The 288,358-nt window shown below is 36.5% G+C and overlaps 1 protein-coding gene across 1 annotated transcript; it reads right to left on the bottom strand.

Annotated features, from left to right (window-relative positions):
- Window positions 1–90,434: 90,434 nt before the first annotated feature.
- On the bottom strand, window positions 90,435–255,453 carry LOC143385800 (phosphatidylinositol-3,5-bisphosphate 3-phosphatase MTMR3-like). Its single transcript, XM_076841330.1, is given in 18 exon segments — window positions 90,435–91,318; window positions 91,321–91,847; window positions 91,849–91,914; window positions 92,585–92,742; window positions 93,940–94,110; window positions 97,289–97,484; window positions 100,767–100,878; window positions 101,828–101,959; window positions 102,642–102,850; window positions 108,287–108,382; window positions 110,130–110,226; window positions 116,879–117,045; window positions 119,483–119,565; window positions 123,731–123,787; window positions 126,671–126,787; window positions 127,185–127,274; window positions 253,082–253,626; window positions 255,279–255,453. Coding segments are annotated over 18 exon segments (3,882 nt in total).
- Window positions 255,454–288,358: the final 32,905 nt, after the last annotated feature.

The following is a 288,358-nucleotide window of genomic DNA, read 5'->3' as shown; positions in this document are numbered from 1 at the left end:
ATGCTGTTAAAAGGCCACAATATACAGTGTATATTCATCTGTATTAAATCTTCAGAGTGGAAAAATTAGAGAGAAAGAAAAATTCATGGTTCCTGGTCCTAGAGAAGAAGTAAGAATGCAAATGGTTACAATTGAGGAAAGAGTTGTCTTTTGGGGTAGAGAAGAATTTCCAATAGATAGATGCACAACAGTGTGAATGGGTACTTCACAAGTCAATTTTATTGTGGGTAGAGTATATGTCAATATAGATATTATTTTTTTAACAGGGCACATGAGATGAACTGCTGTGAAGCTGCTATATCACACTAATGGAAACACAAGCTCTCAAAAGTCAGGCCATATTATTTATCATTTTACCTGCAGAGCTTAGTGCAGACCTGGTACTTACTGCCTGAATGATGACTGGATACTAGGGACTGTAGTTTGGAAGCAAATACTCTAACCATTAGATCTAGCTAAGGTTTGCTCAGCTCTGATTTTAACAAAGAGTGAGCCCTCATGAGAAATAATTTTACATTAACCATATGTGAAACTCAATAATCCATAAAAGACTCCTAAATCTGTGCCAGTATTTGATAATCATGTACAAATATAAAAGTCATCTAATGTCAGAAGGCCCATCACTATCCCTGAACTCCACAGAGAGAGAAAATAAACTAAGCAAAAATTAGCATTCTCCCCTGGCACTTGGCTGAGTATGGCATCAAAATTCCAGAGGCTAAGTAAAGTGCCTTCTACCATATCTTCACTCTCATGGGAAAGTGGAGATGAACTCTTTCACAAGCATTCACAACAATTACCAGAAAGGTACTATTTGAACACCGAGGACCATCCTCAGTGTTAGAGCTCTACCTCTAACATATTCTTTGGCTTTAAATACCCTAGTTACTTTCTTTCCCCATATAGTTATCCACAGAATCTTTGTGATAAAACTTATGCTATTCTCATTCATAGAATTCCATGAAGACTGAGAGCAGTCTTGCAGGCAGGTAAGAAAAGAATTTGCCTCCATGTCATTTGCATGGACTTTATGTTTTCCATTTCTGCTGCTAGGATATTAAACTCTTGTCATCAAAGTTAAACACTATATTGCCAACTCAAATGGAACCAAGTCTTTCTAATGGGCCACCCTTCTAGAGCTGTTAAGTCTGCACAGAAAGAGTTCCTGGCCTGCCACACACTACCAGTATCATCATGGCATCAGCTACCTGCAGTCACCAAGAGAAGATACTAGAGACTCCATCACTCCAGCTGCACTCAGCAGTGATGTAGACCTCAAACTTTAACATCCACCTACTGCCAGCCAGTGCCCATGACCGGGTCTAACATTGTCTGTGAGGCAGCCCTTCCCATGACTCCTGACAATGTGAAAGAAAATATAAAGTTCTCAGAATAATTTTGGTCACTGAAGCTTTCACTATGCACAGTGGGATTCTGTGTAAATCACAGAACAGGCAACTGAGTCAACAGGCTGGATTCTATTGCTTGACCCAACATAACACTTTCCATCTTGTAACTACTCACTCTCAGGGACACTGTTTTGCCTCAGAATAACATTACCTCAGACAAAAGAATCTGTGACTTAAACTCCTGGATGTGGTCACAACAGAAACAAACAAAAGAACTTCCTGCATTTTAGAAACCATCACTTGGAAAAGAACCAAGGATATTTTACAGGAGCTGAGGCCACTGGGGTAGAGGGCCTGTGCCCTAGGCTGAAGCATATCCTTTACTCACCCAGTCTGCTATGAGTCGCAGAACACATGTGCACAGCCATGCAGAGAAACCCATCTACAACATCCTCAAGGCTACATGCCTGGACATTAGTTGTTTTTCTTTTTTCTTTCTTTCTTTTTCTTCTTTTTTTTTTTTTTTTTTTTTGGTGTGTGTGGGGTGCATACAGCACAGACTTCACCAATTTGGACTCTAGTTGACAAATTTCATTCTTGCTTGGCATCTAGTGGTGAATATCACTACTTTAGCTCCGTAAATCATTCTCCCTGCTCCATTAATAAATCTGGGGTGCCCTGGAGACATTGCTCTTTGGTGATATTTCAAACTGCCAGAGAATGGAATCAAATGCTCACAGAGGCAGTTCCAGGAGGCACTTAGAGCATCTTGTCATTCCAGATCAAGCCCCCACCAAAGTCATGAGCAGGCACTAGCCAACAATCCTGCCATTTCTTTGTACAAGTCCCAGATACCTTAAAGCCCAGGAAATCTAGAATTTCTTCTCAGTCTGTTATGTCCAAGGCTCCAAATGCTCATGTTCTCACCCCATTTTCCTATAGGTCCTGATCTTCACTTCCTCCTGATGATTACACTCACTCTAACATTTGCTTATGTACCTTAATCTTCTCACTGCTCTTAACTTTTTCCTTTTTTACTGTCTCAGCCCCTTATTATCATGGTCACTTATTACAATTTGTCAATCCTTCTCAAATTCCATTTTGAAGTCCAGACTTCCAATACCCCACAAGTTAGTCCAGATTTTCTGGAAAGTATAGTCTTTGTAAAAGTCTGCAAACCAACTGTTTACAGAAGTGATCCCAGAACAGAATGAGGAAAGAGTGAATAACACAGAGGGAAATCTCAGGAAGGGGCGTGGAGTTGAAGTTTATTTTCTGATACACATGCATTCAACTGTTCTACTTTTGTAAGTATCAAAACCCATCCATCAAAAAATTCAACACTACCATGTTTCCTGGATTCCATCACCTGAGCTCTTTGAATGGGAGGAGAGGCCTAATTTCTGGAATTGGCTGAGTGGTCTAGGTGAGAACAAAAAGACTAGGCCTATACACACACTTTCTGCTCTTTGTCCACTATAACTATTCATCCAATCGACTGGTGATCACACTCTTCTAACTGTATCATATTTGTTCAATTGTCATTCCATTCCTTAGAGACAATTGACACATATAACCCCCTTGCAAACTCCTTTAACATTTTGTTCCTGACCCCCTTTATCTGAAACTCTCAACTGGAAAAAATTATCTCCATACACAGTAACTGCATCTGCACTTAATGTTTCCCACAAAACAGTGAGTTCCCTTGTTTGCTATAGACTCTGGATGATAATTAACCCTTTCACTTCTCTTCCAGTGGCACATGTTACTCAGAACTCAAAAGCTCTTTGCAATATTCAGAGAGACTTCAAGTCCACAAAAAAAAAACATTGATTTCACACAAGTACATCAATCAAAAAATATACACCCATATACCTGTTTTATGTTTTCTGACCTGTTAAAGCGAAATCTGTCTCTAACTTTATTAAGTGCATCAAAGCAAGACCACATATAGGTATGAGATTGTACACTTCATAGCTGTCAGGTCCTGCTCCTCATCTTGGAATGGCCTAGTCCTTAGCCGACATCCCCTTCAAAAGAATTTTGCTCCTCCTATGTATTCACACTCTCTTGAATCTTTCCAACCTCATTGTCCATCAGATAATTTCCATTGGCATACAAAAATCATCTGATATCCCTCATCTTAAGGAAAAATTACTACCCTCACCTTCATGTACCCACTATGGACACTACATTATACTCTGCAGCCATTCACAAGAGTGCCAAACAGTTACCTTAATTTTCTCTCTCCATCTTTTATATACATACATTTAAATTTGCAAAACTTTCCTAACTACGGAAATTAAATGAAGACCAACATTTCTAACACCCTATTATATTCTAAATTCAGTATGTTTACTCAACCTCAATTTTTTAGTAATCTGCTTAGAAATATAAATTTTTAGTCTTATATGAAAATATATTCACCTTCTCTCTGTTTTTGAATGTTGGTTTAGCAGGATACAAAATTTTATTCTTACAGTTACATCCCATGGTTTCCTAAAGGTATTATTACATTATCTTGTCCATTGTTGCTTTGTTATTTTCTCATTGTTGTTCTTTGTGTGCTGTTTAAAACCTTCTTTTTTGGACTGGAGTTGTATCTCAGTAGTAGAGGACTTGTCTATCTTGTGTTAGACCCTGGGTTTGATCCTCAGCACCACATAATAATAAATAATTAAAATGTAAGTGTTGTGTAGACTTATAACTAAAATGTATATATTAAAAAGAGATATTCTTTCTTAGCCTGCTGGTGAAAACCTGTAACCCCTGCAGCTCAGGAGGCTGAGGCACGAGGATAGAAGTTCAAAGCCAGCCTCAGTAAATGTGAGGCTCTAAGCAACACATTGAGACCCTGTCTCTAAATAAGATACAAAATGGGGCTTGGGGTGTTACTCAGTGGTTGAGTGCCCCTGAGTTCAATAACCAGTACCCACATCCCCCCAAATAAGATCTTTAATGTCCTTGAAATTCTTTAGTTAAACTGTAGTATTATGACTTTGGGTTTGTTTTACTCAAATTTTTTCCTGCTTCTTGACTCAAAGATTCATCATTTTAGGAAATATCGTAGCAATTATCTCTTTCAACATTATCTAACCCCAATTCTCTACATTTTTTTTCTGGAATTTTTCTGATATGTCTACTGATTAACTTCCTGTCCTCTTATTCTTTGTTTTATAATTTTCATATTTCTATTTCAGTGCTTTATTCTGAGTATTTTTCTCACATCTACCAGGATAGCAGTTCTTATTTTAGCTGCATATTGTATGCTTTTTCACTCAAATGATGTTTTTAAGTCATAAATGGACACAACACCTTTATTTTATTTGTTTTTATGTGGTGCTGATGATTAAACCCAGTTCCTCACATGTGGTAGTCAAGCACTCTACCTCAGAGCTACAACTCCAGCCCTTAAATGACTTATTAGATAAATGAAGACCTTTTTACCTGTGTGACAAACCAGAGAATTATGCTGAATACAAAATTCAACTTCAAAAAACTACACACTGCAATATTTTTCTCATGAAAATTCTTGAAATGACAAAATTATAGAAAGAAATAGCAGATTAGTAATTGCCAGGGTTTAGATATGGGTTGAGGCAAGATAAAAATTAATTGTAGCCATTAAATAGAAATGTGGCAGATCATTGTATGAAAAAAATATTCAGTATCTTATTTGTATCATCATAAGTATCCTGATTGTGAAACTGTGCTCAATTTTAAGATGTACAAAAACTGACTAAAGGGGTCATAGCATAGTCTGGATTTACTTTCTGAAAGTGCATGTGAATTAAAAATTTTCTCCAAACACTATTTAATTAAAAATGAAAAATGGGACAAAAAATAAAAAATACTGTAGAATATATGTAAACAAGGACCATAGAGCAGACAAATTCTTAGTCAGAAAATAGAATGGTGGTTTCCAAAGACTGCTGAGAAAAGGAAATAAAGAATTAATATTTAATGAGTATAGAGCTTCATTTTTCAATGTTATGGAGATGGATCCTAGTAATGGTTACCACACCATGAATGTATTTAATGCCTCTTTTAACTACACATGTTAAAATGGTAAATTTCATGTTATACAGATATTTTTTCCACAATTAAAAATTATTTTAAAAAACAAAATAAAAAACAACAATCTTTCAAAAAATTCTAGATTTTAAAGAATAAAATCTATATTTCTTTATAGATTCAAGGGCCTACAGGGACTCTAATCTCTTTGTCTACCTATCTGTCCTACATCAACACAGTTGTCTGACCATTGATTCTTTAGTTCTGCAATACATGGAACTCTTTCCTGCACCTGCCTGCCTTTATCCTCTGTCTAGGGCATGCCTCCACTGGGCTCTGCACTGCTAACTGCTTTTCATCCTTGGATGTCACCCTAAGAGCCAGCACAGCATGGAGGGTCAAGTGTGTTCTCACGAACCCAAGGGCACTCTTGGTGTCAACTTGTTTGCCTTTCTTCTAGCCAGTAATGTGAGAATCATAACAGCACTGTCTAACCAGGCTGTTGTAATGATTAAACAAATCATTATCTGCAAAACACTTAAAACAGTGCCTGGAACTCAAAAATTGTTAACTATTGTTATTAATATTTATCATGTTAGGAATATCACATAAATTATGTTGACTGAGTGAAATTAGACACAAAAAATTTAATATTCAATGATTCTAATAGTATTAAATTTTAGGATAGGTAACAATTGCTAACCTAGGTAAAAGAAATTAGATTATTGGCAGGGCAGGGCAGAAGGAAATGTAGAGAAATCTCTTACCACTACCATAGTGAGTTCTTCTATGCACACACTTGTTAAAAACCACCAATCTGTGTGCTTGAAATTTGTGCATTTTGTCACAAATTAATTAGAAATTTATAAAATAGTTTTTAAAATGTCACTTCTACAAAGAGGCTATCATTTACACTTAATTTAAAGGACCCTTACCCCAGCCCAGTGCTATTTTCCATTATATTCTGATCGTGTCCTCTGAGCCTTCATCTTCACCTTAAAGGACCCTGCTTATTAACCTATTTTCTCAACACCAAAACTTCATTTTAGACTCCCCTATCCTTTCTCTGCATAGCGACCAGAACAGCACCTGGCACTAACTAAGTGTTCAGTAACTATTCAAAGACTGCATAGAGAAAGGGAAAGAGAGGGAGAGGCTAAACTTGTCATAAGCTCCCAACATCCATAACAGCATTGTTGCATGTTAACACTGGAAAGAATCTTAGAAGTATTCACTGCATCATCTTCATTTTTTTCATGAGTAAATGGAGACAACAGAATAAAAATAAATAAATTTCTCAAGTGGAAGATGGTCTGGAATCCATATCTTCTAGAATTATTATTATTATTATTATTATTATTATTATTATTATTATTCAAATTCAAAATGACTTATTTTGCACATATAGATATGCTCTACTATTACAATCAAATATTCATTAAAGCATTAAGTTGTGACTTGTGCTAAATTAAACATATCTTTCTTGTGGCAATTGAAATAAAATATTAATAAGTTGATAGATTTTCAAGTCCTTAAGCATGGAAAATTATGAGTCGCAATTTTTTCCCATTCACTTGGCATGCCCATAATTCTCAGTCCAGATCATTACTGGCAAGCCCTCTATCACAATGCTGACTGAAGGTTTGATATATTTAGCCTATATAATTCACGATTCCAGTAAAAATCATGCAAGAACACTTATGCTTTCATATTCCTGTCATGTAGACTATAGGATGTTATTTAAGCACAAAACCCTGAAATTAAGCAGAAGATTGCCATTGCTCAGACCAAATTTGCGTTTCATAATCTGATAATTGGTTATATAAATTTTCTCACAGAGGTAAAATAAGCATTACTTGATATCAAAGTTTGCATTTAATAGTGAGAGTAAGAGAAGGAAATGGAGAAAATATAAACCAAAGCACACACAGAATAATTATATTTAAAAATATGAGTATATGTATAAAACAAAGTTATACTCATCTTTGATATGCAAAGATAAAAAATTAACTATTTTAATTCAATAAATCAAAGAAATAAACATGTATTTTTAATATTATCAGAAAAATAAAATCCATGATTACCTATTTAAAATTCTGAATACAACTTATTCTCATAATTATATTTTCTAAATATGATTACCTTGTTCATGATATTTTTTTGCTCTAAAATATTTTTTACTTGAAGTTGGTTACTCTTTTAGTTTTATTTTCTTCTGATGAAGTTTACAACCAGTACGTGACTTTCCTTCACATCTTTTTATTTATTCAGCGGCACCAGTACTTTATATCTGCTATACATATCAGCAGGCCAAATATAGTTATAAAAAGAAAGATGTTTTAGAGGGTCAAAACCTAGGCTTGTGGGCTAGGTAACATTAGGAAACTATCTGGGCCAGGTGTGGTGTCATACATTTTTAAACCCAGTGACTCAGGAGGCAAAGTCATGAGAATCACAAAATTGAGACCAGCCTCAGCAACTTAGTAAGATTCTGTCTCAAAATTAAAAAAAAAAATCAGGGATGCAGATGTAGAATTCTCTGGGTTACTCCAGTACCATGAGAGGTGGGTGAGGCAAATAAACAAAAACTAGAAAAGACTTACAGATTTAAATAGTAATTAAAATATAAAATAACCAGGATATTAAAAAGAATAAAAATTCTTTTCTTACCTCAGAATTTTATTGAAAATTATAATCTTAGGACAATAATGTTCTAAGAGCCCAAGGACGCAAATGAGAACAGCTACAAGGTGGGTATGAGAATCCAGTTATTACCTCTCCTATGGGCACTACATAAGAAATGCTAAGCCTTTCTCTTCCCAGAGGGAGAAGAGGAAACTTGAGAGAATTAGACCTCTCTCTCTCTCTCTGAATGTATACATAACATACATTGGAATGTATAAATAACATACAAAGCCTGTGAACAAGATGTTAAGACAAAGAGATGCCAGCATTTGAGTGTGTACCTGACATAGGGTAGACATACTAAATCTTGCCACACTAGCTAAAGACTGACTACCTTTTTTCATTCATCTCTTTTTACCTTCTTTGTAATTTCATCATTGCTTCTTCAACTTTAATTCCCCTGTGCCATGTAACCTAACATGTTCATAATTTCCAGAAATTAGGCACTTGATGTTTTTAAGAAACCATGTAACTCTTTACTTGCTCTCTTAACAACAGAGGAACCCTTACAACTGCTGAGTCCTCTCCTATTGTTCAGTTCTACAATTCCCTACATTCTCCAAAAAAAAAAAGAATTTTTAGAAAATATAACCAAAATCAACCCTGTGACTAAAGATAAGAGTATGCATGATGCAATGGGAGTCCCTGAGCGGGACCTATTGCCTCACATGTTTTAAAGGTTTGTAAAAAACTTTAAATTTTATTAACATGCCAAATTTAACCTAGATAGCTTTGCTTAGTTTGGGTCCAATACATACAACTCTCTAAACTTTCATTTCTTTTCACTAAGCAATATATATTTTAAATTGTGCATGCCCCAAATGAACTGTAGACACAACCATCAATCCCCCCCATATATATATATAAACTTGCATCTCCAAAAAAAAAGTCTCATCATTTCAGGAAAAGATGTATCCTATTGGTTGTTCCGGCCAGAAATCCTAAGTGTTATCCATGGCTGCTTGCCATTACCATATCCAAAAAATATACCATTGATTCTAGTTTTGAATTACAGCAATAACTGAAACTGCTACACAAATTGAGATTAATCTAAATATAACATACATAACAAGAATTTAAATGTTTCATTGTGCACAATAAACTTTTGGTCAAATGTTTCAGATTTTTTAAAGGAACCTCTGATTGTGCAGAACATATCTGAAGCCATCTGATTTTTGCCTGCAAACTATTTGGGCAGCAGTAAAAGAAGAATTACTTTCCATCTTTAATCAAAACTGAAAATTTGTTTCAAATTGAAAGCCAGTCTCTACATAAAAGTATAAAAAGAGAAACAATATGAGAAAAAATTATCAGGAACATGAAAAAAGTTCAGTGAGTAAAATGAAAAGAAGAATTAGGATGATTCAGAAAAGAGCAAGATGTGTAGACCTGAGCTGGAATCCTAGATAATCAGTTGTGCCCTTGGGTAAGTGATCAGCTCAAATCTGCAGTTCTGAGGCTGTTACAGGAAACTAATTATAAGCCAATTGTGGGAATTAAAAAAATATGTTTCAAGAGGTCCTCAATATATAATACCCACTAAAATTATCAATAGGTATTTAAGTAATTTTTCAAGTTGGAAAATAAAACTTACTGTTTCTTTTCAAACTGAAAAGAAAATTACCTATAAGCCTAAAAGCTCAACATGAGATAACATTAACAAGTAGTGGGAGTGGAGAAGAGGTTTCTCTCCTTGGTCAAAAATCTCTCACTTCTCTTGTGTCTGTGAACTGACTGAGGACGTTTAAAGCTGATGCAATGTTTCAATGTGTAGGAGGCTTTCATCCAAATATTCCTATTGTCATCCTATGGAGCTGGTGATATATGCTGTGTCCACATCTCTGTCTATTTCAAAAACTAAGAAAGTGGTGAAAGAAGACAAAGAAGTAACTTTTCATACTTTGGGATGTCTCTCCAGCCTTGGGTGCCCATGGAAACAGAGAGAGCCATTGGAAGTTTTTATTCTTATATAGGAGAGACACACAAGGGGAAGTTCAGGGAACATTCTATCCCCAAAAGGGCAAAGGGATAGGATTACTATGAAACACAAAATGTGTAACTCAGACTCACTGTGTGATTCCCAAAACTGGAACCACACCTCATTATTCAAGTTGGGGTAAAATCCAAAATATTGTGGGATGCAATAACTGTTCTGTACCCCTTAATCAGAACTTTAATGTGTGTACTGTACAGAGCAGTTTCCAACATCTTCCAGGCTAAAAAGCAACTCTGGTGGTGCAGAACACATCTGATGCCATCAGAATTTTTCCTGTCAACCATAGGAGCAAGAGCAATGGAGGACTGTCTTTCCATCTTTAATTAAAGCAGAATTTCATTAGAAATGAAAAGCTATACATCTTTGGGTGATATATAAACTTTTAAAAAATATCATGCATATACTAATTTATAACATCTTACACAGCTGGCCATGGTGGAACATGCATTTAATCTCAGTGTCTCAGGAGGCTGAGACAGGAGGATTACAATTTCAAAGTCAGCCTCAGGAATTGCAAGGCACTGAGCAACTCAGTGAGACCCTATCTCTCTATAAAATACAAAAAAGAGGTCAAGTTGTAACTCAGTTTTTGAGTGCCCCTGAATTCAATCTCCTGTAACTCTGAGTGGTATTTTTCAGAACATTTCTATAAAACTCTGCACTGCCATTTGCTCAGCCTAATAAATTTCTAAGGCAATGAGATATTGTTTCTTTCTTTTTTGTTTCACCCAAACTTAAAAGGCACCTTTTATGATTTAATTTGATATAAAGTGTATATCCAAATTACTTTTCATAAAAAGAAAAAGAGATAGCAGTTATCACATTTTCTAAGGTAATTAGTACTTTTAGAATTTTAAAATTCAACTTTTACATATATTTCAGGTTTGTTTTCCTGTTTCAATAACCAAAATAAAAATATTTCCTAATAAGCTTAAAAATACTCTAAATTCAAACAGTATTTGGAGGCCTAGGTGGACAAATGACCAAACTGGGCTTAAAGAGGGAATTCCATTGGTGGTCAGTTAGGGGAGAAAAAAAGTTTATGCCACAGTTACTTTCATAATTTTAATTAAAATCTATTCAGCAAATTGTCTTAGAAATATTCCCTTTGAATAACAAAACAACAAAATCTTCTTATACTTACATAAAAAATCTTGATGAATCTTTACTTAAGTGCAGCCATTTTGCTGCATAAATATATTTTAATCCAAGTTTTCATGATTATTTTGAAAATTATTATTTTAAGACCTTTATATTCAGAATATTGTCTTTAGATTAAAAATACGTACTTTTAAATATATACCAAATATTCTTGTTAACAACTTAAATCTCCAAATAAAGAAAACATGTCTAGCATTATATAAATATCTTGAATGTGAGATAGGCAAGAACACTTTGAAATAATGCTTAACTAATCACAAAGTGACTATTCTGTAATAGATTGCCATTAATTAGACAAAAGTAAAGAAAACTGATTGCCACAATAGATAAAACTAAATAAAACAGATAAGATAAAAAGAATAAAGAGAAATAAGCAGTGATTACTGATTCATCATTAGAGAAAGTAATATCAAACACAGCTCAATAAAAAAAAATTGGGGGAAAGCCCACAGCTGTACAAGTAAACAACATGTCTGGCCAAATCAATACTAGAAGCTAGACACAATTCAGGGATAAGAGTTACACTTAAACATCCATCAAAGAGCAGAACAATGAGCTGTAAAAAATAATATTAAATGGGCACTGGCTGAAAATAAACAAGCTATTCTCAAAATAACTCCTTATTAAAGACTGAGTTAGGACTCTTAGATGAGGATATTCCTTTCAAATTAATTAATTCTAATTTGTTCACTTAATATGCAAATGGTGCTAGCAGGTATAATCAATTGTGTTTGAAGCTTTAATGTTTACAGCAACCTACATTCTAAGGACACAGAGAAGCCCAGGAAAATGTCATGCAAACATGGAGACAGAAGATGGCAATCTACATCTCAAAGAGTGGGCCTCAAAGGAAATCATTCCAGAAAGTATATTGATATAAAATTTCAAGGATTAGGAAAAATAAATATCTGTGTAACTCCATCTATTCATTGTCTTATGAGATCCCTGTTACACTGATGCAGCCCATTAGGAAAAACATACACTGTCCCTGCCCATTGGCTGAATGAATGTACAATTGGATCAAATCACATTCCAACAGCATTGAAAGGCTTTCCTGCTGCAAAAAGAAAAAAAATACTAGAATATTCTGAAGGCATTCAAGGATTTAGCTTCTTACTGGATGGGGCTATGGACAATTGTTTTCTGGTATGGCACAGTCATAAAACATTATAGACTACATTTACCTCCTTTGTTTGTGTGAGTTTCACTTCTCTTTGTGTCAAAACTTTACTGGTAAGGATGTTCATATATAAATCTCATAAAAGAACTAGAAGGCCAGTGGAATTGAATGGTACATGGGCTACCTGGGGCAGGTAGTTAAAACAAAAACAGTAGCAACAGAAAAGAACTATTTAGTGCCCAATACACACTGCCAATGATGTGAAAATGATTTCTCTGTTATTTCCCATGTATGTAATCTGAAGATTTACATCTATTATGTCTTCAGGGAGAATAATACAGTCTAGAATTCTTTTGGAATGGGCATGTAGATCACTAAAGTGATAAAATTCTGAGAGTTTAGGAGATTCCCCATCTTGGGTATTTGTTCTGCATATTCTGGCCCTCTCCAGTTTTTTTCTCCTGGGGAGATAATTCTCCAGAAGGCTCAGCTAACCTCAGACCACAGATATTATTGTAGGTTTTCTGGTTCACTTGCTCTTTCCCCAGAAGACAGAATTAACAAGTAGATTTCTTATGATCTACAAGGAGCTCAGCAAAGAGTTTGTCTTACATGTAGGACAACAATTAACACTGGCTGTTTCCAAAGATGACATTTCCACTAAAAATTTGTATACACAGATTAGAAATAGATGAATATATACATAGGCATCCATACATTGGATTACAGAATAAGGTCTTTGGATAATTATTTCAGTAGAAAAACTAGAATCCAATATTTAAATATTGACCCTACCACCCATGACATGATATAACCTAATTCTGCCATTGCAGGTGCCCCTCAATTACTGCCCTCCCCCCACATACACACACACACACACACACACACACACACACACAGAAGGGGAAGGTAAAAAAACTTTTCAGCTGTGATCCCAGATGAGGACTTGCCTGAATTGCTCTTCTATGAACTGTTCCCTTTTACCCATAAATGCCTTCTGATAAATAGTCATAGGACCTGGTGTGAAAGCTGAGCCTACATGCTAATGTTCTCTGGATATTTTTGTGCCTAGAACCCTAGAACGTCTGAATACATCATGAAACATATTTTTATCTTGTGCATCTCCCTTTAAATGAGATGAATAATGCACTCTCTCTGGAATGTGTGTGCCTGGTTATCAGTGTTCCAAGTTCTTTTTGGTTCTAATGCTAAAAAATTGAGGTTGATTCTTCAAAGCTTCATTACCTGTGCCACTTCTTATACTTGGACTATCACAAAGCATTCTTTGAAGTGCTGACTTTTCATCTCTTTATCTGTTTAAAAGTATACAAATAAATATGGTCTTCAGTCTCTTGGGAAGTTCTCAATACATCTTGTAAAAGAACTGGAAGTCCAGTGGAGTTGACTGATACATGGGCTACCTAGGGCAGGTAGCTAAAATAAAAACTTTAGAAACAGAAAAGAAATATTCAGTGCCCAATAAACACATTGACATGTGCCCACATTCTTGAAGGCTTCCAGCAGGCTTATCAGGTGCCCTGTAGTAGACTTGGACGTTAATAGCAGCATTGGAGCCTGATTTTTGTCTACCTGGTATAATCCTGAGGCAGAATAAGAAAATCAGCCTAGAAGAGACATCAGAGAAGTGCATACTACAGGGACACTGCTACATCCATGTTCATAGCAGCACAATTCACAATAGCAAGACTGTGGAACCAACCTAGATGCCCTTCAATAGACAAATGGATTAAAAAACTGTGGCATTTATACACAATGGAGTATTACTCTGCATTAAGAAATGACAAAATCATAGAATTTGCAGGGAAATGGATGGCATTAGAGCAGATTATGCTAAGTGAAGCTAGCCAATCCCTTAAAAACAAATGCCAAATGTCTTCTTTGATATAAGGAGAGTAACTAAGAACAGAGTAGGGACGAAGAGCATGAGAAGAAGATTAACATTAAACAGGGATGAGAGGTGGAAGGGAAAGGGAGAGAGAAGGGAAATTGCATGGAAATGGAAGGAGACCCTCAGGGGTATACAAAATTACATACAAGAGGAAGTGAGGGGAAAGGAGGAAAAATATAAGGGGGAGAAATTAATTACAGTAGAGGGGGTAGAGAGAGAAGAGGGGAGGGCAGGGAGGGAGGGGGATAGTAGAGGATAGGAAAGGCAGCAGAATACAACAGACACTAGTATGGCAATATGTAAATCAATGGATGTGTAACTGATGTGATTCTGCAATCTAGATACGGGGTAAAAATGGGAGTTCATATCCCACTTGAATCAACGTGTGAAATATGATATATCAAGAACTATGTAATGTTTTGAACAACCAACAATAAAAAATAATAAAAAAAGAGACATCAGAGAACACAGACATGTGTAAAACCCAGTTGTCCCTGGGATCCCTTGCTCAATGGTGAGCCATTTTTTTGAGAGAAATACCTGTGGTGACCACATGATATCAGCTTTGAACAGACCAAGGCAAACCTGGGCATTCTTTCTGGATCCCTGGATCCTGGGACCTGGGTGCTCACATGCCTTCTTACAAAAGTCAAAAAGTCCCTGCCCAGGGGTGCATCCTTAATTGCAGCTGGACATTCTGTACTTTGCAAAGAAATAAAAAAAACAGCATTACTTACTGCTCACCTCTGCCTGCTTGTTTTGATTCAAACAGAGCAGATCAGATTCAAAAAAGAGCTTTGTATCTCGCTCCCAAATATCAGGGGTGAAAAAAGTCACATAATACAGAAAAGACTTATTGTTAAAAGAGGGCCAAGGGTCTCTCTCTCTTCAAGGAAAAAAAAATTGGCTTTCATTTTTAATCCAGGAAAAGTAATTCCAGATTTTTTTAATTCTATATATAACTTCATATACATTCCATTAAATAAATTTATAATCAAGCACCCTGCTCCTCTCTGACCTAGTTAAATGTGGGGTGCCTTGACATTATCTGCTCTTTTGGATCCCTTCACCTGCATATCAATGTAGCAGGGGTGCAGTCTCTTGTTCTCCTCTTTGCAGCATCCTAAACTTCTACCTTTTTTTCAGGCCTGAGTACTTTTAGCAGACTCTACATAGGGAGAGATTCAGAAAATTCTGAAATGAACATAAAGACATTTCATCATCAGGCTATGATGCTACCAATTTTGTTTCATGTTCGTATTCACGATTTTTTAATTTTCTTTTTTTCAGTTGTTATTCTTAAGTATACATGACATAGAGTTTATTTTAATAAAATTATAAAAGCATATAAATTCTTATTTATAATAATTATTTAGAGCTGGGGCTATAGCACATTGGTAAAGTGCTTGCCTCACTTTCAAAGATCTGGGTTTGATCCTCAGCACTAGAAAAATAAATAAAAATATTTTGTCCATTTAAAAAAATAATTCATAAGTATTCTAATTATGAATCTCATTATTGTGGGTGGACATGATGGTGAAATTTAGTTATATATTTTCGTATGCATACAATCTAACTTATTTTAGATTAATTCTACTCTCTTTCCTATTCCTATCTATTCTACCTTTCTTGAATGCTTGTATGGATAATCTACTAATCTACTTTTCTTTCCCTCTCTCATTTATTGTCGTTTGGCCTCCACATATCAGAGAAAAAAAAAAAAAGAACAGTTCACCTATAATTTTGGGGGGACTCCTTTGTTTCACTTAGCATATCAGTATCCATATCCATTTATTTACTTGCAAAGGTCATAGAGTCATTATTCTTTATGGCTGAGTAATATTTTATTGTGTATATATACAAAAATTTCTCTAGCCATTTTTTCTATTGATGGGCATCTAGCTTGCACCCACAGCTTGGCTAATGTAAATTGTGCTGCTCTAAACATTGGTGTGGCTCTGTCACTATAATATGCTGATATTAAGTTCTTTGTATATATGCCAAAAAATATGACAATTGGCTCAAAGGGGTATTTTAAATCCTAGCTTCCTTTTTTTTTTTTTTGATTTTCCATACTGCATTCCAGAGATATCACACAAATTTTTAGTCTCATGACAATTTTTGAGAGTTTCTTTTTCCCATCATTCTCACCAAAATTTGTTTTTACTTATTTTATTGATAATTGGCATTATAATTGGAATGAGATGGTATCTCAGTGTAGTTTTAATTTGCATTTCTCTAATTGCTAGAGATGTTGCCTTCTCAGTGTTTTTGACTTTTACTTTTCAGTAACAACATATAGAACATTTTAGGGACCAGTTTTGCTTTATTTATGAAGTGGACCATATTTCACTTGAAGAATTAACTGGGAAGCTTAAGGCACATGTCCATGAGTCCAGGAATGATTTGTACATAGTTGTCTTGCTCATGATTATGAGAAAAAAATAAATATGGAGTGAGAAGAGGGAAAGTAGGAGGGAGCATGAAAGAAATGAAACATATTGGGGACAAAACCACACCTTTCCCAATGGAGTGTAGGTAAATGGAAACCAGGCCCGGTCCTCCGATTTGGGGGAAAGGAATGAGCCATTTCCAAAAAGACCATTTCCTTAGCTGAGCCAAGCTGAGACTGGTACCAATGTGCCCAAGATCCTCCCAGCTATGGTGTGCCCTGTGTCTCTGGGAGTCACAACTTGAGGTAAGTGTCCTCTTGAATTTTTTTAGGTTAAAATAATGCAGCCACCTCTTTTGGGCACATTAGTTCAGGAGCTGAGCTCAATGCTGGCACAGACTCTTGGTCATGACAGACATGGCCCACACTCTCCTAGTATTTTCTGGCCAGTATAGGCAGCAGCCCAAACAAGAAAGGGGACAACAGCTCTAGTTTTATCCCAGTGTTAACAAGCAGAATGTCAAACTATGATGCTGATGAAGAAACTTCCTGTGGAATCCTGCTGAAAAAGGTAGACAGCATGGAAAGAGATAGAAAAACAGACACAGAGAACTATGCCCATGGCAGTTGGCAGGTACTAATGATCTTGAATTCTCTTACAACACTGGAGAAGGAGCAAGATGTAAAGAGTTAACCTATGAATAGTCACCCTGAATTTTAAACCCCATAAGGTCAGAGTCAGAGCTCAAACCCCAAGCAATATTGACCTGTTTATTCTCATATAAATGTCAATTCCAAGCCTTAACATTTAGAAAATTATTCCTCCAAGCCACATGCACTCTGCAAAATACAGTGTCATTCTTCCTGGTGTGGCACCTCCTATGAAGCAAGACAGGCTTGGCACACCTGGATGAGGTTCCCAACATGAATTCTTAGGGACAGCTGTGTAGGGCATTCAGGCCACAGTTGGGTGTCCCGGGCCATTCTCAAGTTCTAAGTGGAAGCAGGGATTATGCTTGGGTCATATATTTCTATATTTATACACACTGGCCCAGAAGTGCACTAAGACCACTATAGTTGTATATGGGTTGAAACATTTTGCTCAAGAAATGCAATATCAATTAGACCAGTAGTAATCTCATCATACATGCAATTACCAATTTCTCTTTTTTTACATATCAACATTATCTGAATTAACCCATCCATATTTTAATTTATTTATTTTTAGTTGTTGATGGACCTTTATCTTATTAATTTGTATGTGGTGCTGAGAATTGAACCCAGTCTTCACACATGCTAGGTAAGCATTTTACCACTGAGCCACATCCTCAGCCCCACAATCCATATTTTTAAGCCACAATTCTTTGGTCTGCATAAGAGCTCATAAAATAGTCGCACCATGGTTACACAGCCATATTACTGTCTTGGATAATTGGGTTCTTCAGAGTTTTTAGCTATTCCAAAAATAATCTGTAAAATGTAAACCTCTTACCCAGAATAATTAAACAAGAAGTGAGTGTAGAAGAAGTATTCTTGGTTGGGGAAAGATTTCTGTTCTCTTCCATCCCTTTCAAACAAGACCACACTTTCTAGGAATTCTAGGTTTTCGAGAGAAGCTTTGTCATTAAATTGTTTGGACTTTTGCTCCTTAAACTCTTTGTGTCTCTCACCCCTACTCAGCTCTCTTTCTGGTATAGTTGTACTGAGTCTGAGAAGGTGGGATATACCAACTCCCCCAAGGGTGTCCCCTACCAGCACTGAAAGAAAAGCCAGAGGAGGCCAGACTGGAACCCAGTTGTGAAACAGGGCTGAGCAGAAGTGAGCTTAGTGGCCAACTGTGAGAGAAAATAGCTCAGGCCACAACCTGCCTCCTTGAAGACACAATGACTTCATGTTACTTTCGGAGACAGAGGAAATGTTCTTTATTTGCAGCTTCTGGTGTAAGCAGTCACATGAAGTCTTCTCCATCCACAGGATAAACAGTCATAGAGTCTTCAGGATGAGGGCAAGGTGTGGTGGGACTCTCTTGATCCTTTTTGTTTTTCCCAGTTTTTATTTCTATTTCTATAGGATAATTAGCTCCTAGGAGGTCATGTGGTTCATCTCCTAGATGAGAGAAAGTCATTATAACTGCATGGCTGTTCCACAGAGACTAGAAAATTTTAGAATGAGAAGTTTGCATGCTCTGTTCTTAGAGCTAGGAGATCAATGTAATTTGGGGTAGAATTATTCTCAGTTTAAAAAAAAAAAAAAACCTTGTGCTACGAGTCAGGGGATATTGATCCAATACAGTTCTGTCACAGCTGTTTGTGCCAAATGGTTAGACCAGGTCCCTTAAGACTGACATCCTTCCCTGCACAATGACTGGTATTTTCCCCCAGTCTCAGAGGCGCTTCTTGCTTTTGGGGTCTTTGGACTCTTTGTCAACCCATGGAAATTGGTTGAAGACAGACATTTGGGAAGCAGATTGGCAGAAGGAAAGCGGGCAAAGATGTGCACAGCCTATCACTGCCTGGCTTCCTGGGAACACCATACAAACCTAGTGTCTTCTTATCAGGGCACTTGAAGCAATAATCACAGAAAAGGAAAAATGGGAGTTATAACATGATACAATGATTAGGCAAAAAAAAAAAAAAAAAGGTGCTGGAAGAAATCAAGACCCCAGAATAAATTGATACACTGAAAGAGGTATGTGTTCAGAAAGTAGGTATGCAGTGGCCAGAATCTAGAGCCTGAGCATGAGGTGTAGATATTTGGCCACATTTGGGAAATAACACCTGGCTTCCTGGTTTAGATGAGCTGCTACTTCCTTAGCCTTGCTCTCAGAATGCAGGGGAGATTGCAGGAATGGAAAACTGCATGTGGAGGAGGAGCATAGGCATCATTGGTGTTCTGGTGTGACCTGGCAGCTCTAATTTTCCAAACTGAGTCTGAAGACCCCACCTCAGTTGTGGGATGATATTGAATCATGCACAGATGGTTAGCTTTTGATTTAATATTTCTAAGGGATTTTAAAGCTAATTTTTATTTAAGGAAAGCATTACTCATTATGATTTAAAATTGCCACAAGCAGTTAAGGTTTGAGTACATTTCTGTAAGCATAATCACAGAAAAGGTAAGATGTGCAAGTTGACTTAAGAAAAATAAGTAAACAAACATCAATACTAATGCCAAAATTGCTAAGGTGGCATGAAATTAAATATATGTATTAACCACTAAAAGATATTAGTAGGCAGGAAGCTTCCTGAACTCAGCAACAAACTTACCAGCATAGGGTCTTTGTGAAGTTCTCTCAGGGAATCTTAATCCTTCCTGCTTCCCCTCTACTTCCTCTCAATGATAATCATCTTGTACTTGAGGGAGACTAGCAGTGAACTGGCAGGCCAAGACTGATTCAAAACAGTCTGGATTTGTCTTCATAGTCATGTCTACCACTTTCAAGGCCACTGGCCTTTGACAGGAAGTTTAATTCTCTCTGAGCCCTGGTCTCCTCATCTAGTGGGGATGTCCTAAGCCCTGAGTGCATGAACATTGTCATGAACTGACATAGACTTTTCAGCTCCACAGAATAGACAATGGCTCCCCTGAAGATCAGAAGGGAGTCTGATATGTTATTTATCTCCAGTGTCTGTTTCTCTTCTTCCAGAAGTTGCTTATGTTTTTTCCTGGGATTCCCCTTCTGAATTCCACCCCATGTGGAGTGAGTCATACAGGTTACCCAGACCAGGAAGTCATAGTATGAAGCCCCCTAAACAAGAGGCTTTTAACCTGCCAAGTTGGTTTCTGCTGGTCCAGACACACTGTTCCAGAGGGCCACAGATAACTCTAAAAAGTGAACATGGAAAGCTTATTGCCAACTTATAGCTACAGGGGAGTCCAGAAAATAAAATGGAAAGTGAGAGATCAAAAGGAATTCCTGAAATCAGCTGTGCCTCAGTCAGAACTACCCACAGATATTTTACTTGTAAAAGAAAACAAATTTGGGGCCAGGTGAAGTAGCACATGCCTGTAATCTTTGTGGCTCTGGAGGCTGAGGAAGGAGCATCCTTAGTTCAAAGCCAGCCTCAGCAATAATAAGGTTAGCCAACTCTGTCTCTAAATAAAATACAAAATAGGGATGGGGATTTTGCTCAGTGGATAAATTAACTCAGAAAGTACTTTTTATTTTTTACTGTATTATATGTATTATACATGTTTGTCAGTGAACATATATTTGTAACCAATATTTTTTTTCTAGTTTCAGACAAATTATTTTTTACTAAGTCTGAAATGCATATTAAGGACCACATCAACTGAGATACATTTCTTCAGTGAGTAGAAGAGGTAGAGGCAGGTTATGGATTGCAGTTTCTTTAGTGTCCCTGTTGCAGGGATAACTTCTGATTGGCTACATGTACTAGTGGTTTGAATAGGCTGGACAGAATTTGTGGGTGGAGATAAGATCACTGCTTATTTCTGTTTGTCTAAACCAAGAGTGGTTTATTAAGCCAAGCATTCAACAGAGCCCCTTGTGCTGGAGATGCACAAGGGGCTCTGTTGAAAGAATGGAACTGATCCTCTGATGATATCCATCTGCTTGTCCAGTGCACAGGTTTACCATTTGTTTTGGTAAAGTTCTAGTGTAAAAAAACCTCACATGCAAATATTTATGAGAAAGTGATGAAAATTCTCATGTATTTTGGGGAGAAATCTTATAACTGGCCTCACATAATGTGGATGAAAACCATCCTAATCTCACTGGTTATTTGGATGCAATAGTGCTGCACATGATCTGGGCTCAACCTAATCTACTGGTTTTCTTAACCACTAGAGTGTGGGGAAAAAGAAAGTCACAGCATTTACCTTTATCTCAGCTGATCTTAGCTCTATCTTTTGGCTTTTCCTGAAAGAGCCAGGGACTACAGCTCTGCAAATCGCGAAAGTGTAGCTGGAGCAACCTTAAAGTAGATCATGAGAAATTTTCTAGAGTTTAGTGGTACAAGGTTGGTGACTTCTGGAAAACTGAGACAGTAAGAAGGCACCCCTTCAAGCTTTAATTCTTGTAATTAAGGCAGAAAGATTTCAGACAGTTCACTCAGAATAAAAGGCATAAGTTTATTGAAGGGATAAACAGGGAAAGGGAACACTCTCATAGAAGATAATGGGTCCTCTAAGAGGGGTGAGATACAGTGTGCTTTTCATGCAATCCACTTTTGTTGGGTATCCCAGAGAAGTTTCCAAAGAGTCCCACCAGGCCTACCACTTTACTTTGAACTGACAGCTGGATGGCATCAGACTGTCAAGTCACCACTACTGTGAAAAGTTTAGGTCACCTTGGCCAATGCAACTGATTCTAATTGAATTCTTTACCATAAATTCTTGCATATTTTAGAGATAGGAATAAAATCTTTATCTTCCTGGGTTTCAGAATCTTGTATGTGGAAAGAGTCACAAAAGTTCCCATCTTAAGGGTAACATGGGGTTTTCTTATGGACATTATTTCATACCTGATTTTTTCCTGAAGATAACAGATACTTTACTGAGGAATGTGAAATACCCTGTCCACTTAAGGCAGACAGGGTTTCAGGTTAATTTTTTAATGAAAAGGAAAGCATGTGGGGGTCAGCATAGTGACCCCACTTTATAGAATTATTTTCTCAACCTCATGCTCCCACCACTCACATCTGCTTCCTATCATTTAGCAAGAAGTAGTTTAGCCTAAGTCATACTATGGTTGATCCTGGGTCTCAAAGACTGGGCCCCAGACAAACATCAGTTTTACCAGATTACTGGATAGAAATTTGAATTTTCAGGTTGCAGCCCAGCCTTAATATATGAGACTCAGAGTGGCTCACAAATATTAATTTTATAATCCATTCAGTTGCATGGTTGAGGCTTACAATCTGTGCCCTAATTTGGTCTCTCCTTCAAGAACAAGATTTTTTTTTCACCACATTCCAAAAAAAAAAAAATGGTATTATGACCTCACTAATTTATACCTTACTAACCTGCATCCCAAATTGTCTAGTTCCAGCCCTGGTGGAAAGACCCTGATATCCAAGGAGCTTGGTGCATTGATTCTACTGCTGAGATGTTCAGGGAATCCTGTTGCAATGTCCCCATTAAGACCCTAAACCACAAAACACACAATTTATTGTAAAATCCCTGTAAATGTTTTAACCTCTACTTCTCTTCCAGAGAAGAAAGCAATACCCAATATCTTGTTTAAGAAGCTCTAAAGGGGGCTGGAGTTTTGACTCAGTAGAAAATGGTTCTCACAGCATGCATGAGGCACTGGGTTTAATCCTCAGCACCACATAGAAATTAAAAATAAAATTGTGTCCACCTAAAACTAAAAACAGTACATTTAAAAGAAATTTTAAAAAGAATCTCTAAATGCCATATTACTATGCTGTAACCATGATTGGATAGACCATAATTTTCTTAAATAAAGGTCCTGGATTATCATGTGCAGATCCCCAGGTTGCCAGTGGAGGGCGATCTGTAGGTGGTTGCGACCTTCTGTTTGCTCCCATCAGAGTCCCTGAAGTGTCGCTCTGCTGAGGCAGATTTTACTGCAGATTCCAGGAAGTGATATGAAGCCTGGGTCTTTGACTACAGGGAGTAATGGCCATAATACAGTAGCAGGAAATTTATTTAGAATGTTGCAGGTTCTCCTCCCCATAAAGGATAGGCTGACAATTTCCCCACAGCTTGAAGTCCTGGTGGTGGCAGAGATATGGTCGCAGGCCCTAGTATTACCAATCTGGAAAAGAAAAGTGGAAACAAAATTATTTTCTTCTCCTGAAAAGTATACTCTCTTTTTATTAACACGCAGAACATATGGCCTGCCTTTTTTGATGGTTTAAAGTGTTGATTCATAAGGTAACTGAGAAGGTGTGAAGATAACTCAAATTTGAATCTTGGGTCCAAGTCTAGTTCTTCTACTCCAGACTATTGTGGAGTATCTGCTAATGTACCTCTTTGCTGCGCCCCTCCCCTGACTCAGGCAAAGGAAAGGCCCTACTGAGGTAGATGGCGCAAGGCATCCTTCCTCTGGAGGAGCACAGTAGGTTTCTGGAAATGGGCTGATTTGTTTTTGTATTCCTGTTGACCATTGAGTATGAAGGAAAAAAAATGACTTTCCTAATTAATGCAACTACTTCTAAAGAATAGATCTGTTTGCTCTAAATTCAATGATTCAGCTGTGGAGCGTAAGTTGTTAATGTTTTGTAGAGAATCAGATGTGACTGCATTACTATTACTGTCCTTGATGGAGTCTGCCTGCAAATGGGATATTCTGTCTAGGTATAGATAGGTAACAGCGGACATGCTTGAAAACGAGGTGTCTGCTGTCCTTGGGGGGACTTACTTGCAAACAGGATGTTCTGCCAAGTGTGCTAGGAGAGTGCTGAGAAAAATTTTATTATCTGTTCTTAACAAGAGCAGAGCTCGGCATGCTCCAGGCTGAAAATAGATTAGCCATGAGAAGCGGGTCACTTCTGATTAGAAAGTAAAACTTCTGTATGCTATGTTTAATTAGCTAAAAGACCTGATTTATTGCTGTTGGAAGGCTGCCTTCTTTGTTCACAATACTATAAAAAGATTGCTTGTATACAATAAGGCACTTTTTTTTTTCTACTGCTGTTTTGCTTGCTCTGCTTCTTCTTTCTTTCTCATGCTGACCTGCGAGTGAATTACTGCAAAAATGTTTAATGGAAAACTCCCTGTATTTCTGTCAAGGAAGTTTGTGAGAAATTAATTTAAAATCTAGAGAAGAAGAATTAATGTTACGAAGACAGATTAGTGCTCAGTACTGGGCAACTTGTTCTTGTTCCTGTGCACAATGGTTTGTGCTTTTACTCTTGTTTTATTAAATTTAATAGCCTCTGTTTTCAAGTTAGCCACTTGCCATAATAGTGGCACCGATTCTAGTCAGTAAGTCAAGAAAGAATAGTCAAGGTTTAGGCCAATAGTCTGGGACATTTCTTACTATTATTAAAAGTTAACTAAGCAGAAACAGCTCAAGCAAAACTCGAACTGAAAGGAAAAATGCTTCCTTATGCATAAGCCAAGATACATTTCTCTTATTTAATTGTAGCTACGTAATATTTTGTTTCTTTGAATAATGATTCCTGTTTTTTAACCACAAAGTACTGTGAGTCTGCCAAAATGAAAAGTATATATGATTAACTTCACAAGATTGGGATTCAGCACCTTTACTTTTGTGTCTGTGTTGTTTCTCCACCCTCTTTCACTGATTTCTCACCATCCTTTCATCTCCTGAGACCCCCTGTTGGAGCTGGACTCTGACACCTCTTCTTCAACCCACATTTGCAAAAATGGCAGAATAGGCTGTATGCAACAGGAATAGTGCTTGCACAATTCCCCATCCCAGGTGCAGTGCCCCTCCTTTCCTCCCACCAATTGCAGCCTTTTGTGCTCCCCACCACTAAGATGGGGAGGGCCTAATGGAAAGCAGGGGCTTGGGTGCTTCCCCATGACTAAGACCCAGTGGTACAGTTTACAGATGTAGTTACCCTGCCCCTTATGATAAGCTTTATATATGTGGCATTTTCTAAGAGTGCCTTGGATTTGTTTTAATCATCTATGGGAGACACATATAGACAAATGCACTGTCACAGAAAGCTACAGTTTTGTATCGGCAGTAGAGCAGAGCCATTTGGGAAGCTCCAGGGTTGATTAGGAGATGAGGGTGTGTGAGGTGATGGAGAACATGGAAAAGAGACTTTCTTATATTTTTGCAAAAAGAAAAAATGAGACAGCATAAGTGGATTTAGGAATAGTATTTTATTATAATTTCAGTGAGTTTAGGGGGCATGAGCCATCCCTGGTATTCTGATAGTCTGGTACGTGGACATGCTATGATTAGATCAGACAAAGACCAACTTTGGATGGTGGGAGCACAATAAGAAGGATATTGGTAGTATCGAAATTATATTGGTTGACTGACACATGAACAATTTGGAGAGATAGCTGACTATCTCTAAGAATTAGCTCTCTTCAGAAAATAATGACTGGGTGCAGTGGCCCATGCCTATAAACCAAGTGATTCTTGGAACTGAAACAGATGGATTGCAAATTCAACGCCAGCCTGAGCAATTTAGTGAGACCTTGGCTCAAAGTAAAATTCAAAAACACATCTAGGAATCTTGCTCAGGTAGAGTAGAAAAGCTGTAGAATGCTCCTGAGTTAAATCCCCAGTACCTTCATCTATCCCCAACATACACACACCCACCAACACACAAACAAGCAGTCTAAGTCATTCCCTTAATGGTTAGCAATGCCCCATTGTCAAACAAACAGAGTCTCAACAGTAAAAGGGCTGGTAACACAAGTACTTTCTATTTCCAGAAAAAAAGAAAATGACATTGTAGGTGCTTCTAGCATCTTGCTTCCTGCTCCCTCCGGCAAGGGCTTGTGTTTGTGATCATTTTTATGTTTCATGGAACTTATGCAGTCTTCTGGGTGACTGCAGACCAGTAGGACTTCTTTTTTCATAGAATATCTTCCAGTGAGGCATAAAGATTGGCAAGAAGAGCAGAGAATTCTGATGCCTTTCAACTGTCTCTCCTCTGTCCCTTGATCCTCAATTTGTCACCAGGTGATACCTGCCTATGGTGAGCACAGGATGTTTGGGAAAAGGAGAGATAACTCAGGTAGAGAGAAGAGGGCAGTGGCCTGGCTTTGCATCTCACTGGAGCTTTTATTCTCTCGGACAGCACCTTGGAAGGTTTAAGCAAAGCACTGTACAGAACACTCTGGAATGTGCAGGATGACAAGTCAAAGGTTTTTCTTTTAGATGGAAAGATAATGTCCCAGACCACCAGGTCTGGCATGAGGCTGCCGATTCTGAGGGCCTGCATATTAGTTTGTGTGTGTGTGTGTGTGTGTGTATACATGTGAATGCATGTGAAGTGCTTAATGACTCACTATGCATTCTTGAGATAAAAGAGGTGGAAAGATTACTTTCTCATTGGAGTTTCTCCTAAGGAAGAATCTTGCCTTTTGTTCAAGCAGGGGCATCTGCCTTCACATTGACAACTGACCTGGGACTGGTAAATGTTGTAAAGGATGGTAGAACACCTTGACAGAGAGTTCATAGCACCACAGTCAGGCCCAAGTTAATAATTCTCCTTCCTGCAGGCTTTAGGTTTCTTCTGATAATATGCTGTGTGTCCTTTTCTGCTCCTTGTTTTGTTTCTTTCCTCCTTTCCTCACATACTGGGAGACAATCACTGAGCTTAAAGCACTGGGGAGAAAATAATTTAAAAAATACAAGTGATTTTTTTTTTTGTGTGTGTGTGTTTGTGTGTGGCATTTATGATCTACCCCTGAGCCTCAGCATGAATAAGCTTAGAGGCCAAAGGCTTATTTTTGTTAAGGGGCTTGCCCATCATGATGATGTTTAGTAATCCTATTTCCTACCTTGAAAATCAGAAATGCCTCTAGAAGACCCAATGTACACTGGGTGTGACAAATGACATGGCTGAGAACTACTGAGCAGTCAGGCACAAAGCTAAGTCCACACCTTCAGTGGAGTTTGCATGGATGTCTCTGTGCCTACTTGGGGACTGTTCAGGGTCTGCTACTGCTCAGAATCTGAGTTGGTGGGACTTGTAGAGGCATACCTGTAGTGAGAGTAATTGACCAGAGGCTACCAAATAAAATCCCCATTAACAGAAGCACCATCTTAATATTGTGGGATTATCATGGAGTTATTTCTTTGACAGCAAATCAGTGGAGGTACCTGTGCTTTATAGCACTATGGTGATCACTCAATAACTATAGCTATTATCATTTAAAAAAAAAGCTTTTTAAATGATGAAATTTTCAGACTTACAGCAAAAACTGAGTCTATCTACCACAAAACCTGAGTCTCTTTGTCTTTTTTTTTTTTTGTACTTGGGATTAAACCAAGGTGGTCATTACCATTGAACCACATCCCCAAATCTTTTTATTTAGACTTTAGATCTTCCTAAGTTTCTTAGATTCTTGTGAAATTGCTGAGTTGTGTTTTGAACCTGTAATCTTCCATCCTCAGCCTCCCTTGCTGCTTGCATAACAAATGTGTACCACTGTGCCCAGCTGAAGACTGAGTTTTCCAGAATCCTGACAGAACCAGAAGTACTGCAGTGGAAGAGATTTTCTCATACTTTATTAAGTGTGGAGACCATCATTCCTTGGAAAGAATCACCTTGAAGGGTGAGCCCAGGATGGGTCCAGGGAAAGATGTAACTTTTTGAGCTTTCACTGTGTGGCTAAACATACCTGCCTTTTCCTGGGTTATGCACCTGTATCTTTGGAAGAGTTACTGGCAGGATGGACTCATCAGTTCAAATGCTTTTAACTGACAGTTTTTCAACCATTCTTATTTTTTTTTCCAAATGTAACAAAATTATTTATTTGAAAATGTGCAAGGCTCTGTTTTTCTTTTAAGAGTAAAAAGGGCAACTATGTTTCATCAGGTACTGGCTCAGTGTTCTCTAGAACAGATGTCATATATATGCTAGCAGAGCCACACATTGGTACAAAGACATGTAGTGCTTCACCTGGTCTGTCTAGTAAATGCTATAGTATGTTTAGGGATGGGTGAAGGGTAGTGTGATTCATTTTCATTTGTGAAAGCCCTTTGGAGCTCAGGGGCTCAAAGTCATGAATGACGGCTCTGGGGCCTCAGGAGTTATGGATAGGCCTCCATCTGTCTATTCAGTGTGAGAATTCACACCCACTACATGTGCAGATTTAACAACAGGATGTTTTGCATTTCACAGTTCAATATCTTTATTTCTCAGTCACCTGGTTTCAAACTTGTAAACTCTGCATTTGATGTAGAAAGCTTAGTTGTATCATGCAGAACATTTTGAAAGCACGAATATGGTACTTCAAGAATGACAAAAACATCATTTGAATGCTTTTTATGGGCACCAAATCTTGAGTAAAAATTTTTATCTAACATCAGAACAAAAGAAATTGACTTTTTGTTGCAGCAGTGGGTGCATTCCTGTCTTGGAAGCAGCTCAGGAGGCTGAGGCAGGAGAATTGCAAGTTCAAAACCAGCCTTAGCAAAAGTGAGGCCCTAAGCAACTCAGTGAAATCATCTGTTTAAAGAAATACATAATAGGGCAGGGATGTGGCTTAGTGGTTATGTGCCCCTGAATTCAATCCATTGTATCCCCCCCAAAAAATAAAATAAAATGAATAAATAAGACATTGACAAAGAACCATGTTGTCCATCTGAGGTTATGGAAAAAAATTGTGATGTGATCATAGACTTCGGGCATAAGGAAGTTTCATTAATGTGTGTGTTTTGTACAAAAGTGGCCTTTAATTCCAAATATAGGTTTTGAAAACAAAGAGATGATTTTAATTCAATCAATACAAGGGATTGAGGAAGGGGCAAGTAAACCTGTAGAGGTCCAAGGATGGAAGAGGGCCCAGCTTCCAATCATGCTCCCTGCCCACTTACATGGGCTCCTGGGTTATAGCCAGTTGGGCAGGACTTGGGGTTTCATGGAGTCAGCAGTACAAAGCTATCTCAGTGCAAATGTAATTTTTCTTTCCAATTTGAAGTTTCTGGTGACCAATGAGGTGTAATCTCACAACTAATGAAATTTACAGTCTATAGATTTGTGAGAATTAACTAAAGTATTAATGATCTGTTTCTTGTTAACTCTTGAAGCATACTTAAAACATTGCCACATTCTTTATATTTGCATGACTCTTATCCAGTACAAATATTTGGTGAACAATGAGACTTTCTCTAATAGAATAGCTTTGCCACATTCTTTGCATTTGTATGGTTTCTCCCCCGTATGAATTCTTTCATGTTGAGAAATGTATGATCTTTTATAAAGAGCTTTGCCATATTATTTACACTTGTATGGCTTTTCCACAGTATTTATTCTCTGGCGTTGATTAAGGTATAATCCTTGTTTAAAATTAAAATTAAAACTTTGCCACATTCTTTGCATTTGTATGGCTTTTCTTTCATATGAAGTCTCTGGTGTTGACTAAGGAGTGATATGCAATTAGAAGCTTTGCCACATTCTTTACATTTGTATGGCTTTTCTCCAGTATGAATTCTCTGGTTTTGAGTAAAGTGTGACTTTTGATCAAAAGCTTTGCCACATTTTTTGCATTTGTATGACTTTTCTCCAGTATGAAATCTCTGGTGGTGAGTAAGGCTTGTTTTTTGATTGAAAGTTTTGCCATATTCTTTAGATTTGTATGGCTTTTCTCCAGGATGAATTCTCTGGTGATTAGTAAGGTTTGGTTTTTGATTAAAAGCTTTTCCACATTCTTTGCATTTGTATGGATTTTTTCCAGTATGAATTCTCTGATGTTGAGTAAAGTGTGACTTCTGATTAAAAGCTTTGCCTCATTCTTTGCATTTGTATGACTTTTCTCCAGTATGAATTTTCTGGTGTTGAGTAAGGAGTGACTTATGAATGAAAGCTTTGGCACATTCTTTACATTTGTATGTCTTTTCTCCAGTATAAATTTTCTGGTGTTGCATAAGATTTTTTTTTTTATTATTATTAAAACCTTTGCCACGTTCTTTAGGTTTGTATGGCTTTTCTCCATTATGAATTCTCTGGTGTTTAGTAAGGTTTGTGCTTTGATTAAAAGCTTTGCCACATTCTTTACATTTGTAAGGCTTTTCTCCAGCATGAATTCTCTGGTGTTGAGTAAGGTATGATTTTTGATTAAAGCTTTGCCACACTCTTTACATTTGTATGGCTTTTTTCCAGCATGAATTCTCTAGTGTTGAGTAAGGATTGTGTTTTTGATTAAAAGCTTTGACACATTCTTTACATTTCCAGTTTTTCTCTTCAGTATGATTACTGTAGTGTTTAAAAAGGTTTGAACAACACTTTAAGACACTTTCACATTTCTTACATTTGTAAGGTTTATCTCCACTGTAAAGCCTATGGTTTTTAGAAATGGATGGAGTTTCAGAAAAATATTTTCCAGATTTTTTACTTTCAGAGGATTTATCAATGCTCTGATAAACAATTGAAGAATCTTTAAATGCTTTTACATATTTTTTAACTTGTAGGGTTTCTCTCCAATATTAATTCTCTGGAATTCAGTAATTCTTGCAGTTTTATTAAAAATGCTTTCATACATCTTATATCTGTAATTTGTTTGATTATGAAAGTTATGATAAATAAATCTTGGGCATAAATTAAGAATTTTTTCACTTTTATCATTGTAAAGCTCTTTTAAATGAACACATGGGTGTTTTCTAGGATTAAAAAAGAGTAAAGTTTAATGAGTTTCACAGATTTCATATTCTTTTACTCAAAACAAATATACTGATAATTATCTAGGGTAGGAAGACGGGTCTTCAGGTCCTTAAAGATTTATCATAAATATAGAGGTCTCTCTGAGTATCTACATCAACCTTTAGATTAACCAATAATACTTAAGTACAAATATTCCCATATTCATTATAATTCTATGCATTGCCACAAGGATAAACTGTTCATTGCATCATTATTTTAAAGTAACAATCAGACTACTAAAACTCAGAAAATTCTTCTTCTTCATTTTTTTAATATCTTGATTACAGAAATATTTGTGGATGTTTACTCAATGGTGCACTTCAAATTATTTCAGTGATAACTGAAGCATGAAATAGACTCCATAGCAAATCTTCCATTTTTTTTAAAGGAAGAATATAATCTCAAAGTGCAGTGCAGATGTATTTAAAAGCACTCATGGGTCCTCAAATATGACTGCCATATGTGTTGTTGTTTCTCTCCAGCTCATCCAATACCCCACATCCCTACAGTGCCACCTTGCCTCCAACACACTATTATCTGCTTTTAATTTGCAGGGGATTCTTTAGGCACTAGGACAAAATCTTGGTCGTGACGTGTCAGAGCTTTCATCATTAAGCCAAAGAGCAAGCTGCATCTGAAATGGCATGCTCAACTTTACACTAAAATATCTATCACTCTGGGTTTTGCTAAAATTCTCTCTATGTGACTAGCTCACTGACATCAGTAAGGTGACACTTTTAATTTGTTGAAAACATATTTCTTGAGATGCACAAATGGGTAGTGCTAGAGCCTCAGAAAATCTAATGGCAATAGGGTTAAGTTTACTGGGGACATGTATAGAATCTAGGAAGTCTCTGGGTCTCACACTTGGAAAGTTTTTCCTGCTATGAATTAGAGCAAACCCCTTTCAACCCAAACCCACCAAATGTATAGATCTTCTGGAATATTAACTTGGAGTGTGGTCAAAATCCCTTTTGCTATGAAAGATGAAGCAATGCATGTCAGATGCAGCTGCACAAAGACATCTATAAACTATGCATAATTTTTTTTTTTAAAAGCATGGAAGTCATTAAACAAAGAATATCTGGTAACTGGGAACTGACAGTTAAAATCCAGCTATTTTAAGAATATCCAGTTCATGTTATATATTACCTAGTTTTGACTAAATTCAGCATGCATTGGAGATGGAGATGGTATCATCCATTGGGGCCACATAGCACCACAGAGATGGGTGACACTTGCCAGAATGCCAATCAACCTGTCTGAAAAAAAAGACTCCTTCTGTTAAAATTTTATTCCTACCTTTGATGTACACTTCCTTAAATAAAATGGGAAAAATTATCTCATCATTGTTTTTCAGATCCTATATCGTCTAGAGAATATATAAGTTTCTTTACCCCTTTCAACACACGTTCTGGCCCTGTCTCATATTCCTTTACTAATTATTTCAGATATTCATTTTTTCAGGTGGCTCATCACCTTGAAACAAGAAAATTACTTAGGTGGGATGCTTGATGTCCCATGACATGGAGTGATTATGCTGACTTATAAGCCATAAATAGGTTGGTTACTACACAAAGACTGCTTCAAGTTGAAATAAAATTATAAATGAATAATTACAAGCACCCTTGACTCAAACCATCAAGTTTCAGGGAGAAGGGTCTACAAAAATGGGCTTCGGAGACAGTAGACAGAATCATGGAATGACAAAGATATTATAGATCTCTGTTACCTACAGAGAAGTTTTATAGTAAGCCATGCCGTATTCAAAGGTGATCTTATGTCACCAATGTGGCTGCTTTACTTTTCTCAATAGTTTTACAATTACAAGCTTTGTCCTTCTTTATTCTTCATTAGTCCCACACTCTCCCTACTGCTTATGCCCCAGGCATGTTTATTATCTCTCAGAATGAGCCCAGAAGTGAGTCAGATGACTTCCAGTGTTCTCATAAGACCCTCATGTCTGCTTTTGCATTCCTGAAAGCCATTTAGGCTTTGAATTTTCTGGGAGACTATGCTAGAAGTTCCTGAGTCTTTTCTTTGTTTCAATTGCTGTACATGATAGATGAGCTGTATGCTTATTTGATGCATTTTAGAAGGACCTAGCTGCTTCTCTTTTTTTTCTTAATTATTATTGCATTTAAAAAGCAATGCCTACCAAACATTCATCTTAAACATATTTAATTACTCAATAGTTCTTTTCAACAGAAATGTCCTAGTGAGACTTATTGCAGCATTTCCATTTCTCTCTAATCTGAATATTTTTCTTGTCCTAAGTAAAAATACTATATGTGTGTTTAGATAATGAGACAATTTGTCTATCCTGTGTAGGAAATAAACTCCTTATTACTTCATAAAGCAAACAGATTAGAATATTGCAGTTTTGTATTAGTGATCTGTAGACTTTTATCTAATGTGCAATCACATAGAGATTATTAGAAGTAAAAACATAACTAATTAATAAGCATTTTATTACTGTTTACATTTTTTTCACTAAAATGCCCATTTCTATTCTAAAGCTGAGTAAATTTGTTGAATTTTTATTTTCCTGAAAGTGTTTTAAAGATACAGCCTGTAAACATTGAATATATATGTAGTTTGATACATGTTTTTGGATTTGAAAATACTGTGCCTTGAAAGTGGTTTTACAAAAAATACTGAGTAGTAAAACTTTTACAATTACAATAATGTACTTAAAAGTTTTAACTAAACAAAAAGTGACTGGCACAAGTTGAACAGTCAGTCTTCTGAGATGTTTGTAATAATATAACCTGATGAATTTGTAATTTTCTGTATAAATAATTTTCATGTTTTTTTTCTCTTTATTAAGAAAAGTTTTCTGAACTTCCTTCTCTTTTAAATTTTATTTCTTGTTTAAAATTGAGTATTAACTGTCTTGGTATTCATTCCTGCTCTTATCAAGCTCAGCAAAAAATATTTTATTTCTTGATCTCCTAAAAATTCATGGTTTTGATTAGAAGTAATACCTGAAAAAAATAAAATTGCAAGTTATTCCACTTACAATACTATGGTGAATATATTCAGCATATATATAAAACTTATCAAGTTGGGGGGATAGCCACAGAACAGTGTGATTTAAGGGCATTATTACTCAAGAAATATATAGAATTCACTTGATATGCTGACAAAAGCTCTGAGAACTTTGAAAATCATCTTAAGAATTTGTAGCACCACAGATGAGGACAACATTCAAATGGACTAATATTATCACAATCACATCCCTTCAATTCAACATATTTAAACTCCACCTGTGACTCAAATGTTGCAGAAAATAAATTTTTTATTTAGTTATTTTTTTTTTTTATCTTTTTGGCAAGTATTTCTTAGGATTAAGCACAGGGGTATTCTATCACTAAACTACATCTACAGACCTTTCAATTTATATTTATATATATATACTTTTTTTAGATATTTTATTACAACAATGCTGAAATTTATTTCAAACTGACATTACACTGCCTCAGTTTCCCAATTATATGGAATTACATTTATCTATCATTGTACAAATCATGTTTTCATTTACAGTATAACTTCCAAATATTTTCCAAAATGACTATAATGAACTAGTTTAACATATTTTAAATAAAAAAAAACCAATGAAAATAATAGCTCACACAATGAAGTGTATAACCACCTCAAGCAAACAAAAAATTGAGAGTTGGAAAATTAATGTAGTTACTTATCTAAGCAATGCCCAATAACCATTTGAAAGATAATTATTAAACTAAATGACAATGTAGAAAATTTTTAAAAAAAATTATAAAAAAGCAACAAAGTAGAAATCATATAATAGAAATATTCTTTTAAAAATGTCTCAGTAGGCGGACCCGCGACCCACCAGCAGAACAGGCACAGCAATCCGCAGAGCGGCAGAGCCACCCCCACAGCCTGCAAGGTAGGCAGACCTGTGACCCACCGGCAGGTCAGGCCCAACAACCTGCGGAGGGGCACAGCTGCCCCATGCGCCTGCTAGGTAGACAGAACTGTGACCACCAACAGAACAGGCCCAGCAGCTGGCCAGACACATCGCCCCGCCCCGGTTGGGGGAGGGGCAGAGCCACCTGGTGCCTGCAAGGTAGGCAGACCTGTGACTCACCAGCAGATCAGGACCAGCGACCCGCGGAGCGGCAGAGCCACCCCCGCGCCTGCAAGGTAGGCGCACCTGCCACCCACCGCCAGGTCAGGCCCAGCAACTCTCGTAGGGACACAGCTGCTCCAAGCGCATGCAAGGTAGGCGGAACCGTGACCACCGACACAACAGGCCCAGTGGCCCGTCAGACACATCGCCCCGGTTGGGGGAGGGGCAGATCCGCCGGGCACCTGCAAGGTAGGCGGACCCGCAACCCACCAGCAGAACAGGCACAGCAATCTGCAGAGCAGCAGAACCACCCCCCGCACCTGCAAAATAGGCAGATCTGCGACCCACCGGCAGGTCAGGCCCAGCAACCTGCGGAGGGGCACAGCTGCCCCACGCGCCTGCAAGGTAGGCGGAACCGTGACCACCAACAGAACAGGCCAAGCGGCCTGCCAGACACATCGCCCCGGTTGGGGGAGGGGCGGAGCCGCTGGGCGCCTGCAAGCAGACCTGCGACTCACCAGCAGATCAGGCCAGCAACCCGCTGAGCGGCAGAGCCACCCCTGCGCCTGCAAGGTAGGTGTACCTGCCACCGACCGGCAGGTCAGGCCCAGCATCCCGTGGAGGGGCATAGCTGCTCCACGTGCCTGCAAGGTAGGCAGAACCATGACCAACGACAAAACAGGCCCAGAAGCCCGCTGGAAACATCGCCCTGGTTGGGGGAGGGGCAGAGCCGCCGGGCACCTGCAAGGTAGGCAGAACTGCGACTCATCAGCAGATCAGGCCCAGCAACCCGCGGAGGGGCACAGCTGCTCCACGCGCCTGCAAGGTAGGCGGAACCATGACCAACGACAAAACAGGCCCAGTGGCCCGCCAGACACAACGCCCCGGTTGGGGGAGGGGCAGAGCTGCCACCAGTGCCTGTTAGGTAGCCAGACCTGCACCGACAGACAGAACAGGCCTAGCAGCCAGCGGAGGGGCAGAGCCGCTGCTCACGCCTGCAAGGTAGGCGGACCTGTGACCACCGAAAGAACAGGCCCACCGAAAGTACAGGCCCAGCGGCCTGCCGGCGTGGTAGGCACATTGCCCCAATTGGAGGAGGGGCAGAACCACCGCCAAAGCCTGCGAGGGAGACTTTGCAACTATACAAGAGCAATAAAAATATATAGGGGGAAAAATCAATAACACAACAGTTTCACCAAGGAGAAAGAAACGCGATCAGTATGAAAAGACAAGGAAAGAAAGGACCACAAGCAATGCAGGTCAACTCAACTTTAGAAGAGGTAATATCTGCAGCAGATGGGATGTCAGATAGAGAATTCAGGATATACATGCTTCAGATGATCTAGAGTCTCAAGGAAGACATTAGACAGCAAAATCAGACAATGAAAGACCACTTCGACCACTTCGACAATGAATTACATAAACAAATCCAAGAAGCAAAAGATCAATTATACAGGGAGATAGAAGTTATAAAAAACAAACAAACAGAAATCCTGGAAATGCAGGAAACAATAAACCAACTTAAAAACTCAATTGAGAATACTACCAGCAGAGTAGAACACTTAGAAGATAGAACATCAGACAATGAAGACAAAGTATTTCAACTGGAGAAGAACATAGTCAGCTCAGCAAAGCTGTTAAGAAACCATGAGCAGAACATTCAAGAAATATGGGATAACATAAAGAGACCAAACTTAAGAGTCATTGGGATACAGGAAGGTATAGAGGTCCAAACCAAAGGAATGAGCAATCTATTCAACGAAATAATACGAGAAAACTTCCCAGACTTGAAGAATGAGACAGAATCCCAAATCCTAGAAGCCTACAGGATGCCGAATGTGCAAAATCATAAGAGATCCACACCTAGACACATTATAATGAAGATGCCCAACATACAGAATAAGGAGAGAATTTTAAAAGCTACAAGAGAAAGGAAGCAGATTACATTTAGGGGTAAACCAATCAGGATAACAGCTGATCTTTCAACACAGACTCTGAAAGCTAGAAGATCCTGGAATAACATATTTCAAACACTGAAAGAAAATGAGTTCCAACCAAGAATTGTGTATCCAGCGAAATTAAGCTTCAGGATGGAAGATGAAATTAAAACCTTCCATGATAAACAAAAGTTAAAAGAATTTGCAGCTAGAAAACCATCTCTTCAAAACATCCTCGGCAAAATATTACAGGATAAGGAAATGGGAAATATCAATGAAAACCAACAGCGGGAGGTAGTACAGTAAAGGGGGGGGATAATGAAAGAGGAAAACAAACCATGTTTAGTAACATAAATAAACAAATATGGCTGGAAGAACAACCCATATCTCAATAATAACCCTAAATGTTAACGGCTTAAGCTCACGAATTAAGAGACACAGGCTAGTAGAATGGATCACAAAAAAAGACCCAACAATATGCTTCCTTCAGGAGACGCATTTGATAGGAAAAGACATACATAGACTGAAGGTGAAAGGTTGGGAAAAATCATATCATTCATATGGACTTCGGAAATAAGCAGGAGTGTCCATACTCATATCAAATAAAATAGATTTCAAGCCAAAGTTAATCAAAAGGGATAAAAAGGGACACTACATACTGCTCAAGGGAACCATATACCAACAAGACATAACAATCATAAATATATATGCTCCAAACAATGGTGCAGCTATGTTCATCAAACAAACTCTTCTCAAGTTCAAGAGTCTAATAGATCACCGTACAATAATCATGGGAGACTTCAACACACCTCTCTCACCATTGGACAGATCTTCCAAACAAAAGTTGAATAAGGAAACTATAGAACTCAATAACATAATTAATAACCTGGATTTAATTGACATATATAGAATACACAACCCAACATCGAGCAGTTACACTTTTTTCTCAGCAGCACATGGATCCTTCTCAAAAAATAGATCATATATTATGTCACAGGGAAACTCTTAGACAATATAAAGGAGTAGAGATAATACCATGCATCTTATCTGATCATAATGGAATGAAATTGAAAATCAACGATAAAAGAAGTAAGGAAAAATCGTGCATCACTTGGAGAATGAACGATAGGTTACTGAATGATCAATGGGTTATAGAAGACATCAAAGAGGAAATTAAAAAATTCTTAGAGATAAATGAAAACACAGACACAACAGATCAGAATCTATGGGACACATTGAAAGCAGTTCCAAGAGGAAAATTTATTGCTTGGAGTTCATTCCTTAAAAAAAGAAAAAACCAACAAATAAATGATCTAATACTTCATCTCAAAATCCTAGAAAAAGAGGAGCAAAACAACAGCAAAAGAAGTAGAAGGCAAGAAATAATTAAAATCAGAGCTGAAATTAATGAAATCGAAACAAAAGAAACAATTGAAAAAATTGACAAAACTAAAAGTTGGTTCTTTGAAAATAATAAATAAAATCAACAGACCCTTAGCCATGCTAATGAAGAGAAGAAGAGAGAGAACTCAAATTTCTAGCATATGGGATGAAAAAGGCAATATCACAACAGACACTTCAGAAATACAGAAGATTATCAGAAATTATTTTGAATCCTTATACTTCAATAAAATAGAAATAGTGAAGGCATCGATAAATTTCTTAAGTCATATGATCAGTCCAGATTGAGGCAGGAGGATATTGACAACCTAAACAGACCAATATCAATTGAGGAAATAGAAGAAACCATCAAAAGACTACCAACTAAGAAAAGCCCAGGACCAGATGGGTATACAGCAGAGTTTTACAAAACCTTTAAAGAGGAAATAATACCAATACTTATCAAGCTATTTCAGGAAATAGGAAAAGAGGGAGAACTTCCAAATTCATTCTATGTGGACAACATCACCCTGATCCCTAAACCAGACAAAGACACTTCAAAGAAAGAAAACTACAGACCAATATCTCTAATGAACCTAGATGCAAAAATCCTCAATAAAATTCTGGCGATTCGGATACAAAAACATATCAAAAAAATTGTGCACCATGATCAGGTAGGATTTATCCCTGGGATGCAAGGTTGGTTCAATATACGGAAATCAATAAATGTTATTCACCACATCAATAGGCTTAAAAATAAGAACCATATGATCATCTCGATAGATGCGGAAAAAGCATTCGACAAAGTACAGCATCCCTTTATGTTCAAAACTCTAGAAAAACTAGGGATAACAGGAACATTCCTCAATATTGTAAAAGCAATCTATGCTAAGCCTCAGGCTAGCATCATTCTGAATGGAGAAAAACTGAAGGCATTCCCTCTAAAATCTGGAACAAGACAGGGATGCCCTCTCTCACCACTTCTGTTCAACATAGTTCTCGAATCACTGGCCAGAGCAATTAGACAGACGAAAGACATTAAAGGCATAAAAATAGGAAAAGAAGAACTCAAATTATCACTATTTGCAGATGACATGATTCTATACCTAGCAGACCCAAAAGGGTCTACAAAGAAACTATTAGAGCTAATAAATGAATTCAGCAAAGTGGCAGGATATAAAATCAACACGCATAAATCAAAGGCATTCCTGTATATCAGCGACAAATCCTCTGAAATGGAAATGAGGACAACCACTAAAATTCACAATATCCTCAAAAAAAAAAAAAATACATGGGAATCAACCTAACAAAAGAGGTGAAAGACTTATACAGTGAAAACTACAGAGCCCTAAAGAGAGAAATAGAAGAAGATCTTAGAAGATGGAAAAATATACCCTGTTCATGGATAGGTAGAACTAACATCATCAAAATGGCGATATTACCAAAAGTTCTCTATAGGTTTAATGCAATGCCAATCAAAATCCCAATGGCATTTCTTGTAGAAATAGAGAAAGCAATCATGAAATTCATATGGAAAAATAAAAGTCCCAGAATAGCAAAAACAATGCTAAGCAGGAAGTGTGAATCAGGTGGTATAGCTACACCAGACTTCAAACTATACTACAGAGCAATAGTAACAAAAACAGCATGGTACTGATACCAAAACAGGCGGGTGGACCAATGGTACAGAATAGAGGACACAGAAACCAATCCACAAAATTACAACTATCTTATATTTGATAAAGGGGCTAAAAGCATGCAATGGAGGAAGGATAGCATCTTCAACAAACGGTGTTGGGAAAACTGGAAATCCATATGCAACAAAATGAAACTGAATCCCTTTCTCTCGCCATGCACAAAAGTTAACTCAAAGTGGATCAAGGAACTTGACATCAAATCAGAGACATGGCGTCTGATAGAAGAAAAAGTTGGCTATGATCTACATACTGTGGGGTCGGGCTCCAAATTCCTCAATAGGACACCCATAGCACAAGAGTTAATAACTAGAATGAACAAATGGGACTTACTCAAACTAAAAAGTTTTTTCTCAGCAAAAGAAACAATAAGAGATGTAAATAGGGAGCCTACATCCTGGGAACAAATTTTTACTCCTCACACTTCAGACAGAGCCCTAATATCCAGAATATACAAAGAACTAAAAAAAAATAGACAATAAGATAACAAATAACCCAATCAACAAATGGGCCAAGGACCTGAACAGACATTTCTCAGAGGAGGACATACAATCAATCAGCAAGTACATGAAAAAATGCTCACCATCTCTAGCAGTCAGAGAAATGCAAATCAAAACCACCCTAAGATACCATCTCACTCCAGTAAGATTGGCAGCCATTACGAAGTCAAACAACAACAAGTGCTGGTGAGGATGTGGGGAAAAGGGTACACTTGTACATTGCTGGTGGGCCTGCAAATTGGTGGCCAATTTGGAAAGCAGTATGCAGATTTCTTGGAAAACTCGGAATGGAACCACCATTTGACCCAGCTATTCCCCTACTCAGTCTATTTCCTAAAGACCTAAAAAGAGCACACTATAGGGACACTGCTCCATCCATGTTCATAGCAGCACAATTCACAATAGCAAGACTGTGGAACCAACCTAGATGCCCTTCAATAGACGAATGGATAAAAAAAAATGTGGCATTTATACACAATGGAGTATTACTCTGCATTAAAAAATGACAAAATCATAGAATTTGGAGGGAAATGGATGGCATTAGAGCAGATTATGCTAAGTGAAGCTAGCCAATCCCTTAAAAACAAATGCCAAATGTCTTCTTTGATATAAGGAGAGTAACTAAGAACAGAGTAGGGACGAAGAGCATGAGAAGAAGATTAACATTAAACAGGGATGAGAGGTGGGAGGGAAAGGGAGAGAGAAGGGAAATTGCATGTAAATGGAAGGAGACCCTCAGGGGTATACAAAATTACATACAAGAGGAAGTGAGGGGAAAGGGGGAAAAATATAAGGGGGAGAAATGAATTACAGTACAGTGGGTAGAGAGAGAAGAGGGGAGGGGAGGGGTGAGGGGGGATAGTAGAGGATAGGAAAGGCAGCAGAATACAACAGACACTAGTATGGCAATATGTAAATCAATGGATGTGCAACTGATGTGATTCTGAAATCTGTATACGGGGTAAAAATGGGAGTTCATATCCCACTTGAATCAAAGTGTGGAATATGATATATCCAGAACTATGTAATGTTATAAACAACCAACAATAAAAATTAATTAAAAAAATATACAATGGGAATAGAAACCTAAGAAGTAATGTCACGTGGATGGTTTTAATGATGCAACTAAGAAATAAATCAGTTCCTGCAGCCCAGGTAGAGCAATGAGAAACTCATGCTTATGATGACCTGAGATGTATCTGGATATAGGCTCCAATGGGCTGTGCCTCAGAAATGCAGATACCCAGACTGTATTTCTGGTCATGAAAATGAAAGAGGAGAGCTTTTGGTCTTAAGTGGTGGTACCAGATTTGCTCCCAACTTCCTATAAAGATTTATGTCTCATTTCCTTGTACCTTGCAGCATCTTGGGGACAGAGTATACTTCTTGACTCTACTTATGTAGATTCATCCATATGATTCATATTGGCTAATGTAAGCAGAAGGACAGAGTGTCAGTTGGCAGTAAAGTTGGAGAAGACATCAATCCATCCTTCCCTGCTCTCTTCATCTTTCAAGAGGTGCACAAGTCCCACATGGTGGCTGCTCCTTTGTCCTGGGTGCTAAAATAAAGGCTTTCAGCACAGCTGCTGGACAAGCTGCAGTCTATTCTCAGCTTGCTTTCAATATGGTCAAGAGAGAATCTAAGATTTCAACCCACTGAATGCAGGGGTTGATTTTAATCATTAAAGATAGTAGGACTGGGAATGTAGCTCAATGGGAAAGCATTTGCCTAGCACGTGTATGGGCCTAGAATCTTCTTTCCCCCGCACTGAATGCACCTTTGCAAATGATTTTTTTTTCAGGCAATGAAATATATGTGGAGGTTGTGTATGTGGAAGAAAAAGGAGGTCTCTGATAGACAGGGACTTTCCTAGAATTCTCTATATTTTTTGAAAGGGATATGAATTATCTAGCTACCGGGAAAGTGAGAACAAAATCTCTGTAGAGAGATGAGGCAGAAAATGAAAAGAGGACCAAAATAGGGTGGGTTCTGAGGCACATCTAGCATAGTTGTACTTAGGTATAGGTAGCATTTAACATTCCTTGGAAAGGGGTTTCAATTTGAATAAAAATCACTGAAGAGTCAATTAAGAATTTCAAGTAGAAGCAATAAAGTTATGTTTATAATTTAAAATAGTTGACATTATTGATCAAAATATTTTTTCATGGCCTAAAGAAAAGAGTGAGAATCTATTGCCTGCCAGCTGCCCATCAGTGTTGGAGGGTGATGTTGGGAACTGTGAAGGATCAAGATTTTACTCCATGTAGACCTGCCTGGGACTGTTTTCATGGATATAGGCAGAAAGCATGAGAACTGGGTCCAAAGAATGGACTTATTACATAACAGCTTCATCTTTCTGTTCATCTCCCATTGTCCTAAGTTTCATGGCGGGAGGGATGATGAAGGAGGGCTGCTGACACAATGAACTAAGGTGTAGTAAGGAAAGGTTGGGCTTCAGGATTTTAGAGTAAGCAGAACCAAGTATACTCTTCCCCAGATGGAGAGATGACCTCCTCCCTAGATGTGCTGCAGGCACATGCAATCCTGAGAAATGGCCCAGGTAAGAATTCTTGAGTGTTCTATTTTTGGCAACAACTCACAGGAATACCCAGGGTCCATCAAGGACCTTCTCTCCCAACAAGTATTTGGTGAATAGAGACAGGAATAATGTATTTCTATCTTTCATTTAAAATATACAATGCATATTTGAACATTTTGCCTTATAAAAAGTCATAGCTCAAAAACCTCTACTGTGTTTTGAATGAGTTCACGCATAGCTCAATTATTTGGCAGATTCGTTACTGCTCAGTGAAATATCATAGTAGCTTTGATATTTATAAAAAGAATTTTCCAGTTAATTGTTGATTGATATGAATCTATAATTGATGAAGGACAGAAAGTATAAAGCACACATGCTTAAAAGTTGAATATAAATAAATTTACTTTGAAATACTTATCACAACTAGATTTGCTGATGAAAGTTTTAATATAGTACACAAAAATGTCTAAACATTTAAAAAGAAAACAGAAGTTACATATAATTTCAAATGTTAATTTGAATAATTCACTCATCATTACAATTAGTAATAAAAACAGGTAAAATAAAAGTAAAAAACAATTATTTCTTAACACAATGAATTTAATGAAAGAGATGAAAGATCTATATAATGAAAATTAGAGAACCCTAAAGAAAGAAATGAAAGAAGATCTTAGAAGACAGAAAGATCTACCTTACACTTGATTAGGCAGAATTAATATATTATCAAAATGATCATACTTCCAATAGCACTATACATATTTAATGCAATTCTGATCAAAATTCCAATGACATTCCTTATAGAAATAGAAAAAGTGATCATGAAATTCATCTGGAAAAAAAAAGAAACCCAGAATAGCTAAAGCAATGCTAAGCAGGAAGAGTGAAGCAAGTGGCATCACTAAACCAGATCTCAAAGTATACTACAGAACAATAGTAATAAAACCAGCATGCTATTGGTACCAAAGTAGACTTGTAGACCATGGTACAGAATAGAGGACACAGAGACTAACTCACAAAACTACAAATATCTGTATTAGACAAAAGTGCCAAGAACATGCATTGGAAAAAGATAGCCTCTTCAACAAATGGTACTTGGAAAACTAGAAATTAATATGCAACAAAATAAAATTAAACCCCTATCTCTCACCATGCACAAAACTCATCTCAAAATGGATCAAGGATTTAGGAATACAACCAAAGACCCTGCATCTAATAGAAGAAAATGTAGGTCCTAATCTTCTTCACATGGGACTAGGCCCCAACTTCCTTAATAAGGCTACTGTGGTGCAAGAATTAAAATCAAGAATCAATAAATGGAATGGATTCAAACTAAAAAGTTTCTTCTGAGCAAAAGAAACAATCTGTGAGGTGAATAAAGAGATTGCATTTTGGGAGCAAATCTTTACCCCTCACACATCAGATAGCACACTAATCTCTAGGGTACATAAAGAACTCAAGGACCTGAAGAGACACTTCTCTGAGGATGATATACAATCAATCAACAAATACATTAAAAAATGTTCATCATCAGTAGCAATTTAAAAAATGCAAATCAAAACCATTCTAAGATTTCATCTCATTCCAGTCAGAATGGCAGCTATTATGAAGACAATCAACAATAAGTGTTGGTGAGGATGTTGGGAAAAAGGTATACTCATACACTGCTGGTGGGACTGCAAATTGGTGCAGCCAATATGGAAAACAGTATGGAGATTTCTTGGAAAATTGGGAATGGATCCACCATTTGACCCAGCTATCCCTCTCCTTGGTCTATACCCAAAGGACTTAAAAACATAATACTACAGGAACACATTAATGTTTATAGCAGCACAATTCACAATAGCTAAGTCAATTTGAATGATTTCACTCATAGCTCCATTATTTGGCAGATTTGTTACTGCTCAGAGGAATATCATAGTAGTTTTGATATTTATAAAAAGAATTTTCCAGTTAATTGTTGACTGATATGATACAGCCACATCGATGTTTATACCAGCGCAATTCACAATAGCTAAATTGTGGAACCAACCTAGATGCCCTTCAGTAGATGAATGAATAAAAAAAGTGGCATATATACTCAGTGGAATATTACTCAGCAATAAAAGAGAATAAAATCATGGTGTTTTTAGGTAAATGGATGGAGTTGGAGAAGATTTAAAATTTATGGAAAAAAGACTGTCACCTCCCACCATTGGATGGTGTAGTTATGTTAAATGTAAATATTTTAATGTGAATTAAGAATCCAAAATATATGTGAAAATATGTCTTTTAACAATTCTCATTGGAAATATTTTTATTAACTGGCCCTTAATAAAACAGCACTGTGTCTGTCACATAATATAGACTCCATCAATATTTGTTGAACAAATGTATTATCATCATAAAGATTATCTTCAAATTAAAATGTATGTTCATTGGGCATCTGAACATGAGGCTAGGCCCATATGGGTGAGTGAAATGGTTCTCCTCTGTCCTCATGAAGCATATCATTTCCTAGGGAACAGAAATTATCTGTTAAGAGATAATCACATGTTTAAACATTGTTATAAAAATATAGTGAAAATAGCAGGAGTCTATGAAGAACCATAGCAGGTCTATTGGACTCTGAGGATTGAGACATTATCTAAAGAAGGTGACTCTTAACATGTGTCCTAGGATGGGGTCAGGCTAAGGCAGGGACGAGTGAGTGAATGAGCACCCCATGGTGATGAGGGATGATCACTGAGGGAGTGAGGTGAGAGAAAGTTAGCACTTCTGAAGATAAGAAAAGTCATCTGATGTGGTTGTGACAGAGAAGAAAGAGGCTCAAAATGAGGCTGGCATTGGGGGCATAAACCAGATGTTGTGGGTTGAATGGTGAATCCCAGAGATATCATGGTTTAATCCCTGGAACCTGTAAATAGTACAATATAGTAAACTCTGTAGATGTGATTAAGGTTAGGAACATGAGATGAGAAGGTTAATATGGAGAAGCCTTAAAAATCATCACAGGCAGCCTTGTAAGAGAGAGGCAGAGAATCATCAGAAGGGAGAAAAAGCAAAAGGGAAGATGGAACCATGAGAGACTTCATGATCTTGGTGTGGACCTCCTTGTGGAGAACAGATGGGCAAAGCCACTGTACAGCAGGGGAGAGCAGTTGGAGAAGGTGTTTCATAGTCCAGTCAAAAGCTGGCTGGACCTAAGTAAACTGTGAACCTAGAATGCTTCTTTAGTTGATTTCTGTATTTGGTGACCAAAAACCCTTACAAGAACAAATTAAAGGAGGAAAAGTTTATTTTGGCTCACAGTTTCCGAGGTTCAGTCCATGGACAGTGGACTCCATAACTCCGAGGCCCAGGTGAGGCAGAAAAGCATGGCACAAGGACAGGGCAGAGGGAAGCATCTCAGGGCAGGAGAGCTCCACTCACCAGCCCCCAGTGACCCAATTCCCCCAGCCACACCCTACCTACCTACTGATGCCACCCAGTTAATCCATATAAGTGAATCAATCCACTGATCAGGTTAAAGCTCTCATAATCTAATCATTTCTTCTCTAAACCTTCTTGCATTATCTCACACATGAGCTTTTAGGGAGCACCTAAACCAAAATTATTAAGGAGATGAATAAATATAAATGAGCAGTATGGAATTTGCCCAATATTTTCTCCTGAAAATGTAGTTGAGAAAGGTTTAGATCTACAAAGATTTCTACTTTTTTGATCTTTCCTTGCAATTTTAAGGAAATAAATAGATAAGATTACTAATTTTCAAAATACAGTCCCCATATTTAAGATATTTTGGCCCATATATCTGATATTTTAAAAAATTAAAATTATAGACTCTAACATATAATTTTTATTTCTTTATTTTTATTAATGATATATACAAAGATTAATCACATGTGTTGACTGGGATGACATAAAGTATAATCATAAAATATTAATATAATCTTAAAATTAAGCAAATCCAGCTAACCATTACACTTCACAGGATTTCAATCTGTTATCTTACCTCCCAAAGCTGTGTATAGAAACTGCAGTTTATTTTATACAAGAAAAAGTCAGTTCAGGTATAAATGGCATAGATGTGAATAGATGTTTTAATAAGATTGCATATTTATAATTTAAATACACACACATATATGTGCATACTATAGACTGATAACTTATTAATCTAAACCACAATTAGGCACTAGTAGTGTGTCATATAAAAGAGTGACCAATGTAAATGTAATAATGTAAGAGGTGATAATTGCCAATCTCTTCCTACATGCCATTCTCCTTGGTACTCAACATGAATTAGCTCATTTGATCTTCTTAATAATATCATGATACAGACACTATTATTATTATCCATTTATTTTAAAATTAAAGTCATGAAGGAGAGATAAATTACTTACATAACACAATACACCTTCAAAGTGGGGAAACTGAGGTATGAACTTTATCAGTCTTCCTCTAGGCCTATGAAACATGATGACATAATTTTAATGATTTTAAGTTATTTATACTGGTACACGCAAATTTTTAAAAAACATGACTTTCATAGGTTGTTAAAATCTTCGAGACAACTTTCAGTCCCCAGGAGAAACCTGAGTTCTACTAACATCTATATCTTCATTAGTGCCCCAGTTCCCTATTGTAAAGTTAGTGTTCTCTTTTGTAAATGGTACTCAAATGAGAGAATAAATAAAAGAAACAATTTAAGGCTGGTTAATAAACTTGAGGGATATCAAAATGTTGGATAACTCTAAAATTGATAAGAAGAAAAAAATAAAATATGGAAGAAAATGAGCATCATTCTGTTGCAGGAGATTCATGAGAGCTCCCTCTAACCAGCTGTCTCAGGTCTTCATGAACTTTGAATCTGTAGGGGAAATATTAGAAGGTGACCTATCTCATAGGATAAAAACTCTCCAGGAACTAATATAGGTTAAATATGACTTAGACTCTAAAATATAGTCCTCCAAATCAACAAAAACTTAATATTGAATGGCTAAAAAGTTACTCTCCAAAATTTTATAACATAATTTTCAATAAACATATAGATAGTAATAGACACATGATAGACATAGATAGAAGATAAAGACAAAGGTGAGAAACAATTGGAGATGTATGGAGAGTTTCAGTAATTAATCTGTCATAAGCCTGTGTATTAAAAATTTTCCCTTTTATCTTCACTCAACTAAAGAGCTAAAGTTCTTTATTTCCTCACTAAATAATGAATCTTATTCAAACGAAGAATTCAAGCATGATCTTTATTACTGTTTATTATTTAAAAGCTTTTCTTGCCCAGACTCCTATTTAAATGATGCCTCCTGGGTCAGTACAGAGAGCTGGAGGTCCATTATCAAGGGAGCATTATTCAAAATCCAAACTTGTTCACTTCTCACAAACCTTCATTTTTCTCTGCAGGAGAGAGATGGCCCTCATTAGTCCTGCATTTTGTTCTTGGAGGAACATGAAACATGAAAACATTTTTCTTGTGTTCCTTTCTCACCAGACATTTGAGAAAAAAGTAATGCCACCATCTAGCCCAGTTCTCCCATATTGTATGACTTATTCTGTTGGGTTTATTTTAATTTTCAAGCTAGTTCCCAAACTAGGGCCATTTTTTTCTTTTGTCTAAATTATGGGATAAACTGTCATGCAGTGAGATATTCTGTTTAAAACCTCTCAAGAGTTTTTAAAATTAAAACACATTTTTCATATTACTTTTTCCATATCCTTGATTACTCCTTTGTATAATTTTTGTACCCTTAAAACTTATTTTCCCAATGTGAAAAAGAGTTTCTGTTTCAAGAACAGAAAAATGAATATTCTTAACTTTAATTATAAATTGAGATATTGTATTAAATATTAAATGATAATTTTTCTTTTTTAATAGGAAGAAAAAATACTTCACGATTTATTACAGTCATTAAACAATGCATTAAAGTTACATTAAGGAACTTAGTTTTCCTTCATCCAAAGTCTGAAATACTGCAAACATTAAAGCCCAAATCTTACCCCAAGGTATATTTAAACTATTCATATCTCCAGAGAATCAACAACATTATTTTTAAAAATTATTTTACTTAAAGAAGAATATGGTAGTTAACCAACAAAAGCTAAAGTAAACTTATAATCACAAAAACAAGAAGAATAATAAGAAGAATGATCAACATGAAGGTAGCTTGTAAATAATCAAATTTAAAAACTGTGAGTGTGTGTGCTAGAGTATATACAAAGGAGTTAAATAGCCCAGTAGCTTAGATCTACAACTAGAAAACATTTTAATGCTGAGTATTTCTTTGAAAGCTCATGTAACAGCCTTTCTTGGCAAACCAAATCAAAATGCTACCTTGTTCTATGTTCCACTCCTACTGATAGAGTCTCATAAAAAGCCCTCCGTGTTCAGGATAAAATAAAATAAGACCTAAAAAATAGATTTAAAAAATGTATGTATTTTTTTTAAAAAAGAAAAAATTTTCCATAAGTATTAGCCAGTCTGTTTAAATTAAGTAGCTCTCTGGAAGGGCTGGTGTGTTCTGACCCTGTTTTGCTGTTTGCCCTCCTTCCAGTGGCCCTCAGACACAGGCACTGGCCCGCTTCATCGACCACAGGTGAGCTGCCCCAGGGGTACCAGACAATGCCAAAGAGAAAGTTTTGCATTCAATAGCCCATTCTCTGGTCACTCTCTTGACTCATGGTGAACAAGCCATGTTCAAGAACAACAGAGAGAGAGAGAGAGAGAGAGAGAGAGAGAGAGAGAGAGAGAGAGAGGAAACATCATTAAATGGAACATTTTAAAATGGAAGGGAGCAAATTACCCCCTAAGAAAGCAAGCTCAAGAGAAGAGTGAAGGGCAGCATGCTTAAATTCTAGCTCCTCAACCCTTAGAACAATGCTAGATACTTCAGAGAACAGGGGGTATCCACCAGTACATTCATAATGATTTTTTTTACCATGAGAAATAAATTAAAAAGTGAGCTATATCTCCATAGAGACCAGGTTATTGGCCTCTTACAGATCTGCTGGGTTAGCATTCCCAGCACGGGTGTTGGGGTAGGTAGGTGATGTGGGTGAGGATGCAAGAGTTAAATAATGTAATGCTTGTCTATAATACAGACAAGAACAAAAGCTAGCTTCTTTGAACCCCAGTCCTCAGAAAGATGATTGTTGTAATTTCTGCAAAGGTGACCCATCTTTTTCTGCTGGCATTACTGCACTTTACCTCCACTAACCATAAATAGAAAGCTCATGAAAAGAGACTACAACCCCCATAGCAATCCATTCCCTTTGTGAATTCCTGCTCTTTCCAGAATCAGCCACTGTCTGAATCATATGCCCATCTTTCCACTGTTTCTTCATGCATTCACACACAAAACCCACACACAGAGACATGGACAGGTATCATTATATAGAAATTATGTGTATTTGCACATCTACATAGAATTGCTTTCTGTAGAACTAGAGATACACATATAAGGTATACATTTCTGTTTGTGCAGGGCTATTAGGATTTTCACACTACTCAAAATATGCATATCCCATTATTTGTTATTCATTTTCTTATTTATAGACACTTCCTACTTTTTCTGCTTTCTGGTATTACAAATAATATTGCTATAATATTCTTATAATTTTGCATTTATGCAAATTTATGAGTATTTTTTGTAGATAGACCAAAGTATGCACATTTTAAACTTTGACAGATCACTGTCCACTTGTCAGCCTCAAAAAGCTGTACCACCCCCCAAAAAACTGAACCAATTTATACTTCCATCAAGTATATGTGAGAGCACCAATTTTGCTAAACTATCTTTGGTATTGTAATTTATCATGTTTTCTTTCCAGTTCCATAATATAATTAATGAAAATTGAAATCTTATGATCACATTTATTTGCATTACTGAGTACTAATGAGGATAGCATTTTTATATTCTTATTGGTCATTAGCATTTTTAGCTGAGAAATCCTGTTTATGTACTCCATAAATTTCTTTACTGTTATTTTTCTTCCCTGTGAGTTATAGGGATGCTTTCAAAAAATTAAGTATTTTACTGATACAGATGTACTTTTAATCTGTTGCTCATCTTTTAACTGTTCCTATAAGGAGCATTATATAGACAAACTTAGGTGTTCCTATCTTTTTCTCTGAAGCTTTTTAATTTTCTTCCCCATTTTAAGAAGGCTGTAATATGGTAGACTTCCTTTATCCTGTGGACTGTTCTCCATCTCCTCCTCATCTGATATTGGCATTCCAATTTTCATTAAGAAAATCACCTAATACTGTCTCTGGTTCTAACCGTAGAAACTCAACTCTGCTTCCAAGGATTGGAACAATAGCAGAGTTGGCCAAAGTGACGTGTAATGCCAAAGTCATAGCAATAGGCCCAGACCAGGTAGTGGAAAAGAAAGCGATGGTCAACTGGGGCTGTCTTCTCTTACACGTGATAAAGAGAGATGATTCATTCCCTGGAGCCATCTTCTAGTTGGATGTCAGCCTAGAACTTTTTATGGCCTTCTTGTCAACCTTCAGTGGACCTTGCCTGAAAATAAATCCAGCACAAAGGAAAGTGATACAGGAAGGCGGAGAGGACACGCTGCTGATGACATTGGTTTTGTTGCTGTACTGATAATGTCACAAGCCAGGGCTGACCTTGGGCTTTTTGGTTATGGAAGTGAATAAATTCTTAAGCTCTGAAGTACCAATTTGAATACAATTCCATTTTGTCATTTAAAAAAGATCTTTCTAATAATTTCTACCCCAATATAGGTTTTACATTTTTTTCATATACTTTTCGTGTATTTAATAGTTTTCCTAATATGTTTATAGCACAACGTCTTTGAAAAAATATTATTATGCTAAAAAATATGCAGTGAAGTAAAAAAGTTATTAATTTCCAAAAAAACCCACCATTAATATTTTTATAACATCGTTTGGAATATCCTTCTAGTTTCACCCAAGTATCCCTCATTCCCACATGTCTTCCTTTGGACTGTATCTTTTACTAGAAAATGGCCATTTAAATTTTTATGACATTTCAGTATTATTTTTGCATATACTCCCCTCATTTTCTTCTTTACCTTCTTCCCACTTTTAACAAATGTTAACAATTTGTTGTTTACCTTCGTATTTCTCTCCATATTTATATTATATATACAAATGCACATAATAATGAATTTGAGGGAAATGAGAAGGGGCATTATATTCACTTTATGTATATAGCTCTTCTCAAATAATAGAATCTATGAAAGCCCTCCAATAGTTGATTTGAATCGTACTTTCTCATACATTTATTATACCTGGTACTAATCAGCCCAACTATTTATTTTCAGGTATTTTGCCTATGCAAAAGATCCAGAAATGACTTTTCTGTATATTATTTCAATATCAATCCATGTTTTATTGATAGACAATTCTGAAGTGGCTTTTCTAAAGTTATAAAAATCAATGTTTCATCATATTCAGGTGCAAGCCACTCTCCCTGCCTCTGCAAGGCATGCACATTACTGTAAAAGTTATTCAGCTTATCTACTTGTTCTCTGGATTTCTTACTTCACATGAAGATTGAACACTTTATATATTTATGGTATATTTGGATTCATATATAATATCAATATATTAATATACCATACCAACTTTTCTTGGAGCTCTGTTTTCTTCTCAAGAACTCTAAACCTTTATTTCAAATATATATTTTGAAACAATAATCCCTTATTTATCATATGTTTATAAATGTTATTCCTTAATCCATGATATTTGATGTCATTTATCTTTTTTATTGCATTGATTTTTCTTTCTCACATATAGAAAGTTCTTGAAGCTAAGGCTTTCCTTGCTTCTTGTTGTGATCTAGAGGTAATGAGGAAGCTTGGCCCTCTGGAATAGATTCTTGGACTTCCCCCACAAGATGCTGCTGGGATGTTATGTTCACTGGGGTCTCCAAGTCTTTGTGTGGGTGCATGCCTAGGAATGAAACAGCTGGTCAAATGGCACAGGTTTAATTTCTTAAGGAACCACCAATATTGTGTCCACTTAAAACTAAAAAATAAAGATTTTTTAAAAGAATATAATTATAATTTAATCCTTTTAATGTTATTCTTACTAATTCTTCTTTTCATATTTTGTGATTAATTTTGGCCAATTAATTTTTCTCTTCCTTGTGACTTGCATTTTCTTGCTTTTTGCATACCTGGTCACATTTGAAAGTACACAAAAGTGTAAATTCTATATTTTTTTGTTTATATATCTTTGCATTCCAATAAGTAATGTTGAACTTTGTTATTATTACTTTCTTGCTTGCTTTTAAATTTTATTGAGCAGAACCAGAGCAGCATTTGCTCTACATCTGCTTTTTTCCCTGCAAATGGAACCAATTTTTTGGAGTACTCTACCATTGACAGGAAGCTGCTTTGTCTTGTGAACACTAGACTCTCCTCCTTTTAAGATTCAACTTCCTGTCTCACCTCAACAATAGCACCCTGTTTTCCTGGACTTCTCCTTCCTACATCACACCCTGGAAATTCCTTTTAGACAGGACACTGTAGAAATCACAGAGCTCACCCTGTTTCCATATTTTGGTAACACTTTCTTAATTGCACCATTTCCATTACCTTAAAAAATACTTTACATATTATATCCCAACTTTTATTTATTTGAGTCTAGGGTGCAAATAAAGATGATATTATTTTATCTTGTTCATAAGTAGAATATTTTTTAGGGATTTTTTTTTAACGACTGAAAGATGATAAATCCCAAGAATCCCTGTTGGAATACACTGTACCCTTACTCATAAAATGACAAGTAGAACATAGTAAAGAATGTCAACAATCAGTTGACTGTACTACAACTTATCTGTAGTTTATGCACAGTTTTCTTAAAGGGCAATTATTCAAAGTTGGCAGTAGTTTAGCACAATAAATATGCAAATATATATCCCAATGAATGGTGTAGATTGATTAGGCATTTTAGAATTATGTAATTATCCTCACTGAAAGATATTTCTTTCAGGCATTACAAGGAGAAAAATAAGAGAGATTAAAAGTCAAGCCATAAATTTTAAAAAAATGAAAGAAAGAAAGAAAAGCCATTAAGAGAAATAAAAGAAGTTAATTTGAAACTTTTTTCTAAATATACTTGTTCCCACTTTGGGAATTGTTAGTCAATTTTCAATTTTCACTACAAAGTTTTGATGGTAAATAAGTTCTTGACTGAAAGAATTAAAAATTCAAGTATGACTTGTATAATTTTATTTATTTTCACTGTTTCATTTTGTTTTTATATTCTGGGTTCATATCCCGTAATATTTGCCAAGGTGGCTGCACCAGCTATTAAGCATGTGGCTTTCCTGCTCTTTAGCACATCATGTTTACAAACCAAGAACACATAATTTGCAATTCTATTTGGCATTTCAGTATTTTTTTCTGCCTGGTGATTTGATTATCATACTCTGTGTGTTTTTCTTCAGTAAAAAATCCATTTATCTTTATTAACTCTCTATATGAAATATGTTTTTCTGGAGAGAAGCAATAAAATAAGGCCCATTTTATATGATTTTGTTATTAAATGCTAAAACTTTTTGACATGAAAATACTTAATATTTCTTTAGTTTAGAAGTCTACAAAATGTAAAATTTCAGAAATATCTCCTTCTTGGTTTGGGAAAAAATTATTAGCTTAAATAATTAATAACTAGTTTCAGGTTTCCAGAGAGAATGACATATTTTAAACTACTCCTACAAAGACAGTTCCCAGTTTTCTCTTAAGGTAAAATGAAACAAGAAAAACAAAACTAAAAACTTCAGATACTAGAATTTGTGATACTCTATTGTCAGGATTTGGAAGAAGATAATAATAATAAATGAGATGATCTCCTACCATTTCCATATGCTTTTCCTTCTTTCTCCCTCAATGTTACACAAAATTACATATAAGAGGTTGTGAGGGAAAGGGGTGGGGGACAAGGGAGAGAATTGAACAACAGCAGATGAGGTAGAGAGGGAAGATGGGAGGGGAGGGGAGGGGGCTTAGTAGGGGATAGGAAAGGTAGCAGAATACACCAGTCACTAATATGCCATTATGTAAAAATGTGAGTGTGTAAACGATGTGATTCTGCAATTTGTATTTGGGGTAAAAATGGGAGTTCATAACCCAATTGAGTCAAATGTATGAAAGATGATATATCATGAGCTTTGTAATGTTTTGAACAACCAATAAAAAAATAATAATTGCGATGGAGCTCAATAGAGGGAAAACAAAAAAGCCATGGTTTCAATTTACAGTAAATCCTGCCATTAATAGGCTGCATGAAAATACAGAAGTCTTTAAACATTGATAGTTGGTCCTCTGACACTTTGATGCAGAAATCTAAGGCTTGAACCAGGCATTAGCAATGCAAAGAGAATGCATTGCCTTTGACCTAATTAATTGAGAGGTCTTTCTTTTCTAGCCACATTCACCTGCCTGATTGGCAGCTCAACTACCTAGCAGATTGTGAAACCTAATTACATAGGATTAATCCTGACCCATCCGCTAAGTGTGTAGCACTAGTCAAAATGTTTTTTTTCCTCTTCCTTAACATCTTTAGCCACAAATAGAATCAAAGTTAAATCATTAGATTGATTTGAGGTTGAAATAAAATAATTCATACATACCACCTATAACAGTGCTTATATGTTACATAAATATTGGCTCTAATATTAGTGATAATAATGATCACCACATACACCTTTACTTACCAATGGAAGTGTTCCTGTCAGTAATGACAGAAAAGGGATGACAGAAAACTAGCTGACAATTTCCGTTGTCAGTAAGAAAACTGGATATGCCCCTACAGAACCCATATAAGGATGAGTAGGCAAATATGGGGCACGTGGATTATGTTCTCTGGTCATATAGAACCTCAAAGTTTGTACCTTTAATAAGGGAAAAAAACATCAAAATGAATCAATTAAGTGTCTTAGCACTTGGGCAATTATCTTAAAAGTTAAATGACACAAAATGTATTCTGAATTAACTTTGACAAGGAGAACACAAAGGCAGGAATCAGTACAGGGAGGAAGGAAGCCTGTAGTTGCCTAGAGGTACTCCAAATAATGTCTGTTTGGATTGCTACTTCACACTTTAATATGAAATTAATATTACATTTCAGAAGCAGACTTGACCATTACATAAGTAGGTACAAAATGATCACATAGACAAGCATTTATTAGGATTAAACATATCTTACTTAAAGAAGTAGAAAAGAGAAAGAGCCAAGTTGTGGCCAAAGACAAATATAGAAAAAGACAGGTAATTATCTGCCATTGTATTCTCAGTTCCTGAAAGAATTATCTGTCAAATAATTACATTCAATAAATATTTGTAGAATTCATGTAGAATCCAAAAATGTAACATCCATCTTGAACCCTACAACCAATCAAAAAGGATATCTGAAAAATTAATATCTTAAAAAGAAGAAAGCAGGAAGATGGCTTCTTTAGAAACAAGTGTGGACAAAGGATAAAAAAGGTTGAGATAAAATTGCAAAAGGATGAATGCAAAGGGAGACATATTTTTTAAATTTAACATAAGAAATTTCCCTGAAATCTGATCAAAACAGTCATTCCAACATAGGGGAAATCAGGAGAAAAATCAAATTATTAGGATAAACTGAACACTTTACAAAGATCTAAACAAAATAATGATATTATCAAATAATAAAGATTTCAGATTTCTTCATGTGACATTCCAAAGAACAAACAAGTGACATCTGTAGGACTTTGGAAGGAAAATTGATTTGACATTTTAACATATACAAATTCACACTTTCTTTGCATCGGTAACAACCACATGTAAAATGTACATGAACTCCAACACTGTAGCATTATATTGCTTTTCAGTTAAAACCAAGCAAAGAGTCAACATGAAACATGACCAAGTAAAATTTCACTTGAAGTTACTTGAAACAATATCCAAGCACTTTCTTAAAATCCGTTTTTAAAATTTGAAACTAAATTTAGAAGTGATCTACATCTAATACTTATGTTTTTGCTTGTATGTTCAGAAAATATACTTCCAGGTATAAGACAGTCTGAGAAAACCAGCCTCCCCAGAGTGGGTGCTGCAGTGGTGTTGTGATTGTATGCGTGGGTGGGATGAATTCTGTTGCCCAAATTTCCCTCTCCTCTGTTTCTGGTTAGAACAGACCACTCAGATATTTTTATGTGAAATTTGGAGTGTGAAAGAAAAGCACCTGTCATTTTGATTTATTTATTTATTTTTATTATTTTAATGCTTGGAGGGTTGGGGCAGGTTCTCAGTGACTTTCCAAATTCCCCCCATTGACACTTCATTGCAGGATTGAGAGGCAGCACCTTTCTTGGGATCCTCCTTTCTCCTCTCTGGCTCCTGGACAGGGGCAATGCAGGACGTCAGGTCTTGCTGCTGATCATCCATGTCATCAAAGTCAGAAGCAGTAGAAACAAGGGAGCCTTCAGTCTGTCCTTATGAGATTCAGGTGGCCTTAACCCTGACCGTGATCCTCCTCACCATGCATTCTTCTTGCTTGAAGACTGTCTGCCTTGAGTACTTCGTACTCTAGTGCTGGTCACTTCAACATTCTTACCAGGACAGCTTGACCTTATCCGGCCATAGTGTTAGATCCCATCCCTGGAACAAATGCATAGTTAGCGATATCCCAAAGGTTTTTGTTCTTTGATTTAAAAACAAACAAACAAACAAACAAACAAACAAACAAAAAAACCCCACAACCTGATACAGAAGAAAATGCTGTTAAGATGTGCATTTTAAAAAAATATACTTCTAAGAACCTACTAGATATGCCTGTTGTTTTTATGGATATCCTTTATCAGGCTGAAGAATTTTCCTTTCCCCTTTGAGAGTTTTACATGAATGAATCCTGGAAGTGTTTACTGTGCTGGAATTGATTTGATCTTATGAATTCTCTTATTAGCCTGTAGTACCAGATTAATTTGATTTTCAAATATTAAACAAGTTCTACACATCTGAAATAAGTCTTGCTACATTCATTTTTATGCTGTTGTGTTCCACTTGCTGATACTTGTCTGAGGAATTTTCTATTTCTTTTGGTGAGCACTAGTAATCTTTATTTTTTTTTGTAATATCTTTATCTGGTTCTGTTATTCAGAAAATACCAATCTTAAAAAGTAAGGAAGTATTTCCTGTGTTTCTCTTTTTTAATGAAATTCTATAGGATTGGAATCACATTTTCCTTAAACGTTTGACAGAATTCACAGGTGAAATCATCTGGGTCTATTGCTTTCTATTTTAAACAATTATTAATCATTAATTCCACTGTGGTCTTGTAATGTACTTTGTAGGATTTTTGCTGTTTTAAATTAGTTAAGGTTTGTATTCTGCTATGACTGGGTAGAATGTTCTTTAAATGTCAATTAAATCAAGTTGATTAATAGTGCTTTTCAGGTCAATTATGTCTTTACTCATTCTCTCTCAGATTGATCTATCAATTATTAAAAGAGAGGTGCTAAATTATGCAATTATATTATGGGTTTGTCCATATGTTATTTCAGTTCTTCTTGGTTTTATTCCTGCATTTGGATTATTTCTTACCATGTACATAGAACTTATTATTATTTTATTTTATTTATATATATATATATATATATATATATATATATATATAATTATTTATTTTATTTATTTTATTTATATATAGATTATTTTATTTTCTTGGAGAATGAGTCTTTTTATTATTACTTTATGGCCTCCCTATTCCTGATATTAATATTTTTCCAAGTTTATTTTTGTCTAAAACTAATATAGGAAGTACAGCCTTCTTTTGTTTATCATTATGGTACATGCTTTGCCTTCTCTTTACTTTTAATAAATATTAATAAATATTTAATATATATTTATATATATTATATATAAATATTATATAAATATATAATATAATATATATTTTTATATATAATATAAATATATATAATATTATATAGATATATATTTAATATATTAATAAATATTTAATAAATATTAAAATATTTACTTTTAATAAATATTAAAATATGTGAATATATAGAGTAATTTTATTTGGAGCAGTTATAAACCCTGAACATTAAGTGGGTAATATTTTGTTCAAGGAAACTGATTTAACTGTAAATTCTCTATGATTTGTCAAGCTAATGAAGCCTGTATTTGGTAAAGTATCTATGTAATCACTGTGGAAATTGATTTTTTTTTTCTCAGCCAAAATAGAAAAAAAAATGATATTCTTTAACTGAACATGTGTTTACCTTCTTCATTTAGCTATTGATTCTGAACTATTATTTCCCCTTGTCAATATTAGTCCCTTTATTTTTTGTTATTTCACTTTATCATTATCTGTATTACATATTTGATACTCTTTATACTCAATTCCTCAGCTTCATTTGTGACTTTGAATTGTCATGCTTTTTACATAATTATTTGTCTTATAATTTCTGTGATTTTACTGAGCACATCAATTAGCTCTTTAGAATAGTACTTTAAAGACCACGTCAGCAATTTTATTAATATGAACAAATGATTCAAATTATTAAAACTGGAATTCTGTATGATTGATATATATATATATATATATATATATATATATATATATATATATGCTTTTGATTGATTTTAATGACCTTATTCATCAAGATTACTCCACACACTACACAAAATTACCATTACCATTACCATTGAGCTTTTATGCAAAGTTTTATTTTTCATAGGTATAATGGAAAAGTGTGATCTTGATTTAATTGTGTTTTATAGTTTGTTTTCTTTCTTGATAATCCTGCTTTCTCAGCTTAATTTATAATTATGGTGTTCCACATTTTGGTCTGAGCAAATATCTGATGCAAAGTATCTTCATGTTCTGCTAGAGACTATTGGAGTTAATAGATATTAAGTAAAATAGATATTAAGTAAACTTGTATCTTAAATACAATTTTCATTATTTAAGCATGTATGTTTTATACAAGGCATCCAGAAAGAGAGATTCTACATTTATTTTTATCTTGGTTAAAATAGTGACAGGACAGTATTTATACAGATGAATGTTTGAAAAGCCTTCACATCAATAGGGACACATCAGTGGATATGATTATTTTCCTCTTGGTGTTCTCCTCTGAAGCCCAGAAGATGTTTGCTCTCTCTGATTTGGAAAGAGCAAACATTTTTAATGACTACTGAGAGCACAGCTGTCCCTTGAAAGAGTTTGCTGAGGTTTTGGGACTAAAAATATGCAGTGTAAAGAGAAGTATGACACTTCTACTAAAAATACTTGCTCTGGTACATAGGTACAAATATGATGTCTGAGTTTTACCTTTGCTCCTTATTATGGGGTGCACATTAGCCCACACAATTGGCCTTTTTCAAGTATCTTCATGATTTCTATTTCAAGCTCAATAATTTCAAGCTCCTTTCCAGTCCTTTCCATTATCATTTCATCTTCTGACTTCCTAAAAGCAAAAATATCGTTTTTCTTCAGTAGCCATCTTGCCTCTTCCCAAAAGAACATCCCTATTCCAAAGAATTCAATTCTAATAGTGTTAGAGTACACTTTTGAAAAGCTGGGTTATTAAGTTTTAAATTGTAGTACACATTAGAAACCAGTTATACAGCTCAGAAATTGTCAAACCAAGGACAGATTTTATTTTATCTTCTGTTTTCTCAATATTTGCATTAACATGAGGTAAAGTTGAGTATAAAAACAATTCAGATCTTCACATGCCTTCATGCGTTGACCCAAAGGATATGCAAATAATTGGATAAGATACCCATGCACCTTTTCTTTATTTTTTCCTTTGATGAAATAAATATTTAAGAGAAGATTTTTTAGATTTGCAATAATATTTTATGTTAAAGGTATTTACATATATAATTATCAATCAGAATTAATACCAACTGACTCAAAATCATGTATTTCTGGACTATTTCCCTGCATTCAGGTCAATCCAAGAGCAATAGAACTTCAGCTTTTTATATTAAAGTAAAAATATAATAAAGAGTACTTTGCTCTCAAAATTGAAATCCAGTAACCATAAAAATGTAGGAAGCATTCACCACCCATAATGGAACTTTTTATGCGAAGTAGAATTCAATATTCATTTCCCATAAGCATAATATCATGATATGCAAGGTGATTTCTGTTCCCAGTAATACTTTTTGCTTCTGAATGTTGCTGTGTTTCTGAGCTCCAGTTCCTTAGCAAAATCTTTTCATATGTAATCATTTTTCACCTCACATAACATGTATCTTTCAAATTAACACATATGGGTATTGAAGTATAACATCTGAAACTTTGAGGGAAAACAGTAATGATAGAGCAACAACAAAAAGAAAAGTATGACATATAACATAAGGAGATACCTGTCTACCACCTGCTTGGTGTTTCAGTACATTTCAATTTTATATTTATAGCCCCTCAAAGAACACAACAAATTTAGTGAGATTCTATTCATTAAATATGTGCAAATCGTTAAATGTCAAACACTAAGAAGTGGGCAGTATGCATACAGTAACTGTTAGCTTTCTAACACTGTGACAGAATACCTGAGATAATCAACTTAACAGAGGAAAAGATTCATTTGAGTTCCCTGTTTTAGATACTGAATTCATAGTCACTTGGTACTATCATTTTTAGGATTGTTGAAGTACATTATATTAGAGCAGGTAAGGTGGTGGATGTGTCATATTCACTTCATGGGGACTGAAATCCCAATATTCCCTGTAAGGTAAACCCTCATGACCTAACTTTCATTAAATCCCACCTCTTAAAGGTTCTTGTAGTAAAACACTAAAGAAAGAAATTGAAGCTGTCAGAAATTTAAAATTTCCAATGTTCTTATATAGACAGAATTAATTTTGACAAAATGACCATAACTACCAAAAGCCCTATACTGATTTAATGTAATTCCTATTAATATCCCAATGATGTTCTCCATAAAAATAGAAAAAGCAATCATGAAATTCTTTTGGAAAAGTAATAGATTCAGAATAGTAAACGCAATAGTAAACGCAGAAGACTCAAAATGCCAGACCTTAAATTATACTACAGAGCAATAGAAACAAAACAAACATGGTATTGGCACAAAAATAGATGTGAGGACCAATGAAACAAAATAGAAAACAAAGAGGCACACCACATAAATTCAGTTACCTCATACTAGACAAAGGTGCCACAAACATACAGTGGGGAAAATATAGCCTCTTCAACAAAAAGTGCTGGGAAAACTGTAAATCTATATGTAGTACAATGAAATTGAACCCCTATCTCTCACCCTGCCCAAAATTTAACTCAAAGTCCATCAAGGACCTAAGCATTAGATCTGACACTCTGCATTTACCAGAAGCAAAATTAGGCTCAGCCCTATATCATGTCAGCTTACGAATGTACTTTCCCAACAAGGCTCCTAAAGTGCAAAAAGGTTAATCAATAATCAATAAATGGAATGGTATCAAACTAAAAAGCTACTTCACAGCAAAGCAAACAAATAAGAATGTGAAGAGAGAGCCTACAGAATGGGATAAAATCTTTACCGCATGCACCTCAGATAGAACATTAATCTCCACATAATACAAAGAACTCAATACCTAAAAACAAAGAATCTAGTCAATAAATGGGCAAAAGAACTGAATGGACACTTCACAGAAGTAGAAATATTAATGGTCAACAAATATATCAAAAAATGTTAATTTCTCTAGAAATTAAAGAATCAAATTAAAACTACACTGAGATTCCATTTTAGTCCAACCAGAATGGCAATTATAAAGAATATATATATATATATATATATATATATATATATATATATATATATATATATATAGGCATATTATATATAATATATAATATATATTATATTTATCCATTCCTCTATTAAAGGTCACCTAGGTGGGTTCCATAGCTTGGCTACTGTGAATTGATGTGGCTGTTTCACTGTGATTTTATATATATATATATATATATACACACACACACACACACACACACACACAATGAAATATTACTCAGCATTAAAAGAGAATAAATTTTGGCATTTGAAGGTAAATGGATGGGGTTGGAGAATATTATGCTAAGTGAAGTAAACCAATTCCCATAATATAAAGGTTAATATTTTTCTCTGATTAGTGGTTGCTGAGGAATGATGAGGGAGGCATGGAAATAATGGTGGAACTTTGAATTGGACAAAGGGGAGGGGAAGGAGGAGTTATGATGATAGGAAAGATGATGGAATGAGATGGTCGTCATTACCCTAGGTACACGTGTGATTGCACAAATGGTGCATCTCTACAACCAGAGTATTGGAATGTTGCACTCCATTTGGTTTATGGTGAATTGAAATGCATTCTGCTGTTATGTAGAACTAAGTAAAACAAATAAAAAATAAAAAAGAACACAAGAAACAATAAATGTCAGTGAGGATGTGGGAAGAAAGGTACTCTCATACATTGCTGGTGGGTCTGCAAATTGGTGCAACCAATATGGAAAGCATTGTGTAGAATCCTTTGAAAAATTGGAGTAGAATCACGATTTCATTTGGTTATCCCACTCCTCAGTCTATGTCCAAGGGTCTTAAAATCAGCATACCACATTGAAACAGCCACATCAATGTAGCAGCTCAATTCACAGTAGCCAACCTATGGAACCCACCTAGGTGTCCTTTAATAGATGAATGGATAAAGAAAAGTGATATATATATACACACACACACACATACATAATGGAGTAATATTCAGCATAAAGAAGAATGAAAGTATGGCATTTTCCTGTAAATGGATGGAACTGGAGAATATCATGCTAATTACAATAAACCAATGATATATGGATGCTAACCCACAAGAAGGGAGGGTAAAGAGGGAAATAATGGAAGTCCATTGGATTAGACAAAGGAAACATAAGGGAAGGAATGGGGAGGGGAATAAGAAGGACAGTGGGATTAATTGGACATAGTTTTCCTAGCCTTGTATTTGAATACATGACCAGGCTAACTTCACATCATGTACAACCACAAGGATGGGATCCTAATAAGTTATACTCCATGTATGTACAATATGCCAAAATACATTCTCCTCGCATGTATAACAACAAAAATAACAGCAAAAAAGCATCCAGTAATACCACCAGCTGGCAAAAATTCTTTACCACATGTGATTCTGGAGACACTTATTCAAGCTATAGCAAGAGAGGGAAATAGTGGGTTTTCCATAAAGAAGATCACAGTTTAGAAGGAAATATATGAATTTAGATAATAGACAATATATAATCATGGGCTAAAATTCAAAACAAAGTATAACAAAATACTAAGGGAAAGCACAATTCAAGACAAAAGCCATGTACAGAGGCCAGGAGTATAGAGAATAAACAAGTTCATCTCCAAACTCTGATTCCCAGTCTTTTCTTTGCCTCTGTGTCAGTGTAGTGGTTACCCTGTTTCACACTCTAAGAGAAAATGTGCTAAATGTTCTGGTGGGTTCTCAAAAATAAATATTTTAGCATAAAATGACATATTAACTAACAAGAGAATATTTATCATGGGAGAGATGAAATTCCTAGAACAAGTTTCATTATTCTGCACACCTCACAGAAGACAAAAGTGGGAAGGGAGAAAAGGGTTAGGGTGAAGACAGTTTTGATGAGGGAAAAACAAAACAAAATGTAATTTTTGAATAGAAACATTGTCATTTCCCTGGAATTTCAGATTTCCAGATAGTGATAAGTGAAAGCTACTTTATGATGGTTATCTATAAAAAACTGGACATAAAAAAACATTTGAGACATTAAGTAATTCCTGAAACTCCTCTTTGATTCCTGAGCTTTATGGTGTTAGGCTGCCATGGTGGATACTATGTGTCTTCTGAACTTGGAGGTGCAGCAGAAGCATGAATGTTCTTTCTGTAATCTGGAAAACCCATGCATTTGAGCATGATGACTCATATATAAGAAATGTGCATCCACAGGGTGGAAAAAGAGTGATAAATATGGAAAGTAAGAGATCATGAAACTCCAGACCATAGCTCATGGTGGCACAACAAAGGAATAAAACTACACAGCTCCCAGATTCTCTCCTGAGCACATGGCTTGGTTGCTGTCTAAAAGCTAAGGGGTGAGAGCTCTCCCAGGACATGAGAAGACAGGGATCCAAAACCAGGAACACAACCTATTAAACAAAGTTCACCATTTTTTGCAAAAGTGGAACTTGGACAGAATGCTAAAAGAGATATCTAGACTTTCCTTGGTGCTCATATCTCAAGCCCAACTTATGCCATGATCAATGTGAACATATCCACTTTCAGTGATGAGATTAGTCTAAATTCAGTTAAAACCCAAATTACTTCAGATGAACTTACTCAGCTTTATGGTGAGAATTATGACATGAGAACATCTATGTGCCTTGTCCTAAGAATAAATATTAATGACCTCAAGCTCTATTATTCTTTTATACATAATTATGTCATGATAAGAAGCAATAAAATGATATACATGATTAAGAGGAAAAGTAGTCAGTCAAAGTAGACCTATACCCATATGAGACTTTAAAATAATTGTGAAAAATATGCTCAATATGAATTAACAAATAGGGAAATTTCAAAAAAGAAATGAAAACTAAAAAAAAAAAGACTAGCTTCAAAAAATATTGTATCAGAAATTTAAAAAATTCAATTAGTTGTCATAATAACAGGTTTAACATAACAAAAGAATGCAGTTATGATTAAAGATGAGTAGAATTGATTAAAATTAAAACTAAGAAAAACAAAATTATATATATATATATATATATATATATATACATATATATATGTGTGTGTGTGTGTGTGTGTGTGTGTGTGTGTGTGTATATATATATATAATCTGCTGAGATTTTCTTAAATGAAGTTAAATGTAAAATATAATTAACATCCCAGGAAAAAAAGAAGAGATAATGACTGATATTTACAAAATTTATTAGAGTTATCAATCCACAAATACAAGAACCTAAGAGAATTATTGTGCTGTGGTCTATTTTAATCTTGAAATTGAGAAGAGTTTGTTTGATGAATGTAGATGCTTCATGGTTTGGATCATATATATTTATGATTGTTCTGTCTTGTTGATGTATGGTTCCCTAAAGCAGTATGGAATGTACTTCTTTATCCCTTTTGAGTACATCTGCCTTGGGATTTACTTTGTTTGACATGAGGATGGAAACCCCTGCTTGTTTCCACAGTCCATGTGAGTAGTATGTTTTTTTTCTCAATCTTTTACCATCAATGTGTGGATGTCTTTTGCTTTGAGTCTCTTAAAGGTAGCATATTGATGGATCTTCTTATTTTTTAATCCAATCTGCCAGTCTATGTCTTTTGATTGGTGCATTTATGTCATTACCATTCAGGGTTATTATTGAGACATGATTTGTATTCCTGGTCAGTTTTGTTTACTTATTTTGGTAATTTAACTTGACTTGGTTTCTCCTTTGATTGGTTTTTCTTTAGTGCAATACCTCCCCTTTGCTGATTTTCACTTTGTTTTTAATTTCCTCCTCATATAATATTTTGCTAAGGATGTTCTGAAGTGCCGGTTTTCTAGTTGTAAATTCTTTTAACTTTTTTATCATGGAAGATTTTTATTTCATCATCAAATCTAAAGCTTAATTTTTCTGGATATAAGATTCTTGTTTTAAATCCATTTTCTTTCACAGCTTGGTAATATGTTGTTCCGAGATCTTCTAACTTTCACAGTCTGAGTTGAAAAATCTGAAAATATCCAAATTGATTTCCCTTTATATGTAATTTGATTCCTTTCTCTTGTTGCTTTTAAAATTTTCTCCTTATTCTGTATACTACGCATTTTCATTATAATGTGCCTTTGTGCAGATCTGTTGTGATTTTGTACATTAGGTTTCCTGTAAGCCTCTTGTATTTTGTTTTCCAATTCATTCTTCATATTTGGAAAATTTTCTGGTATTATTTAAATAAATTGAGAATAATTTCTTTGGTTTGTAACTCTATGCCTTCCTATATCTTAATAATTCTTAAATTTGGTCTTTTATGTTTCCCCATAATTCTTAAATGTTCTGTTCATGGTTTCCTATCATCTTTACTGTGTGGTCAACATTATCTTCATGATTATATATTTTGTCTTCATTGTCTGATGTTCTCTCTTCCAAGTGATCTAATCTGTTGGTGATGCTTTCTATTGAGTTTTCAATTTGGTTTATTGATTCTTTCATTTCAAGGATGTCTGTTTGGTTTTTGTTTTTCAGAACCTCTATCTCTATAACCTTTTGCTTCCTGCATTTGCTTTTGTAGCTCTTTATTGAAATGATCTTTTGCTGCTTGTATATGCTCTCATATCATCCTTTAATTCACAGAACATTTTAATTATGTACATCCTTAACTCCTTCTCTGTTCTTTCTTCTGCTGTGCTGGCCATAGGTTCTAATAATGTAGTATCTTGGTTTTTTTGGAGTACTTTCTTCCCTTGTTTTTTCATGTTCATGTATCTTCCCTTCTAGCACTGGGGATCTGAGGCACTAGAGTTTTTACTATAGGCTTATTGTGCCCCTGCAGGGTTCCAATACCTCTCCTTTAAGGGGGAAAATGATATTAACAGATTCCAATACAAACAATATGTAGCCTTGAACTAAATAGCTGCTATTAAGGTGTTTACGAACTTGTAACAATAAGCAGAAATGTTGAGTTCAATTATTATCTACAATATAAACAGTATTTTTGCAAAAGAGTATAGTTTCTGATGGTGGACAAAGGAAGAATGTGGGGTGGGGTGTAGGATGAGATGTTAAGGGAGTATGAGGTGAGGATATAGAGTTATTAGATCTTAGGAAGTGTTAAAGAGAAATCTAAAGAAGTTGGCTAGTAGCAGGAGAAAAAACAAAAAGTGATTTTGTGGAGACAATTAAGTGGGAAGACAATAGAGAGAGTACACAAAACAAATAAGCCTGAAAATTAAGAAAAATAAAAAATGTAAAAACAGGAGATAAAAGAGTATGCAACACAACTGTAACATACTATTCAGACATCTGTAGCCTAATTCTTGAAAAGTGCTTGGTTTCACAAATGTTGGAAATGTGAGGACAGGAGAAAAGAGAAAAGAGAAGAAGAAGAAGAAGAAGAAGAAGAAGAAGAAGAAGAAGAAGAAGAAGAAGAAGAAGAAGAAAAATAAGGAGGAGGAGAAGGAGGAGGAGGAGGAGGAAGAGGAGGAAGGAAGAAGAAAGAAGAAGAAAGAAGAAGAAGAAGAAGAAGAAGAAGAGAAGAAGAAGAAGAAGAAGAAGAAGAAGAAGAAGAAGAAGAAGAAGAAGAAAAGAAAAGAAGAAGAAGAAGGTGGAGGAGGAGGAGGAGGAGAAGGAGGAGGAGGAAGAAGAAGGAAGAAGAAGAAGAAGAGAAGAAGAAGAAGAAGCAGGAGGAGGAGGAGGAGGAGAAGGAGGAGGAGGAAGAAGAAGGAAGAAGAAAAAAGAAGGAAGAAGAAGCAAGAAGAAGCAAGAAGAAGAAGGAAGAAAAAGGAAGAAGTAGAAGGAAGAAGATGAAAGAAGGAAGAAGGAAGGAAGGAGGTAGAAGGAAGAAAGAAGGAAGAAGGAAGAAGAAGAAGAAGAAGAAGAAGAAGAAGAAGAAGAAGAAGAAGAAGAAAAGGAGGAGGAGAAGGAGGAGGAGGAGGAGGAGGTGGAGGAAGGAAGAAGAAAGAAGAAGAAAGAAGAAGAAGGAGGAGGAGGAGGGGGGAGAAGAAAGAAGAAGGAAGAAGGAAGAAGAAGAAGAAGGAAGAAGGAAGAAGAAGAAGAAGAAGAAGAAAAAGAAGAAGAAGGAGGAGGAGGAGGAGGAGGAGGAGGAGGAAGGAAGAAGAAAGAAGAAGGAAGAAGAAGGAAGAAGAAGCAAGAAGAAGAAGGAAGAAGAAGAAGGAAGAAGAAGAAGGAAGAAGAAGAAAGAAGAAGAAGAAGGAAGAAGGAAGGAAGAAGGAAGAAGGAAGGAAGAAGGAAGAAGGAAGAAGGAAAAAGGAAGAAGAAGAAGAAGAAGAAGAAGAAGAAGAAGAAGAAGAAGAAGAAGAAGAAGAAGAAGAAGAAGAAGAAATGTCTTGAAGGAAAATACAAGGATTGCTTTTGTTGAATCTCATTGTCTTTCCCAATTCTCTTCTCATCCAATAGGTGGGATTGTCTGTTGTTTGCTAGTATCTCTACCCTCAGGATGGTGAAGATTATTAGGCTGGGATAGTTGGTCAGGGGTAGAGCTCCTGGAGGTGGTGTATAAAACTTGCTGGTCCCCATGGGAGACTGCACCCCAAGGATCTTTGCAGTCCACTTATGTGATGTGGGTGCCTGGGCTTATCTCCTCATATCACCTGTCACCTCACAATTCCTAGACTCCAATTTAGTCTCTAAACTGTATCTCACTCACCCCCTTCCTTTCTACTTTCCAATCAGGAACTTCTCTCTCTCAGGCAGTCTTGTGAGATGCGCTCTGGGGCTGCACACCTGCTATAGAGAGCTGTTTTGTATTGGGCATTCAGGGCCAGGCATTGCGAACTACAGATGGACCATATAGCCACAAGTACTGGGCTGGTTTAATGGCTGGGGGAAGTTGGGGGGAGTTGGGAACTGTATGTACATTGATATTGCTTCTAGTCCATAGACAGTGTCCCAAGCTGGGGGCTACGAACTAAACATGGTGAAAAAGTGTCCCAAGATGGAGGTGACTGCTTTCAGAGATGGGGTATCAAGTTGGGTCAGGCCAGGTGGTAGCATTTGGTGGCATGTTCAGAGATGCAGCTCAATGCTGTGGCTGCAGCTGTCTCCAGTCCCTGTCCTGTGTCCCCCATCACATGTAGGGGACTTTGGCATTGGTTGCAGTGTCCCAAGATGGAGGCAACTAGGGGAGACCCATGCTGGTAGAAGAGGTTCCACAGAGGAGTGGTGGCTGGAGATCCTCCATGGTGAGTGGCCGAGAGTTCTGCACTGACACTGAGGCCTAGAGACCTGAGAGGGAACAGCTGTTGGGTGTCCTCTAACAATTTGCAGAGAAACAGTATTCCCTTTGCAGTCCACTTATGTGATGTGGGTGCCTGGGCTTATCTCCCAAGGTCACAGAGCAAAACAGAATACAGCCTCCCTCTAGCCCGCCATCTTGGATCCCCTGCTCCTGAAATTTTGATTGTGATAACCTAGAATGTGTATATTGATTTAGGAAAATGATGTATACAAATTTTTATTATAAATTAAGTTTATACAAACATTATTTTGAATTATGTTTATAAATTTTTTGCACATTTTTATTCCATGTAGACAATGTAATATTCATGTATAAAAAATGAAATGTCATTTGTGTAAAATAGGTGAAACTGAAGAATATTATGTTAAGTGAAATGAGTGAAACACAGAAAGACATTTGTAGAAAAATATCTCATAGAACGAGAATAAATGGAATAGTGGCCAGCTCACCAAAGAATAGAAAAGAAAGTTGGAAGAGAATAGTGAGAGGAAAGATAATGCGCATCTAAACACAGTAGGAAGGGGCATTGTATGTCACAGTAGGGAAACCAGTCTACAACAGATAGTTATACATGTAAAAATACCTGGATAAGAGTTTCAGGGTTCCCAACACATAGAAATATTACCATTTAAGAGATGGAAATGTTATTTACATGATTAGATCATTACACTTTGCATACCTATATCAAATTAAAATATCATATCCCATATGTATTAACAAATATTATATGCCAAATAAAATGAATTAAAGTAAATTTACCTGAACATAAAATGTGTACCAAATATATAATGTATAAAATGAGCAAAAATACAAGACTAACACTATTTTATACTCATGTTTTCTATAAACTTTTAGTAAATGAGACAGTGTAGAATAAATGAAAAGATGGAAGAATATCCAAAAGACAGAATCCAAAAATAGACACATGAAAACTAAAGCAAACAAAACAACTCACTCAGTAAAGGATTCCTGCCTTAAATTGATGCTTTCCAAAACATGCTTTATGAAACACTACCCTGTGGGATGTTGATACGTTCTAATAGCTTTTTTTTTCTTTTACATATGTGAGCAGATAGCTTTGGGAAACTAAGGTAAAAAAACAAAAATAAAAGAAAGAGGTTTCCTTATTACAATCATTCACAGAAAAATTTAATATGTAGGTGTATAACAAATAGCTCTAAAAAGGTACATTTTCCAAAATTTGCTTGGCTTTGGAAATTGTTCCTGTAAATGTATCCCAGAGGGTAATATTTCAAGGAAAATACTATGAGGAAGAATGTACTCGTCTTGTTCAACCCACATAAATGAACTATTAGAAAATCATAAAGTAAGACTATATAAAGGAAGCTTAATTAGCAAAGATGCCCCAATCAGCTCATCAAAACATTAATGAATGATGGAATTTGAATGCTGAGTCAAACTTCATTTAGGACTCTTTTGAAATATCCATCAAATGAAAAAAAAATTATGATATGGGTGAGGTTAAAATACTGCAGATTCTTAAAGAGTATTATTGTTTGTCATTTCTCATAACTGTAGATTAGATATTAAGAAAATATAGAGCTTATTCATAGTATTTATGTTTGATATTGAGAAAAGAGAAAAACTAACCCTTACCTTACATTTGCTAGTTGTTACAGATGGCTTTTTTGAGTAATAATGATTTGCCTGTCCATATCCATTATAATTGATTTCAAATTTATTTAAATCATACAATGCTTTTGAATCCTAATCACTACTTTAAGCCATAAAATATTTTAGTAAGACAAATTATTTAACATAATTTGAGTAAAATGGGCCTAACTAGTTGTGTTCAACTGGCAAATAACAAGTCATATTTAGTTAGAATGTGAACTAATTCCATAAAACCATTTCTTCAGACAGCTAAAGAGGAATAAAAATTACTAAAATATGCATATAATACCTCATGTGTTCAAAATTTAAAATGGTTATAAATTATTTTAAGTGTTTTAGCTCTTCTGCTAGTAATTTTTTTGTCAATTATGAATTACAGAATCTTACAAATCAGCTATACATTTTTATAAGCATTTTCAAATATGTGTCTTAAAATTTCCCCTCTCATATACTTTACTTCAAGAAATTTAAGGATACCAAGGTAAAAACTGAACAGGCAATGAAGTCTCTTCAGTGTGATTGATATAATGTTCTAAAATTGTACTAGTGACTTAAAAAATATAAATATACAAGATAACCCTTGTTTTCTGCACTTAAAATGACTGATGTTTATGCCATGTAAAAATGATAGCTCACGTAGTAATTATTTTTTAATAAACCATTAAGGCAGTGTTTGATTAAGAATCAATATTTCACCAGGAATGGTGGTGCACACCCAGTGGCTTGGGTGGCTGTGATAGGAGGATTGAAATTTCAAAGCCAGCCTCAGTAAAACTGAGGCACTATGCAAGTCAGTGAGACCCTGTCTCTAAATAAAATACAAAATAGGGCTAGGGATGTGGCTCAGTGTTTGTGTGTGTGTGTGTGTGTGTGTGTGTGTATATATATATATATATATATATATATATATATATATATATATATATATACATATATATTAAATTAAATGTTTGTATCCATCCAACATTTATATATTAAAAATCTTCCTCCAAATGTGATAGTATGAGGAAATAGGGGTTGGGTACTAATTAGATGATGAAAGTAGAACACACAAAAATAAATCAGTCAAATGTGGAAAAGATTTACAAAAAAGAGAACAACTATGGGATTTACAAGACATTATTAAATAGATGATATTTGCCTTATAAGAATTCCAAAACAAGAAGAGAAAGAAAAAGTGACAGAAAGCTAATTTAATAAAAAAAAATCAATGTAAACATTCCAAGTATTGAGAGAAATGTAAAGATCCTGATCTGAGAAGTTCAAAATTCCCCTAAATGCTACCACTGAAAGAATTCCTGTCTTGGACATACACAATCAAATTTTCAAAAGTTAAAAACAGAGAACTTAAAAAAAAAAAACTTTAAAAAAGTAAGGGAAAACTGTTAGGTAACATATGAAGAGTTGTCTAGTAATCTAGGAAAGAATTTCTTAGCAGAAATTACATCCCAGGAGAGCAGGACATGATATACTTAAACACTGGAAGAAAGTTTTAAAAATCTGAACATGATCATGAATAAATGAAATAGAGAAAAGAAAAAAATCAGGAAGAATCAATAAAGTAAAAGTTTTTTGTGTGAATAAATAAACAAAATGGATAAGACCTTAGCTAGTCTAATGAGAAACAAAATAAAGAAGGAAATAAATAAATAAAACTGAAAATTAAAGTAACAAAATTAAAATAGACAATTTATAAATAAACATATTATGCACAACTATCTACAAAAACTTTGGATCATCTAGAGGACATGAATGAATTTCTAAAAAAATACAATCTACCAATATTTCATAAGGAAAAACTAATCCAAACAAACCAATGACAAATAAAGAGATTGAGAAAGTAATTTTTAAAACCTTCCCAGAAACATCAACCTAGGACCATATATATGATTTCATAGTTGAATTAAATTAAATACACCAAAAATAATTAATACCAATACATCTCAAACTCTTCCAATTATATAGCTAGAGCTTATACTTCTAAAACATTTTATGAGGAATCACTTTCATTCTTAACCTAGACAAAAACACTGCAAGTAAAGAAAACTATAGTCCCATCTCTCTGAAGAAAATTTATGTAAAACTCCTGAATAAAATTTTAGTAAATTGAATCCAACAACAAGTCAAAAATATTACATATCATGGTAATGTGGGATTTATCCCATGCATACAACAAAAATATCATATTAACAGAAGTATGATTAAAAAAAATACTTGATGTTCAGTGTTGTAGTGCACACCTGTATTCCTAACAACTTAGGAGACAAGAGGATTGCAAGTTCAAAGCCACACTCACCAATTTAATGTGGCCCTAAGTAATTTAGTGAGACTCTGTTTAAAATTCAAATTCAAAAAAAAGGCCTGGGGATGTACCTCAGTTGTAGAGAAACTTATACCAAAATATTTTTTAAAAAAACAAAAAACAGAACAATCAAAACAAAACAAAACAAAAATACCCGATAGTCTCAACTAATGTGGAAAAATCATTTGACCACATCCAATACCTTTTCTAGGAGAACACACACACACACACACACACACACACACACACACACTCACAGAGAGACAGAGAGAGAGAGAGAGAGAGAGAGAGAGAGAGAGAGAGAGAGAGAGAGAGAGAGAATCAAAAGGTTAGAAACAGTGGGAATGTTTCTGCATTTATGACAACCACTTATGAAAACCCGATAGTTAAAATTATAATCAATGTACAAAAGTGAAATCTTTTCGACTGAAAATCAGTACAAAGCAAAGATACACACTCTTATCTAATTCACATTGTGCTAAAGGTACTAACAAGACCAATCAGATAATAAAAAATATATAAATAAAATTTATCTGTATTATTCAAACTAAAAAGCTTCTTCTAAGCAAAGGAAACAGTAAGATGAAGAGAGAGCCTACAGAATTTGGGGAAAATCTTTAACACATGCACCTCAGATGGAGCACTAATCTCCAGGATATATAAATAACTCAAAAAAATTAACACCAAAAAAAAAAAAAACACACAAATAACCCAATCAATAAGTGGGCGAAAGAAATGAACAGACACTTCAAAGAAGAAGAAATACAATTGATTAACAAATATAAAGAAAAATTTACATCATCTCTAACAATTACAGAGATGCAAATAAAAGCTATGCTAAGATTTCATCTCACTCCAGTCAGAATAAAGAATACAAGCAATAATAAGTGTTGGCGAGAAATGCTGGGAAAAGTGTACACCCATACATTGCTGGTGGGACTGCAAATTGGTACAACCACTCTGGAAAGCAGCATGGAAATTCCTCAGAAAACTTGAGAGGGAACCACCATTTGACCCAGTTATCCCACTCCTCAGCTTTTCCCCAAAGGACTTAAAAAATCAGCAAACTACAGTGACACAGTCGAATCAATGTTCATATTAGCTCAATTAACAGTAGCTAAAGTATGGAACTAACCTAGATGCCCTTCAACAGATGAATTGATACAGAAAATGTGGTAAATATACCCAGTAGAATATTACTCAGCCTTTAATAAGAATTAAATTATGCCATTTGCAGGTAAATGAATGAAGCTGGAGAATATCATGCTAAGTGAAATAAGCCAATCCCAAGAGACCAAAGGCCAAATGTTTTCTCTGATAAGCAGATGCTGATCCATAATGGGAAGGGGGGATAGAAAAGAATGGAGAAACTTTGGATTGGGCAGAGGGGAGTGATTGCAGGGGAGGAGTGTGAGGGTGGGAAGGACACTGCAATGAGACAGACATTATTACCCTATATAATACATGAATGATAATACTACCAGTGTGACTGTGCACTATGTACACCCATAGAAAAGAAAAGTTGTGTTTCATTTGTGTACAAGGTGTCAAAATGCATTCTACTGTCATGTATAAGAAAGTATCTGTATTAAAAACAATAAATATGAGGCTCACTCAGGTCAAAGGCTATCAGTCCTGTGTGCATAAACTTAAATAGAAATAATAATGAATTTGAAACCAGGTATAAAAAAGTATCCATATCAGAAAGGAAGAATATTTTTCATATGAAGATGATATCTTTTATGTGTAAAAAGTCCCAAAGTTTACACACCATACACACATGCATACACACACACACACACACATACACACACATATGGACTAATAATTTAATAATTTCAAGATAAAGACAGTGAGCAAAAATTTCTAGTATTTTGTTCACAAATAATGACCTAACTGAAAAATAAATTTTTAAAAATCCATATAAACAGACACATATTCCACACTCATGGCTTTAAATAATTAATGTTCCTTAAATAATTATGCCATCTAAATTGATATACACTTCTAAAGCAACCCTGTCAAAATCCCAATGACATTTTCTACAGAGGTGGAAAAACATTCTAAAATTCATATAAAAATAGAAGAGATTCTGAATAGCCAAAATAATTCTGAAGCATTATAATTTCTGATTTAAAGTTTTATTGCAGATATATTTAAGTAAAAGTTGTATGATACTTGTATAAAAAGAAATACAGACCAATATAAATAATAGACTACACATCTAAGAAATAAATTTTAATACAAAATGTTAAGTTCTTTTTGAACAGAGCACCAAGAGGACCACAGTGTGGGAAGTCTATTCAATAACAGATGCTGGGAAAATGGTTTTTCACCTGCAAAAGAATGAAATTGGAACCTTATCTTACATAGGCAAAAAAGTAACTCAAGATGGATAAAATGACTAAATGTGGGACCCAAAACTAGAAAACCTCTGGAAATGAACATACTGGAAAATCTCCTGGATGCTGACCTTGGCAACAATTTGGATCTCACACCAAAAGACTGGGCCAAAAAGTAAATAAAAATTAATCTGATTACAACAAACTAAAAATCATCTGTATAGCCAAGGATATAATAAAATAGGATGGCAGTCTACATAGTGAAAAATATATTTGAAAACCACATACCCAATAAAAGAAGAAAAGCTACAATCTCTCAAGAGCAAATGCCACTCAGTAGTAAAAAACAGATATTCCAGTTAAGAACTGGGCAAATAAAGAGACATTTTTCCAAAGATGATATAAAAAATGCCAGTGGATGTATGATAAGAGGGTCTCCATTAATCATGAGGGAAATTCAAGTCAAAAACCCTATTCTACTTTTTAGAGTAGAATAAAAACATCTGTTTGGACATTTAGTGTAAAAATGTTACCAGTCAATCAAAATTGTTAGTGGTGTGCAGGAAAGGGAACTCTTAGGTAGTAATTGGCAGCATTATTATGGAAGATAGTATGGAAGGTTTTAAAGAAATTAACCATAGAATTTAGTAATCCTTATTCTGGGCATATACCTAAAAAAATGATTTCACAACCCTATAAAAATATCTGCATTTCCGTGTTTTGTGCAGCATTATTCACAGTAGCCAAAATACATGAACAATTTACGTTAACAATAGATGAGTAGATAAAGAAAACTGTGGTTATATTTACATAATGTAATATTGTTCAGCACTGAAACCCCCTTGGTATGGTCATTGATCACAATGTGGATGAGCCTGGTGGACCATCTGCTAAGTGAAATGAGGCAGACAGAGAAAGAAAAATATTGCATTTTTTCAATTGTGTGACAACATAAAACTCAAATTGAAAAAAAAACAGATCTAGAGATCAAAATGTTATTTACCAAAGTGAAGAATAAAAAGAGGGTGAACAAGTCCCGAGATCTAATGTACAACATCAAGACAATAGACTGTAACATCCACAGCCACGTTGTTCTAGGGCAGTGGTATTGGGTTACTGGGAGACCCAAGAGGGCATTCAGACAGTAGATGTGAGATATAAAGTTTATTGAGAAATGCTTACTCAGAAAATTCAGTGGTGGTGGACTGGACAGCTGCTTCACCAGAAAGCCCAGTGGCAATGGGGTGCATAGGTGCACCTGTTTCACTTAGTGCCTACAGTAGCTCACTAGAAAGTAACAACTCCATTCCTCCTTGGTGTTTTTTTCCAGGGAGGCCAGCTGCATGAGCATTTCCCTCTCCATGATGCTCTGAAAATCACTGGTTACTGCAGGGAGCAGAGTTCCTAAGTTAGGCTAAGGAATAAGTGACATTATCAGATTGCTTAGTTTGCTTTGTTCCTGGTAAAACCAGCATCCCAAGGGGCAGTTGTGTGTACAAGAAAGTAGTTCTTATAGATAACATTAGCCTCTCATTTGCAATGTACCTGAGAAACAGAGAGTCAGTGTCCTTCAAGATAGAATTTATCTGAACACTCCAACCTGGGCCAGCTCTTGTTTTTCCCCTTTCCTGCTAAGTTTCTGGGACTGGAGAAGGACATTTCAGGGATAGGTGTTACACTGCACTGCTGCAGTATGGCTGGGCACAAAATCACGAGCCACTCACAGCTTTGTAGATTCAAACAGCAATTCTTTAGTCTCAAACTCACACTGGCACTCTACAATCACCTTCTGGGGAAATCCATGTTTTCTGCCCAAATCCACACCACCACTGGGCTTCTGTCTCCCCAAAATACTGTCTGAATCCTGTGAGAACTCAAGGGGAACTCAGGCAGCAGGATATGCCCTATTCCCAGCAGGAATAACCTTAAACCTGGAACTGCCCTAAACCCGGATTGTCCTAAACCGGGAACGCCCTAAATCCAAGGAGAGCCTTAAACCCTGATCCGCCCTAAACCCGGATCCGCCCTGGTCCTTGAGCAAGGTCACCTTACATGCAATGTCACTGCAAAATGTCTAAGGCAAGTCCTATTTCCACGAGTCCTTCCACTAAGCAACATGGGGTACGCTGGCAAGGAAATTGTCATACCTACTTGGCTAATGGCTCTCAGCACTGCACTCCTTTCATTTTAAAGACAACACAGCATAATAAATTGCATGGTATTTGCATGGTAATACTACATGAGTACATTTTAACTGATTTGACAATAAAAAAGAAATGTGTAATTATGTGAAGTGATGGATATGTTCATTTCCTTCTTTATAGTAATATTTTTAACAATATCATGCTTGTCTACCCTAAATATACACAATATTTTTTTTAGAAAATATCAGTCTTGTGCTACTTCTTAGTGAACAGAATAAAATTGGTAGTAGATAGTGAAAGGTACTAAAATGCTGCCTATGTAACAACATAGATACCATTTTTCTTTTTCTTTAAAATTTTTCATATTTATTATTTACATAAAAGATAACATAATACTATAAAATATTCAAATTGCCCCTAACATACAAAGTATGATATTTATCTATAATTATTTATTAATGTTTAGGTATCTATGATTCATATTGTATTTTTTAACATATTCATATTATTTCTACCATGTCATATGAATTCACTAGAGGCAAAAAATATGCTCTGTTAATCTTTATAGCCTTAAGGATTCTATAATATTTTCAAATTAAATAGTCAATTGTTAAACATACGTTGAATTAATCTAAGCAATGCCTTAAAAGAAAGTATATGGACTGTTTCTAGCACAATATGCTTAGTTCTTTAAAACAATCAAAAGAATCTGAAAAATCTAAATAAATTCATAATATCACCATTTAGATGTGTTAATTAGAATATTTTGAGATTTCTGTAAGTGACTAATGATTAGCATTTATTATGCTTTGGTTTGAAATATCAGTATACTAAATAATTGCACAACCAATTCTCCCAACTTTTCTAATCATTTTAAAAATGTAATTTGTTATTGGGGCATCTTATATGTGTTGTTCTTCAGAAAGGAATTCAACTTAAAATAATATATGAATACTAAAAATTAGAAATATTAGTCTTTTATTCTAAGCCCACCATTTCACAAATCAAAATGACAAACCAAATTAATTTAATTGCAACTATGACTTTGTCACATTTTGTATGACATCTGTAATTTTATGTTGATTCAATAATTTTAATTTACATATATTAAATTTATGTACAGCGTGCTTTAATGTCACAAAAAAATCATGTCAGCAAATAGTAAATAATCTTTCTGGCTTAATAGTATTATAAATTATATTTTAATATAGATTTCTGTGTATTTTAGATATTTCAATAGAAACATTTCATTGCCAGCATGTCTGATGATTTTTTTTAAATACATTTGGGAGACCCAACATGGCCACAGGCGAGGAGGCAGCTCTTTCAGTACCTCCTCAATCACAGGGACAGAGAGACACATTAATACGTTCAAATTCTACCTGCTGAGAAACTCCTAGCAAAATTCTACTGAAGTGAGACCTGCTGGGGAATTTGTAGGATTGTGGGAGGTGACAGTTTGCCCAGATGAGTGAATCTCTGCCATGCGGCGTGGAGGTCCAGGCCCGCCACCGCTGCGTGGCGACCAGCACAGTAGGAGGCGGTTCAGCAAGGTGCAGCGTAGGTACCCTATTAAGAGGTCCCTAATCAATCCTTCATAAAACAGCAAACCAGAACTGAAGCCAACTGAGGCTAGGTCAGCCCAGAGACAGGCCAGACCAATCCCTCCCATCGGACACGCAGGAAAGGAGTCTGGAGCCTGGCATACAGAGAGGTGACATCACCAGAGTTCGGCAGATGGGATCCCTTCCCAGTGGAATCAGCTTTAGCAGGTGTGTGACTCTCACCCCCACTAGATACATACAGCCAGGAAACCTCAAAAATCTTGACCCAGGGTGTGACTGTAGGGGCCGAGGAAAGCAGAGGGGATTTTCGATCCCCAACTCCCCCTACCACCAGCGGCAATACCCAAGGTCTTAGCTGCCAGATCCCGGGGGCGTCCCCACCAAATGGGTCCAGACAAATTAAACTGTCGGTTCCCAGATCACCGCTCCACAGACCTGGGGTTTGGATGAATGACAGAGAGCATGCTCAGCTGTTCGGGAAATATGGCACACAGTGGGGCTGTGATTGTAACCAGATCCTTGGAGAGCGCCTCTGGTGAGCAGGGGTCTGGCTGGCTGGCAGAAGGAAGGGGGGAGGGGACGGAGAAGAGAAACAGCTCTGGACTAACAGGATTGAGAAATGCCCAGTAGCTGACTTACAGGGATTACTGCTGGCACATAGAGGGCAGAAGCTCGGCTCAGAGGGCACAGCTCCACCTACTGGAAGAGAAGAAAATGGATCTCTAAGACCTCATTTTTTTTAAAATTTTCTATTTAATTAGTTTTTTTGTTTCCTTCCTTCTTTTTTTTCCCTTTTCAATTTTTATTGTTATTTCAATTCTCCTCTATTCTACCTATCTCTCTCTCTCCCTCTTTCTCTTTATAACTCCTTTGGTGCCCTTCCCCCTAACTTTCATGCCAAGCATTACGTCTTCCATTACGTGTAAATGTCTAAATACAAATAGGTGATTGTTTCGAGGCTGTCTATAGGGCTCCTAAATACCTAGCTATTTCCAAATACCCTGATCCAATCACCTTTTAATATCCCCCTTCAGTAGAGCAATCTTCCAAAGACATACTAACCTTCATAGCACCTATCCTAAACATAAAGTCCTAAGACCAAACAACAAATAACTATATGCATACAGTATCTGTAAGCCTTTTATGAATCAAATGAATCAGCTTTAAATTATAATAAAGCCCAACATTTCTAGGCATAGTCTCCCACCACAAAGGAGAGACCACAGAGATATACAAAACCAAAACAAATTTATAGGAGAAAACAGAAACACAGCAGTTAAACACAGTTGCAAAGTAACATGAACACCATGAAAAAACAAGGGAAAAAAGGATTACAAACAATGCAGGACAACTTAAATTTACAGGAGAACCTAGAGGCATCAGAAAAATGGGCAAAGAACTCAAGGCATACCTGACTCAAATGGAATGGAATCTTAGAGAAATCATTAGACAGCAAGTCCAAACAATCAAATAATACTTTGAAAAGAAATTGCATAAGCAAAATCAAATAGCAAAATGTGAACTCTACCAGGAGATAGAGATTTCAAAAAAATCAAACAGTAATCCTAGAAATGCAGGAAACCATAAACCAAATTAAAAACTCAAATGAGAATATTACAAATAGACTAGATCAAATAGAAGTCAGAACATCAGATAATGAAGACAAAGTTTATCAACTTGAGAAGAATATAGTCAACCCTGAAAGGATGGTAAGAAATCATGAGCAAGGCATCCAAAGGATATGGGATGTAATTAAAAAAACAAACTTGAGAGTCATTGGGATAGAAGAAGGTATAGAGGTCCAAACCACAGGAATGAACAATCTGTTGAATGAAATAATTTTAGAAAAATTTCCAGATATGAAAGATGGAATGGAATGGCAAATCCTGGAATCCAACTCCAAGACACATAATTATGAAGATATCCAACATACAGAACACATAATTATGAAGATATCCAACATAGAGAACAAGGAGAGAATATTAAAAGCTACCAGAGAAAGGAGGTAGATTACATACAGTTGTAAACCAATTAGGTTAATGGCTGATTTTTCATCACAGATGTTGAAAGCCAGAAGATCCTGGAACAACATATTTCAAATACTGAAAAATAAAGGATTCCAACCAAGAATACTGCATCCAGCAGAATTAAGCTTCAGATTAGACAATGAAATTAAAATATTTCATGATAAACAAAAGTTAAAAGAATTTACAGTCAGAAAACCAGCACTGCAAGGCATTTTGAGCAAAACACTACAAGAAAAGGAAATGAAAAACAGCACCCAAAACTAACAGCAGGAGTTAACTCAGTAAAGGGGGGGAAATAACCAAAGATGAAAAACAAGTCAAATTAAAATAAATATATTAAGCATGACTGGAAGTACAAACCATATATCAATAGTAACCCTAAACGTTAATGGCTTAAACTCAGCAAACAAGAGACATAGGCTAGTAACTTGGATTAAAAAAATATATCCAACAATATTCTACCTTCTGGAAACTCATATGATAGGAAAAGACTTACAAGGCTGAAGGTAAAAGGTTGGGAAAAAATCATACCACTCATATGGTCCTCGGAAGCAAGCAGGAGTGGCCATACTCATATCAAATAAAATAAACTTCAAACCTAAGTTAATCAAAAGGGAAAAAGAAGGACACTATATACTGTTAAAAGGAACCATTCAACAACAAGACATAACAATTATCAGTATGTATGCCCCAAATAATGGTGCTGCAACATTCATAAAACAAACTCTCCTTAAGTTCAAGAGTCAAATATACCACAATACAATAATTATGGGTGACTTTAACACACCACTCTCTCCATTGGATAGATCCTCCAGACAAAAGTTGAATAAAGAATCTATAGAACTCAATAATACAATCAATAACCTCGTCTTAACCAACATATATAGAATATATCAACCATCATCAAGTGGATACACATTCTTCTCAGCAGCACATGGATTCTTCTCAAAGATAGACATATATTATGCCATAGGGCAAACCTTAGTAAATATAAAGTTGTGGAGAGAATACCATGTATCTTATCTGATCATAATGAAATGAAACTGGAAATCAATGATAAAAGAAGGAAGGAAAAATCCTACATCACCTGGAAAATGAACAATATGTTACTGAATGATCAAAGGGTTACAGAAGACATAAAGGAGGAAATCAAAACTTCTTAGAGATAAATAAAAATACAGACACAACATATTGGAATCTATGAGATACAATGAAAACAGTTTGAAGAGGGAAATTCATTGCCTGGAGTTCATTCCTCAAATAAAGAAAAAATACAATAAATGAGCTCACACTTCATCTCAAAATCCTAGAAAAGGAAGAGTAAAACAACAGCAAATGTAGTAGAAGGCAAGAAATAATTAAAATCCAAGCAGAAATCAATGAAATTGAAACAAAAAACTACCATTGAAAAAATTGATAAAACTAAAAGTTGGTTCTTTGAAAAAATAAATAAAATCAACAGACCCTTAGCCATGCTAACGAAGAGAAGAAGAGAGAGAATTCAAATTACTAACATATGGAATGAAAAAGGCAGTATCACAACTGACACTACAGAAATACAGAAGATAATTAGAAATCATTTTGAAACACTATATTCCAATAAAATATAAGATATTGAAGATATGCATAAATTTATTAAGTCATATGATATGCCCAGATTGAGTCAGGAAGATACACACAATTTAAACAGACCAATAACAAAGGAGGAAATAGAAGAAGCCATCAAAAGACTACCAACCAAGAAAAGCCCTGGACCTGATGGGTGTATATCCAGTGGAGTTTTACAAAATCTTCAAAATGTTATTTGAATCAAGTTATTTCAAGAAATAGAAAAAGAAGAAGCTCTTCCAAATTCATTCTATGAGGCCAACATCACCCTGATCCCAAAACCAGACAAAGACACTTCAAAGAAAGAAAACTACAGACCAATATCTCTAATAAACTTAGATGCAAAAATCCTCAATAAAATTCTGGCGAATCAAATACAAAAGCATATCAAAAAATTGTGCACCATGATCAAGTAGTATTCATCCCTGGGATGCAAGGCTGGTTCAATATACGGAAATCAATAAATGTTATTAACCACATCAATAGACTTAATGATAAGAACCACATGATCATCTTGATAGATGCAGAAAAAGCATTCGACAAAGTACAGCATCCCTTTATGTTCAAAACACTAGAAAAACTAGGGATAAAAGGAACTTACCTCAACATTGTAAAAGCTATATATGCTAAGCCTCAGGCTAGCATCATTCTAAATGGAGAAAAACTGAAGGCATTACCTCTAAAATCTGAAACAAGACAGGGATGCCCTCTCTCACAACTTCTATTCAATTTAGTTCTCGAAATACTGGCCACAGCAATTAGACAGACAAAAGAAATTAAAGGCATAAAAATAGGAAAAAAGAACTTAGATTATCACTACTTGCGGAGGATATGATTCTATACCTAACAGACCCAAAAGGGTCTACAAAGAAACTCCTAGAGCTAATAAATGAATTCATCAAAGTGGCAGGATATAAAATTGCAATACACATAAATCAAAGGCATTCCTGTATATCAGCAACAAATCTTCTGAAATGAAAATGAGGACAACCACCCCATTCACAATATAAAAAAAAAATAAAATTGGGAATCAACCTAACAAAAGAGGTGAAAGATTTATACAATGAAAACTACAGAAAACAAAAGAGAGAAATAGGAGAAGATCTTAGAAGATGGAAAAATATACCCTGTTCATGGACAGGCAGAACTAACATCATCAAAATGGCAATATTACCCAAAGTTCTCTGTAGGTTTAATGCAATGCCAATCAAAATCCCAATGGCATTTCTTGTCAAAATAGATAAAGAAATCATGAAATTCATATGGAAAATAAAACACCCAGAATAGCAAAAGCAATTCTGAGCAGGAAGTGTGAATCAGGTGGTATAGTGATACCAGATTTCAAACTATACTACAGAGCACTAGTAACAAAAACAGCATGGTACTGGTACCAAAGCAGGCGGGTGGACCAATGGTACAGAATAGAGGACACAAAGACCAATCCACAACATTACAACTTTCTTATATTCTATAAAGGGGCTAAAAGCATGCAATGGAGGAAGGATAGCATCTTCAACAAATGGCGCAGGGAAAACTAGAAATCCATATGCAACAAAATGAAACTGAATCCCTTTCTGTCGTCATGCACAAAAGTTAACTCAAAATGGATCAAACAGCTTCATATCAAATCAGAGACTCTGCATCTGATAGAAGAAAAAGTTGGCTCTGATCTACATATTGTGGGGTCTGGCTTTAAATTCCTTAATAGGACACCCATAGAAGAAGAGTTATTAACAAGAATCAACAAATGGGACTTACTTAAACTAAAAAGTTTTTTCTCAGCAAGAGAAACAATAAGAGAGGTAAATAGGGAGCCTACATCCTGGGAACAAATTTTACTCCTCACACTTCAGATAGAGCCCTAATATCCAGAGTAGACAAAGAACTCAAAATATTAAACAATAAGATAAATAATAACCAATGAACAAATGGGCCAAGGACCTGAACAGACACTTCTCAGAGGAGTACATACAATCAATCAACAAGTACATGAAAAAATGCTCACCATCTGTAGCAGTCAGAGAAATGCAAATCAAAACCATCCTAAGATACCATCTCACCCCAGTAAGATTGGCAGCCATTATGAAGTCAAACAACAACAAGTGCTGGCGAGGATGTGGGGAAAAAGGTACACCTGTTCATTGCTGGTGGGACTGCAAATTGGTGCGGCCAATATGGAAAGCAGTATGGAGATTCCTTGGAAATCTGGGAATAGAACCACCATTTGACCCAGCTATCGCCCTTCTCGGACTATTCCCTGAGGACATTAAAAGAGCATACTATAAGGATACTGCCACATCAATGATCATAGCAGCACAATTCACAATAGCTAGACTGTGGAACCAACCTAGATGCCCTTCAATAGATGAATGGATAAAAAAATGTGGCATTTATACACAATGGAGTACTACTCCGCACTAAAAAATAACAAAATCATGGCATTTGCAGGGAAATGGATGACACTAGAACAGATTATGCTAAGTGAAGCTAACCAATCCCTAAAAAACAAATGCCAAATGTCATCTTTGATATAAGGAGAGCAACTAAGAACAAGCAGGGAGGAAGAGCATGAGAAGAAGATTAACATTAATCAAAGATGAGAGGTGGGAGGGAATGGGAGAGAGAAGGGAAATTACATGTAAATGGAAAGAGACCCTCATTGTTATACAAAATTACATATAAGAGGAGGTGAGGGAAGGGGGGGGAACAAGGGAGAGAAATTAAGTACATTAGATGGGGTAGAGAGAGAAGATGGGAGGGAAGGGGAGGGGAGGGGGGATAGTAAAGACGACAGAATACAACAATCAATTGTATGGCAGTATTTAAAAACGTGGATGTGTAACCAATGTGATTCTGCAATCTGTATATGGGGGAAAAATGGGAGTTCATAACCCACTTGAATCAAATGTATGAAATATGATATGTCAAGAGCTATGTAATGTTTTGAACAACTAATAAAAAAATAAAAATAAAATAAAAAATACATTTGGTGAAAATTAGATTTTTTTCTCATATTAGGATGCTGCAGTTTACATCAAATAGATATGAAAAAGTAATAAATCTCTGAAGACAGCAAACAAATACCCAATCTCTGTGAATTAACCCTGTGCTTATTAAAGCCATCTTGACCTAAATTGTAACAATTTCATTTGATTAATAAAATGATCATTCCATGGACTCACATCCTGTTGAACTTTATCCTTTTATTCTTCTTGAATATCCCATTCTGTTATTCTTTAATAGTTTTTAAAATATTAATAGTCATATTCTGTTCTATAGTATTTTATATAAAATTATCAAGTTGCTTTTATACATGTGCACTTTACACCAAATTATACTTTAATGTCCTACTTCAAGCAATTGGATATATTTGATTCCTCTACATGAATTTAAATCTTGTAACTTTGGTCTGCCTAATCTAAATAATCTATGACAAATCTATGTTATAATATTATTAAAACTAAAATTTTAGCAGGCATTCTGTTGAAGAAGATCAGTAAAACATAAATTAAAGACTAAGTAATAAAGCTGTTGTCTTTTATTTCCTTGACAGTTGATAGTATTGACAATAAAATTTGACTCTTTTGGTTAGTAATCAGAATTTTAAAAGGTGGTCATCCCTGACAAAATGAAATAAATGAATTCTCTAAATAAGTATGGACCGAGGATACAGGAGAGTTGAAGATGTAGGAAAAGGTATAACCCATTGTTTACCCATGAATTAAGTGTCACACTCAACTTTCTGAGAACACAAGCAGAGTGTACCTTACTGCCAAGAACACACACCAATCGTGCACAGAATTTATGTCTCCTTCTATGTGACTGCAAGATAGACCTGAAAATTCAGTGGGAATTTTGACTCCTCTTTCCATTAAGTATGCAACTAAATAGGGGTGGAGAAGGGAAAATATCCTAATTTTTTGAATCTCATCTTGGTCCTTCTTGAATATTCAGTAACAAAGGAACTCCAAAGAAGGTGACATCTTCATCTTCAAAACAAACCCCACAGTATTAAAACAACAAATAAACAAAAGTCCTTGCTGCATTATTCTTGTCCATGTCAAAAATACTTAAAAATTTTGTTTCTGAAGTCAGAATGTTTTTCACCTAATATTTGTGATGCCTTCCCTTGGACAGAGTTGAAAGTGTATACAAAGGATTGGAAAAGGCATGAGCATTAATAATTCACAGACTCTGTAGGAATCAATGGCTATTGTACTTGTCCAAGTTGAATTTTAGGGGACCTTCTGAAAGTTACTTTGATATGACCTTGAAATCTTTCTGGATTCAACCCTGACAAGGATTTTACAGCATCATTTTGGTTACTGTTATTTATTTTACATTAATTCATTTCATATGAAATATCGAGGGCTAGTATTTAAAGCAGTGAAATGCTATGCTTCTCTTTCTCATCACACAGAATCACCAAATATTTAGGGATATTTATTTTATTCAAGATTATTATTCTGATGCATTATACTTTGAATATTTTTGCTGTGATAAATGTCTATAAGTTATGTTTTTATTTATTATAAAGTTTTAATTTAATTTTATATTTACCATTGCTAAACAGTAAATTGCCTTTAAATGATATTTAGGTTATAATGGATAAATCTTACCTATTTACCTTTGAAACAACATTTTCATTGTTCTTGTTTATTTTTACGGAGTCATCTTTCTAGCTAATTTCATTTTCTTTCTGCCTGAAGTTCTTTGAAATTTATTGTTGTGTGGTCTGGTGTTGACAACATCTTTCAGCTCTTACACATATGGAAAGTTTTTATTCAGGGTTCATTTTTAAAGTTGCTTTTGCTGAGTATAGTATCCTATATTATCTATGCTTTCTCTTTTAGTATTGTAATAAAGTATTTTTTGTATTATAAGAAATTTGCTTCCACCCTTTGATTTATTTCTATATTCCTAACTTGCCCTTGTTTTCTCTGGTTGATTTTAAGGTTTTTCTTGTAATCACTGTCTTTCAGTATTTTGTTTTTGATGCATCAGGGTGAAGATTGTTCATGTTTCTTTTTGGGGGGTCTTGTACAGACTCATAGATGTGGAGGATTTTTATTACATCAAATTTTGGAAAATAATGATTTTTTAATATTATTTCTGGGTCTCTTTCATGTTTGTGTGAATTCCAGTTATACATATTATTTTATCTGCATTAGTGCCAAATCTCACTAATTTCTTAAGATTTCCCCCGTGTTTCCTGTTTGATTTTAGGACTTTTCTGTTGCTATGTCTTCAGGTTCACTAATATTCTTTCTGCAATTGTTTGATCATGCTTTAATATACCAGCTGGTCAGTTTTTCATCTCATATATTTTAATTTTCACTTATAGAGATTTTATTTGGGTCACTGTTTATAACCTGCACATGTGATTAGCCACAAGAAGCAGAGAAGTTGACCTTGGGCCAGTCTATCACTGTACATACTCCCAAATGTTTACTTTTATTGTGGGAATGAAAGGAAAGTGTTGACTTACCTGGGAAGACTAGGCAAGTATCAAATTACTACTAAGTAATCCTAATACTTCCCTGAATTCAGGATAGTTTTAAACCCAGCTACCTGTTTCCCATTAATTCTAATGTGCTCATTCATGATTGTGTCTAGATTATTGAACAAGCTTATTCCAGACATCTGATCTAATAGACTGACCTTTGAAGAATCGAGATCTTGAGAATGTTTTGAACCAAGGTGTGGTAGCTTGTTTCTACCTGAATGAATGTTACCATCACCCACCTGAACACCTTATCTCAAACCTGAGTGGCATCTGAGAAGTCTTCCTTTATCCTTCTTATAACATCCTTCTACTTCCTTATGACTTCTCACTTCTGAGAGGTCTTCTTTTATATATCATTCTTATTAGTAATTAAGCCCTCATCTTCTGTTTCCTGAGTTACTCATTTTTTTTTCATTAATTTGATTGTTTAGTAATAATTAATTGCAAATGTATTCAGGCCTGGCCCTTAAGTGTGGTAGGTGATATGAAAGAAATGGAGGGGGATAATGCCTTCTTCCTTTGACTTCCCTTTCTTCATATTTTCTCAGCAATTGTAATACACACATTGATTCTGTAACAACGTTTCCTGGCAAAGCAAGGAAAAGAAACATACTCTACTTTGCAGTAAATTCAGACAAAAAATTGCTAATAAACTTGGGTACCACTTCAAAGGGAGACTTTGGAGGAGACTGAAGCTGGGTCTATAAAAACTTTAAGTTGAGATGTCACTGATGTTTATGCTCAATCTAGGTCATGATCATTTTACCATGTCATACTGAAAATGTCACCACTGTCTGGACAGGTTGGCATATATATTGCACTGGACAAGACCCACCAAAGAAGAGAGCCCCTCTTTGAAAACCCTACTCTATTACTCTCATTTCTGATTGGCAAGCTTCATCAGTTAGAAATCAATCCCTTCTCTCAATTTTTACTTCCAGCATCTACCAAAAAGTGGATACAAACATTTGTTTTTAAAAAAAATCTAACCTTCAAAGTTACAGCCCACATCTGGGAAGGCTATCAATTTACTAGTTTTTAATGTAGGACAAGCACTACAATTTCACAAAATACTAGCAATTACTCTTCAAATGTCATTCTGAAAACAGAGAATCCTCTCTCTGAAGAGATATGAAGGTCCATGTAGTGCATGCTCTTTCCTTTCTCTAACTGCCCAAACAAGACATGAAAGTAAGCAAAGCAGAAAAGAGACAGTCTTCCATTTACATGGCTGAGGCTGATCTTCAGCTTCTGTGAACAGGGCTACTTTAAACCTTTTCAACTCATTTAGAAATCCTCACCAGTCACCATGCCCTGGGTAAAAAGTGTGCCCATCCTCGCTCTGCCATCTTCTCTCAGAAGGCTACAGAGGAACCATGACCCACTCACCACTCCATCTTCAAAGTCCCCATTGAAGCGCAGTGATCCAGTCAGATATTGGCTCTCCAGGCGACTCTTTAGCTCCTGGACTTGTTTCTTCAAGGTCTCCACTTCCTGCTGGTAGCCTGACTCAATCTGATGCATGCACTGTTGGAGTGTTTCTGGGTACACAGGCATGCCATCATCGTCCAGGTGGCTGCGAGAAGGCTGCTCAGGGCTGCTGACTGCTGATGGCATTCCCAAGTGGCTATGCAGCCACCTGTGGTGCAAGTTTCTTGAGTGTAAATGGACAGAGCTGCAGCTTGTGGCACACAGCTGGTGGCTCAGCGAGTCCTTGTTCCTCCCAGCCTCCCCATTGGCACAGTGCCCATTGGGTGTGGAGTACTTCTGGAGGGTGCCAAGTGCTGGGGGCTGCTCTGAGGCCTTGTTTTCAGTCTCTGGGGCACCGTTACATACAAACCCCTCTTTACATTAGGCTAAAGGCAAGGCAAAAGGGGCCCGTGTTGGGGTAAGAGTGCTGCCAGGAGAAGTCCTGTGTACCACAGACCCCCCTTGTGGCTTCTCAGTGAGGGTCCTCTCAGCAGGCCTGGGATCCAGTGCTGGGGGAAGCACGTCTTTGTCACTGAACCTGCCAGTGATAACCAGGCAAGGCTTACGGTGGACTTGAGGTCCACTTTCTGGCTTCACGTTATCTTCCATCAACATATCCATGGAACTGTCCTTGTTTGGTCCTCTGGTCTCAAAAGGAACTTGGGAAGGTGGCAGAGAACTAGACAGTGAGGTACCATAACCACTTTTACATCTACTGGGATGGAAGGAGCTGCATCCTCCTGGTTCTCTGCAATATCCTCTATTGGAGGCTGCTCCAAAGGAACCTCCTGAGAATCCTCTCCCCTGTGTGGTTCCTGGAGTGAACTGGAGAGAACACTGGGCCCACCCTGCTCTTCAGGAATACCCTGTGAGAATAGAGACAGGATGGAGTCTAGATGGCTCCTCAGAATAGCATCACCCAACTCTGATTCTTGGTAAACTACAATGGCTGAGACCTCAGTTGCGATCCTGTTCTCCTCTTTGATCTGTGGCATCTCCACATTACCCCTGGGTGCAGGCTCTTCAGCCCCACTCTCTTCTTTGGTGGCCTCTTGCAAAATGTTCTCCATCTGCCCCTCAGCCACCCCAGCTGCCACAGACAACTCAGCACCCCCGGGCACCTGGCTGGGCTTTCCTAGGCTGTCAGCAGAAGGCTCCTCTCCAGGACCAGCAAGGTTGCTCAGTTCCAGAGAGCGCCAGTGGTGCTCCTGCCACTTCTCATTCAAGCTGGCTGGCCAGAGGCACTGTGCTCTTGCAGGCTATGGTCAGATTGTCAAATGATCTAGTCTTTGGTAGACTAAAAGAAAGAAGTTTAGGAAAAGTGAGAATCTTGGAGGCTATTCAGAGGAGATCAGGTGACAAAAGGTTTTAAGAAGCTGGAGCTATGACATCTCAATAATGTTCTGGAGTGCAAAGCTCCCTCATAAGTCCTCCTATCTGCACTGCCTCTACCCTATGCCCCATCCATACAAATAAGTTAACATCAAATGTTATTTTCAAAAGGCATTTTCCCTGATGCTGTTGTGTTTCCTCAACTGGTGGCAAGGTCAGACTGCTGATTCTTTGATATTACAGTATTTTAATTTATTACCTAATCACTCTGAATTTAATAAAGCTAATTCATAAGTAGCAAAGCCAACATTTCTATCATCTCACAGCATTTGCTTCCAAGCTCAGAAGACAAATCAGAACAGGGAGGCAGGAGCAGAGAGTAGTGGATGAAATACAAACCAGTGTTCACAAAGAGCACAGAGGATGTACTCTATCACTGAGAAACTGCTTGATGCATGTCACAGAACAGGGCCCAACTCACTTCTGGAAACTAGGCTCTTTATTATCTTCCCAGAGAAAACTTTAGAGACCTAAGTACATGTTGTAGAGCCAGACAATATCATAATCTTTAACCATCCCTGGCATGTTCCCATACAGGAATATACCCACACAGGACCTGAGGCCTGTGGCATCACCCCTGGGCTCATCGGCTCAGGGGAGGATCATCAGGGCTGGTGCCTGGGACTGGATATGGTGGACAGCTGTCATCCACAGGGGTAGAAGAAGACGGGCAGGGCAGATATACTGCACTCCACAGCATCAGGTTATGCACATGGCACACAGGGTACAGTACCTGAAGAGGGGGAGAGAACACAGATTTAAATATGTCCCAATAAGCATTTTAGAAATATCTGGAAAGATCAAGAATATACACCCAGCTCTAACACCCCACAGTGCTAGGACACTGATCCCTGGGGAAGCAGCATCAATGGATAGAGAGCTATCTCCTAAAAAGGCAAATATAGGACTAGAGGTTCTGTTTGGCAACATTTTTCACCTAAGCACCTCTTATGGGCATGAAAGTCTGAAAGGATCTTTTAAAGGTCCATTTTTTCATTAAGTATTTCTCAGGTCATCTTTATTGAATGACTAACTTTCATCAGCTTGATTTGCTGCATAAGAAAGTGAGTCATTCTGTTACAGTGATTATTTGTTTCCTGTATAAAAGCCTGGCTTCTGCAGAAACTGCCAAACCTGCTTTATAGGATCATTTAAATTAATCATGTGAAAAGGAAGGTATTTTCTTCTTGCACTGTTACTCCTCTAGGAGGCAAGGTGAAGGAGGGAGACAAGCAGTTGGCTTAAATCTTTGATTTGATTATTTAAATGTAATGAGAAGCATATGAATAGCCCAGTTAAGCAATATAACTTCTGATTAACCTGCTTTGATTTCTTATGGGTTTAAGATGCATTCTGAACAAAGGAATTTTACCATCTATTGACACGCAAATGTATGTGCCCCTTTTCTCTGCTGAACAGAAGGTATTCCTTTGAGGAACAAAGTCTTAAAGGGCCTGCTAGCTCTCATATGAGCAGAGAATCACATACACATAATCAGTATCAGACCCAGTTCTATGCTGAGACAGAAGCTGCAGAGGATATCATCACCTGGTACATGAGGAGGTGCCAGGGGCCTAGGAACAGCTCCTTCTGAGATATGAGAAGCACCCAGAAAACAACTTAAGTGCTCTTCCACCATTTAAAGAAAACATGCTACGAATAAATTAGGCTCTGGAGGAAGTGCCAGAAAAGATTGGTGTCTAGGGTGGCAAAGTAGAAATGTATATTAAAACACCCTAAGCAAAGTGGTCAGAAGCAGGTCAGAGCATCATCAGAAAACAGTTATTTCTGAGAATAGTGAGGGAAAATGGAAACAGCTCATCCATAGATAGAGATGCCTTCACAAAAACAAACACTATTCAAACAGGCTCCCATATGTCCCCCACCCCAAACTCATTCTGCTGATGACAGAGGAAAGACTGAAGGATACATACGGCTTTTGAGAGGAATAAAGTAGGTTTTTGAAAGCCTTGTTGCCAGCCCGAAGAAGCGACCATACAGAACATGTTCGTTCCTGAGTATGCTTTTCCTCTCTCTCCTTGGCATTGTTGCACAGGAATGTTCCAAAAATGCAGGAATAGGTATGCTGCACCAGTTTCACCTATGGGAGTCCAATGAGGCAAAATCATGCAGTAGGGCACACATGGGAGCCCAGCAGAGCCATCTACCCTGACATGTCTGAAAGCACTTAGGTTTACGCTGTCAGGATAGGGAAGCCCGGTTGGTCACACAATAGCCTCCTCTTCATGCCACCAACTCCCGGGCCTAACTCTATCCACCAGCATTCCTGAGTTAAAGATAAACTGGTACACCCCCATTCCTCTTAGATTCCCTTTTCAACAGTCTCTGAGCTTCTGAGTTAACAGTCATCCTCAAGAGCAACAGAGTACAGAAGCTGAGCAGGTCAGTGTAAAAGTGTGCCGAAGCTGAAAGCACATTTGTAAAACTATTTGTTTATTCCACAAATAATTACTGAACATTTCACTTGCCCCAGGCATGACTACAGGTACCAGAGGTGATGGATATGCAGCAATTATCAACCAGCTTTCCTGCCCTGATGTAGCTTACTCTAGCTAGGGCAGAGGTGACAAATACTATGAAGAACAATAGGACAGGGTGAGAGGGACACCAGGCAGGGGCTAGGCTGTGGGAAGACCTCACTGGTTGAGACCTGATAGAAGGAAGAGAGGAGGTCATGTGGGTATCTGATGGAAAATGCTCTAGGCAGAGGCAACCACAAGCACAATGGCTGAGGGGAGTACTTTTAAAGTCTGAGAAATAGTTAAGAGGTCAGTGGAAGGGAGGGAGGGATAGGAGGAAACAAGCAAAGAGAGGTAACCTCTAGGATGGCCTTTTAAGCCATTTTAAGGACTTTAGCTTTTACTATATGAAATATAGTTACTGGAGGTTTCTGAGCAGGGGATGACATGGTCTGTCTAATGTTTTAGCAAGACCAGCTTGACTCTATATTAAATGAGAGTAGGAGATAATGGTGGCCTGGACCAGTGTGACATAGTAGAGGTGACAATAAATAATTGGTTTTAGACATATTTTGAAAGCAGAACTGCAGACTCTAATAGACTGAATGTGAAATAAGAAGGAAGAGTTGAAGATGGCATAAATGTTTTTGCCCTAAATGACTGGAAGGATGAAGTTGCCATATGGTGAAATGGAAGACTCTTACAAGATTAAGTTTGTGGGGAGATGTAGAAATCAAAAATCAAGTTTTAAATAAATTAAGTTTGAAATGCAATTAAGACATCCAAATAGAGATACCAAGTGTTCATGACTGTGGCTGAAGTTAAGTGTAGAAGTCTAAGCTGAATGGATTCTCATCACATGGAGAGCAATTAAAGCCACTAGACTGGGTGAGATCCTTCAAGTAGTTACATGGAAAAGTAGCGTGGAGGATGAACCCTGGGGCATTCCAAGATTTAGAACTAGGGAGACTAAGAGGAATCAGCAAAGCAGACAGAAAGAACCAGTCAGAGAGGAAGAGGAGAATAAGAGTGCTAAGTGTAAGAGGTCAACATGAAGAAAGTATTTCAAAAAAGAAACTGAACTGTGCCATTACAATTGATGGATCACAGAAATAAAGACTAAGCACTGTTCACTGGGGCAGCAACATGAAAGATCATTGTTAACCTTAACAAGAGTAGCTTTGGCAAAGTGTTATGGTGCATGCCTTCCTGGAGTGGGCTGAAAAGAACTGAAGAAATTTGAGATAGCTAATATAGGAGCTCTTCAGTAAAAGAGACCACAGATACAGGATAATAGCTAGAACAGAATGCAGGACCAAGAAATGATTTTGATAAGACAATATATATACATTATACTTTGTCTGTATTTTGACAGCTGTGATCTGGGAAAGGGAAATATGCTATTGAAGAAGGAAAGAGGAGAAATGCTGGAGCTAGCCAGCAGGACAGATGGGAGTGGATGGGAACTGTGTATAGAAGAACAGATGGGCTAAAAAGGATAAGGATAATGCATCTTTTATCAAAGGAGAAGGGAGCAGAGAACTTTGGAGACAGTAGGGGCTTTGGTAGATGGATTGGTGGGAATATGGGACACACTAACTGCTTCTATTTCTAACTACTATTTAGGGTTTCTATCTTCTCTTTTAAAAGCTAAGTTTAAAACAACTCAAGGTTTACAAGAAAAAATAGTACATCTGGATTCACTAAGTAAACAAATGCCTATTTTTTATTGTTTTCAAATAAAAATAGGAGAAAATAATGACCCCTCTACTTAAATTATAAAAAGGCTACATACTTTCATGTGAAAATTGGACCACTAATATTTGCATAAGTATCACCTCCAATTTTGATGGTTCCCAAAATGTAGAATCAGAAGCACAAACTCACAAGGAATGTGTGTGTGTGTGTGTGTGTGTGTGTGTGTGTAACGAGTACCAGGGATTGAGCCCCAGGGGCACTTGATCCACTAAACCATATCTCCAGCCCTTTTTTGTATTTAGACACAGGGTCTTGCCTAATTGCTGAGGCTCGCTTTGAACTCATGATCCTCCTGCCTTAGCCTCTCAAGCTGCTGATATTACAGGTGTGCACCACTGTGCCTGGCATTTGAGGGACAATTTCCCAGAGAAAATTAATATTTAATGTTTTATAAAAGCCATATATTCCCCCTTAATTTTCCTTTTATTTTGAATTTTGTACATTTGGTGCTATATTTACAAAGTCATTTTTTGTAAAATCCTTCCCCACCCTAGATTTTTTACAAATGTATTTTATATATATATATATATGTATATATATATGTATCACACACACACATATATATTATATGTGTGTGTGAGTGTGTGTGTGTGTGTGTGTGTGTGTGTATGTTTAAGCATACTTTGTGGTTTTTCTTACTTCTTTAACCCAAAAGGAGGTTATTTTAGGGTCAGACTCTTTCTTGACAGAACACTCTTTTGGTAATGTCTAGACCTATTATCATAAGCAAACTAAAATCCTTTTTAAAGAAGCTTCATTTTCCTGGATTAGCCAGAACTTTCCCATGTAGACAGGCTATAAAAGAAAAGATCTATATTTCTCAATACCTTGTAACCTACAAACTGTCACACTTTAATAGGCATAAGAACTACAGCAGGCACCTCTAACAATGTAGCTCAAGGTGCAGGAGGAATAATTAAAACAAATTTGACTTTCTTTAGACCTAATTTCTACCCCCCCCTCAAAAAAATGATCATAAGACTCTCGGAGACCTCCACACTTGTTATACAGTACAAACTCCCACACTTTGGATACACTCACCTCTATGGTTCCGTAATATGGGTCCAGCAAGAGCTTAGCCAGTGCCACAATCTGAGGGGTGCGGTCCCAGCCATCTGAACAGTACACTAATACAGGTTGCTGATCACAATCCACAGCATGCACCACCAGAAGGGCTGACTTCAAAAGCACAGATAGGTGATGAAGCCACTTTGTGCTTTCAAGAGCTGAAAGCCAACTATAAAAATAGGAAGGGATGAGGCAATTTTTTATGATGTATTGATCATATCCAACACCTGTGAAGTAAAAAGCAATACCCCAAGATTTTTCTCTTCAAATGTGACACTGCCAAAACAGACAGAAAATCTGTTTATAAAACATGTCCAAAAACAAGACTCAGGCCTTACTCTGTAATAGAGGGCATCCTCATAAATAGGGACTTTATTTAATAAGACCACCTTTGGTTCTAACACCTTTAGTTCTAACATGCTGATGAGTAATTTCCCAGAGAAAATTTAAAAAAAATAATGTTTTTCAGTCCATAGTAGATACACACAGTATAAGAAAAGTGGAACCTTCTGAGAGATATTTCTAAGATGTAAAATAGAAGACATTTAAGAATCAACAATCCTTCCCAATAAGTTCTCAAAAAAGTAAACTTAAAAATATAAATAGTCTATAATGAGATATAAGCTGAACACTGGACACCACACATAGGGGGCTGGAGTTATAGCTCAGTGGTAGAGTGTTTGCATAACATGTGTGAGGCACTGGGTTCAATCCTCAGCACCACAAATAAATAAATAAATAAGCTAAATAAAGGTATTGTGCCCATCTATAACTAAAAACAAATTTTCAAAAAAATCTGAATGGAGCTGGGGTTGTAACTCAGTAGTGAAGCATTTGCCTTATACATATGAGGGACTCAGTTTGATCCTCAGCATCACATAAAAAAATAAAGGTATTGTGCCCATCTAAAATATAAATATATATATATATAAAATCTGGATAAGCCTAATAGGATGATTTAGACTTATGAAACTAGTCTACCAATGGCCACATGGAATTGCTAGGCTTTTCCCAGACCAGATTGAGCAGGGATCTAGAAGAATCTTTTTTAAAGAAGCACTCAAGAATCTCTTATCAGATAGCAAGAACTGCCTCTTGGGAGTAATCACCAACTGACATATTTGAGTTTTTGTTTTTTGTTTTGATTTGTTTTAATCTGTGTTTACATATGTTTCTTGAGCTTCTCCCTGCCCCTAATTCCCAAAAATGAGTTCATATTTTTCTAAAATGCAAAATTTGTGGTTAAGACAAGTCCAGGTCTTCAAACATTGAGCCAGACAGGAAGGAATAAATACAGATGAAGTGGTGGTACATCTGTTTTAGGAGTAACTGCCAACACTAGGACTACAGAACAAAGCCATAAAGGTCTACTAAATCTCAGGGAATGAATGAATTTTTGGAAGAGTCTAAGGAGTGGGGGATCTTCCCAGCCAGACAAGCAGACTACAGAATTAAATGCATATGTACTGATTTCATATAGATTAGTATCGTCTACCCCCTGGACTATGACTCTTTGGAGAGCTGACACTGGTTCCATCAAAGATGTACTGAGTGGCTAGTATTCAGAGAGGAGACCTACTGTTTAATGAGCTGTAAGTCTGCCATCAGTAAAAACACAATATCAAGACTTTCTATCTCCTAGTAGATACTAGGAAACATTTTTTCCTGATGTACCAATTGTTTATTCTCATTCTTCACATGGCCATGAAGGAAAAGAAACTATAGGCTTAAGAGACCAAAAATGAAATTATCTTCTTACCTCTGGAGAAATGGTAAACAAAATAATCAGTGCAGGTTTTTTTTGAACATGACTGAACCGTTATAAAATACAAGTTGGTGCTACCCTAGTCTAAGAGAAAAGCTGCACTCTGAAGTATGCCAGCAGAGGATGTTCTGGAATACAGCACACTCCCCTATGCTACACTCAAACTGGAGCAGAAGCATCCCCTAATCCTCCACAACCCCAAACCACCATTGGGGATGAACTTAGAGCCATCCCATCACTACCAATTGCCTTTTTTCCCCCACAAGAGGCTTCAGTAGTGCATTACGGATTTGCTGCTTCTCTAATAAAATTCCCTAGATATTAATTTGGAGGAAGTAAGAGCTAATATTCTGAGTTCAAAAACTAGCTTTTCTAGCCCAGTGGCTTGGAAGACTGAGGCAGGAGGATGGCAAGTTCAAAGCCGGCCTCAGCCAATTAGTGAGACTGTCTCAAAAAATCAAAAGGTCTAGGAATATGGCTCAGTGGTTAAGTGCCCTGGGGTTCAATTTCCAGTACCAAAAAAAAAAAGCTATTTTTGTAATTTTAATATGGACAATATGAGAGATCACATAATTGGCAATCTTTTGTTTGTTTGTTTGTTTTATAGACAAAAAACTAAGACCTACAGTAGTAAAGTCACTTTGCCAAGGTCATAAAGTCAGTTTGCGGCAGGTCTCCTGGGTTCTCAGCCAGGCACCTTCTATGCCTCATCTTAGAGGAAAGGGTCCTGCCAGATGGGTCTTGGAATTGTGTAGGAATTGCAAATAGCAAATCCCAAAGGAGAGTAGGAAGCTTGTTTCTTTGAACAGTCTACCCACAAAGGACACTTGCTTCAACCTAAGGGCTGAATGGAACTGTAATGAATTTAATCCTTTGCTACTAAAAGTCAATACAAGTGGTTTAGGCAGTACCTGATTTAATAAATCCAATAAAGAATGCAGCAAAACTCAATGTGATCATGAGATCTACTGAACAGGACCCAGGGAAATGACTATGGGCTTTAGCACAAACTCTAGAAAAAATGAATTCTGTCTTCTCTGGCACCAACTCTATCTTCCTGAAATAGTAGAACAGGGGCTTTTAAATATTTATTGTCCATATTTGTTTTACAGAGCCCTGCTCCTAATTTATCTTGTATTCAAAGAGTACCCTTGCAGAGGGTATTACTTCACCTTCCTTATTACAATGCCAACCATTCATTTTTAATGAGCAATAAAAATCATGATAATGTTCTCAGTAAATAAAAGAGTAGTTTAGAAATCAGAAGGAAGAATAAAAGAAACTGACCTAATGACAAGTTTAACCCATTTTAGAACATGAAGACTTTTTGTGGTAAAACAACCCACTTCATAGCAAATAAGTGTCACTATAGGATTTCAGAAAACAAATAATAAAAATGCTTTAGGACAAAAACAACATGAAAGAGAAAGGGTGGGAGTCTCAGCACAAACAAGGCAATGCTTCTGTTCTAAAAAGAACAGAGATTTTTTTCCTATGCTGCACATTTAAAAATATTTCAAAGGGCTGGGTTTTTCTTCCATCTCTGCTCTATGCTGCCTTGCTCCTGATGCAGAAAGAATATGTAAAAAGACTAAAAATGTAACTTAAGTGTACCATGAATCAGGAGAAGATACCTCCAAATTTAATTAACAACAAAAACAGAGCAATGTAAAACTAAAATCTTGCTTTCCCACATCTGGCGTCTGTGTGCACGGCAACCTCAAAGACTGAAAACTCCTCTGGATAGAATGAATGTTTGCCACCCCCATAAACACAACTTCACAGTTCGGGTAATAATCTGGAAAGAATAACAATAAAGAGAACACAAATGTGTTGAATTTAAAGCCTGCATGACCAAATTTAAAAGATGCAAACTGGCTATAAAACAAATCCATTGCGGCTGCTGAATAATGAAACTGCAATATTGTGATGCTTGACTATTAATCCAATGCTTTATTCAAAGAGGCAAACAGCACTTGCATTTTAGGTGTCTTTGTAAAAGAGGTGAAAAGGGAAGGTTAGAGCTGTAAAGAAGGTACTAACAAAATAAAAGCTATTATGTTTTAAAAGAAAGACCTATAAACTTCCATCTCATCTTTACTTCCTGGGCCTCATCTATCTGTGGCTCTGGAATCTCTCTGAAAAGAATCTGGCAGAACAGTGCCTTCATGCATTTCAATTTTACCTTGGAACAACTGCTTCCAATTTCCGGCTCAGGTCACATCTAAATAAGGAGCTTGGTACCTCTTCCTGCACCATCAGTCACAACTGGTACCAAGGAGTCCCTCCTCAGAGAAAGCCTCCATTCAAACAGCAAAGGTGTTACAAGTCGGGACAATTTTCACCCCAGGTTTTCTAAGGAAAAAATCCCCACATGGAGTTTGCCAGGATGCCAGTAAGGAGCATACCCACTGTCAAAGGCACCAAAAAGCTTTTAGAAGACTGAGAAATAGAGCCACTAAAGCAGCATCCAAATGTAAACAGGTCTTAGGGAAGGTTTGCTTTCTTTATTACCTAAAGGTTGTTAGGAAAGGAAGATTATTTGGCTTCACTGCACTTCCTCCTCCATATCTGCTTGGAAAACAACACACAATTTTAAGAATATAAAGAGAAGCTCTGGCTCTCTCAAGAAAGAAGGGGAGAAATATGGCTTGTCACTTATTTCAAATTGAGAACTAAGTCCAGGTTGGGCATGGGCTGGACTCTTAAGGAGATAGTATTTGAGGACCATGCACCATCCACCTTACCTGGGCATTTGCAGCCTCCTCCTTTTTCTCAGTTTGCCACAGCTGCTTCATAGGAGCGAGCATCCAAGATCAAAAGTTTCTGCGGTTGGATGGCTAAACTCTCTGCTCCTGAAGCATTTGATAGAGAAGAATCTATGGACATCAGGAAGGGGGGACAGGTAAAAACTAAATAAACCTGTGTCTCTGAGAACTGTGAAAACTAGAACCAGAGACACATGTTGTAGCACCAAAAAACTCAAATGAATCCTCCTAACCAGACCTAGATAGATGAACTACTCTTCTTAGTTTATTTTCTATTTTCCCTTCTTATTAAAAGTTGGCAATTCATTTTCCAAAACCAACTCCAGAGGTAAACATGAATATCCACATAGCCCAACCTCCTATATCTCATTTCTACACCTATAGTCCAAAACTTGGTACCTCCCTACAAGGAGCATAGATACACTACAAGTCCCCATCACACTCATACTCCATTCTTATCATGACAGCCAGGCTTGAAACAAAGAGTCTTCCGGTTCTTGGCCAAGACTCAAGACTCCTCAAATAATCCCATCAAATTCTCATCCAGAAAGGTCTTCTAAAGAAAAGGCCACTTCGGGCTGGCATTGTAGCACAGTGGCAGAGCACTTGCCTTGTACATATGAGGCACTGTGTTTGAGCCTCAACACCACATAAAAATAAATAAAATACAGGTATTGTGTCCACCTACAACTAAAAAAAAAGAAAGAAAGAAAAATCAAAAAGAAAAGGCCACTTCAAGAAAAGTTTCTCATATACTATAAAACTGCTGCTGTGAGTGCAGGTAGCACCTTACCAAACTCCACATCGGAAAGGTCTCCCCCATTGGGAAAGTCTCGGGAACTATTCCTAGTTGACAGCTTGCTGCCACCACTGGATCTGGAATCAGAAGCACAAGCTTTGGCTACTGACTGCATGAGGTGCTCATCATCTGCATTTTGCCAACCCCACCAGCTGACCTCTGGCTGTCCACAGCGGGTAATGACAGCTCCATTGCTCTGGTGCCTGTGCCGGGAACAAGAGAAAAAACTGTATCATCCTAAAGGTACATATTTAGGGAGGCCCATTCAAATGCTCTGCACTCACATGGAGAGTAAGGCACAGAAGTTTAAGCACATTAATGAAAAACCTACTCTAGGTAAGTCCTGAACTGGCTTCAAGTTGTCTCAATATTAAAGAGGGCAAAAATTGTATACACCAACAATAACAACAAAACCTGTATGTATCTTTCTCAAGTACCATACCATCACAGAGATCTCTGTAAAGTTACTTACAAAATGAATAGAAAAATATTCATTTAGAGAAAATAAATGAATACTCATAATTTCAATATTTGAATACTGTATTTCTAGGAAATAAGGTAAAAATGATCTACAAATACTACATTAATTTTCTAGTCAATAACTAACTCCCCCTTTCTGATATGGTACCTAAATACTCTAAAATAATATATGCTGAACTACAGGGGAAAATGTGTTGCTTCACTGACTCCTGAGGGTCTACTGCAGCAACTGTGCACTCATGGCCAGCTTGGGCTTCTTTTTTTTTTTTTAAACAAAGAGATTGAACCCAGGCATGCTTAAACTTTGAGCCATATCCCCAGCTACCCACTAACAGTGTGCTTTTTAAACATTTTATGCAGGGTCTTGCTAAGCTGCTTAGGGCCTCATTAAAGTTGCTGAGCCTTCTTTCCCCCCCACTCTCCACGACACACCCCAAACAGATCCTACCTTTGGAACTGAAAACACTTGCCTAGACAAAATCTGAGATTTCATGAGTCAAAAATTGCTCTTATTTAGGCAGATGGCTCAATAAGCCCACTATCCTTCCTCAGCCTCTTAGTAAAACAACAGCAACCTCAATAAATCATACTCTGACAGATCTTTTTTTCCCAAAGCAGAAATCATACTCACAGTCTACTTTAAGATGCTATTAAAACCCAAAGTGTTTTCTAATTAGGCAATTATAGCAATTAAAATGTTAGAAAAATTATTTAGCACTAAAAAGGAATGAAATTCTGATACATGCTACAACACTGATGAACCCTGAATATGTTATGCTAAATGAAATAAACTAGACACAAAAGGTCACATATTTTATGATTCCATTTATATTAAAGTATCCAGACTAGGTAGATAAAACAGATTGCTGGTTACCCAGGGGTAAGGGCACTGAGGAGGGAACAAGGAATGACTGCTAATGGTACAGAATGTCTCTTCCAGGTGATGAAAATGTACTAAAATTGATTGTAGTGACTGTTGAACAACTCTGAATGTAGTATACTAAAAGTCATTAAACTGCACATTTTAAAAGTGTGAATTTTACATGGCATAGCTCAATTAAGCTATTTGTTATTGTTATAAAAGTAATCAGTTGGCAGTAAAAATAAATTATCAGAAAAAAAAGCTGGTAAGCAAAAAATTTAAATGTTCCTATTCTATATCTCCAAGGAAAATACTTATGCTTTACTTTCCTTTAAAATTGTTTTTTTAAACATGTATAAGCATACACACAAACACATAAATACGACACAGGTGGATTTAAATAAAACATACTACTGAATCTATGTTTTTTCCAGGGAACAAAGTGAGAAAGACTATTGTTTTTAATCCTAAAGCTCATGAGCAATAAATTCAATTTGGCAATAATCAAATTCCCTGAAACTATCACTTTACTTATAGTTTTTAAATCCTCCCTCACCAGGAGAGACAAACATTGCTAACACCCTGAACTGGCTCATGTGCTGAATGAAGCCAAACTGGATATAAAATCTCATTGGCCAGGTGTGGTGGTTCACACCTGTAACCCCAGCCACATAGAAGGCTGAGGCAGGAGAATCCCAAGTTTGCAAGGAGGCCAGCTTCAGTAACTTAGGAAGGCCCTAATCAACTTAAGCAAGACCCTGTCTCAAGAAAAAATGAAAAATGGGCTGGGAATGAAGCTCAGTGGTAAAGCAGTACCTCTGGATTCAATCCCTCATACCAAAAACAAATAACAAAAAAAAAAAAGAAAGAAAGAAAAGAAAAGAAAAAACCTCACTGATTTTTTAACAATGTCTTGCAAATAACAGGCACTGGGTAACCACTGAGGCAAATGACTGCAAATCTTCACAGAAGAGGTTGGAGGGACCTTTCCTGAGCATCCTCTTCCTCCACAATGTTTCCCAGCACTGCCCAAGAGGAACAGTAGATGGCACTTTTCAGTCTAGGTCTTGGATTTTAAGGGTCACTGGCTATATTAAAACTGGCTATATTAAAACTCACTAATTAAACAGTATTTCTATCACTTTAATAAAGAGAACGAGGAAAATTACAGAAGTTGAGATATCCAATGGATGAGCCTCACTAAAACTCTGAAAGCTTCAATTTTACACAGAAACAACTGTTTTAAAGTATCCCCAATTTATAGGTTAGGCAAGCCCTCTACATGATTAGGAGTTACTAATAATCACCACATGCACAAAGTGGGGAGCTGTGAATCGCACTACAGACAGTGCTCTTTGCACCATCTTGCTATGTTAGAGCAATCTCTGTCTTCAGTTATAAATCCAATTAAGTATTCTCTCATCACAGCAGGAGAAAGCCCTAATCAGGCATTGGTTCAGCATGGTGCTATTAAGTAACTGGCTACTGGCTACCTCAGGAATCATTACCGCAAAATACAAAATATAACACACATACATACACACACATAAAACATATTTACTGAATTTGGTGTCTGTCATATTCAGAAGCATTCTGCCACCTAGGCTGGTAGAACAGAGAGTGATAGAGTGTCCCAATCATACTTCATGTACCCCTTAAAAAATAAAAAAGCTGCCAACTAACAGCAACTCAGTTTGGCACTCAGATAAAAGATATATGTTCTCTAGTTTGAGTCATTTACATCAAATAAGAAATTAGTTGAGAATGTTTTTCTAAGTTTTATATTCTATAAAGGCCTAAAAATAATGTATAAAGTGAAACATAGCCAACATGAAAAATTCCTTTTTACTTTTATTACATAAAAGTAATTGGAATTCTTATCTAATAAATATGATGTAGATGAATTATATGAACTAATGAATTACAAGTTTGCCTTTATAAAATCAAAAAAAACAGCTAAATAATATTATTAATCCACTTGATTAACTGGTGTATTAAAAATAGATGATTGTGAAAACACCTAGAAACATGAATAATATTAAATGGAAGAACCACATATAAAATTGTATATCAATTATTACAAGTAAAGACCATTCTTTAATATAGAGTGGGTATAAATATTCGTATATTATAATAGCTGATGTAGTTATAAATAACTTTTAAAATTTCTTTCATATAAATTTTCTGGATTATAATTAGTATACTTTCTTAAGTAAATAGTAAAGAATTAGAAGTTTTATGATGCTTTAAAATTAACCTTCATCTATTTTTACTGTTTCAACACTAAATATAAAGGAGAAATTACAATTTTATTTTTAAGCAAGATTCTAAAACAGTAGTTTTAATCTAAATTTTGTATTTTATATAATATTCAACATAAGTTAAATTTAAATTAACCATAACAAGTTAACAGAAAAGAAATATCAAAATCTATTGCCAAATAAACAAGGTCAATTCATTATAAAAAAAAAGATATATGTTCTGGGGCTGGGGTTGTGGCTCAGTGGTAGAGCACTCGCTTACCATGAGCAAGCTGCTAGGTTCCATTCTCAGCACCACATAAAAATAAATAGATAAAATAAAGGTATTGTGTCCAACTACAACTAAAATATATATATTTTAAAAATATATATGTTCTGAGACAGAACAACCAGTTCCAGAAAACCTATCTGGCTTTACAAAATCTATACCATGAACTTTCATTTGTAATCTTTTGAGAGACTTTCTTTGAAAAACTATAAGTAAGAGTTTTCACTTGTATATATACTTTATGGTCTCTACAAAGGGAAAAAAGCCCCGGAGTTCATGCCCTCTAGAACACATTTTAGAAAAGAAAAAAGGCTTTTTATTTTTATTACACTCTAGTTTTTCTTCAACTAGTATTCTTAGGCTTCTCTGCCAAAAGGGAGATTCAATCACAGCCTTTAACTTAGAAAATGAGAGTACTTCCCCCTTATGTTAAAAGCCAGCAATCCTTGCAAATGCCTGATCTAAAGCACTTGCTGGCCAGAGCAGTGGCTGGCTTCTTTCCCCATTCTAATGGGACTGATCATTGATTAAGAGTCATAAATCCCTTCAGTTTTTACTGCTCTCCAATTCTTGTGTCATCCTTACCACTTGAGTGATAGGTAAATTTGGTGATCTACTATTTTAGGACTGTCTGAAAATAAGAGTGATGAAAACTGAGATTGAAAACTTAATGGGTTCTGCTGAGCCATAGCAAAATTCTTTCCATCTGTATTCAGGGTGAGCATCAGAATTTGTCTTCAATGAACTAAATGAAAATCTGGTTATCTCCATAAGATCTCCACAAGGAGAGAAATCCCTTCCTACAACCTCGATATTTCAGTGGAATGCCTCCTGGCATAAGAGAGTTTCTAACTAATTCATTGACTTGGACCAATTAGTCTGTAAAGTGGAAAAATGAAATGGAGAATGCTATAGGATGTAATAATTACTTCCTAGAAATTTTAACATGATAGTGTAAAAACTGAGATAGTCACTGAATTATAAAAGCAGGGTTCAAGTATACAATCTACAATCTGCTCCAAACATTTCTTAAAGAAGAAGCCCAGTGTTTATAGGCCCTCATTCAGATGTCACAGTACATCTGCAAAGTAAGACCTATCTATCATTCCCCTTCTTCGCATTAGGAAAAGACTGGGGTCAGCTAGGAGACTTACTCAAGGGCATAGCAAAGAATGTCAGAATAGGTTTGACCTCCAGTCTGTGTCTCCAAAACTTGTACTCCATCACCATTCTACCATCTCCTTCTAGAACTTGCATTCCTTGGTTCTCACAGCTTGGACATTTGAAATCTTCAACCAAGTTCAGCCCCACTTTTTTTCTCTAAATGCTCTCTCTCAAAACAAAATTTTCCTCATGCTAAAGTGTCAATCATAAAGATAATCACAGATGATTCAACACTATTCTCAAGACTCAATTTCTAGGACTCACCTCTCTCAATCCAAAAGCCCTGCTAATATCTAAAGCTAAATGCAGTACTACCACATGATCTTCTCACAGAATGAACTAGGAAGGATCTTGAAATAACAAGTCCATCTGCTTTTCTATTAAAATTTTCTTATCAGTGTCAACTGAATCACCAGCTAATGCACAGGATGCATTACCAGTGTGTTACTAGAAAAGCAGCTTTAGCAATAAGGAAGCACAGACTTGCCTGGAAAGTTCTCTGAACCATTCCCTCCCTAGATTAGCAACAGCAGAGACAGCAGACCACAGTAAGGAAGGAGCAGTAGCACCAACCAAAGCTGGGGCTAATCCAGTTTACACTTACCTGTAGACAACGGCAGGGATACATTACCAGGACCTGAAGCTTGCTACACTTTCTAGCTCTATATCAATGATCCAGGCAGGCACTAATATTAATATTCTAACCATGAGTTTCATTCCTTTCATTCTGTTTTAAACTCAAAGAGATTTGGCTCTCATTCTTCCTTTTATAGAACTTTACAATGACCCAAAGACTGATTTTAGAGTGGAACTAGTAGACTCAAAGACAAGAAGTTAATTTTTTAAATTCATATTAGGGATTTTGTTTTTAAATAATTAATTTTGTGTGTGTGTGAGTGTGTGTGTGAGTGTGTGTGTGTGTGTGAGAGAGAGAGAGAGAGAGAGAGAGAGAGAGAGAGACCTGCACAATGTATAATGAACCTATTATTTTCCTAATGACCAATATACAAGCTTTAAAATGCTTGCATGCATTCTTCTTGCGCAGAACCCAGGATTGAACTCAGGGGCACTCAACCACTGAGCCCCATCCCCAGCCCTTTTTTCTTTTATTGAGAGACAAGGTTGCTTAGCACCTCGCTTTTGCTGAGGCTGGCCTTGAACTCGGCAATCCTCCTGCCTCAGGCTCATAAGCCACTGGGATTATAGGCATATGTCTCTGTGCCTAGCTTAATTCAGGTTTCTGACTCACCAATTTTTCTGAATATTATGTTCATGTCCTTTAGGCACTACATTATCCAGAAGTCAGCCCTTAATCAAGTACTAGCTGCTCACTCTGAGTAAGCAATTCCATTTTAGAAAAGGGGGGTTATAATCAGGAAAGCCTATAGTAATCTCAGGTTCTAAGGCTCTCCCTTCTCCAGTTCTTCACTCTCCTTCTCTGCTGTGACTTGTCACTGAGAATAAGTAAAGGTATGACAGACAGATCTGCAGGCTGTGATTCTTCACAACACCCAGGCTTTTAACTCCATGGGTGAGGTCCATGTTAAGAGCTGTATACAGGGGTGGGGTTGTGGCTCAGTGGTAGTGTGCATGTGTGAGGCCCTGGGTTCTATCCTCAGCACAACATAAAGATAAATAAATACAGGTATTGTGTCCATCTAGTACTAAAAATTATTTTTTAAAAACTGTATACAGTAACAAGCTATAGTTTTTTTCAATGAAAAATGAAATACTGTGATGGTCAGACACAAATAGACCAGGAAAATAGCTATCATAAAGTGAGGCAGCTCAAAGAACCAAAGGATGATTAGTGCTGCAAGGAAACTTAAGGAAAGGATATATTAATTTAAATTTTCTGGACAATTTTGTTTTATAGAAACTCAGATAACTGAAATCACAGTAGTTAACTGTCTTCTCCCCACCAAAGCACTTACATGTTTCAAGAAAACAAGTAATAGCCAAATATTTAATAATTATTACATAAATATTTAATGGAGAAATGATTATGATTATGAAGTTACTTTTATATCAACATACTTAAAGACTAGAATATTACTTGTGTCCATTTCATAAGATTCAGAATGAAATTACAGTCACAAAAACTAGTTTCTGAATGTTTTGTCACTGCTTTTCATTGATCCTAATTCTCAAGTGAGGATGAGAATAATGCTTACCTACAGGTACACACAATATGATATAGACATGCATGTGCAAAAACAACAGAGGCCTGGAGGGATAGAAAGGAAGATTCCTGAATCACTTTCCACTCCAGTGGAAGCAACAGAATGAAAGGCTCAAGAAGTACTTTGATGATCATATGGTTAAAATTAATAAATAAAACCATTTCAAAGACAATTCTAGGTTCAAATGTTCTTCCACATGAGAATTGGGGTTTCTGCAAAGGTGTTGGTTGTCAAACACAGTTTACAGGAACCCATATAACTCACTTATATTTCTCATTGATGTTAGAAATCCTCCAGGCATTGTTCATATCAAAACCCATTCACTCCACTTCATTCTTAAACCTTGATGTTACATGCTCCCCTAGGGACCACAGACAGCAGAAAGGAAAAAATGAATATCATTTTGCAAAACAGAATAAAAGCATGGTTACCTTGTTCCATTACAGGTAAAAATATGTTAAAAGACAGGAATTGTATAAATAAGTCCAAGTTAAGATTTTTATAAAGAAAAGGAAAGAAATTTAATTTTGAGCAAGAATTGACTTATGTAATCTCTAATATCAACTATGAGGGCAACAGTACATAGCTCATTTTACAGAGAACAAACACGACTGACAGATTATTATGGCTTATCTCTCTGGCCCCAAAACACATGTTCCTTCTTTTGACCACACTGGTCACTTTCATACTTCTACACTCAGAGTGACATAATAAATAAAATTAATTAACAAGATCACCAGGAATAATAATGATCTACAATACTTCATTTGAAACCTACTGTCTCACTTCAGAACTTGAGAATTTTCTAAATTTTAAGACGGTGAATATATTATACTATTATGTTCATGATCTCAACAGGAGCTAATAAAGCATTGATATATATTTTGTATACCAGGGATTGAACTCGGGAGCACTCAACTGTTAAGCCACATCCCCAGCCCTATTTTGTGTTTTATTTAGAGAAAGGGTCTCACTGAGTTGCTTAGCGCCTTGCTTTTGCTGAGGCTGGCTTTGAACTTGCAATCCTCCTGCCTCAGCCTCCAGAGCTGCTGGGATTATAGCCATGCACCACCATGCCCTGCTGAATTTTTTACCCCTCAGTAAACTACATGGGTAATTCATACCACGTGGGATTAATAAAGCTACAAGTAGTTTCCTGTCAGCTCAGATCAGGTCAGGTCAAGTCACCGAACAGTAAGAGAAGCCTTTTGGTTTTTAGAGACTTTGAGATTTCAGAACTACAGTAGTAGTCATGAAATCCCAATTGCCATTACCCAAATGCACCAGGAAACACAATACTAAACTAAAGTGCTTGCTGGGCTCAGTGGCGCACATCTGTTATTACAGAAACTTAGGATGCTAAGACAGGAGGATCCCAAGTTCAAGACCAGCCTCAGCAACTTAGCAAGACTGTGAGCAACTTAAGGAGACCTTGTCTCAAAATGAAAAACAAAAAAGGCCTGAGGTATAGCTCAATGATAAAATGCCTCTGGTTTCAATTCCTAGTAACCAAAAATAGGTAAAATCTGGCTATTTTGACCTGATGAATTTGGCTTTTTTCCTCATATGATAGCAATAAAGGTAAAAATGAACCTAACATAAAAGTCAGTAAGTCTGAAATATCTTCTTCCCTAAAAACACATTTACTAGAGAAATAAAATTATTACAGCAAAAACAAAAACATTAGCAGACCCCTAACATACACAACCTGGTGTTACAGGTTGTAAAATAAATGCTGGTAAGGGCTGAAAGAAATCATAATGAAAAATAAAAGCACAAAACAGACTTCTTTGATGATCAAAGAATAAAGCTTACCTCTCCCTGGGAGAGGAATTACAGAATAGGAAACAGCAATTACTTGAATGAAGGACAATTCCATAAAACTACTTCCCATTTAAACTGCTTTTCTTGAGCTTAGACTAGGTATTATGTGTTTCATGAAGGAGAACTATAAAAAGATGATGTTCAGAGATGCAGAGAGAAATAATAGCTGAATCTGCTTTATTTGGAAAAGTTTTAGAAGCAATGTAGTAGGCTTCCAAATAGGAAAAAGAAGCTACCCAAATGGGGTGCCATCTGTCAACAAATTGTAAGGAATATAGACCATGAAGAACAAAACAGGAAGTCTTTCATTCAAAAATCAAAATCTAAAGGCTGTAAAATTGGCAACTTCCAAATTCAGTAATGAAAGGAAAGATATTTCTCCTTCTTCCTGGTAACAGGTCCAAAATATTGCAAAGGCAAAAATACCTTTATTAAGGATGTTTTACATTAATCTCTCCATCTTAGCCAACATAAAGATCTTGTGATTTAAAAACAATCACTGGCAATAACCTACTATAACTACTAGCAACAATTTGCCACATAGAACCAATAGTTAAAGAAGGGCTTAGAATCACCATCCAGAGCACAAAATTCTGATCTTCACACAGAAAAATAAATACTGATTAATGACCATAGAAAATTTGTTATTTTATGTTATCCTATAAACCAGTGATCTTCACAAACTTTGAAACTATCATGACCCACAATATGAATTACATTGATGTTTACATCACAACACAGTTTAAAATATTTTTACATTTATATTTTTGAAAGATTTTCACAAACAATACCCTTACCATGTGTGTGATGCATTTTGACATTTCTCATTTTAATTCATTTCTTTACAATTTGATTTCATGACCTATTAGTGAATGATTTTTTAAAAAAAAATCTGGGCTGGGGTTGTGGCTAGTAGCAGAGTGCTTGCCTCGCACATGTGAGGCACTGGGTTCAATCCTCAGCACCACATAAAAATAAAAAAAAAGAAATTAACAGCAGATCTTATAGACAAGAGTAATTCAGCTTTTGAAATTTGTGTTAAATATTCACTATGTTTATTTAGCCAGAAAAGTGAACAAAACATATTATATTCCTCATAAGAATTTCTACCTCAGCATTCCCATGTCTTAATTTATTCAACATTGTATACGTTGTAATATCAGACCTTATTTTAAATACTTATTTTAAAAACAAAAACATAAGGTTTTTGTTTGGCTTTATATTTCCATTTCAACTCTTCCTGTCTGCTTCCTTCACTCCCAAATGGGGATCTGTCTCTTGTTAATGCTTAGTATTTCTTATACTACAATTATAGACAATCCAACAATTTTCATTTCACTGGAGATAAAACTTACTTTAAAAAATAAGTTCCCTCTATCATAATCACAGAATCAATCTACATTCAAAAAAAATTCTTCCCCCCAAAATCTAGCTCATTGGATGATTCTAGGTATTAAAACCCACAATACACACATGTCAAAGCCCTAGGATAAAAGAGATAGGCTCTTACTCAGCATGTGAGGAAGCAAACCCTACCAGACTCAGAGGGGTAAAAACTACATCTCCAAATTTTCAAATACGGAGGGAAGAATCACCCTTTTATATGTACAGAGATCCCAGAGAGTCCTCTAGGTACATACTTCCTGGGCTGTATTCAAGCCTGGATAAGACTGAGACTTATATGCTGTTAATAGAAAAACAAGAGGCACTTAATGGGCATTTCTCACCTGATGCTAAACTAGTAGTTGAACTGCCCATCATCTGTCAAGACTCTAGACTAATGCTCTAATACAGAGGCATCACCAAGAAGCCAGCTGCAGTGAGGAGCAAGAAGCTGAAAGACATGGGAGAGAAGCTAAGCTTTGAATCCACTCCTTGTATAAAGTGTGAGATGGGGCTAAGGACAGAATCAAGGGTTTGGTAAAAACTTTTGCAGGTTTCACCACTGAACTCCAATAGCAATGCTAAGACTTTTTCCAAAGCTGATTAAGACCTAGAATTATGGCCACAGTATTGTTGGCTTAACTAAAATTTATATTAGTACCAAGATAATTGTGTGTTTTGGCCATTTTCCTCCTCTCTGATACATTCTATTCTTAACAAGCTAGGTGCAAAAAACTGATAAAAGGCTTTATTAACTGCTGAAAGACTATTACCTCCCAGGCTATACTAGTGATCTCACATATTGAGGCAGATTATACAAAGGCATCACTTTAAAAAATCTCAAGTGTTGTCTCACCTTTCAGATGACTTCTTAGAATGTGGCTGTCTGGTATGCTCATAAAAGGTGAGTAATGAATGCTGCAGCCACAACCAACACTCAACAATAGTGGGTGGAGACAGGAGAACTAGGTGAACTGACTTTTAAAAATACCACGAGTATTCTGTTTCTTATTGAAAGCAAATTTTTCTTCTGTAGTCCATAGTGAAAATACATAAAAGAACAAAAGCCATAATACAACACACTTAAGGTCACTAAAATACAATAACATTCCATGTGAGCAGGGGCAGGTTGATTTCACCATGGACCCTGTGTCTTGGGAAGGAACAAAGTGTAACCTTTACTCAGAGAATCTCCAACATTGGTTATGACAGCATTACCTTGTAAGTTGCATAACTTTCAAAGAGTCTTCACAAGAATTGCACATAGGAGGCAGCCAAAACATTTACTGAACTGAACTCTGTAGCATTAAAAGATTTGCTCTTTAGGACATCCAGCCAAATCAGTACGGTCAGGAAGAGTATGAATATCCCAGTTTGAAGAACAAAGGAGACCCAAGTGAAGAAAGGATGAATGACTTATCTGATATTATTTTCAAATAAATAGTATAGGTTTAAATTCAGGTTTTTGAACTCCAAAATCAGAACTTTACCACTTACAGGTATAATAAACCTGTGGGAAGACAGAGGACACTGTAGATATCTCTAAGTCCTGATGGCCAAGAAACCAGAAATTATCAGAAAGAGAAGAACCTGGGGACCCCTCTTAGGGCAAAGCCACCCATAATTAAAAAGAGTGGGGTTCTGACTTACCACATGTTAGGAATACCCTAAGAGTTGGTTTAAATACAAAAGAAACTGAAAGTATCAAGGGAATAAATAAATCTTCTTAAAAAGATGGGGACTTGGGGCTGGGGTTATGGTTCAGTGTAGAGTGTTTGCCTAGCATGTGTGAAGCACTGGGTTCAATTCTCAGAACCACATCTAAATAAATAAACTCAATAAAGGTTCATTGATGACTAAAAAAACATTTTAAATGAGGTCTTTTCAGTGAAAGGAAAGGACAGAAGAAAGTAAGCCTTATTGACAAAAGCTGACAACCCCAAATTGGGAAATATCTCTTTAGAGTTAGGTATGCTAAACAAATCACAATTTTTATATAACATTATGAAGTATAATGCACTCTTAAATCAATTCATTATCCTAGGAGATGGTGAAAACTAAAAATTTTATAAATAAGAGGCAATGATTAAAAACTCAGAAAACATAACACATAAGGTTTGTACAGTTTGCTGCCTGTAAACTTTACCATTAAAATCCTCCAAACTTGAAAAGAGCCATAAACAAATCCAATTTAAAATATGACAGGATCTCAAGAAAAATGAAAAACAGGAAAAAGAGGGGGCACCTATCAAGAAAGGAAAGTGAAAAACTTTCAAGGTGGGGACTGTTTCTTGTGAATGACTGGGTTTCACCAGCCTAGACAGGCTCAGTAGACTTTGGATTCTGAAGCTGCCCCCGAGGATCCATGAGGGTAGGTACCTTTGTTCTTCACACTAGGTAGCCATAGCACCCCACACCTTGGCTTTCAATAACTGAGGACTGGTTTTAAGTCCTACCTTGCATACTGACTAGTAGTAGAACATGGCAACAGGTTTTACCTTTAAGCTCCCCATTTCTTGTGTTTCTTTCCTTTTTCTGAATCTCTATTTCTTTGGCTCCTAAAACAAGGATACCAACCTATCCTGCCTAATTGATGAAGTCATAAGAATCAAGCAAAAGTGTATATCAAACATCATTTAAAGTAAGACAAGGCTTATGTTTGTCATAAGCATTTTGATTAAATAGGACAAGAATCTGAACCACAAGCTTCCCTTCCATCATTGATGGGTCAGGAAACAAAGTAATATAAACATAGCCCCTTTAGCCTCAAATGTTTTAAATGACCAGGGCAGACACCAAAAATTGAAGATTCAGTATTAAAATTTCAGGTTTAAAGAAAAAAGTCCCAAAATTAAGGGAGCTTACAACTTTCCACTGCTTTTAAATTCAAGACACACTGAAGAGTTGTTGTTGGACCAGCAAACTTTCACTTATGGGAGCATAACATTTACAGAGAACTGCATGCAGAGAAATAACATGATCTTGGTCAAAACCACTTCAGAGGGAGAAAGAAACGGGAAGAGACAAGGACTATATGAGGATTCAGGAAATCTGGGTTTTAGTACTGGCTCAGCGTTTCTGTATTTGTCAGTGAGGAAGACAAATTTGCCTTTCTGGATTTCTTGTTTCTTCATCTTTGGGCAGAAAGGAGTAACTACTGCTAATTTATGCCTTGAAAATTCTATGAGAGCCAAAAGCTAGTTTGTATTCCCTATTCTCAAACCTATGTACCTCTATTCATGCTACTTGCTGTCTAATGTTCCCCATTCTCTAATCAATGAGCATCTATTCAACCTTGAAATCCTACTCAAAAGCCTTTTTTTGGACTGGGGATTGAACCCAGAGGTCCTTAACCACTGAGCAACATCCTCAGTCCTTTTTTATATTTTCCTTAGAGGCAAGGTCTCCCTGAGTTCCTTAGGGCCTCACTAAGTTGCTGAGGCTGGCTTTGAACTCATGATCCTCCTGCTTCAGTCACCTGAATCACTAACATTACAGGTGTGTGCTACCTCACCCGGCTCAAAAGTCATTTTAATGTGAAGTCTTCTTATACACAAAACTCGAAACTCCCTTCAAATGGGATTTCATAATACCCATGAACCTTATTATAGCTGCTTTTAGGTATAGAACACAACAGCAATTTTTTTATTCTTCCCTTCCCCTGACAACAATATGTTCTTAAAAGGATTAGAAGAAAATAGGCACCTGCTATGATCCATAAAATATACATTGATTGGAATATAAAAGTACTAAGACACCCCATTTTGTATTAAGGTTACCTCCAGCCCCATTTTAGAAAGGGTTACCTGGTCTGCACAGGTCTCCATGTTGCTCTTTTTCACTGGCATAGATCTCTATGCACCAAGCATGGTATGCAAATGAGAAGAGATCTTCTATTTTAGCAGGTAGTTGGATTGCATTGTTCAGTCGATTAAGCCAATCTTGACATTGTTCAAAGGCTGAGAACTGACACCTTTGTAAAGTCAAACAAGTATGAATATAATCAGATGACAGCTGACTATGAAAGCTAAGAAAAGGCACCATTTTGAGAGTGTTTATTTATAGTGAAGAACTAACTGAACAGAAAGCATCAAAGGCAATAATTTACATATTCACTACTGTTTATAATAAAAAAAAACAGTTTCAAAAATTTTTAGCCAGCAGTGCAAAATATCAAAAAGACGAGAGCTTGGGACTGGGATTGTGGCTCAGCAGTAGAGTGCTCGTCTGGAATGGGCGGGACCCGGGTTTGATCCTAGCACCACATAAAAATAAAGGCATTGTGTTGTGTCCATCTACATCTAAAAAATAAATAAATATTAAAAAAGACGAGAGCTGGACATTGGAAAATCTGATAATCTAATGAAATCTCTCCTTATAATGATTAATTATAATAATTAAAATAAAATTGCACTTATTGTCTTTCAGAATGAGATTTCATTCTAATTCTTCAATCAGTATTATGGTTGTCCCTTTCAAGAAATATATTTAGAAGAGTCCTTTTAGTTTTGTATGACATTTTAGGCCAAGGTTAAAACAAAAAACACAAATACTATTTTTAGCCAGCTAGGGAGTAATCAAAATTTGTCTGTTTAGCAATGAGGACAAATCAGCATGTCTGGATACAAATAAGACAGATTACATTGAAATTTTCAGCTGTGAACATGCAGAGAACAAAACAAATTCTATTTTATCAATTGCAATTTTCATTATGTACAATTAAGAGGTTAAAATAATAAATGCAAACTGTTTTTTTAGCAATTAAGTATTTGAGGTTTAAGACTGAATAATTAATAAGCAAAGTTTCTAAAACTATGAGTGATAGTCACTATCATCATAAGTAAACCAAATCTCACTGGCTAACATGCAACTTAAATATTTACTTGAAAACTAAAAGGACAGCATTTATACCTCTTCCTTGTCCTAATCAATCTGACTCATCGACATGCTGACATACAATGCTTATTGGTATCTCAAAACAGGTCAAAGGGATAAAATAAACATGTTCAGAATTTAAAATTTCTAGAGCTACTAAATTTAAAAGGCATATTTCAGATATCATTCTGCAACCATTATAGTTAAAATTAGATGAGATAAAAATAAGCAATGAGTGGTAAATTTATGGAGAAGTTTTGATGAGAAGCAAGACATTTTCTCAGAGTGTTTCCCTAGACTATATTAGTTGTAAGGAAGAAAATATAGAAACTACACAGAAATCAGATGACGGCTTCATCAAAATTCACCAATGAGGGACAAGTAGACTGTTCTCCTCTGGATGTAACACAATAATGCCCTGAAAAGGACACAATACAAAATTCCAACTGAATACACAGTATTCCAGCTGGGAATGTATAACATCAATTTAATCTTGATGAAACATAGGACAAACACAAAATAAGAAACATTCTATTAAAAGAAAAGACCATATTCTACAAAATGTAGATGTCACAAAAGACAAAGAAAGGCTGTTGTGGAAAATGTTCCAGATTAAAAGAAGGCTATTGAATTATGGCAACTAAATGTATTTATTATCTGAGCTACACTGGATTCCCACACTGAATGAGGTGGGTCAACTATGAAAATTGGAACATGTATTTGGGGGTGGGGTTGTGGCTCAGTAGCAGAGCACTCAACTAGTACAGGTGAGGGACTGGGTTCTATCCTCAGCACCACATGAAAATAAATTAATAAAAATAAAGGCATTGTGTCCACTTACAATTAAATTTTTTTTTAAAAAGGGAACATGGATAGTAGACTGGATAACAGTATTACCAATGTAAAACTGTGATGTTGAGAATGATACCTTGGTTATGGAAGAAAACATCTCTATTCTTAAGAAAGCACTCTAAAGTATTTTGGGATTAAGAATCATGTTTATGTCACTTACTCTCAATTTGTTCAGGAAACTCTCCTCCCCTCCCACACCCCCCACCCACCAAAACACACACACATCATAACACTCAGAAGGGTTCTGGGGATGATAAAGCAAATTGGGGTAAAGTGTTAACTACAGGTGACTCTGTTGTTCACCTGTTGTACTATTCACCTTTTATGCTATTTTTATTTTTGCACTTTAAAAAACTTGAATTTATTTCCAAATGAAAAATAAAGCATTTGTCAACATAAGCAAAATATTCAAAAAAATATTGTAAGAAAATATTCCTACCAGTGCTTACTTTCAAGAAGATATTTTGCTACGTTTACCAAACCATATATTCATTTTTTAAGGTGTAGATGGACACAATATCTTTATTTTGTTTGTTTGTTTGCTTGTTTGTTTTTATGTTGTGCTGGGGAATGAACCCAGTGCCTCACCCATAATAGGCAAGCACTCTACCACTGAGCCACAACCCTGGCCTCTTCATTCTTTAAAAAACATTTTCCACACAAAACAAGCTGCACAAACGTACCTTATAACTTTGCAGTCTTTGCAAGTCAAATGAAGCTGAAATATATCTTGGCATTTAATGTTTTCTATAAGCTGTAATGGAACCTGTAATTTAAAAAGATGAAGTCCCTTAGTCAAAAAGGTTCTGCAATGTACCCAGCAAGACTGATTAGAAAGATCTCCAGGGGGAAGAAGCAAAAAAAAACACCTGTAAATTTAGCAGAATTATTAGTACCCAAGTGATCAACTACAAAGTGAATTAGGGCTTTCCTTATTCTACATTAATAGCCTCAAGCCATGTCATGGCAAGGGGAGGAACAAAGGGGAGGAACCACCTCTGGAAAAAGAGTGTAATTATGTCACTTGAATATCAAACTCACAAGCTCATCTCTCAAAGTACTACTTTTACAGTTTTTTTGCTGCCTATGATTTGCAATGACACAGAAACTGAAGGGTACTGGAGTAATAGTCCAGTCTTGCTTATAATAAAGAATCACAGAACACAGTGCAAGTGAGACTCTATTGGAATATTGACAAATGGAGTGGGCTTATGGCTTAGTGGCAGAAAGGAAGCTTGTGAAAAAGCTGGAAGTCTGAACTGCCTGTAGGTTGCAAAGAAGAGACGACAGGACAGTAGCTCCTGGTCCAGCTCTCAGCTCAGCAGGATAGACCCACAGGAATCAGAAGGAAGGGAGAAGGTCACACAGTGGTCAAGACAGTAGGTACAACTTGCTTCAAAAGACCAGTTGAAGAACCCTGTTTGCCAAGCAGGGCTTGAGAGATCTGAGCAGGCTGTAATGGCTCTCCCCCTGGAAGATCTGATCAACAGAGTGTATGTGAACACAGGATTGTACGAATAATGAATAGGATCAGAGACAGGAGGAAAAGCATCTGAACGGGGTGCAAATATTAAGCGTGCCATGAGGATCCTTCTCCCTCTGTCCCCGAAATCATCCTGACTCAATAACTGGCTTCAAAGAGCAGTTTCCAAGCCTTCAAAACAGAGGCTGGTAAATTAATAAGTGGATATTTTTATCCCTTGGAAAAATAGTGGATCACTTGTCTTTTACACTATATCAAGCCCAGCCAAAATTTGGCTCTAGGAGTTGCAAGCAGCCTCCCAACAATTTTTGGTTAGCTTGAGAAGGATACAGCCTCCCCCACAGCAGAGACAAGAGTTCTGCCTGCACAGGGTGGCCCTCATGTCAGCTGAATCAGTTTCAGAAACAGGCTTTCTGCAAACCTGCCTCACCATTCAGCTGCCATAGTCAGCATAGAACTCTGAGAACAAGGATGCAGAGATCAAAAAGAAGCCCAGTGCTGGAAATCTGAAACAAAGAAACAGAAACTGGGCCAGGGATTAAAAAAGAGAAGAAAGCAAAATAATATTGCTCAGATGAATGGTTGTGAGTTTTTACCTCAGGGCTAAAGCCTCTTGCTTCTAAATCTATAATCTATAAAAATTTCCTTACAGTTGTAGTAAGACTGGGAATAAGGACAAAGACTAAGAAATCTTGTCTGTGTTCTGAGAAAAAAAGAAACTTTTGGCTCTCAGTTTTTGTTTAAGACCTTAACCCTAAGGTGTTGTGAGAAACTGCAGCCCATGTGGCTAAAAATTCTTTCAAGACCTGTACATCTAAGAAGGAAAGAAAAAAAAATGTCAGTAGAGATAAATTATAAAGAAGGAACATGGAGATTAAGAAGATACAGATTAGAAGATGACACTGATTTGTTCTCAGGCCAGCCCTTTTGGTGCCCTGTAATAGACTCTCATCACTTTATTTATTTATTTATTAAATGTACTCCAACTATACATTTAGATACTGATGGCTTAAAAAGCGTACATCTGACACTCAAAACCAATTTGTTCCAAGCACAGGTGCAGTAACCACCTAGGATTCTCATTCTACCTTGCCCACTCACCCCCACCCCCACCCCCACAAAAAGTGTCTAGCTGACAGGCAAATGAGAAGCCTGAATTCTAGGCTTGTTTTTCTAAAATTTTACCAATTAAAAATTTGCCTGCTTCCTGGCTTCCTTGAATGAACCTCCAGACCTTTTATATGCCACCAGCCTCTGCTTTATAAATTTCAGATGGTCACAATTTACTAGGTCTCATGTACAAGACCTGGGGTGAAGTGATAGTTTTAAAAATCCACACGGAGAGGCTGCTGTCCCAGTAGTCACCTGCATCCCAGGTCCTCTTCAATTGCTTTTTCTTATTGCTCAAAAAGGTAAAAAACACTTATTCTATTAGCTGTTGGGAGAATGTTATCAGCCTGTGCTACATTATTACAAACAATAGACAAGTTTTACATTTCTACTATTGGACCAGAGCCCAAGGGCCTGAGTCCAAACTCCCAGAATAAGAATTAAAACCCCCCAGAGCATGCAAAATATCTGCTACCTAAAGTGCATTCAATAAAATTTGTATGAATCTTAACATTGCAGTTTTAAAAAATAGTAATAAAAATGTTGTTTCTATGTTTCAAATCAGATTAGAGATACTAGACAAGACACCAAAAACAACAATGTGTTCTCAAATCAGATATACAGAAAAGCGTATTTTAATACTCATGCAAACTATCACATGCAGGGGAGTTTAATATGTAACAACAACAAGGACATTTAAAGGAGAAACACCTAATTTTGTATCAATAAATGCTTCCTTTTTTCACTTCTCCATTTGTCCTCTCTGATTTGTCCTCTCTTCCTTCTAAAAAGGCAGAATTTGCCACCTTTTCCTCTCTGACATTCAACTATACTGTTTTTCTACTTTAAGACCTACCACATGGCTCTAGTTTTCTTAACATTTCTCACCTATGGAAAGGATCTCTTACCATTTCTATGACTAAACATATGAACTACTCAACTTCATAAACAAAGAATCAAATATTCAAGCCCAGTCTATTTCCTAGCCCAGGTTGGTTGAAACACACCATAAGCAAGAAGCAAAGTCTGGGTTAGAATCCACGCTGCCTTTTAACCCAGGTTCCTTCGACCACATATGTTGTGAATTTCTTTATTCCCCTAAGACTGACTGCCCTTCTGTTTAATACGAGATTTCCTTCACTTTACTTCCCAAAACAAAAATTTGGTTTCTACACAAGGGATTATCAGGAGAAAAACAGAATTTAAAATAAAGATTCCTCAGAGGCAATTTTATCTGCAAAGGAAATAGAATATCACTTTCAAACCTTCTCCAAACCAATGATTCAATGTTTCAAACAACTCATTTTCTTTTTGCTTCCTTCTCTTCCATCTTCTACTTGTCAGGTAATTCTATCTTTTTATAGTGTATTTGGTCTAACAAATTCCACCAAACTCATGCTCAAACAATGCATAAAACACTTGGTACTGTTAATCAAATCTTCAAAAGGCCAAAAGTTACACTTTACAGGCACCAAAACCCAAGAGCATCAATCCACAAAAGCAAAAAAGAAGCAATTTAAAAATTTAATAGACATGCATAGGTATTAAAGACCCATAGTACTGTCATATTCATGAGAGGTCTGACATCATCATACTCTAACTCTTGAATTCATTCTGTGTGTGTGTGTGTGTGTGTGTGTGTGTGTGTGTGTATACATGTGTATTATTTTCAAGCACCAGGATTTAGAAGTGGAATAATTTCTACCTTTTTAAAAACAAGCACTCTTTTCATAATCTGAATGAGAAGTATTAATTTGTACATATGAAGTAAAACTGACAGTAACACAGTAAAAATAATAATTTTAATGATAAAATATAAAATAAAATGAAATATCTAGGCACCCAATCTAATCAGAGGAGGAAAAATACATATACGCAAGCTATCTCCTTCCAGCCCTGATTTCAGATGCCTCAACTATTATATTAATGCTAAGCCAAAATATACTCAAGTATTAACAATAACCTCCTCCTGACAATATGGGGAATGAAGGTGACTGTTGAAGGAAAATGCAAAGTGCAAAGAAAAGGTGTTCTAAACTACTATACTTCCACACGTTTTTCCTAAAAGGCATTGACAGATTGGCTTGAAAAACAGAAGTTTAATATCCTCTTAAATACAAATATTGATTTTACAAATTATTTCTGGCTAAAACTCAGATTATATTTCCATCACTTATGTATAAACTGTGAGCCTTCATCTTCACCCCACAATCTGTTCTCATCAAAGCATACCACTAGAACAGGAAAGCAAATCATGCAGAGAAGACATATTTTACTGATTTGCAAAGTGTACATCTGACCCTCAAAACCAATTTGTTCCAAGCACAGGTACAGTAACACCTAGGATTCTCATGCTACTTATTGGGATTTCAGAAGCAGCAGATTGAGAAGCAGTCTATTGAATTATACAACAAAAAAGTTTTTTAAACTTTCATAAATTCCTCTTGAACATTTCTTTGTTTATATATTATCTAAGTTTCAAAGAAATATGCCTGTATATATGTAAAAATATAGTTTTGGAAAAAAACTAAGAATGTAAGCAATTCATACCTTAAATGTTACAAATGAACTCTATTACAGAGATTGTTTACCCTAAGAATTGGAACCTTGATATTTAGTGAATATGTGTAGATTAAAGTAATGATGTTCATGGTATCTAAATCTACTGACACATTTTACTCAATGTGCTGTGAAATTAAAAGAGAATACATGATATCAGGTAGCTTTTTAAAACTTGATGGCAAGTCATTTTCTAAAATGCTAAATGATGTAAAGTGGGGCATGCTACAACACAGAAAGGCACATTTAGATACTGATGGCTTAAAGATTTTTACATCCAAATCAAACACATTTAACAGGGGTTCCTTGATCTCCTATATTTTACTAAAGTATTTATTTGCTGAGGAAAGGACAAAGGGAGGGAGGTGAGAAACAACACTATCAATAACCCTCTGATCTCCACCCACGTCTGATACGGGAGAAGTCATTATTTCCTGGAATAACTTGAGGTTCCAAAAATCTAATGCTATGATGAGATTAACATATTAGTATGGAGAAAGGCTGATCTATCTAAATAGGAAGTGTTTATAGACACTACAATGTCAAAATATTTTTGCACAACCATTTTTTTGTGTGCAAAGTCATTATTTTGGTCTTTTAAATGGCATGTAGGCTCTAAGCTTAGAATTATAATGCTAGAGAAAACATGTATATGAGGAACTGGGTCCAAAAGTAAGAGCAGTGGTAAGTTTCCTTAAGCATAATACTTCATCTGTAAAAGGGACCCACAATTCCAGTAAACAACCTACACATAGAGCTACTATTTGAGACAAAAACCACACATACACACAAAATATACAGGTCTATTCCCATAGAAATAAATTGTTTTAAAATAAACTATAAATTCAAAAAGGAGAAAAAATTGTTCAATATCTATTTCAAATTCATAGTAATTTCAATTAACTTAATATCTATTAGATAGCAAAGCATCAGGAAACAAGCTGGATCCTGGAGATACAAAGATGAAAACCAAAAAATTACGATATGCCTAGTAAATATTGTAAAGATATGTTCAAGATAAAGAAGAGGCCACATGACTATAATTAACTGTCAGGAAAGGAATGAGGACTGAGCAAGGCTTTTTAGAGGAAGTTATCCCCTGAAGTGGGTTTTGAGAGATGAAGAGACATTTGCTGAGCAGGAAAGAAGGGAGAGATAGGAAGTAAAACTGAAGTAAAGAGAAGTATGAGGTATGACTGACCAGTCCAGGGAGGCTGGTTTTACTAGTACAAAAGGTGAGAAGAGGAGAGAAGAACGTAGAAAAGCTACCAGAGACTCAAAGATCACTGTCTTACATCATGCAAAATAATTTGATTTTCATCTTAGAAATAGAAAAGAAACACTGAAGGGTTTTAAGATAGTGAATGGCAAGACTCTCCAACCAACCATTCCCAAAATAGATCTAAAACCAGTTAAAACCCAAAATGCTGATAATACAGTATGGCATGGGAAAATGCAATGACATGAAACTCTATCATTTTCACATGCAATTTACTTTTACTGAAATAACTTCATTGATTCCATCCATTTAAAACACTGAAAGAACACAAAATTAAATTGTGTAGTTCTATTAATTATTACTCCCATAGTAGATGATGGGATATTTTTGATGGCTGAGATTTTAGAATTTCCACCTTTTCTTTTCCATCATACACTCAAATCCAAATGGACCCTCCTGATCATAATGCTATATGGTATGGAAGATAAGTATTGCCTCATTCCTTGATGAATTTGGCACATACTTTTAACTGATGGACAGAAAATTGATGTAACAGGTAAGATTGTAGCCCAAATCTAGAATCCAGAGGAATTCAGGTCAAAAGGGCTCCTAAACATAAATGCTTAACTACAAAAAGAGATTAGATTAGATTAAATTAGATAACACATACTAAGAAAATGGCAGCCACTGACTCATGGTAAATCAAAGAGAATTTGGGTAACTTTTGGATTGGTGAGTAAAATGAATAAAAGTGACAGATCTAAAAGAATCACAAAATGAAAATCAAGACACAATCTGAATGGGATATAATACTGACCTCTTATTAGATGTTACAACATATTTCTCTGGGCTAGCACTGACATGCAGAAAACCACAATACTAGCAAATGAAGAATGCATTTGTTTTGTGCAAGTACAACTTTTGTGCCTCTGTGGGTTTCATTTAAATCTACTAATGACAGCAGTACACAGAAAGATCCAGTTCACTGAAAAGACCCTCATAATTGAAAAAGGGTAAGTATACCCTTGAGAATTCCTTTTCTTCGGTAATATATGATCCATTATGCAAATAAACATTGCACTTAACATCTATACTTATATCCACTTAGGAGCCATTACAGTAACTTCATCCAATAATGAGTCTGCAGTGAGCTCACAGCACATATCATCTGACATTAAGTCCCAGGAAGTCGTTGGTAACTACTAACAATTGAGGAATAAAAGCTTATTCAGACTCTGTATTTTTATAAAGCTTAACATAAGGCATTACTTAGTGCAAATTATTCAGTTTTAACTAAACTTTGAACACCTCAGCTGACAACTAAATACATCATTTTAAATAAGGCATACGAATTTCTGACTAACTATATGTCCTTCAAGTGCAAAACAGAGAAAAGCAGAGCACACATCCAAATCCTGTATGTCTCTGAGTACACTACAAAGTATTTTTAACTTAAACTTTCTATGTCTACCTTAGAGATAGTTGTTAGTAATCACTTACATTAACAAGAGACTCCTTGAACTTGATGTGAAGTCTATAATTTGAAAGGGAAATGATGCCATCCTCAGCACGACCCACATACTCTGTGCTCTCTCCATGAAGTTCAAGGAAAGGAACCTTCAAAATGAAGAAACTCTTCAGAGTTCTGAAGCAATTAAGGCCAAGTCTTTAAACAAAGGTCAGGTGAATAGATAGTGCATCTAATGTAGCCTCTTTACATGGACAGTCATCAAAGTTTAAAGTACAGTACATAAGTAAAGAGGATGATATTATACCCACCTAATTCAAATATAATTATTCAAATCCTGGACTCCTAAAGGAATGATAGAGAACATCATCTCAAATAATGAATTCTAAAAACGTAAGTCTTACTAGAATGGTTTCCAGCTTGCATTTCTATAGGTATGGCTTAAAAAGTATATGTTTATAAGTCCATCCCTTTAATCCATTAGCTCTGCTACATCATTACTATGATGCTAAATATATATTACAATGCAAAGTGGCCTATGATTACCTGAAGATTCTCATCCTCCCGAATCAGCTGCTTCCTGGGAAAGATCTGATTGGCCTGGATGCACTTAAGACTGTGCCAAGTCTCTTCATCCTGCAAAAAACAAAAATTTTAAAATAAATAACTTCAAAAACTTCTAGTTATCTATTCTATATTTAGTTTTTCTGCCATGTCTTCTCACATAATCACAGTAAGAGCCCAATGACCAAGGCAAATAGGCAGAAAAATGCCAGAAAAAAATATTAATTCTCCAAACTGTTCCATCAACATATTAACTGCTACTATGGTTTGGATAAGTGTCCTCCAAAGGTCCATATGTTAAAGGGCTGACCACCAGTCTGTGGTGCTACTGGGAGGTGGTGGTACCTTTGAAAGATAGGGCTTAGTGAGAGGAAGTTGTGACACAGTGGGATCTGCCATTGAAGGAGATATTGGGACTCCAGCCTTTGTGTCACCTTTGATTTTTATGTGAAATTTTCATCAATCTAATCTTGAAAGAATATTTAAGAAAAAGTAAGAAATAAATTTCCCAAATTTGAAACATGTATGAATACCAGACCTAATTTACTCTGCCCTATATTCCCAAATAAATTTATTTCTGTTAAGGAAATTTCAGAATAGAACAAAAATTTCTCATCTAAATTGCACTACAATTTAATTCACATTTTAAAAAGTAATGTTACAGGAAGACCCAAAAGAAATGTAATCTGTTAGAAAGTCTGACTCAAAATGATAGTGAAATCTGTTTACACAGATTTTTGAGGAGAGAGGGGAGCAGTGTTGGGAGTTGAACCCAGGACTTCATACATACATACATACATTTTTTTTAACACAACCATTTTTAAAACAGCAAAAACCACATCATGTTCAACTTATAACCACTACTTATTGAACATTTAGCACATGCTACTTATTACAATATTATAAATATAAACAATACTTAGGATTAGAGTTGCTGTTAAATAAAACCATAAGATTACATTACTTTTATCAGTGTGGTTCTTCAAGTGCAGTCTGCAGATTCTATGAGGTTAAAACCACCTTCACAATAATATTAAGGCATTATCTGCCTTTTTCCTACTGTGTTGACAGTTGTTCTAATACTGTAAAAAGAATAAGAAGTGTAAACTGAGCACCTTAGCACAATCAAGGCAGACATACCAATTTAACTAAAATGACCTTGGAAAAGGCAGGAGAAAATTATATGAAATATTATGGTTGCTTCAAGGAAAAATATCTATGTGGCTTTCAATTAACAATGAACTAGCCATTTTTTATGCAAAATTTTTAATTGAAAGAATAACTGATGCACAAATTGTGGAAATTCAGACTTGGCCATATGGCAGATCTTTTTCCCAAATGACAATATATTTTTTATGCAAAAATTGCAATACTGGAAAACCTGTCATCTGCCACCATGAATTTGATAGCTTTCCAATACTCAAAAATTTTGTGATAAAATCAGTGTGATATATCAGATATGATGTTTTAAAAATTCACTATATGTCAACAGTTGAAAGACCTGCATTGCATAATGAACCTATTATTTTCCTAATGACCAATGTATGATATTTTAAATCATGCATGGATAAAAGTGCAAGATAAGGGCTGGGGTTCAGGGGTAAAGTGCTTGCCTAGCACACACAATGCCCTGGTTTTGATCCCCAGAACCACACACCTGCCAAAAAATTACAAGACAGATCAAAATGGTTAAAATAGAACAAAGAGGTTTATTTATAGTTTTAGATTCACACTGCAACTAAATTAAGAAACTACCACTTGTCAAGTTTTGATGTAGTATTAAAAGAAAATAAACGTGATTATCTAAAACACTTTTAAAATATTCTTTGCTTTTCTAACTACCTATTTATGTATGGCTGAATTTTCTTCACATTTGAAATAAAACATATTTTAATAGATTGAATGTGAGAGTAGATATGATAATGTGTCATCTATTAAACCAAGCATTAAAGAGATCAGAAAATTTACACAATTTTTGGATAAGAAGTTATTTTTAATTAAAAATACTTATATTGCCATGTAATTTCTTATTTTAAATGAATTTATAAGCATTTGAGAGATTTCTCAGCTTTAATTTCTATTACAGTAAACACAGAAAACATAACCCACATAAACAAGCCCTCTTGGGAGTCCTTAATAATTTATCAATGTAAAAAGAGATGCTGAGACCAAAGGGTTTCAGAACTGGTATTCCAGACTGCACTCTAATACTAAGTAACAATTAAAGCTGTATAATTTGAAAAGCCAAACTTCTCCCAAAACTATTCTCCTATTGTTAATCCATGACAGAAAAAGCCACTCAGAATTTAACAATGACCTGAACCATCATTCTAGCAATCTTTGCTATAAAATGACTAAACCATTTTATTTTGAGACATGAGCTTTTTAAGGGCCTTTAAAAAAGATTGATATTTAAAATTTTTAAATAGCTTCATATTATAAAAATATAATTTTACAAATGGTTTATAAAATGCTTTGAAAAATTAGGAAACTTCCATTATTAAATATACTTTTATTATTATTATAAAAATTATTTCCCTAGGATTACAAGCATCCCAGGATAATTGTTAAGAAACTGTGGCTGATAATCAAATAATTTTAAAAGCAAAATTATGAAAGAAAAGAAAACAACTTTTGTTTCTTTATGTAGCCAAAATAAAAATGTTTAATTATGGCTGGGGTTGTAGCTCAATGGTAACGTGCTTTCCTAGTATATGTGAGGCACTGGGTTCCATTTCAGCATCACATATAAAAAATAAATAAATAAAGGTCCATCAATAACTAATAATTTTTTTTAAAAAAATACTTAATTAAGTGATGCACTTTAATAAGGCTGATATGATAGAGCTTAGTGGTCTCAGAAAGAGTAATTACCTAAAGTGTACTAAAGTCTGTAAATGGCTCCACTCCTATAAACACCAAAATAACTTGTTAGTTGAAAAATGTTGAATTATGTCCCATCTGATTCAAATGTATGTTATGTCAAGGTCATTGTACTGTCATGTGTAACTAATTAAAATAAATAAAAAAATACAAAAAAAGAAAAACATTGTGTTGATCTGTACTATATTATGCCTTTCCACTCATTTCGTTTGAAGTCAATTAATGAGTGAAAGAACAGGGGGAAGTGATTTTTTAAAAAAGAACCCACTTTTCTACCATAAGTACTGGCTTTAAAAAAAATCCTACTTTCATTATTAAAAGGTATCTCTTGACATAAAGAAGGCTTAATGTTTACACTTAAAGGGAATAAAAGGAAAAGAGAGAGAGAATCCTGAATCAAGAAAAAATATTCTCATGAACCAACAGGGAATAGGTAGGAAATGCTATAAAAGAGGGAGAGGGGACAGCTTTTAAAAAACTCTTACCTGAAAGTACACTTTAAACATACCTTCTCAGCATCACATTAACTAGCTTTTTAACTCACATAAATGTATAAGGCCTAAACTTTTACTGTCTTTAAGATCCTTTTACAGAGGCACTCATTATTTCTTTATGTGATTCCTTGACCCAGTTTTCCACTGACCCTCAAAACAGCTCAGAATTGAAATAATGTAGTAGGCTTTTTAAAAAGAGAAAGAAAAGGAAAAAGGAAAAAAAAGGGAAAGAGAAGCCATTTACCTATTCATTCTTGCTAGCACACTCACTTTGGTGCTAATCCAGACTAATGTTCCTAACCAAAGTAGCTACTGAACACTGAAAGAAAATTGTTTTCAACATATGAGAACTGACAATTAAGCCACCAAGACAATAACATGAAGTACTTATTTTCAGTTAAATCAAATAAATGCTCTTTTTAAAAAATACTGCCTCAGCTCATATTACCTATAAGGCTTCAGAAAAATGTCCCCCTGGGTTGGGGTTGTAGCTCAGTGGTAGAGTACTTGCCTGGCAAGTGTGAGGCACTGAGTACAATTCTCAGCACCACATATAAATAAATGAATAAAATAAAGCTCCATCAACCTCTAAAAAATATTTTAAAAAAGAAAGAAAAATGTCTCCATTTACACAGAACTGCTTTTAACCTCAAAGATTTAATTAACATTAGGACCAACTAACTGCCTAATTTTATTATAGTCTCTGTGATTTTACAAGTATAAAAGGAAACCCTACTTGACACAGTTAATAGGGAGGAAAACTGGAAAAAGGAAGGACTGGAAAGTAGTGGTGTGATAAAAAGCTGGGAACAGATTTTGCTTAGGCTATATGCACTTATTCATTCGTATTAAAAAATGCATTCCACATTATTGATTTCCTGGTATTACTCAGAAATGCCAGGTGATTAGAATCTGGTATCTCTTTGGCTCCACCTAGCTCTGTAAAGTTAGCAGGGTCACTTGAAAAATCCTGAAAAGGGATAAGTCAACCACAGTTTCAGGCTGGTTTCTGCTATTGGCTAAATTATGCAGGTAAGAAAGTTAAGTATATACTTCAGAGGAGAAGTCAATATTAAATATAAATATTTAAAGCACATAAGAGAAGACTGCTGACCAATTAAGTCCTATGAACTAAATCTATATATATATATATATATATATATATATATATATATATAGTGTTCATGTTCAAAAAATGTAAAAGTAATCACCGGTCTTCTTACTGTCAGTATTGTCCATACACTATTCTTGGGGCTAGTATTTATAGTCATTGAAAATATATTTCCCTTGTTACAATCCTTGAAATTTGGTCAAATCAATTCAAAGGGCTTGGAAGCACAGAGTAGGAATCAGATAAAACAAGTAGCCATAAACTGATAGTTACTGCAACTGATATATATGAGAGTTCACTACAAATTCTTTCCTCATATAGTCTATGCTTAAGATTTTTCCATACTGAAAATAAAAACATCTTTTCATAATGCCTGGTCTCTCAAAGATACTTAAATATCATTTTAGATCTTTCAAGATTACAAGAGGTAGGAGAGGATGTTACCTTCAGATTACTACAGAAATATATATCAAAAACAAAGTTCAATGCTCCTTTCTTACACAAAACTAAGGATTAAGGACATATAATCTGAATGTTAAAATAATATGGTATATTAAATATATACCATATGAGTGGATCAAAGGCTCAATGATTTGCAAGATATTATGTAGCTAGTAAAATGATCTTTAGGAATCCAATAAATCAACATGGGAAAACGTTTAATGCATTGAATGAAATGAGCAAAAGACTTCATTATGTTATTGTAACTATATATGTAGATATATGAATGACAAAGACTACTTAGAAAAACACAACCATAAGTTCTTGTGGTAGAATTACAAATGAGAATTTAAAAAAATGGGTTATAATGTTTTATGTGGGGGGCAAGATGCACCACAGTCAAGCTGTTCCCCAACTATCACACAGAGGTGTCTCCAGAACATTTCTACATCACAGAGGCAGGAAGTACACAAGGAAGATAGTTGGGCACCAAAGAGATCCCAGCAGCACCAAGAAGAGGAGCATGCTATTTTTTTCTAGCTATGTGGTATAAGATGAAGGACAATGTCTCCATATAGAACAGATCTGCTTTCATAAGCCCATAATTTGATAAACATTAGCCTTGGCATAGCATACCATATAAATACAAGGCAAGCACTTTTTCAATTCATTAAAAACTGAGACCCAGCACCACAAAAAAAAAACTGAGACAGGTAGTAAAATAAAATGTAGTCTAGAGAATTAACAGTAATTTTAACATTAATGTTAATGTTTGGGTACAAGAAATTAGAAAGTTGTAATGCCCACAAACTAAGAAAAAATAGTCTACCTTTAAGAAGAGAACAGTTACCTTTCTCCTCTTTTTCATATTACATTTCTGCATAACTACCTTTTTTGTTTTGTTTTACTATGATTTTAATTTTAAAAGCATTTTCCATACACGTCCCTCATGAAGCTTGAAATTAACATGGTCTTTTCAATTCCTTTTTTGTGCACCAGCATGAAACAGTTTGGATCTAGGAAACACTATAAAGTAGAAACAGGACAATATTACAGAGAATAATTTTTCTCTTAAGATCTGAAGTACTGTTTATATGTCCTCAAGATTAATAAAAATGTAGTTGGCTTGTTGCTCCATCTTCTCTGCCTTCCCTGGACCCTAAATGGTCCAGAATTCACTGAACTGTCCATGATATGTTCTTTTCAGTCAAAGATTCAAGCAGGGGAATGCAGATCTGCTGCCCTATTACCAAACCAAAATACTGCTTTGAAGAGACATAGATAGGTTGGGGATGTAACCCAGCGGTTGAGCACTTGCCTAGCATGTGCTAAGCCCCAGGTCCAATATCTAGTACTGAAGGGCAAGAAAGGAGGGTGAGGGGAAAGAGAGCAAGACTCATAGGAAATATAGGGAATTGCTTTGTGAGGTAATGCATATTAACTAGCTCAATGTAGCCATTCCACAATATATACACACTTCAAAGAACATTGCACACAATATACACAATTTTTTCAATTAAAAAAAGTAAAGACTATTCAGATGAAAAAATCATTGTCACTATATCCTTCTTCCTAGAAATTTCTTTTTCTCTCTTTTCTTTTTTCTTCTTTTGGTACTGAGGATTGAGCCCAGAGCCTTGGGATACTAGTGAGCTATACTCCAGGCCAGTTTCCTAGAAAAGAAATGAAAAATCTAGAGTCCAGGAACCATATGTTATTCTTTGGTTGCATTCACTAGCTGATTTAAAATGAGACTTAGTGTCCAGGTCACAGAATTCAAGTTAAGAGAAATGAAACTGCTCCATACACTGGAGTACCCTATCATTACTAATAATAAAAGAAGATAGATTCTAGGGGAAAGAAAATGATTTCTAACAAAAACAGAAATGGGTAAGTATGGATTAGTGTTCGGCTGAATTGTCAGAATTGAGTTCAACTCCAATTTTCTTATTTCCTTATACTTACCATGACAGGAGGCCCAGATTAGGAGGAGAGATCCCCGTCCCTTCTTCAATGTCTGGCAAAGCTCTTCTTTCTCTTATGTTGAGATCTTTTATTTAAGAGAAAGAGAGAGAAAGAGAAAAAGAGCAAAATTGGCAATAATTTTCCCCTGATTGGTATATCCTAATTAAAGGGACTGCACATGTACAAACTAAAAAACTGAACAGAATCACTCAAGAAACAATTGAATGTCATCCGGTCAGTTCTCACTAGTCAATTCCAAACTTGATAATGCCTTTGCAAAAATCTTTCTGGACTTAACCTAGTTCTGAAAAAAAAAGTAGCAAATGCTAACATTCTAACACTGATTGTTGTTAAAAAAAGACTAAACCTTGGATGAAAGTAATAATTAAAATCAACCTGCAAATGAGAAAGCAATATTCTAATAATTTTCAGAATGTTTGTATGGATCTTCTGTCTATGGGAAACAAACATATTTAGCAAGCAAAATATGAACAACCTGTTTGTTATTCCAATATTCTATACTCAACTGTGCTAATACTTCCTATCTATCTATCTATCTATCTATCTATCTATCTATCTATTATTGGAGGTACCGGGAATTGAGCCCAGACTGTTCTCTCACCAAGCTATACCGTCACCCCTTTTTATTTTGACATGGGGCCTTGCCAAGTTGCCCAAGCTGGCCTCAAATTTGTAATCCTGGCTTTTGGGGAGGCTGAAGTGTGAGGATCTCCCATGTACTACAGTGCCCAGCTCATTTTTACCTGTTTTGTTAAGAACAAAAAAGAGAAAGGGGAAGAATACCCTACTAGAAATGCAAAGATAGGCTATTAAAGTAGTATCTTTAGTAAGTTGCTCTTTTCTTTGAATAGATTAGTCCAATGTAATTCTGATTTGCTAAAGTTCATAAAACAGAGGCTATCCTGGTTAATATTCAATATAAACCATATAAGACAGTGTAAATGATAAAACAGAGGACAGTGTAAATGACAGAACAGGGGACATCAAAGAAGTAGCAGGGTCCATATCATACAACGGTTTTGGGGTATTGTGAGCAAGAAGAGCATCAAAAGACTTACTTTCAAGGATTTTTCTGGCTAATGAATATAGATAGGGAATAGTTTAGACTATTGGGAATGAGAAAAAACCAGGAAGAAACAGTTGGAAGGTAATTGCAATGATCCAGCCAAGAGACAAGGTGATAGTAATGGAAATGGTGGGATGTTGTTAGATTCTGGATATACTTCGCAAGTATCATCTTCAGGATTTGAGCTCATGAATTAAATGTAAAAGAAAAGGAAGTCAATTTTTTTTGCCCCAGCAACTGAAAACAAGGATTTACTGATGGGAAACATCCATGCAAAGACGGGAGTGAAGAAACAAAGGAGAATCATAAGTTCTATTTCAGACGTATTAAATTTGAGATGCCCATCAAATATCCAATTGAAAATGCCAAGTAAAGTGCTAGATAAACCAGACTAGAGATCTAGAAGATGGAAGTCAGAAATATTAATATAAATGTGGGAGACATTAGTGTGTGAACAGCATTTAAGCTGTATAAGTATAAAGAGAGGCCATGAAGATCAAAGAAAGGAGCTTGATATAATCCATTGTTTAGAGAAAAGACCACAGGGTTCAGTAATAAGCCAAGTCACAGTCATCATTCTTGACATTCCTTCAAACCCACACCAAATCTTTGTGATTTGATAATTACCCAAATTGGCATAAAATTATTTCCTTTGTTCACTCCAATAAATATACTCAATATCTACTATATTCCAGGCATTGCTAGGCTTTAGAAAGACAACTGTGCATAAAAAGTCAAGAAACAGTCTTCCTCAAGAGAAACAGGATCTAATGTTAAGATAATAATAATAATAATAATAATAATAATAATAATAATAATATTAAGCTGATAAACGCTACAAAGAAAACAGAGTTAGGGGTAAGAAATAACAGAATATGGTACTTGAAATTGGTAGTAAAGATGTTGTAAGAGGGAAACTGTTAGAATTAAAAAGGAGAGAGGTATTATGCACAGTGGTCTACACCTATAAATTCAGCAACTCAGGAGGTTGAGGTGGGAGGACTGCAAGTTTGAAATCAACCTCAGCAACTTAGTGAGCCATAAAAAAAAAATGAGCCAGATGTGGTTGTGCATGCCTGTAATCCCAGCACTTGGGAGGTTAAGGCAAGAGGATCGCAAATTCGAAGCCAGCAAAAAAGCCAGGCACTAAGTAATTCAGTGAGACCCTGTCTCTAAATAAAATACAAAATAGGGCTGGGGATGTGGCTCTGTGGTCAAGTGCCCCTGAATTCAATCCCTGGTACCCCCACAAAAATAATTATGAAATTCTTTCATTTGCATTAATATGGATCAAACACAGGACATTACTTTAAGTGAAATAATTCTGACACAAAAAAAGACAAATAATGCATATTCTCACCTACACGTAGACTCTAACAAGTTGATCTCCAAGAAACTGACAATAGAATAATGGCTAACAGAGCCTAAAAGACTGGTGAGGGAGAGAGGAGAGAGGATGGTTAACAGGTATACAGAAGTAAAACTAGATAGGAGGAGGAATAACTTCTAATGCTGTATAGCACCATATGGTAATTGTGGTCAACAACAGTTGATTATATCAAAATAAAGGATTTAGAACATACAAAGTTTTCCCCCACAAAGAAATGATTAATGTCTGAGGTGATAAATGTCAATAATAAGTCTAATCTGATCATTACATATTGCATACATGTACTGAAAAATCACACTGTACAGACTATACTCCATAAATATGTTCAATCACTATGTGTCAATTTAAAAAATACATATGTTAAGACTGTTATAAAGAAACATTTTAAAGAATTGAAGTTCTGGACATCACAAAACCAAATTTATTGTTTATACAATAAACACCAATGTGCACTCTGTGTCTTTGTGTGTGTGTGTGTGTGTGTGTGTGTGTGTCGGGGGGGTAATATAAATTGAACCCAGGTTAAGCAAGCACTCTATCATTAGGCTACATCCCTAGCGCCACCTACCCACCCACCCCCCTTTTAATTTTTATTTTGAGACATGGTCTTGCTATGTTGCCTAAGCTAACCTTGAACTTGCAATCCTCCTGCCTCTACTTCCCAAGTGACTGGGACTACAGGCTTGCACCACAACACCCAGCACATTTAGTGTCCTTTAAGGTTTATTTTTTCCCCAGAAAAAAATGCACATAAAACTCATACAGGCATCACAGAGTAAGATGACCAGCTGAATTGTACTCATCTAGTGACAATTCACTAAATTTAAAATTCCAATTACAAAGTAAATTGTTATAAGAATTGTAATGCATTCTTCTGTCATATATAAATAAAATAAATAAAAAAGTAAACTGCTGATCAGCAGTTACATCATATACACATATATTAACTTCACAGTTAAGGCTAAATTTTTAGTAAGCATGGAAATAATCACAATGAAGATCTGCCACTTAGCATTAAAAGACTAAATCAATTTATAAAGTCTTCATCCAGAAGTGATGCCTTTGATTTCTGTACCAAATAAAGACTTTGAAAACAGCATACTACACTGCAGGCAGTCAAAAATTACCCAAGAACCTAGGTCAGATAGTTTGATATGTATTGGTTCTTACACTAATTCAGTTATTGTTCCAATGACAGACAGGAAAATATAATAATTACAAAGTGTGTTAAATGTGATGAAGGAAACAATTAGGATGCTGAGACAGAAATGAATAAGAGGATGCAAGAGACTACATCAGAAAAGCTGGCTGGGATGGGGGTGTCAAACTTCTGGTATAGATAACAGCATAGTATTCCAGAAAGACTGACATATTTGAAGAACTAAAAGGAAGAAATCATTCTAGCTAAAATATATTGAATCAGAGTGAACGTAGCCCAATTTAAAGTTGAAATGTATAAGGAAAAGATCATGAAAAGATTATATTCCAAGCACAACAGGATACCATTTACAGGTTTTAAACAGAAGAGTGACATGAACATCATGCTGACTATTGTGTGGTGAATGGATTAAAAGACGGAAAGAATAAAGAAGACAATCAGGAACAATTACAGCAAGAAGATGGTGATTTGATTAAGAAGAGTGGAAGTAGAGACAGAAGAAAGACAAAATTCTGAAAGGTATTTCAGAAAAATACAAAGATAAAAACATGGATGTAGGGGTTAAGGGAGAGTGGAGAATTTACAATTCAGGAAAGAAAATAAGTAGATAAAATAAAATCAGAAAATTGGAAGTGCTGCTTTAAGAATTTGAGAAAAATTTAAAATTGCCATAGGAATTCCAAATTCACAAGTAAAAGCCAAGATCATGGGTAAGTCTGCAACCAATTTGAATTAAGAAGTTTTTAAAGGTTCCTTTTAAAACTACAAAGAACAGTCATGAACAATCCTTAGGAAATATTCAAGGGTCATTGAAACACCTCACTTGCATAACTTGGGCCGAATTGTGGTAGTTATACTTTCACCACAAAAGAAAGAAGTTGAATCATTACTGTTAGTCTGATAAACAATTAAGACATGTGAATTTGCCTAGGTCTGATAGTAATGGATGGTCCATGTAAGAAATTTTAAAAACAGCTATAAAAGGTAAACAAATACCCTCATATGATGCTGGTGGGAATATAAAATGGTGCAGCCTCTTTGGAAAATAGCCTCATATTTCCCTCAAACAATAAAATAGATTTATCAGTTGACCCACCAATAGCATTCCTAGTATTTTTCTGAGAAAACAAAAAAGTATGAACACATAAGAACTTATACATACATGTTCTCAGCAGCATTACCGAAATAACCAAAAGGTGGAAACTATTTGTTCAACTATATGAACATTTGGATTAACAAAATGGTATCCAAACAATGGATTATCGTTCAGTCTTAGAAAGGAATGAAATATTGATAAACTTTGAACACATGATAAAAGAAGCCAAACACAAAAGACTACAGACCATAGCAGGATTATGTTTACATGAAATGTCTAGAACAAGGAAATTCTATAGAGATAGAAAATTAATTAGTATTTGCTTAGGGCTGGGAAAGATGGAAGGCAAGAGACAGTGACAGCTAGGGGATATGAAGTTTCTTTTCTGAAGTGATGAAAATGTTCTAAAATAGGCAAGTGATGGCTACAGAATTTTGTGAATACACTAGAGTCACTGAATCATATACTCTACATGGAGAACTACACAGTATGTGAATCTTCCCCCCAATCCCACAAACCGTCTTGGGAATCAAACCCAGTGATTCTCTACCACTGAGCTACATTCTCAGCACTTTTCCATTTTTATTTTAAGACAAGGTTTCACTAAATTCCCAGACAGATCCCAAACTGGCAATCTTCCTGTCTCATCCTCCCAAGTAGCTGGGACTATAGAACCACACTCGCCAGAATTATATTTTAATAACTACTTCTTAAAAAAACAAGAAGTTTGGGGCCAGGTTTATGGTTCAGTGGTAGAGCACTCACCTCACATGTGCGAGACCCTGGGTTCAATCCTCAGCACCACATGAGAATAAATAAGTGAAATAAAGGTACTGTGTACAACTACAAGTAAAAAATAAATATTTAAAACAAAAACCAAGACTGGGGATGTGGCTCAAGTAGTGGCCCGCTCGCCTAGCAGGTGTGGGGCACTGGGTTCAATTCTCAGCGCCACATAAAAATAAAATAAAGATGTTGTGTCCACTTAAATTAAAAAATAAATATTAAAAAAAGAAGTTCCCTTCTCCTTGTTGCCCCTCAGTTCACCTACACCTGTTTATAACTAGTTTTAACTACTCAATACTTTCATCCAGATAATTCTGTATGCATATAAAAATACAATCTATTTCAAAAAGGGGGATGGAGGGAGTGTCATTCTGTTCTCTAATTTCTTCCATTAATATAACAAATCCTTCCTGCGTCAGTATGTATTTTTCGATGGCAGCTCAGTATTTCATCATATCCTAATATGAAATAGTATAATCACATAAACTGGTGAGATATTTAGGTTGTTTCCATCTTTTATTTTCAAATATTTATTTTTTATTTGTAGTTGGACACAATACCTTTATTTCACTTATTTATTTTTATGTGGTGCTAAGGATTGAACCCAGGGTCTCGCACATGCAAGGCGAGCGCTCTACCACTGAACCACAACCCCAGCCCCTCCCCATCTTTTCATTATCACCAAAAGAGACAAAACAACCATTCACAAATAAATTCCAATCAAGTCACTATTTCTGTAGCCTTGATTCTTAAAAAAATAAATTTACTAGATGAAAAAATCTAAGCTTTGTTTGGAGAAGGATGCACAAGAGTTATTATTGCCAAAGACTGCATATACTTACTCTTCATCCACATAGTCAACGACTTGGTAGAAGTTTTAAGTTTTCTGTAATTTTAAAAGTTAAGAATAAGCAAAAGCATCATCTGTATTCACCGTGAAGCATGTTCATATGTATACAGGAAAATGATAGAAAGATAGTTAACAATGGTTATCCCTTTAGGAAATAGTAAGAACAGAGACTTAGGTTTCATACTTTTATACATTTACATTTATCATTAGGAAAACAAAATTTTCCTCTAAAGTTTTTAAAAAAGAAACTAAAAATAACTATTTAATAAAAGGTTATCATTTAACTGATGACAGAGTGTGAAGATAATGACCTCAAGAAAAAACAATTAAGTATGTAAAGCAATGGCTCTGAGGGCAGGTAAGATACAAGTCCTGATTCTGCCATATACAGGTTGAGTATCCCTTACTCAAAATGTGTGGAACCACAAGTGTTTGAGATTTCAGAAATTTTCTGATTTTGGAGCATATCAAACTTCTAGATTAGGTCTGCTCAACCTGTTTTATCTCAATGACCTTGAAGGAAAGTCATGATAATTCTTTTACACATGAAGATACTGAAGTGTAAACAATAGAAATAAGAGCTACATAAAAGAGTTGTAAGGATCAAAGGATATGATATATATATGATATGCTCAATATTAGTGCCATTTAATTATATGTACATTTAAAATTAATACTGTTTACATGCAATCCTATATATAAAATAGTTCTATCTAAAGATTGTACTTCATTAAATAAAATCTTCCATTATGAAACAAATAACATGGACAGGACAATTCCCAAGTATCTTTCTCCACACCTATTTGTATATGTGTACACAGTTATTTTCTTTGAATGTTAAAGGGTTGCATATACTACCATGCTTATTTAATTTTTACTACTTTCAGTGAATATTTCTCAAAAGCAAAGAAAATCTTTTGTATAAACATAGCACTAGTTTTCAAATTCAGAAAATTTAACACTGAGATAACACTTTAATCCACCACCTCTATTCTACATTCTTTTTTTAATATTTTATTTTTGAATTGCAGTTGGACACAATACCTTTATTTTATTTTTACATGGTGCTGACGATCGAACCCAGGGCCTTGCACGTGCTAGGTGAGCGCTCGCCACTGAGCCACAATCCCAGCCCTCTATTTTACTTTCATCAATTTATCTAATTATATCTTTTATAGCAAATCTGCACATTCCTCCTGCCCCTGTAAAGGATCCATTCCAGAATCACATTGGATCCATTTGTCATATGTCTGGTCTCCTTTTATCTGAGGCACATATTAATTAATTTATTTATTTTGGAGGGAGTACCAGGGATTGAACTCAGGAACACACAACTGCTGAGCCACATTCCCAGCCCTATTTTGTATTATTTAGAGATAGGGTCTCTCTGAATTGCTTAGTGCCTTGCCATTTCCAAGGCTGGCTTTGAACTCAAAATTCTCCTGCCTCAGCCTCCCAAACTGCTGGGATTCTATAAATCCAAACAACATTTCTGAAATCACTCATAGCATGGGCGACCAAACCCAGCATTCATTGTTTTTTAAATCTTTAATGTTTTTCTGTAGATTGATTTTAAAGTTAAAAACAAATAAACATTTACATTATGACACTGTAAATATTAAACACTGAAAACCAACCAATATCTTAGAATTATACTTATTTTTCTAAAAAGAAACCCTTTCTCTATAAAGCAACTCCTTTAAACAAATGAAGGACAAGATTCCTATCCCGAGCATCAAGTTCAAATTTCTCTTTTCTTAATATATGTATGCAAATTTGACAGTGGTGACTCACAGGCTTCTTTTTGAGTTCCAGCAACAGTACCATTCCAGGATTCAATTAACAGAAATATTTATGAAACTGTTATTTCAAGCATTTTTTAAATATATATTTATTTTTTAGTTATAGATGGACACAATATCTTTATTTTATTTGTATGTGGTGCTGGGGATCAAACCCAGTGCCTCACGCATGGTAGGCAAGTGCTCTACCTCTGAGCCACAGCCCCAACCCCAATTTCAAGCATTTTTAAAGAAGAAATTACTCAATTCCTCACTTAAAAACAAAAATTCATACTTGCAAACGGTAACAATTCAACCAAATAAGATATTGAGAAACTTGGACTACAAAGACATTGATTATATACTATATAATCCTTGCAAAGAAAGAAACACAGTAAACTAAACCAAAGATTTTGATACCCAGTTTCTACTCAAACCAATCTATTCTCCTACCTCCTTACCAAAATCAAAACCCTAATCAAGAGGGATTTAGAGTGAGAAGGCACTGGTATCCAGGAATTGGGTGAGTAGTATATAAACTGATAATGCAAGCACAAAGTTAGTTCTTGCCTTTTGGCATTCATAGTTCTGAGGAGCTGACAGATGTAACTAATAAAGCGGAGTATGAGAAGAGATAAAGAAATATAATTCCATGGTAATGCAAAAGACAGAAAGATTCTGACCTGGGCATTCAAGGAGGGCTTTGTAGAAGACTTGAGCTTTTATTTATTGAACCAGCAAGATTTTTTTTTTGTACCAGGGATTGCACTCAGCAACATTCAACCACTGAGTCCCCATCCTCAGTCCTATTTTTTAAAGAGAGAGAGAGAGAGAGAGAGAGAGAGAGAGAGAGAGAGAGAGAATTTCTTAATATTTATTTTTCAGTTTAAGATGGACACAACATCTTTATTTTATTATAGTGCTGAGGATTGAACCCAGTGCCCAGCACATGCCAGACGAGCGCGTTACCGCTTGAGCCACATGCCCAGCCCCTATTTTGTATTTCACTGAGTTGCTTAGGGCCTCACTGTTGCTGGCTTTGAACTTGTGATCCTCCTGCCTCAGTCTCCCAAGCTGCTGGGATTAAAGACGTGTGACACGATGCCCAGCCAAACCAGCAAGATCTTGAACTATGAGACAAAGATTGAACAGAAATGGTACATACAGTAGAAAGAAAAACAAAAATGAACACTGAACAGTATTAAAAAGACAGGAAGTAGGCAAGTGTGTTTATAACAAGAGTCATTCTAGGTATACAGGGAACAGGTTATTAGCTATAGAAGATTTGTTCAAATCCATCTCTAAAGAGCCCTACATGCCATGCTAAGGAGTTGGATTTATGTTCTAGGGCAATGATAAGCCAAGACAATGGTTTGGATTTAATAACTTAAAAGCAAAGCACAACTTTTCAATGAAAGGGAATTTTAATTCCCTAAATTAAACAGATTTATAAGGCTATAATAAAGATACAGTAAGGGACAGATACCGCTGGATTAATATCCACACTGGAGAAAGATCTAGAAAAATCTTTAGAACTTGTTTTTCTAATTAAACTTCACACTTGTACTACTACCTCTAGTACTAAGAGGCATTAGTTATCATATAAATATATACCAATTTTAAGAAAATTCAAAGAATCAAGTTTTAAATTTTAAAACTCCAGATTGGTAAGGGCTGTTTATTTTAGAAGAAATACTGTGCTGCAACTCATTAACTCTCAATTTAAATACAAATATCCAGGCACAGAACATTACCACAATTACATTTGGAAAAAGTAACTCTCCCTGTATCCTAGGGAAGGAAAAATAAAATTAAAATTACACACACACACACACACACACACACACACACACACACACACCATATTTAAAGACATTAAAATGAACAGAAAACTTCATCTAAGTAATTATTTACAAGACAGACAGACTCCCCACCACCACCATTATTCTGTAAATCAATTTTTCCTGCTTCACTTCAGCATAGAGAATATTGGGGGGGGTATAACTTACCAAATGAAGTTTGTACTGAGAACTTTTTCTATCAGAAGGTTTCACAAGGAAATCTGCAAAAGAAACACATTTTATAATGACAAATATTTTAAGAATCAAGATAGATTTCACTAAAAGATTTTTCTGTACAAGTTAGAACATATGATGGATTTTGCTTGCTGCAATAAAGACTGTTCAGAAAACACTTTTTATTGCAGCAGATAACCACAAATTTTATAATATTTAAATCACAGAACTAAGACCCAGCCAGGCTTTCAGCATGCCTTCTGCAACAGTAGAAATATACAAAAAAAGAGCTTTCCAGGAACCTCCTATTTTAGGGTTTTTCTTCAGTCAAGAAATCATCATTTCTGACAGCTTGTCAGGGAAATCTCCGCAACTTAAAAGAACAGGTACGTTAAAAACTAAGGTCACAGCTACTCTCGTTTGGACTTCCTAGTTAAAGTTTTTGGTACATATAATTGCCTTCTACCAATGAATCTTTTTTAAGAAAAAAGTAAGGGGCAGAAAGAATTTGTTCTCTACTAGGCAACTATTCTGACCTTTACAGAAATAAAAGACCTAATAATTCCTTTGTGATTATTTCTCTCAATATTTATAGACACAATTCTTTTGAGCTGATGGTTCAAGTGACATGAAATCATATATGTGAAGATGAATGTAATAAATATTGAAACTCAGAATCAGAAAAAGAAGTATTTCATTAGAAAATGAGGGTGGAATTCAAGGAAGCTAGCCAGCTATGTACGATATTCTAGTAACCTCCCAAGAAGATATATGTCCATCAGATAATTAGGGTTGTGGCTGGGTGTGATGGTGCACACCTGTAATCCCAGAGGTTTGGAAGGCTGAGAGAAGTGGATTGAGGGTTCAAAGCCAGTCTCAGCAAAAGCTATGTGCTAAGCAACACAGTGAGACCCTGTCTCTACATAAAGTACAAAAAAGGGATGGGGATGTGACTAGTGGTCATGTGCTCCTGAGTTCAATCCCCAGTACCTCCCCTACAAAAAAAAAAAGATAATTGGGGTTGTGGGGTGGGATTAAATTCAACACAAAATCACTACATCTATTCTTAGAATTATCTGACATGTTTTAGAAATTACTTATTCTGTCAGAAATATGTTCATTAAGTGTTCATGTAAAATTTCCATAGGTGCCCATGAAATTCCAAAAAATGAACCAAATAAAAAGACATATTCAACGAAAAGGCTGAGAAAGGTAGGCTTCAATGATAGCAAAGAATCTTCTTCCCAATAACCAAAATCAAACATCTTCTTGACTGGAAATAAGCATATCACTGTGAAACACCACCAGCAAAATACATTGCCCATGTCTCTAAGGACTATTTGTCACATAAGGGCCATGAGTCTAAAATAAGCTCAGTGGGAGACAAGCGTGAGGCACTGGGTTTGATCCCCAGTACCACATAAAAATAAACAAATAAAGTAAAGGCATTCTGTCCATCTACAAAAAGAAAAAAAAAATAAAGGTGACGAGCACCTTCCTATGATAAAAATCAGAAGTACCTCAAAGTAGTTATGTTTGGGGACCTTGAACATAATCTTAATTTTAGAGCTAGAGAATTTAATATGGTTATGTTGGATGAGGTAGGGGTTAATTAACTCTTAAATGTTAAAGTTACTCTTAAGTTCCATCACAAGGGAACACAAAAATTAAATCCTCCTGGCCAGATGCAGTAGCCAGCAGCTCCAGAGGCCGAGGCAGGAGGATCTCGAGTTCAAAGCCAGCCTCAGCAAAAGCAAGGCACTGAGAAACTCAATGAAACCCTGTCTCTAAATAAAATACAAAATAGGCTGTGGCAAAGTGGTAAGTGACCCTGAGTTCAATTCCCAGTACCCAAATAAAATAAATATATCTTAATTCAGATAGCTTCAGAATGATTTAAGTTTTTTACCATTACATATTACACCATATGAATATGATTTTATCTATTGTAAGAGATAACCCTAAAGAATAAAAATCAACATAGTTGAATATTAAATACTATGACACGAGATATTATCACACAGTTTGATCAGAGAAAGAAACCTAGCACAATATACTCAATGAACTCTCTTTCTGGAAGATAATGAGGTTGACTATGAAAGTCACAGAGTCCCTGAGAAGGCCAAGAAGGAATGGACAAATTTGGTATCTACTCAGTATAGTTTGTGATTACCTATGTGCCACCTACCACACTAGCTTCAAGAAGGGCAAAGAGGTACACCAGTCTGGATGATTTATATAATCTTTTGAAGCAATTACATTTTTTAAAGAATTTAACCTTTATTTTTTTTTATTTGCTTTTATGTGGTGCTGAGGATTTGACCCAGTGCCTCACCCATGCTAGGCAAGTGTTCTAACACAGAGCCACAACTCCAGCCACAACTTTTAAAAAAAAAAAAAACTTTTAAGTTGTTGATAAAAATAAAGGAGTAAATAAAGATCTATGTGGTGCTGAGAATCAAACCCAGTGCCTCACACATGCCAGGCAAGTGTGCTACCACTGAGCCACAGCCACAGCCCCAACTTTTTAAAAAACATAAAAACTAATCAGTAAATATAAACAAGGGTCCCTCTCCTGAGAGAACCTACTCTCTCCTTTTACTGTGTCCCCTTCTATCCTTTCCTATCCTTTCTAATAAACTCATGCCTATTATTCTGAAAAAATAAATAAAACAGGAAAAACTAAAACAAAGACCAGGCATCATAAAATGGTTGGGGGGATGGGAGAGGGGGACAGTGGAGAACTTTTTTTTTTTTTTTAACTGAAATACATTTTGAAAAATGGAGTAATTTTCAAATAGCCCTGTCACTTTTCAAATGCAGGATATTAAGAGTTCAAAACTTTAAGAAGGCAAGCAACATTAAATAATTTTAAAACAATCTTATTTACTGTGGATATGAAAACAAATGGATCTTCTTCCACATGCACTGAATAGTTAAAAAAAAAAGAACAGATTTGGAACACACTTTGAGTGAGGAGGCAATACTAAATAGTAAATCTGGGAATATTAAATTTTAAGAAATGATTTTACAGCAAGGCACAGTGACACAGACCTGTAGTCCCAACTACTTTAGAGGTTAAGATGGGATCACTTGAGCCCAAAAGTTCAGAACCATCCTGGTCAACATAGCTAGATCCTATGTAAAAATAAATAAATAAATAAATTTTTAAAAAGTTTTTTTTAAAAAAAGCTTTACAACTGCCACTGGAAGGGATAATTTTTTTTTCTTTTTTTCTTATTTATGTCAATTAACTTTTCAGATATTCAAAACTAGGATACCTGTAGTAGGGGCAGGTGGAGAGATGATTTAATCATTGGCATTAAGTCAAACACAAGCATTTATCATCTGGGTAAAGCAACTATGGCTTAAACTTATTCCCTCAAGCTCAAGTTTCCTAAAAACCTTTACTGCTTAAGTCAAGTATAACTAAAAATACAAACAAGGAGAAAATCAAAAACATTACTGCATCCACCTATTTTGCTTAAGTGGTGAAGATTCATTCATTCAACAAATATTTCTGGATGGAAGGTACTACTCCAGACACTGGTGATGCAGCAATGAACAAAATTAAGTTCTAATCCTTCTGCAGCTGCCATTTTACTATCAACTACGATCTCACAGGCCTGATTGTTCACTGTTTGACTATTTTCCTTATTTATACTTTGAAAACAATAAAACAAATTGGCAGTATTTAGTTCAATATGTAACTTTATGATCAGTGTACTACAGTTTTCTGCCAGCTGTGGGACAGAGATAAGCAGTTAAAACATTATCATTTTCTAAACAAAAAACTACCTCCCTCTCTGGGGCAGGGGCGGAGGTTGGGGGGGCTTATCAAGTTGTCAGAATCAGCTAGACTTCATGTTATAATCACATTTCAGTACCAAAAGAAACTATAGGGTACCAAGACTCTTAAACCACTAACATTTATGATAATGTCACTATAATAAGCATAAGCTCCTGGAGCACAATGGCACATACCTATACTATAATCTCACTTAGTTGAGAGGCTGAAGCAGGATGACTGCAAATTCAAAGTCAATCTTAGCAACTTTACAAGACCCTATCTCAAAATAAAATTATAAGGGTTGCAGGGGCTGGAGTTGTGGCTCAGTGGTAGAGCTTTTGCCTAGCATGTGTGAGGCACTGGATTCGATCCTCAGCACCACATAAAAATAAAAATATTGTGTCCATCTACAACTAAAAAAAATTTGAATTAAAAGGGTTGGGGAGGTAGCTCAGTGATAGTTGCTGGACTAGCATGCACAAGCCCCTGGATTTTAAGAAGGTAAAAGCTTTGTTTCAACAGATAATAACCAGAAGATCAATTCTGTCTGGTTCTGTACTACATTAGTTGTGGCGTTTGGCCCATTTCTCATTTACATAAATGGACTTTTTTTTATAAATTTTGGGAGAGGTTCTAAACACATTCCTCAAAGAAGGCTCTGCAAGAAAAAGAATTTCAAAGTCAGCTGGTAATCAAAGTTTAAGGTCATTTTTCTTCATTTAGCCACTGAAATGCTAGCAAAAGTTTTTCCAAATGTGAACCCCAAAACATGAGAAATTAAACACAAAGTGACCATTGTGCTCTGATATTTTTAGACATTAAGATACTTCACAACACCTTATTGTTTTTCACATCAAGAAATAGGAAGGGGGAAGCCCTGCGTTATCAGAAAAGATTAACTATGATGAATTCAATAATAACTGGGTACCCTTTAAAACAATTTCACAACCACTTCTCTTTAAACTTAATCCTCATGGCAGGGACAGGTGAGGGGACATATCAAGCATATATGATTACTTGATCACCAAAACAGATTAAAACCAATCACATACAAATTTTTTTAAAGTGGGGAGGGTTAAGAATTCTTATTTCATTCTTTGTACTAAGGATTGAACCCAGGGGTGCTTAATGTGGGGATGAATCACATTCCCAGTCATCCCTCCCCACCTTTGTATTTTATTTAGAGACAGGATCTTGATGAGTTACTTAGGGCCTTGCTAAATTGCCAAGGCTGGCTTTGAACTCATGATCCTCCTACCTCAGTCTCCTAAACTGTCGGTATTACAGGTATGTGCCACTGCACCACGCAAGAATTTTTTTAAATTTCAGAAATAATGTTGAGATAGTATATTCTGACTTGCTCTTAATAATCACTCCCATACATAACAGGTTCACTTCATACTTGAACTCAAATATATTAAACTATTAATAAGATTATAAGTTAGTTATATAAATAAACCATAATGTTATTTTTTAACTGCATGTACAGAAGAAAGAACATGGGATAGGCCTCATTTTACTACTGAAACTGAGAATTAAAAGTCTAATTTTATAAGGCAGTATTTTAAGTTCACCATCTAAAATAAAGAAATGTTCCCTATCTCCTAAAAGCAGAAGTTAAAACCTTTAGATCAGAAGGAAATATTTAAGTCTTGGTTAATTAAGAAAAAAGATAGGAAATTCAGCAATCAGTATAAGTTGAATTAAAAGGCAAGCAGTTATGTACAACCATAATGCACCAATTTTAAAATGTGGAGGGAAAAAAAACAAGCAAGATCAGAGTGCCAGAGGTAATTCAATACTTGTAATTGCTATGGAAAAATCAGAAAGACTAGCCACAAGCACTGGAAAAAGGTTTCCTGATTTTTGTTCCTTTTACTAGTTCCAAAGTCTACCAGTGGGAAGGCAAATTCCTGTACACTCATTAATGTCCTGTTACCTGTTCTCAGTTAATCACTGATGAAGAGGAAAGAAAAAATTGTGGTTCACAAGCCCTCCCTCTTTCCTCCCTACCTTGATCCAAATCAGAATCCTCACCAGCAATGCACAGATCAAATCTTTTTCATTCAAATTCCAGAAATTCACAGAAACTTAATATTTCTCATTATAATCTTACAATGACTTCTGCCCTCTCTTAACATATATTTAACAATAAACCACTAAATCTATATTTTTAACACTAGGAGGCAGGATGGACAAAGTTTTAATTAAATTTTCTTGGATTAAAAAACCAAAATGACCACTTCTGATGAAAATAAGTCATTTTATAGACTCTCAAAAAAAAGTTTCTTGTTAAGGTGTAAATTAAGAGCTCCTTTTTCTTTTGTACTCAACAGACACAAATTAACCAATGAGATAGGTAATAAACACCAAAAATTTGAATTTTTTTAAAGAAAGTCAACTAAAACCCTAGGCAAAATTTGTGATTAAAAACATATCAGGGCTGAGGATATACCTCAGTTGGCAGAGTGCGTGCTTGCCTCACATGCACAAGGCCCTGGGTTCCATCTCCAGTAAAACACACACACACACACACACACACACACACACACACACACACACACACAAAATCAATCTCATATTTAAACATAACAAATTTACACTGCTATACCAATATGCTTTGCTTCTGAATTCTGCCATAAAGTAAGAAAATAATCTCCAAACCCCACTCAACATTCCCCTTTCATCTCAGTTAACAGGTTTCTTTTCCAGAAAGGTAACCTAATCTGAAAATCAGCTTGCCTTAGGAACTCAAAAGTATGCCTGTGTATAAATAAGCATGTATTTCCTATTTTGCCTAGATATCAGCAGTTGTCTATTTTGTTGAGATATTAAACATCAGTTTCGGAATAATTTGGAAGGAAACTACATTTGAAAAATAGCTATCAGTACCCCGCACCTAACCAATCTATGCATTGTTTATGGGTATATAAATATCTTAGTAGGCATGCTAATGTTCCTCTCTTTTTTTGGTAAACAAACAGACTCTTAAAAGTTGTGGCTCCTTCTACTGGGTTTTATGCACAGAAATAGGCATCAAAATGAAGAAGAACCTGAAAGCTGAATGAAAATGCAGAGTCATCCTTTAAACACATGATTTAACATCAAAAAGAAAAAAACATTTCAATTTTTAAACACGGTTATCACAATTAAAAACTATAGGGTCTGGGGCTGTGGCTCAGTGGTAGAGCACTTGCCCAGCATGTGTGAGGCATGGGGTTGGATGCTTAGCACCACATATATAAATGAATAAAATAAAGGTCCATTGACAACTAAAAGGTATTGAATTAAAACAAACAAACAAACAAACAAAAAATCACAACTATACACCTAGAGCCATCCAGGAACTAATTCAGAGAGGAAAAACAAAATTCAAAACATAAAGGCTGTGTGAAATGAAAAGTGCCTACCTACTCTTTTACTAAGTAAAATTTATATTCTGGAAATTATGTAGGGGGCTACTCTTATTTCTGAAAATAAGCCAATAAAACTCAACCTTAAGTAGCCACATACCACAGTGCAAGATCTGTTTACATAGTAAACTCAAATACTCTTGTTTAGTGCTGGGGATCAAACCCTGGACCCCGAGAATGCTAGGCCAGTGTTCTATCACAGAGCTACATCCCCAGACCTCAAGTGGGGTTTCTCAACAGTTCTCCTTAGATAATTAAATAGGCAAGAGACAGAAACTGTCAACCTAAATACCATCTTCAACTCAATACATTCCTAGAAAAAGACCCACCCTTTTAAACTAGCAATATTTATCTCATGTAAACAGAAGGATACATGTAACTGCCATCTATAAACTGGAAAAAGCTAAAAAGAATAAGTCATCAACATAAGAAAAGGAAGGCAAAATACTAAATTAAGCAAAGGCTAATAAAAAAGTTGGTAAGTGGGCTGGTGGTGTGGCTCAGTATCAGAGCGCCTGCCTCGCACATGTGAGGCAATGGATTCAATCCTCAGCACCACATAAAAATAAACAAACAAAAAAAAAAAATAAAGATTCATCTATACTTTAAAAATATATAAATAAATAAGTTGGTAAATACAAGTGATTTCTCTCTTGTGCTTTTAAATAACCACACTTAATTCAAGGAAATTTCAAAAAGCCTGGGTTCAAGCTGAAGACAAAAACCAAACTTTGACTTTAAAAACATTCTTAAAACATCATTTTGTTTAATCCATTAACCTGAAAGGAGGGAGCTTAAAAAAAGTATACTAGTTAAATCATTTACGTTCATACTAAACATTTAACTACTGGTGAAATACCTTCAATAAGATCAATACCTTCTCAAATATTCAGCTTCAAGAGAAAATTTTTTCTATTCACATTGAGTAATCTGAGTATACTGTTCATACAGAAAAAAACATAAGTACTATTCAATTACAGAACTGGAATTTGTATTTCCAATAGTCATATGAACATAACTACTATTAATATCACATGTTCCTAAGTCAACCTGAGCCTCTTCTTATGTTTCCTGAATTTTCTGGAATTTTCTGGGCCCCCTGGGGGGAAGTATGTGAAGCCTGGACAGGAGAGCCTGGATTTTACTCTGGTGCTTGAGTGAGTCAAGCCATGGATTTCTTCATACTGCAGCTTCATGACAGCATCTATTGGAATAACGTTCTGTAGGGTTTGAAAAGTAAGATATAATTATTAATAAGAAAGAAATGAAAGGAACAAGATGGGAGGTAAAGAACCTGTTAGCCAGAGGACAGTGTACCAGCAGAAGTCCCTCCCAATGACCCTTTTTCCAACAGCCATCAGGAGGAATTACCCCTGTTTGTTCTCTCCGTGGGGCTGGAGGGAAGCAAGCTCTCTATGAGAGATAGTGTGTCTGGCTCTGCTGCTCAACCCTGAGCTCCTGATCTCTGCCTCCCTCAGGAACCCTATCTTTCTTTTATTGCTACAGTGGAAGACCACAGACTGGGTAATTTATAAAGAAGAGAGGTGGGTTTGTTTCAGTTTATTTTTTATTAGTTCTAATCAGTTATACATGAGAGCAGAAAGCTTTTTGATTCATTGTACACAAATGAACCCCAAGTTTGTTTTTCTGGGTGTACATTATGTAGAGTCACATCACAGGTGCAATCATACATGTACCTAGAGTAATGATGTCGCTCTCATCTCATCTTTCCTACCTTCCTCTCCCCTCCCCCTCTCCCCCTACCCTTGGCTGGATGAAATTTCCTCCATTCTCACCCCCCCAATTATGCATCAGCATGCACTTATCAGAGAGAACATTTGGCCTTTGATTATTCAGGATTGGCTTACTTTGCTTAGCATGATATTCTCCAACTCCATACATTTCTTGCAATTGCCATAATTTTATTCTCTTTTTATGCTGAGTGATATTGCATTGTGAGTATATGCTACAGTTTCTTTATTCATTCATCTATTGAAGGGTATCTAGGTTGGTTCCACAGTTTAGTGATTGCGAATTGAGCTGCTGTAAACATTAATGTGGTTGTATTACTATAGCATGCTGACTTTAAGTCCTTTGGGTATAGACTGAGGAGCGGGATAGCTGGATCAAATGGTAGTTCAATTCCAAAATTTCTAAGGAATTTTCATATTGCTGTCCAGATTGTCCATACTAATTTGCAATGTATGAGTGTACCTTTCCCCCCACATCCTCTCTAACAATTATTGTTGTTTGTATTCTTGATAACTGACATACTGACTGGAGTGAGATGAAATCTTAGAGTAGTTTTGTTTTTCATTTCTCTAATTACTAGAGATGTTGAACATTTTTAAAATATATTTGTTCATCAAATATAAATCTTCTTCTGAGAAGTGTATGTCCAGCTCCTTAGCCCATTTATTGATTGGGTTTTGTTTTTGTTTTTGTTTTGTTTATATGTTTTTTTACTTCTTTATATATGCTGGCAAATTAGTCCTCTATCTGATGTGTGTGTTTGTGGAAAAATTTCTCCTCAAATGTAGGCTCATTTTTCACTGCATGGATGTTTCTTTTGCTGAGAAGTTTTTATGTTGATTCTTGATTTTATTTCTTGCGATTTAGGAATCCTGTTAAAGAAGTCAGGGCCCAATTCAATGTGATAAAAATTTGGGCCTACTTTTTCAACAATAGAGGTGTTTTGATTTGGGAATCTGGGAGATCCAATGACATGGTATTGGCATCTGTTCAGTGCATGTGGGGTTACTTGCTGCATTATAAGTGGCAGCGGGCATCATAAGGTAACCCAAAGCATCAATAAAGCCACCAATGTCATCATGAGGAACTCACTTTCATGATCTCATCTAACCCTAATGACCTCTCAAATGTTCAATAGCAAATACTATTATCATAAGATTTTGGGATTAAGTTTTCAACACATGGACTTTTGCAGGACATATTCAAATCATAGTAAGCCCAGTGGCAATCTTAGGTGCTATCTGCCTGTTTGCTGCTATTTTAAGTTTCTTGGTTGGATGTTGAAACATGGTCCTTCCCTTCCTTTACCATGGAACAGCTTGGAGCAAAGTGGACTAATAACACAGGAATTACTCAAAGGCCCAGCTGTGACAAAGAGAACTCTAGCAAGTAACCAGAGGCTCTGCAGGCTGGATCTCTAGCCCCTGAAACCTCTTTTCTCTTATCATGGTCTTCTTCAGTGGTCCTTGGATGAGTTCTCTGTGTACTAGAGTGCTTCATAAATGAAAAGGGATGAAGTACATAACAGGATTGTCTTGATTTGATGCTTTTTGCAATTTTGAAAATGTCTTGAGCTGAAATTCACATAACATAAAATGAACTGCTTTAAAGTGAACAACTCAGTGGTATCTTGTGCATCCAGGATGTAGGATTTTATTAGTCTAAGTAATTTATACTCATTTATCTAGTCCAAGCCATATGCTATGAATCTGGCATATGTGAGTCATTTAGCCTGGGTGGCAGTCCATGTAAAGGAGCCCCCCTCAACCTGTTTCCTTGATGAGGACCTCAAGGCCTAGCCTTGTCCAAAATATCCAAAATGACTTCTCTCCCCTCCCCTCTCCTTCTCTCCTCTTCCCTATCCTATTCTATCTGACCCTACTTCTAAGAAAGAAGGTGTTCACAGGGGTTGTGCAGTTCTGGGGCCAGAATGAAAATTCCAATTCAATCCACTGCCTTACTAACACTTTGGTGTTTGTTGTGTTTTTCCTACTCTACTGTGTTGTAATTTGGGATAAGTAATTTAATTCTCTGCATGGGTTCTGAGATAAGGCAGGATAAAGCCAAGGACCAAGTAGCTTCTTGCCTCTGACTGCTTCACCAATCTCCCACATCACAGCCTTAGGATGGGCCTCAGGAAATATCCTGAATGCTGAGTGCTTTGGCATCTTGTGGATTCACCTGGCTTCTGATTGGGGAACATCTTCATACACTGACCTTCTGGTCAACCTCCTTTTATGTGGGTAAGGATGAAGATTGGGGCTTTGATCAGTGCTACCCTGCCTGATGCAGAACTCTGGGTGCTGTGCTTTCTGTCCAGTTCTTTCCTTGGTCACAAGGAGCTGCAGAATGGGGAATACATTTGGTCACCTGCTATCCATTGCTCACTGAGAGGCTTTTAAGCATTCCTCCCATTTGATTGTACCTCTGACCAGCATGTGGCTCACATTCTCTGTGCTGCCTACACTGACTGCTCATGCAGTCAGAGCACCCTATTGGGGAAAGACAAACTGTGGATTCTAATGTCAGAAAAAGGGGGCAGTTGAGTGAGTAGAAGAAGGGATATGGAGAGGGATGGAGACCAGATCAGACTGTGAGGAAGGAAGGAGGGAATCCTAGGTGTCTGATGACAGAAACAAACCCCACCTAGAATCTGGAACCCGAGGGCACCACTGTGGGGCCCAGAGTGATGGGATTAGTAGATTGTCTGTATGATAAAGGTGACATTTGAGAAAATGTGCCAGGTGTTGGAAGGAGGCATTGTACTTCATCTCTGGAGTTAGTGGGCAGAGCATACAACATACCTAGTGGGGTGGTGCCCAGGGTGGTATCTTCTGTACCCACCCACCTGAGACCTTTGGTCCTCTCTTTCTTTCCCTGTCCTCTCCTTTCCTCTCCTCTCTTTCATCCCCCTCCTCTCCACTCCCCTTTTCTTCTATCCTCTCCCCTATCCTATACTATGTGACCCCACTACCAGGAGAGAAGAAGTTTGCAGGGGTTGTGCAGTGCTGGGGCCACTAGCTTGCACATGTCATCATACAGCTAATCCCTTTTACCCATGGCTTTTAGGGCTAATGTAATGCTGCATTTTCAATTTTACTTGGGTGAGTGTGAGTGACCAAGGGTCCAGGAACAGATGTGTCCACCTGGCTTGAGGTTGTGCTCAAACTGGAACCCTGTGGAACAGCTACAGTTGGCTCATAGCTCTGGAGACCAAGACAAGATGAAAGGGTGGGTCAGTGTTCGGGGATTCTATTTCAAACCTGGTGAGTCACCGGATTCCCTTCAAGGACCTCTGGAAAAAAAACAAATTCTGAGGGAAATTGAGGGGACACAAATGCAGGCAAAGGAACACCATTTAGAATCCTGCTAATGAATTCTATGCAAAGATGCCACAATTCAATTTAACTCTTTTTGATAATGGTAAGATGATATAACAATGAAAGTACAACCAACAATAACCCTGGCTAGCACTTATGGAGAAGAGGTATTTGGTTGAGCACATGAGGGTGGGATTTCCTGGTTGACAGTGGAGTCCACACTCCAGCATCATGCCATGCACCAAATTAAAAAAAAAATGACTTTGAGTGAGGTCAATGAGAAACCTTCCTTCCAAAATGAATAGCAGTTGATTCTGATGTGATTTAAGGAAAGTTTGTTTTAGTAGCACTAAATTTCTCTGTCCTTACATCCACAGTGTAATTGCACTCTGGGCTGAAAATGGGAACATATGGTATCTTTGTGCTGCTTCTGAGTGCCAGATATAACTTAGAAGGCATAAGTTAGTAAGCCAAACTCAGAAAGTCATATGTGAGAGCTAAAGAGAAAAACATGAAAAGTGTTAGGGGAATCTCATGAAAATCAAAGGTAGATCAATAGAGGAAGGGGAGTAAGGAATGGAAAGGGGAAATACAGGGGGATGATATTGGCCAAGTTAGATTGTTAGATTATGTGCATGTATGAAAATGCAACAATGAATCCCACTATTATGTATAGCTATAAAACACCAATAAAGAATATGGGAACAATTGTTTGTCCCAATATAACAAAAATTATATAGTTTAGACATAAGATCCTAAAAGAGACACCTCACTGCTGAAGGCAAAAATTGGTAAATTTCCCAGTAGAAGTGAAAAGTGCTCCCAGTAATCATTTTTGGTTGTAGCCCATGTTCTAGCTGCTGGGACATGGGGTCTGTCCTAAGGACTGGGCTTGAACCCAGTCCCCCCCTAAGCAATTCAGAGATGGAGCTGAAATCTTGGAACAGATACTAGGAGGAGCTCTGGGGGTTAAGAATGAGCCAAGTCCCTTGCTAACTCTTTTAACTGAATTGCTGGGCTGAGTGGGATTCATAGTGACGGGTGCATGGGCAATAAACAGTTCTATTGGGGCTACCCAGTCCCTTAGAACAGTTCCTTGTGGAGGAGGAACAGTGGATAATTATACAAATTATCCTGTTAGTAGCCCCTTTTGTGTGTCCAGGCTCTGGCATCTTAGATTCAGTTTTTGATAGAGCGAAAAGATTAGTTTGGACAGATTTTCATTTTATAACATGATCACTTTGCCTTGCTTAGCTAGTGCCATCAACCCCAGGTGTCTCTCTCTCTCTCTCTCTCTCTCTCTCTCTCTCTCTCTCTCTCTCTCTCTCTTTCTCCCTTTTTCTTTTCCTTCATCTCACCAATGCCATACCTCTTCTTGTATCTCTTACTCTCTAGTTTATGGATATTTTTATGGGATCATGAAACTTTCATGTATGATTCTCCAGTCTTTGAGTAGGCAGTTCTTTTTTGCTTCTGACACAGAAGAATTGAGGGATTTTAAAGAACTGGATTTTATAATAGGTTTGCAGATGTTTATGTTTAAATTTTGTTCTTGTTCTTCCAATTGAAAATAGTAATTATTATTATGCCATACAGAGGTTGAAATAGAAATAAGAGAAAAAAATGAGCAAAGAAAAAAATAAGATAGAAAAAACAAAGTAAGATCAAAAGAGGGAAAAAATGGTGGCTATTTACAGGTAGGATAAGTTACTGCAAGAGGGAAAAGAAAGGTTACAAGAAGCAAGTATAAATCTGACTTAAGAAAACAACAGTAGAAAGAATGATTCCAGTTAATCCTTTAAGACATTAGAAGAAATACAACCAGTTGGGCTCAGAGCTGCAATATCAAACAATAAGGAGACATCAATCAATTCAAAATGAAAGTGATATTTGTTTGACCACAATTGACATTAGAACTCTTTGTGATAATCCATGCTGAGGAAGGGAGATTTCTTGTTGAGTCTTTCTGACCTGGAATTATTTGGGATTTGGGAGTATAAGAAGATGCCCATCATGCATTGACTTTACCTTAAGTTTCTCTGAATGTGAAGGTACTGATCACACTAGCTCACATCTAATTCAATTCTAGGAGGCCCTCTCTGATCTTTATATCCAGGTACCTAGTTTTTTTTGTTTTGTTTTGTTTTGTTTTTGTTTTTGTTTTTGTTTTTTGGTGAGTCAGAATAGAAAGTTCCAAATCATTTGTTACTGAGAGGTCAGATTACCCTCTGTTAGGGAATGCAGTTTTGTGTGGCCTCCTGAAGAAAAGTTCTGTGTATCCAGTGTTGTTAAATCTAGTGTGGGCTCTCCCTGTTTATATTTTCCAGTGTGTGAGATGTAGTGTTCTAGGGTAGACATATTATAGGCTGGTTGATGTGGTGCAGGATGGCCTGTGGGGGTAGTGTAGGGATGTTGCCCGCCTCTGAAGTGCACAGGTTGTGGGTTGGTGGTCTCATATCTAGGCAAATTATGTGGTGGCTGGTGGCTGGGCTGGTGCTTTATAAGTCCCTTTATGGATTCTACTGCCATTGTGATCTCTGCTGGCTGCTTGGGATTATCCTGATTATCCCAATGAATGAAAATTAAGTTAACTGTCAATTCTGGGACTCACAGCTATGTACCCTGTTAGAGGTGCTAGGGCACAGGAGTTATTTTCCTGGTTTTGCTATTTTTTTTTAACCAGTCAGTGGTTATGGGTTAACTTGGAGTCCTGAATTTGTGTGCTTGGAGTATGCTAAATCTACTGCTGTTTATTTTGGGTACAGGGGCACAGAATGCAGGGCTCAGAGTGTCACTGAATACAGTTTGGTGGCTGTCTGAAACTGTGGGGCCTGTGAATAAAGGCTTTCTGTGTGCAGTCTGGCAAAGAAACTTCCACTCTGGTGTATGGGCACCCACTGAGAAATGGATGAAATTCAGTACTGTATCCAGATTATTCAAGGCAATGACTTTGGAAATTCAAACTAAAATGAAACCCATTATCCTTGTTTTTTAAGAAATGGTAATTTAACAAGTTATTTGAACCATATCGAGTGAAATGAATGTAGACACAAACAGAAACTCCTACAAAACTTAACTCATAATAGTCCGTAACTAAAATGTGATAAAACTAAAAGAAATATGGAAAGAAATAAGAAAATCTATGTAATCTTAGATTTAGTGATGGTGCTGTATATTGGTTTCTTTGTACAAGGGATTGAATGCAAGGCCTCACACATGCTGTACAAAATTTCTATACTGAGCTACTTCCCCAGTCCTTGGTGATGAGTTTTAACTCACAATACCAAATACCACCTGACTGAAAAAATTACAATAACATGGACTTTATAAAATTACATTTTTACCAAGTGCACTCTTTTATGCCAACAATCCTAATTGCTCAAATATCTGAGGCAGGCAGATTGCAAACTTGAGGCCAGCCTAGGAAATTTTTTAAAGGATGGGATATAGCTCAGTGGTGGAGCACTTACCTACTTTATGTGAGGCCTGGGGTTCTAACCCCAGCACTACACACACACACACACACACACACACACACACACACACAATTTTTTCCTAGTCTGTAAAAGATGGCAAATATTTACACAAAATGATGTTCAGCATTCCATATCATCAGGGAATCATAATTAAAACAATAGTGAGGTAGCATGGCACAGCTATTAGAACTGCTCAACTCTAAGAAATAGCAGTGCACCAACAGCTGCAGGATGTGAGATACTGGCAGTCTCAGGCATTAATAGAAGAACATGTGGCATGACCACTTTGGAAGATAATGTGCCAGTTCTTCCCAAAGCAAAAGAGTCCAATCTATGACCCAACAGTGTCTCTATAAGTCATCTTCATTCAGAGAAGTTCTTTGAAAAAGTATGTCAAAACAAAACTAGCTTGTAATTATGCATAGCTGCTCTATGATGCTGATCAGATCATAAATAAGAATGTCCTGATATACAGGAATACCTTTGATTTATGTGTGTTGATTTTATAACCTGCTACTTTGCTGAATTCATTTATTAGTTCTAGTAGTTTTTTTGTAGACTCTTTTGGGTCTTCTAGGTATAAAATCATGTCATCCGCAAATAATGATAATTTAAGTTCTTCTTTTCCAATTTTTATGCCTTTAATTTCTTTTGTCTGTCTAATTGCTCTGGCCAGTGTTTCGAGAACTATATTGAATAGAAGTGGTGATAGAGGGCATCCCTGTCTTGTTCCAGATTTTAGAGGGAATGCCTTCAATTTTTCTCCATTCAGAATGATGCTAGCCTGAGGCTTAGCATAGATAGCTTTTACAATGTCAAGGTAATTTCCTGTTATCCCTAGTTTTTCTAATGTTTTGAACATAAAGGGATGCTGTATTTTGTCGAATGCTTTTTCTGCGTCTATCGAGATGATCATATGGTTCTTATCTTTAAGTCTATTGATGTGGTGAATAACATTTATTGATTTCCGTATATTGAACCATCCTTGCATCCCAGGGATGAATCCTACTTGATCATGGTGCACAATTTTTTTGATGTGCCTTTGTATCCGATTCGCCAGAATTTTATTGAGGATTTTTGCGTCTAGGTTCATCAGGGATATTGGTCTGTAATTTTCTTTCTTTGAGGTGTCTTTGTCTGGTTTCGGAATCAACGTGATGTTGGCCTCATAGAATGAATTTGGAAGAGCTCCCTCTTTTTCTATTTTCTGAAATAACTTGAAAAGTATTGGTATTAATTCTTCTTTAAAAGTTTTGTAAAACTCCGCTGTATACCCATCCGGTCCTGGGATTTTCTTGGTGGGTAGTCTCTTGATTGCTTCTTCAATTTCCTCCATTGATATTGGTCTGTTCAAATTGTGTGTATCCTCCTGACTCAGTCTGGGCAAATCATATGTCTTAAGAAATTTATCGATGTCTTCACTATCTTCTATTTTATTGGAATATAGGTTTTCAAAATAATTTCTAATTGTCTTCTGTATTTCTGTAGCATCTGTTGTGATATTGCCTTTTTCATCCCGTATGTTAGTAATTTGAGTTCTCTCTCTTCTTCTCTTCGTTAGCATGGCTAAGGGTCTGTCAATCTTGTTTATTTTTTCGAAGAACCAACTTTTAGTTTTGTTGATTTTTTCAATAGTTTCTTTTGTTTCAATTTTGTTGATTTCCGCTCTGATTTTAATTATTTCTTGCCTTCTGCTGCATTTGCTGTTGTTTTGTTCTTCCTTTTCCAGGGCTTTGAGATGAAGTGTGAGCTCATTTATTTGTTGGTTTTTCTTTTTTTTGAGGAATGACCTCCAGGCGATGAATTTCCCTCTTAAAACTGCTTTCACTGTGTCCCATAGATTCCGATAAGTTGTGTCTGTATTTTCATTTATCTCTAAGAATTTTTTGATTTCCTCCTTTATGTCTTCTGTAACCCATTGATCATTCAGTAACATATTGTTCATTTTCCATGTGATATAGGATTTTCCCATCCTTCTTTTATCATTGATTTCCAGTTTCATTCCATTATGATCAGATAAAATGCATGGTATTATCTCCACCCCTTTATATTTACTGAGGTTTGCCCTATGGCATAATATATGGTCTATTTTTGAGAAGGATCCATGTGCTGCTGAGAAAAAAGTATATCCACTTGATGATGGTTGATATATTCTATATACGTCAGTTAAGTCTAGGTTATTGATTGTGTTATTTAGATCTATAGTTTCTTTATTCAACTTTTGTTTGGAGGATCTGTACTTGGGGTAAAAAAGGGAGTTCATAACTCACTTGAAGCTAATGTATGCTAATGTATGAAATATGATATGTCAAGAGCTTTGTAGGGTTTTGAACAACCAATAAAAAAAAAAAAAAAGAATGTCCTCCCATAGCTGAATGCATAACCAACACAGGAATATAAGGGAATGAACTACCACCCTACACAGAGATATAGACAACTCCTACCTGGTACACTGCTAAGTAAAATAAATCAGGCTGAAGAGGCTACATGCTGTATGGTTTACCTTTTTGACATTCTAGAAAAGACAAAATTACAGAGGAAGAGTTGTGCAGGATGAGGCCCAGGAGCCTCCCAGCACAGGAGTCTCCATCTACATGAAGTTGGGATACACCACCCTCCCTGTGGTTTTCCTCATGAAGCTGCCCTAAAGCTTACCAAAAGTCATTATTAAAGCACAAGACCCTCCTAGGCCCCAGGAGATTATGCAGGATTTACTGGCTCTGTGCAAATAACCAAGGTAAAAGAATTAATATTAGAACAAAAGATGCTCCTAACACTCAGCAAATATGAAGATTTTAGGAGTACTGCACCAAGAACTGGGGGCAGAGGCTGAATGTGTATTTCTTATTATGTCACAGGCCATAATCTAGAGCAATAATGAATTTATTGCTTATAATGGAACAATGAATTAATTATATGGCAGAAACTGGGAGCTAGATTTCCCACTGATGGGGTGAGAAGTTATGATAAACAAGGAGTGAAGGTAGAGTGATCTATGTCATAGTGAGTCAGAATCCACTGACTGCAGATCAGTATAAACTCACATTTTGCTTAATACATTCACAGATGGTTCCACATAAACATAGTTATAACTAGGGGATATGAAAAGATTAAAATACACATACACTTCTTTGCATTGTCAGTTGTGTGGATCAAGATGCAATAGGTACCTTCAGCTTCCAGATGAAAGATTTTTTATAGACTTTTTAAAGACCTTTATTTTATTTGTTTATTTTTATTTGGTGCTGAAGATCAAACCCAGTGCCTCACACATGCCAGATGAGTACACTATCACTGAGCCACAACTCCTGCCCCTGCAAGTTAAAGATTTAATATCACTCTCTAATCAAAGGAGACATGACTCTTATAAGTCTTGTGCTTTAATAAGGCTGATACTAAGAGTAACACAGTAAATATATAAGTCAGGGTAATTTAAATATCAGAAAGAAAAAACTTTGGGACAAAACCAGAAAAATATGTTAAAGGACAACGGAAGATAATGGAAAGACCTCCAATGGAAAGTATTCCCAATGGTTAAAGTAGGGATGAATTGAGCAGCAAAGCATTATGTAAACAAAAAAGGAGAAAAAAACAGCTTAAGGAAACTATCCAGTTGACTGTTATAAATAAATGACTGAATATACAAATAAATGAGGTTGAATAGAAACCACTTGTGCAGAAGAATTCCATATAATTGAGAGAGACACAGCCATCAAGGAGGTAGAGCTAACTCTCTGATCCCTAAATGTTGGATCTGCATTGTGACTTCCTCCAGAAGAACAGACAATGTAGACATTTAGAAAAGAGTAACTTCATAGTAAGAAAGCTGAAAGGCCTTTCCTCAAGCAGGTGAGCACAATCAATACTAACATTTCACCTTGAGGGCATGAGATGACAGAGAAGCTTTTTTATCTCAGTGACCAGCCACCCCCAGATCAATAGCCACAGGCTAAATATGAGAAAAACAAGGATACCTTAAAAGCACTGCCTCAGCCAGTTGAGCACAGTCAATACTAATATGACAATAAAGATAAGAGATGACAGAGCAGCTCTCCACCTCTGTGACCTGCCTCCCCCAGAACCACAGCCCCAGTTTTAATATAAAAAAAAAAACAAGAAAAATTCAATGGAGAACAATCTAAAAAATACATGACAAGTCCTCCTCAATACTGTCAAGGTCATCAGAACAAGGAAGTTCATAGAAACTGTCACCCCAAGACAAGTCTATGAAAACATGATGCCTGGATGTCATGTTGGGTTTCAGATGGGATCCTAGAACAGGAAGACACAGAACTGAGAATCCAAAGGATATGTGACTTCATTTAATTTTAACATACCAGTATTTTTTCTTATGACAAATGGTCTAAGATGTTAACACTTTAGAGACAGCTCACCTAAGTCATAACAAGGGAAAAACCCGGGTTGAGGCTACCTGGGAAATCTTTGCACTCTCTTTTCAATTTCTGTATAAAGATAAAACTAAGCCAGGCATGGTGGCACATGCCTGTAATCCCAGTGTCTTGGGGGGCTGGGGCAGGAGGATTTTTAGTTCAAAGCCAGCCTCAGCAACTTAGTGAGGCCCTAAGTAACTCTGTGAGACCCTGTCTCTAAATAAAATACAAAGAAGGGCTGGGGATGTGGATCAGTGATTAAGCGCCTTTGGATTCAATCCCCAGTACCCCCCACAAAAAAGATTAAACTACTCTTAAGTAAAACCTTAGGACATGGTTATATTTTCTCAAACACCTAGTTGTTTAATTATTCATACAGTTAAATTACTGGTAATTGACACTCTTAGCTAGTTCTGTTTTTTATTATGAACATTTGTAACACAAAAATCGAACAGTTCAAACTAATATAAAATTTGAAGTATGTGCCTCTTTTACATATTTCATGTGGAAGTAATAACATATGTAAACTTATTATATTTTTATGCTGTCACTAGGTTCTAGATTTGTCTTCTTAAAACTTGATCACTAGAGGGGAAGAATGACATTTTAGAGATTTTATTTCAACTCATCATTTAACTTTCCCAAAAGAGTGACTTTATATTAAAAAAAATGTTCTAATGGCAAATTGACTCACTGTGACTGAATCACTTATCCCAAAGAATCCTTCTCTCTATTTTATTTCTATGCATACCTTTTAGCAGCAATATAATCAAGTATTTGTCACTGGGAAAAACAGTCTATGAACATCCATCTCCTCCAAGACCTCTGCAGGAAGTGGTGAGCCAAGAGAAGCAGAGGTGTCAGCTCAGTCCAGGAGTGATATAAGATGCTCCTGTGTTGTGGGAAAAGACTCTACCTTTAGAAATCACAAGTAGCAATGAATGCCCAATCTCTTGCATGGGTCTAAATCTAGTAATTTTATTGTCCTAGCTCATCATGAAGCTAATGGCAACTAAAGTATCTATGGGGGCAGGGATGCAGCTCAGTGGTAGAAAGATTTCCTAGCATGCAGGAGGCCCTAGGATCAACCCCCAGAACAACAAAAGGAAAAAATGTATCTTATTTGTGTAATCAAATAGAAAATGAATAATCACTGCTCTTAAGAAAACATGTTGTGCATAAAACACTTGAGACTCTCAGAATCAAAATACTCCCCTTATAGTGTATTGCATAGCTAGACCATCATGAACAGTGGTGTCAGATCATAAAGCCTGTTCACATTAAGCTTACCATCAAAACAACAAAAAGGCTTTATTAACTGTTGATAAGAAAAATGAACATAATCTAGCTTAGGAAATTATTAACACATTGGAAAAATGTTTTCCTGACATCAAAATCCTCCAGGACAAGCCAGGCACTTTGACAAATGCCTGTCAACTCAGCTATTTGGGAGTATAAGGCAGAAGGATCACAAATTTGAGGCAGACATTAGTAATTCAGCTAGACCCTGTCTTCAAATAAAATTATAATAAGGACTGGGGACATATGTAGCTAAGGGCTTTCATAGCACAAGCACTGGGTTTAATCCCCAGTGCAAAAAAAAAAAAAAAAAAAAATTCTCCAGGTGAGACATCTGAAAACAGACAACTATGGCAGGTACAGAATAGCACAGAAGCTATTATGTCAACCTCCTCAAAATGATTAAAGTAAACCTGCACTTTGTTCAGCTCACAATACTAACATGTCTGATTTCTACTTCTAATAATTCAAATGTAACCATTTAAATATTATTAGAAGTGCATGTCCTTTTCTAATGAATCCAACAAATATGAGAGATATACTCAACTGTGTTCTGTAAGCTAGCTTATAAGCACATAGGGGCACCAACATTAGGATGAAATGTAATCATGGCATTTCCCACATGAAATAACCCTAAATACTAATAAATACATAATTTCAAAAGAAAAGTCAAATTTTTAAATCAAAAACAAATTGATACATTTTTAAATAATATTTTGAACAGAGGCAAAACACTTAAAGAGTTCTCCCACAAGAATTCCTGACAACATAAAATATCATGCTCATTAGAAGGCCCATCCCTTTGTAATGAATAAGTGAACTTTCTGATGAATGTAGAACTTTAATAGGACATATGGACATGATTTCTGAATTTGAAATGAAGAAAATATCTGGTTTTTTTAAAGCTTATTTTTAGTAAATATATCTGAATTACAAAAAAGCAGCTACTGACTTGTCTCTTACATTTTGTAATGATTTGAATCTCAACCATACTTTCAGAAAATGTTGCAATGTTTTGAAAGAAATAAAAGGAAATATGGAAATATAAATAAATGCAGAGATATTCTTTGTTCAGGTTTCAATATAATTAAGATGAAGTTAGATCAAACCTGATCTGAAGATTCATTGTATTCCAGAAATTCCCAACAAGCTGTTTTTAAACCTAGACTAGACAGCACTGACTGCAAAAGAACACACTTCAAGAAACCACACATCTGGACGCCAGAACCTATCAAAATACTCCCTAGACTTGCATTTAAATTGTGAAACTGTAAAATGCTAGAAGATGTGCATGACCACATGTTTCACAATGAGGTTTTAAATACAGCCCCACCAAAAAAAATCCATGAAAGTTGGGGATGTGGTTCAGTAGTTAAGCACCCCTGGGTTCAATCCCTGCTACCAAACAAACAATAACAACAACAAATCCATGAAAGAAAAACCTGATATGTAGACAGTATTAAATTACTCTGTAAAAAATCATATTAAGGAAATGAAAAGACAAGTCAAAGACTGGGGGAAACTTTTGAAAGTATATGTCTAAAACAAACTTGTGTACAAAATATAGTAAGACTCAACAATAAGACAACATAATGGGTAAAGATCTGAAAAGACAACTGACAAGAAAGATATGAGATGACAAAGAAGCAAAGAAATGATTTTTAGCATCACCTGTCATGAGGAAAGCACAAACTAAGACCCCAAGGTGCACTGAACACCTACTAAGCTGCAAAGGTCTTTACTAAGTGTACTATCAACCATGAGGATGATGAGCAGCCGCAGGTATTCTTGTGCATTGCTGGTAGAGCACACAATAGCTCGCCACTATCAAAAAACTGGATATTTTCCCCAGAGTTAGACATGGTGTCACCACATGATCCTAAAAATATATACAACTGCCTCAAAAATGTATATCTAGGTCACAGCATGCAATTACATACAGTAGTTCTATTCACATTGTCCCAATACCTTAAGCAATCAGGATGTGCTTCAATGGGTGAACAAAAAGCATAACTACTATGAATCCATGCCATGGAGGCCCTGGTGTCTCTGAGCTCCCCCAGGACTCTAGTCTGGAATCTGGACTGCCCTTACCTTTGCACACCTCACAGAGAGAAAAGTGAATTCTGAGTAGAAACACCTGTATATGCAGCTGATAAACTCAGGCTCAGTATGCAGTTGCTGCCTATGCAAAGAGATTAAAAAGTTCTGGATGTGGATGGTAAACTCAGAAAATTGCAAGCGCAACAACCCAGGCCTGCATCTTTGTCCATAGGAGCTTTCTGGGGAACAACAGACAAACATGGAGGCAACTTCAAGATCCTCAAAGATCTTGAAGATCCTCACATCTAGGGGAGAACCTGGAGGTGACTGCCATTAGGGCCCCTGTGACCCACCTCTGATTAGCTCAGAGGACATTATGCTACAACTTCATACCCCCATCCCAACTTTTAATTTCATCTCTTCCCACCGGTTGCAAATGCATCTTGAGCTTGGATTCTGTTGATTGATTAGCTTGTTTAGTGTTGCAGAGAGAGCTGTGCCACTACCTAGTCCTGATGCACAACCTCTGAAATTCACTGTTCTAGTTATTCAACATACATTTGCATATTTTAGCTAAAATAGAGCACATCATCCCATGTTTTGATCTAAAAGGATGGTGCTTTGGTTTGAATATTTTCCACCCATATGTTATGTCCCCAAAGCCCTGGAGCCCAGAAAGTCCAGGGCTGAACAAACCTCCCCTCATATTCTCTTTCAGCTCCCCTCTTGCCATCCACACATTGGAACAGACAAAATATCTCTTTTAATCTCAGCAGGGAGAGTCCCTCAGGAATGTACAGAAGATGATACTCCACTTGGTCATGGTGTCTCACCTGTGCCCACTGGGCCCAGCTGGCCCTTCAAGGGAGTGAGCACAGAACAAGCTGGGAGCCACACTCATAAGAGTGGTGCAAGACAAAGTCAGATTGGTGGAAAAGAAGGGGGCTGGCTGTCAGTATACTTTAGAGTAGACACCTTTCCCCATAGGGGCTGAGCACAGGGACTAAGGAGAGACCTTCTGCCTCCATCCAGATGACCTCTGGACACTGCACAGTTACCCCTTCCCAGGAGGTCCTTTCCTACCTAGTCAAGGGTCAGCTGCAGGCACTTTAGTCCATTTTCCTCAAAATGGACATGATGAAGTCAGATGATGAAGTTCCAGAGTTCTGGAAATTTCAGGACTGAACCCACTGCCTGTCCAGCATAGGAAGCAAAAGACCTTGAGGTAATCACTCAGTCCCTGTCTCTAATTGACCAGCTCCACACAGGCTTCACCCTACTAAAACTCTAGACCCTCCCATCTTCAGGAAAGGCCACAGGCTGAGGCTGGGGTGAGCCCAGGGTTCTGAATATTTCCTGAGAAGGCTGAGAGCTGCCACACCCTATAGCAGCCTAAAACACACTAGTCACTCCCTCTGCCCTGACTCTGGGAGAGACTTCCTGGTGGGGTCACAGGGGCCCAGTGCAGCTGTGGAAAACAGGCAGATAGCTTTCACCAAACTCCACACACCCTGCTGAGCTCAGGGAACCTTGGAGGCCAGGACTAGTGCCCTCCTCTTCCTCCAGGCTTGAGAATTACCTGGGGCATGCCAGGACATAGGTGAGAAGTGTGATCACCTCCCAGAGGCTGGACTCTGAGGCTCCTTGTAGGGTGTTGACACAGTCCTGGGTCAGCTGTGTTCTGGCTCTGGTCTCAGAAAACAGGTTCAGCACTCCAGCGCAAGTAGAGATCCTGTCTCCAGATAGTCACATTCTGAGCTACTGAGTTAGGACTTCAACATATGCACTGTGAGCTAGGAGTTAGTCCATCACACAGATTGGGCTCATTCCTCTCCAAACATTGGGCCACTGTGAGAAGTTACATGATTCAAGCCATGTTAAAACTGCTTAATCTATATCAACATGGTAAGGCCATTTTGACTTATGTCAATATTGTGAGGAGATTTTAATCAATACCAATCCAATAAGGCAAATTTAATCTATACCAAACCAGTAAGGCCACTTTAATCAATACAAATCTGGTAAGGCAACTTTAATGTATAATCGAATCTATAATCCTGTGAGGACTTTTTAATCAACACCAGTCCTGGGAGGATAATCCCATTGACACTAGCCCTTTCATCAAGACAGAGTGGGGAGAACATTTCCCCTGTATGTGGTTGAACAGTTCTGCTCCAACTTCTCAGGATAATATCAACATATATCCAATTACTATGTGACAATTAGGAATAAAATTACTTTTATAAGTTAAATTAAAAAAAGAAAAACTCACTTAGGATGTTAAGAGAAAGACAAACTTGGGATGTGGTAGTGGCTCAGTGGTAGAGTGCTTGCCTAGCATGCATGAGGCACTAGGTTCGATCATCAACATCACATTAAAAAAAATTAAATAAACAAAATAAATGTATTGTGTCCATCTGCAACTAAAGATCTGGGGAGAAAAAACAGTCTTAAGGGGAAACAATCCTCCCCAAGATAGGAAAGAGAATCTCAGATAGCAGCAGTGGACTTGACTGCTGCCACCCTCTGAAAACTGAGTCAGAGTCACCTGCCTTCTACACTGTCAGCAGCTACACAGATGGTCCCTAAGCAAAGAAGACAGGACTGGCCACACCCTGGCTAGCTCATAGCTGGTGAAGTTTCTGTGCTTAGCCAGGCCTGCCTATGAAACCTCCTCTCTAAGCATTTTTTTTTCCTGGTCCAAAGGGCAGGCTGGGTGGGGCTCCTTTCACAGGGAATACTCAGGGACCCCATATTCTAATGCAATGGTTGTGCTTTGCAAAGAGTGGGTCTCACTGATTTGCTGTAGTTCACAATGTGGAATAATTCTCCCCCTCCTCCTCCTCCCCCTTCTCCTCTTTCACTCCTCCTCTTTTTTTATCTTCTTTTACTTTTTCTTCCTTCTCCTCCTCCTTCTCTTCCTTTCCTTCTATCCTATGCCTTTTTACCTTTCTTTCCTCCTCTTCCTTGCTTCTTCCCCTGTCTCCTCCTTTCCCTCCACCTCATTCATTTTCTCTTACAGGTGCATTATTTCAATGACTTTGGACACCAGACATTACCCTGGAATTGCTTCTGCCAATTCACCTCTTTTTTGACCTCTGGTTGCTTCCATCAGGAGCTGTGCCAGGCACACTAATGAAAATGGCATTGAGAACAGCATTTGCTGTCAGTGCTCAACGCTGCAGGATAATCAGAGGAATGAGATTCTTCGTGGGGACAAGGCCTTCCAGCAGCTTCCTCAGGTCTTACTCCCAAGCTCTGAGGCTGGTGGGTGTACTGATGTCCATACTTTCACCACTTGCCTGTAATGTCCTTAGCATAGAAGGGCCTATTGTTAGTTGTTGAGGATCTGACATGTCCTTGAGACAAAAGATCCTGGGCATCCAGCACACCATTCCCCTGCATCTATTCTACCCCCACCTCAGACAGACAAGTCTTATTTCCACAGAGCAGCCTCTACAGTGAAGATGGCTTTGGGTTGGCAATACACAGCACAATATACTGTCCTGTCCTCCTGTCTTGCATGTTTTTCTCAGCTCCTAAATCATCTGTCTCCATTCCACATCCATGCCCCATGTGCACCTGAGTGGCCCTCAGGGACTTCTCTTAGGAAAGCAGGCATCCATGATGTCCAAATCTATTCACTTCCCCAGAGTCCTATGAAATAACCATCAGCCACATGTAATTATTTGCATTCTAAATAATTAAAACCAAAAGTCTATTTCTAAGTCTCCTCAGTCATAATTCACAAGCTCAATGGCCACATGGAACAGACACTATCCAGGAAACCAAAGTAGGCTAGGCTAACTCTGCCCAAGTGACCCTGAAAGGACAAACTCTCTAAAAATTGTCATTTTCTCTGACAAAACACTTTTTTTAAAGAGAGAGAGAGAGAGAGAGAGAGAGAGAGAGAGAGAGAGAGAGAGAGAGAGAAAATTTCAATATTTATTTTTCAGTTTTTGGCAGACACAACATGTTTGTTTGTATGTGGTGCTAAGGATTGAACCCGGGCCACACACATGCCAGGTGAGCATGCTACCACTTGAGCCACATCCCCAGCCCTCCTCTGACAAAACATTTGACCCTTACCCCGAGATAAGTTTTGTGGCTCTCCATCACTGTCACTCAGCTTCTGAGGGTGCACAGATTTTGCACATTCATAAATAAGTGGTTGAAAAAACAAAATATCACAGTGACTCATTCTCAGAAATTCAGCTTAATAAAAAAATTTACATAGGCTGCTGTCTATGAGAATTTAAGCATATTCATAGATTTACTACTACTTTAAAGGGGATACTTTTAGACATTTCTAAAAAATTCTGAAAGGTATTTAAATGTGCTTGTGTCACTCTAGAATTTTGAAATTCAAAAAGGCCTTGGAATATGTTTAAAGATCTAAGGTATTATGTAAAAATGTGGATGTGTAACCCATGTGATTCTGCAATCTCTACTTGGGGTAAAAAAAAGGGAGTTCATAACTCACTTGAAGCTAATGTATGCTAATGTATGAAATATGATATGTCAAGAGCTTTGTAGGGTTTTGAACAACCAATAAAAAAAATTAAAAAAAAATAAATGACAAGTAAAAAAAAAATAAAGATCTAAGGTCAAACAGATCAGATTGGTGTAACTGAATTCTCACTCAATGGAAATTGAAAGTCAGGAAATTCAGTATTGGGGGTGCAGTGTCATCCTCTTGCACTTGAGCTGACCAAAGTCAGAGGTATTCAGCATGTGCACGAATAATCGCCTCAGGGGGAAGAGCCTAGGGGCTCAGGCTGTAATGCAAGAGGCTGCTGACAGCCCATATTCTCTTATATGATGCAAAATTCTAGGCAGAGTTGGTGAGAAGTCACCTTTGAGTAATCTTAGAGTGTGGAAGACTAGATGGAGTTCCATTACACTAACCAGAATGTGATAGGAGAAGAGCTACTAAGAGCTCCCAGATGACACTTTGGGGTATCCATCTTCAGGGAAGTTTCCAAGAGGGGCTGTCCTCAGGTTGATCTGGAAAGCCAGGAAGAGGTGCTGAGGGCAGAAGAGGTGAGAAAAATTCAGGGACAAAACTGGGGAAGAGATTATGGAGAGTCAGAGACAGGTGGTCTGAATGGTCAAGCTGCCACTGCACTTTGCTCCACATTATATGGGAAGATCTCCCAGTACACAGGCAGGATAGCCACCTGCATGTGGGGTAGGTAGCCCCAACACAGGGCTTTTCAGAGTCTGACAACCAGTGTGGTCAGGGCTGGTACCCTCTGAGGCTTCTCTCTGAGCTTGCAGATGGCCTCCCTCCGTACGTCCTTATACTAGTACCTCTGGGAATCTGTGCCCAGTTTTCTCAGCTATAAGGACACTGCTTGCATCTGAATGGAGCCACTAGAAAGCCTCTTTAAATTTAATAATTACAAAACAAAACAAAACAAAACAAAACAAAACCAACAAAACAACCCTCTCTACAAATACAGGCATATTATGAGCTACTAGGTTAGGACTTCAAAGTAAGAAATGTGAGGGGCTAGGAATCAACCCTTCACACAGACAGTGCTCATTTCATTTCAAACAAAAGGTTACTGCAAGAAGTTATGTGATCCTATCTCTGTGAAGACAGCTTAATCAATACCAATGTAGTAAGATCATTTTTATTTATACAATCCTGTGAGGACAATTTAATCAATATGAATCCAGTCAGGCCACATTAATCTAAACCAATCCTATAAAGACATGTTAATCTTTACAAATCCAATAAGGACATATTAATCTGTGCCAGTCTAGTAAGGCCATTTTAATTTGTCCCAATCCATTGAGGACTTTTTAATCAACACCAGTCCTGTGAGGACATTTCCATCTACATGAGTCCATTCACCAAGGCAAAGAGTGGAGGTCTTTGACCCTGTACACGTTGATTGAACTTTTCTACTCTAACTTCTCAGGATAACACCAACATATGTCCAATTACTATGTGATAATTAGTAATAATAATGCTTTTACAAACTAAATTTTAAAACATAAAGAAAAAGAAAGACATGAGGGGAAAAATCTTCCCAAGGATAGGAAAGAAAGTAGCAGTGGCCTTGACTGATGCTACCCTCTGAAAATTTGGAGTTGAGGGCATGGGCCTGCTAAGCTGCCCAGTAGCTCCTCAGATAGTCTCTAAATGAAGGATTCAGGTCTAGCACTACACCCTGGCTGGCTCATTGCTGGTGGAGAGTGCTGTGCCTGGCTAGGCTTGGTCATTCTGCTTTGTTTTCCTGGTCCAAAGGGCTGGCTGGATGGCGCTGCTTCCACAGGGAGCACTCAGGAACCTCATGTTCTTATTCAATAGTGGTGCCTCCCAACTATCAGTTCTCCCTGACTTGCTTTCATCCACAATGTTCTCTTTTGTTAAAACATGAATTCTCAAAATAATTCTCTTTACTTAAAAGGAAAAATACAAATTTGAGGGAAAAATAAATTTTGAGGGAACTGTGTCCTGGCAAAGCAGCTGGAGTGTCACCATGGTGCTGGAGTTCTGTGTGGACTTTCATTCCTACCTACTTCTCTACATCTTTATAGAATTCTGTTTGAGAAGAATGAGGAAGCTGCTTTCACCAGTTTCACACTTGCTTCCTGTTGGTGGAAATGTAAATTGGTACAACCATAATGGGAAGCAGTATGAAGGTTCCTCAAGAAATTAAAAATAGGCCTATTATACGACCCAGCATTCCCACTTATGCTCAAGTCAAAACATCATGCTAACTGTCTTAAATATACACAAATTTTACTTGTGATTTATACATAAATTAAGCTGGAAACAGGAAGTTGGTAGAGAAGCAATAAAACAATGCATGATTGGAATACTTCCATGCAGAAATTTCTGAAAAGCAGTGAAGGAGGAGAAGGTCCTGCTGCTTTCAGACCTTTCAGGTGTCTTGTCCCTCATCCTGAGATTTGGTGGAGAATTCCTTTTTTTGTGAAATCTCTGGTTCCAGGCATTGATGGATGCCTGCAGCTTTGGTTCAGCTGGAAGCCAAATTTGAGTCTTTGGGAGTCTTAATGAAGATACCAAAGTCAGAAAATAAAACTTCCTAGATGGTCTTCTGCCTAAGTATTTTTGGAAATGAAAGGAGATAAAAATCTGAGTTCTGTATAGCCCTGGACTGGATTCTAGGAAATATCACCCAAAGGAGATGCAGTAACCTAACATAGAAATAGCAAGGCCAATGTGTTCCATTCTCAAGTCTGACATCTCTTCTGAGATAATGTCTCTTCTTCCTTAAGAAACAAATAATATCCTTTTCTTTACTGTCTTTTCAATACTTTGGTCATTAAGTCACACTTACATGGTGGCAGATTGAATTCCAACAGAATAGAAAAAATGTTTTAGTCAGCTTTCTTGCTGCTGTGATTAAAGGACCTGACCAACACAATTATAGAAGAAGAAATGCTTATTCAGAAGCTCATGGTTTTGGAGGTCTTAGTTCATAGAAGTCTGGCTCAATTTCCCAGGAGGCAAAATGAAGCTGAACATCATGATGGGAGAGTGTGGCAGAGGGAAACAGCTCACATCATGGTGATCAGAAAGCAAAGAGACAGACTCCACTTTCCAGATATAAATATAGACACTAAATCCATGCCCTAATTCCCACCTCCTCTAGACATACCCTACCAGTTCAGATATCACTCAGTTAATCCCTAGCAGGGGATAAAATCATTGATTGAGTTAAGACTCTTACCACCCAATCACTTCTAAACCTTCTTGCATTGTCCCACATGTGAGCTGGGGGACACCTCACATCCAAACCATAACAAAAGATGAATGACAAGCACCTGGAGATGAGGTGATAAATTATTCTTGAGAATTAAACTATTTCACTTATACGTGATGCTTGAGGCAGCAAACCTCCAAGGAATTTACCTAAATAAAAGAATCCCATGAATACAAATGACCATACAGTCAACCTGAATTGAGTCAGGCACTACAGAGAAGTTTAATCTCATTTAATCTTCATATAAACCTCAAGGTGAAGGGAGTATCAATAAATTCATTTTCCACATGGGAGAAGAGGGCCAAGAGGAAATTAAGAAATGAAAACGTGATCCCACAGTGGTCACATACTAAGGCTAATAAAGAGAGTCATTTTGACATCTTCTGGCTCCCTTCTTCATTTAGAAAGAGCAAATCTGGAGGTAGCAGATGAGGGCCTCTGAGGCATGGGATAGTTGATCTCTGCTCTGAATGATGGGACAATTGTCAGGCTCAGCATAACCTGAACAAGATATCCATCACCTCCCATCTCATTTTCTTTTATGAACCCATGAACCAAAAAGCATCTGCAGTCTGTGTGGAGGAGACAGAATCAACCAGGAGACTACTGCCAAAGTCCAGATGAGAGATGGCAGAGGTGGTGTTTATTTGAAGAGTTTTGTTATGAGGAGACATGAGATGTGATTCTGTGGGTTTGGACTTCAAAAACTGCTGGCTTATGTTGGACTCAAGAATAAAGTTTGAAACTTGCTAGATTTGGATGCCTATTTGAAAGCCAGAGAAGTACTGAGTAAGAAGGTGGGTATGAAACACTGAGGTAGAGGTGAGATATTCTGATGTAAACTTGAGAAGGATTAGCAGATCTCTGGTATTTAAAGGCCCAGAATGGAAGAGATGGTTTGGAAAGAGTGTTGATTTTAAAAAGTGTATAGGAGAAAAAATAGGAGAGTATTGTGGAGAAGCTAATTGAAGAACAAAATTGTTTTTAAAGGAGTGAATGAATTATAGGAGTGTATTGTATTGCTCAGTGCAGGTAGTAGAATTGCCCAAAGATTTTGATAGGTCATGTGATTTGCAATGACCTTAGGCAAATTATGTTAATTGACAGAAATAATCAGGATTTATTTTTCAGCTTTTCTAATGCTTTTCTTGACTTTCAAATATTTTGAGTTGGCCATAGTAGCTTTTCCATTTCGATTTTATGGCCCCATTTAATTCTCAGAACATTTTCTAAATCTCAAAATATGCTAACCATTGGAGGGTGTTAACATTGAACAATGAGGAAATAAAGGAAGAGTTATATATTCTTCCCCTCATAAATCTTTTACTGTAGTGAGACAATTGTATTGCTAGACTAATTATGTAGTATATAACCTGAGTTAAAAAGAATGTTGGCTAAGAATATACTAGGGCTACAACAATTAAAATTCAGTTTCCTAATATGTCCCACTGCAACTCTCTTTTTATTGTACGTATTATTTTTTTCCTGCCTCATTTGAAAAATGGACTTGGACTGCTTGTGTTTCCATTGAGTCCATTCTCTTTGACATTACCTGATCCTGTAGACTGATTTCTTCCCACAAAAATTCATATATTGAAGCCCCAATCCCCAAATTAACTTTATTTGGTGATAAGTTCTATAAGGAAGTAATTAAGGTTAAATGAGGTTATATAAATGGGGGCTTCGATATGGTAGGATTGATGTCTTTATTAAGAGATACCATCAAGCCCTCCCTGTAGTGGTGGAAGAGAGCCTTTTCAAATACCCAAAGGAAAATTGATCTTGGACTTTTCAGACTTTACAACTATGAATAAATAAATTTTCTATTGCTTGTGCCACCTAGTCTATGATATTTTTTTATTTTTTTTTATTTTTAGTTTTCGGTGGACACAACCTCTTTATTTTATTTTTATGTGATGCTGAGGATCGAACCCAGCACTGCGCACATGCCAGGCAAGCACGCTACCACTTGAGCCACATCCCCAACCCCCAAAAACATTCTTTTTTTTTTTAAATTAATTTTTATTGTAGGTTGTTCAAAACATTACATAGTTCTTGATATATCATATTTCACACTTTGATTCAAGTGGGATATGAACTCCCATTTTTACCCCATATACAGATTGCAGAATCACATCAGTTGCACAACCATTGATTTACATATTGCCATTCTGGTGTCTGTTGTATTCTGCTGCCTTTCCTATCCTCTACTATCCCCCCTCCCCCCTCCCCTCCCCTCTTCTCTCTATGATATTTTATATTATGGTAACTGAAAAAGGCTAAAATACCTGGGAATAAGATGAAGTAGATCCAGTTTCACCTGCAACTCACTCCAATATGTGTTAGGTATTTTAGCTTGAGTCTTACTTTGTAAATGTGGTAATGCAATCATTCAAATATCTATTAGCTTATATTTGTTGTGCATGTGTTATGTGACAGACACATTTCTAGATACTATAAATACAGAGGTGAACTAAAATCCACATGCAGCCTATATTGCAGTGCACATAGAAAACAAATAAGGAAATGCAAACAATAATTTCATTAAGGTCACATATAGAGGTACCTACAGAAATAAAATTTCAACCCTTGATTTTGATTTTGTTCTTTTAATTGCTCCCAATAATTCTTCCATGCCTGAGGAATATTTTTCACAAATTGTTGCTCAAATGCTCAGATGTTACCTCCAATAAACATAATGGCCAAAGTCTCCATCCCCAGCATCATACTTCCTCAAATTCTTTTCACTTTCCTATGTTATCAGTCAAGATTATATATATATATATATATATATATATATATATATATATAGTGTGTGTGTGTGTTTGTGTGTATGTAGTGTTTTTAGAAATTTTATTCAGAAAATAAAAGCATATATTTTTGTCTTCCTTAAGAAGTTGGCATGCTACCCTATTTTATATAATTATAAACATATATTTAGTCAGCTCTTTGGTATTCAGAAAGCAAAACAGGTGGAAGTTTTAGAATCACTTCTGGAAAATCCACTCAACCCATGGAGGGTTCATGTTGTCATTATTTTTATTTGGACTTCATTTTGCTGATTGTGCATTAACTCCTCTCATTCAGGTTATACATTAATATGTGATAAGAAGAGCTTCATTTAGAATCTTGGAACCAGTAGTGTAACCCCTTCCTGAAAAAATAGTATTAAAAATAAATGCTTTTTCAAAATAAAGGAGCATAATAGCCATCATGTATATACAATTGACCTGTTTACATATGAAATTTTCAAATTGTCTATTAATGTTGTACATAAGGTAGAAAAGAAACAAGCAACACCATTGTGCTCAAGCTAATAAATGAAGACAGCATCTCTCATGCTTGCAGACAGACAAATTACAGGAAAATGTTAAGTGCTTCCAAGCAAAGAGTAGGAGATGATCTCCCAGGATAACCAACTAGGCGTCCTAAATTTGCAGGGGGAAAAGAAGACTGATTATCACATGTCTCACAGGAATAGTTCGCTCAAACAAACCATATTGTGTGGATATGTAGGTACTAGGAAGCAGGAGAGGGGAAGAAACTATAGGAGAGATTGAAAATCTTGCAATAAGAGAAGGGATTTTCTCTCCTGTTCAGACCTCTGCTTCAGAGCTGAAGTGAAGACATCCATGCCCAAGTTCCACAGAATCCAGACAAACATCACAGCAACTATAAGGCTTCCAAAACTTCAGTAAGTCATTGCAATCTTGAGTTTATTAAAATTGACTTAGGGTAGATATAGTGTCCTGGCAACCCCTCAGAGGGCCCTGGTGTGATCACATGATTGTCTTTGTTCTATGTTGAGTGACTGAGTTAACCCCAGGCAGGCTGCCTAGTTAGGTTGAACAGCTTCTTTCCTTGAAAGGGACCCTGGTAGAAGAATGAGCCCTCTATCTCCTGGAATTGGCCATTTCTCTTTTTATAGCCCTCTCATTTACTTTTCCCAGATATCTCTGTTCCCAACTAGAACAGATATCCAATGAGTGAAGAGCAGTCCAAAAGAGTCCACCAGTTAATAACAGCATTTAGAGAAGAAGGATAATATGTATCCCCTTGAATTAAAGTTAAAGATGAGATGAAAACCAGGTTGTTGTTTGGCAGATAATAGCTGCATGACAAATGGCTATGGATTATTAATCCAATAACCTCTTTCTATTGCAAACCAAATGTACTTGCAGTTTGAAAACTGAGTTCTGCACTCAAGCATCCATTTGAACTGGAACCAAGAAGGTTCAAGAATGGTGACAGTTGAGTAAAGAACATACTCCCCCACTTCACATCCATTTCTTCTTTGGGCTAATAATTAACTCTTGATTTATACACTTCACTACACACATGGACATGGGCCCAAGAGTATCCAATCTTCAAAATTAAAGCACCCCATAATATAAAAAATATTTATCACATCCAATTTTTATGAACAAAAATCAAGATTTTATTCTTTTAGTTATTAAAGAGATGAGTAATTCTTTAACTCTTGAAACTTCTATATAATTCTCCCAGGATTTGGGGATATAGCTGTGCCAGTTACTTGCAGAAGATGTCCATATTTCACAACATATGCCTTAAGGGGAATAGAAATTAGCCTAAATATGAAGAGCCTTTATGTAGTTTTAGGCCTGACATTTTGTACTTTGCTTTTGCATCCAGTTTAGGTATCATAACCCATTATAAACATTGGGGAGAATGACCAATATAATTAAATTTGTGAAAGAGTTTCCACTATAAGCTTTGATTTGAGGACACTTGAGAATTTTTAAATAATTCCCCTTTGGTTAAAATTTTCCATTTTCAGTTTTTGCCCAAAGGTAATTTCTTTGTTTTTGTTTGCTTTGGAAAAAAATTAGGGAATTTAACAGTTTGAGGGTTTGAATATATTTATTTATGATTAATTTTGATGAATACTTTTATAAAGTATATTCTAAATGATGTAAATTTCCTGAATTTAATATTACAAACTTGGAAGGTGAAATGATCATTAGAAAATTTTAAACTATAGTAAATAATTGTAATGAACATTTGACTTAAGAAGAATGATCATGCACACACATGCATAATTTTATATTAAATATAAAGAATTTAGGTCAAATAAATTTCAGCTCATATTTTGTCTTGTACCTACAAAATCTGAAGAATGTACCCTCCTGAATTTAATTAAAATTCCATAAGAGAAAATTCAACCTTATTCTGTCAATTTCCCTATCTCATTATATTAGAGTAAGGAAAAAATCTGTTCCTCTTAAATATTAGTTTTTGATTTTTGTTTAAAAAACAAAAACAAAAACCTGTCCTCCCTGCATGCTTCCACCAATGTTAATTTCAGTAATGGAGATATAAGGATTTTTTGTTTGTTTTTTGTTTTTTAATTAAAGATGTCAGTTCCTATATACAAAGATCCTGTATTTTGTCATTCCTATCTTACAATAAGGAAAAGCAGATTACAACTAACAAATAAACTCCAATAATTTTTCTTATACACATCAGAAAAACAAATTTCCAATGCAAACTGCCTCCCCCAAATCTGAAAAAGCCAGGGATTCAGAGGGTCCCAACAGAGACTTTGTTGCCCAAGATCTGAAGCAGAGGTCACTATAGCCATAAACTGGTGGAAAGATTTCAGTAGCAACTTTGAGAAACTGCTGGAGGCTTAATGTGAACTATCAGGAGATAATTTACTCCTGGGAGCTGCAGCCTGAAAATTTGGGGTTGTACCTCTATGTTTTCTATGTGGTTCTCATGGTAAATATCCAAGAAGCTCCCCTCATGGCTCTGACAAGAAAATATTTTGAAAAATCCTTGTGAAATTACCCTAGAGTGTTCTCTGTAACTATCTACTCTTCAGAGACTGAAAGGGCAGGGGTTTGGTTAGAAAAAAACAGAAAAGAAAATGGAAAAACTGTCCTTGCCACAAAATCTCAGGTAGAAGAGGAGCACACTCTCCATTCAGCCCCTTTGACATTCCTATTTCACTTTAGAGAAGAAAAAATAGTGTGAAGGTCAGATTTCATGGATATGGACACACTCATGACTGGCACTTAGTTTTGAGATTAAGGATCCATTATTATCACAGCAACAGAGCTCTATTATAGTGGGCTACAACTTAAGTGATTGAAAGATCCCAGACTCCGTGAACAAGAATATTAAAAAGAGGTCAAAATCAAGACAGCATACGAAGGTAAGAACCAAGGAGTAACTTAAACTCCTTGCATGGACAGCGAACAAACTTTCAATAAATTCCAAGCCTGAGACAGACTAGCAAAAATTTTCACACTATCAATAAGTGTTCATCATTCAATGAAAAAATGTATAATAAGGATTAAGACAAGAAATAAATAACAGTGTGAAGAGAAGAAGCAAGTAGCAGAACCAGATTCAGATACATCAAAGGCTCTAGTATAAAAGGTAGACAATAGAAATGCAAAAACAGACAGAGCATGGAGATGTGAACTCAGAAATTGTTATGGTTTGGATGTGAGGTGTCCTCCAAAAGCTCATGTGTGAGACAATGCAAGAAGGAAATGATTGGGATATGAGAGCCTTAACCCAATCCATGGATTAATTCCATTGATGGGATTAACTGGGTGGTGACTGAAGGCAGGTCAGGAATGGATGGAGGAGGTAGGTCCCTGGGGAAATGTCTGTGGGATATTATTTTGTATCTGGCTACCAACATTCCTCTCTGCTTTCATCATGTGAGCTACTTCACTCTGCCACACTCTTCTGCTATGATGTCCTGCCTCACCTCACGACCTGAGGAATGAAGCCAGCAGTCCCTGGATTGAGAGCTCTGAGACAGTGAGCCCCCAAATCCACTAATTGTTCTTGTAAGATCTTTTGGTCATAACCGCAAAACTGATGACTAAATCAGATCTCAAAAATTCTCCCTCTCTGTCTCTCTCTTTCTTATATATAAGCAGAGATGAACTCCAGCAGCCAGATACATTAACAAAAACTTTTCACCTACATATATCCACCTCAAACTACAGAAAACAAAAGACAGAGAAAATCTTGAAAGAAGTCTAATGGAAGAAATACTGCACCTATGGAGAACAAAGTTAAGAATTATAGGGACTGGAGTATAGTTAAGAATTATATCTCACTGGGGTATAGAACACATGCCTAGCATATCTGAGGCCATGGGTTTCACCCTCAGCATAACAAAAAAAAAAAAAAAAAACCAAACAGATGAATTCTTTCAACTTATTTCTTCTTTCCTCTAAAATTATTTGCAAGCAAGTGAAGAGTCAGTGAAACATCTAAAGTGTTGCAAGAAAAAAATCTAAATTATAATTTCATATCTACAGTTAAACAAAAACTTCCCACTGTGTACAGTGACTTTCTTCAAAATATTAAATAATGGATTAGGATTTAAAAAACAATACTTTTACATCAAAGAAGCTATATGTACCACTCATATGATGTATAAAAATGACACTTTATATCTGAGATTTTCCTGGTAAACACCTACAAACCTGACTTAATCATGGGAATATAGCAAGAAAATACCAGTTAATTGGTTTTGGAAATAATATTTGTATTATGAACTCTTACTACATAAAAATGTATTGATCTGTATGGTTCAATATAGTTACTTCTGGCCACATATGATCATTGAATGCTTGAAATGTGACTAGTATGAGTTAAGATGGACTATACATGCAAAATAAACAACAGGTTCCAAAGAATTAAAATAAAAGAAGGGATACAATTAGTCATTAAACACATATCATGTATGTATCATATATTGATCACCATGGTCAAATTAATTAATATAGCCATTACCACTCATAGTTACTATGATTTCCAGGATTTTATATGTAGTAATTGGAACATTTCAAATTACATATGGTCCATGTTCCATCATGAATTATATCTATTTGATAAGATTTTAAATCTTAATTTTCTTTACCATGTTCAACGGATCTTGATAGAAATCTCATAAAACATCAATCAGTATAAATGTAAAAATTATCAATACCATAAGCATACCATATTCAAACTGTGGATAACCAAATATAAAGAAAAATAAATTGAAAGAAGTTCTATTTAAAAAAACACCTTAGCTCTTTAGGAGCAAGCATGGAATTTATCAGACATTGCTAAGAAACCTAACAAATAAAAAAATGCAGCAAAAAATTTAAAGCATTGAAAGATAAAAACCTCCCACCTAAAAATTCTGTATTCAGTAAAATTATCCTTCAAATGTAAAGCAGAGATCAAGACTTTCTCAACAAAAATTGAGGTCTTCTTTGACAGTATACCTGCCCTGCAAGAAGTATTAAAAAGAATGCCTCAGAGGAAAAGAAAATAACACAGCTCAGAAAACAGATCTACATAAAGACATGATGAGTATTAGACAGAGAATAAGTGAAATAAAAATGCAAAAAAACTTTTTTTTCTTATTTTTAATTAGTCTGACACCATTGTGGTAATACTAATTAGCTGTATTTAATTCGCATCTATACAATTATACATTTTGCTCTCCAGCCCACATGAAACACCAGCCAAATCAAACCACATTCTGGACCATAAAATACACCTTAACAAACATACAAGTAGAAATTACAATGCCTAATCTCAGAACACAATGAATAAACTAGAAACTGACAGTAGGAAGATAGTGAAAAGCCCTGATTACTGGAAGGGTAAAAAAAAAAAAAAAAAAAAAAAAAAACTTCTAAAATGACATATGAGACAAGTAAGAAATCTCAAGAGAAATTTAAAGCATTTCAAAATAATCAAAAATCAAATTACAAGTTATAAAAATTTGTGGGAACATTGAAAACAGCAGGAAATTGATAATGTTGAATGCATATATTAAAGAAAAAAGATCTGAAATCAATAACCTAAGCTTCTCCCTTAGGAAACCAGAAAAAGGAAAGCAGACTAAATCTTAAATAAATGGAAAAAATAATTAAAATTAGAGCAGAACTCAATGAAATTGAGAACAGGATACCAAAAGAGAAAATTAATGAAAAAAAAGAGGGTCTTTTGAAAAGATAAAATTGGTAAGAGTCTAATCAAGGTAGCTAAAAGGAGAGAGAGAGAGAGAGAGAGAGAGAGAGAGAGAGAGAGAGAAGGAGAGGAATCATAAATTACTAATTTTGGAAATGAAAAAGAGGCCATTCCTAAATATTCTCAGAATGTTAGAAGGATAATAAAGTAATATTATGAATAGTGATGTAATCAGAAATTTGACAACCTAGATGAAATGGAATAATTTCTTGAAAGACAAAATTTACCAAAATGCCTACTACAAAAATAAGTAGATGATCTGAATGGTACTGTATATATTAAAGAAATTGAATGAATACCAACCAAGAATTATTGTATTTTAAAGTTAAAGACAATATATTTCTCCATTTTTCCCATGTCTAACCCCTCTTCGCTATGAATGAGCATCCACTTACCAGAATATTCTGCCTTTGGTTTTTAGGGATTAACTTATTTCATTTAGCATGATATTGTCCAACTCCATCCATTTACATGCAAATGCCATAGTTTTATTCTCTTTTCATGCTGAGTAACTTAAATCGTTGAGGCTGGGGATATTGCTCAGTCTTTGAATGAAAGAGGTAGAAATGATACTTCATCATTTTCTATGGGGACACACAATAGAGGCCAAGATCCTGGAAAGTAAGAAACTGCATAGACATCTACCTTTCTCACAAGTGCCACAGGATATCTTTATCTTTGAAATTATCAAATCTTGGTCAGAATGGCATATCCCATTCATGAGAACCTTATGTGATAATTCAATCAAGTATATGAAAAAAAATTTCTTTATGTTCTCAGAATAATAAACTAAATATGAGGTAAAGGAAAATGCAAAAGACATGGAAAGAAAATGATGAAATGAATAGATGAAACAAGGAGGAAAATATTAAAATTATTTCTAGCAAAATTAGTTATTACATTAATTATTCAATGACTCTTAAGTTCAAAGCCAAATAAGATACACTTTAACTTGTGAGGATAAATCCTGATAAAACTAGATTTAAAATATTTGGATTAAATTTTAATCATATGATGAAAAACCTGTTTATGTATATAAGCACATGTAAATCAAGACCTGACAGGTTACATTTTTCAGGGGTTCTTTTTGTCTTCCATGCATATTTTTTTCTGGTAACTCCTGAACTTAGTATGAGCTACCCTAAGTTTTCTTACATCAGGATCCGGAAGCCTAACTTTCACATACCTCAACCATTGATATACTGGGTTTTGTGAAAAACAATTTTCACAAGAAAGACAAAAACATCTTTTAGATTTGTCAATAACAAGAACTACTACAAAAAGCAAAAACTCACTATAAGAACGTCCAAGACTTGGGGGGGTGGCTTGGGTTGTGGCTCAGCTGTAGAGCGCTCACCTGGCACGTGCTAGGCCCTGGGTTCCATCTTCAGCACCGCATAAAAATAAATAAATAAAATAAAGGTATTTTGTGCAGAGCAGCACACCCCAGCAACTCACCCTCAACGTCTTTTTCTTTTAAAGGTCTTCTCCTACAAACACAAAGAATGGAATCCTCAGGGCAGATGGAGCAAGTATTTGTTGAAGATCAGTGTAGAAGACTCGCAGTTCAACACACTGCGTGAGGATGGGTCTTCTTCTCTTCTGCCGTCTTCTTCTGCCGCTGTCTTCAGTTATCTTCTGCGAAAAGTGTCTGGCAAGAGGTCTTATATAGTACTTGGATTACTGTGATTGGCTCAAAGTTATGCTGATTAGGGTTTGAAAAATGTACCAATGCTATTGGTCCAGACTTTGGCCAATTAGGTTTGGAAATGATCTAATGCTATTGGTCAATTCTATATTCCCAGCATTCATTCATGTCTGCCCCACTTCCATTTTCTCAATGGAGGTTGAGTAGTGGGAAGTTGAGGTTGTGGACCCAGCTGCAGTGATGCATGGCATGGTCTTCTGCAGCAGGCCTCCCTGCTGTGCCAAGGCCTGGCTGCCACAGATGACAGGTCTGACAGGTAAGGGAGCCTTGACTCCCTGGGCACTGGCTCCAGGCAGCAGCAGGGCCGCTGGAACTCTTACCCACCCAGGCCAACACCCCACCTCTCTTGCTTCTTGGCAGGGATTAGTAGACAGGCTGTGTGACTTTGTAGCCAGGGCCATCAGTGCTTAAATACACAAATAAGATAGACTTTAATTGCAGGGGGAAATCCTGATAAAACTGGATTTAAATTATTTGGATTAAATTTTAATTATATGATTAGGAGTATAAGCACATGTAAATCAAGACCTGACATGTCTTGAAGAAAATGAGTAACAACACTGGGGACAAAGCCAGGCACAGTATTGGTACTCAATAAATTTGAGCTATTGGGTATGCATGTGTATCTGGAATATTTTCCCACTAGAGGAGAATGTTACAGTCAGCTCTTGCTGTGTAACAAGATGACTCAAATTTTCAAGGCTGAAAACAACAAACTTTATCATTTCTTACATTATTGCTTCTCATAATTCAGTGGGTCCAGAATTCAGGTAAGGCACAGCTAGACAGTTCTGCCCCATTTGGCATTGGTGGGATTAAGGTAAGGCATAGCTAGACAGTTCTGTCCCATGTGGCATTGGTGGGGTTCACTCACTGCCCTCAGCTGGTGGGACCTTCCAGGTCCCACTGGGCTAGAAAGTCCAGGAGACTCCCTCACTTGCCTGACCCCATGGTGTGTTTCCATGTGGTTGCCCCTTCTTCATGGATGTCTCATCGTTCAGTCATGGTGTGAGTTTCTTCACAGCATGACCTTGGTTTCCAGAAAGATGGTGGGAAGGGCCAACCCTGTTCAGAATGAGGCCCCAAACTGGAAATTGGTCAATTCTGCTACATTCTGTTGCCCAGGAAGCCACTTGACCCAAAGTGCCAGAAGATGTAGCCCACCACTCCTTGGGTGGAGCAGTGAGTGTGTTAAAGAGGAAGTCATCAACTGTGAGTGTCTTTGAAAGCCACATCCCACAGAGAGGATACAGAACTTTTCTGACTATCCAAATGCTCCAACCTATCATGCCTCTAGCTCTTGGAACAAGCCTTTCTCTCCCCCTGCCTTGTTTTGCCTGACTAACTTGTCCTCACTCTCTCTGGTCCTGATTCAACCACCCCTGCCACTAGCAAGGCTTTTGTGTTCCCCTAGATTGACTTGGTGCTCAATAGCTGCTTCTCAAACTTCCTGTCCTCTCTTCCTGAAGTAAGGTTAGCACTCCTGTCAGTAATTATAAGCCTGGTACCTGGCACCTTTCAAACATGGAAGACATGGAGTACAGGGTAATCTGTGAAGGACTTCATTTCCAGATCCTGATTCAGCGCCAAACACCATAGAAATAGACCATAGATGTCATCATCAAGAGTGTTGGCTCTTGTGTTCTAGCCTCACCTTGGTCCCTTCCTCCTGGTATGGGCTGGAGGTTGCAGATTCCCCAGGAATCAACTTCTGGGATGGACAATGTTCAGGACATTTAGTGGGATGGGAGGGAGGAAAAGGATTGGGGCTGGAGGCTGAGGATGTCACTTAATGGTTGAGTGCTTTCCATATGCATGAGACCCTGCCTTCTGTACCTAACAGCAGGACCCCCCCAAAAAGCAAGTATCATAGTGAGAGAGACTGGGCTGTGATGAACCTTAACAAAGCCATCAGCCAACCCTGTGAGGACTCTGAAGATGGGCCAAAACTCTGATTGTGGCCAGGGTCTGTGATATTATTACCAGGCTTTACCAGTCTTTGGAGGCCTGTTGTTTTGGAAGAAGATGTAGCCTTGTGCAGAGGGGACACTTCAGTGGAAGCCAGTGCCTGAAGAGGGCTGGAGCTGAAAATATCTCTCTGACACCATGAGTGCAGGGGAATATGTCTTTTGTCCTGAACTGGATCTGCACAGCCTGCAAGAGTGACACTGGTCTAATATCTCTGGACTTCCTGTTGTATTTCTGTGATCAAGAGAAAACCAGTACACCTTCTTCCCCAACTCCAAAGAAGGTCTTAACAAATGGACCTGGAAATGCCACCAAGTTTCTTGGGCTGCTGTGCCAACATTTACACAGACAGGCACCATCTGGCTTGGGAGGAGGCACTGCTGCTCCAGGAAGGGACACCACACCCTACAAACATGAGGGGAAAACACAGATTTATCTTGATGGGAAGCCCCTCTGCATGGGTTCAGTACCCATACTGGGTTCTCCAGGCTGACAGATCACAGTGGAAGAACTGAGCCTCCTGCTTTCAGATCTATGGATCCTTGCTAAGTTTTCTGCTTCTAAGACAATGATATAGCCAAGGTGCTTTGGTGGATATTTGTGTGACAGTGACAATGTTTCCTGATCACCAAGATGCCAGTGGCTATTAGTCATTCCATGACATGTCTATCCAGGCAGCAAAGAGAATGAGAAGTTTAGATCATGGGGAAGAATCTGGGCAGGAGAGGCTTGTAAGAGGCCATCCATGGGGGATCTGTAATAATGGCAGCTTTCCCAGGCTGAGACCAGTCTGTTAGTTTTTAATGATCATATGCTATGTACCAGGCTCTGGGAAAAGTCCTTCAAGTACTTTGCCTTGTTGAATCCTCAATACCTTCCTGCCATTTTGCTGACAATAGAGGTGAAACTCACATGAACTCACCAGTGGCAGTGACTTCAATGGGATTAAACTTTTGGAGATCTGGATCTCCAAAGCCTAGGTTAGCTCTCAGTCACTAGATACATCGTGTAACCTGGATAAGATCTGTACATTGAGTAAGTTCTAAAGTGAACTCGGCCCATCTTGTCTTTAACTGGCTATCCATGTTAAATGACAATAGCATTGTGACACAAATAACAATGCTATAGATGTTTCCCCTTCTTCCTGCACACTCTTTCCTCTGTCTCTTACTCTCTCGCTCTCTTTCTTCTCTGCTCATTGGTTGAAGGTCTATGTTATGTGAGACACTGCAGATATTCAGAAACTGAAGCCACTTATCCTCTCCTCTCTCTGTCTTCTGGGAGCTGCAGTCCTAAGAAAACCAGACACACTAAAATGTTTGCAAATCAGTGAGAACTGTGAGAATGCAGAGATTCAAACAGAGGTCCTCAGGAACATGCAAAGGCAACTTTAATGCCTGGAAAAGCTTAAGCAAGGAGCCTCTTGAACTTTGACTTGACCTGGGTAGACAGAGAGCCCACTGGAAAAAAACAAAGGAGTGGGGGAGACCTAAGCCAAAGGAAGGCCCAGTACCACAGCAGGTATGCATCCATGTAGAAGCAAAGGAACTGGCAGACTGGGGGGACCTGGGCTTGGGTGGAAGTCTCAGATGTGCGGGGAAGATGGCAGGGCTCCAGAGGAAGCTCTTCTGGTTATGACAGGTCTGGTGACCAGACTTAGGACTGGGAATCCATGACAGATATTTAAGTGAGAAGGGATCAGATGGGTTTCATGGCTTGGAAAGATCAGTAAACAAGTGTGTGTAAGCTGAACAGAGGACAGAAACAAGCTGGAGAAAAAGTGGAGGAAGGGAAATGAAGCCAGAGATGGCTCAGGCGGAGGGGGGTCTTCTGTTTCCCATGGACCTGGCCTCTGAAAATCAGTGTGTGCCAATGGGTTCAGCAGGGCCTGCTTTGCCCTCTGCAAGCACTTGCCTGTGTGAATAAGATGGGGCTAGGCAGCCCTGGAAGAAGCCATCCTAGGGTGGGCTTTCAGGCTGCCCAGTCCATAGAGACGTTTCAAAGTTCTTTGAACACTCTCAGAGACCACCACATCTTCCAAGCTGACCTTTCCTGGGTTCTCTGTGTATTTAACTTTATTTCCATCAAAGACCTTCACTACAGTCAACAAACAGATTGGGCCAAGATGGAGGCCATCCTGTTATCTTATTGAGCAGCCTCATAGCTGGATTGTCCCCAGCAGAGAAGAAAGTGTCTGGCAATAGTTTCTCTCTTCCACCCTGAAATAAAAGACAATGTGGCTGGTGTTTTTCTGCTCTCAATTTTTCCAGCCACCCTCAGAAGCCAAGCCTCAGTCTATATTAATACTATTACTTGGGATGACATTGTCTCCTACTGTCTTTCTGTCTGTTTTGTCTTCCTCCTTCATTCCCTAATTTGCCTAATGTGCCCAATTCAAGCCTGTGTATCAAGTCATCCACAAAACTATCACATTACTAAGTTCCTTCCTCTCTATCAACCCCATCTCTGTCTCTCACAGAAATTAGAGGGAGGTGACTGCAAACCTGCAAGGACAGGAAATAGAATTATGAAATGTGTTAATTGGGACATCAAGTCAGCTTTTATTCCAGGCACTTCTATCCCTAAGCCACTTTGAAGCTTACCCTTGTGACACTGATTCTCATTAGATGGTGCTGTTAATGTTGAGTGGTGTTTACACATGGTATATATATGTCATGCCTAGGCCTTAAGACTGGTGGGTCCAGATGATTGGTGGGTCCAAGAGGAGGACAAAGACAGCCAAGAGGGTCCAGGTAGTAAAGGGTAGAGATGGCAATGAGAATGGGCATTAGGGAGAAAGCATGCTGGGGAGGTGAGGTGCGTGCTACAGAAATTCCACCAAAATGCATTGTTTTAAACTTTCCCCTTTGCATGAAATTCAGGGTCTACAAGTTCATTGGCAAAATACATTACTTTATTTTTCTCTTTCTTTTGTGTTCTCCTAATGCTCTTCCCAGTCAGATATGGACCTGCTGCCTGCTAGGCTTCAACCACCTTGCAAAGTGGTTGAAATGAAAGTTTGTGCACATTTAAGTGGGTGGGGGTTTCCCATGGAGCAATGGGATTTACAGTCAGGCATAGGATAAAAGCCTTTCTCTCTGCCTCCTGATAGGGCTTAACATTTTTCCATAAACCTACAGTCATGGAAAAATGTCAACAAGACTCAGCCAATATGGTGCCAACTTGATGCTCTGTGGAGAAAACTGAACTCTTCCCTCCATTTGCTGCTTAGCACTGGGATGTGACTCTCTCTTCAGAATGACTTTGACAGTCACAAAAGGCACCTTACAGTCTCTGAATTCTGGAAGGCTGAAAGTAGGAGAAAGCTAAGCATCAGGAAGGCAACCAGGACAGGAGAAGAGCTGACAGTGTATCTGTTGGAAACCTTCCTCAGGATTGTGATTTGTTACTTATGTTCAACTTCACTTAATAGAAGGTCCAAGTGGGCAGGAACTATTTTTGCTTCATATACTGTTGTGTCTCCAGAGCTTCTGGCCCCAGTGCTGGCTCTTGGTAGATGATCTAAAACTACTTGTTAAATGAATGCATCAATATACATGTGCCCGATTGATGCTCCCAGCAAGATCAGGTATTATTGTTCCAATTTTTCTAGTCACAATATTAAATATTTTAAATAATGCTGATCCTCTCTCTCTCTTCTCTTTTGCTGACAATGGTAGATGAGTGTGGTTACATTTATCATTTTATAAGCTACAAGGTATTGAAACAGGATCACAAAAGAATAGAAGACTAAACAAGACCCAGGAAGTATATGCATTTGTGGCTAATTGCATTCATTGACAAGATATGGATTATTTCCCTTCAGGGAGAAGGTGGCTGTCTCTGTTGGGACAGGAAAATGTGGTTATTTGGGAAGAACACATTGAAAAGTATAAATATGTATGATATATATATATGTATATATTCAAGCTCGCAAAAGGGTGGGCTGCATTGGTTAAACATTGTGCTTGACTGCCTGTCATTTACTATGAAATTAAAGTGTGTGTTGTTCCAAAATTTATATGTTGGAATCATAACACCTGATGCAATGATATTAGGAAGCAATGTCTTTGAAATGTAATTAGGTCATGACAGTTATAAGACCCCAGATAGCTTTCTTGCCCTCTTTCTCTGAGATGAGAAGACAGTGAGAAGGAGGTCATCTACATGCCAGGAAAAAACACTCATCAGAATTTAACCATGCTGACACTTTAATTTGGGATTTCCCACCTTCCAGAACCATGAGAAATAAGTTTTATTGTTTAATCAACCCTATCCATGGTATTATTTTACAGCATTTGTTGTTTCTTCCTAGCTACATTCTATCTTAGGTTTTCTATAAACAGAACCAGAGATGGGAAGTTATGTACTGAGGATATGTTCTCAAGCAGTGAGTGAAGAAAGCAAAATAGGAGATATTATGGTTTCTGTATGAAGTGTCCCCAAAAAACTCTTGTTCACGCAGAAATGTTCAGAGATAAAATATTTGGATTATGAGAGCTATAACCTAATTAGTATATTTAAGTTTGAATGGAGTGACTGGGTAGTAGCTATATGCAGGTGGGCATGGCTAAAGGAGGTGGGTCTTTGGGGCATGTTCTGGAAGGGTTCTTCTTCCAGTGGGTTTCTTTCTCTCTCCATCTCTCTCTTCTCCTCTCTCTCACCATCTCTCCTCCTCCCTCTGTTGACCTCCCCATGAGCTGAGCACCTTTACTCTGGTGGGCCATTCCGCCATGATGTGCTGCCTCACCTTGAGCCCAGATCAATGGAGTCAGGCATCTATGGACTTAGTCCTCAGATACCACCAGACTAAATAAACTTTTACTCCTCTACAATTGCACTTGTTGACTATTTTTAACACAGTGACACCAAAGCTGACTAAAACAGAAAGAGAGAAAAAGAAAAGGTGTGCTTTCAAGAGCAGTGTCACCTCACCTGTTCTTTGGGGAGCTCTGGAGTATGATCTGCACCACAGGGCCATTTCCTCTTAGAGATAAAGGAGAGAGATGTTTGGACTAAATACCTAAGATGTGGCTGCATGTCATGCCAGGGAGTGGGAGATAAAGACGGACATGTTCCCAAATACCTCCAGGGGAGACAGTGTACATCACTATGAACTGTTCTCTGGGGAAGATGACAGGTGGGGACATGAACAATAGCTCCCCCAACAGACAGTTAAAAGGCTCTCCAGGGGTCTGGGTGGGATAATATATTTGTTAAATTTTGCTGGGTAATAGCTCATTCCCAAATTCAGCTTCTTAAAGCAATAGTACATATTTACTTTGTCTCACAATGTTTGTGGGTAGATTTTCTGGGAGGGGCTCAGCAGAGGTTCTTACTCAGAGCCTTTCATGAGGCTGCAGCTTTGGTGCCACTGGGGCTGAAGTCTCATGTGGAAACTTGGCTGGGGCTGGGGCATGTATTTCCACAGTGATGACTCTCACACAGCTGGTAGGTCCTTGCTGGAAGAGGCCCCAGTTTATTCTGCCATGGGCTTCTTCACATCTGGCTGGAACATCTTGTAAGAGTACAGCTACTTCTTCAAGAGTGGGTAACAAAAGAGATCAAAGAAAAAGAACAGTGCCTTCAGAAGACACATAACCTTTACTGTGCCATCATCCATTGGTTGTGCAAACGAGCTCTGGCTCAGTGTTAGAGTGACCTATGTTAATAGCCTAAATACCTGGAGGTAAAAATCATGACTCATGGGTATCCTCAAGGAGTGTGGATGCCACACCCAAATTTGATTGCAAGTCCTTACCTTATGCATGCGTGACCAGGTAATTTCAGTTGTCTTCCTTTCTCTACAGGAATTAAGAAATATAAATAAGCAGGAAATAATTATATGCCCTCAGTCCAGCCAGTCAGATACCCTCTCACAAGATTCCACCTCCTGATGAGTTAAGGATGCAAAAAAAGAAGAGTTCCAAGCTATGGGCCACAGAAGACAGAAGCTGAGCAGAAACTCCTCCCACTGTAGCTAAGGCTCCAGCTCCATCACCTCCTATGGCTTCTAAGATTCATTTTCACTTTCTAAACCTAGTTTGCAATAACTCCTTCCAATTCTGAGACATATAGGTTATGCATTGAATAAATTAAATTTTGCTTAAACCAGTTGGATGTGGCTTATCTTTCTTAACAGTCAGACCCCCTAACAGAGAATCTGCTTTTTTCATGTTTTCTGGAACAAATATGTGTTTCTTTTATACTTGGGTGGGGGCAGGATGTGGAGAAAAGATCTTGAAAATACTAAAAGACTCAGACCAAATTAAAACTCTTCCTAAACACATCTTTTATTCTTGCCTGAATAACATATTTCTCACCTCATTCAGATGTAGATACACACAAGTCCAGCACCTTAGGAAGAAGACAGAGGGTGTGAGTCCTGTGCAGTTTTGGCAGTGTGTCAAATTCCATCCAGTCAGTTAATTGTCACTGATACTGTGCTTCTTTGAACACTAATAGACATTGCCATTATAACTGCTAGAGATGGGACAAGATTCCTGAGACAGGAAAACAGTCTCTTGCCTAGTTTTCTACCTTTTAGGATTCACGTTGTTCATAAGTCCAAAGCCAGCAGATCAACTGAAGGAAGCTGTAAAGTCAGTGGCCCACTGAGATCTGGGTGTTATAAAATTAAGTACAGTGGTTTCATACATAAGAAAATATAATATAAGAAAATCCATCTCTATGCTCTGGGACAGAGGAGAAAGGAGAAAGAGCGGGAACAACCCAGCCTGCCTTTATACAGGCAGCAATACAGGCTCCAGAGTCAGTGTGAGATGGGAAGATGAATTTGGTCCTCACTCAGTCAGAACTAATTCCAGAAAGGCTTGATGTGTGACCATCCACCACATCAAACTTTATTCTGGTGTCTAATATATTTGTTTTGCATGCAATGTGCGTGTGAAACACATCCAGCCAATTTTTCTGGTTCTCAAATACAGAAAATGGGAAAACAAAACTGTATCCACTGGTATTACTGAGAGCAAAGTTGCTGCTCTTTAAGAAGTCTCCTGAGGGAGACTCAGGGATACCTGTCCTTTACACAGATTATGCTGTCTCTCTAGAGGGTCACCCATGTGCAAGCAGAAAATTCACCTGTATTTTTCTTATTTGTTGATTTTCTAAAAACTTCTGTTGTGACTTCAGTTCCTCAGAGACTACACATCAAATGAAGTGAGATTGAGTATTGGAGGTTCCCTGTTAACTGGAAGTAGTGATTTCTCTCTCTCTCTCTCTCTCTCTCTCTCTCTCTCTCTCTCTCTCTCTCTCCTCCCAATGCCTCCAAGGAGATGATTTTAATAAAGAAAGACATTTCTGCCTGCTGGGATGGTACACTGTGGAAGTTGGGCAGCCATAAGTAGGAGAGAGAGAGAGAGAGAGAGAGAGAGAGAGAGAGAGAGAGAGAGATTTCAATAGTGAGAGGAAGAAATAGAAAACTGAACAACATCAATTGAACACCATCATTCAAACATATGAAAATCTTCCAGATAGTTCAGTGACAAGCAGGAAATTGCTAATAAAGAAAGAAAGAACACCAACCATCATAGAGGAGAATATTGCAGTTAGAATGAGTTTTTATTCTTTTTTGATAGTTGGGCAGAGAAGCTAATAGCAATAGAATTAACTTTAAAGATCAACACTACAGACGCTGCAGTTTATTATTGATAGTAATGTGGCTCCAGTAAGGGGAATATTAAGTCTTATAAAAGCCATTGCAGCAGTCCATTTAGGCCCTGTCTGAGCTGCACACACATGGGTTTCCCACTGTTGGTTCACATGTCTGGCAGGAGTTTTCTTTGGATTATACCAGGACATCTGCTCCTTAAAAATCTCTGAGAACCACTTCAGCTGCCGGTTTCAGTTCTATGGCTGATGGAACTGGGGGGAACTGGGGGTGACCTTTCTCAGAATTCTTTTAGCATGGAGTGATTAACTAACTCATCTGGATCCTGAATATATTTGTTTGACATAGGTGGGAAGCCAAATATGATAGATGGGACATCCATCCCTCAGGAAATTAGTGAGAGATAAAAAAAAATGATACATTAAGGCACTTGGCTCAATGCCAGGTGAATCCTGAAAAAATGCCAGGTATAGAGGGAAATGGTGAATGTAGCAGATGTGCTGGATTTTGCACTCAAAATGTCAGGGTTAAAAGTCCCAAGACTTGTGTTCTTATAGTTCCAATATATACCCACAAGATTCATAATTACACAGCGAAAAAAATAATCACTTTGTAGTGGAGGAGCATGCAGCACCACCTGAATAGTAGGGTCAAAGCTCACTGAGCAAATAACAGTGCTGACCATTCCTCCTGATACAATGCACTGAATGAGAGGCATGACTGTAATGCCAGCAGCATGGGAGGCAGAGGCGGAAAAATCACAAGTTCAAAGCTAGACTCAGCAAATGAGGAAGGCCCTGAGCAACCCAATGAGACTCTGTCACTAAGTAAAATATAGAAAGGTCTGGGGATATGGGCCAATAGTTAAGTGCCTCTGGGTTCAATGCTCAGTACCAAAAATTTAAAACAAAATTGTGCATAGCAGAAATCCTGTGTGAGGAATCTACATTGATAAACATTCTACCAAATAATCAGCCTGTGCTCTTCAAAGCTGTCACAACACCCAACAAATGTGAGTCAGAGGACTCTTCCAGATGAGCAGACACTCAAAAGTCATGACAATCAAATACATGGTGCAATTCGCTATTCCTCTTCTTCTCATTCCTTTTACTTTCTTATTTCTTCTTTCTTTTATTTTGCTTTTATCTTCCTTGTAATTATTTTAGTGTAAAGTACAGTATTGGAACTAGGTGTCAAATGGTGATATATGAAAAAAGTCAAGAGATGAGATCATGCTAATGTCTCTACCAATATTAATCTTCTCATTAAACAGTGATATTCATGTTGTGTAAGAGACTATTCTTATTTTAGGAAATAAAATGTAATTCAGAGTTAAAGGTGCATAGGTCTTAGCTGATTCTCAAAATGGTTTAGGGGAAAAAATCAGAAAACATAAAGCAAATGGGCAAAAACACAAACATTTGGGGAAGATGTATAGGATATACATGGTTTTGTTGAACTTTTGCACAAAGTATAAAAATTATAGCAATATGAAAAATAATGCTCAGCCCTATTGACTCAGACCTGAGGATGACTTGCCTTCTGTGAAACTCAGTTTACCTATTTCAAAGTGGGGACTTGGTAACAGCATATAGGACATTCTGTCTCTGGAGATAAACAAACCAGCAAAGCATTAACACCTTCTGGAGTTAGGAGATGGGTTGCAGAGTTAAGAATAGGGAGTGGTCTAGGGTAATATCTATCCATGTTTTCTAATAATAAAAGCCATGATCTGACCTTGGCCAATTTCCTCCAAGAAGTGTTAAATTGGATCTATCAGAGAATCCTTTTTCAAATAATTCCTCCCTTTCAAGGTTATTGTGGGAATTAAGTGGGATCATCTCCAAAGGGGACTTAGTGCAATGTCTGGCACATAGTAGGGGTTTGAGTCACCATGGTAAATCTCATGGCCCTGACTGCCCTTCTCATTCATTGATCAGTATCATGCATGTTTGACCCATGATTCCTGGAGGGAAGGAAACTTACACTGTCCCTCAGCACTGTACAGACTTGCCTGCTGGTCAAGTGGAAGTCCTTTCTAGAAAGTCACATGTGCTCAGTGAATGCTATTCTGACCAGAGTGCCAACCCAAGGGTGCCACCTACCAGCCTTATCAACTTTGAGCTTGGTGGCTATTTGTCTTTAATTGTACTTGTTTAGTTTGTTTCTCTCAGTCACTATCCTGCAAATAAAATATTACCCCCATTTCTGTCACCATAACTTAGTCATGCTTGGTTTTTTTTTTTTAATTTTCCCTATTCAGAATCATATTTGCAGAGCCTTTTTTGTCTTTTGCTCAATCTTTGAATTCAATTTTGGGCATAGCCTTAGTGAATTCACTTTCCTGTTTTGCTTAGTATTTTATTGTAGTAAATTTAACATGTTCCATTGTAGGTGTACATTTGGGATGTTTCTAGTCTTGAAATTACTCATAGGTCCACTATAGATCCTCTTGTGCACATGTCTGCTCTGCACGCATTTATGTGTTTTTGTTGGGGATACACCTTGGAGTAGAATGTTCAAGGTCATTAGATACTATTAATCAGTTTTCCAAAATAGTTGTACCTACCATTGTTTACATCCACAATCAGCTTAAAAATTCCTGTTGCCAAATGTCACCTTCAGCACTCAGTGTAATTAATCTGGTTAGTTCTATGTGGTGAATGTTCAAAATGTAACTTGAACAGCCTTTTCTTGATAGGTCCTGGTCTTCAATTTCTCTACTTCTTCCTCTAGGAGGTGTGTCACTTTCTTTAAATTCTCCCAGCCACATGTACTGGGATTGGGAGGTACCTTGGGAAATCACAGGCTCACTTGCTGAGATCGTTTCACTGAGTCCCTATTCTCTCTTATCCTAGCCCTTGATTCTTTACTGGTTGTAAATTGGGTTGAGCCTTAAACACCCACAGTCTTGTACTTTGATCCAGCTTGGCTCTGTCTTCTCAGGAGGCAATGGGGCCAGGCTATTAAAAAAACTGCAATCTTAGGTGGCTTCCAAGGAACAGCTATATTAGAGATTACTTCAAACTACCCAATGGAAAGACAACTTCAAACTGAAAGAGCATGAAAGTGCTATGCATCACAACTCTGTAGGCCACCAGGGCAATTCGCAAGACCCTGTCTTAAAATACAAAAGGCTGAGGTTGAGGCTCTAGTATAACCTTCTGGGTTTGATCCTCAGTACCGCAAACAAGAGGAAAACAACAAATTGAAGGCTAGTTATTTGAAAATATTGCATTTGACATTGTCAAGATGGAAGAGAAAAAGAATATGAGAGTCAAGTAGAATTCATTCTTATGAAACTTTAAAAACACATCACAAGCTACTGTGTGCCAGTAATTTAAAACCTGAAAAAGCTAACTTTTCTAAAAAAAAGAATGATGTTTAACTAATGTGATGATTAGCAGAAAAATTATTAATCTTGATCAATTTATACAATATAGTTAAAATTTTACATCCTTTCTAGTAAAAGGAAGAAAATTCACTTAATATATAATTAAGTTTATAATCTTATAAGAAAATATGTTTCCCAAACCTTCCTGTACGTATCCTTATGGGAAAAAAATGTGTTTTTTTTTCTTTTTCATTAAATCAGGAACAGACCAAGTGGGAGCCCCTCTTCCTAACTGCTTAGTGTCCTGCCAGAGGTCATGTGCAATGTTCAGCATCTTGTAAGTCAGGTGGTTTCTGTGAACTCCCAAGATTGTTTGCCCAGAATTAAAATGGGGACAATAGTACTTATTAGTGGGTCTCTAAAAGAATAAATTGGGTCAAGTAAAATATTTAGCATGTGCCCTACATAGAAAGGTCATCCTGCAAATGGTGACTGTCCTAATCCTGATATCCTTCTGTCAAAACTTTCAAACTATCCTGGTTAACTTCACACTAACTTCCTAGAAATTGAGTCATTGAAACAAAGGATTTTGCACACTTTACCATTGGTTGCACATTGCCAAATAGTCAATCCTATAACCTTTTTTTTTCACCCCCTCATAGTTATGGGATGAAATGTGATTCTACACCGTCTGCTTTCTTAGACTCCAATAGTTACTTAATAGACACTAGTTTGTCAGTGTTCCACCTTGAGATGGTTTTCAATTCTCTTATCATTACTGGGTCTTAAAGATATTAATGTCTGCTTACTTTCCAGGTGGTTTGCATACTGTCCAATGGTGGGAAAAACAGGTGTGATGAAATTTTTAAAAATACACTTATGTGTTCACTGCCTGACTTGAATCCAGTGTGTGGTAGTACATCCCATGGACAGAACCTGGTCATTTCTTACTGTGGCCACAAAGGTTGCCTAGCAGATGATTTGCAAGATGGGAGGAGCTTTCTTGATGGTGGAGACAGGTATGTAGGAATTTCATTAACTTCTCTTCTATTTGTGCATAGTGAAGTTTAAAAGTCTACTTTTTAATTGAATAATTAAGTTTTGTCCATATTTCTGTTCTGAATATAATTATTTCTGAAAAAGTTGGAAAAACAATGTTCATTGGTATTGATTGTTTCTATGATATTATAAATTAGTGGAAGTCAATAGCAGGATTTATGGTAAGCATGGACGGGGGATTAACCAAGTAAGTAAGCCTTGGCAGACATTTAGTTTTCAGCTGCCTGGGTACCAAACAGAAGAGGTGAACCTGACTCATATTTGTTGGGGGTTCATTCAAGTAGTTCTTAGCCATGAACTGTCCCGAATTTTTGGCAAAGTTATACTCTCTACTTCAAAAATATTTTGCAGAAATGATTGGGTCCATGTTTGTTTTTGTTATTGCTGTGCTTTTTTTCTTTTCTAACAGAGTGCAAAAGTAGCAGCTGACAACTCCTGCTTTTGTGTAGTTCTTTGTGTGAGACAGTTGTTACCATAGGGCTCTCAGGACATCATGAAATAGAAATGAAGATGTCAGGCAAGCCATAATCTCTTCTAGAGGCTTGTGGTTCTCTTCCAGGCTCTTCTGGGTGTGGCAGAAGCCATTTCCTTATGGAAGTAGCACAGAGGTCCCAATGCTTTGCTCTCTGTCAGCTGCAGACCAATCTCAGCTCTTAGATGTTGTCCACATTCATTTCCATACATCTCTCCCATCTTCCAACAAGCCAAAGCACATCAAGTATTTGTTTTTCTAGAGGCCTGTAGGTATAGAATTTTGGCTTCTTTAGGTCTTTCTATGCAATCTACTCATAAATGAAGATGTGCCTCTATTTTCACCCCTTTCCTTTTCTCCTGGAACTACTTTTCCTCATCCTTAGAGTGGAAACCACACCACACCTAAAAATGAGTTTGTAGTTCTTAAGTATTTGATAAATGGCCCTCATAGATGCCCCTCCCCATTGATGTTTGTGGCCCAATTGAGGATAATTCCAGAGTGTTCTTTAGGGAAAATGTATCTTTTATTTCCACAGAAGGCATAGTTTTCCCTATTCTATATTTAAAAACAGTAAAATTATTTGGTACAGCTTTTTTCTTTGATTAGAAAACAATGTTGCAATAATGGGACAACAGTGTCACCATGCACTGAATGGACATTCTGAAGTGCTTTCTTGGTTCAGCAGTGAACACATAGAACCAAATGCTGAATAAGGTATCTCATGAAGGTTAACTTTTAATAAAGAGGCAGACAAATAAATATAGCAGATAATGTCAATGGTCAGGTGTGCTAACTCTGAAGTAAACATTCAGGGGATAAAAACTTGAGACATTTTATAATTTTTTTGGACATGTTGAAGCTGTCATTATAGTTGTCACTCTTGAAAAGCAAGATGCTTCCTCATATGATTATCATGGATGAGCCCTTGCCTAAGGTACTGACCCAAAAGGAAGAATCTCTGGGAACAGTGTTTTCAGTTGGTTCCATTCCCCAGGAGGCGAAACTGCAGTACTCATGCATGTTGACAACATCAGTAATTTGTAGTAATTTTAACAGTTCTTATTTGTGTGTATTCAAAAACCCTTCTAAGATGCTTAAGATATCAGAAGAGACTGATACCTTGATCAAAGTAGATATGTGAAAGGATTGATCCTTAGTTGGATTCTTTGGCTACTGCTGTGTATATATATGTCTGTATAAATACACATGTACACATGTACATATTTCTTGTCATGGATTAATTCAGAATCCAAATGATTCTGAAATTTTAAGATTCCACCTAATTTATTTTTTTCTGCAAATAGGTGGTACTCTGAATGTACCTTCCAGGAACTGGGAGAGGAGATTGTGGATAGATTGAAGAGCTGTTTGCAAGGTCAGCCTTGGGGTTGGCGTACAACTGTACATCCATAGTCCTCCACAAGTGGAGACAATGCCCACAGAAACAATTTGTTCGTGACTGAAAATACTTTTTTGTTGACACACTGGGATGGTAGTATGCTGGCATGTAGTCCAGTGGGTAGAGAACAGAAATGATCCAAATTGATCCACACACCACCAAGGGTTGTCTGTCTCAAATTTCAATGGTATTGTCATTGAGAACACCTAGACTAAAATAAATAAATAAATGAAAGAGACCTCAAGACTAGTCTGAATTTGGAGTCTGTGAGTGAGACTGTCCTGAAAGCTACAGTAAGGTGAACCCTGATATTATAAAAAATAGCAGAGGGCAGTTTGTTCCAAGTTGAGGTTTACTTACATGTTTTCAGGTTCCCTTCAAGTGCCTTGAGTTTCTGGTTTAGAAGCATACCACATGCACCACAATCTATTGTGGTCTATTAGGATAGAGTGGGAGGTGGTCTGGTTCAAGCTATGCTTGACCATGATTGCACTCAAAGGTGAATACATAAATTTAGATGATGTAAGCTGTACTATTTAGATGATGTAAGCTGTACTGTGAAAAATCTGTTCTTGGGGAGAAGGAAAAAGCGGTAAGTGACATGTGAAGAGAAAAAAGGAGTTTGTAAGCTTCTGTGGCTGGGTGGGCAGATAACAGCCTCAACCCTTTGACTTTGTGGTTTACACTGAGTCATGGTACAGATTGGAGTGTCATGGCAATATTTTTTTCCCTTTTGCTTTTATGGAGTGCTGTGTGAAGCTCTTTTAAGCCTTAGAGATTCACAGATGTCCATGAACACACTGTCAGTGTTTTGCTGGGTAGTTGTAATAGAGGCTTTATGGACCACAAGCCCCAAATGAGGTACTATCTGGCCCTTTAAGAAAAAGAGTGTTAATTCAAGCCAAATACTACCTTTCAAATTACCTCCTTCTGATGTAGCATGCACTTTTAATGTCTTGGAACTATTTTTCAATTATCTCTGTATGTGTAAATTTCTTTCATTATCCTTGATTGCCTACCTGTGTGTATGCATGTGTGCTTTGTTGTTGTTGTTGTTAATTGTGGTAAAATATACCCAACAAATTTACAATCTTAAGCATTTTAAGTGTGCAAATAATGATGTTAAGTACATTCATATTGTTACACAAGCAGAACTCTTACATATTAAAAAAATGGAAACTCCATATCCACAAAACTGCCACTGCTCATTCTTGCCCTGCCCAAGCTTTGACAACCACCATTCTATTTTCTGTTGCTATGAATCTTAATTACACACTATTTGTGTTTTGCTGAATTACTTTTTTTTATTTAGTATACATTCTCAGAGTTCATCTCTGTGGTTTGTGTGGGTGTATGTGCATGTGTTTTAATTCTCTTTTTCATTATAACATCTTGCTGTTTCTCTCAGTAAAATAAAAACAGAAATAACATTCTATATTTTTATTACATATTCATTTCATACATATTATTTTTTATCTTTAAAAATATTACCCTGTTTGAAAAAGATGGCATAAGGAAGCTAGACAGGAAATCTATATCTACTCATAACACACAAAGGAGGCAGAGAAGGAAAAGCCAAATGAGAAAAGGTTATTAGAAATTTTTCCAGGATTTGAGGAACTGTGAACAATAACAACAAGTTTTTGCTTCTTACAAGTTTGAATAGAACAAACCATGTATCTAAAGTTATTATTGTAAATAGGTCTCAGTGGCTTCTCTTAAATTGATGCTGATATTGAGATCAACAGAGGTTATTATTATCTGATATCTCCCAACCAAGGGCTCTTTGGCAATGACCATTCTACTGGTGCTTTAAGATGCATTGGTTTAGGCAAAGTCTCCGAAATACAACCTAAATGGATACATAAAGAAAAGATGAAAGAAAGAAGTGCACAAAGTAGTCTTTTGTTTAAAAGAGGAAGTGAAAACTATACCTATAGATGGGTACATTTAAGGACACAAACCATTTCCCAAAGCCCAGTTTCAACAACAATGACACCACAGTAGAGGAAATGACTGAGAAAGATTTTAGAAGTTCATAATTAAAATGTTCTATGAGCTACAAGACAATGTAAAGAGTGAAATCAGAGATAAAATACAGGAAGTGAAAAATACTTCAATATAGAAAGATTCTGAAAAGGAACTGAATATTTGAAATGAAAGACTCAATAAATCAAATTTAAAATTTAATGCAAAGGATTCCCAATATATTAGACCACTTTGTTGATAGATTTTCAGAACTTTAGACAATATAAATTTTAAAATAAAGTTGACTATAAAGAAAAGAAGTTAAGACACCTTGCACAGAATATTCAAGAATATGGGATAACACTAAATGGCCAAATTTAAGATGTATTGGGATAGATAAAGTCTTTAAAATACATGGTAAATAGATGCAAAATATTTTGATAAAATAATATCAGAAAAATTTCCAAACCTTAAAAGTGAGCCAGAAACTCAAATACAGGAGGCACTTAAGACTCCAAATATATAAAATCACAATTGATCCACTCTAAGACATATTATTATGAAAAAGCCTGAGATATAGTATAAGAATAGAATTTTAAAAATGTGAAGAGAAAAGTGATCACATTTATAAGCAAAACAATCTGTATTTCTCAACCTATACTCTAAAAGCCAAGAGGGCTTGGAATACATATACCAAACACTAAGAGAAAATGGGTGCCAACCAAGAATACAATACCCAGCAAAATTAAGCTGCAAAATTGGAGATGAAATATAAAATAAAAACCTTCCATCATAAGCAGAAGCTAAAAGAATTCACAATTAGAAAACTTTCACTACAAAACATAATCAAGAAAATATTTCATGAAGAAGAAATGAAAAATAAAAATGAAAACCAGCATAGGGAGGGATTACACTAGAATAGTCAACTAAAGGAGAATCGAGTGTGATATAACAATCAGAAATAATTCAGAAGATCAGGAAATGAAAAACTCTCTCAACACTGAATGTAATTAGTATAAACTTTTCAAAAACATATATTGACAGATTGTATTAAAAAACATTACCAAACAATATGCTGTCTGCAAGAGACTCACCTCATAGGCAAAGACATCCATGGACTGAAGGTGAAAAGATGAGGAAAAACATACAGAATTGATAATGTGGACCTAAATGACATCTATAGGACATTTCATCCACCAATAACTGATCTTACTTTCCTCTCTGAAGCACATGGAACATTTCTAAAAGAGACCATAGTTTTAATCACAAAGGAAATCTTAGCAAATTTTAAAAAGATAGAATTGCAAATTCTAGCAGATAGTAATGGAATGAAATCACAAATCAATAACAATATAAAAAAATACAGAAACAACTGTAATACCTGTAGATTAAATAACATGCTTTTGAATAAAGAATAGATAGCAGAAGAAATAAGGGGAGAAATATAAAATTTCTTAGAAATAAATAATAGTGATATCAAAATCTCTCAATATGTAGGATGTTCTAAGAAGAAAGTTCATAACATTAAGCTCATAGATTAAAAATAATAGAAAGAGGACAATTAAATAATCTGACATTACATCTCAAGGACCCAGAAAACAGAAAAATAAACCAACACCAAAATCAATAAAAGATGGAAAATAATTAAAATCAGAGCTGAAATCAGTGAAATTTTGGGGAAAATTACAAAAGATCAATAAAACAAGAGTTAGTTTCTGAAAGGGTAAACAAAATAATAAATCCTAGGCAAACTAATCAAAAAGAAGAAAAATATCAAATGAGCAAAATTACAGATGAAAAAAGAAATGTCACTATAGATAGAGGATCAACATAAACTATTTTGAAAATTTATAAAACTTGAAGATACTAAATTCCTAGAGAGATATGACCCACCCAAGTTGAACCATAGGATATATAAACTTAAGCAGATCAACATCAATTAATGAAGCTGAAGCAGCAATAGAACACCTTTCAAGAAAGAAAAACTCAGGACTAGATATATTCTCACCAGACATTTAAAGAAGAACTAGTACCAATACTCCTCAAATTATTCCATGAAACTAAGAGAAAAGGAGAAAACCTTTTCAAACTCATTTTATAAAGCCAGTATCACACTGTTAACAAAACAAGACAAAGACATGGAAAGAAAACTTCAGATCAATATCCTTGATAAATATAGATGCAAAAATTCTTAATAAAATGTTGGCAAACCACATATTAAAACATATTAAAAAGATAGTGCACCATGATCAAATGGATTCAACATACAGAAATCAATAAATGTAATTCACCACATAAGTAGAGTTAATGACCAGAATCACATGATTTTTTTTCAATTGATGCAGAGAAAGCATTTGACAAGGTCCAGCACCCATTCGTTTTTAAAACAGGAGAAAAACTAGGGATAGAAGGAACTTACTTCAACATTGTAAAGGCAATACATGACAAACCCAAGGTCAACATTATACTGAATGGAGAAAAACTGAAAGCATTTCCTCTAAAAACAGGAAGAAGACAAGGATACCCACTTTGACCACTCCTATTAAACATAGTCCTTGAAACTCCAGTCAGAGCAATCAGATAAAACAAGAAAATTAAAGAGAAACAAATAGGAAAAGAGGAGCTCAAATTGTATCTGTTGGTTGACAACATGATCGTATGTTTAGAAGACCTAGAAAACTCCCAAAGACTTCAATAGTTCACAAATGAATTTAGCAGAGTAGCAAGATGGAAGATCCACACTCATACATCAATTGCATTCTTTCCCACCAACTATAAATCTGCTTAAAAAGAAATTAGGAAACTTTCCCATGCACAATAGCCTCAAAAATAAAATAAAAATCCAACAAAAGAGTTGAAGAACTTCTACAATGAAAACTATAGAACAACAAAGAAAGACATTGAAGAAGATTTTAGAAGATGGAAAGACCTCCCATTTTCTTGCATAGGCAGAATTCATATTGTCAAAATGGCCATACTACCAAAAGCACTATACATATTCAAAGCAGTTCCCACCAAGGTTACAATGACTTTCTTCATCGAAATAGAAAAAAGAATCATGAAATTTATCTGGAAAAATAAGAAATACAGAATAGGCAAAGCAATCCTCAGCAATTAAAGTGAAGTGGGAAACTCATAATACCAAACTGAAAATTATACTACAGTGTTATAGTAACTAAAACAGCATGACATTGAAACCAAAATACTCATGAAGACCAATGGAGTAGAATAGAAGACACAGAGAAAAAAAAAACATATAAATACACTTCTCTAGTACTGTATAAGATCCCAAAAATATGTACTAGAGAATAAATAGCTTTTTAAAAGAAATAGTGCTAGGAAAACTGGAAATCCATGTGTAGGTAGAATAAAATTTAACCTATATCTCTCATCCTGCACAAAACTCATCTCAAAGTGGATCAAATATCTAAGAATTAATCTGCAACTCCTAAAAGAAAATGTAGTCCTAAAATTCCAAAATGTTGGCACAGGAACTGACTTCTTTTATAGTACTCCTAAAAAAGCAAGTAGTTAAAAAAAATCAGCAAGTGGGATGACATTATTTAAATGCTTTTTTTTATAACCAAGGGTACAATTAAGATTGTGAAGTGAGAACTAATAAAATGGGAGAATGTCTTGTCCACTTGTTCCTCAGACTGAGCATTAATATCCAGGATATAATAAGAACTCAAAAAACTCAACACCAAATAAATAACAATAATGAAAACTGAATCAATAAATGAGCAAAATAACTAAACCGACACTGCTCAAAAAAATATGAAAGTTAAAGCAATTAAGGAAATGCCAGTGGTATATAGACATAGTGGTATATATACTTAGCCCTAAAGAAGAATGATATTATGGTGTTTTCAGGTAAATGTATGAAACTGGAGATTATCATGCTAAGTGAAATAAGACAGTCCCAGAAATTCAAAGGTCAGATGTTTTTTCTACCATGTGGAAGCTATTCTAAAATACAGCGGGAGGATACAAAAAAAAAAAAATAGAATTGGAGTCTTGGGACTACATCTTCTTCTAACAATTGCATGACTAGAAATACTGGGAAGGAAGAAGGGATAGGGTATGGGAATTCAGTGGAATGAACCTGACCTTAATTTCCTATGTACATATATGAGTATACCCCAGTGAATTTTACCGTCATGAAATCCACAAGACACTAATTTAAAAATATATAAGAAAAACTCAAAATAGCAGAAAGATCAATAGAATAGAGAGAAGGGAACAGGGGGAAGAAGGAGGAGAGGAAAAGGTAAAATACTGGATACTAAATAAGAACTATTTGTATTTCATGATTTTTATAATTATGTCAAAATGAATCCTAATGTTATGTGTAACTAAAAAGAACCAGTTAAAAAAGAAGAAGAAGAAAGAAAAGGATGATCAGTAGAATAAAGGAAAGGGACAAAGAGTCTGGAGCAGGGGCAGGGGAGAAGGGGATAAGTGCTGGGTAGTGATACTGGCTAAATTATACTGTTACATTGTGTGAATGTTCCAATATGTAACAGCAAATACCATCACTATTTAAAACTATAATGCACCAATAAAAAATGTAGTACAGAGAAAAAACAAGAAATCAATCCCCTTTTCTCTTCAGGCAATTATGAGAGTGGTTGTATAACATTTCAGTTTTGAATACCTGGCATTGAATTGTCATAAGACATTTTAGAAGTTTGAGTTTTACTCCTGGGAAGCTAATATTTCAAAAAGTTAAAGAGTATGGATTTTCAACATGAATCCTTAAATAAATCCTAGGGTGTTTATTTTAGAACAATACTCATGCATATTTTATTTGAAGAAAATATGTCAAGAGTTAATGGTAATTCCAAGGTCCGTGAAACAGCCTCTTAACTAAGCAACCTCTGGTGTTCTTTGGATAGAAAATCCCTGCTAATATAGCCCATAATTTATAATGAGCCATTCAGTGCATTAAAAAGAAAAAATAATAATTAATAAAACATTAATTTACATTTGAATAGCCACATGACTATTATCTACCACATTGAGCAATACAAGTTTAGAGAAAAAAATCAATAACCATATTAATAACTGAATAACAAATGCCAAATCCGTGCTAATTTGTTCTAGCAAAATGAATACAGTGGGGTAGTAATTAGAAACACCAAATAAACCAACTAATGTCAATTCACTGATTCTTCCAAAACCATCTCATTCTTCTCTGGACAAAACAAGTAGGAAGGTTTATTGTGAATTTGCTAGGAACCATTATCTTTGCATATTTTAAGGTCATGATGTGGATAATCATTCATGAAATTCTTTCTGTGTTGTGATTCTGCATTTTATTCCTATCTTTTAGGGAAAAGAGTACTTTATCCCTGACTAAAAATTATTTTTCTCCCTTCCAGGTTGAATATCCTCCAAATCCATTCTGTAACATAACTATATTTTTTGTAAATTAGGGAAAAAAATGTGCTTAGTGTGCTAAGATTACTCATTTTAGTCTTGACCATGTAATAGACCTATTTTGAATATAGAGATCTTTGACACTATTTGGGAGCTATTAAGGTCAGGAGAGAGGGTACATGAGAAATAACAGAGTCTGGCAAGGCAAAAATACTCTCAAGCCAGAAAAGACTTCTGTTACATCAGGACATCTTGTTTTGCACTTAAGGGACTCAGTGTTATTGGGAATTCAGTTTTTTTAAAGCCTTCTATTTTATTCATTACTAAACATAGAGCTAATTTTTGGCTCAGGCATTATATGACAGGGAATTCCTATTATTATTTAGCAGTCTCCAGATTCATTTCTCTATATATAACTTAGTTATGGTCCACTTATTGAGATGGCTAAGAGTTCCATTAAGAATGGAAGAGAAAATCTGTTTTCTGACCAAGACTTGAGCAGAGAATATAAAGGCTTCCAATGGTTACTAATTCTTTCATGTTCCTGTCTTTATAATCTTCAGTGTTGTTGAAAGCAGCCACAGTTCTGGTGTTTTTCATGCTGTGAACATATAGCACAATGGTAAGAGACTGGGTTGATCCAACCTGTACTTTCAAGAACCCCTGCATATCAGGTGACTTATTCTTATTTATTTATTTATTATTTTTTTTATTGGTACCAGGGATTGGACCCATGGACATTTAATTACCAAGCCACATCCCAGCCCTTTTTTATATTTTATTAGACACTGGGTCTTACTGAGTTCCTCAGGCCCTAATTAAGTTGCTGAGGCTGACTTTGAACTTGTGATCCTCCTGCCTCAGCCTCTTGAGCTGCTGGGATCACAGGCATGCACCACCATGCCCAGCTCCTATTCCTTAACTCCTATTAAAACATCTGGATAGTCTGTCTTTAAATCTAACCAGATCAGGTAATCTTCCCTAGAGATTTATAAGGTGGGATAGATGGAGTCACTTTTGTAATCATAATGATTGCAACAGAAAGATACAGTTACATATAAACTCTATAGAGATATTTAGTAGAAGAATATTTAATAGGAATATTTAATAGAAGAAATTAGGTGTGTACACAATTATTAGAAAAGATAGTATGGTTTCTTGCCTGAGCTTTAAAATAAATGAACCTTGGACTAAAATGGGAACTGATAAGTCAGTCAAAATCAGAATGCTATTGCATTCATTCTGTCTCCAGAATCACATTTGTGATTTAATTTTGTAATCATGAATTATGTCTGAGCCTTAGGGATAGGAGGATATTTATAGAGACAGACATAGTCACAAAAGAAGTTGCCCAAGAACCACTGGAATGCAAAAGGTGCCCATGAATCATTGCAATTGCTGAGAAACATAATCTTTACTTAGGCCCTTATTTGCAAAATGTAATATGAGGGCAATACACAAGCTCAGGGGAAAATGTGCAACTCCATTCTGACTCCAGGACCTAGCAATTGTCCCTCTATAAAAATTAATACCCCACATCAGAGGATTGCTCTCTCTCTCCCTATATTTTTCCTTGAATGGTCTTCCTTGCTCTACCCACAAAGCTTTTCATTCCCAAGATAGTGCAGATTCTGTTCTGTGTCTCTGCTTTTCTAAATAAACCTTTGTCTGTGTTTCAGACTGGCTCAGGCTGAATTTATTTTCCATCATATAAACCAAGGGCTCCATTTGTTCTAAGCTGATGTTCCCTCCCCGAGAAGTCTTTGTACACCCAATGACAAAACAACTGGATCACTAGTGTGGCAAAAAGCCATCTTCCAGAGCTTGGAGTCATTTTCAAATTCTCCATTTATTTTTCTTTTTTTTTTAGTTGATTTTATTTTTTAAATACATGATAGCAGAGTGCATTACAATTAATATTACACATAGAGCACAATTTTTCATATCTCTGTATATAAAGTATGTTCAATTCATGTCTTCATACATGTACTTTGGATAATTATGTCCATCATATTCCATCATCATTGCTAACCCCCTGCCCCCTCCCTTTCCCTCCCTTCCCCTCCACCTCTCCCACTCCTCTGCCCTATCTAGAGTTCATCTATTTCTCACATCCTCCCTACTAGGAGTTAGTCACCTTATATCAGAGAAAGCATTCAGAATTTGTTTTGGGGGGCATTGGCTAAATTCACATAGCATTATCTTCTTCAACTCTATCCATTCTCCATTTCTCTAACTTCACTCATGCAATTTATCTGCAGTTAGGACTGGCTCTTCCATTAAAATGTACAGGTGGTGTAGCCATCTCTTTCTTTCTGTCTTTCTTTCTTTCTTTTTTTTCCTGTGCTGGGGATTTGAATCCAGGGCCTTGTGCATGCAAGGCAAGCACTCTACCATCTGAACTTTATCCCCAGCCCTGGTATAACCATTTCTAACCACCCACACTATTAGTATTCAAACCACCTTTTTCCCTCTGGATTACAAGTCTCCTAACTTATTTCTGTGGTTCGTTTCTTTACCCCTTCAATCTATTCTTCACAATATAATAGATGAATCCCTGTAAAGCATAAACACGACCATGTTTTCACTAGGTAAAATCGCCTAACACAGCCTTATCCTATTTAAAATTAATTCAAAATAACATTCTAATTAAACAAGCCTACATGTTGTTCACCAGCATGGTTTGTTTCCAAGACCTCTTTCTGACATATCTTTTACTCTGCTGCATTGGCTAACCACATTCACATTTTCACATTTCAAAAAAGTTTGAGTCATACATTTTTCAGTCTATCTTTTATCATTTGGGGTGATTCTTTATATGGCTGATTTCTGATTTCTTTAAGACCTATTCTCAATGATTCCCTTTATTTTCTGTATAAAATAAAAATGATCAAACACAAAAAAGGCAGGTTTGATCATTCCTTATCCCCTTACTATGCTCTGTTGAGTATACAATATCTGTTCTTTGTTCATTTGTTTCTGTATTCTGTTACACAATTCCTGTGAGGATAGGAATTAAGTCATTACTATTAATGTATGCTGAGCTCCCCAATTACAGTTTGAGAATTCATACATTTGCTAAATGGTTCAACAAATTCTTTCACAAATAATCAATTTAATAACTTTTATGTCAAAAATTCCCATATTTGCAATATGGAGTAGATAATGCAAAATAAAAATTTCATTAAAGGAAGTTGAACAAGTTTTACAGAATGTTCTTGAAAGCATCATAGAGCTAATGACACAGTAAAGAAGTTGAAGACCAGAATAAAGCAGGATGTGGAATTTCATATGTAAGCCTTGCATTTGGGTCATCTATTTTCCTTGGGTTAGGGATCAATTCCAACTAAGAGCTAAGGAGAGAGAGAATCATATCTACTAACATAGTGAGGGAATTTTTGCATCTCTTAGTAATTGAGGAAATCAAAGAGATGAAGAGAGAAACTGAGAGACAGGCCAAGAAAGGAGGAAGGAGGGAGACGGCAACCAGAAGCAAAGAGAGAACAAAAAGGGAAGAAGACTGAAAGGAATTAGCAGTTCTGAACAACATAATTTATGTATCTCAACAATAGTTGTATTGGTCAGTTTGATGGTGTCCCACAAGTCTCATGATCTGTCCATTTTTCTTCATTATTTTTCTTTGTTTTTTAGACTTAATATTTTTTATTGTCTTCTCATCACATTTCATGATTTAAAAAGTGAAATTTTGTATTCCATCATTGTAGTTTTAGCTCAGAATATTAGTTTCATTCTTTTGAGTAATTTCTCATTTTTGATATTTTCATAATTTATTTTTCAGATTCCTTTATTTCTTTGTCTATGCATTCCATTACCTCTTGAAGCATATTTAAGACAATGGTCTTAGGGTATTTGTCTGATAAAATTGATATCTGAGCTCCTCAGGGATAGATACTGTCAAATTATTTTGTCCCTTTGAGTGATCCATACTTTATTCTTTGCATGTCTTTTGATTTTTCATGAAAACCAGTATTTGTTGAATATAATGTGGTAAGTCTAAATATCAAATCACATTCTTTCTCTTATACTTTCTGAATTTATACAATTTATTTATGTTATTGTAAAAGTCCAGTTGCTTAGTGGACTTCTCCAAATTGCTTTTTATAACTATATTCTTTATAATGTGATCCCTGAATTCCTGTTCCTTTTACTTACTCTCAGCTAAAGTTATGACAGAGAAGAGATTCCTTGTATGCCAAAAACTAAACAACCACACAGAACAAAAACAAAAGGAAAAATAAACAAATATAATGAATTTTTTAAAATGAAATTAAATATATCTGCAAGTCTATTGCCCTGGCTCTGTGGTGGGCATCTTTTAACATTATATTATGCTTTTACAGAGTATATGCATCAGTCCAAGATAAAAACAATAATATCTTATAGAATTTGTGAATATTTGTCTTGACCTATGCATGCTATAACTGTTTAAATCTGCTATATACATGGGTGCTCTTAAATGTCTTAATTTCCCAAGGCTGTCTTCTATGTTTTCTTCCTATTTTCTAAATGGTCTACTTTTCCTTTCAATAGCAGTAATTTACCCCAAGAATCTGTAGGTTGTTAATTCTTGCATAATTATGCCTATCCCTTTTTAGACCTGAGATTTAGAAGGGGAATACCTTAGATCCATCCTTTATGTAGCCCCAGGCCAATTAAACAGGCAGATGCAATAATTAGTCATTAACATCTGCTTTGCTTCCTTTGGCATAATGACAGAGTCCCACACTAGTAATATAAGCTTCTGCCATTTCAAGACTGCTGCCATGCTGTGGAAGTTTGCGATAAAGGAAAGTAAGAAATAAATTCAAATTTCTTCAATTGCCAGGCTGTCTTTTCTTGAATCTGCTTTCACTTGGTTGCTATAATTCTTTTAACTGTTTTCCAGAGACTTGACAAAGTTGCTTCTGACAGTTTCTGCTTGTGTTTTTGATGTTTCTGAGGGGAAATGAAAGATTGCAGCTGTCTATTCTGCTGTTATGTTGATTTTGCTCTTATGTAAGTTTTGGCTTCCTGTTGGTGTTCTCTGTTAATTAGATTTATGTATGACTTTGCTAGAGCTGCCATAAGAGAGTAACACAAACTAGATGACTGAAACAATATAACGTTATTGTCTTGGTTCTGTAAGGTGGAAGTCTGGGATCAAGGTGTCAATGGGGATTGTTCCTTAAGGGACCCTGAGGGAAATTCTGTTTCATACCTCTTTCCTTTTTCTTTGCTAGTAATCTTTATAATGCTTTGCCTCATCTCTGCCTTCATATTTACAGGTGCTCTCTCTGTATGTGTCTTTTGGTATCCAAATTTTTTCTTTTTATAAGCGTACCAGGGATATTGTATTAGGATCCATATTTTGAATTCATCTTAACTGATCATTTGCAAATGTTCTGTTTCCAAAAAAGTTCATTTTTATAGGTTAGGAATTGAACATCTTTTTAGGGACCCACTTTAACCCAAACAAGCATATGTGAGGTGTGTGTGTGTGTGTGTGTAACATATATATATATATATATATATATATATATATATATATATATATATATATATATATAATCTTTCAGGTGAATTGACCTCTTAATCTCTATTGACATTTTTCATAGTCTATACTGTGTGATATATGTAGATGATTCAAGCTTTCTGTAGTTATTGCTTGTATGATTATTTTTTCATCTTTTAATGTTTAATCTATTTTCACCTTTAAATCTCAGATTGTCTCAATAAACAGTTTATAGTTACAGTTAAAACATGTTTCTTAGTACAATATCTATCTCTTAATTGGATTTTAATACACCACATTTTTGTTGTTATATGTAATAGTCATCAGCTACAGAACGTTGCAGTTAATGCCATACTGCATATACATTGGCCTTCCTAGAGGATTATTTCACTCAATGACATTGTTTGTGTAACTACACTTGAGGACGTTTACATTAAGATGAAATGGCCTAACAATGAATTTCTCAGAATATTCGTCCACATCATTGACACTTGCCTATAGTTCCAATCACAAGTGCCTTTTGATTGTTTCATTCTTATTAGTCTCAAATTATTTTTATTTCTCTTCATTACTCCTCCTTTTGCATTATGTGAATATATTCCAACATAGAATATTAATTTCTTAATAAATTATTTTATGATATAGATATATAGAGAGGTTTTTTTTTTTTTTTGGTTGTTCTGGGTTTACCATATAGACTTTAGAGTATATAAACCAGGTTATAATTAATAATAATTTCAGTGATATATTACTTATATATAACTATTTTCCTCCATTTTAAGATATTATTATCACACATATTAGTTATATTCACAATTAAAAGCCAACAATGAATTTTAATAATTATTACTTTACAAACTCTTGTAGATACCTGAGTCTACTAGAGCTTTCTTCCATCTATCTCCTTTGTGACATTATTGACAAATCTATTACACATATAGCACATTTCTACATGTTATAGGCCCACAACTAAATAAGTATTATTTTATGCAATTGTTTTATACACCAGCAATGAGAACACAGAAAATAAATATTTCTACAGTCTCTTATAATTTCATAATTACCAACATCAGTGTTTTCCTTTATTTTTTGGTACTTGATCTTCATTCTACCTTCAGTTTTGAAAGATAACTTTACTAGATTTAGGATCATTGGTTGGCAGTTTATATTCTTTGAAAATATTGAATATATTATTCTAGTATTTCTTCCTTCATTTTTACGTTATTGAGGTTTCCTAGTTGTTATGGTTTGAATGTGAGGCATCTCCCAAAAGCTCACATGTGAGACAATGCCAGAAGGTTCAGAGGGGAAATGATCACAGTGTGACAGCCTTAACCCAATCAGTAAATTAAACACCTGATGGGATTAATTGAATGGTAATTGCAGTCAGGTCAGGCATTGGAGGCGTGGCTTTGGGGTATATATTTTTATCTGACAGGTGAGGTCTCTCTCTCTCTCTTTCTGGCTTCTGGTTGTCATGCAAGCTGCTTCTCTCTGCCCTACTCTTCTGCGATGATGTTCTTCCTCACCTTGAGACCTGCAGAATGGAGCTGCTGTCTTTGGACTGAGACATTTGAAATTATGAGTCCCCAAATAAACTTCTCCTCTTCTACAGTTGTTCTAGTTGGGTCCTTTTAGTTACAGCAGTGAAAAAGCTGACTAAAACAATAGTAATTAACATGCTGCTTCTCTCTTAATTATAAATAATCCAAGATGATGTTCAGCATTTTTACGGTGATGTGTCTGTGGATTATTTGGCATTTATTCTTCTTTAAGTTCCTGAATTGGGGGGTATTGCTGTCAATAAATTCAGGAAGTTTTCAGTCATTGTTTCTTCATTTTTGTTTCTTTTCTGATTGTTCCTCTTTTTTCTTTATTACATACATGTTGGAAGGCTGAATGGTATCCCACATTTCTGTGAGGTTCTTTTTAAAAGTTCTTTCTTTTTAGCTTATGTAATTTTTGTTGATCTATCTTTATCTTTATTTTTTTCTCAGATTTCCTATTTAGCCTTTTTAGTAAATTTTTAAATTTCAGTTATTCCTCCTTTCAATTCCCTAGTTTCCATTTGTTTCTTTCTCTTATTCTGTCTCTATATTGATATTCCCTGTTTGATGTGATAGTGTTATCATATGTTCATTTATTACTTTATCATGATTTCTTTTATTTTTTGGATATGTTTATAATAGCTACTTTGAAGCCTTGTTTGTCATAAATTCAACATTTGGTCTCCCATTAGTAGTTGTTGTTTTGGTTTTCACTGGTATATGGGCCATACTTTTCTTTGCATGCTTCCTATATTCTGTTGTTGCTAACTGGGCCTAAAGTAATATAGCAACTTTGAGAAATGGCTACCTTTGTCACATTTCTAGAGCTTGATATTATTTGTTTCAGTATAAATTTTTTAGTTACTTACAGAATAATTGTAATGAATCAATCCTGTTCTCCTTTTCCCACTACACACTGTTCAGTGCATGATTTTCCTCAGGGAGATATAGCTGGACACTTGTCCAAGGTTGCCTTGGGATTACAATGGTTTGGGCAGGGCTTTCTAACATCCAAGAATTAAACTCTACAATTTGTTGGATGTTATTCTTGTTTTCAGACATGGAATAAAGCATTAATTTAACTTAAAATAAGGTTAATATTTTTTTTATTCTGACCCAGAAAGATTTTCCTTGGCTGTTATATTCCCAGTTCTATCCTGAAAACAAGCCAGCATATGCTTTATCTTGTATCTTAAACCTTCTCTCAGATGTTTTCTTCACAGTTTCCATTATTCTTGAGAAAGCATTTAGGCTTAAAGTCAGTTCTATGTATGTGTATCAGGGTGAGGGGGCAGGATTAGGAGCTATTTTTTTTATGTCAATCTTCTCCACTCAAATATTTGAATCAGACACTGAAACTGAAGATGGATAACAATGGCCACCTTCTTTCTATCTGAGTGACACCACATCTTATGATCTGAGTGCTTTATGGGGTCCTGGCATCCTGAATTTCTCTCTGTTCACCTCTCTGTGAAATCACTAGCTTATGAGCTATGGCAAAGGAGGCCAAGGCCCAAGTATTCCAATATAACATGTCCAAGGTAGGGCATTCCTCCCACTAGTCCCTATGAAGTAGGGAAAGGAACACCCAACTGTAACACACTCAAGATATAGCTTTGGCCACTTGTAGCTGGGAACAGGATGTGAAATATTGATGTCTTGAGAGGAAAGTGAGTATAAGGGAAAAGGAGAATCTTGGTTCAAATACCAGATCCTTGCATTTTAACCATTTAACCAACATAGTTGTCCCTTAATATATGTTTCTTTTTCATGTTTACCCTTACAACCATTCAAGATGCTTTACATATTTTAAAAATATATTTTATCATATTCTCTGGTAAGTGGGTCAACAGAACTCTTCTTGCGAGAAGTCTATCTCCTGAAATGGTTTCCTAAATCTGACATGAAAAAAGGAAGTAACAAAGGGCAAATATATAGATAATATGTATAAATATTTTATTTATATATAAGACTAAAATATACATTAGTTCTGTCTAAGCTAAAATGTTCTATGCCTCAATGGATACTGTCAAGACAATGAAAACAGAACATCCAGAATCGAGAAAATATTTGTAAATTGTATATCTGATTAGAATCTTGTATCTACAAATAATAATAAATAACTTCTTCAAACATAACTACAAGTCAAACAACCCAGTTAAAAAATGAGCAAAGGATTTAAGCAGACATCTCTCTAAAGAGAATATGCAAATGGCCAATACCCAACATTAACTTTTAGGAGAGTGAAAATCAGAACTACAGTGAAATATCACATCATATACACTAGTTTTTTTAATATAAATGAACTACCAGAAAATAACACATCATCAAGGATGTAGAGAATTTGGAGCATTCATAATGGCTGTTGTGAATATAAAGTGGTACCATTGCTGTCAAGAACTTTATTTGTTCATCAAAAGTTAAAGAAAACCATATACCCCATTCATTCCATGCTGTTATAGTTTAGATCTGGAATGTCCCCCAAAGGCACATCTCTTGGTTCCCAGTTGGTGGTATTATTGGGAAGTGATGGAAACTTTAGGAGGTAAGGATTAATAGGAGGAAATTTATCACCAGCACTTGATCATGGCGACCAAGGGTCACATGCTTGAAAGATATATTATTACCCTGGCCTCTTCACACATCCACCCACATCTCACTCTGCTTCCTGGCCATGAGGTAAGCAGCTTTATTTCAACATGTGCCTCCTGTTATGATGTTCTGACTCACTAAGGAATCAAAAGCAATGGAGTCAAGTAACCATGGACTGAAACCTTTGAAATTGTAAGCCAAAATATATCTTTGCTCCTTTTGAATTTTCTCAGATATTTTGTCACAGTGATGGAAAACTGACACTAGCATATGCATCTTGGAATATCAGATAATTGAAAGTAGATGTTCAAACAAAAATTTGTACATTGATATTTGTAGCATCATTGTTCATATAGTTGAGATGTAAAAATAACCCAAATGCCCATTAGCTCATGAATGGAGATAGAATATATGGTACAATTACATGATAGAATACAATTCAGCCATAATGAAGAAAATAGTATTGATACATGGTATAATATGAGTGAATTTTGAAGAGAGTTTGCTAAGTAAAAGAGGCAAGGAAAAAAAAGAAAGACACATATGATTTTACCCTGTTAACATGAAATATCAAGAATTGTCAAACCAATAGTTAGGAATCAGATGAGTGTTGGCTGGGGCTTAGAAGACATGGAGATTGGTAAAGACAGCTTAATGAGCAATTAAAATAAATTTAAAATTTTGAGCTTTTCAAAATAAATTGTTCTAGAATCAGATAGTAGTATCAATAGTAGTGTTAGTTGTAAACCATTGTGAGTAAACCAAAGCAACAGAATAATATACTTTAAAATGGTTGAGTTGTTATTTCTGTGCTATGTGCATTTGATCACCAATAAAAATTTAAAAAATAAAATAATGAACCCTAGTTCACTCCATACTCAATAAATTGAGATACGTTGCATATCTATATGTGAAAGTCAAAATAATGAAGTATCCAAATAATAACCAAGAAGAATATCACTAAGAATTTAGAATAAGGAGCCAAACTTGGTGGCAAGCTCCTGTATAAAATTTTAATTTGTTTTATATGACAGCACAATGCATTACAATTCATGATACACATATTGAGCACAATTTTTCATATCTCTGGTTGTACACAGAATAAAGTCACACCATTCATGTCTTCATACACGTATTTAGGGTTGTGATGTCCATCTCATTCCACCATCTTTCCTACCCTTGGACCCCCTCCCTTCTCCTCCCTCCTCTTTGCCCTATCTAGAGTTGATCTGATCCTCCCATGCCACCACCCCCAATACTATTATGAATCAGCATCCTTAAATCATCCTTAAATCAGAGAAAACAAAAAAGAAAATAAAGCCAGTAATTAAAAAGAAAAAAAAGATCACTAATATTTTCTTCTCCCCATTATTTATACTATTGAGTGAAAAATGCAAGCTGCAATGTATAAAGAACAATTTATAAATCCATGAAGAAAATATGAAAAAAATAAAAAGTTGGGGGAAAAATTCAAATGTACAATAAAAGACTCAGTCTCATTAGTCATTATTAAAATGCAAATTATAACTGAAAAAAGAGATAACTATAGTTCACAGAGAAAGGCTGAAATTAAAAAGACCAACATCATCTATTTTCTGTCTGGTAGAAATCTGGGAAGAAATTTTGCTCTTTAACTTATTTAAAAAGAAAAAAAAGGAAAAGGAGAAAAAGAAGAAGAGAAAGAAGAAAAAGAAGAACTAGTTTAACTTTTAAGTCATGACTTTATTTCTTTACCCATCAGAGTGCCAATAACTGAGTCAAAATATAGAAGAGTCAGGGGCCTTCAGGGATAAAAAAATAAGGAAGGACATGATTACATAGGAGACATGCAAATGCACATTTTTATGATTAGTATAGGAGGAATAACTTACAAGTTTTCCACAGGTCATGTATGGCTGGCCAGACTATGAAATGAGGACAGCTGCGGAAATTGGGAAACATCCACCTTTTGTAATTTTTTTTTCCAGAAACCCCACTGGTTACATACAGGTGATGGTTAAGAACTCTAGGAAATGAGCATCATGATAAAGATAAAGGAAGAGTAGAAGTAAACATTGTGAGAGATGCAGGAAAACTCCTAATATTCTATCAACCTCCAACTATGGTCTGAAAGTGTCCTTTAGATATGCATATGCTAAAATCCTAATCCCAAAAGTGATAGTATTAAGAGCTTTGGGGAGGTGACTCAGTCAAGAGAGTGGAGCCCTCAGGAATATGATAGATGTCTTTGTAAAAAGAGGTCCACGGAGTTCTTTGGGCCCTTCTACCATGTGAGGATTCTGCAAAAAGTGCCATCTTTGAATCAAGAAAATGATTCTCAGCATATACTGAATCTGCTAGTGTTTTAATACTGGTTTTCCAGACTCCCCACTGTAAAAACTAAAATAAGTGTTTATTGTTTTAAACAAATTGGCTTATGGTATTTTGTTATAGCAACCCAAATAAACTAAGAAACTCGGTTGTGTAATTTATATGTGGGGTGAAGGCAGCTCTTAATGTATTAGCTAAGAGATGTGCTTCAGAAGCTCATTTGTTATTGCAGGAATATTCAAATGTGCAGTTAAAGATTATTAGAATTTTGATGTAATCAGTTCATCTGAATTTGAAAGGACCACCGTGCCTGGTGTTAACTGGGCTGATGAGATATGGCTGGAAGAGGTGGGTCACATGCCATGGAAGGTTTTATCTTCCCTGTGACACTTCCTTTTCTCTCTCCCCCTCTCTCTCTCTCTACTTCCTGCTTCCATGAGGTGAACTACACTCTTCTACTATGCTTTCACCATGGTATTCTGCTTCACCTTTAGCTAAGAGCAATGGGCTTGGCTGACCATACAACGATGTAACTCTGAGAGCATGAGCGAAAATAAAGTTTGCCAACTCTAAATTTTTTTTTATCAGATATTTTGAGATGCTATTATTTTGTCTATCAAATACAGACATAATCTGTTTTTGAAGATTTAAAAGCTCTTTATTCTTCTCCCAATGTTTCACCAAAAGATAGAGTAGGGAAGGTAAATATTAAAATTACTGTGTTTTGACTTGAAAAGAAAATATGGAATGAAGTTCGCTACTCAACTATCTTCAAGATGAGAAGGTTGTTCTGCATGGGTAGGCCCAATGTAACCATAAAGTTCCTTTTAAGTGGAAGAGGGAGGCAGAGGAGAAAAGAGATGGCATCTTGAGGACTATTCGGTTCAACATTTTTGGATTTTAAGATAAAGGAATGAGAATGTAATTCAAGGAATGGAAGTAGCCTGCAAATGCTGTAAAATCAAAGAAACATATTATCTGATAAAGCATTTAGAAGGCATGAAACCCTTCTGATGACTTGATTTTAACTTTGTCAACCCACTTGAGAATTTGGATGTCCAGAAATCTAAGATAATAAAATTGCTTTGCTTTAATCCACAAAGTTTGTGATAGTTTGTTATACAGTAATAGGAAGCTCTTATACTAATTTTATCTTAAATTATTACTAATGCTTTCTCCCTCTGGAGATGGTCTACATTCTCCCTTGAATGTGTGTCTGCTTTTTTAAATAAATCTGTTTTGTATCTTCGGGGAAAAAATTCATTCTAAAAATTACTATTTTTTTCCTCCTTGGTGTTGAAACCAGGTCCTTGTTCAAGTTAAGTAAGGTCAACCACTAAGCTTCAATCCCTACTACTAATTTTAACCCTACAACCTTCCTGTTTTTTGCTTTAATGTTTGAAAACTTGGGCATGGATACAGGTCCATATTTATGTGAATGAGAGAGTATAGGAAACTAATGTCAAATAATGAAAATATAAGCCATACATTCAGTTACACTTAGGTCTTATTTACACTGTGAAATTTAAAGATAATTACATTTTGGTGAAAATAGACTAAAACAAAACTTACCTTTTCATTTTTATGACATGATCAATAAGGAAGTGACAGTGAGAAAGTAAATAAATAAAGGTGATAATTTAGGAATGGGAAAGATAGTTTCAACTACAAAATTGTGTCTAACTAGTAAGCAGTTAGAGACATTGATTGATGAACTGAATAGCTTATGGCTTTGCAAGGGCATAAAATGAGAGAAGCTGAATTTTGCAAATTCGTAATCTCCTTGTGGAAAAACAGGAAAAGACATCTCAGCATAATAAGATTATTCTATTAAAAAGCCAAGACTTGATCCATTTATCATTGTAATTCAAAAACAAATTCAAATACTGATCTGAATATTGTGTTAAGACCCATTGCTGATTATTATAGCATACCTGGCATTTTCTTTTATCTAATATCTAATCAATAATTCCTGGACTTTCGTCTTTCAAACAAGATATTTTTTTGTTTATTTATTTATTGATTTTTTTTTGTACTAGGGATTGATCCCAGGTATTTAACCACTGAGTCTCATCTCCAGCCCTTATTTATTTATTTATTTTTATTGTGAGATAGGGTCTTTAAGTTACTTAGGGTTAGGGTTAGGTTGCTGAAACTGGCTTTGAACTTACAATCCTCTACCTCAGACTTCTGACCTGCTAGGATTACAGGTGTGTGCCACTGTTCCAAGCACAAGGCATGTTTAAATTTCAATCTTAGAGCCCTTGCCACCATGAAATCTTTCCCTGTAGTTCATCTATGGGAAAGAATAGCACAGATGGTTACCCAAGAGAACATTTGTTAAGTGCAATTTACAATTGAAGATCAACAACTTTAAATCATTGGTTTTACTGATTTTCTTTTCTCCCCTCTGGACATAAACTACTTTTCCCAGGTGTTTTAACATGAAGAATGGTGACTTTTGATTTTCCATACTATTATCCATTAGTTTAAATATTTTACAAAATAAATTCCTGTTGATTTTTGTTGAGAGCCACAGCCTAAGGGGCCCCAGCAAACTTTCAGACTGTCTGCTGATGATTGGCTCACAGCGGCCCCAGCAACATCTAGCTGATTGGCTCCTCTGCAGTGATGCTCATTGAGCTGTTTCCCCGCCCTTTCAGATTGCCAGCTGATGATTGGCTCACAGCGGCCCCAGCAACATCTAGCTGGTTGGCTCCTCTGTGGTGATGCTCATTGGGCTGTTTCCCTGCCCTTTCAGACCAGGAGACCACGGAGCTGCTCATTGGGGGACTTTTTAGGTTCCACCCATGCGACCCAGCCAATCGGCTTCAAGAGCAGGAGGATTGTAGGAGGTGGAGAGGCTGGTGGTTGAGGGAGTGGCTGTGGGAAGCCGGTGGTGGCAGTTGGGCTCTGAGGGTTTTTTCCGGAGGAGCTGTTTTGTTTGGCGTGTGTAGTTCTAAAAATAAAGTTTGTTTCTTTTAACAAGTGGCTCCTGAATTATGCCCAGCCAGACTGCAGCCGATTTTGGCACAGATATCAAATGACATAAATAAGAAAGCAAAATAATTTTTCTGACAGGTTACATGTGTCTTCAAAATGCACAATTACTATCTCTATAATCCACTGGTTGATTTTATTAGTACATATGAATTCTTTCTATTTTCTTTTCCTAGATGATGTTGGATAAATTAATTTTTAATTTCAATTACTTATTTACTGATAATGATGAAAAAATGACAATATATACATTTTGAGAAAATTACTATTGTGGAAATAATGACAGCACAATGACAGAATTATGTACAAAACTAGAGAAGAACATGTGGTCTTACAATATTCCATCACATTATATTTTAAAGATTTTGTTAAGCTCTTGTTTTGGCTAAAACTATTCTTTGCATTTAATGAACAAACAAACCATGAAATTTGTAATGCATTATCTCTTTACTTTATTAATTAAATATAAAGAATGACTGTGACAAGTATGCATGGTTAAAAAAATACTGGGAAATGAATTATTTATTATATCAAAATTGTACTTTCCGTAGTCTATAAGCATACAATTTTAACTTGATATGATGCAAATTGGAAAAAAAAAGTGGTTCTGTGTTAAGAAAACCTGTGATTTTTTTTTTTAGATATTAAACACAAAAATCTAACAGAAACCCAATTAGGCATTAAACTTGATGAAGCAAAGACAAATTAATTGGTGAATAAATATACTCAAAGTGTTACTAGATGTCTCAAAACAATAGGATTTAGAGGAGACTGTGGTAGATGAGGGTAACATGTTGATTCACAAAAAAGAACATCTGCATAAGGCGATTTTTGACCATATATCTTACTCAAACAACCATATAATTTATTCTCTAATATAGGGTTTATTTAAAAATCAGAATTAAAAAGTCACTCAATAACCTGTATTGGGAAATCAAGATTTGGATGCCTTATTCTGCCCATCATAAGTGTTCCCCACCAGGGGGAATACCTAAGGATGAGTGAAGACACCACCACAAATTTGCAGGCAGTAGTACCAGAGAAATTCATCTGCATGCTTAAAGCAGATATCAAGTCAAAGAGAAAATCAGACAAGGAATTCTATCTAAAATATATCAACAATCAAAAAAAAATACATAGTCTAGAGAAATAAAATGCCACCAATATATTAATAAAAGTAGGATATACAAATTATTATGTTGTTTTTTATTTCTTCAGTTTGGTCCTGAATCTCTCTGGAGAGTGACCATAAGTTCTAACCCTGCCTTGATTGGGACTCAAAGGAGGGGCCTGAAGCTTTTTATAGGACAATTTCATTGAGAATTTTTTTAAAAAACTCTTGCTGGACATAATCTCTACGCATCTGACTTGTGACCTGCTGTTCCAAGTTTTCACAGGAAACTAGGGTATACTGTAAGAAGTGCTAATGGTTTATGTCTACCTGTGTCCAGTTTATTCCTACCAAGATAGTCAGTCTCTAAGAGATGATACCTGGGAGGAGAGTTAAGTTCAGGTGTGCTGAACAGATGAGGCACAGAGGAAGCAATACAAAAAAAGCACACAACACAAAAGAAGCAGCTTTTTTAATTACAGATCCCAGAGAGTAGAGGGAAGTGTATCTTGTCAGAACAATGGGAAAGGAGGAACTCCCCAGGACATGCAAGGTCAACCAGCAGGAGGGCGACCTGAGAGAGGGAGATAAGTTGTGGAACCAAAATCTTTCCTGGGGTCCTGGGTGTAACCCAAACTGTTTTCACTTAGGGAGTTATGATTGGTGAGTTTAAAGCACATTGGCTTGAGTTCTGAAGGATCAGTCTGTGTGGAATGTATGCATCAGAGGAGCAACTTGGATAGGTCCTATCTGGGTATCCCATAGTGAAGTTGTCAATGGGAGATGGTTGTATAAGGCAGGTATTCTGGATCAACCACATTGAGGAACTAGAAGGAGGTAGAAAACTGGAATATTTATCAATGGTGACTGAACCCTGCTTCTGAAACGAGAACACCTAACATGTTCAAAATGGAAGCCAAGGTGACATAAGATTATAACAGTTCACTACATTTGTCCTCCATATAAATATGAAAGAAGATCTTGATGCATATTCAATCAAACATTGTAAAAATACCTTGTAATTATAGATATAGACAGTAAAGACATACTTAGATACAAATATAGACAGACATATTTTATATTTATCTCAATTAGTATATCAATTTATATAAAATAACATGTTATTAAAAGTCCCTTTATATTTTTCCTTTGGTTTCCTATAGATGTTTAATTTGAACTTAAATTTTCTTTCATACAAACTCAATATTTATACCAAGTATATATAATATTGATTTGATGCCTTTAATTTATTTTGTCATTGAAATATCTTTATAATTGTCATACATATTGTAATACAATAATAATAATTTAATATCTAAAAATATTTATAATTTCACCAATATTTACGATGGCTGTTTTTATTCTTGAGCTTAATTTACTGTAAGTATGATAATAAATTTTTATTTGATATTTTCTGTCAGAATAGCAAATCAAACTATTTATCTAGGTCTCTTTAGTTAGTAATAAGAACACTTCTTTATTCCTCCTGGATATACATATGTATAGAATATTTCATATTATGACCTTTAAAATCTTTAAAGACATAAATATAATGGGGTTTCTTTATATGTGATTTTGGGGTTTGAACCAAGGGGTACTTTAATATTGAGTTATATCTCAAGCCCTTTTCATTTTTTGTTTTGTTATAAATTTTGAGACAGAGTCTCACTAATTTGCTTAAGTCGTCCTTAATTGGCCAACGTTGGTGTCGAATTTGTGATAATCCTGCCTCAGCCTCCCTAGTCTCTGGATTACAGGCAAACACCACCACATCCAGATAAAGTAATCTTTTTGCAAGTCATTTTCAGCTTGTATTGATAATCCCATATTTATTTTTTACTTAATCTAATTACTATGATTATTTATACTATTAGATAATAAAAATCATGCTTTCATTTCTAAAGTGGAGATTTGTTTAAACTTGATAATTTCCTGTATTAATGTTCCAAATATTGTTTGAGATTTCATTTGACATTTTTTATCAATATTTGTGTTAGTTTACTCTGCATTTTTAGTTTTTCTTCATATCTTTTGAGTTTTTTAATTACTTCTATGTTAGATTTGTAGAAGGAACTGGCAAAATATTATTTATCTATGTTTTAAAATCATACAGAAACCAAAAAAATATTATATGCATACCTTAAAATAATTTTTGAATGTATACTTTATGACATGTTTTTTCTTCTGTGCTTTCTGGCCATCTTATTAGATTTTGTTTGGAACTTAATTTTCTTAATCCTCAAAAATAACCGTTTTGTATCCTTTGTATTGATGGGCACTTGTGCAACTTTCCACAGTGATTAAACAATTTGCACACTTTTTCCTGAGTGGATGGTGATGTGTTCTAGTGATAATTTCAACAGTCAAAATGGCAATGCTGGATACTTACCCCTGATCTCTAGATTTTAGAACCCCCCACTCCAGTCTTCACAACCCAAATTATATCCCAAGTGTAAAATCTCTACTAGGTAAGGTTGGAAATTATAGGTTGAGTTCTAATTAATGAATACGATTCTTTCTGTCTTTCTAAAATTTGTGATTTCTTAATACTTTCATTCCTAAATTTATTACATCAAAAATAAAGATTGTATTTTCTGCTACCTTAGTTTTTTTAAAAAAATATTTTTAATTCTTTGTGAATAATATTTTAAATAGTACATGTAATTATACATATATATTCTTTAATTATAGCATAATTATATATATATATACATATATATATATATATAAATTTGAACATCACCATAAACATGATTCTAATATTTATTTATTTATTTATTTATTTATTTAATTAATTTTTATTGTTGGTTGTTCAAAACATTACATAGTTCTTGATATATCATATTTCACACTTTGATTCAAGTGGGATATGAACTCCCATTTTTACCCTGTATACAGATTGCAGAATCACATCAGTTGCACATCCATTGATTTACATATTGCCATAATGTTATCTGTTGTATTCTGCTGCCTTTCCTATCCTCTACTATCCCCCCTCCCCCCCTCCCCTCCCGTCTTCTCTCTCTACCCCCTCTACTGTAATTCATTTCTCCCCCTTATATTTTCCCCCCTTTCCCGTCACTTCCTCTTGTATGTAATTTTGTATACCTCTGAGGGTCTCCTTCCATTTACATGCAATTTCCCTTCTCTCTCCCTTTCCCTCCCACCTCTCATCCCTGTTTAATGTTAATCTTCTTCTCATGCTCTTCGTCCCTACTCTGTTCTTAGTTACTCTCCTTATATCAAAGAAGACATTTGGCATTTGTTTTTAAGGGATTGGCTAGCTTCACTTAGCATAATCTTCTCTAATGCCATCCATTTCCCTCCAAATTCTATGATTTTGTCATTTTTTAATGCAGAGTAATACTCCATTGTGTATAAATGCCACATTTTTTTTTATCCATTCGTCTATTGAAGGGCATCTAGGTTGGTTCCACAGTCTTGCTATTGTGAATTGTGCTGCTATGAACATGGATGTAGCAGTGTCCCTATAGTGTGCTCTTTTTAGGTCTTTAGGGAATAGACCGAGTAGGGGAATAGCTGGATCAAATGGTGGTTCCATTCCGAGCTTTCCAAGAAATCTCCATACTGCTTTCCAAATTGGCCACACCAATTTGCAGTCCCACCAGCAATGTACAAGTGTACCCTTTTCCCCACATCCTCACCAGCACTTGTTGTTGTTTGACTTCCTAATGGCTGCCAATCTTACTGGAGTGAGATGGTATCTTAGGGTGGTTTTGATTTGCATTTCTCTGACTGCTAGAGATGGTGAGCATTTTTTCATGTACTTGTTGATTGATTGTATGTCCTCCTCGGAGAAATGTCTGTTCAGGTCCTTGGCCCATTTGTTGATTGGGTTATTTGTTATCTTATTGTCTAATTTTTTTAGTTCTTTGTATATTCTGGATATTAGGGCTCTCTCTGAAGTGTGAGGAGTAAAGATGTGTTCCCAGGACGTAGGCTCCCTATTTACCTCTCTTATTGTTTCTTTTGCTGAGAAAAAAAACTTTTTAGTTTGAGTAAGTCCCATTTGTTAATTCTAGTTATTAACTCTTGTGCTATGGGTGTCCTATTGAGGAATTTGGAGCCCGACCCCACAGTATGTAGATCATAGCCAACTTTTTCTTCTATCAGACGCCATGTCTCTGATTTGATATCAAGTTCCTTGATCCACTTTGAGTTAACTTTTGTGCATGGCGAGAGAAAGGGATTCAGTTTCATTTTGTTGCATATGGATTTCCAGTTTTCCCAACACCATTTGTTGAAGATGCTATCCTTCCTTCATTGCATGCTTTTAGCCCCTTTATCAAATATAAGATAGTTGTAATTTTGTTGTTTGGTTTCTGTGTCCTCTATTCTCTACCATTGGTCCAGCCGCCTGTTTTGGTACCAGTACCATGCTGTTTTTGTTACTATTGCTCTGTAGTATAATTTTAAGTCTGGTGTAGCTATACCACCTGATTCACACTTCCTGCTTAGTATTGTTTTTGCTATTCTGGGTCTTTTATTTTTCCATATGAATTTCATGATTGCTTTCTTTATTTCTACAAGAAATGCCGTTGGGATTTTGATTGGCATTGCATTAAACCTATAGAGAACTTTTGGTAATATCACCATTTTGAGGATGTTAGTTCTACCTATCCATGAACAGGGTATATTTTTCCATCTTCTAAGATCTTCTTCTATTTCTCTCTTTTGGGTTCTGTAGTTTTCATTGTATAAGACTTTCACCTCTTTTGTTAGGTTGATTCCCAAGTATTTTATTTATTTTAAGGATATTGTGAATGGAGTTATTTTCCTCATTTCCATTTCAGAGGATTTGTCGCTGATATACAGGAATGCCTTTGATTTATGCGTGTTGATTATTCCCCCCCCTTTACTGTACTACCTCCCGCTGTTGGTTTTCATTGATATTTTCCATTTCCTCTTCTTGTAATATTTTGCCGAGGATGTTTTGAAGAGATGGTTTTCTAGCTGCAAATTCTTTTAACTTTTGTTTATCATGGAAGGTTTTAATTTCATCTTCCATCCTGAAGCTTAATTTCGCTGGATACACAATTCTTGGTTGGAATCCATTTTCTTTCAGTGTTTGAAATATGTTATTCCAGGATCTTCTAGCTTTCAGAGTCTGTGTTGAAAGATCAGCTGTTATCCTGATTGGTTTACCCCTAAATGTAATCTGCTTCCTTTCTCTTGTAGCTTTTAAAATTCTCTCCTTATTCTGTATGTTGGGCACCTTTATTATAATGTGTCTAGGTGTGGATCTCTTATGATTTTGCACATTCGGCGTCCTGTAGGCTTCTAGGATTTGGGATTCTGTCTCATTCTTCAAGTCTGGGAAGTTTTCTCATATTATTTCATTGAATAGATTGCTCATTCCTTTGGTTTGGACCTCTATACCTTTCTGTATCCCAATGACTCTTAAGTTTGGTCTCTTTATGTTATCCCATATTTCTTGAATGTTCTGCTCATGGTTTCTTAACAGCTTTGCTGAGCTGTCTATGTTCTTCTCCAGTTGAAATACTTTGTCTTCATTGTCTGATGTTCTATCTTCTAAGTGTTCTACTCTGCTGGTAGTATTCTCAATTGAGTTTTTAAGTTGGTTTATTGCTTCCTGCATTTCCAGGATTTATGTTTGTTTGTTTTTGATAACCTCTATCTCCCTGTATAATTGATCTTTTGCTTCTTGGATTTGTTTGTTAATGTAATTCATTGTCGAAGTGGTCGAAGTGGTCTTTCATTGTCTGATTTTGCTGTCTAATGTCTTCCTTGAGACTCCAGATCATCTGAAGCATGTATATCCTGAATTCTCTATCTGACATCCCATCTGCTGCAGATATTACCTCTTCTAAAGTTGAGTTGACCTGCATTGCTTGTGGTTCTTTCTTTCCTTGTCTTTTCATACTGATCGCGTTTTTTTCTGCTTGGTGAAACTGTTGTGTTATTGATTTTTCCCCCTATATATTTATATTACTCTTGGATAGTTGCAAAGTCTCCCTCGCAGGCATTGGCGGTGGTTCTGCCCCTCCTCCAATTGGAGCAATGTGCCTACCACGGCTGCAGGCCGCTGGGCCTGTACTTTCGGTGGGCCTGTTCTTTCGGTGGTCGCAGGTCCGCCTACCTTGCAGGCATTAGCAGCGGCTCTGCCAATCCGCTGGCCGCTAGCCCTGTTCTGTCTGTCGGTTGCAGGTCTGTCTACCTAGCAGGTGCTGGTGGTGGCTCTGCCCCTCCCCCAACAGGGGCGATGTGTCTGGCGGGCCACTGGACCTGTTTTGTCAGTGGTCACGGTTCCGCCTACCTTGCAGGCGCGTGGGGCAGCTGTGCATCTCCGAGAGTTGCTGGGCCTGACCTGCCAGTGGGTCGCAAGTCCACCTACCTTGCAGGCGTGGGGGTGGCTCTGCCTCTCCGCAGGTCGCTGGGCCTGATCTCCTGGTGAGACGCAGGTCTGCCTACCTTGCAGGCGCCTGGCGAGGCAATGTGTCTGGCCGGCCGCTGGGCCTTTTCTGTTGGTGTTCACGGTTCTGCCTACCTAGCGAGCACGTGGGGCAGCTGTGCCCCTCCTCCGGTTGGTGGGCCTGACCTGCCGGTGGGTGTCAGGTGCACCTACCTTGCAGGCGTGGGGGGTGGCTCTGCTGCTCCGCGGGTCGCTGGGACTGATCTGCTGGTGAGTCGCAGGTCTGACTACCTTGCAGGCGCCCGGCGGCTCTGGCCCTCCCCCAACCGGGGCGATGTGTCTGGCCGGCCACTGGGCCTGTTCTGTTGGTGGTCACAGTTCTCCCTACCTAGCAGGCGCATGGGGCAGCTGTGCCCCTTCGCAGGTTGCTGGGCCTAACCTGCCGGTGGATCGCAGGTCTGCCTACCTTGCAAGCTCGGGGGGTGGCTCTGCCACTCTGCGGATTGCTGTGCCTGTTCTCATGATTCTAATATTTATTATTTCAATTCTCATATTTTATCCATGATTTTGTGTTCCATTTTGCAACTATTTCTTGCCATACAGTCACCGTGAATTATTTTTATTATTAATATTAGTAGTTTTAGTAGTATCAGGGATTACGCCCAGAGGTGCTTAACCACTGAGCCACATCTCCAGCCCTTTTTAATCTTTTTATTTTTAGACAGGTTTTCACTAATTTGCTTTGGTTCTTGCTAAGTTGCTGAGTCTGGCTTTGAACCTGTGATATTGTTACTCCAGCCTTCTGAGCCTCTGGTATTACAGATGTACGCTACCATGCCCAAACTTACCTTGAATTATTGCTGTTTACATTTTAGTCAAAATTTTTATTTGGAATTTGATTTCTTAGTCTCACAAAGTCATACTTTCTTTTCCACTAAGAATATTTTTATTTTTGCTGTAAATGATTCTAATATTTATATTGGATTATATATTTAATATTCTCTTTTTCTTATGTTCCAAACTATATGCTTATTTCTGTTCTAGATTATTAAGTATGCTAATAATGTTAAAATTAAATATTTATTTCTCTTATTTTCATCTTTGCAAAATGAGTCACATTTTATTTTAAATGCCCAACATAAAAAGGAATAGTAAATATATAATGCTAGGATAATGTGACAAATTATAAGAAAAGAAAAAGTGAATTCTAACTACTTCTAACATAGAAATAGTTATAAAACTACTTAATAACATTAGTCCATGATAAAAATGAACTTAATTAAATAATTTAAATAAAATCATAAAATTATTAAAAACATGAGTTTTTATAAGACTATAGTCCATTATTAGGATAGGTTCAAATTCAAAAATCAAAATGAAGGAATTAAGAGATTTTATTAAATGAAGTAAAAGCTGAGTGCATATAAAACCAATTAAGATACATATTAACATAACCCACTTGAATCAAATATATGAAATATGATATGTCAAGAGCTTTGTAATGATTTGAACAACCAATAAAAAATAAAATAAAATAAAATGCTAACCCCTCCCAAAAAAGAATTATTTATAAAACATATACTTTGCAGTATCAATAGTTGATATTCTTTGTTCAACATGAAATGTGAATACCTGGCCTAAATAGAAAAGACTGGTTTTAGGAAAATTACAGACATATACACAGATATTTGCAAAGTGCATTATGGTTAATATAGTCACATTTATGTCAAGATGTTCAATTATGATAATAAGTATAATGTCTTTTCTCTAGAAAAGAGTAAAATCAAAAGTCAGAGTAGCAGCTATTGGGTGTGGAGAAAAATCTTAAGACATGTATAAATGGTAATATATTTTGGAATGTAAATTGTTGAAACCTTTAAAAGGTGTTTTTGCAATTTATATTCAAATGTGTATTGAAATACACATTTACCACTTTATAAAATTTATCTTCAAATAACTTTAGCTAAACTCACTAGATTTACAAAAATTAGCATTATTTATATGCGGCACCTTACTGTATATTTTGTAACCAACAGATTAATATAGAGAATTGATTAAGGTTGCAACTAATTTTTAAATATCATCATCTTTTTAAAGATCTATTAAATAAGGCAAATAACATTTTAACTTTATTTTTAAATTTGCATAATTGTCTTTTTCAGCAGATGGTTTATCCTAGAAAATTTCATGTTCACACTGTGCTTTGCTTTTATGAATTCCAGCTGTTAACTGATAATATTTTACTGCTGAATCTATCATGTGTGATATAATTGCTCATTATGTGCCTTAAAACACCAGCAATATAGTTATTTTCAACTTGGAACAAATTAAAATCTAATCAGCATTTTAAAAATCTACAGTTGTCTTCTTCTGGTTAATTATATTCAACTTATATTTTTTTCTGTGTCTGTTTTTTTAGTGAGTCATATTGTCAAGAGTAAGAACTCAAGCTGGTTAATCTTTCATTTTTATTCTCCATATACCTTGCACATATGCCAACAGTTTCATTTCTGAGAAAATATTCTTTTATATCTGTTTTATAAGATGAGAAGCCTTATAAGTTCTTCTACTGAGATATGATAGAAGTGGTGGAAAATATTCTGGCTTCATGAACATAGTGATACAAATGATTATCTGTTCAACCTCCTCCAAGTGCTAAATGTTTGCTGCACTCAGTGGAATTCTCAGCCTACTGGTGTTTTCTTGTGACATTATAAATGAGAGAATGAGAGCTCAGGCTACTTTGGGTACCTCATGTGAGGTGAGTATAATTGATTCTGTGGGGCACATATAAATGAAGGGTTTGATTTTCTGTCTAAACTAGTTTCTGCTCTTTCTCATCCTGTGAGATATAGATTACCTATCTATATCAGTTTTCTGTTAAAATAAATAAAAAATTAATGTAAAACTGCCATGCTATATAGTAAACTGCAACCTATGTGTTCATGTAACAAACATCAATCTCAGCCAAATTAGTTATTAAATAAATGAATTTTATTTTCATGTCTTACCAGCTGCCATGTTTCTGTATGCATAACAACATTGCTTCCCAAAAAGAAATGAGTGGGGGAACACCCTTTTATGCTATCCCCAAATATTATTGTTAACCACTCTATATGACAAAAGACAATCAGAAACTAAAGCTAGTGAAATCTATATATATTTTATATTCAATTTCCTTTGTATAGTGTTCCTAGTCATGTAAGATGATATATTGAAAGTTTAATAATCACTTATTAAGCTCTTGTTTGGGAAGAGGCTCAACAAACTTTATATTCTGAATAATCCTTAGTGGAAGACTTAATGAAGCACCTGGTGTTCCTATTATAGAAGAGTAAGGAGAAGAGTGATATATATCAGCTACCTATGGTAAACTGTACCCTGAAATAAGGACCAACTTAGTCTATGTACTCATTATATTAACTTTTGAGTGTGGTAGTGGTAGATATTCTTTTCCAAGTAAGGAAATAAAGGCTCAACATTGTTAGCAATATGTATAAGCTAAAAACTAGTTATTAAGTGTGTTCACTCAACACTGATTCTTTCCACCTTAAGTGATACTCACACTTACAATTGAGATTCTTTTGCCACAATAATTTCAAATAGCTCTAAAGATAAGTATTGTATTAGTGACTACTTCAGACCATTTTATCTTTTTGATCCAGGTTATATAAATATTTAGAATGAAAACCAACATAAAATGGTAACTTACATGTTCTGCAATAAGTAGTTTATTTAGAACAGTAGATTTATATATTTACCTTTTCATTCATTTATTTCTGTAGGATTTGCCAAATCCCTGTAATTATATCGTTTGTGTTAATCATTCTGCTCATGATTATGCCTAGAAAAATCAGATGATTTAAATCATGTTCCTCACTCTTGGTAGTATTTCTGGACTATGAATCTATTTTTATTGCTTAAGATGTCTATCTAGGCTTTCTCCAGTTTTCCAGTGAGTGTGTGTTACTTCTCATGTGGGTCTATATACCATTGATATATATGATAATATGATAAGATCATATATGATATGTCAAGATGCAAGATGAAAGTAAATTAATGCCAAGGCCTTGCATTATCTTATCTTATATGTATCCAGCCCACAATGGATAAATATGGGAGAGGTAGTTGCCCCTTTCAATATTATTAAAAATATGTACGAGATGACAACATCTAAGTAAAATTAAGAGTAAATATTTAGAGTATTTGGGAAGTAAAATTTGTTTTTTTTTTTTTTTTTTACTTTTCACTGGTGATAATGGAAAATCAAGAAAAATAACAAAAAAAAAATTATAAAAAAATAATTAAGGAAATAAGCCAGATTTTTAAATTAAATTTTCTTTAAAGTTAATAACATGATAAAATGTTTTCAGGTGTGTTTTAAATAAATACATATGATTTATGAAATTATACAGCCACTTATTTATACAACATGGATGACTAGAATTTGAATTTTAGAACTTATAAATATTAAGTTCACAAATTTACTCATATAATAATTCTATCAAACAAAAATCCATTTTATATTCATCAGGCTTAAGAATTGAAATAGTTATTATATATCCTATGTGCTACATATAGTAACAAAAGTATGTATAATTCATACATATTTGATAATAAAAATAGCAAATATATCAAAAATAAATTAATAAACATGAAATAGTAATATATTAATAAATGTTATTGCCAACCCTATATGAGGCCATTTTGAAAACTAATATCTCATAAAATTCACAGAAGAAAAGTAACACAGAGAGATGGATATAATACAGTATATTTGAGAAGTAGCCCATTCCTATCTTGGTATAAGAAATTTTTGAACTTAACATAAGGTTGCGTTTATGGAGGGGGGAATGTTGGATAGATAATACTATCAAAAAATTTTAAAATTATTCTAAAAGTCTTTCTTGTGTGGACCTCTTTCAATCCCTTTGTGTAAACATCTCAACCATGTTTTCCAGATGGTTTGGGAAGACCATGTTTGGTTTTATACAAAAGTTGCCAAAGTCTTCCAAAGTGGCAATACCACTTTGCATTTCCATGCTAGTCTTTCCTGGCTCCCTGTGGCCTTTGTTGGTGTCAGTTTTCTTAGATTTAGCCTGTTAACTAAGTGTGTAGTGCCATAACCTTTCTTTGTTTTTTCTTTCTTTCTTTTTTTTTTTGTTTAATTCACAATTTCCTAATGGCGTATGATGTTGAGTAATTTTCATATGCTTATCTGCCAACTCTGTATCCTTTTTACTGAGGTATTTTCTCAAATCTTTTTTTTTCCATTTTTAGTTGAATTTTTTTTTTTTACTCTTGACTTTTAAGAGTTCTTATTTATTTCAGATAGTAGTTCTTTACTAAATACATATTTTGTGGACATATTCTCCCAGCTTTGGCCTGTCTTTTCTCATATTTATTGACTTTATTTTGCAGGATGTGTTACTGAATATTGAGTTAACCATAACTGAATATTGAGTTAATAGTTTTTCACTTCCCACATACTTCAAGTACTTATATATATTATCCCATTATCACCTGGCTTGCATGGTTCTGATTATAATCGTAGGTTATTCTGTGCACGTATTTTTGTTCTGGTTTTAGTGTTATGTTTCACAAGGGGATACCATACTTGGATTCTCTTGAGTTTCTTGGGCCTCTGTATTTATGTGTTTTGTTAAATTTTGAATGTTATTTATTCAACAACATTTTTTTTCCTCATTTTTTTGTGATACCTATTATTCATACTTTATACTGCTGGATATCATCTGATGTACCATGGAGTCTCTGAGTTACTTTATTTTCCTCTTTTTCTTCAGCTTGCATAATTTTTATTACTTTATTTCAAATTCTCTCATTTTCTCATACTGTGTAATTCACTGCTAATTCCATCTAGTGAAATTTTAACTTAAAATATTAATTGTTCGATGATGTTCTATTTCTCAATTTTAACTTGTAGCTTTACCTTTATCTTCATTTTTTAAAATACTTCAACATATGTATAGTTATACTTGTAAAGTCTTTCTTCTGTATCAGAGAACAGTGTTTTTCCCTATAGGGATAGGCAGGTCAGTAATCTGAGCGTCAAGTTTTCTTCTTTTGTTTTTGTTATCGTTTTAAAAGCTACTCTTTAAATTGCATTAGCTAGCATAAAGTAATATTTATCTCAGTTAGCACTATTATTGGGCATAAGCCTTCCATGGTCTCCATAGAATGTCCTGGGTGTTTGATGAAGACTCTGCTCTCTGAATGGTCAGAGTTTACATTTTACCCTGTTCTACAATGTCTGGAAAATGTTTAACCTATAACTCCTTGATTAGTGCTTCTTGCTGAGCTTTATAGAATTTCATCCTATATGTTTTCCTGTCCCCTTTTCCTTTCCTTTTATTTTTCTCTTTTATCAATAAAACATCTTCTTCTACTACAAGTTCTAGACTTTTAACTTTCTTTCTCATTTTCCTCAATTCAGTGACCCACCCCTACTCTCTACAAGATTGCTCATCAAATACATTGCTTTTGACATTGTTCTCAGATTGCAACTTGGAAAGGAAGTGGAACTCATTGGGGTTCTGTTTATTTTTCTCAGGGATCCAAGTTCTATTCTGCTTTATATTTTAAGCCTTAACCAAAGTTGTTTCATGTGGTTTACACAGGATTTTTTGTTTATTTTTTTACTATAAGAGTGCAAGTCCTGTCACAGTTCCTACATCATGTCCTGTAACAAGATTTCCATTCCTTGGTTCCAAATCCTGTGTCTCAGGTGCTTTTTTTTTCTATTGTATAATCAGCCAAGGAACATAACACTCACTACAGCAACACAGCTTCACCAGGTTGTATGGCAAATGATGGAGACTATGTATAACTTTATGCAGTACAACTACCACTAAAGCTGTATTTTGATTAATGCATTCCATAACTTTGTATCGTTTACTTTCAATCCTTAAGAGAATTCATTTTTTAAAATATGATCTGATTATCTTTTAATTATTTCATTTGAGTATTCTTTATTTTCTCTGCAGGGTCTAATATAAATTGGTACTTGAATCTCTTTATAGAAAACAAAAGTACCTGACAATATTTCTAAGTTAATTTATCTCAGTGTCAGAATATTTGCTCTTGCCATTGTACATTTTTATGTACATTTTAAACCTCATGAGATAGCATTTTGTGGTACAGTCAATATCTATCTGAATTTCTCTTTATGTTTATTTTTAAAATTTCTCTTTATAACTTCAAGTTTTTCATCAGGGATCATTGATCTTCCATCTAAAAAAAATGCTTTTGGTACTTTCATTATTGTGGGTCCACTGGTAGAAAATTCTTTGACTCCTGGTGGATATTTTCCCCAGATGTAAAGCTCTAGGTTGACATTTCTTATTTTGAAACTATAAAAAATATCAGTATATCATTTGTTGGCTTTATATGTTTTGTTTGAGAAGTTGTATAGTCTAATGTATTTTTCCTATGGTTAACTCAGTAATTTTTTTTCTGTAAGTTCTCTTTACATTTTTATTTGGCCTTTCAGAAATTTTCTGAAATTTCACTACTCTGTAGGGGTATTTTTTCTGTTCATTTTCCTTTAATGTTGACAGCTTACTAAACCAGTGACTTTCTGCCATTGGTCAGTCTCAGTAACTAAATTCCTGCATTTCTCACTTAAAAGAGTGCATGGTATATTTCTATTTCCTTTCTTCCTAAAACTCCAATGTGTTAGACTCTTAATACTTCATATTTTTAATGTTTTTTTCTTTATTTTCTCAACAACTGCAATATTTTCTCAATTCTCTTTTCTTTCAATGTTCTGGGTATTACTTTGGATTCTTTCTTCCAAACTAAGTAACATTTCACTTCATTTTCTCGTATGCTCTCAAATAAATTCCTTGTTGCTGAAATTTTCATCACTGTATTTTTCAGTTCTAGAAATTTAATTTAATTTGTTGGGGATGAACCAAGGGACTCATATACTAGATAATTTTTTTTTCTACTGAGCTAAAGCCCCTGTTCAAATTAAAAAATCTGTAAACATATACTCAAGCACTCCTCTTAATTCTGTGTCTTCTATCTTCTTGACTATAAGGAAAATTATTATTTTAAAATCGGTTTGGATTTTTTGTGTACTTATTACTGTGCCTGTTATATTTTTTTTTGTTTCTCATCATGTTATCTATTCTTTTACCTGTATAATTTCTGATGGCATATCACATATTTATGATGAATAATTTCAAATAGATTTAGACTAAATTGATGTGATCTTCCTCCTGATCAGCTTTCATTTTGCTTTCTTCAATGGCTGAGTAACGTGGTTCCTCTCCATGGAATCACAGCTTGAGATAGTTCGAATTATTTTAGCCCCTTCCGAAGATGACCTAATTACTGCTTATCTCACTTAATAAATAACCAACGGAAGTCTAAAACAGAATGATTAAACAAATTTACATACCCATCATTTAATACACACATGAATACATATGGCCATATTGATAAGTATGGAAGTATTTTTATGAGTATGATTTCAGAATACGGTGGTATCGCTCTTCATACTAATAACTAAATGTAAAAAGAGCAATTTAACAATCACTTTTTCTTAACTAATTAAGAAATATTTTTGTAATAGAAGTTAGAATGTATTGTAATTGCTTCGAAAGATTCCTATTTTGAAGAGAATGTCTTATAATATATATATATATATATATATATATATATATATATACACACACACATCTATGTGCATGCCAATATGTTAGAATATTTCCAGTACCTTATGTACTTTTACATAGCAGTGACATGTGCAATTTTATGTCTACTAAAGGTATGATCTCATGTGACATGTGTAATTTTATGTCACATAAGATCATACCTCTATTGCCACACACTTCAAATTGCTAATCAATGAAAATGTGGATTGACAGCACAGCAGTTCTTTGAATTTTTCCCCACAAAATACAATATAGAAAAACACTGTTCTAAATACACCTAAAACCTCTGAGCATTGAAGACGGGGGGAGTCTTTGTAATGGATTGGTATATGATAGTGCATAACAGAAAGATAGATGATAGCAAGAGCATGTATGGATACCATGAATTTTTAAAGTTGTAACTGTACTGGAAGGGTTAGGTAGATTTTGGGTTCTTGGGTAGTGGAGCTAAAAAGACTCTGAGAAGATGACCCTGGCATTCTTTGACTTGAGCCAGAACCCTGAAACAGAAAGTAGCAATGCTCTGGTACCCAGTTTATTGGCCTCCAACAGAGAGACATGTTGAGCCAGTACAGAATGAAAAGCACTTTTTTTTTTTAAACTCTGTTTTATGTGATGAACAGGCAGTGTCTTTGTGGGATCAGATGGTTTCATTTCAGGTTTTCCATTGTTTTGTGTTAGCATTAAATCCCTACAGCTGAAGGCCTTGGGGGCTGTAAAGAATTTTGCAGCTCTTCTGCTGAGGGTAGACAGAATGTAAGAAGCAAAGCATCTCCTTTCAACTGAAGTAGACTGGAGCCCTAAGCAACTTTCTACCAGCCAGGCCTGGAAGAGTTCCCATGTTTATTTACTCACCAAATAATCCTCAATTGCTTTTATTTATGTGGGCAACATGGGAACTTCAAAAGTTTCTTCTTCTTCTTCTTCTTTTTTTTTACTTTTAGCATTCATCTCTATAACTCTTTCCTGTTTTGAGAGAATAGTCACCCTCATTCCTTTGATTGGGTAGCAAGTGCTCAATTTTCATGTGTTTTAATTCATTTTATGCATGTGAGAACTAAATGGCACATATCAAAATTATCTACCTTGTGTTTGAAATGGTTCTGGAATCAAAGAATGACAGAATTCATTCTCTATCCATGAGTATTTGGGTGGCTGAGAATTCAGTTTTCCTTTGACAGTAATTCTAGCAATGATAGAGGCAAAATAAAAGTTTCCATGCCAAGGCAGGAAAAGACTTCAACTCCTCAATGGCAGTATAGACTGTAGTGTTTTCTAGTAGATACCTGGGTCACATGATTTGGGCATTATTTCTGGCTACACTGACTTTACATTGGATTGCCCAGTTGCCTTGGCAATTATTTTAAATAACCCCATTTCTCCTTAGAAAACAGCAATCACCATTTGTATTGCTTACAACTGTAAGTTGTACTGATTTCCCAGTTATCATTCAAATACCTTATCAAATAATTCTGCCTTTTCTTAGATTCCGCAATTTTCTCCTAAAAAGTTGCTGCTTTTTACTCACTACCTCCTTATTGAATACTGTTTTCATGTCCTCAATTCCCAGCTGGATTTTCAAAGGTTTGCAAATAGATTCCATGATTGATTGATTGATTGATTGATTATTTATTTATTGTTTATAGACTTTTTCACAAAAAAAAATATTCATATATGGTGCTGAGAATTGAACTCAGTGTCTCACACATGCCAGGAAAGTGTGCAACTGCTGAGCCCCAGCCCCAGGCCTGTTTTCTTGATTTATATGGAATAAGAAAGATACATTATTTCTGAAAGCAAAAGTCAAAGCAGAGCAGGATTAGAACATTGGTGACATAGTATAGGTTCTCAGTTACATTTCATATCAGATGCCTGTTTTGCTGACAATACGTTATTATGGGTAAAATCATAACTATTTTCCAAAACTTAGTTCACTTCCAAATAAACACATAAATAATTCCAAAAACATTTCAATCCCTTGGAAATAAAATATGTAAAATAGTCCATCCAGAAAATCTAGTACTGAGTATATACTATGATAATTTTATTTTGGGCTAACAAATAAAGTCATAGCAGAATTAGACATGTACATTATGGATTGTGTGTGTGTGTAAGTGTGTGTGAATATATGTTGATGAATACCAACGATGTTGAAAAGTTCCATGCTATTATATTTTCCAGGAGGGTGAATGTCAACTTTTGAACCTAATTAGGAAAAGGGTATTGCTTTTTCATATTTTTATTAAGGCAAAGACATTCTAGTTAAAAATAATTCAACTTAATGTAGAAATGTTATAAATTGCTGTGAAGTGAGTTGCTAGCCATGGCCTGTCGGAGCAAATTTGTTATACAAACCTTAGATGGAAATTAGTGCTTCTGCATTAAAACCATCTAGTTTACCACACTAAGAAAAAGCTTAAATTTTAAAAATAATTTTGAAGCCATGAAAAAGGCAAATATGTTCAAAAAAGAACCAAGCAACTTGGTTTAGAATCTCTGAAACTGCAAGTCTTCACATGAACCACATGCCATATTTAGAAAATTTTATAGTACTACCCATTCAAAAGCTTTCTTGTTATAGTCATTTTAAGGAGGGAAATTTCAGACAGCCAAAGACAATAAAATAATGACAAGATACTTAATGACTGATGTATCTCAACAAGTATAATCTATGGGTAAAAATGGTGAGTGACAAAATAGCTATTCTCTCTGAATGTTGGTTCTTTGTCCTCTACTGCCTTGGGTCAGTGTGTCTAATATAGGACTGGGGAACAGCAAGAAATGCATTAAGTATTGTAGACCTAATCTGGATGAATGCCACCCAGTTCTCTAAAATGACCCAGATCCCAACTCATAGATCAACTTTGATCATTTATGAGACTAGACCAATATGCAGAAGATCTATGAACAGAACCACAGGAAACATAACCAAAGTATCTTAGCCAAAGGAAGGGTCTGCACAAATGTCTATGTATTTATAATACCCAAAGAGTAAAAGCTGATGTCTATTATATTAACAACAGTGCTGCAAAACATAAATAAGGAGGCAGTTGTTCCCTTATATCTGTGAGATAATGTAAATGTAGTCCAATGCATCAGGTAAAAATTTTAGTGTTTTTTTTTTTTTTTTTTTTTTTTTACCATTTTGAAAACACAGCCTCCACAAAACATGTATACACCCATGTATGAGGCAAAACAAAACTGTAAAAATAGTCTAGCTTAAGATGAGAAATGTGGTATATGAAAGGAAACCAGATTAGATAGAGACACATAAATGAAAAAGAAACTGATTAAGGTAAAATAATTATAAAGAAATGAATCTTCAAATAATAAAGAGGGAAAACTATTGATAATGTAAAAATTCAAAAGAAGGTGAGCTGGAAATACAGTTCAGTGGTGGAACACTTGCCTAACATATGCCTAAGACCTTGGGTTTGATCCTCAGCATCACACACACACACACACACACACACACACACACACACAAAGACAGTAAACTCAAACTTGAAAGTTTTAATGATAATATGGAAAAGTAAGAAAATTAACATAAAAGTATGAGCAAACATAAAATTGTGAGTGAAAAAAACTTAAGTGAACATTAGAATTTTATATATTTTGGAATAAATCCTGAAATACATAAGGCAAACATTGAGAAAGAATATGATTGAAAATAAGCTTAGAGAACAGAATAAAATTTTAAAAGTTTTTGGTGTTTTCTAAATTTATCTGAAATCAGATATTGACACCTTATTCAACATGATGATTACTGAAAAAATACTAGATGACAATATTTTTCTACTTTATTGCAATATAAATAATTGACCTGGATAAAATTCTGTGGAGGGGAGGAGGTAAAGAACCACTATAGACTATTTGCAGAAATATAAAATGGTACATCTGCTGTGGCAAACAGTATGATACCTTCTAAAAAATTAAAGATAGCATTTACATATGACTCAGAAATCTCTCTTCTGAGTACATACCCAAAGAAATGAAAGCAGGACCTTAATTAAGTATGTATTCACCCATGTCTGAGGCAATACTATTCACAATAGCTAAAACATGGGAGCAACTGAAGTATTTTCATCAACAGACGAATGAATGACAAAACATGGTGCATACATAAAATGCAATATTGTTCAGTTCTAAAAAGCAAGGACACATTTCAATACATATTTCAATGCATACAAAACTTGAGCACATTATTCTAAGTGAAATTAGCCAGTCACAGAAGAAAAATACTGTGTGATTCCTTTAAAATGAAGTACACAGATTAAACAGATGATAGAGGCAGAAAGAAGAATGGCAGTTGCCAGAGGCTGGAGATGTGGAGAATGAGAAATTGGCAATCGTTGCTTAATGAGTAGAGAGTTCAGGTTTACAAGATGAAAAAAACCCAGATAAATGAAAGTGATGGCTTCACATTAAGAATGTATTTAGTACCATTGAACTGTACTTGCAAAAATAATTAAGAGGGTAAATTTTGTGTTGTAAGAATTTTACAGTAAAAGAAACTCAAATATCTAAGAATTTTTTGTGAAACAGGTACAGAAATATTCACATAAAACTCATTTTAATGCCTATGTATATTTATGCATAACATTGTAATTTTCTATCTTTTATATTTATATTCAAAATTACATAATGCTAGTTGGACTTAGTGGCTATGTTTCTAGTTTCTCCTATGCTATATATAGTGTACAAATATAACAAATTATTTATTAATATCACATCTATTATTTCCTGGCTTGTACCAGGCTTTGTGGGTTCCCTGTAAATAGAGAATTTCTGTACTTATATCTACATGGTACCTGTTAGCATCCCTCTCTTAAATCAGGAGAAACTGAGCCTCTGCAAGGTGAAGTAAATTGCCAAAATAAAACTCAGCATTTAAGTTTGTATAATTCAAGAATCTACCCTCTTTTCATTTATCTTTTCTGTGCATGTTATGTGTTCAATAAATTCTCCTTCTTTAAATTGAATTTAAACTGTGAACCAGTGTTTTGTTGAACAATAAATATGATATAGGATACTCTTACTATCATTCTGTCATGACCCAGTGCAGAAAAGAAGAAATTCTTTTATTTTGCTAGAAGCTTAAAATAATGAAAATGGCACTTCTCATGTTAAACAGAAACTGAAGGGAATCAAAGTGGATTGCATGAAATATAGACACAAGCAAAAAATAAATATAATCTGTCCTTTGTATCCCCTTATTATTTAACTTTTGAGTATTTTTTCCCTAATGAGTTCCTCCAGTTTAATTTATGACTCTAAAAAAAATTTTTGTTGTTCACCTGTGAATTGGACCCAAGGCCTCCTGCATTTCAAGGACACACTATAACATAAATGTTTCCTGAATATGCCTCTTACCAAAGTATAAATGGAGTCTTGCTACAGAAGTTCTCTCCATCATGATTAATTAAGAGCTAATCATTAACATGCTCTTCTCTGAACTTGAATGAAAGCTATCTGTAAGCCATACACGAAATGATGGAAAATGTGAGCACAGAAGATAAATGTTATGTCAAAACTTTCCAAGATGACCTTCCTTCTGTTTTCAATTCTTGATATGTTAAGAATTTCAATTCTTGATGTGTTGAGAATTAATTCTTTCATCTCTCTTTGCCCTTGGTCCAAAGTTGAGATGTACCCAAATCTTGTAAAATAATCTTATAATGTAATAAAAAGGGAAACTTTCTTTCATGTAGATTCAAGCTACCTGGCATCTCTAGAGTCAATTCCTTTTTCAGTTTTTCATGCTGCATTGAACATACTGATTTCTAAGTAGATAGAAGTGTGCCTGTGTTCCTTTTGATCCAAAATTACTGTACTAGAAAACAGTAAACTTGTATAAGATGCCTCTTTCTTTTAAGTTGGCTTTGAAAATTATGGGTCCAGTTGATATTCTCAAGTTTAAACACTGTTTTCCATTATTGGGTATATTATTTATGCTTTTAATGCATTTTGTGTTAACATTTTTGTATAATTTTGTATGATGCTAATAACAAAGATTTAACAAAGATCACAATCATATTTTTCTTTTCACAATCACATAGTATGTGATATATTGCAATTAATATCAATTTAATTTCAGATTATGTGTCAATAGTATCCTATTCTGGAAACTGAAAATCATATTTTTTGTAATTTGATCGAATATTTGTTATTGGTAATTAAAATTAAAATCATTGAATTTGGTTTCAATATATTCAACATTTTTAATAATTGATAATAAGACAATGATTTGTCTACATATATCATTTAGAGAAAAAGCCAAAATTCTTATAATGGTCTATAAATCTTTTGTGATTGGATTCCTATATTAACTCCCAAACTCCTCTTTTTGCCTCCACCCAGATCTGTCTGATGGTCCTGGCCTCCTCACTGATCCTTGAATTTCAAGGAGCCTCAGGCTCTAACTATTTCTTGGCCTGGAGTGATGTTCCTCTACGGATCCATTGATTAGATCCCTCACTTTCCTCAAACATCAGATTCTCAGTCAAACCTTATCTGTACGCTCTGTTCACAACTGCAAACTAAATATCCAACTGCAAAATTCTAAAACCCTCAGAGACTTCTGTGTATTTCATATTTTTTAACTGTCATATTAATTCATCATTGATAATTTCGGTCATTAAATGTGGCAGATATATATATATATATATATATATATATATATATATATATATATATATATATATATATATAATAAATAATATTCAAAGATGAGTATACCCATCACCAAAACTTTAGAACAGTTTCATTACCTCCATGAAGCCCAGACCCTTTAATTATCAATCTCTTTTGTACCCATTCCCCAGTCAGCCCTAAGCAACCATGAATCTACTTTTTGTTAAGGTTTTCTGAATCTTAATGGTTTCATATGAATGGAATCAGGTGAAACACAAGGCCTTTTGTGCCTGGCTTTTTTTACTTAGCATGATGCTTTCAAAAGTTCATTTACATTGTAGCCTGTACCAGTTCTTCATTTTATGGCCAGATAATATTTCATTGTGTGGATATAATATTTTATCAATGGATTGTTTTCATCTTTTAGCTAACGTGAATAGTGCTGCTGTAAAGAAAACGCCTGTGTACATTTTTTTGTTGTTGTTTGAACACTGTTTCACAATATTGGGTATAATATTTATGTTTTGGGTGAATTTTGTGTTAACATTTTTGTATAATTTTGTATGATGCTAACAAGGTTTAAGATTCCTTCTTTTTCATGGGGCATTCCAATTGTCTTAACATTTATTTAAAGACTATCACCTGACTTATTGAGTGAACTTGGCATCTTTGTAAATATACATTGTAATACTTTGCATGTTTATAAATATGCATTGACCATTGATTTGGTTTTATATAGACTTTCTATTTTATTATATTGATTTATGTATCTATCTTTAGCCAGTAGCACATTTGTTGCTTTACTGCAAATTTTGAAATAGAGAAATTTGAGTTACCCTAATTTGTCCTTTTGGCTATCTGAGTCTCTTGCTAATCCATATGAATTATAGAATCACCTTGTCAATTTGTGCAGTTAAGTTAGCTGAGATTATAATAGAGATTACATTGAATCTATAGATCATGATAAAACTTTTGGTCCATAATCCTAAGGTTTTTTTGCATTTATTTATATCTTACAACAGTAATTTATAGTTTTCAGAGAAAAAAAATTTTACCATTTTTTAAACTTTATTCTTAAATATTTTATTACTTTTAATGATATATCAAATTGTTTTCTTAATTTTATTTTTTGGGGTATACATAGCAAAGTGTATACAAATGATTTTTTTTGTATTTTGGTCTTATGTTCCAAAAGGCTGCTGAAATAACTTCTTAGTTCTATTAGTTAATTGATTTATTCTTTATGGTTTTCTCTATTCAATATAATGTCATCTGCAATTAAAAAAAGAAGTTACTTCTTCCTGTCCCATTTAGATGCTTCTTAAAACTTTCCTTGTCCAATTGATCTAGACAGCAATTCCAGTACAACCCTAAGTAGAAAAAGTACAAGCACACATCCTAATCTTGTACTTGATCTTAGGGGAAGATGTGTCTTTCACTATTTGGTAGATTGTTAGCTATGGGTTTTTCACAAAAGCTTATACTCTTGAAGTTTCTTTCTATTTCTATTCCATGTACGTGTGTGTGTGTGTGTGTGTGTGTGTGTGTGTTTAATCATTAAAATGCTTGGATGTTGTGAAGTGCTTTTTCTGCATCTATTGAGATGATAAGGCATTTTTTAAATATTAAAATGACCTTGCATACTTGACATAAATATCATTTAGTGGAGGTAATTACCCATTTTTTTATGTTAGTATATTTTGTTTGCTAGTGGGGTTTATTTGAGAAAATTTTGCATTAATATTCATAGAACATTTATTTTACTTTTCTGGTTTTGTGATCTTTGTAAGGGTTTTGGTATTAGGGTAATACTTGTTCTGCAGAATTAACTGAGAAGTGTTTCCTTTTCTTTCATTCTTTTTCCAAAAAGTTTGTCCAGGATTAACATTAATTGTTTAATCATTTGCTAGTATTCATTGATATAGTAATCTGGAACTGATATTTTCTTCTTTCTCTTTCTTCTTTTTTTTCTTTCTTTAAAATCAGTACAGAGCATTTATTATATCTTCAGTATATACCGATTGAATTAAATCCAATCGAATGTAATCCAAATGCATTAATTTGAATTTAACTCTCCAATACACACAAAACAAGACTGAGAATCCATCTGGTCCTGGGCTTTTCTTTCGTGGGTAGGTTTTTGATTTTATCTTCAATTTCATCAATTTCAAATCCTAGATTCATAATTTTATTTAATTGATTGTTTTGTTTTCTCTTTTCCTCAGTAGACTGTATTTTCTTGACTTTCTTTTTGGATGTCTAAACAGTAAAAAAAATAAAGGTCTTGAAATGTTTTATTTGGGAGCATATTTATTTGAATGCCTTTATTGTTGCTAAATATACATATATAGATGTATAAATAAGTAGAAACATATACATAGAACTTATTATTATGTAACAGTGCAATGGCAGTGTTTTACTTGTTTTAATAACCTATACAAACTCTTTCCATTTAAGTACATTTACCCTTCCACTTTTTAAATATAATTAATTAATTATTTTTCCATACTTTGAGTGCCACATTAGATATTATTACTTTTGTTTTAACCATAAAATAAAAATTTAAAAAGATTAGAATAAAGGTCATCTATCAATTTATATCTATTTTTTCCCCATTCTGATTTTTTTGTAGGTGGTTATTTTTTATATTAGTTGCTCAAAACATTACAATGATCTTGACATATCATACATTTAATTAAAATGGGGTATGAATTCTTATTTTTCCACATGTACAGATTGCAGGATCATGATTTTTTTTTAATTTGGCTGAAGTTCTAAGTCTTTTCTTATCATTTGCTTTCTGTTTAAAACAATTCCATTAGCTATTACTGAAACACCAACTTCCTAATAAAATATCTGTCAGTTTCCTTTTGTCTGAGAATGTCTTTATTCTTCTTTTATTCTTGGAGTATATAGAATTTGCACTTGGCATATTTTTCCTTTCACTACTTAAAATAATCTTATGCCAATTCCTTTTGGTCTTCATGACATCAGATGAGAAATCTGCTGTCTTTTGAAATGTTTTTCTTTCATATCATTACTGTGGACTACTTTCAAGATTTTTTTTTTCAGGGGGACGGGGGTTCCCAGCTTTTTGAGTCAGCAGATATCTTTCACTGCATTTAAGGTATTCTCCCCAGTATTTCTCTTTGTGCTTTTCTAGTTCTTCTATTTTCTACTGCTATCTTTTCTGTCCTCTGGAACATCAATTTAGAAAGCTTAATTATTTTGCTGTTAATTCCTAGGTCTCTGAAAGTGTTAATTTTTAATTTTTTTTAAAAATTTCAGTTTATTTTTTTCTGTTGCTAAGTTAGATTAAATTTAACTGATCTGTATTTAATAGAGAGAATTTATTCTTGCTGTTCTATATTATGTTCTTAATGCTGTGAGACTTTTTAGTCAATTATTGAAACCAAGGATGGTTTAAAGAAACAATTGTTCATTGGTGTTGAAAATGATAGTGACCTCAAATGGATGCTTTCCCTTGAAATTGTTACTATAATTGCAATGCTGCATAGTTTGTGTCAGAAGTCTCAGGATAAATTTGGCTTCATCACATCTTTTAATTGTTACCTGTAAATAAATTATCCTCGTGTTCTTTTCTCTACACACTTGGAAGGAAAGGCCAGTTGAATCTATATAATATAAACATTAAACGATGATCTGTAGAGCTTCACAGTGGTCATTTTATTTCTCTTCTCTGCACCAGATCTTTTTTCTTTTCTTTTCTTTTTAATGTTTCATCCTTCCACAGGTGAATATACGGTCTTCCCAGCACCATCTGTTAAATAAGCATCTTTGCTCCGATGTCAAATGTGTTTTGGCACTTTTGTCAGAGAATATATGACTGCATTTATGTGGATTCTGTGTATTCTCTTTTATTTCATTGTTCTTCATGCGTGTTTTTATGCCAACACCATATTATGTTTTAGTACATATATCTGCATCATAAATTGAGATCAGATATTGTGATGCCACCATCATCAATCTTACTGCTCAGGATTGCTTTGAAAAATTCTGGGTCTTTTATCATTTCATATGAATTAGAAGTGTTTTATTTATTCTCTGAAGAATTTTGTTGGTATTTTAATGATAATCACATTGACTATCAATATTTTAATTGTGGTCATTTTGACAATATTAATTATGCCTATCCAAGAACATGGGAGGTCTTTCCATTTTCTTGTGTGTTCTTCAATTTCTTTTCTCGGCATTCTTTAATTTTTATTGTAGCATTTTTTCACCACCTGGGTTAGATTTATTCACAAGTATTTTATGTGTCATGAGGCACATTGTGAAATTGTTTTTCTGCATTTTTTCTTTAATAGAAAAATCAGAAGGAAATCTAATTAACTTATCTCTTGTGAACTGCAATTTTTCTTTTGTGGCTTTTAAAATTCTACCCTTATTCTCTCTGGGAGACATTTTAATTGTAATATATTTTGGAAAAAAAATTTAATCTTGTCTATTTGGGGGTTCTAAACATCACCAATATTTTAAATTCAATCTTATTCCCAAGGTTTAAAGCATTTTCTGATAGTATTCTTTCACTTAAAAAGTGATGAATTCTTTTAGTTTGTATTTCAATGCCTTCTTCTAAGACACTGATTCTTGGAATTAGCCTGTTAATGAAATTGCAGATTTTTCTGGTTATGGTCTTGTATCATCTTTATTTAATTGCTGACTCTGTTTAAAAGTTTATATACTTTGCCTTCATAGTCTGAAAAATCTTTCATCTACATGCTCTAGATTATTAGTAATGCTGTCAATTGAATTTTCAATATGATTTATTGAATCTTTCACCTTTAAGATCAACACAGACATCATATTAATACATAGTTTATCCAAAAATAACCAAAGACTCTTCAGAACTAAAAAATAATAAGAATCAAATGTACCTACCAGACATCTATAGAATATCCTATCCATTGACGTAAATTAATTCACTTTTTTTTCAGTTGTACATGGAGTTTTCTCCAAAATGGACTGTTATTTCAGGAAACAAAGTAAAATAAGTCTTTAAAAAAGGGAAAAGAATACATAATTTCTTTCCTTAAATTTTATCAGATCATAATGGAATAAAATTAGAAATCAAATAAAGAAACCATTTTATGCATGTGGATTGAATAATCAGCTTTTGAACAAAGAACAGGCAAAAGAAAAAAATCAGAGAGCAATAAAATATTTATAAAAATATGTTAGCAGAGATGGAAGATATAAACAATTTTGAGGCAGTATGAAAGCAGTTCTTAGAAGAAAATTTTTATTATCAAGTGTGTATGTTAAAACAAACAGAACAAAAAAAACAGAACAGAAAAAATAAAAGATTTGTTTGGTTCCTTTTCACAATTTCTGTTTTTATTAATATATTCTTTAATTTCTTGGATTTTCTTTTAATTTGTTTTTTAGGTCTTCATTTGTCTTTTTGTTTCAAGGTTTAGGATGCTTCCCATTAATTGAAACACTTCATGATGCACACTTTTCAGTGTATGAAAATGCCCAATGAATAGGTTTCACATTAGGGCTTCATCTGCTTTTCCTTCGGTGCCATTTTCTGAGTTCATCAATTTCTTTTGTGCATCATTCAACATTTCTTGTTGGAGCTCATTGTGCTTTTTAAGTTCTTCAACCTGTTCTTCCTTTAGAGGTAACTGTTGTGTAAGACTGGTTGCTTAATCCAACACACCATTGGCTTCATCCGAATATTCCTGTAATAATAATAATACCTCTCTTTCTATATTTTCTGCCTTTTCCTTCCATTTGGTTGTATGTTGTCTTTCCTTTTCTAATTCAGCCGAATACATAGCTTTTTCTTCTTGTTGGAAATACTCTAGAACCATTGCAGGTTAATGACACAGAATACTGCTTTACTTGGTCCTGGTAGAGTGAAAGCTGCAGTACATTCTCATCCCTCTCTTGGGAGAGTAAATGCACCTGTTTCTGCAGGAACTCTACCTCCACACTGGCTTGATGACTTGCATTAGAAGAGGAAAGTAGCTTTTCCTCCAATAGTGTGACTTTCTCTCTCAGGTTCTTCTCTCTCTTCTCTGCAGCCCAAATTTCCCAGGTGTATGAGTCTTCTGATTCTAAAAAATAGCTCCTCACTCTTTGTACCTCCTGATTTAAATGTAATTCTTTGTCATGTAAGTGTTGAAAATCTTGCTGGAGGGTACTCTCTTCTATCTGTTTGTTCTTTAGGGACAAGATGAGTTGGTCTTTCTCCTGGTGACATAGAATGGTCTTCTTCTGCATGGATTCAACTGCATTAAAAAGCTGATTTAATTCCCCAGGCTTGCCCTGTTCTTTTTCTTGTAACAGTTGCTCAAAGGCAAGAGCTTTCTCCTTCATCCACTGGTACTCCACTGGTACTCCAACTCTTATTCTCACAGCATCACAGAGAACTTCACTTTCGTCTCCTGTAATACTTGATACTCCATTTCCTTTTCTTTGGATGTTTCTATTATTTTTTTTCATTTTTCCCTTTTAATTGAGAGATGTCCATTTATAAAATTAATATTCTCACCTTGAGGTTAGTTATTGCTTGCCTCAACAACTCATTTTCATTCACTTTGTTAGTGAACTTTGCATTTGAAGAAACTGATTGATTTTGGCTTGGATTAAGAGGTCTTATTCTTTCAGTAAATTTTGTAACAGATCTTGTTTTTTCTTGAACTGTTTAATATTAGAATCTCTTTGTTTATGTTCTTTCTTTTCTATCTTGGAGGCAGCAGCAGTTGCATCAAACTGTGGTTACTTTCTTGGAGCATCCTAATGGTGCATCTTTTTCATGCATTGATTGTCTCAGCTCTTTGACCTCTGTTGACAGGGAGATAAGTGATGATGCAGAAAAGAGCTGCAGTGTAACCATATAAAGTTTTCCTGAAAAAAAAAAATTAGCCTGAAGAGCTTGTATCTCCATGTTTTTCTGCTGGATAACTTGATTGAGTTTACCAACTTCATCTTTGGACAGCCGATCAATTTGTTTGGTTAAAGATATATTCTTTTCATTTAGAAGTTGAATCTCAAGTTCTTGTTCTTGGATTTTTCACTAAGTTTTCAGTTTCATAGTTATATAGGTTGTGTTTTTCACTTCCTTTTTCTATAGGAAGGCTTTTAACATTTGTTTCTTGAAAACTATCAGAATTGTCTGTTGGAGTGCTGTGTGTTTTTTCCTGCAACTGGGTTTTTATTTTTTTCAATGATTTTCTGCAAATTCTTAATTTCTTCATCTTTCTGCTCAATCACAGAAGACCACAATTGACTACATTTCAGTTTTAAGTTTTCACACTGTTCAATTATTTGTCACCTTCCCATACTGAGCTGCTCTTTTTCTCTCTTCAAGGCATCTCTGTCATTTTCTGTCAAAAATATGTTTTATTTATGTTTTTATTTGATCCTCAATTTCTCCCATCTTTGTTGCAAGACTACTTTTTCAGTTTGTAGAACCTGAATAGTTTTTTCCATCTCTCCAATTTTAGACTCATCAGTTACTGTAACTCCTGAGTCACCTTGTTGTAATGATTTTCAAGTTTTTCAATACTTTCTTCATAGTCATTTAATGCATCTTGATACCAGCGACTTATCTCTGCCAGTTTCTGTTGATGTGCATTCTGCAAAACTGATATTTCCTCTTGATAATGATCAAGGTCTTGACTTCAGTTTTGTTCAAGTATCTTAATAGTATCTTGTAGTTTGGAGATTTAACTTTGATCGGAATTATGTATTCCCTTTGCATGAGCTATATCTCTCTCAATGGCCAACTTGAGATTCAAGTCTTGAAACTTCAATTGACAGTCTGTTGATTTCCTGTTGTGATTAAATGATGTCACTGAAGTCTATGTCATCACCGGGAAAAGTTGAACAATGACTGATCTCATTACCGAATGAAGACAGGGCAGTGGTTGCTGGTACACCACCAGCTCCTGAATGTGCTGACTGCAGTGTAGACAACTCATCTTGTAGTGGAAATTGTCTTGCTTTAAGTTGCCTGATTTCTACTTCTTTCTCTTCCAGTTCATTTCAGTAATTTGCAGATTGATGTTGGATCCATAGTTTCCATGCTGCATACCTTCCTTCCAGCTTAGTACAATAGCTTTTAAGTCTTTCATGTCATATCTGATTATCCATTTGGTATCTTCAATGTTCTTCCTCCAATAATCAGGTAAACCTTCTTCTACATCCTCGAAATCATTGAGAACCTTGTCTTCGGTGACATTGGAGATATGGCTGGTGAGGAAAGCCATGCTGCCCCCCACCTGACCCAAAGAGTGGCCCAAGCCAGAACCTAGGCCTCTAAACCAGGATAACATTACTGCAATTTCAATGAGCCATCAGACCCACTCTGAAAACCACCTCAGTTTCTATCCACCTCTGCTCTGAACCTCCTGGAGTGTCAAGGAGTCAATTATGACCCAAGCACTTAGAATTCCACAAAGAGCGGGGCTCTGCTAACCATTGGGTTCTGCCTGAAAATGCAGAGGCCTGGCCTGGGCTTGCACTAGTGACTTTCTTTCAGTGGCCCAGTCACCCCCACTGGGCCTTGGCTCCTTCCCTCAACTTTCTGCCTTCAGGCTTGGGTGACTTCTCCCCCAGCATTGGTGACTTGCCCCAGCTCTCAGGCTGCTCCTTCCACCTGGGCACTGGCAGCCATATCACCCCCACCTCATTCTTAATGATAATAAACTTGAAACTTTCCAAATAAAATCAGGAACAATCAAAGGTATCCTCTCCTACTACTCCTTTTTAACAGCTTACTGACTTCTTAGATAATGCCTTTTGTGTGCCAGCTGAGTGTCCTACCACTGAGCCCCAGCCCCAACCACAAAAAAATGATGCATTTTTTAATGGGTTGGGAGTTCATCTCAGTGGTAGAGCATTTGCCTACCAGGTATGCTATTCTAGGTTTTATCCACAAGACCAAACAAGATAATTTTTTAAAAAAAGATTGATTTTATACAGATAGTATCAGCCATTATATAGATTATACATAAATTATGAAATGTATTGGATACTATTAATCTAAACCACACTGAAGGCCAGAATGTGAATGCAGGTTCACAAATCAAGCCATCACCAATTACAAGGGGAAGGGCTCATTATTACTGGGTGAGGAGAATGATACTGAAGATTAGAGACTCCTTTTCGACACACATGCCTTCTAAACCTAATGTACTTTTGTGATTTGGATAATGAGATGTTCTTGCTGTAATATAGACTTATTTATAAGATTAGGAGTTATATGACCCAGACTGGAACTTCTAATTTTTTTCTTATAAATAAGTCCTAATCTTAATTATTTACTTACTCTTGAAGCATAGCCTTTAATGCATAATTTTAAAGTAAATGTATACAGGAAAAGTTGCTTTCCTCTTATATTTTTCTGAAATATCAGGCTATCTGCTTTACCTGATAACTTAGAAAAGCCTGTGGAGTTCTGATGCTCTCTGCTCTGTCCTGTGCATCCTGTGATTAAAGGCATCATGTAGTGTGTACTCTGGTGTCGAGTGGCCTGGCACTGCCCTGGCATATAGAGCTGGTCCATCCAGAGTTGAAACCTCAGGGCAGCAAATAATTTTTTTTCCAAACATACCCTTCTTTACTGGGACTAAGGCCTTACCTGGGTCCCCCTGGGGAGTGCTTGAAGCCTGGGCAGGACAGCCTGGATTCTACTCAAGTGCACTTGTGAGTCAGGCCATGGATTTCTTCATACTGCATCTTAAATACAGCTTCTATTAGAAAAACATTCTGTGCTAGGTTTGGGGTTTGAAAAGTAAGGTATGATTATTAATAACAAAGGAATGAAAGAAACAAAATGGGAGATAAAGAACCTGTTAGACAGAGGACAGTGTACCAACAGTAGTTCCTCCTGTGACCTCCTCTCCAACAGCCATCAAGAGGAATTGCCTCTGTTTATTCTCTCTGTGGAGCTGGAGAGAAGCAAGCTCTCCAGGGGAGATAGTGTATCTGGCTCTGATGCTCAACCCTAAGCTACTGATCTCAGGAGCTTCCCTCAGGAGCCCTGTCTTTCTCTGGTTTTTATTGCTACAATGGAAGACCACAGACTGGAAAATTTATAAAGAAGAGAGTTGTTTTTTTAATTGATTTTTATTAATTCTATTCAGTTATACATGACAGCAGAAAGATTTTTGATTCATTGTACACAAGTGGAGCACAACTTAATGCTTTTTCAGTTGCACATTATGTAGAGTCCCACTACATGTGCATTCATATGTATACCTATGGTAATGATGTCCATCTCATTCCACCATCTTTTCTACCTGCATCTCTTCTTCCTTTCTCTTCCTCCCCCTTTGCCCAATCAAAGTACCTCTATTCTCACCCCCCAACCCCCATTATGGATCAGCATCCACTTAACATAGAGCACATTTGGCCTTTTTTTCAGAATTGGCTTACTTTGCTTAGCATAATATTCTCCAACTCCATCCATTTACCTGCAATTGTCATACTTTTATTCTCTTTTCATGCTGAGTAATATTCCATTGTGTATATACACCACTGTGTCTTCATCCATTCATCTATTGAAGGGCATCTGTATTGGTTCCACAGTTTAGTTATTGTGAATTGAGCTGCTATAAACATTAATGTGTCTGTGTTTCCATAGTATGCTGATTTTAAGTCCTTTGAGTATAGACGGAGGAGTGGGATAGCTGGGTCAAATGTTGTTCCATTCCAAGTTTTCCAAGGAATCTGCATACTGCTTTCCAGACTGGCTGCACCAATTTGCAGTCCCATCAGCAATGTAAGAGTGTGCCTTTCCTCCCACATCTTTGCCAACACTTAATTTTCTTTGTATTCTTGATAACTGCCATTCTGACTGCAGTGAGATATATATCTTATAGTAGTTTTGATTTGCATTTCTCTAATTGCTACAGATGTTGAACATTTTTTAATATATTATTGATTGATTATATATCCTCTTCTGAGAAGTGTCTTTTCAGTTCTTTGGCCCACTTATTGATTGGGTTATTTTATTTTTCGGTGTTAAGGTTTTTGTGTGCTTTATGTATCCTAGATATTAGTGATCTATCTGATGTGCTTCTGGTAAAGAGTTGCTCCAAATTACTTGCTGCCCTGAGGTTTCAACTCTGGATGGACCAACTCTTTACCACAAGCACATCAGATAGATCACTAATCTCTAGGATACAGAAAGCACACAAAAACCTTAACACCGAAAAATAAAATAACCAAATCCAATCAAATAACTCAATCTCTACTCACCTCACTGATTTTTTGTTTGTTTGTTTGTTTGTTTGTTTGTTTTGCTGAGAAGAATTCTTTTGGATTAAGTCCCTCTCATTTATTGATTCTTTTTTTAAAATTGTTCTGCTATAGGATTCTTATTAAGGAAATTGGGTCTGAATCCTACATGATGGAGATTTTGGCCTATTTTTTCTTCCGTTAGGCACAAGGTCTCTAGTTAAATTCTTAAGTGCTTGATCCAATTTGAGTTGAGTTCTGTATGGTGAGAGATGGGGATTTAATTTAATTTTGTTCCATGTGGATTTCCAGTTTTCTCAGCACCATTTGTTGAAGAGCCTATGTTTTCTCCAATGTATTTTTGGTGCCTTTTTAAATATAAGATTACTGTAATTATTTGGGTTAGTTTCTGTGTCCTCTTTTCTGTACCATTGGTCTACAGGTCTATTTTGGTGCCAATACCATGCTGTTTTGTTACTATTACTCTGTAGTATAATTTAAGATCTGGAATAGTAATGCCACCAGATTCACTCTTGTTGCTAAGAATTGTTTTGGCTATTCTGGGTCTCTTACTTTTCCAGATGAATTTCATGACTACTTTTTCTATTTTGATGAGGAATGTTATTGGGATTTTGATTGGGATTGAACAGAATCTGTATAGCACTTTGGGTAGTTTGGCCATTTTGACAATATTAATTCTGCTTACCCAAGAACATAGGGGATCTTTCTATCTTCTATGGTTTTCTTCAACTTCTTTATTAGTGTTTTGTACTTTTCATTGGTAAGATCTTTTACCCCTTTTGTTTGATTGATTTCCAACTTTCTTTTTTTCTTTTTTGAAGGTATTGTGAATGGGACAGTTTTCCTAATTTCTCTTTCAGTTGATTCATCATTGGTGTATAGGGATGCAATTGATTTATGGGTATCATTTTTATATCCTGATAAGTTTCTGAATTAATTTAGGAGTTCTCAAATTTTTCAGGAGGAGATTTTTGGATTCTAATAATGTCTCAATAAATGCAGAATCAGCATTTGACAAAACATAGCATCCAAGACACAAGGAAATTACTTATTGTTGGAAATATACTTATTGTAGGAAAAAAATACTTATTGTAGGAAAATACTTCATCATTATAAAAACTACATATGTTAAACCCTATTCCAGTATCATTGTAAATGGGTGAAAACTGAAAGAATTCCCTCTAAAAACTGGAATAAGACATAGATGCCCTCTCTCACCATTTCTATTCAACAAATGTCCTTGAAACCCTACCAAGAGCATTAGCAAAAAAAAAAAAAAAAGAAAGAAAGAAAGAAAGAAGAAATTAAATGATGCAAATAGGAAAACATGGGCTCAAAATTATGAACAATTCTTAATACAGAAAAATGGCAACCAAAGACAAAATGAAGAAAGAACCTCAAAATGAATGTCAATGTAGGCTTGTAAGATCATTCATTAAGACCTTGGAAAGAAGGAAGTAGGTGCTACTGATCCTTTAAGAGAAAGAGAATTGATAATCTAAAATTTGGGCCTCTCAGATTCTACCTGTTAAAAATAGGTTCTCTATGGATAGGGTTGTAGCTCAGTGGTAGAGCACTTGCCTCATATGTGTGAGGCAATAGGTTCAATTCTGAGCACCACATATAAATAAATGAATAAATAAAGGTCCATCAACAACTAAAAAAAATATTTAAAAAATAGGTCCCCTAATAAGTTTAAGGGGTCTGGCCCTCCTACCATGATGATTCAGGAACCCAGAGTAGGGAGGATATTATCTCAGAGACATTTGTGGTTGGGCACCTGCTATGTGCAATACACTTGGAACTTGTGGGAGATCCATGAATCTTTAATGTAATTGCTATATAAAAATACCACTGTTTGAGTTAAAATGAACAAAAATAATACACAAGAGAACAAAGGTTTTGGATCCCAAACTGCTAGATGTGATGTGAGGGGAAAAATTCTAAGATGCTCTCAGATCTTCAGGCCCTAGAGAACTTGCACCTATCTTCAGCTCTATGATTCAACAGTAATGTTGCTGCCCCTTTGAAGTTATTTCACAGATGTGATTATTGTCCTCAATCAACTGACATTAATGTGGAGAGACTGGCCATGTGGGCCTTATGCAATCAGGTGGGCTTTTTTAAATTGCTCTCTATGTGGTGACAGAAGACAGAGACTGAACTATCCTTTGTCCACAGAGAAAGACCTACAGGCAGCCTCCAGCAGCAGAGAGATGGCAGGAGAAGACAGCAAAAAATTACACCAACAGCCAGGGACATGGAAAATGATCCTAACCTGGGTTGAGATCCTTACTCTGACCAACACCTTGGCTGCAGCTCAATGAGATCCAAAGAAGAAAACAGTTATGCTGGGCCTGAACTTGGGAACCATGGGCACAATAAACTAGTGATGTTTTAAGCCACTAATTTCTGGTAGTTACACAGGGAAATCAGACTAAGAAAACTGCTCAGTCAAAAACCCATCATTTCCATTGGACAAAGAAGAATTATTCAGAGCTCCAGAAGATTAAACTAGAAACCATGAAGGACCATTTCCAGGCAGTGGGCCTATATTTACTGAGTGGGTGTTTGATGGGTTTTCAGGTGATGCAGACCAGGGACAGTCGTGGTTTCCCCACTTCAACCCTTTCCTGTAAAAGACTCTGTGGTGGTTGCCCTATTTCTGCCCCATGGTTGTAAGTGGGTAAGGTAGGGGCAAGGAGCCAGTCCCTTTTGTCCCCAGGTCTTCAAATGAGGAAGAACCTTACCAAGAATCCTCATGTGCATCCAGAACTCACTCAGATGACAATGAGACTCTGGAGGTTTGGGAGAGTGAATATCATTTTCAAGCAGGAAGAATGTACATGTTTTGTGATTGGAGTTCTGACTCTGATGGTTTCAAATTCCAAACCCATATTTACCATCCCTCTCATTGATAAATGGTCTCTGTCCCATTCTTGGTCCATGGGTGGCCTGTGTGACTGCCCTGGTGTGGAAGCAATGCTGATTGATGTCTGATGTTGGTGTGAGAAGGTTGAGATTCTGCCAGCTTCTTTGGGCTTTCTCCAATTTCAGCCCTGTAAAAACCCTTCTCTGAGTTCACCATGTGGAGATGTCAAATAGGGACACCAGAGAGAGAAAAAGACACTAAGCTTCCAGTCACTCTAATCCTTTTTAGTCCAGGATGAGACTTGGGAGCAAAGGAGACTTTGAGAAGACCTGGCCCCAGCCACTGTCTGATACAACCACAGAGAGAGAATAAAGTCAGCTTCACTGTAGGATGTAGGCCTTGTGTTCATGAGAAAAATCAGCCATCCTTATTTTTTTCAAGAATGAAATATGAGGACAATCAAGAAAACATCACCCAAGACGATTTCCAACATAGCAGAAACATGGAAGCAGCTAACAACCTAACCTCTAAATTGAAATGAGCTTCAGGTACTCAAAAAAATGGAGGACAAAATGAACTTTGTTAGGATATATTCTGATGAGAACCTGAGTTCTGAGGACAGACAAAGAGTATCCTTTGCTTCATGGCTTCGTTTAAGATAAAGGACTCCAACTGACATATCCCTTCCTTAAGTACTTCCTCCAAAAACCATACTTCTTTCCTGTGCTGGTCCCCCCCCCCACAGAGTGTATCATTATAATGTTTTTGGGGGTAGAACTTTTTGCATCCTGGGGAAAACCATAGCAAATTTCATAAATTGAAAAAAAAATAAGGCCTGAAAAATTGTGCTTAAATTGGCATTCTGAAAATTGAAATAGTCTGAGAAAAGTCATGTCAAAATCAAGGGTACTTCTGTGCATGTAAGATATCAAAACAAGTGACCACAAAATCTTGTGCAAACTCTAAGCTTTGGTGAATCCTAGGCAGTTAGGAAATGCTCAAAAGTAGTAAAGGAGAAAACATATGTATTTTTGTTTTGCCTGCACACATGAGTAATAAAGATCAACTCAGTGTTTGGACCTCATGTTGTTTTCTTGTCTGGCACTGCCCACAATCTACACTGGCCTTCCCCTCTTCTGTTGTTGCTATATGATGGGAGGCAATCTGTCTAGTTTTGTCTGCTAAATGAACTTGGTAATCCACAAACCACAGGAAACATTCAATGAAGGGTAGGTGAAAAGTCTTTACACATTAACAAAATTACAAAAATGTTTGCATTGCTAACCAAAATACTCCCCAAGTAGATAGAGCTCTGAATGTGTTGATCTCTTTTGTCTTTCTCTGAACAACAACAACAACAAAACACATACATACATATATATCAAAAAATCAATTATGATTTATTATTGAACTCCTTTGTAAATCAAATTTCTTCTCTTTCTTCCTCCTGTTGGTCTCTTACTCACATGCCCTTTCCCTTTGGGTTCCCCAGCACCTTCCCTCACCCTAGCCTACCTTGGGCCTGCAGGAGGTGCTGTGATCACACAGAGGGAAAGAGGAAGGGACAGGAAAGAAGATTCAAAGAAGTGGTTCAAAAGGATCCTTCCCTTGCATCATTGGGGATCAAGCCTCAAGATTTGGACTCTGACAGCAGATGCCAACTTCTGCCAGTCTGTTTCCAACTGCTGACAATACTTCTTACTTCCAGAGAGAAGACAAATCTATGCATTATAACCAACAAGTAATTATGAGCACTAACAATGGTTATTTAGAAGGACTGAGAACAAAGAGTAGTGGTGTGCAAGCAGGTGTACTCTACCACCTCTGGCCCTGCTGAGCACCATTTGCATCCAATAGGCAGTATCCATGATCCCTTATCACTAACCCTGTCAATCATATGATGTCTCCAGGACACAGGTATTTCTGGCTCTAACAGAGAGGTCAGATTTTAATGTCATTTCTAATCTTAAAATCATGAGGCTTATTATATAATTCTGCTTTTCTGACTCCTAAATTTTCATCCTACATAGTATGATTTAATAAAGGTCATATAAAATTTAAAAGTATATTATTCAAATTGTACTGATGATGAAATTTGCCTTCAATAGCATATTTTCTCAAGCAGAATAAATAATGAAAAATTACCAAATAAGGTAGGTGGGACAATTATGTTTAAAGTCTAAAGTATATGTCATATGGCTTCAAATCTTTTCAGAATACTGTAATTATACATACTCCAATAGAATTAATTGTGCATTACCATGCATTCTGGGATTAACTAAGCAATTAAATAAAATTTATTATGTTGAAGTTAAATTGTACATGTTTGAATATTAAATATGAGAAATCAAGAATAATAGCAATTTAAAATGATGTCTGTGAAGAGGCATTGATTAGCTATTTTAAAATGGATGTTCTATAATTCATTTAAGCAAGCCAATGCTCTGCATGTAGGTTTGCACAGTGAATATTTTGTAACTTAGTAACATCTTGGATAGAAGTCAACTTTAATTAGCATTGTCAAGTTCTTAATAAATTCTCATAAAGTATTTCAGCATATAATTAATTTTAATGGAGTAGCAGATGTCCACTAAGCCCATAGTAAAACAAAAATCTGAATTATGCATCTTTATCCTATAACAATTCAACAGGAAAAATTTTGTGACAACTCTTACCCAAAGCACCTCATAATTTGACATTCATGACCTTTGATTTGATGGTTGAATCCTTCTTTAGTTAGAATCAGGAGAAATTTAACACAAAGAAAGTCTCTGGATATGATATTGACCCCAATGTCCTGCACTAACTCAACAAGTGATGTGATTTCATTATTTAGATTCCACTCCAGAAGACACATGGGTGTGTAAAAGTAGAAGTTAGAATGCAAAAAAGCCATTGTTCAAGACCTGCAGGGAAGGGGAAAGTCTGGCACTCAAGAGTGGAAATGGCCCTGAGCATCCATCCATCCACTTCCAAGTCAAAGGCCTGAAGGATTCTAGGCTCTGGCAGGATAATGACCTTTTTTGTGTCCCCTGTGGGTCTTCCTGGGCCTTGGGTGCCAAGGGTCCTGCTTAGTGGCTGCTATGCCACCCTGGCCGCTCTACAGATATCGGCGAGTGTCCAGGACAGGCGGACAGATGGCACAATGACGTCACCAAGCACCAACCAGCAGAGGAGCCCCCAGTCATGGCAGCATCCTGGGAAGATCCAACACAAGTAGAGGCTCAGTGGTCAGGTTAGGAGGGGAGACCTTGGCACCGAACCCCATGAGGGCATGTTCTTTTCAACACATGCGACCCCAACTTCTTGAGGCCGTGGAAGTGGAGCTTGGTTCTGCCGATGGCCTGTCCGATGTGCCCTCTGGGCACTCCTGCCTCTTCCAGGGCCCTGTACTCAGCAGCTGTCAATTGCCTGCCAGCAGCACCCTGGCGTCCTGCTAGGCAGCGCAGTCTGCGGTTGGCCACACCAGGCAGGCTTGGCACCTGGACACCTGTCTCTGTGCATGAGCACTTGGGGCTCCCCAGGTCCAGCGAACCTGGGAGGGCTGGAGGGCTGGAGGGCCGGCGCGCCCTGGGAGGACGCGAGGATCGCCACAGGTAGCACCAGCCCTGGTGGCATTGTCCTCCCTTCCTGCTCCTGCAGGTCCAGGCTCTGCTGAGAGTTGACCCAGTCAGCAAGCTAACTGGCATAGGTTCCCAGCAGCCCCAGGGAGCAGCTTCTGCAGACATCTGAGGGAAGTGGGGCATCCAAAGCAGCTGGCAGCTCGGTTGGTTATGGCAACTTCGAGCTGGACAACATCTCAAGCACTAGGGCGGAATTCCCCTCCATTCCTAGAAAGTCAATCAAGGTGACTGATGCTACCCATGCAGAAGGAAGGCTAAGGGAAAGTGGGTGGGCCCCTTGCTTTCTAGTGAGAGCAGCAGGGAGGGAGTCCCTGAACCTGGGTGACAGAGGGAAGAAGCAAGAGAGCAAGGTAGCTTCCAGTGGGGTGCACCCTCTGCACCAGCCAGGCCTCATGTTGGCGGCAGCTGCTGCTTTTGCTGCAGCTGCTGGTGGTGCTGCTGCTGTTGCTTCCTGGCACCAAGTCCAGTCCAGAAATCCTCTGGGCCCGAATGTCCAACAGTCCTTTCCATTGACCTGCAGATGCAGAAATATATAGCCAGTCGGGCTGAACCTGAGGGTTCCTCCTCTAGGCCTGACTCTAGCCTCTCAGACACAAAGCCCTCTGAGACAACTCCTGAAGGAAGAGATTTCACTGGAGTGTCACAGCCCCTGCCACAAAGATGCTCCAAAAAAGTCTGTGGGATGAGTAAACCAAGTGTCCAAGAGTGATGTGATCATCAGGCTCAACCAGTGCTGCCTGTCAATTTCACACCTTGGCCTTACTAGAAGAATGAACATATGGAAGTTTCTAAAGTTGGATATTAAAATGGGGGGAGAGCTCAAAATTTTTCTGTGGAGCAGTGAATCCAGAAAGGAGTTGGCAATGAGAGGATGGTATTTATTTCACAGACACTGAAAGAAATTGTAATTGGTATTTATTTGCCTCCGACAAATACCAGTAGCATCAGCAGCTTCAGGATATCCTCAGCCAGAAGTACAGGCTGAAGATTCTGAAGCAAAAATCAGAATGGACAAAAATTTAACTTTCATAAGACATAAGCCTCTTGCAATTTCTGAGCCATTTCTTGTTGATTGCAGTGGACAGCAGATAACACATGTGCTAATTTTGCTTTTCTGGAAGAAGTCGTAAGAGGGAAGACTTTCCTGGCAGAATAGAAACTTCACACAATTTTAAAATAATAGATCAATCATTCTATTAGTCAGCTTCCCATCACTTTCATGAAATACCTGAGATAACTGATATATAAAAACAAAATGTTTACTTTTCTTATGATTCTGGATCTTCTAGCCCAAGGACTAAGGACTTGTTTTGCTCCTCTAGAAATGGAACCACACCATGACGTAAGCACATTGCAGAGCAAGCTGCTCACCTCATGAGCTAGGAAGCACTAGAGCACAGGCCAGGCCTACAATCTAACCTTAAAACTTCTAAGGAAAAACATTGAGCATTATACAGTATACCTGAAATAGTAAATCCTTTAAATTTCAGCATGTCTCATTTGTCATTCATCCCCAACCTATCCTACTCTGGATATAAAATATATTCCCTTTTAATTATGTAGAAAATAAGTTTTTGTAAGTGTTAGAATTGTAATGTTCAGATAAATATACTGATGTTTAGAGTCAATGTGCTTACATATTTACCCACACATGTGCATGCATGTAACACACTTTTTCCTAAATCAAAACTCCCAAGTTTCTAAGAAGGCATTTGGAGCCCAAGCTTCAAGTTATTCCATGAACAGAGTAGAGGCATTTGCACATTGGTAAACTTTACTCATTGAGAAAGGGAAGAGAATGTTAGTCTGAAGTCTTCATATGTGTATCTCCTCCAGAAAGGATGATATGTGGGAATGGATGTTAATACAGACATTATAAAAAAATTCTATGAAGGTTCCTAAAAAAACCTAAAAATAGATCTACACAGAGCAACCACTCATCACCCTGCTTGGTGCCTGGGAGGGGCAGAGGGCCTAACCTCGCTTGGTTGTCCAGATGTGTTGAATTCCAGATCTGGAATCATAGTTTCAAATTGGTGGTGCTTTCTAATTTCTGTATTTCTGGGGGCCCTCATTCTAGGATTAAGGGTTTCCATTTACCAGTGGACAGTACGTACCATACTCTGAGTGTACAATAGGCTTATGAGGTAGGTAGGTTGACTCCATTTCACACACAGTCAACCGTGCCTCACAGGGAGGAATGATTTGCCCAAGAGCACCCAGCCAAGAAGGGGCAGACTCAGGACTTACTGAGTCCCCCAAAAGAGAATTTTTCCATTCTTTCGTTCCTTTGCTCACTTCCTTGGCAAAGACATCTCTTCCAATGTTAGAGAGCCAGTCTTCAATGAGATGGAATTGAAAGTTCTTGTTTAGAAATCTAAGTACCAAACCAGGTATTTCTTCGCCCCTCCCTCTGGGTTCAGAGAAGCCATGTCACTAAATGTCACAGCCTCACACTTCTTTCTGGAATATGTGCCTTAATCAGCTTCCCTAGATAAGCTGGGTAGCGTGCAAGCTTGGGCTGAGCCTCTGCAGCCACTAAGGGGCTGGCACACAGTCTATGGGGCTGGAAAATCTGTTTAGTGCTGACCTGGGAAACCATCAGGACCAGGACCAATGAAACCAGTCAAGAAGGTCCTTCAGGCTCAGCCAGAACTGGATTCAAATCCTGGAGACTTTTTAAAACGTATTTTTTTATTGAAGGTTTTGTGTCTGACATGGGCTTGGTTAAGTACTACAGTGAACCGGGCATGCTTAGCCCCTGCACCCCCAAGGCTGGTATTATCCTGGAAGAGAAAGACCCTGAAAGATTCTCAAAAATAAGTGTGACAATAATTACAGGAGTCACTTGGCACCATAAGAACTTCAAACACAGGGATGACAGTGTAGTTAAGTGGTAGAGCACTTGCCTGGAAAGCAGGAGGCCCTGGGTTCTATCACCAGTACCACAAAAAGAAACAAAGAAAGAAGACACAAAAGAGGAACACAGGAAGAACTGCACATGACCAGGGGGTCAGGGAAGGCTTTTCTGAGGGTGTGAAGTAGAAGAAGATACATGAAAGCTGAGTAGGTCTTTTAGGTGGAGGTGTGAAGTAGCTGGAGGAGAGGGAAATCCATTACAGACAAGGAACTGTATGTGCCAGAGGCTTTGTGGTGGATGCAGCCTGGGGAATTTGAAGGAACCAAAGTAGCTGGAGCAGAGAGGAAGGAGAACTGGGCAGGGTGCATAAGAAGTGGGGTGTGTGGCCTTACCTTAAAAGCAAAGAGGAAAGAATGGGAAGGACACTGGGGATATGGAAGGAAGGGAGCGGGACTGAGTTCGACCATCTTAGATAAGTACCTGTCTCTACCTTCAGTGTGAGAGTTTGGGTTTATTCATAATGGGAGTGAAAATCACTCACCTGGAAGGATTAACTATGTGAAAACATCCTCATCTGAGCTTCTCCAGGGCAGGGTTATTGCTTGTCTCTCTTCCCCATGTGCCAACAAGGCAAAGCTGGAGACAGGGGGGCCTCAGCATGATTTCCTCTGGTTAATTCCCACCAGCTCTATCATGGATCCTTCCTGGATAGCTTGTCCCTTTGACACCCTTAATTTTGTTTTGTTTCAAAGTGGGCAGGGACCAGCTTTCTTTTGCCACAACTGCCATTGAAGGAATCAGCCAAAAGATGCCAGTTGACAAGGGAAGCAAAGTGTGTGACTGCCTTGTTTTCCTGCCTCTGGCTGAGCCTGGGAGGCTTCTTCCTTAAAAAAGAGAAGACAGTGACTTGTGGGTGGCAGGTGGCAGATGAAAGCCAGGGAGGAGGCAGGGAGATGAGGCAGGTCCTACAGGCGAAGGTGCTTCTACCTCTGTGAACTGGGGCTGTTGGGAGGCATGTCACTGCAGAGCCATCTGCACAGCTTCCCAAGGCAGTGTGTTTGGGGAAGCGATCTTCCCAGCCCAGGATGAGAGCGGGGCCAGGCCAAGAAGGCTGGGGTATTGCTATTTCCATGGGAACTCCATGGTTTGAGTCCAACCCAGTCTTTCTTCATGAACCAGGGCAATAGCTTTGCCCCTCCCACAAAGTTGGGTTGCCAGATAATATACGGTCGGCCCAACTAAATTTGAATCTCAGAAAAACAGTGAATACATTTTTAGTATGTGTCTGGAGCATTTTGATTGTCACAGCTGGGATTTCCCCACAGCATCCAGCAGGAAGAAGCCAGGCACGTAGCTCACAACATCCTGCACTGCACAATATTCCTCCCATCCCAACCATGTCACTGACAGGGAGTATCCAGCCAAAAATGGTGATACTATTTCTTTTCCAAAATGCAGGGCACCAGGAATATTTTGGATATTTTGTAGATTTTGGAATACTTGCATACGAAAAATGGGCCATCTTAGGGACAGGGCCCAGGTCTACACAGGAAATTCATTTATACTTCATTTGCACCTTACTCCTGTACCTGAAAGTGTCTTCATATGGTATTCTTAGTGAACCTGCATTTTGATGTGCCCTGTCACATGAGGTCAGGTGTGGAATTTCCCATGCAGGACTTCATGTTACATCAAACCTGTTCATATTTCAGATTCTTGGATTAGAAATGCTCAAACTGTACTGGTAAGCTTGGAAAAGCTGTTGTCACCTGATGCTGATGGACCTCATGCTCAACACGCCCCTTCTAGCTAGTCAGATGTGCATGTCCTCTTCTTATGTAACTCATTCTCAATTCTTTTAAACTGTTTCATATGCCTGTTTGGGGTTCAAAGGAAAAGTGGTGGCTATGGTTGCCAGCTCTTGTTGTTGGTTTTGTTGTCTGGGACAAACTTCCTAAGCCTGCCTCAGTGTCTTACCTTTAAAGTGGCTTGGGCCATTGGCAAGGACAGACTCAGGGCTGATATCAGCATTGCCTAAATCCTCCCAGCTCATGGAATGGTTATGTGATATCCAGCACCAAGCCAAGGAGTTCCCAAGCCTGATCTCCTTCACTCCCCACCACAGCTCCATGAGGGGAACCCTCATTTCCTTTACTTGATGTGTGAGGAACCAAAGGCAAAGAGATATTAAGCAACCTGCTTTGAGGTCACACAGACAGTCCATGCAACTGGTAGAATTCAAGTACTACTTTTCCAGGCTCTTGTGACCCTTGCATACAGAGGGCAGCATTAAGGAGCTATGAAACATGGGCAGGTCCCTGGGAAAAAGGCTTGGGGTCAGGTACATGTATAAGGAGGAGATAAGGCAGGAGGGTCTGTTCATCGCAGTCTGTGCAGGACTGTGAAAGCCAGGCTTCAGCATTTGTACTCACTTCAACATATTGGGGGGGGGGGGCAATAGAAGATATATGAGCAAGGGAGGGTTTGTTTAGAGCTCTACTTCAGGATGTTTCTGCTGATAGCAAGAACAAGAGTGGAAAATGTCTGTTGAATCTTAGAGGAAATTTTTCTTTTTTCCTCTCTCCCTCCCCTTCTGCCTTCCATAAATATTTGTTGAGCATATACTATTTCCCAGGCTCTGTTCCAAAAGACACAGATTGAGCACGTGCTCACATGCTTTCCTTGAGTCTATGGACATGTAGATAAATAATATATATCAAAGGTGGCAAATAACATGGGGGAAATAGAGTCTGGAGAGAGATGGAAAGGGCTCACCAGGGGTGGTGGTCAGAGATGTCTTCTCTAAGGGGATGGCATTGGTTCAGAGAGCTGAAGTCATGGAGGTTGTAGAAATCTGCAGGAAGGGTGTTCCTGGCAGAAGGATCAGCATATGCAATGACCATGAGTTGGGAACAGAGAGTAACAAGGAGGCCAATGAAACCAGGGCAGTGTGAAGGAGAGTGAAGATAAGGTCAGAGAAAGAAAACGGTTTGAGGGTTCATGGTTGCTGAAGCCCTTGGCTTTCATTGTGGGTAAGATGGGAGTCCTGGGGGAGTTTTGAGCAGGGGAGGAAATGCACGTACTGGCTACAAGTGGGAAGGAATCCAGAACACCATGTCATTAGGCAAGATAGGAAACATCTACCTGTTCTTTGCAGAGCTTTTGGTTTTGGGCTGGGAACCCTAGGCCCAGTCTCTCCTCCCTGCTGTCCAGAAAGCTTGTCCATTGAATGTGGTGCAGAACTTATAAATAGGATATTTCTGGGTCCTCTGAGGCCTTAGGATTGACTCAGATAACCCTGTGTGGCGATGACTTATATGAGCAGAAATTCTGCTGATGAATAATGCAGTCCCATCCACCTGTGTATTTTGATGCTTTCTCAGGGTTTTGGCAGTGTAGCTCCTGGAAGCCTCAGATTGTGTTGGGCCTCTGTGGCAGACTTGAGGACCCTGGTTCTCAGTGTCAAGAACAGCAAGAGGGACCTGGCTTTCTTTCTTCCTTGTGTCTCCTGTGCCATGCAGGTGTATGTCCCTGTAGCAACCTCATAGGGTGTTGTAGGAGCATTAGATAAGAAGATAAGAAGCCAGTTTAATAGACATCTCATTTAATTACCCCCATGTCCTATGTACTGAATAAAACATCTTCTCTTGTGGATTAGGAAATTAGGGCACAGAGATGGCAGGCAACTTGCTTAAGGTCCCAGTGATGGTGAATGGCTTCTCAGGGGTCTGGCTGCCAATCCTGCTTTACATTGCTCTGCAGATGAAACCAACAGCCCACACATGGTTATGATCTATGCTGGGACTGTAGAGTTAGCAAAGGGGCAGAATTTGGGATCTGACAGTCTCAAGTTTGAATAGTGGTCCTGCCCATTTTGTAGCATGTGAGCCTGAACCTCTGAACTATAGTCTTCTTGCCCCCATACATCAATGCTGCTGAGTTGTCACAGCTAGGCCATCTGTATAAAGGAAGTTGTGCTTGGCTCACCCCATTGGGAGCAAGATGTACTCAGTCACTGGGGGTCACAGACTGCCCTCTGGTCACAGGTGATCTTGCAGGTGCTCTCAGAGGAGGAGCTTGCTCCCCTGGGTAATCCCTAGGCTGAGGTGCTGCAGCCCCCAGAGCTGTACTATTCTATGAATGGAAAAAGTTTTTCTTGATGCCCAAACTGAGAAACGCTTTGGTTGGAGCGTCCTGGCTCTAATATGAAGTTGCCATGAGCTCCTGGGTGAGGGGGTTCAGAGTTCTAAATGCAGATGGGGCCACTTGTTTTTTTTTTTATTTTTTGTCTTATAAGAATATAATAGATCAATATTTTGATGCTTTTGTGTGTGTGATATTGCAGGAGATTATATTGTGGGTGTTCACTAAGGATGAAACAGTTGCTTCCACACTGAGGCCCCATTGAAAAGTCAAATAGCTGAGGCCATCAGTGTCAGACACCCAGTGATACTTGGGTATTTGAAATCATTTCTGTAGTTATTCTTCAGTAAATTATGCTTACTTGGTAGATTAGAATTATAGTAACTTCCATTTATCAAACATCAATCTTAAATGCTTTGCCTCACCTGATTTAATCCACAGTCAGGCTTCCTATACTGTATGTAGAACTAACAACTCCTCTTTATTAACAAGGAAAAATGAAGCTCAGAGGGTTTAAGGCCATACAATTTTGTAGAGCAGAGCAGGTCCATCTTTCATAATTTCAACTTGGATAAACCATAATAAAATTAGGTGTTTATTAGCTTTATTTACTTTAATATATAAAATTAAATAAATAAATGAAAAAATAAATAATATAAAGAAAGGCTAAACAATAGATTTTTTTGTTCAGGTGTTTGGGAAGTCTGGGGTGATTCCAGATTAGGGTACAGCTCTATCTAGGGGTCACAGAGATGGCATCAGGACACTGCCTCTCTCCATCTCTGGGAACTCCCTTCCCCTGCTCATCTCCTCTCTGTGGGGAGGTGGTGTGTTGCCCAGCAGTTTTAGGGGCACAGTCTGACAGCTTGGCATTGCAGGAAAAGAGAGCTTCCCCTGCCTAATGTTTCTAGTGAAAGTCATAGGGTTTAGCCTGGGTGGGCCAGCCTGGGTCACCACTCCTTTGGGCCAATCACAGTGGGATGGATTGCTCTGAATGGTCATGCCCAGAGAAGCAGAGTCACCCTGTGAGAAAAATAAAGGGTAATCAAAGAAAATTCCAGGAACAATGACCAGATAGGGTGAGTAAACCCAAGTGGGCAAGCCACAGATGTCCCCACTGAAGGGGGAGGGCGCCTGCATTTGGAGTGCAGCCTCTGGTGGTAGAGGTGACCACTCTCACCCTGTGCTTGTCTGTGGTCCTAATTGCTGCTTGCTATAAGGAAATCAAAATCACTAAAGAAAATATAAGAAGATAAAAGCAAGGTACAGAGGCAGAATGGCAGAATTCCCCTTGCCCAAGCTGCCAGCTTTATTTATATCAATAGGTTACATTAGGTCACTGGCATCAGTAGTACATTATTTTTCATTGTGTCATTAGGCAGGTTACAGATTTAACAACATTATGCAGCTTATTCTTCAGTTACATACTATAGTTGTAATTTACAATGTTAGGAGGTTTGTGTAGCTCTCAAGAAAGTCCATTGTTTAAAATTACTGTTATGTGGACAGGTTCAGGCACAGCAGAGCTTGGTGAAACATTATGGTTGTTTAACAAGTGAGTCCTTTATTCCCAGGATCTGTGTGCCTGAGATCAAGGTCAAGGCTGATAAGATTCTAGCACAAAGACTCCTCATGCAAGGCATTGCCACAGCAGCTACACATTCTGTACCTTTGCACAGAAGTTTTCCTAGAAGCCAGGCATTGTGTGTCTTTGTACAGAAACTTCCTAGCCACCAAGCACACCACAGGCATAAAGCCATCAGAAACCAGAATTTCAAACACAAAATCCTTACAGCCTGCAGGCTTACTGTGTGCCAAATGTCCCTGGATTAGGGTGTGCAGACCCTGAATTTGTGCAGACACTGTACTTGCTCTGTGGAGAGAGCATTCTCAGCTTTCCTGCATACCTTAAAGGGTACATAATGCAGTACACAAATCCAACTCAGATTCATGTCTGAAACAGAAGAGGCAGCTGTAACAAAGAACCATCAAGTGGGTGGCGTTTACGCAACAGAAACTTATATCTCACACATCTGGAGGCTGGCAGGCCAAGATCAGAGAGCCAGGAGGGTGGGGTCAGCTGAGTCCTCCCCCCTGGGTTGCAGATTGCCCACTTCTCACTTCTCACATACATGTGTATATGTATGTGTGAATGTATGTGTATAAACTAAACATCCTGACAGGCACACATTTAAGTACTTTCATGTATAAAACAACAAAAAAGAGGCAGACTAACTTCAAATTTATAACTTTTTGAAAGACTATGGGGAGATGAGTTTGCATAGTAATTAAATGTTTCAACATCTTAGGAGAGACAAGCACCTGCAGGGAGAAAGGGACCCCAATAGGAAAAAACTGGTAGTCAGCTTTTCATCATTGTAACCAAAACAAAATACCTGACAAGAACAACACAGAGGAGAAAAAGTTTCTTTCAACTTACAGTTTCAGAGGTTCAATCTGTGGTCAGAAGACTCCATAGGTCTGGACCCAAGCTGAGGCAGAACATGGTGGCTGAAGGGCTTGGCAGAGGCAAACTGCTCAGGACACAGGAACCAGAATGAAGAGAGAGAGAGAGAGAGAGAGAGAGAGAGAGAGAGAGAGAGAGAGAGAGAGAGAGAACTGTCTGCTTACCAGGGACAAAATATAAGCCCCAAATGGAGAACTGTTGTGACCTACTTTCTCCAGCCACACCTTACCTGCCTATATTTACCACCCAGTTAGTTAATCCATATCAGTGGATTAATCCATCAATTAGGTTAAAGTTATCATAACACAATCATTTTGTTTCTGAACATTTTAGCATTGTGTCACACAGGAGCTTTTGGGGAAACCACATATCCAACTCAACAAAGGGTAAAAGGCCAGGTCAGAGTTGGTGAAACAGAGCTGAGGTTTGCTGTCATTCAGGAGATTCTTTTAGTCAAGTTCCCAGAACAAAACATGTTTTTCCACCTATAGCTGGAATGAAGTGTTATCTTGGAGTGTGTTATATATGTAATAATAAAATTCTGTTTAAAAAGAACAAAATCACAAGTAAATAAAAAGTACTACATAGGGAATAATCACATTACCTTAAATATTTAAATGAATGACAGGATAAACCCTGTCACAATGGTGAACATCTGTATTCAGGGTGACTCAGAAGACTGAGGCAAGAGGAACCCCTATTGGAGGCCAGCCTCAGCAAGTTAGTGAGACCCTATTAAAAAAAAAAAAAAAAGTTCAGCTGGGATTGTGGCTCCATAGTAGAGTGCTTGCCTAGCTCATATGAAGCATTGAGTTCTATCCTCAGCACCACATACAAAAATAAATAAAGTTATAAGAAAGAGTGGGGGTGGGGATAATATAGCTCAGGGCAGAGCATATCTAGGTTCAATCGCTAGTATGGGAAGAAAATACACTAATATAAACAGTCTCTCTCTCTCTCTCTCTCTCTCTCTCTCTCTCTCTCTCGATAGGATTAAATATTTTCTTTATGATTTTTCCATTTCTTCAAAAGAATATTCAATGAATATGTATCACCTTTATAATTAGGAAAAATTAATTTTTAAAAGTAAGGTGCTTTTGCAAGATTTGTGAGCCAGAAATGAAAAAGAAAAGAAATAACTTGACATAATAGCAATTGTCCAAAATACTTCAAGATTGCTATATTCACCTAATTTTGAGATCTAAACACAATTTTAAAATAGGGCAAATATTTGATAACTATGAACTTGTTTATTTTCTCTTATTCATTTACATCATGGGCAATAGTCAAAGGAATGACAGTTCTACATTGACTTGTTAAATGTACTAGAAACTGAAAAAATAATTTTATTTTGCATTTTTTTATAGATTGCTTTTATTTCTTTTAGGTTAATAATGCATAAAGCTATCCTAGAGGATTTCTTGCATATCAGCAGAGCTCTGATATGTTAATGATAGCTTCTGTTCCTCCTCATCTTCAGGGGTAGGTTTGAGTACTCATTAGTTTAAGTTGCTTTTGTGGTTGGGGAAAGTAAAGTATGGGAAAAGCAGGTGCCTAACAGGACCCATTGAACATTGCCTGGGGCAATTAATATACTTGGCCATCTCTGGTTATCTTGCTTAAGATAAGACCATGTCCTCATAAATCAGAGCACATAAAAGAGCTGGTCACAACATGGAGAGCCAGAAAACCCAGCCTTCTGCTGGTGGTCTCTGCCTGCTTTCCTGATAGCCATCCCCCTACTGTCACTAACTCAGGCCTGCAGACTCAAGGGAAAGTATCCTATTTTTCAAACTACAGTAGGGAGAAAACACTAGGAGAGAGGGAGGCTCTGACAACACAGTCTGGCTGCCCAGATGTTGCTTCCTATCATTCAATATTCATTCGCTCCACACTTTTTTAAGGTCCCTCTATTTTCCAGGCACTGTACGGGGCACTAGGGACAGAGCAGTGTCATAACAGACTGAATTGTATCCTGTCAAATTCACCTCATTGTAGTCTTAATCCTAATTCCTCAGAATGTGACTATGCTTGGCGATAGCATCTTTGCAGAGGTGACTGAATTAAATCAAGGTTCTTAAGGTGAACTCTAATCCTGTATTGTAACAGGAAAACAAGAATTTGGATGGAGGAAGAATGATGTGAAGTCACAGGAAGAAGATGGCCATCTACAAGCCAAGGAGAATATGGGAATAAATTCTCCCTCATGGTATTAGAAGGAACCAACTCTACAAATTCCATGATCTTCTAGACATTAACTTCCAGAATTGTGGAAAAAGAAAATTCTGTTGTTAATACAAACACTCTGTGATATTTTGTTACAGCAGCCCTAGGAAACTAATACAGACTGAAGGAAGGTACAAGGTCCTTGTTTCTTGGAGCTTAATAAAAACAAAAAACAAACAAACAAACAAAAAAGTGGTAATTTTGGATATTTTCAAACAGATAAAAGTAGAGAAAATCATACAATGAAACTCAAAGTTCCATAACATAACAGCCCCTTTGAAATCAAAAGCCCCAAATTATATTTTTTGTTATCTCCCCAATTTCCTGATAATTAGCATCTCTCCATCCCACCTTCTTCATGCTAAGAATGTAAACTAAAATGCTGCCCCTGGCCTTGCCCCTTGGTTCTGGTGGGTACCAATGAAACTGGAATTGCCATGTTTCTCTGGCTAACACAGCCCTGTATTTTTCCTACCTTTTATTCCTATATGTTGTAACATTCCTGTAGGACTGGTGGAGACAGATTAGCTACCTTTCCAGTTTGGGTTAAATTGTAATTAAATTCATTTTTACTTTTAATGCTATTTTTCTCTTATTTCTGATGGGGACAAGTAACGTAATACAGTTTGTGGGAACCTCAGCAGGGCCTCTGGCCTTGGATGCTGGTAACTCTATGTTTCAACTTCAATGATAATCAATACATGTCAACCTTGTTTCTTCTGTACTTCCCCATTCCCCCTGGATAGCTACCTATTATGTTAAAATAATTTCCAATTATTGTATCATTTTTTCTCTGTAAATACTTAGAGGTGTATCTAAAAGATAAGAACTCTATTTTTTTTGGGAGGCTGGGTACTGGGAATTAAAATCAGGGGTAGTCAACCACTGCACCACATCCCCAGCCCTATTTTATATTTGATTTAGAGACAAGGTGTCACTGAGTTTCTTAGGGCCTTGCTGTTGCTGTGGCTGGCTTTGAGCTCACAATCTTCCTGTCTCAGCCTCTGTAGCTGCTGGAATTATAGGCATGCACCACCACACTCAGCAAAAACTCTACTTTTTAAAGAGTCACAGTACCATTATCATAATTAAAAAATTAACAATTCATTTAGATCATCTAATATTCAGTCAATTTTGTCAATTTTCCTGTTGTCCATAAATATCTTTTTTGTTGTGGTGGTGATAGGGCCTGGAGCATGCTGGGCAAGCACTCTACCATTTAGCTACATCTCTAACCTGCCTTATCCCGCAACTCTCAGTTGACATATTTGAACAGGATCCAAACAAGCTCTAAATACTCCCATTGGTTGACATCTTTTGAGTCTCCTTTATTTTCTAAATTTCCTCTACCTCCTTTTTTTCTTGCTATTTATTTATTGATTGTAGAAATCAAGTCATTTATCTTGTAGAATTTCCAAGATTTGTGAAAGTACAATCCTGTGGTATTATTTAAAAATAAACTGATGTTTGGGAGTAGAGGCTTGATTAGATTCAGGATAATTATTTTACAAGAATATATCAAATTTGGCTTTGTGAGTTTCCTATTACATCACACCATAATTCATATAATGCCTGGTTCTTTCTCTCTCTCTCTCTCTCTCTCTCTCTCTCTCTCTCTCTCTCTCTCTAAGATTGATTAGTGGGTTTAAGTGATATTATACATTTATTGGTCTAATTATTATAGAGTTCTTCAGAAATTGTAAAGAAAATATGATTCTGCAGAGTTGGAGCTTTATTAATAAGTTTTACTGATATTTGTTTGCTGCTCCATGAGCAAGGTTGGAGGGCAATTTATGCATGATCAACTAGTGAAACCATTCCAAAGAGACTGACCTAACTCTGGCAGTAGGAGGCTCAGAGTCTTGGAGACATCCCTGAGTTGAAAAACTAAATATACTGTGCTTATCTTTTCCCTCATAGATTAATTTTCCTATAAAAGGACTAGGGTAAGAATCCTTCTACCTGATCTCCAAGATCACTTAGAAGGGGAGAAGCAGAAATGGTGTCAGCCCTTTATAAACAAAAGAAATCCATATTTCTCTGTGGCTCCACTGCTTTGAAGGCTTTTTTTTTTCTGATTCTCACAGAGTATTATGTGGAAATGCTGGACATTGGAGAGCAGTGCTGCAATGCTTTCCTTGCTGTTGCTCTTTCTGTGAGTACACAAAGAAATATGTCTCTGATCCAAAAACCTTGATACAAAAAAAAATTAATTAAGATGAATGTTAAAATAGCAAAGGAAACAATCAGTAGAGTGAAAAGATAATCTATGGAATGAGAACAAATGATAAAGACAAATCTTTATATGATGTAAATTAATTTATATTTGTAAATGTTTGTTGAATAACTGATATACTGTATCTTGATGATCCATCTATGTATGTTTCAGTCAGTTTTTTCACTGATGTGATTAAGGACCCAACCAAAGCAATTGTATATGAGGAAGAGTTTATTTGAGGGCTCATAGTTTCAGAGGTCTCAATCCACAGATAGCAGGCTCCATTCCCTTGGGATCAAAGTGAGACCGACCATCATGGCAGAAGAGTAGGGCAGAGGGAAGCAGCTCATTTGGTGATCAGTAAAGAGGGAGAGATTCGACTCTCCAGATACATAATATATACTGAACACCATGCCCCAATTCTTACTCCTCCAGCCACACCCTACCACTTCAGTTACCACATTGTTAATCCCTATCAGGGGATTAAATCACTTACAACCCAATCATTTCTCCTCTGAGCTTTCTTGCACTGTTTCACACATGAGCTTTTGGGGCACACCTCACACCCAAACCATAACAATGTATGTCTGAGAAAGAGCATTGTTTTGCTTTCAGGTGTTCTGCTTTTTAATGTCAGTTAGATCCAGTTGTTTCATGATGATGTTCAGTGCTATAATTTTGATGGTTTTCTGTCTACTTGTTTAATCAATAACTGAGAAAAAATATTAAAATCTCTAGTCTATTTCTTGACTTTAAAAAATCATTTCAATTCTGTCCATTTTGTTTTATGTACTTTAGAGCTTTGTTATTTGAGGCATAGACATTGACGATGGATGTGTCTTTTTGGAGAAGTACTAGTTTTCTTATCATGCAAGTTTCTCTTTATTCTTGGTACTTTTTCTTTCTCTGAAGTGTATTTTGATACTAATATGGCCAACTTTGTTTTGATCAGTGATTATGTGGCTTCCATCAGAGGGTGTCTGGACATAGCCTTGTAGGAGACTGTGTGTTCCCATGGCTTGAGTTTTCAGAAGAAAGTCTGGTGCATGAGACATGGACATTTTCCTCAGGGCTGGTTTCTAATCTGCCCTTGCCTTCCCTGGGAGACATTGTGGTCCTGCCTAAACTACTCCTTTCTCTCTGTCAACTCATATCAATGTCTCTGCTTAAGTATGAATTCAAATAGCCCACTCCTCACTAAGGAAGCTAGATACACAACATGGAGACAATTGTACTGACATATTTGGAATTAACTCAAATGATGACACATAAACACTGTGTCACAGTAGCACATACCTGTAGTCCCAGCTACTTGAGAAGCTGAGGCAGAAGGATCTTTTAAGCCCAGGAGTTCAAAGCCAACCTGCTCAAAACAACAACAAAACCCATCAACCAACCATCACCACTACCAACAAAAAAAAAAAAAAAAAAAAAAAAAAAACTTTTGAAAATGGGAATCTGAGGCTGGAGTTTTGCTCAAACTGGTAAGAAAAAATATGGAAGAACAAAAGCAAATTTGATGAAAGCTTTATTCACAGCAAGCTGCCATAGTAACACAGGAAGACCTATCTGAATTAGGAGTTTACTGTGGGGTTGGAAAGAAAATCTTGTGTGAAGGAGGGAGGGAGGGAAAGGAGTGAGAGAAGTGTAGGGATGGGAGGGAGTCAAGAAAGAGGAAAGAGTTCAAGAAAAGAACAATAAAGGAAGAAAGAGGCTAGAACCCCATCTATGTAGGAAGATCTTGCTCCAGGATATATATATATATATATATATATATATTCTATAACAAGAAGTAGAACAGAAAGACACAGGACTGACAGGTGAGTTTCTTCCCCATCTTGTGGACTCATTCACTCTCTCAGGGATGCTGTGGCATGCCAGTCATGCTGCCAGGTAATGGGATGTGGGCTTCAGTGAATTCTCAGATTCTCAAGTCACTTGCAACCTTGGGTTGGGTTGGTGTCAGCAAAGTGCTGGCTGATGGTTCTGTGAAGTTTTTTCTTCAGAGCTGCCTGGAGGAAGAAGGTGAAAGTCTCTCTTACTCATTTTGAAGTTTAGAAAGGATAAGGTAAACAAGAAATAGATATGTGTACAATGTGTGTATTAGTCCACTTTCCATTTCTATCACAAGAATACCTGAAGCTGTGGGGTTATCTAGCTCACAGTATTGGAGGTTGAAAGTCTAATATTGTGGAAACCCCATTGATTCTACCTTGAGTGAATCTGCCCACCATAATGGTAAGAGTGTGTGGAAGAGGAGAGATCACATGGCAAGACAGGAAGCCAGAGTGGGAAAGAGACTGGAGAGGGGCCTGGCCTTATGTTTTACAAAACCCTGTCATGAGAACCTACCAGGATCCCAGGAAAACTACATTAATTCTTTTTGAAGTCAACACCCCTTATGACTATCCACTGGGTCCCACCTCTTGATCACCAACTAGGGAACAAGTTTCCAACACACAAACCCTTGGAGGGCAAACCACATCTACAACAGAGCAAACCACATTTAATTATGTAAGACCTTAAAGCTGCAGAATACCACTTACTACCCAAAGAACTGCTGGGCTACAGGGACACTGAAGTTCTGCACTAAGTGGGAGAAAGGGAAGGAAGCAGCAGAGTCACCTAACAGTGCTGTCCACAGACTAGTTTCAAAGTGGTGCAGGCCATATGAATCTAAAAACAAAAAACTGGGCTTCATGCCCATATCTGCTACTTACTAGCTATGAGACTGTGGGCAAGTTACATAACTTTATTTTTATTTTTATTTATTTTTATTTTTTGGATGGAACTTAGGGGTACTCAATCTCTGTGCTACATTTCCAGCCCTTTTTATTTTTTATTTAGAGACAGGCTCTCAATAAGTCGCCAGCATGGAACTTGCAATCCTCTTGCCTCAGCCTCCAGAGCCACTGAGATTACAGTTGTGTGTCACTGCACTCAGCTCAGTGACAGTTATTATTATCATCCATTAGAGAAACCATGATCAGCCTATTTGGAAATTAGGCAGAATGTCACTGAGGCTTTGGAGGATGCCATGGGTCACTGCCATTTGTTCTTCAATCACCTTGTTTGAAGTATTGACATTGTCAGAATATGTGGTACCCAGAAAATGGATGCATGTTTTTTTTTCCTCTGAAAGAGTTAGATGATTATAACACTTAAATTTCTTAATAAAAAAACTCAATCTGATTAAGCAAATATGAATTTATAGCCTTGGAGAAATATCTATAAATTTCTAAAAGTGGAAAAGGACAAAGAGTAATATAATCAATTTTCTTTCTCAGGAAAATTAGCCCTAGGACATGTGTCTCAGCACCAAGGAGCTCCCTAGCTAACCTCTATTCCTGCTGAACTTGAGCCAGAATGCTCAGGTATGTTCTGATACTTGTCTTTTCTGTGAGTCTAAAACCTCTGGAAGACAGATCCCCAGTAAAATACCAGGCACAGGAGGAGTTCAATAAACATTTGATGAATGGATAAATAAATGATAAATTATATGCATGATCTGACCCAGACTTTATATTTATCCCCATAAATATAAAGTAGAAGAAATTCCACTCCAACAGCTGAATCTAACGTGTTGGCCATGTTAGTGTACAACTAGATTGTTGTGTAAAATAAGGGAATTTAATGATGGATACTCTCAGAGTTCAGGTAGGTTAGCATGTATTCAGATATCACCCAGATGACTCTGTCCAGGTTTTAAGAATAAGATAACATCCCCCAGGCACTCCCAGATTTCCTTCCCCTCTGAAGGCTAAGCCTGCCCTCCTTCAGATCCCAGTTTCAGCATTCTGTATTTCTTTTTGTTTTTACTTTGTTATACATATCTGCAGAATGCATTTTGACATGTATACAAATGGAGCACAATTTTCATTCCTCTGGCTGTGCATGGTGCAGAGTCACTCTAGCAATATAATCATACATATATATAGTATCTCATTCTAATGTCCTTTCCAACCCTATAGCCCCATCCTTCCCCTCACTCCCCTCTACACAAATCAAAGTTCCTTTGTTCCCCCCAACACCCCATGAATGAACATATGCTTATCAGAAACAATATTTGGCTTTTGGTTTTGGGGGATTGGCTTATTTCATTTAGCTTGATTTACTCCAGTTTCATCCATTTACCTGCAAATATCATAATTTAATTCTTCCTTTTTTAATATTTATTTTTTAGTTTTATGTGGAAACAATATCTTTATTTTGCATTTATTTGGTGCTGAAGATTGAACCCAGTGCCTCTTGCATGGTAGGTGAGCACTCTACCACTGAGCTACAACCCCAGCCCCAATTTTATTCTTCTTTAAGCATTCTGTATTTCAATTGTTGTCATCAAAAGCAAGCATTTATTGAGAACCTCATCCCATGTGCAAAGCTGGATTCTGAGAATTCAGTTGAGAGTCAGTCATAGGAATACCTGAAGTTTAGAATCCTCTATCTGTACAAAACAAACCATCTTCAAAAGTATTTGTAAGTAAAAATTTGTAAATAAAATTAAAATTTGTAAGTAAAAGCAAACATTATTTTGTTCACAATCCCCTGGGTTGGTTAGGATAGCTTTTATGGTCCAGGCCAACTTTTGTGTTCCAGTCCACTGGTTGATTTAGAACATTCAGGTTCATCCTCATACGTGGCAATTGGCCAGCTGCTCAGACCAGAACAGCTCATCTTTGGTTGGCCAACTGAAGTGACCTATCACTTCCCTTTGAAGTTTCTCTCATCCTTCACTGGCTAACCCAGGTTCCTTATATGGTATTATCAGAGTTTTCTAATATTCTATTGGCCAAAAAACCAAGTCATATTCAGATTCAAGCTTAGATTCAAAGAGTAACGACAGAGACTATCTTTGGGGTCCAAAGTGGCAAAAGGAGATATATATATATATATATATATATATATATATATATATATATATATGAAATGACACTGTGGTCATATTGCTAACTGTTATTGGAACAACAAGGGTGATACATAAAAATATAAATAACAATATGAAACAGCATAAGATTCATGCAGGACAACTACATAGAGGAAGCCAGACTTGAATTGAGTAGGAGAGATGGAACAAATATTGGATAGAGGTAGAAGAATATTCCAGCTTGAGAGTGCACTGAAGATGTGAAAATGCATTCAACATGTTTAAGGGGTAGTGAATGCACAGCTTTGATCATAGAAGAGAGCTCACTTAGCAGGTTAGCAGGAACATAGAACAATGGAGTATTTAACAGCCAAATTGGCAGTTGGGCTTAATGCTGTAGACAGTAGGGAGGAATGCACATTTTTTGATCCAGGGTCAAGAAGTACTTAAGAATACTTCACTGTTATATATAAATAAATAAAGAAAGAATACTCTGCAATAGGTGCAGATTGGAGAGGGAGGCTGATTTTGCCAGAGGGAAGATCTGATTTTGTACAGATGTCACACCTAGGCTACCACATGAGTGGTCAAACACAAGAGGCACTTTTTAGTGGAGGATTGTTCTTTATTATTGCTGTTTTATTTTGCTGCTGTTTTTAATTCTTATATACCTTGGTTACAAGAATACAGTTCTTAACTTCTAGGGTTATTGTAGTATTGAATTGGCAATATGTTTAAAGGGTTCAGCATAGCACTTGGTTTTTGTAATACAGAGTAGAAAGATTTTAGAAAAGGAATCATAAGAAGCAAGAGAAAAGCTTATGTAAATTGAGGGCCTGCTGCATTGAAATTATTAGTATTTTTGAAAAGGGACCACATCTTGTACTGGAAACCAAAAATTATGTAACTAGTCTTGGGCATGTGCCCTAAGTGGGGGAAATCCATGCTAGATGAAAGAGACTGGTAGAGAAAGAGACTGGTTCTAGAATCACCTATGAGGCCTCTCTGTACAAATATAGTGCCACCTTAGCTCATTATAGATCAGCCTGTGTGAGAATGTGGCAACTGAGCACCTGCAATTTTCTTTCTTTGGAATTAAAATAAAATTTAGCAAATTTAAAAGTAGAAATGTCAACCCTTCCTTCTCCTACACCTTAACACCTTATGTGCACCTGTCATTCACACTGGGGGTGGAACAGGAAGACAGGGAATGTGCTAATGGTGGGGTGAAACCAGGAGATGGTCAGTGGACAGAGGTGGTGGAGGAGGCTTAGGATGGTTCTAGAGCAGAGGCATGTGGATGGGCTGACTTGCCAGGAATTCTGTCACAATTTTCCACATTCCATCCTGTTTTCTTTTCTTTGTTCATTCAAGATGCAGGAAACAACAATTTTTAAGTATTCAGAAAGAATGCTAAAATACCTGGATTTATAGTAAATTCTACCTCTTACTTGGTTTATACAGACACACACACACACACTCACACAAGTGTGTGAGTGTGTGTGTGTGTGTGTCTCTGTGTGTGTGTGTTCATTACCATATTAGGCCAGCATCAGCATTCTTTTTAATCATGTGACAACGCTTATCTTATGGATTAGTTTTAGTATTTTTTGTATGTGAATCTGAATTCTGGATTCTTTTAGAGCACAACTTGTTTATGAGCTAGGCATACATATTTAAAATTAGTAGAATGTTGAATCACAAAATCCCAAAGAGAGTTATGCAGCAAGAATACTCTAAATATATCTTAGAATTATTTAGGTAACCAGTCTCCATAGAATCCTCCATAGACAATGACAATGACTGGAGTCATTCTGAGGGTTTTAGGAAGTCTAGGATGCCTGGCACAGTTATGCTTACCTGTAATATCAGCTACTCAGGAGACTAAGTAAGAAGGATCACAAGTTTCAGGCTAGCCTGGGCAGCTTAGCAAGACTCTGTCTCAAAAACAAAATAAAAAGGATTAGAGATGTAGCTCAGTGGTAGAGCACTTAACTAGCATGCGTGAGGTACTGGATTGAACTCAGTACCCCCCCCCGCACACACAAATGTACCAACTTAAGGGATGTGTATGTATAGCTCAGTGGCAGAGCACTTGTCTAGTATGCACAAATCCCTGGGTTACATCCCTAGTACTGAGGGGAAAACAAAAAAAGAAGTCTAGAATTTCTCCTCTTTATTGCTCTAATCTCTGGCTTTTGTTTTTGACTGATATGTCTGGGCTAATATGCTGTGAGATCAATTTTTATATATTTTTCCTTATTTCTCACCGAGCTGGTAATTAACCTTGTTTTCATGTCCCTAAGGCATTACCTTCCCAAAGTCTGTGCTCTTGGGTCAGATAAGGGAGTCTGGAGTAAACACAAAGTGAGAAAGGTTTTTCTTGCCTAGACAGAGCATGTGGGGGTTGGAGAAAGCTGTTTTACTGAGTGAGCTGAACTAGTTAGGTGCAAATTGGGAAAATGGCTTTATTTTACCTTCTTCTTTGACTTCAAACATTTTTTGCTGAATTTCCCATTCTTGACTGATGTCTCAGGCTAACTTTTATTTTTAGGGCTATAAGACTCCAGTGGTATTTCATTTAAAATATCACTCCCCTCTTTGAGCAGAACTGTGTGGTGGTGCAAGGTGGTAGAGACAGTCTCTTCGCTGGCCCTCCTAGTTCACACCACATTGTGTTGGAGCAGTAAGGAGAGGCCATATCCCTTTCCAGTCACTGACAACTTCTCTCCTTTAGTGAGCTCTCCCTCTAGGATTTCAGTCCCCAAATTTTACCTAAACATGGAACTGAAGGTGAAGGGCCAGTGTAACACTCTCCTGTGGGATTATTGGGGATGTTTTATAGGATGTGAGTATGAAGAAGAGATGCAGGAAAGATGGACACACACACACACACATTCTCACAAACACACGCACACACACAGTGCACTGTGATGTCCTAAAAGCAGAGAAATCTGAGATGAGATGCTCAACAGCTTCAAGGGAGATGGGTGCAACCCAGAGAGGAGACGCTGGCACCCAGAGGCCATAGCTAGATTTGGTTATAGAGACAGATGTCTTCTTTATCATGGATCTTAGTGCTTTAAAAAAATTGAATGATGGATCTGGGCTTTGGGCTCATGGCAGAGCACTTGCCTAGCATGTGTGAGGCATTGGGTTTGGTTCTCAGCACCACATACAAATAAATAAAATTTAAAAATTCATCAACAAGTAATAAAAATAGTTTTAAAAACCTGAGGTTTATAAAAATTGAATGTCATTGCAGGTTATTGTTGACAAAGCACTCCCTGGAGTCTGGCCCTTCTCATTTCTATTCATAGTCAGGAGACCATGACATGCTTGGAAAGTCAGGCCTCAGGCTGCTTTGACTCACATTCTGAGTCCCTGAGGCATCCTTGGTATACATGTGGCCAAAGAACCTGAGACCTGAAGAGGCCACTTGGGGACAGAGGATAAGACTTGTTCTCCCCTACCACACACACATAGCCTAGAACTATGTAACCTAGGCAGAGGAAGGACATCCCAGTAAGTAGAGTTTAATTTCTTTACAAGCCAGAAAGATTTGGGGCTGGGAGCCAACAATTAATTACTTTAAAAAAAAAAACAAAGTCTTAGTCCATTTTGTGCTGAAAAAAATCAAGTAATTTTGCATATTTGAATTAGTAAGAGAAAAAAATTAGAATGTAAAATTAACAATTTGCCAAGTTATCTTATGTCTCATATCACCTATCATCCATCTTCTCAAACTTCTATTTTTGTAGTCATCTTCATTATTATCCAGTTGTTGCCTTTCCTCTTTGAGCTTGTTTATGCATTAATTCTTTTAGCCATTCATTAAAACAAAACAAACAAACAAACAAAAAACCACCATCTTTCTGTGATGGGGACTTAAGACAAAAACTAATTGATGACAAAAAAAATAAAAACAAACATAATAAAGTCTGAAAGTATCTCTGCCCTGGATAAATCTACAAGGAAGGAAGGAAGGAAGATGCACACTCCTCAGGAACATGCTCACCAGACCACAAGCAGACGTGCCCTAACTCATGGCTATTCTGCTTCTTCATCTAGAGATTAAACTAGCACCTCAATGTGATTGGGTGAACTAGTCCAATGGCTGCTATTCCCTGCACTCCCAATTTCTCATCAAAGTGAAATAGTGAATGAAAAGGATTGAGTCAGAACTGATGCCATTCTGCCTGGACAAAAGAGAGCCACCACACATGGCTGCTGGGTGTGTGTTTGTGTGTATACCAGGGTATGAGATTACCTATCAATTTATGTATATATGAGAGTATGAAAGTACAAGTGCTTGTGTGTACTTTCATACTTTTCATGTGTGAGTATGTTCTTTGTGCATGTATGCATTCCTATTATGTGTGTAAATTTTGACATCTTATCTGGAGAAGAGGAGGGTAATCAAGAAAGAAATGCTTTTCAAACTCATGGCACAAAAATGCCACCTGGCTTAGGGCTGAAGGGCATCATGGCTCATGATGAAGACTGAAGCCATACCAACAAAAGGAACATTTTCTCTTTTCCTGTGGCCTCTGAGAATAGGATTCCTTCTCTTTGCTCAGTGAATGTTCCTCCTGGGCTGAGGTCTTGCTCTCAGACTTCCTGGAGGGCCCAGGCCT

Source organism: Callospermophilus lateralis, assembly GCF_048772815.1.
Source record: "Callospermophilus lateralis isolate mCalLat2 chromosome 8 unlocalized genomic scaffold, mCalLat2.hap1 SUPER_8_unloc_1, whole genome shotgun sequence".
Taxonomy (NCBI): Eukaryota; Metazoa; Chordata; class Mammalia; order Rodentia; family Sciuridae; genus Callospermophilus; species Callospermophilus lateralis.
This window is presented reverse-complemented; position numbering and strand designations above follow the sequence as displayed.